This window comes from Gavia stellata, chromosome 3 (genome assembly GCF_030936135.1).
Source record: "Gavia stellata isolate bGavSte3 chromosome 3, bGavSte3.hap2, whole genome shotgun sequence".
Lineage (NCBI taxonomy): Eukaryota > Metazoa > Chordata > Aves > Gaviiformes > Gaviidae > Gavia > Gavia stellata.
The window spans coordinates 38329839-38577652 of record NC_082596.1 but is presented as its reverse complement, the minus strand read 5'-3'; the positions used below and the strand labels follow the sequence as shown (position 1 = coordinate 38577652).

Here is a 247814-nt window from a genome sequence, read left to right as displayed (position 1 = left end):
TCCCGGCCGGGCGGGTCATTAATCACGGAGCTGTCGGGGGGCGGCATCGCCTGACGCTCCCCCCGCCCCGCCCGGCACTGGCAGCGCCCGGGGGACGGCCCCAGGCCCGCGCGGGCCCCGCCGCGGCCCGGGGCAGGGGGAGCCCGCCGCGCCGCGCTGCCGCTCGCCCGGTACGCGGTGTTTTTCTTAGGATAAAGTAACGGTTTTGCTGGAGGAGGGTAATTTAATCGCTGGGCTGGGAGCTCCGGCGACGGCTTGTTAAAAGCAAGTCCTGTCCCTCCGCTCCATCGCCGCGCCTCTGGCTCGCGGAGGTTCCCGGGGCGCGGGGCGGCCCCTCGGGCGAGGCTCCGTCCCGCAGCCGCGGGGGGAGTGGGTCGTGGCTGCCCGGGCGCCTCCCGTGGGCAGCCGACCCCCACGCGTGGGTGCAAACACGGGGTGGGAAACACGAATGGGATGAGGCGCGACTGGGCGGGCAGAGGGGTGATTTGGAAGTGCAACGGGGAGCAATTAGAAGTTAGTAACGTTAATGAGAAGGGACAGTCCAAATAAATACCGGGGGTATAGAATTAGCCCAGAAAAACATGTTGAAGGGAGCCTGATCGTGCGATAACAGAGACACAATAAATCAAGCCTCGGGCGCGGTAGACAAAGTCTGGGCGATTCGTTACCGGTTTTGCAGCCAAGAAAATTAACGACTTAATCTTCAGCGATAATTGGAAGTCCCGGGAAGGGATGATTTAGGGGAGGCAGGGACGAGCCGGCTGAGGACCCGGTGGGGGGCGGCCGCGGCCGCGCAGGGGGAGTGGGGCACCTGCCTTCAGCCCCCGACGGCGGGGCCGCCGCAGCCTCCGCCGCTGCCCGGCCCCGGGCGCCCGGTGAGCGGCCGCCGCAGCCGCTGGCCCTCGGGGGCGGCACGAAGCGGGCGAGCCCGTCCCAGCAAAACGCTGCGGCCCGAGGAGTTCGCAACCGCGCTGAGGGGGGCGAGCAGGAGCTGCCCGCGGGCAGGAGCCCCTGCCCCTGCCCCTTCCCCTGCCCCAGCCCCTGCCCCTTCCCCAGCCCCTGCCCCTTCCCCTGCCCCTTCCCCTGCCCCTTCCCCAGCCCCTGCCCCTTCCCCTGCCCCTTCCCCAGCCCCTGCCCCTTCCCCTGCCCCTTCCCCTTCCCCAGCCCCTGCCCCTTCCCCAGCCCCTGCCCCTGCCCCAGCCCCAGCCCCTGCCCCTTCCCCTGCCCCTTCCCCTGCCCCAGCCCCTGCCCCTTCCCCTGCCCCTTCCCCTGCCCCTTCCCCAGCCCCTGCCCCTTCCCCTGCCCCTTCCCCAGCCCCTGCCCCTTCCCCAGCCCCTGCCCCTTCCCCTGCCCCTTCCCCTGCCCCTTCCCCTGCCCCAGCCCCTGCCCCTTCCCCAGCCCCTGCCCCTGCCCCTGCCCCAGCCCCTGCCCCTGCCCCAGCCCCAGCCCCTGCCCCTTCCCCTGCCCCTGCCCCAGCCCCTGCCCCAGCCCCTGCCCCTGCCCCTTCCCCTGCCCCTTCCCCAGCCCCTGCCCCTGCCCCTTCCCCTGCCCCTGCCCCTTCCCCTGCCCCAGCCCCTGCCCCAGCCCCTGCCCCAGCCCCAGCCCCTGCCCCTTCCCCTGCCCCTGCCCCTTCCCCTGCCCCTGCCCCTGCCCCTTCCCCTGCCCCTGCCCCAGCCCCGGCCCCCACCGCCCCGCCGAGGCCCCGCCGGGACCCGCCGGCCTTTCTGCCCTCGGGGCGGATCCACAGCCCCGCGGGGCCGCCTCCGCCAAGGTGGAGAGGGCTGGGTGGCAAGGGATGCCATCGGGCTGTTTTAAGGGAGGTGAATTTAAATACTAAACCCGAAACTGTGCCTCAACATTTACCTTTGCCAGGCGCTGGCTGCCTCCGTCGGGGTTTCCCTTCCTCCATCAGGAGTTACTCTGACAACAGCTACTCTGCCAGTATTTACAAGGCCATGACTGTGGGCTTCACCTGCACCACGAACCACCCGTCAGCCTCCCGTGCCCAGAAGAAGGAAGGCTGCGGCTCCCCAGAGGACGGTGGAGGCACCTCCAAGCAGCCCCGCTGGGCCGGCCTCGCATCCCGGCCCACGTTTCAGCCCCGAGGTTCCCAGGTCTGCCTCCAGAGCAAGTGAGCGTTGCCGAAACCTTTCTGCGGCTAAAACCTCTTAGAAATTCACTCAGCCAGCCTCCGAGGCTCAAACAAGCAGTTCATGAACACGTCCTTCAACTTGCATTGAACACACCCTCGCTGACACCGTGGTGTGATACGGGAGAACCGATCCCGGAGTCCCTGGGGAGTGGGGAGACCTGCCTTCCAGCCCCGGTTCCCCTGGGGTTCCTCTTTCAGTCTGTAATTGCCAAGCGGTCGCCGACTAGGTCCAGCACACAAGTCTGGGGATCAGTTCGTCCATATCCCAAGGAGGTGTCCTAGGTCTGCCTGCTCAAGAAATACCTACTCCAGAAGGACTTTTAACTAGACCATGAGACCCTCAGCAATTTTAATATGGGTCAATGATAGACAGAGGACTTAACAGTAGGTGTCCTAACTGCCTGAGACTTCCCAGCCACCCTAAATTAGCAGATCATGGGTGCTGTGCTCTTCTCTGCTCTAATGTAATTAATGATACAAAATTACGTGGTTTTGTGACTTTCCCATTGTATACAGACAGAGTTCAGCCTCAGTGCAGGAAATCCAGTGGACGGAGTTGAAGAGAAGTGGTGGAACCCCCAGTACCATCTTTTGGCAAGTCCAGCGTGCTGCAAAGTGCAGTTAGAGAGATTGCATAGTGAGATCTGTGAGCAGGGTTTGGAGAGACCACCCTGGCTGCTAACACTGTTACCAAAGAAGAAGTGCTTTAGATATATTTCAAAAAACTCAAAACAGATATAAAGGTAGGGATAGTTTTCTTTGCCCCATTAAGACTTTCTCCCACCAGAAGACTCGTCCTCTGTTGTAACCACAGAGAGATCCAGTGATTATTTTCTTCTACCAACCCACTATTTAAGTCTAAAGCTGTAACAAGCTGCTGCAGCTGTTTCTTCTTCTTCTTTTTTCCCAGCTAAATGTCTGAAAATCACTTTCCTGCCTTACCTTCCACAGTATATTTCAAATCTGAGAAACGCCAGAGTCACAGAAGAGCCAGTTTTCCAGTATGATTTAGGTAAGAAAAAGTTCTACCAGAGACAGAGTGATGTTTTTCCAGGTACACTTTGCTCCCTTCATGTCAAATTATTTTCTGGTTTTACAGCTACAATTCAGCATGGACACTCATGGTCTTTCTTTCCAATTTGTTCATGTTCTCCCATTCCTGTTTCTGTATAAGGACTTAACAAGTGTGTTTGCTGGTACGGTGAAGCGTGGGTATTGGTACTGCTGAGGGGCCAGCAGCAACATTGCTCCTCCGAGCCGAAGAGTTACGGTGCAAAGCCCCACAGGGGCCGTATTGAGTCAGGTCCCACTGAGCCCAGCTGTAGCTTGGGAGCAAATCGAAGGCGAGACACAGCCACAGGGGAGTCAAAATAGGTTGATATTCAGAACTTCTGCTTCATGGGGAAATCTCAACATTTCATAGTGGGAGTGCATTCCAAACCCAAACGAGTATTTTGAAAATTCCCAATTAAATAATTTTTTTTCTGGCTTCAGATACCATGTTGTTAGTGTACTGTAGGACTACAGCTTATTCTGCAGTTATGTCAAACATGTTATATTACAGTGTAGCAAAATAATTTTTACTGTGTTTTCTAAATTGCTAAAGGTGGAGCTGCTTCTTAATACTGGAATAATAGAACACGTCAGTGCCTCTCCAGTATGCTGTAAGAAAGATTTTAACACTGGAAAGGAAAATAGGAAAAACATTTTAAATTTAATCTCGCCTTCCAAATTTGCTGATCAGAGTAGTTTAGCTTCCAAAAATGTTGTCTTAATCAAAATTCCATTTTAAATTGCAAAGTCTTTTGGTGAACATTTTCATTAACAACCCTGAAACAATAAAAAAGTTTAAAATTTGCTCTCCTACCCCCCTTTAAAATTGTCCTTTCTCTAGATTTTTCCATCTGGAGTCATAAATCCAAATATTTATAAATAAATGTGGTGTTTTTAAATCACAAAATTCTCAGAGGCAAGTAGCAAAAAGGAAGCTTAAGTGAGTTTAATATTCCATTCTCCCAGCTACCACCAAGAAGCAGACATCTACTTTTCTCAGTAATAATTACTTTCAAAATATATCTAAGATACATATCAGAAGGGCTCCATTCTAGAGTGTGTGTGTGTGTACACATAAGTGTTAGAGCATAATATTAAAACTTAGTCTTATATTATTTAAAAAGACTTAAGTCATTTTAAAGACTTAGATACTGAGATCCCGCCATAATTCCATTTCACACCCACAGATATTTAAGGAAATACTTCAAAACTATTCCATTCTAGATCACGAGAAAGGTGTCCCATTTGGAAGGGTCTCCGTTAGCTCAGCCACTCTCTAAGAAAAGAGGAAGGAAAACCGAGGTGAAGGATGAGAACACCAGGAGATCTGGCTCACGGTTTTCCCTCGCCAGCAGCCACCTGAGAAGTGCAGTGTTGCAGCCAGCGCGAGTGAGTGGGGTAGGAGCCGAGCAGGGTAAGGGCTGGCTTTCCTGGAGCTGAAGTGTGAATATTTATGCATCAAATGACAGCGTGAATGATTGCACTCAAGGGGAATCGCGGACTTAAAATGCAGGGGTTTAGAGCAGGCCAAAGAATGGGACTGAACATACACGTATGCAGCTGGGAGGTTAGCCAAACTGTTACAGAATATAGAAAGTAAGAGGGTGATTAGATCCAGAGAGAGCGAGACCCACTTTGCTGCTTCACCAGTGGAAGACTTCGATAGGGGTTTGCTTTAGCTAGACGTGAGTTGCTTGGCTGCAGGATTCTCTGTGAAACCCCATGGCCTGTGCTGTACAGGGAATAATTAATTCAGGTCTTAAATATTTTATTTAATGTAGAATAAATTAAAATCTTAAAGCCAGAAATACTCAGAATGTATTATAAGTAAGTCACGCTCTAGATGCAGAACCCACATTGAGAAATACTAAAAATCCATTAAACGTTTTTAAATGGGGGTGTGCAAGGCAGAGGGAAGTGTAAGGGTGGAAAGGCTTCCTCAGATAACACCGTGCTATAAAAATCGGGTGACTTTCTAATGCGCTGCATTGAGTCAGTAATCCAGCAGCTGCCACTTTCAACATGCTCACCAAAAGTATTGACATTCTTCTCTGGGAATGGTCTAAACAAGAAGCAACTTTTTTAATGTATGCTTTTCTGTCTTCTTCGACCTGAATTTCATCAATGAGGACAACTAAAACATGCTTGGTTAATACTAATGTTGGTAATAGACTAGTAATAACAGCTACACATCAGAGCTTTATTTGTTGTTTTGTATTTTCTTATTCTGATGGCAAATCACTCACTAGCTTTAACAGAAGCAAGTGGCACCTCAGGGTTATAATACCACTCATTTACTACCTTAGTTTTGGAAATCCATTTCTTTTATAATGAAGATAAGTATCTTGTTGTTCAAGGGGAGAATGCATGCAGGAGTTAAATTTATTTGAATTATCTTTATCAAAGGGCTATAAAATATAAACAGTAACAAAATACACAAAACATTGAATGCAAAAAGACAGATCCTGATTTGCTTGTTCAGGAAAAATTCCTTTCTTATTTCAGAGAGGGTCTCAAGCATAAGATGCTGAGCTAACATTCATACAGAGAAACTCCATTAGGAAAGGTTTTAGTCCAGGGGCAATTTACAATACGGGCTTTCCTTTCCTTATCTTTATGCTTGGAATTTTCCTATATTTGAAGTCTTGAGCATTCATTTAATTACTCAAACTAGCGCAAAGCAGCCAAACTCAAGTCCCAGTTATTTAAAGCAGAATTTGTAGTAAAATTAATGTGTAATACCCCCAATCCAAAAATTAATCCGTACATATATCACTGATCTTCTTGTGCCTTCTTTCCTAACTATTCCACATTATTCACCAGAACTTGGAAAAATCCAAATGATGGAAATTATTTTTTAGGACTACAGACCTCAAAAATCATGTGCTAATAGCTCTTTTTTTCTTGAAGTAAGAGACTATGAGCATGCCTCTGTGTAATTGCAAGGAGCATCATATGGAAAGAAGCAGCTACTCGGGTATTCAGGTCACAAACTAGGTAAGACACTGGTTAAAAACATCTCCTTTCCTGAGGAAGTTCAGAAACCAGTTTAGCCTACCACATGCTGATGTTTTTACATGCTTTTAATACAAAGGATTGCTTCTAAATAAATAGGCAGTCCCCTTATTTTTCTGAATGCTCTTAGAAGGCAGTGTTAAGTTCAACATACTTCATTTTGTCTGGTTTTGAGATTACAAAGACACAGATAACAAATCCAAAGAAATGCCAGTACCTTTCTTTGTAAGTTTGGGGGGGGGGGGGGGGGGGCGACACCCCCAATAATGGCCAAATCTTCACACACTGTAACTTCTGGCTTTTAGAATTCCACTTACTTCTGCTGTTACTTCAGATTCCTCCTCAACCTACATCAGAGAGATCAGAGAAGACAGATAAGGTCTTCATGTCAGAACCACACCAAAGCTCCTATTGCTCCTGTCTTCATTAACGCTTCTCAGGACCACACAACATTTCTACAAAATTTATAAGCAGTGTTATCAAAAGCTGCAGATGAAAAAAAAAAGGTCGTTACCTATTGCGAGGATATCTACTGATGCAGTGAAAGCCCTTTTTTTTTCCCAGTGCCAAACCTGGAGCCAGACTAATCTGAATTGACATAATCTGACCATTTGGGGTATTATACCTTCCTTTATTACAAAATTGACTGATTTTTTTCCACACACAAAAATGGTGATAGGTAACAATCTTTTCCACATAAATTTGTATCAAATACTGATAATTTTCAAGTTCCATAAGAAACAAAATCTTAGTAATAATCAAAGCAATTTCTCATATAAATGAAATCAGATAAGGCTTAGTCTTTTACTCCAAAACATTTTTCTACAAACTGTGTGTAACTGATTATACCCAACTTTACTGGACGTGTAATTAGTGATTACTATGACAGTCTAATATATTAAGTCTTCAAGAAAGGAAGATCTTACTGCTCCAAATCTCTTTCTGAATTAGTCTATTACATGGATCATTTCATAGCTGGCTCTGATTTATCTTGGTTTTGATGCAGCAATTAATTCTGCTCAGAATTAAGAGAACAGAAAAATGTAGTCAGTCATTTCTGTAGTCTCTGGTTACAGTGTTATTTGATTGAAGATGTAAGGTTCAAATACATAATTTTTTAGCAGTGAACTCCTTCAAGGCCATGTGACAAAGTTAAAACCAACTGGTGTTTTTTTTTTTCCTCTAGCAAAGTAAAATTTAGTTGTTACAGTCACAATATATAACATTTATGATTTAGTGACTGCAAATAAGCAGGCTCACATATTAGTTGATTCCCCTCAAAGCTATGTTAGTCAGGGTAGCTACTTTGCATAACACACCGACATAAAAAAAATCATGAGGAAAACCAAGGAAGAGCCTTTCAGATCCCCTTATTTTTATCAGTTACACTCTGAATTACAATCACATACTTTCCCATATTAACAGATCACGTGTCTGAATCCTCATCCTGAAAAGTCAATGGGCACATCTTGAACACTGACTCAATTTTTTAGCTATTTTTTTCCCTTTCTACCCCAGTCTCAGAACTTTGGATTGTGTGGCTTTTATAGCTGTATCACAGGCAGTTCTATGCACTGCTTTATATCTGCATATTTAAAGAAATTATATGGCATTAAATTAACTTACACCTTGCACTATTTTTAATGTGACATTTAAGAAAAATAGGAATTTTTCATCAGTTACTGACCTAAAGTTCATGTTTAACTTTAGATCAGTAACTCAAAACACTGTGTGTGTACACAGTGATTACAAAGCTTATGTATCTATACATATAGTCTGATTACAGTCAAGAGCAGTACCAAGGGGAGGTGTTCAGGCACTGATGTCTTATTTTTTTCCCTTTTGGTGCTTCTAACACACCAAAAAGCTACAATAGTACTGTGGATTGCTCTGAAAGCATCAGAATCTTTGCTGGCAAGGCCTGGTCTCACACCTGCTAGGTCCTAGGAACAGCTTTTGGTGGGAAGAAATACTACCAACAGTAGATGATGATGGAGTTAGGAACCACTAAGGCAAATCTGACATACCCAAGTCTTTGCAACTGGGTGGGATGCATTCCAGGATGCTGGAAGTGAATTTGAGGAGGTATAACTGTTACTAAGTAACTACTGGTTGTAATGCTGTCTTCCAAAATGTAGTGTCGCATCTTGCTAGATGAGGGCAAAATGATATGGGAGTATGCTTACAGAATGTGTGGTAGGATACAGGAAGGCAGTGTTTAACAGTGTTTAAACAGTGTTTATATCACTGCAGTAAATTAGTTTTTTGGAACTGACTTCAACCAAATAGCTTCCAGAGTTATACTGAGGTATTACAGAATTTATTTATATATCCCTAATCAAGTGGCAGTCTTTATTTTAACATCAAACTACTTTTTAATTCTCCCATGCAGATATCTGTTTTAAAGACCTGAAAAGACAGCATTATTTCTTTACTTTGTTAGTTTGGTTCATCCTTTGTGTATATAAAAGTGGCTTTTATAATTTTGTAAAGTAGCTACACAATAAAAAATGTGCACTGCTAATGCAGCAGACTAAAAACATGAAGTTTTGAGTTTTTATCTCAACAGTAGTCTGTAAAAGTACTGACAACAAAGATCTAAGGATAGGAAAAAAGTGAACACTATACTGGATGTCTGTTTCACTTATTTAGTAACTATTATAACGAACACTTAACACCTGAAAAATAGATATGCAAAGATTTGAGTTTGCTTTTTGTTTATTTTACCATCCTAAAGTACTGCCATTTGGTCTTCTAAAGGTCTGGGAAATGTCACGTATCTCCCAGGAGAGGTAGCAGACTAATGCAAGCAAATGTGCTCCTACCAGCTTGCCAATCAGCAGGCATGTACCTCCCAACAAGAATGTGTTGGTATGATACCAGGTCACCCAAACATGTAGAAGGAGTACATGTGGTCTAGCTGGCAATCTGCTCATCAGGAGATGTGCACTCTCTCTCTCAGAGGTTTGAAAAAGCATTTATTCTTTTCAAGGGCACAGGGGGTGTGTCACTGCATGTGCTCTGTTGCTGTATTTTAGATCCTTTTTCCTTCCCAGTTTTGGGCACAGCCAGCAGCACAGAGAACTGGAGTGGGGAGGCATGGACACAGGAAAGAAAAGATAATTTCCAAATCAGTAGTCACCAGGTAAATAGCAGAATTCATGGCCAAAAAGAGATGCCTTTTATCACTGCCTTTGGGACACTGAATGGTGTGGCAGTGTTAAGTACTACACGTTTGGTATATATTATAACTACTCTTTTTTTTTTTTAATTACTGCTACTGAAATTTAAGTTTAGAGAGAAGATAATGGTGTTTGTACATAATCTTGCATGTTTGTAATGAGAGTTATATTTTTCCTTCTAAACAGATTATGAATTATCATGGGAAGAATCATTCAGCACCACGTTCAGCTGAATTAATTCAGCAAGACTGTAAATATGGATACAGAAAATACCATGAAGATACACAATACCGTAACATTAATTTTGGTCCTACAAATGCACTCGCGCACCTTTGCAGCTAGTGCATATCCTCCAGAAAAAAGGGAACCAATGACTAAATTGGTGGATTGCCCTCTGAAACCTTAAATGGGCCACAGTAACCAGAAACTGCTTATACCTGATCTCCATTCAAATAGCTCTGCTTCAGCAACACTAATTTCAGAACTTCACTTCATCTCTTCATCCTTACGCTTTATCTAGGATTACAGTGATTCCTTTCATATCCCATTTCATGGCTGAATAATTCAACGGCAAGTAAATTCCTTACATTTCTCTTCCTCAGCCTTCATCACTAATTGCTGATTGATACTTTCTAGACCTCACTGGGGAGATGTTTGCGTTTTTCCTTCAACACCACCACCAAGGAAAGGCAGTGAGACGGGCTATAGCTGCTGGAAAAGGCACTCCAGGTCTGTTCGAAACATGCTCTCAGCTCTGCCAAAGTGGTCCAGCTGGTATCTCCAAGAATTTAATGCACCTAATTCTGGATATAGTTGGAGTGCTTGTAGGCTATTCAGTGGCTAAAACCAGCTGTAGGGTGCACAGCTAAAACTGCACTGGTTTGTATCTTAACTCTGTATTTCTCCTTTTTCTGAAGCCAAGGCTAAAAATATTTTTTATTTTTGCATTTTCAGAAGTTTGCTGAAATTGATATTCAGTAAGATAACAAGATTTAGGTTACCTGGAGGTAACATATTCCTCCGTTGCCCTCTTAAATAAGAACTATATTCTGTAATATGAAATAAACATACGATAGTAAAAGTTATGTTTTGGGTATAGAGTCATTATAATCTCATTATCAGCCCTCCCCAAAAAGCTGTCATATAATAGGCTTTAATAATTCTGTTTATTATAATGCCAGTTAGATTCATATAAACAGAAGTCCAGTATACTTGCAGAACATGTACATTCTTACCTGTTATCAAATGTACATTACTCTATATAGATTTCAGACCACATAAATCACCTCAACTCAAGGCATTTATAAATATTTAATAAATAAATAAATAAAATGTTGATAAGAGCACCTGCCAAAGAGCTAAGAAGAGGGAGAACTAACATTGCTCACTGCAAGTTCCTTCCGTGTGAGCTATAACTTGAACGATACAGGATGTGCATGGCGGCTAGGAGACTGGCTTATGATTAGTTGACACAATCCAGTGTACTTAATGTATGCTGACTATATCATTTAAAGGTATTACGATATTGCTAATCATATAACATACACTGGAGAGAGAAAAGGCGACTTTCCCACCAAATTCTGAATTGCTACAAATACCTACTATGATATTTAATTCCATGAGTAAGGAAATGTGGGCAGAAACTGCTGGTTACAGGTTAAGTTTACAACATCAAAATTTCAACAACTTCTCTACTTAGGGAAAATTAATAATAGTGTATCCCATTGGAAGGTATTAAGTATCTTTAAAATAGTTAAGTGATTTGTTTTCTTTTAATTACTTCCTGCCAATATCCATAATTCTCTTTAAATGTTCAAAACTAACTTAAAATCCAATATAAATTTGCTATTGTTTTTATATCATCAAAAAAGAAAGAGTAATGACATATTTCAGTAATCTAGTAATAACTGGCTTTTTTAATTGTTTAAGCTGTATATAATCCTCAGTGGATCTTAGATGTAGGTTAAAAAGGTATTTAATGCTTGTTTTTCAGTTGCCAAGGTCAAACATCACCTAGCCTGTACAGGAAAAGAGGAAACATCTGTTGGAATAATTTATCTAACACAGAGGGTAGGATTAAAATTCACTAATTTATTTGGTCTGATACTGTATTTCAGTTAAACAATACAGGTATTTGTTCAGTTCGACAAAATTTCCTCGCTTTACACGTGGGCACATTTATGCATATCCCTAACTACTGGATCTGGCAAGGGAATACTGTGATTTGTCATTATTTCTTATCTGCATATACTCTGAGAATTAATATTTCTGTAGTTTGAGGACTTTTTTCCCCAAAAAAAAACATTTTAAAGAATTCGCAAACCTTTAATTAATTAATTCCCAAGACACTTTGGTTTCAATGGAATTCCACTAGTAACAAGATTAGAATACGTCTCAAGATCAGTGATTACATATGAAATTGTAACGTACAGCAACCTTCAGCATCCAAGATAAAGGTCCTGCTTACAAGTTTTTTGAAAATATTAAATGCAAGTCATCTGACTGTAGTTTATTCTATCCTTTATGTGAATCAGAGTAAAATCTTCTAGACTAATAGTAAAAACAAAACAAACAAAAAAATCACTCAAATTGTTTAATTTGCAAATGTAAATCAATACAAATATAGACATTTTATTCCAATCAAGTATGGAAGATGCAATCTTTGCCTTTCTAGGGTTAAAAGGGATTTCAACAGGGCCAGGGTTATACTGCAGCTTCTTAATACTGGGAAAATTTTTGTCCAGCAAAGCAGCTCAACAATCGCTTTTTAACACAGTAGAGTAGAATTGGAATGCTTTATCTCCAAGGAGATAGCAGAAGTTCTCACACTGAAGAAAATAACTTTCTGGGAGATGCTGTACATGCATGTTAAATCCTTTTTTAGAACTAAGGGGAATGGTAAACGAAAAGCGTAGTTTTATTGAGCCTGGCCCAAAAGACAAAATGCTAATAAAAATGAAATGCAGGCTGACAGAACACTGAGCATGTGGATAAACTCATTTTACAATGGAATTAAAAGAAAAAAAATGCATGTTTGTATGGCATGAGTATTAAGCTGTACCCCTCTAAATTTCACAAGTCTAGACTATTCACTGGAAAATAATCATGTAGTAGTACTATTTTGTTATAATTAGTGCATTGTTCCTGCAGTTCTTGTTTTAAAACCTCTCCACTTCTGCAGCAAGAAAAAAATTCAAGAATGGGCACATATATGACGAGTTCAATTTCTTTTTAGGCCAGAATATATCCATTGTCATATGAAGAACAGAAATGATACTTCGGAAGAGAGCAGCTCTGTAATTTGTAATTCTTCTTCCCTTCTCAAGGGAAAGGCAGCTGTTTTTAGTCAGAACAAATAATCAGTAGGAACAAAACTGAGGGAATGGAAAGTGGTAAGTTGTCAAGAATAACATAGTATTAAATGTTGCCTAGTTAAATTTTCAAACATACTAATAAATTCTGATTTGAATATAAAATAAAACACTACATTTAGTAATTTAGTTACAAAACAAGACCTGTGTCAGTTGGATTTATTTATTTATTTATTTTATCTACAGCATTGCACGAATAATGATTCTTTTGTTGACCAGTACAGCTGATAAATAGTAAAACAGTTAGGCTAAAAGTAGCATTAAAAACCTGGAAGGAGTGATATTAGGTCCCAAGTACTGAACTAAACTATTACTACAGGTAAAACTGGAAAAACTATAGGTCCCAAACTGCAAATCCCTATGAGCAGATTTTATTTCCACAAATAGTTGCATTAGAGTTCACAAGGCTGCTTATGTGAGTAAGAAATACATATGCTAGACTCTGAATTGTTTAAATTCATCTAATGTCTAAATGTCTGTAAGGCACACATATCATATTTTCTTTCTTGATTATCTTGATGGTTGTGAGCTGATGCTACAGGAAAATGCTGATCAAGTATATAATACACTGGAACACATCTATTAGAAGTAAGCTATAATGATGAAAAGTGATTGTTTATCCTCCTGCATATGACTGCGTGCACGGGATCAACGTTCACCAATGTTGTTGACAGTAACTGTACTTCCAATAATTAACGTCTATATTATTTTACCTTTGTGGAAGATTACAATCAAATGCATATGACAGAAACTAGTAACACTGAAGTAAGTTATTACTATTAGCTAGTCTACTGATTTATAACCAGAAACTGAAATCTATTATCCTGTCTTGAAAAGAAGACAACAATTATAACATGGTTAAAAAAACCCTGAAACTGATTTCAGATAAAATTCTACCTTCATGTACTTGTTTTCCAAGTGATTCAGTAAGAGCTGTACAAGCAATAACCAGCAGAACTAAGAGGCAGATGTGTGAGGAACGTACCTGAGTTTTCGTCTGATTTATTTTTTTTCCAGGATTCTTGGCAGAGGTTTTCTTTTAACTTTGTGCATCTCAGACAAAACTAAAAAATTTGGTTTTTCTTTCACAGAGTGACTGTAGTGAAAGGGAAGAATAGGATAAGATGTTTCAAAGTCAGCTGCAGAAACCAAAGGAAAAAGGATTAATTAAATATCCCAAAGCAAACCTTATCTATTTTAATATTCAGTATGACTGATCACAGCTTCCAATACATCTTGTTATAGAAAACAGTGTAATAGGACTTAGGGTAAAATGCCTCAAATTTGCTAAGTGAGAATGGAAAACTTTGTATGAAATTATGGAAAGTGCTGCAAACACTGATGAAGGCGAATATTAAAGCAGGTATTCATATCCAGGTAGAGTTATTTGAAAGGGAGTAAATTCAATTACATAGCACCTCCTTATATTGGTGGTTATTCAGAAGACAGAATATTACTTTCAGAACCGTTGCGATTCACATATGGCTTCCAAACACTGATCAGACTGCAACTTTCTTGGGGCTGAGGCTGACAGGCTGAGTGCTTTTCACTTTATGTCTTCAAAAATAACTGATCTTCATGAGATTTCATGAATTAAGAATTTGAGATAGTATGGCTATAAAGAACATGCTTTCTCCCCCAGGTTACATATCACAGTTTATCTTCTGAAAACAACAGTTTAACTGCCACCAATTTTATTTTATTTTATGAATATGGTCATTCAAATAATTTTGAGTAATTTGAAGTCTAATCTTCCAAATTCCACAAGATGGCAAGACATGCTCTTAAGTCATTTATGTTTTAATCTGCAGTCAACTCCATAACAACAACAACAGCCCCACCCCAACATTTTTTAAAAAACTCAAAGTTTATTTCAGGTTTTGCTTGAGTTTCAAAACTAATTTGTTTTCCTGCTTCAAGAATTTGTTGCTTTTCTTTTAGGTTTAAGGCTTTTTTACCTCCAAAACTTATTTTTTTCTTTTCAAGTTTAAAACTTTTACTTCTGCTAGACATGTATCTTGTGAAGGCCTTTAAAAGGACTGGGAATTTACATAGACCAAATAAGTATCAACAAACAGATTTTAAAAGTCTGATTATTTCATGCATATTTATTCTAGAATGCCCAACACTTTTTTTTTTTTTTAAATATGGAAAGTAATCACGAATATTTACAAACAGCCAAAATGTATTAGCTACTCCTTTCCATAATTCTGGGAGATTGGGATGGGAGGAAAAAAACACCACATGAACTAGTGCTAAAATTAAATTTTGTATTGGAAAAGTTCAATTTCTATTCCTGTGTTTTGTTCTCACCACCAGTACAAGTCTCATTCTTAGTACATTTACTGTTAGCTGCTATGTTATTGTTTCTATAATATTTCAAACAAGCATGAAGTAATTTATTAGTTTGCTTACAAAAATATAGGTAGGCTGCATGTTCATTTGTCCTTCTTTCTTTGTTTTTTTTCCTGGCAGCTTTGGAGGCTTTCCAATTCATTAGGAACTGTCTTTCCATTTCTTTAATTTCTTTCCCATCAAGGGATTCTGTCAAAGAGAAAGGAACATTTTTGGTGATACCTTAAGTTACCTAAAAGGCTGTATAAAGCTATATGTAATGTGTACTGTTTCTATATTTGCTCTCTTCAAATCTTTTTTGTTCTTTTCAGTCATTTGGTAAAAAAAATACCCAATACAGCTTGATATTCATATTCAAGCTGCAAGAGTGAGTTGACATGTCTTAATTATGAAAGAAAGCATCTATTATTTTTATAACTTTCAAGGGAAATATATGTATTTCACATTCAGCTAACGTGCAACACCTTATAGAAAATTCTGAAGAAAAGCCATGCTCTGACACAAGATATATACAGATGCAGAAATTCAGGTTAAGAGAGAGAAACTGCATGTCTTGGCAATCAAGGAATCCTGTTGACCATGAAGACAGACAGATTTGGCTCTTTAAGGTTAACTTTACTCACTTAGGTTTTTTGAGTCAGACCAAATGAAATACCTCATTTGGCCACAAATTTAGGTTGCGTTAGAACTGTCCTAAGGCACTGTTATTTTCATTGTGCAGATAAGCTTTTTCTTTTTCTTAATGGCCAATATTTTGTACTCTCAGAAAAAAGAAAAACAAGTTCTGTAACTACAACTTTTAAGATAATTGCCACCTTTATCCAAAAAAGTAAAAAATGAGCAGATATTTTTTACTTGTTTCTACAGTATGAGTACTTACATATAGAAGACTATGATGCTTCCTTTTATGCTAAAATTATCTCAAAATAATAATAATGTAAACTGCATCACAGTAAGGTTAAGATTAACAAATACATTCATAACGTGTAAACTGCTTTTAAATTTAAGGAGAAATGTTATATAATAAAATCAAACACAGTAAGATACGACCTGTACAACTGTAACTGTACAACTAAAACACCTAAGAAACTACTACAGACTGGTAGGGGAGTAGCCTAAACGTATCTTAGAAAATCAGTTTCACAACTTCTAGAATATGAACACAAAAAAGTCTTACTGTCTTACAACAATCTCACCAATCATCTATTATAAAACAAATTATTACTACTACTAATAGCAAAAGCTAAGCAACACAGTTTGTTCAGTTGATTACATAAGCAGTTTTAGCTACATTACCTGTACATAAATTAAAAATTTATCATTTGACATAAATATCTATGGCAGTAATTATGTTTACATACATAGTACAATTCAAGAACTATTAATGTATTGATTGTTTTCTAAAACAGTGACTGTTATGTGTGGGTTTTGGGGCTGGCTAGTGGTTTTATTTTTTACCTAAAGTTTGTGACTGTACTACAATCCTGTCCCTGTACTTTGGTTTGTGGCATATGGGGTTTCCTGTAAGATCCATTCTGCGTAGCTTTGTCCATTTGTTTAATACAACCTCCAAATCCTGCAATTGATACAAGAACAGAATGTTGTGATTATTTTTCCCCCTTCAGAATAAAATTCAATAGTTACAGGATTCATTCAGCCAGGCCCAAATTCTGCATACAGAAATAACTTCAATGAGACTATTCATGTACTAATATGCACATTAAGAATGTGCATTTTCAAATAGAGTGGTACGTAGCACTCTTGAATGTACCATAATTGCACAGAAGAAACGGTGATGCAGTTGGAAAACTCTGCATTTTTAAGGGTACAGTAATGCCAGCTATGGAAAATTACCACTTACAAGCACCTCAAGCCGAGGAATTACCAGCCAAAAAATTTGTATATGTAATGTCTGTTAATGCATCCCCATGGTCTCACAGAGCCCTTAGAGTATCAGTGCCTAATGAGATTTTGAAAAATTTGTGGAAGAATAAATACTTTACAGAGAAAGAACAGACTAAAAAAAGCAAAAAATCGTGCAAACCACAGTAGACTGCCTTTCCCTTTCTGATATGTAAAACTGTATTTTACAGGAGAAACAGTAATCCCCCTCTGCATAACTGTGGGTGGTCAGTTATAGTATTGGCCAAATAGTGAAATTTTTGAAATATACCTTTCTCCATCTGGGTTTCTGTCTGGTTACCCAAGGGCAGTATGACCTACATAAAACTTCTTCTGTCTTTTAAATACAATAAATTCAAGTTAAAAGGATGCAAAGCTTAGCAGATTGGTCCTTTCTACTGAGATACCCTACTTTCTGAAATACTTTCTTTCCAAAATTTCACTTAACTGTCATTCTTGATAGGCTTCCTTGTATGTGTGAAAAGCTTAAGGAGGGATTCAAAACAATCTGTATGAACACAAGAGGAGAGAGAATTTATGTTCTACAGTTGTTATAATTTGGAAAAAATCTACTAATCATGATGTGACAGACTCTAAATTGCAAAGTCTGTAGAGTTTTGTAGCTTGATGCCAATAATGAAGTATCTAGCGATGTAGATATCTGTTAGCTCCTTCAAATTTAGAAAATCACCTGGGTAATGCAAGCAGGGAGAATTCTGGTTTTGCAGGCTCTACTCCTTTGGTAGAAAATCCTCCTGGGAATATTCTATGGGTTATATAATACATGTTTAGAAAAATCACATGGAAGAGGAAGTGGCAGCACAGCCTCACACCTCCAAACCATATGATTTTTCATCTATCGATGATGACAGTGATACCATGTATTATCTATTGTTATCCAGTGATGGTAACATCTTTTTAGAAAAATAGAGAGCAAAAGTCTGGTTCTGTGAGGAGCAAAACTGATAAAGCAATGCAAGAAACTCTGAGGAGGAGTCCACGTAAAGAAATGTTGATAAATCTCATAATGTTACGCAACAAAGCTTTATAAGTATGTATTAGAATAGCAATATGATAGCCCCCACAGTTTAGGTGCTAACACTTAATCACAAACACAACAATTTAGGGGAAAAATATTTTAGGCTAGGCTTATTAAAAAGAGAAATAGCACTTAGCAAGTGTATTTCTTTATTCTTACCTGAGCATTCAGGCATTGTCATTGAAATCTGTAATGTGTTCTAGATTTCACTAGAAAGAATTTTTTCAAGTAATAGTTTTGCAACCCAAAATTCTCTATTACTGAAATAAAATGCATACAGTTTAACTTTGACGAATGCATACAAAGAGTCCTGTAGATTTTTGTTAGCTGTTACTTACTTGATAAATGACCCAGAACATGCTTACTCCAGTGTATGTTTATCTAAGAGCACACTAATCCTGCGCTGAAATATGATTACCCTTTCGATACGCTCTAGTTGTTCATTGCCTTCCTGTCTCTAATAAAGTGCTTTCACTTCCCAGCCTTTCAATAAGCTGTACTAAAGGGACCAGACACTCTTCTGGGCAGTCTCCGTTTGATAAATGATCATGTCATGCTATCACTTTGAGGTCTGCTACAAAATACTGACGAGCAAATTATATTCCATTGGGGGTGGGGTGGAGAGGGGGGAAGGGTAAGTGCCTTAGTAGGCAGCTGTAGAGCTGGCAATAACGTTCTTACCAATTAACGATGGCCATTCAAGAATCGGTATTTGACCAGTATGCTCCAGTTTTTATCGGAAACGTCTAGTCCAACTGCCCTAACTAAATCTACAGACAGCAATTTGTCACCATTTTGACTACCTGTCATAATCTATTTGAGAAAATCTATAATTTTTCTGTTGTTCTTGACTCAATTCTGAAGCGAATGAATTCATCTTTTGTGATATCCTCTTGTCATAATCAATACCGGGCAGAGGTTGAATAAATTAAAGACTTAAGAAATACAGATTTTTATAGGTATTTCTAGCTGTATTTTCTCTATCTATCCAAATACTCACACAAGTCATAATCTTCCCAAAACTAATGTAATTAATAAATAAATAATATTCTGGCTTTTTGTAAACAGGAATAGTTGTGGGCTTTTTTTAATAGGAATAGTGTTTTTAAAAAATTCCCTTAGTATTCCAACCCAAATACACTGCAGCCTAGAAGTCCTTGTGAACCTGACTAAAGTAAACTAGAAGCTCGATAGGATAAATAAAGGAAGTAGCAAGCAATACAAAACAAAGGAAAGCCAATTCTATTAAAATCAATTATATTCTTGATAACTGACCTAAGACATGCTTTTTACATGTGGTAGCTAGTCACAGTAAGTTATTTTGCATGAATTGATAAAAATTACTTGATTTTGTTCTGTCTACTGTTCAGACGACATTATCTAAACTTCAGTCATGTGAAACAAGATCATATTCCTTGATGTCTGTTAATTATGCTCACAATGCCCTGAATTAGGCAGAACCTTAAGTGCTTAAATTTACCAGCCCTAATTTTCAGCTATGCTGAAATCAATGTGGCATTGTTGAAAAGCAAGAGAGTATGGGTTTTCATCATAATGTGAAAAAACTAAAATAAATGTTTAGCTATAAAATAATTATACTAATTATACAAAAGTGAGAAAAGTCTACCTGAGAAGATTGTATTATTTCATGCATTTCTTATGCCTTCCACATTTCCCTCTTTTGTAAAGATTCCATATTGTCCTGCTGCCATCTACCTCTGCTACACAGATCACTGCTGTTGACCAGCCCTGCTAAGATCTGCATGGCTCCTCTACAGCTTCATTTCCCACCAGGTGAAGCAGAGCTGGGTACAGAGCTCTTTGACACTTCTCTGTCATGCAGCACCACCACAGTCTCTGATCAATGTCAGACATTCCTGGGGATGTTCTTGACGGCGGTGATGGGGAAGCAGGAAGAGGAAAACAGGGGACATAGAGCCTTTGGCATGAAAAAGATGTATACTTCAGAGTTTTGAAAACAGAGGGGCAAGAAGGAGGAGAATGGAGGCAGCTTGTGGGGGAATGAAAGAGCCTTTGCTGCACCTAAGAAGTTCAGCCAGCAAAAGCAATTAAGTATATGTAGTACAACTGTATACCCCCTAAAATCCTTTTAGCTATCACAGTTGTAGAATAATGTAAGCCATGAAATTCAGGGTTGCAAAAAAAATTGAAACGTACTCAAAACTTCCACCAGCTATTTTTTTTAAACAGTTAGTGGATGTATAAGATTGTTCTCCTGCTAGATGTTCACTGTAAGTTAAAGCCTCTTAAACAGAGCTAACACTGACTTTTTTTTTATACTTTGCATGGCCTACTGCTTTTTCAACAGTTTGGGGTTTTTTTTTTTATTCAGATAAGAATTTATATTACTGATAAGTAAAGCCTACTAAAATGTGTTCTCTAAACCACAGTAATTGTAGCTGGATAGTTGGATATCCAGCTGCATTACACAATATGTTAGGCACATTCAATAAGGTCATTAATTTTACAGGCCTGCAAAGATATGAATAGTAATACCCTATCTGCTCCATATTGTCAAAACTTGGAGATTGTTTAGAAAGCACACAGGACTGTCACTTTCAAAATTTACCAGAGCTTGATCCAAGTGTAACTGATAGCAGCAGCAGCAGCTAACTCAAATGGTAACCACATAATTTTTCAAAAGCTGTGACCATGTAACATCGAAATCTAAATGTCTAATTGATTTGGGTAAATATTAACTCTGGTCTTCCTGATGATGAAACAATGAAATTTAATAATGATTAAATAATATATACACAGTTACTGAATAATGCAGTCTTTTTGTCCTCTCCTTATTCTGTTTTAGAAGGTACTGGTTTTTCCTCTGAGACACTGAAAACGCTGTCTCTGAACTGGCGTCCCCATTCTTAAAAATAACTCGTCCTTTGGCTAAGAAAATCTTCTTTTAAGATCATCACAACTGAAGTCTTTTGTATTTATAAGAAAGAAAAGACAATTAAAAAAATCACTGTAATATGTTTTATTTAGAAAGGGAATCCTTTTCAAAAGGGAAGCTTTGGAGAGACTACCTATTTAAAAAAGCTTACGGTTATTTTGATGTAACCAACACATCCAATATGGTTTTAATTACCCAGCAAAAGCCTACATTAATTGTATTTTGATACGAATTCAATCACAGCTGCCAGCCAGAAACACAGCTTGAAATACAATACATTAATAATCTTCCAGTAAAAAAGAAATGCATCATTCAACATTTTTTAATATTAAAATGTAAAAAATTAAGAGTCCAAATAAAGTATATTGACCTCGATAATTGATAGATTACACACACAAAACACTGGAATCTCCTCATTAGTAAACAGAACTGCCAAATTTAATGTAAAAGATTTTAAGTGTTCTAAGAAGTAATAAGAATAGTTATTTTAATAATTACTAACCAATGAAAGTTAACTTTTCTAAGGAAATAGAATGTATATGCAAACCAGTAATGAAAGAGTTTGTTTTATTCAGGGCTTTGTCTTGGTGATTTGGGTTACAATTTAAGCCAATTCATTTTAGTATTTACTAATAAAAATATAAATTTCAAAAAAAGCAGAACACTAATGCCTATGGTTTATATTGAATGAAAACAGTGTTTATTAAAAGTCATTTATAAAATTTGTTTCATGCCTCCACTGTGCAATGATGGTGTCAACATACTGTTCAACATAAATTTGATATTCAGTTACTAGTATGACACTAACATTATTTTTTCAACTGCTTTTTATGTCAAGAAGTAGAAGACATCATAACTTATAAAAATAATGAGAAGTGACAAGGCCAATACTCCTGTTCCTTTTTGAGAAGATAAGCTGGAAATTGTAAGTCTAGAACATTCTGTTTGACCCACATTCACTACTGCAAAAGGAAGAGCAAAAATACTTTTATTTCATTTGGTTTAGCTTGCTTATGAAGACATGTGTTTCCTTAGCAGAAATTTCTGAAAGAAATCCAATGTGTACTTTCATGACAAATACTTCTTGTGCTACTGCAGCAACAACAGTCAAAAAGTAATTTTGATATTAGAACGGCTGCAAAATCAGCTAGATGATCTGATATCCAAGAAGTGGCTTTTTTTGGTGTTAAAACAGAGAATTAAAAACTGTGATATGGTAAAATATTACAAGTTAATTAACAAACAATGGCCACATCATCTTTGCAAATTAAGCCACTGATAGTCACTCAGATGGCCAAAACATACACGCTAACTCTACATTTTGGACATACTATATTATAGTTATAACTTCCATACATTTACTACTCCATTCATAGATCCATGCACAATTGCCACTTTACGTACGATTAAGGGACATTTGGACATCCTAGATAAACAGTTCTCCATTTTTAATCTCAACAAGATTTTTGGATGAGAAAAGACAGCATGCTTGGAAAGTCAGAGGTTCAGTAACTGTAAAAGTAAAGTTTATTTTTACTCATCTATTTAGTGATAAAGATGAATTTGACTAACTTCTTATCACCCATACTAAATAGGACAAATATTTATTTTAATACCTTCATATGTTGAAGTTGATTGTCAACTGCTCTAAGATAAGAAAGATTTTCCAGAACTGCCAGTTCTTCTAATTCATCAATGTTGTTATTGCTGATATTCAACACAGACAAAGATTTCTGGAGGAAGAAAAGCAGAAAAAGAAAATTACTTTTTTCATGCCATGCATGAGTCAAGTTGTAAATTCTTACAAAAGATTCTCTTAAACAAAGAACAAGCATATGATGCAGAAACATGCAAATACAACTACCACATACCTCACACATTGTTTTATGTTGGCTTTCCATATTGTCCTAAAATGGTGTTTATTTTGGTTTTGAAGTCAAACCAAAGTAAGATTATTTCTCAATTATTTCAGGAATTCTTAGTAAATACAGATTTTTTGTTTTTCTCCAAACAGGTTCAAATGCTTTACAGAGTTCTGGAAGTGCTACTAACTCTACATTTGAAGCACAAAACAGACACAGAAATTGACAGCTGGACTATGCTGTTTTTCTTTCAGGCTTGATCCTACAAACGTCTAGGTATACATACCTCTATTCCTTGCCCCTTCTTCGGAACAATAGTGAGTTAAGTAATGCACTATGCCTTTTATAACAAACAATAGTTAGAGAGATCTTTACATTCTAGATAAAAAGTAAATGTGTTTCAGGTGTTTATCTCAGGAAATACTTAATGTAGTTTCGTGTAAAAGGAACAAGAAGCTTCTATCTCTAGAAGATGAAAAAGGACACCTAATCCAGTGAGTTGAGAATTATACCAGATATGGGACTTACCATTAGTTAGAAAATGTCTATTTCAGCAGTGTATACAGGAAATGTAACCCCCTTCTAAAATCTGACCAAGACCTACATTGCAGGCAGAAATTACCAGTATCATCCTGATACCCACAGTGCATAAACTTCATCTCCTTGGTCAAAAGATTCATGATATTGTCATCATCAAAACATTTGCTTGTGGTATACAGAGAGCTATTTAGTCCCATGTTTTTGGCTCTTTCATCTCTGACAGCATTGAGAGCCAGAAACAGGTAGAAGAAGATGAAGTAAGAAATGATGTCTTAAAGAGGGACCAAACACTTAGCACTCGAAGGATAAGAAAAGAATGTTTTTACTGTAGCTTCCACAAAGATGTTACATGGTCAAGAATGCAAAGTGTTTCTTACAAAACAAAACCCACATCAAAAGACCTTAAGTAAAAGCCACAAAGAACAAAATGCTAGTGACCTTAGGCCAGGATGCTGAAAAACACTTAAGTATATGAGTTATCATCCTGGGAAGATTATAGCTATATAACCTCCCTCTACTTTCATCATTTCTCCAATATAGAAGTAACAAAGTAAAAGTGCTCTCACAGGAATGGTTCATTTCTATTAAAGGAAAATGGCAAGAGATATCTTGGATTACTTAATCTCAAACCAGAAATAATTAGAGGTAGGTCAAATGTTTATGATACACACGTGAACAAAAGAAAAGCTCATCAAGCCCTGACTACACTTTGGGAGATATAGCAAGATGGTTTTTTTTAGTGCAGAACTACATCTATTAGTAAATAAAGTCTATTTTTTTAACCACTTCAACAATATATTTGATGTTTACTGAGCAATTAACATGTTGAAAGAAAACTTCAAAAGCTGACTTTCCTGAAACCTTGACATACCACAACACAGAAAAATTGTAGAACTAAAATGGAGTGCTTTTGATTGTGTTGCTTTTAATATCCAGAAAAAAAGCTGTTTGCACCTTTTGCCATTGCATTCTCTAGAGAAATACAGGAGGCAGTAAATAAACTAATGTAACAATCAAATCAGAGATCACAAACTAATTCACTACAAACTAAGTAGGCTAAGGTAACTAACTGTGATAAATTCCTATCCCTTTTTTAGTTTATTCACATTGTGTTGGTATAGGGCATCCCCACATTTCCTTACTTCCTCTCTCTTTTTATTCTTATTTCCATCCTTCACAGAAAAATAATTGAAGAAGTGGAATCTGCTGGACTCCTTGCTTATATGAGAATTGGGATGGGAGTCCCTTGGTAGAATTTGAAAGAATGACACCAGTTGGGAGAAAAGGGAAACACACAGTGATCAAGTCCTAATCACATCTCTTAAAAATACTGATCTACTGATTAACAGCTCATTGAATTCTCAAAATGTACTTACTGTCAGGGACCTAAGAGATCTTGGATCAAACAGAAGCTTTTCGCCAAGAGGGAGGTGTTGACTTTCAATATGTAGCTCCCTTATTTCTTCTAATTTATCCAAACCCTCTACTACAGTGATGCAGTTGCCCCCCAAATACCTGCAGAATAGAACACAAAATACATTTAATATCCTTTGAAAGCAAAAGCTGTCACAAGGCCTCAATATATTAAAAAAATTAATTAATTTAACTATTATAGAATACTACTTGGAAATTGTAATAGAAAAAGTAAATAACCTAGCATGAGAGTAGAACATACAGCTAACAGATCCAACATTTTTTTAGGGGTTTTATACATTGCTACTATTTTTATTAAATGGCTGAAAAAGAAAAATAATTTAAATGCAAATAAATTTGTTAAGATAATATGCCATCACTTTACTTATATCATAGAACACTTCATTTAAAAAAATCATAAGCAATTACTTTTATATGAAAAACAACATTTAAGAGCTGAAAGGACCTTACTGGCTACATGTTTTTTTAATTTCTTAGTGTAATAATTATTCTTTTACTAGTAAAATAAATACATGATTTTTGACTTACAGTTTTTCAAGGTTTTTCAGCGATGAGAGATTTTCTATACATGTAATACAATTGTTCTGAAGGTAAAGGTGTGTTATATTTGAAGCAAAGTCCAAGTTCTGGATTTGACTGATTCGGTTATCATATAAATACAGAACCCTAAGATTTTTACACAAAGAGAAGTCACCCTGAAATAAACAATAACAATTAATGCTACATAGAGTTCACTCACTGCCTGCTTCTGGTAGCTGTTGATTGTTTTTATATTTAAGTTCTGCTGCATGCTTTATACATTTTCATCTTTAACAAACACTTTTAAGAACTATTTTTCCTAGAAAAACTGAGTGTCAGTAACATCTCCTGCATAGATTTAAGACTGAAATCTATCATTACTGTGGTGCTGTACAGAAGCTGAGGACTACAGCCATCAGCAGCAGATACATCACATCCTGTGTGACTTCATTCCCTTCCCTGCCTTCATCAGCTGAATTTCAGAAAAGCACAGTTGTTAGTGTAGTTGTCTCCATCAAATCTCAGTGGAAACCAGTTCTTGGCAAAGGAATACTGATTTATACAAAAACTTGCACTTCACTGTATTTTAATACACTTCCAAGTCTAAGATTCCACTCAAATGTCAAGTTCATTTGAATGTATACTTCTTAAATAACTAAAAGGTCACAAGTTCTTATGATGGTTTCTATAGAACTTCTCTATGGCATCTGATGAACCAGTCCTAATCAAATGGACTGATCAAATTAGTAACTTGCTATGGCTGTGCACATTCCTAGGAGTGGGCTGAAGAATCCCATTTGCTTGCATGGATCTGTTCACATAGAACAAGCTATTTAATCTTCTTGACTGAAATCACACTTTTAAAGCAGAAATCCACCATAGACAATAATTCAGTTGTTTAGGGTTCAGCAATTTCAAAACGTGCTCAGTATCTTCAGGGGATTGGAATTAACTCAGGACTTACTGAAACCTGTATAAATTTCCTATTATTATCCTCAAAGGAAGGAGGATTGGGTTAAGTTTACAGGTTTAGTCTTTGAAAATGAAAAGGTCATGGATTATTTTTTAAATGAATAAGCCCCAGGGAGCAATTTAAAAAAAAAATGTAGATTTTAACCTGACTAATTTGAAAAAGCCACTACAGCAGTCCAAATTTGTTAACCTCACTTGGCTTATATCCTGTTCCTGAACTCCCCTTTCCTTTCTCAGACTTCCTCTGAAATCTAAGGGATAAATCACAGATAGATTGAAAAGATTGTGCTGTGAGTTAACAACTCTTTGTAAAATTCCCAAGACTAGAAAAAATATGGCATTAATGAGAATAAGTGTTGCACTTAATAGCATGTAATATCATTACTACTTCCTTTAAGAAAAAATAAAATCTGATCTGCAAAATTACTAGTTCCTTACATCTTCTTCTGTTCCACAGTTCACATTTTTATAAAGGTAACCAACAATAAATACAAGCCTTCAAATAAAAAACCAAACTGTTGCTGAAAATATGAACTTTGTTTTTTAAACTCAGACCTAAAGTCTTCAAGAACACTATTGCTAAATTTCAATAGGGCTACAGCACTGCTGTCAAATCCCTACACCTACTGATTCATGGCAACAGCCTGGCTATATTCTATAGGAAAAGTGTCAGGTCTAAATGATTAATTTGAAATATTCTCTTTCTTAAGCAGCTAACGAGGTAAGCAAGTAGAATTATAATTTCTGTTCTAGTGACTTCCTGAAAGCTCCTTTACAATGTAGCAACTGTATGAAATAATCAAAATAGCAAATTGTTTTGATTTTTTTTTTGAGAGCTGCAGATTTCTGTAATAGTTCCGTTAAATACTGCAAAAAATACTTCATTTCAACACTTCAGTTCATCTCTCTCGTGTAATTGCATATGTGGATTTTCTATTTTAATTAAGTAATGGCAAAAATAATTAGTGTACTGATAATACCCTTCTTGTCTGCGACACGGATTATATATACTTCCACAGTTTCACGTAAGTAAAACACTTCAACAAGATTTTTGCCACATAAAGAAAAAAGTATCAGGTCAATAATAAGAACTCTGCAGACTGTTGGAGTTACAGTCACCCGCTTTGATGTTTTATATGAATAGTTACAGCTGAAAGATTATTTTCACAGTTCAAATGCCACGCATTTAAAATCCATTTAAACACTTTTACATACAAGCAGCGTTCCACACAAGAGCAGCAGTGAATGCTGAAGCGTGTTTCCAAACAGATGTATTACTAAGGCTTAACTGTAAGTCAATATAAATATTAAAACATAATATAGCTGTTATAAAATAGGAACTTGGCTTTTCCTGTTTGTCTCCCCAGCTATAAACAACTCATCATAACAGTAACTACAAAACATTTGAGTACCCAGGTTAAAAGGAATAAGGAAAAATAAATCTTACAACTGCATCTATATTTTTATCGGATAAATTCAGATGAGTTATTTTTCGCAGATACTGTCCAAAGTCCTCTTCATTGCGATTCTTGTGACTGACGCTTTTAGCAATTAGGTCCATTGTTAGTTGAACCATAATTCTGTAACAGGCCAAACAGCACTACCGTTTCTTTTAATAGTGTATTCCACGTGCTCTTGTAAGCAGTTTTATAAAATGCCTTAAAAACAAAAAGGAAAATGTTATATCACTTGTACCCCAGATCTTCAACAAAGCTTACATGTATACTTCAAATCTGATGTTTCCCCACCAATTCCCTTCTTGCTTACAGTGACACATTTATGTGTAATCTTTGCTGCTTATAAAACACACCCCTTTCTTGCTGTCATTTTTTCAAACTTTTAGTGTATTGAATAACATTTAAAATACATTGTTATATTTAATTTTTTGTTTCAGTGTGCTTAAGAAGGTTGTACCCTAGTTTTCATCTTTTTCGTATAGAAATATGAGCACAATGGTCCACAGCAGAAATAATTCTCACACATAAATAAATAATTAATGGCTGCTCATAACCTATTATTAGTTAGAAATTACATCACTCCCTATACCTGGTTTTACAGGCTGTGAGAAGTGGTATAAAGCTACAGTACTCTTTATACCTCTGCACAGTCCTCTTGTCATGCACACAACTGCATGTGCATTTGTTATGCACAATGAAAAACTGATTTTTTTGCACTGAGGCATACTGTAGGGGCTCTCACAACAAAACCAACTTTTTTTTTAAACTCTAGCCATTGCTCCAAGCGAGCTTATAAATCGGGGAAGGGGGGGGGGGGGGAGAAGGCAAGACATGTATTTGGAACTAGATGTGTAAACGGTCTGGGGATAAAAACACAACAACTCAGAATAAAAACGTTGCTTTTTTAGCCAATACATAATACAATGTGCAGTATGTATTTTAGCCAGTACGTAATACCCCCACATCAATCAGTGTATGAAAACAACGGAGGAGACAGCAAAAAGCATCCCAATACTAAAACTCGCGCAGCCACATAAACCAAGGCATGGAGAATCCTCCTTGCCAGTATTACATTTATGAAAAACCGAGGAAAAGCAAAAATTGAAACTGTGAAGACTGAAGAAACTTCCTTACATACTAAGCAAGGCTGAAGCTCAGTAGTTTTGCCTTTATCCATGTGGGTTTTCGTTCTTGCCTTTTTTTTAAAAGGTAGAAGAAGGAAAGCTGAAAGGACCTTGGTTTTTTTTCCCGAGAAGTGTGTTTCTTTCGTTCTTTTTTACGTAAATATAGCTTTCAGAGCCTTTTCTTAGCCCTTCTTCCAAAACAAGCTCCTACAGCCGTGTGACTTGAGACTGTCGTGCCCGCCTCCCCCACCCCAGCAGACGGCTTGACGGCGACAAGGACCAACGGCCCCCAGCACAACCCGTGGGAAGGATGCTTTGTAAGCCAAGAGGGACAGGCAGGGGGCAGGAAGGAAGAGGCAGGATCCGCGCCCATAAGGAAACCACCCTTTCCCCAGCCGGCCCAGGTGAGACCCCCACGGCCTGCCCCGACCCCGCTCTCGCCCTCACCCTCACCTCCCGGCCGCGGCAGCGGGACGGCGGGCAGAGAGGAGGCGCCAGCACCTCCACCGCCCCGGTTGCCACGGCAACCACACGCCAACAGCCGAGGAGGCAGGACGCTCCCGCCGCCGACTGCGGCGCGCGCCCTTTTCACCCAATCAGCGTTGAGGAGGGAGCACAGGCGGGGGGAGAGTGGGGTCTGCGCTTGCGCAGCCGCGGCCAGCGCGGGTCGAGCACAGGCGGGCGGGCTTCTTCGTAGGCCGTTGTCTCAACGGTTCTGGGCGGCGGTCTGAGGCGCTCTGTGGGGAAAGGGCAGCTCGGGCTCGCTAGTGGCCTTGCTTCCCCTGGCTAGACCCGTTATGTGTCCACAAAGGTGAACTGGGGTGGGGGTCTGGGTGTTGCTTTTTAGCCTGCAATCACGGGCCTGGCTATGCCTGTGAGGCAAGAGAGGGTTGCTATGCCACAGGTCAGGGGCACAGGCATGTCCTGCAGCGAGGGTGGCCCCTCGGCTAGCTGGGGCATGTCAGCCCACCTCACGAGTCTGTAGAAGAGGAAATTGCAACAGGGAATATCCCAGAAGAAAGCTTTGAAACCTGCTAATGCAAATGGGCTTTGAACAACATCTACCCTATGAGAAGCTCTTAAAAAGTGAAAGTGTTCTTGAATTTTGTTTACCTGCAGGTTTTCCATCTGGCATTACCCCTTCTTCCTGCATGCCAGGCATTTTTGTGAGCAGGAATTACTGGCAAAACCAAAATCCTCTGTTTCATTTCCCCCATGCTTAAATTAGGAGGGTTAATAGTTCAATAAATTGAGTGGACACTGTCTTTAACAGCAATGTTCTATAAAAAAAAGTTAGCAAAAGTATAATACTTTTTTCCTATGATGAATCACTATTCCAATTTGGGGTTGTTTGTGTTTTTTTTAAAACCTCAATATTTTATCAACCTTTTTGGTGCCTTTTTAAATGAATTAATTAATTGCTGATGACACAAGACTGGGAGGAGTAGCTGATATGCCAGAGGGTTGTGCTGCCACCCAGAAGGACTTCGACAGGCGGGAGAAATGGCCTGACAGGAGAAGTTCCCCAAGAAGTTCTACAAGGAGAAGTGTGAAGACCTGCCCCTGGGGAGGAACACTCACAGGCTAGGGGCCTACCAGCAGGAAAGCAGCTTTGCAGGGAAGGACCTGGGGGTCTTGGTGGACACCAAATTGAACAGGAGCCAGCAATGTGCCCTTGCTGCAAAGAAAGCAAATGGTATCCTGGGCTGCATTAGAGCAGTATTGCCAGTTGTGGAAAGAGGTTATCCTGCCCCTTTTTTCAGCACTGCTGAGGCCACACCTGGAGTGCTGTGTCCAGTTCTAGGCTCTCCAGTACAAGAGAGATATGGACATACCAGAGAGAACCCAGCAAAGGGACATGAAGATGATTAAGGGACTGGAGCATCTGTCCTTTGAGGAAAGGCTGAGAGAGCTGGGACTGTTGAGCCCGGAGAAGAGCAGGCTCAGGGGGGATCTCATCAATGTGTACAAATACCTGAAGGGAGGGTGCAAAGAGGATGGAGCCGGGCTCTTTTCAGTGGTGCCCAGTGACAGGACCAGAGGCAATGGGCACAAACTGAAACACGGGACGTTCCTCTGAACATCAGGAAACACTTCTTCACTCTGTGAGCGTGGTGGAGCAGTGGCACAGGTTGCCCAGAGAGGCTGTGGAGTCTCCTTCCTTGGAGATACTCAAAAGCCGTCTGGACATGGTCCTGGGCAACTGGCTCTAGGTGGCCCTGTGTGAGTGGGTATGTTGGACCAGATGACCTCTAGAGGTCCATTCCCACCTTGACCATTTTGTGATTCTATCAATTAAGCATATGAATAACTCACTGAAGTCAATAAAACTTTATACGTTATGTGCTTGCTGCTTTGGAACATAAAAGTGCGTCAGTTGGTCAGTGATAAAATATATTGCTTCTAATGAAACCAAGATTAGGACTTTATTTCTCTTATAGGAAATATTACACAAAATGTTGTTAGGAGCAAGCATATTCCTCTTTGACCTTTGTTAGAAATGCAGGCAAGGTATAAAGAGTCCCATCTTTCCAACCTCAAATTTCCTATATCCTTCTCTCTGAGGATACGAAAGATCATAAGATGTCCTTATTTCTGTGGTGGAATGCAAACTGAGCATGCCCTGGAGCTGCTTGTTCTGGGAAATGTTTCTGTAAAAAAAGTATGTTAATATTCTGAAAGTTAATTTTGGACTTAGTTTGTTCTCCCTCATGGCTGTAGATTTTGCAGGTGTCTAGGGCTGTCTGTTAGTAATTTGATTTAAAGGCAGAAAAAGCTATGAGAAGTTTCAGAGAGAGTATTTATTCATTAAGATTTGAAATAGGATTCTCATCTGGTGGCAGAGAGTATTAAACAATCATCTGTGTACTTTCCAGGATGGCAGTAATTTGGCTGAGTACAAAAAGTCCTTGTCTTCAAAAAAGCTTTTGGAAATACCTGTGTAAAATCATTGATGGCTATGTTCCTTACAGTTCCAGATCGGAACACTGAAGTGAAATTTACTTCTGAGGACATAAAACACAAGAGCCTCCCTTGCATGAACACTCCCATGCATGTTGCATAAAGCTATTTCTGCGTATATGGATTCTGTATGTGGGGTGTGTCATACAAGGAGTAAGACAAATATCCTTAGAAGATACTCACACTTCTAATTGTAAAACATTAAATTCAAGCCTAACAATTTCTGACAGGTCTTCTTTTCAGGGTCAGGTTTCAAACTTTTTATTCAGTCAGACTTTTTCCTGAGTATCTCTTGCCTTCCTCTTTTGTGGCTAGACAGCTATATAAAATGGAATCAACACAGTTGCTTCAGTATAGTTGTTTTAATATGTAAAATACATCTGAAACAACTTTTTCCACTGAATTTAAATTTGTTTTGGTTTTTATGTTTTCAAAGGTAGCAAATAAAAGTTCTCAAAAACAAAGGGCAGAGCAAATAGTGCTTTAATTTCAATAAAATTGCAGAGAGCTGTACTGAAATGTCTGTCTGAAAAATAAAGCTATAATCCATCAAGTGTGACGTTGTCAGCCTGGTTTCTTAAGCAAATGGTGCTTATCCATTCTTGCTGTCTCTGCCTGTATATACTGCCCAGTAACTTTTAAACTCATCCAGCCAACTCTGGCTAAAAGACTGGCAAAGGGGACAGGCATAGGATGGTAATAAATGCTACTATTTTTTACAAATTTCAACAACTGGTTAGGAAAAAAGATTCCTAGCCTAGCGTCCTTATCTGAGCGAGGGGCTGAAGAGTTGAACATGAACCTGAAGAGTTGCCTGCTTATGTGGTGGGTGGGCATTAGCCTGCCTCCGGCCGAAATCCAACAGCCCTCATTCAGCCACGGCCTGGTGGGCAGAAGGGAGAGTGGGAGCGGTGTGGAGGGCCCGTTACAGACGTGGGGAGGAAAAATCCAGCTGTGATCCGCTAACCTTTTAGTTGCAGTCAACAGGGAATAAGGTACTGCAGGAGACAGGGCATCATTATGTTTGCTACTCATGAATAATAATTCTGGCAAACATGTAGTTTCCTCCATTTTGTCTGCATGTCAAACTTATTCTGAAATAGATGTATGGCAGCATAAGTCTACATGTTTATATTTCTATCCTGGAAGTGGTTTAGGTGAGACAGGTACCTGGAATAATTATTTATGTAAAGCCCTAACCTTGCACGCAGTGCTTCAAGTTCTTGGACTTGTTCTGTTGCATGACAGCTACTTGACAACACCTCTTGATTCCTGTTTTATTTGAGCAGGATCTCCTGCACGCATGAGTAACAGGTTATGCATTCAAAGCTAAGCTACTTTTTCTTCGCTGTGCTGGAGAAGCACGGGACTGGAGTTCTGTCCCTGCAGTGCTGTCTTCTCACTGCCCACGCACAGTTCATGTCTCATGCTACTGCTGTTTCACTGGTTGTACCTTATCACTTCTTCCATGTGGATTAGCACTTTCGCTCACACTGACTGCTGATACCAACAGAACTGTGCAAGCCTAAGCAAAACTGGAGCTAAGACAGAAAACCACTGACACAATTAAAATGAGATAGATAACGGCCGCCTGTTACAAAAGTTCCTAAAATTATTTCTGCAAATACAACTGAAATCAAGTTAAAATACGTCCAATACCAGCAAAGGCCTGAAGCCCAATATGGATAATTATTATTAGAAAGCTCCAAGGTCTGTTATTAGTACAAACCTGTTATCATCGTTAATATTATTGGCAGATGCCAAAAGGTGAAATAGCCTTTCTGCATCTCCCAGCATTAAAATCCGTTAGAGCCTGGAAGTGAAAGTGAAGTTATTAGAAAACTATCTGTTTGTTAGGACAAACATTTTATCTTTATGGTGTTTATAATGTTTTTTTTATGAACATTGTATCTTACCTCCAGCAGAGACTACAATGTTGATTTGGGAAATGCAAGATTCTGTCTCCAAAGATGAGCGATAAGAAATAATTAAAAACACACTTTTACAATTTTCACCATAGAGAAAATAACAGCTTTTCAAATATTGTAATGAAGTTTGACAGATGAACCAGGAAGAGAAAGTAAAAATTATTATATGCTGCTGTTGTTCAGAAACAGTCAGAAGATGTAGTGGTATCTCAGCATTATTTTGTCAAACACTGTATAGAGAGCAAATCTGAGTATTCACACAGTCATTCTTCTTCGTTCCTAAATAGAAGTAAGATGTTATTTACATGCTGTTTGTCCCTGACTGATGTTTTACATAAATGTTTGTGTTAAACCATTTTTGCCACTTTCAGAATTTTACCTAGTTGTCATAAGAAGAATTTCTAAAGTGGAAAAGGAAGATGTTCCACAAAAACTTGGTATAATGAGGAGCTAGTTTGCAGTTCGTATCACCATACAGAATACACACATCTTGTTTAAGTTGGAAATACATCTGCCGTTTTAGTACCTCTAGGTTTCTCCAGTTACATCTCCAGCTTTGTAGCGATCAGACTGAAAATGCCTCCCTTAGAAACAGATCAAAAATACAAGCTTAATTCTAACCTCAAGTGATATAGTAAGTGAATGCAACTTGTCTTCAGCTGGAGAAGAAAGTTCAGATGGTTGTAATTACTAAAGATTGCATGCCATTAGATGCAGGCACATAAAATAATTTCCTTTTATAATAAAGGAATGCCACTCCAGTTATACACAAGCCCTAAGGTAATTGGGTCTAAAACAAACAGAAATTCACACAGGAAATGATGGACAAGTTACATAGGAGTTGAATGCATGTTTCAGTTGAAAATGAAGAGTTCCTAAACCAATATATTTATAATCCCCTCAAAGGGCTTAGGCATTTCCTATCTGTGATGATCTAAACAGGCAAACTATGCAAAACAGAGTAAACGTTCTCTGCTAACAGCGTTATTAAGAATTGTTATTTAAGGTGGTAATGTCTGACAAACTGGAGATGTAGCGATGACCTTTAGTGCATAAAAATGGTAATACTTACGTATCCTTTTTCATCTCTATTTTTAAAAGGCTAATGACCAATCTTATTATTTCATAAAGGAAAACAGACACTAGCTCTGGCAAAAATGCCTTGCTAAAGTTTATGCACTCCTGGTTTGTAAAAAGTCAGGAAGAAAACCCAATCCTCCTGAGAAGCAGGCCTATGACCTATCCACTGGACCATGCTACTTCCCAGAATACTGTAGTTTTCAGAAAGTCCTGTATGAAGCAATTTTTCATAATTAAAAACAAACCAAACGTCACAGCAAATATTTCATATGTTAGAAGTTTCATCTGAGGGTCAAAATTAACTTTTCTAAATTACATATTTCCTCGTGGATATTATTCCTAGGCTCTGAAAAGTAAAACTACAGCTCATAAAAAATACACCCCGAGGAACAAGATACTTCATTAATTCCTTAAAGGTTTAGCATAATTGTTTTTAACTCCAGAAAAATCCTTCAATCCTTCAACTAACTGGAGACTCTCTGATGTCAGTTCTTCAAGACTTGACACAAGAAAAAAGTTCTACGTGCGTGCAATTAATCTTATGTATTATCACTCCATATTTTAATCATTTTCACCTCTTAGGGACTTGCATCCTTAAAATGATGCTAGCTCAACTCTGTAGTATTTAAATTTTGCCTGCTTTTGTACTTTTGAAAGTATTTTTTAAATCATTTTCTCTTAACCTTGTTTATGGTATGATATAAAAAAACTTTCATATTGGGATTTCAAGAAATACTTTAAATATTGTATATAAACATATTATGTTAATTATATGTTAGTAGCATAATGAGAGTCCAATTCTGATTTGGACTTTTTGAGGCACAGCAATAAAAACAGATAAAATAAGTAGTATGTTTATCAAAGAGAAAGTAACATACAAAGCTTATTTTGGAACACTGACCTAAAATAAAAAAAATCTCAAAAATTTAGCAAAGGGGAGAAAGAAGTAAGATAATTAATGTTTAATTATATTTAGTGTATTTTTAACCTTATAAACTAAGTAGTAACATGTCAGCAATTAGCTTTACATCTTGGATTCTTGCATTTTTAATAATCAACATTAAATCATCAACTGGCATTACAGTTCATAATAAATGGAGGAGTACTATAGAAACGCTGTATGCCTTGGGGCAATGTACTACGCTGTGCAGGAGTGATCCAGTACCCAAGTTCATGGCAACCTTATCCCTTCTAGAGCTGCTATATCTGCAGGAAGAGCCTGCTGCACTGAAGTCTCATGAAACACTAGACAGGTTAGGGTAAAAACAAAATATCCAAAACCAGACACAGTCGAAGCTTTATAAAGGCACAAGTGATAGAAATGCAAGAAAATTATACTTCATTTATTAAATAGTAAGTTTAAAAGAGCTCATTCTATTTAATCTGAGCTCATGGGCACAAACTGCCACCAAAGACAAGGAAGACAGGAGACTCCCTTGTAAAATAGGGTCTGGACAGAGACATTGTGGGGTAAGGGGAGTTCTCTGGGGAATATCAAAGATAGACGGTGAACAGAGCTGTTGTAACCAGCTCACAGCTGCCTGTTATTCCAGTATTAGAATCAAAGATAATTTATGAAAAGCTCAAGGAATATTTCTTCTGGCCTGGTGTGAATGTGAGGCAAGGGACGACTGAAGAATCCGTGACACTGCTCAAAAGCAAAAGATTACGGTTAGCTTTTTTATTAGCTTTTCCTAAAGCAAAAATATTTCTTGACTTCAGTGAGGTTGTCCATACAAAGATTGCTTATAAGAGTAAAGATTACAGAGTTTGTAACTAAATCCAGATACTGGTGGCTAACGGTGGCAGAGGCAGTTTTTGGGACCAAAACATTTTCTAAAATGTTTTGTTTCTTTCTTCAGTGTATTGAGATTATTGCTTAAAACTCCCGATTAGGGCTAATCCTTCAGTCTGCAGTAGACATCTAACCTAAGACCTAGGGAAACACTTAACATCTAGTAACTCCCATTCCCCCTCTGCGTAAGTGCTGAGTTTTTTAAAATCTGGGTGCTTAGTGGTACAAATGGGGGCTGCTGGATGCAGAATTACTTGGAAAAATATTGGCTCTAACAGCCTGATCACCTAATTCAGCTTTTTACAGTTTTGCTAAACACTATCCACAAACACTGCTAAAGCAAATGCAACCAGAGTGAAGATGTTACATTTTACAGATTAGTTAAAAATACATCTACTGAGTAGCTAATCTAATTGTTTATTTTGGACTTCAAAGCAAAATTTCACTACCTGAAGTGTCTTGGCTACATATAAAATCTGAGAAATAGAAGTAGTCCTGCTTTATATGACCAGATACCTCAGATATACCATCTACATTTGAAATCTTTCTATTGCCGTTAGTTACTTTTAAAATAATCCAGGAATACAACTTCACAAGCTTCTGAAGTACATATATATGGCAGATACAGTGCAGGCATATGCAAGATAGATGAATAATTGTGCATGCATGAGTCCTACACCTGCACCACGTCATTCATGCACTAGGCCTGAAACCATCTCCTTCTCCAGTGTATGGCCTTTAGAGAGCAAAACATTCTTCCCTACAGTCACTGGAATTCAATGTTTGTCCTCCAATGTGTTTGTTTTCAGAAGTTTGTCCTATAGTTGAGTTACTAATCTCTGTGCAGTATTCTGGATATTCAGAATACGAAATGATGGCTAGACATCGTACTGAATTGTAAAGACAACCCAAGCTTGAATTTTGTTACAGACAGCGCAGTATTTTGCATTTCTCTTTACTGTCCAAAAGTATGGCAATACGTTATAAAATATAGTCGGTATCATTGGGGTAAAGTCCTCTCTGAAATGAGCACGTCAATCAGATGAAACCTCAAAGAGTTAAAGATAACTAAGTTTCTCAAAGTTTTCAGCTGGTATGTTGGCTCTTCCGTGTAGTCAAATACTGCACTGATGTTGGGGAACACCAAAAGGATCTCACAAAACTGAGTGAGCAAAAATGTGGCAGAGGAGCTTCGATGTAGATAAATGCATCTTGGGAAAATGTGAACCATGCCTACACAATGCTTTCCAGAGTTGTACCTACCGATTCAAACTTAATCAGCTTTTAAGGTTTTGAGATCATCAGCTTGATGTGCAGCAGCAACCAAATAAGCCAATGAAATGCTGCTGGGTGTTACCAGGAAGGGTACTGAGAACAAGGGAGAACTATTTTGCCTCTCTATAAAACTTGGGTTTACCCAAACCTTGAGTGCAGTTCTGGCCTCTGCGTGCCAAGGACAAAGCAGGATGAGACATGGTATGGAGGGCAACTAAACTGATCAAGTGGGTGAAATGGCAGCTTTGTAACAACATCATGAAAAAGCTGAAACTTCTCAATTTGGAGAGAAGGCTGAGGTGATGATACGATAAAAGCTAATAAATCATAAAGGTGGAGGGTAAGGCAAACAAAACTGTTAATTGGCACATGCCACACTATTAGAACTAGGAATACTCTATAAAGCTACTAGAGCCATTCAAAACAGGTAAAAAAGTGGCCAGGTTCATGTGCTCTTCCCCAGCGGCACTCCTATGGCTGCTCTTAAGAGATGGCCAACCAGCAGGTTGTTTCCCATAACCCCTTACCTTCTCTTCCCTATTTGCATTTTAGGTAGACTGGAAGATAGGACACCAGGCGAACAGAAATAGAAGCCAGTCTCTCACAGCTGCATTACTCCATTCAGTAAATTTAAAAAAGGCAGGAAAAATTATGTCTTTTTTCTGGTTCCACGTGGCAACAGAAGCACAACCATTCAATCTTCAGGCAAGAAAATTAATTTATTGGAGCGGCCATTCCAGTTCTTACCAAACATTTGACAGGAATTTCAAAGGAGAAGGAGGTCTGATAGGACAGGATCTGAAATGCTCTTCTTAAAGCCTGTGCACAATAAAGGCAAAAAATTCCTCTAGCAGGAATTACAGCTAAGTCCTTGGTATTCAATTGTTATAAATATGCATATATTTCTTTGGATTTTGTTGAGATTAGAATGTATAAATTGTTTAAAAATGCAATTTGCATACATGAGAAAGGTGAGCATACAGGACAAGTTGAAAAAAGAAAAACAGAACAGCAGAGGGAAGAAGTTCAAACACAACTCAGCATTTTCAGCATTCCATAATTTTAATATTTGTTGGCAAATACTGTTAGATGAAGAAATTAATAGTGGTTTCTTTACTAAAATGTAAAAGGCACTCAGAATTTTTGTACGCATGCTTGTCTCAAAAATCCAGATAAAGAGAACCTATTTGCATGTGCTTTAGTATGTACTGAATTACTTCAGCTGTCAAAATAATTATCTGATATGTGACACTCATTTGCATAAACTAATCTCTAAATAAAAAGTGGTTGCAAATGTGGAAGAACAAATTCACGTATTTGTTGATATGCAACAGGTATTGTTCTCAAGAATACCTTTATTCCTAATTTTTTTAAAGCCTCAAAACTATTTGGTAGAATTAAGGTGTACTTTCTATCCCTTAATGATTCTCCATCATTTAGGATACACTTGGGCGCATGTGCGTACGTATTGGATGACTCTTTTGTGGTAATCATCTTCAATGCATGGAATTCTGATCTCAGTTAAGGCAGAATTTGGAACAATGCTAGCATTAAAAAAGGTTGATCAACGACAAGGGCGTTGTTATTTTGGTTCCTGAAAAACTGCAGAAAGGATCCTATACAGGCCACAGGTATAGCCATACTATGTGTATGATTTTAAATTGAGATATAACACTATATGCTCAGCAAGTGACAACACACATAACTCGATTGACAACTGTTTACATTAGAATTCAAGCATCACCATTCATATTGCTATAGTTTATAAAACAACTTGGTATTTTAAAGCCAACTGTGACTAAAAACACTCAGTCTGAGCCTATGTGCATGAAATTTCAGCTCATTGCTATCACAAATGAGGACAGTTTAAATACACTATATAGACTAATATGAGATTAAACTATTATTTTATATTTCAGGTAGATACAAGATGTCCAAAACTTTTCGAACATGTTATGCAAAGAGAATTCTATAAAGTGGCAACATAAGTTATATTTCCTAATAGGTATTTATCTCTCAGAAGCAGCGTACTTCTTTGTGTAAACACATAATCAGTGGGACAATGGCTGTATGCTAAAATTTAAAGTCTCACAAACACCTGTGGAAGAAATTTAAGTAGGAAAAGTTACTGGCCAGGTACACTTGCTGTGTCTTCCTTGGACTTCCAAGGTACTGCTGTGGGCTTATGTACTGTGCTTGCTTGTACAGAAGTCTATCGCTGCCATTTCCAAGAAAATTAATAGCTTTGAATATTAAAATACCACAGCTTTCTTCTCCTGTCTCCCCACCACCACTACCATGCTGCAAGAAGCATAAAAGTGTTTTCCTATCAAACTGCACATCTGATAATTATCTCAACTTTACTAGCTCTGATTAAATATATTTTTCCTATACTGTTGAATGGTGCTGCTTTAAAACTCTGATGAATTTCTGCTTCAGGGTATCTGCATTTCCCTGCTGAATGGTAAGTTTCCATTGTGTAACTTGCATCTTAGCTTCAAATACACTGGAATCCATTTGGATGAAAAGCCCCAAATGAGTAATAGCTATTAAAATTTCCAGACCAAAACAAAAACAAAACCCACATCAAGGCAGAGTTAAGGTTGAAAAGGAGTATCAGTTACTTAAGGTATAAAGCGTAATGGCATATTGTATAAAGCATGTTATAAATTATCCCAAAAGTAAACATTCCAAAACCCCTAGGAAACTCAGGATTAAGTATAAAAACTTAAAAGAAATCCAAACATCTTGAATTATTGAAATGCAGTATGAAAGCTTCCAAAACAAACTTAGATCAGCCCTGCAGCAGCACCATGTTGTAAGCCAGCAATTATGATTAATGCATTATAGTATCTGTGGCCCTAAATTAGCTTAATGCGTATTTCAGAGATAATTTTTCATTTTCTTCCTCTGCATGCAACAAGTGACCATGACAAGCAATAGAGAGTAAGCAGGAGAAAAATAAAGGTATATAACCATATTATTAGTTTCACTGCTGAACTGGTTGTTATTTAACTACTTAGAAATATAAAATGTTCATTGTAAATATGAAGCTACAAGCAAAACACTGTCATATCATGCTTGAATGTGTCATCACTGTGAGAAGAAACCATTTCTGGCTGGACCCGTAAAACTAAATAAGGGAAGGCTCCATTAGATTTAATAACTTATTAAAAGATAAGCAAATGGGATTTCAAGTCTTAAAATTAAACATAGAAATGAAAATCTAAGAAACAAGCTTCTTGTACTACATGGGTTACCTATGTAATCTAACTGAGTGGACAGAACTTTTCTATGGAACAATAAGAAAAAGAGTAAGAGAAGATAAACTCCCGTGATCCAGGAGGAAGCAGTTAATGACCTGCTATGCCACCTGGATGCTCACAAGTATATGGGGCCTGATGGCATCCACCCAAGGGTGCTGAGGGACGTGGCGGAGGAGCTTGCCAAGCCGCTCTCCATCATTTAGCAACAGTCCTGGTTAACGGGGGAGGTCCCGGATGACTGTAGGCTGGCCAACGTGATGCCCATCTACAAGAAGGGCTGGAAGGAGGATCTGGGGAACTACAGGCCTGTGAGCCTGACCTCAGTGCCTGGGAAGATTATGGAGAGGTTCATCTTGAGGGTGCTCACAGGGCACTTGCAGGACAACCAAGGGATCAGGCCCAGCCAGCACGGGTTCATGAAAGGCAGGTCCTGCTTGACCAACCTGATCTCCTTCTATGACCAGGTGACCCGCCTAGTGGGTGAGGGAAAGGCTGTCCATGTTGTCTACCTGGACTTTAGTAAAGCCTTCGACACTGTCTCCCACAGTATTCTCCTGGAGAAGATGGCGACTCGTGGGTTAGACAGGTGCGCTCTTCGCTGGGTAAAAAACTGGCTGGACGGCCGAGCCCAGAGAGTCATGGTGAATGGGGTGAAATCCAGTTGGCGGACGGTCACAGGCAGAGTCCTCCAGGGCTCAGTTTTGGGGCCAGTCTTGTTTAATATCTTTATCAAAGATCTGGATGAGGGGATTCAGCGCTCCCTCAGCAAGTTTGCAGACGACACCAAGTTGGGCGGGAGTGTTGATCTCCTCGAGGGAGGGATCTGCAGAGGGATCTCCTGCAGAGGGATCTGGACAGGCTGGATCGATGGGCCGAGGCCAATTGTATGAGGTTTAATAAGGCCAAGTGCCGGGTCCTGCACTTGGGTCACAACAACCCCATGCAACGCTACAGGCTTGGGGACAAGTAGCTGGAAAGCTTCCCCGCAGAAAAGGACCTGGGGGTGTTGGTTGACAGCCGGCTGAATATGAGCCAGCAGTGTGCCCAGGTGGCCAAGAAGGCCAACGGCATCCTGGCCTGTATCAGAAATGGTGTGGCCAGCAGGAGCAGGGAGGTGATCGTGTCCCTGTACTTGGCGCTGGTGAGGCCACACCTCAAATACTGTGTTCAGTTTTGGGCCCCTCACTACAAGAAGGACATTGAGATCCTGGAGCGTGTCCAGAGAAGGGCGACGAAGCTGGTGAGGAATCTGGAGCACAAGTCTTATGAGGAGCGGCTGAGCGAGCTGGGGTTGTTTAGCCTGGAGAAGAGGAGGCTGAGGGGAGACCTCATCGCTCTCTACATCATTCTCTACAATTACCTGAAAGGGTGTTGCAGAGAGGTGGGTGTTGGTCTCTTCTCCCAAGTGACTAGCGACAGGACAAGAGGAAATGGCCTCAAGTTGCGGCAGGGGAGGTTGAGAGCAGATATTAGGAAAAATTTCTTTACTGAGAGAGTGGTGAAACACTAGAACAGGCTGCCCAGGGAGGTGGTGGAGTCACCATCACTGGAGGTGTTCAAGGAATGTGTGGACGAGGCACTGTGGGACATGGTTTACTGGGCATGGTGGTGTTAGCTGATGGTTGGACTTGATGATCTTACAGGTCTTTTCCAACCTTAGTGATTCTGTGAAGATGAATGTTCGCCAAAAAAATTCAAGCCCCAAAACACACACTTGTTTTCAAAATTGTTTTATTGCAGTTGGATAATAGAGATAAATACCTAAGAGCAAAATCCAGTAAGTCACATTTACTTTTCTTTTGAAACAATTCTCCAAACTGGTTGTGTTTTATGATAAAGAACAAAGTTGCACTACATTTCAGAACATTTTGTTCTTTAAAACTGATTGGACAGGTGGGAAATATTAAAGTACTACAAATTAAATGAATAATTTTCCACTCCAGCTTCATTTCCCAAATTGAACAAGTCCAAGTGAAAGAAACCATGACTTTTTCTGCTTTGGAGATGCATATCAGCTGGTGATGCACTTCAAGCTATATTAATTTGATTAAAAAGTTTATCCTTAATAACCTGAGACATCAATCCATGTATAGCTTCTATGGTGGTCTTGCAGCTGAAAAACAAGCATAAATTCAATGTTGGCCAAACACTGAACTGGACTGTCATTTTATTTGAAGATACTCAGCTGTTTTGGAAGTTCAGGGTGCCCATAACCCCATGAATCTTAACAACTGTCCAGAAAGGAAAAGTCACACACAGCAATTTAGCCATTGTTGCCAATAGCTTTTTGTTACTTAAAAAGCAAACTGACGAGCACTATTACACACAAAGACCAATTCCAGAAAACTTCTTTGTCTGGCAATTTAGGAGATCTTACATTAACAATAGCAAGTGAGCTCTGTGGTCACCTCAACCAAAAAATAATAATAAAAAAATATCCCTGGGGGAATGGAGCTACCAGCCATTATCAATACCTGAAGGCTCTCACTGTTTTCTACTTTATATCCTCTGACCAACCCCAGGCCAGTAGTGCATGGTGACCGTAACTCCTCTGCAGAACTTTACAGAGAACATTAAAGGAAGAGTTTAGAGCTAATCAGTTATTAGTCAAAATACATAACATGTGCAAAACCCCCAAACAGCTGAGAGGATTCCTATTGATCCAAGTTTCATCCAGTGTGCCTGGCTTAGCGGGACGTAGTGTCAAACTAACAAACAAAAAAGTCTCAAAACAGAATGTACAAATGCAAAAGATGTATCAGCCCTGAAGGCATGAAGAATAGGGATGAATTACGACTAGATAGATAAAGGAAACCTACACAAAGGAAGCTGGCTTGGAGCACAGTTTGGCTAATGCATGTGTACTCTTAGAAAACAGCTCTTAGAGATGTGTATGTGCAGTAACAGAAGGTATCATATAGCCAATTGCAAGCACCTTTATGCTAAGGTCTTACAGTATTGTTTTTCCTAAAACAGGTACACCCAATAATCCTTTAGCAAACTTTGCACCTTTATTTCTTGAAAGTAATTTAGGTGCCACTGAATCAATTTTCCTGGTGTCTGCACAAGTCTTCTACTGTCTTTTCTCAGGAAAGATTATTAGTTGAAGAAAAACATGCATCTGTAAAAGTGTTACAATCCATTTTGGGAACTACAGTAGCCTCTGTTAAACAGGAAAGCAGAACTGATGACAACAACAATCCCTTCCAGTCTTACAATTTATAAACTAACTACTAATCATGACAAATAAAAACAGAAAAGAAAAATCTCTAGAAACGCTACAAGAAATACTATAGCAGGATGATCAGAGAAGGAGTTATTTCTTAGAATAACTGTAAGCATGTGAAAGTAATGTGAAAATAAAAGGCAGTCAGATGCCCTAAACAGAGATGAAAATCAAAGCAAACTTGTCAGCAACTTCAGCCTTCTCACGTCTTTAAAGCTTTGCTATTGTACCTGTTTCACTACAGGAACCGGGACGTATCACTTAACCTGGCTGTTGTGAGTTAGCAACAGCCTTAACTCCATTGCAAATGTATTCTGCAACTAAGAGAGTCTAAATGGGTATTAACTTCTACAAAGTCAACACCCCAACTCGATCACGTTTGTTAGAAAACCTGTAAGAGCTGTTAACTTTGCTTAACAAAGAAACAAATGCACAGAAGTCACTAGCACAACAGCAACTCCGATTCTATTCAGCAATGACCATATTACATTTGCAGGTATCCCCCCACTGCTTACTGTGAAACAAAGGCTTGTCCAACACAAGCTGATGCCTCTCTTTATTAAGGCAAAGCTCGTGTTCACCTGAGTCATACTGAGCAAGATGTAAATAAAGTAATTTATTTATAAATCAGTCTCTTCACACAAGACCTCCTTTTTGTCTCTGGATTTTTTAACCTATCATTAAACTCACCACTCATCTGGCATCTCAAAAATCAGTTCCTTAGTGAAGTGTGTACTATGGCACATATTGCTAACGTGGAGGAGAGTCAGGGAAAGAGAATACAAGAAAACTGTTCTATGTATCAGGATAAAATTATGAGGAAGAGGACCAGAAAACCTCCAAATCTGAAAAGTAGAACATCCCAGATTTTATTCTATTTTTGCAGTCTGTTCCAAGTGATTCTACTGAATTGTTCTCTTAAGGAGAGAGATGTGAATATTAGTGAGAAGCAACTTTTGTACTTCAAAGCTCAAAAAAGAAAAGAGCTCATTACCAACAAGCATATAAGGAACACTAGGGGAAAACACTACAACTTCTTTGAAATAATGCTGTACACTCAGTGATGATAAGTTCATTAACTGATAATAGCAAGTATTTGCTATCAGGCAGGGTAGCTAAATATAAAGCCCAGAATGTCTGTAATCTACTTAAAAACAAAACACAAAACAACAAAAAACCTTCCTTATTTGTGGAAAAAGGATGTATTAATTAAGGAATATGAAAAAATGGGATTTCTTAATTTTTAAGTGAATGAAAGTATCACACAAGTGTAAACTTAACTTATGGGACTGTTAGCACTAGTTCTTAAAATCATGTTCTATACAGTAATTTTATTTACTGTTAGTGTAAACCTGATTAACAACATAAAATGTGCTATTTTCTAGCAATGCTACCATTTTGCATTTGACAGAAAACAACTTTTTTGGTTTGCCATATACCGATGGAATTTAGCAGGGATTTTTTGTTTAATAGACTATAAACTAGAGTTGAATTAATTCCAGGAAAAAAGATTGAAAAGCCATTGTAGGTTTAATGAAGGCAAGGTTTTCTTAAACTTTCAAAAATAACTAGTAATATTTGGAGTCTCTCATTCCTATGTATGATCTAATAATTCTTATCTATCTTCTTGGTAGGTTACAATTTAATTGGTTATAATTTAATTAAAGGCATGATAAAAGCTTGAAACAAAATAACACTTTTTACAGAGAACACAAGTATGCATTATCTTACCTGTCTCTTGTTGCTTTTGCAAGTTTGTCTTCTGATTTCTTATCATGAGTCTCTAAACCCAGCATGAAACTGCCCCTTCCAAGCTGAGCTTCTGACTGTTCTAATTTTTCAGACAAATCAAAGACTTGGCCAGTGGTGTAGTCGGCATTCTTAGGAGAAAGAAGGCAATAAACATATTGAATTCTGAGCTATAAATTCAAGTATTTATACACAAAATAATCAAAATCTGAAAAGAGCCTTTAAGACTGTAGTACTGCACATTTTAACCTATATCTGCAATTGAAGTGATACAGATCAAGTGGCACACGAGTGATGGTTGAGAGAACAGAAGCTGAACATCTGACAAATGCTCAATACCTAAAGCCTGACATGGGCACTCTTCATTACTTTCCGCCCATGCTCTAAGTTATGAAAGACTAAGTAAAACTCAGTTGGTTTTGACTGAGAGAAAAGGTATAAAATTGGCTTTTGCAGAAGGAAGGTTTTGATGCTGAGCCGTTACGCTGAAGGTCTACCTGCAGTATTTCTGTTGCAACCTTGTTTTAACAGTTTCAATAGTGGGGTTTTTTTGTTTGGTTTTTTTTCCGAAGTATTTACTTACTCAACATCATTATTTTAAGGCATACTATTCATTCCCTGCAGAAAAGGACCTGGGGGTGTTCATCAGCAGCCAGCTGAATATGAGCCAGCAGTGTGCCCAGGTGGCCAAGAAGGCCAACGGCATCCTGGCCTGTATCAGAAATAGTGTGGCCAGCAGGATTAGGGAGGTGATCGTGCCCCTGTACTCGGCACTGGTGAGGCCACACCTCAAATACTGTGTTCAGTTTTGGGCCCCTCACTACAAGAAGGACATTGAGGTGCTGGAGCGTGTCCAGAGAAGGGCGACGAAGCTGGTGAGGGGTCTGGAGCACAAGTCTTATGAGGAGCGGCTGAGGGAACTGGGGTTGTTCAGCCTGGAGAAGAGGAGGCTGAGGGGAGACCTTCTCGCTCTCTACAACTACCTGAAAGGAGGTTGCAGAGAGATGGGTGCTGATCTCTTCTCCCAAGTGACTAGTGACAGGACTAGAGGAAATGGCCTCAAGTTGCACCAGGGGAGGTTCAGGCTGGATATTAGGAAAAAGTTCTTTACTGAGAGAGTGGTGAAACACTGGAACAGGCTGCCCAGGGAGGTAGTGGAGTCACCCTCCCTGGAGGTATTCAAGGAGCGTGTGGATATGGCATTGTGGGATGTGGCTTGATGGGCATTGTGCTGTGTGGTGTGGGTGGGTTGTTTTGGTGTGGGTTGTGGTGTGTTTTGTGGGTGGTGTGGTGGGTTTTTTTTTGGTTTTTTTTTTTTACGGTTGGACTTGATGATCTTACAGGTCTTTTCCAACCTTAGTGATTCTGTGATTACAGTGCTGTAAAGAGGTGTAAGTTTAACAGGTGTTTAAGACAAAAATCTAAGTGTATAGAGAAGTCAATAAAATTGAACATAAGTTGTTCCCACATTCTACTTTTAAAAAGCAGACACAAGGAACATTTCAGTATTTATGATTAGGAAAACCTTCCTTTCTTGTTTAATCTGACAAGTAGATTCTTAAAGTGAGATCTATGTTTATCAGTGTCCCATTAAGCATTTTATAGTAGAGGGTCTTGCTTTCAGCGCTAATGAATTAACATATGCACATTGATAGCACACTATGATACTTACAGTAAGCAAACTAGACGAACTGAGAGTGTTCACCCAGTACTTGTTCCACAAAAGCTCAAGCAATTTACGATCCAAAGATGATTTAAAGTATGAGACTTCTAAAGCATAATACCTTTAAAAACAAACATGCAAACAAAATAAGCTTCCATCTAAATATATCTTCTTTGGCTGTGACACCCAAAGTACAGGCATCTGAAAAAATCCTTATCAATGGCAAGTATCTTCAAAAATTCAAAGCCCTGAACAATAAAAAAGTTACCCACAGTTCCAATTCTAACTCTAAAAGACTTTCCATAGGTATTTAACATATAGCTTTAATAGAGGTCTATATAATCCCCACACATACTGTTGTGTTCTATTTAATGAGACTGCAAGTTATTTTTAATTATTCTCTTAACAACTTCTTGTCCAATGCAATGATGCCCTGTTCCATGCTTGGGATGTTAGTAATTGTTACTTACAGATGACTGCAGTTTTGCATGTATCACTTCTAACTCAATTAGGAATGTCTGATAGCAGTAAATGTTACAGACTGGCAAACAATCTTACGTTCTACCACACCTATTTTTGAAAGGTAGGCTTGAGTGGTGCTACAGAATTCACAAGAGACGATAAAGCAGATAGAAAGCTGAGCTATGCAAAGTCATTAGTGTAGGTGCATTACAGCAACATTAAAGGGCTATTAAACTTTATTTTGATCAGGAAATTCTTGAGCAGGTTATCAATAATCCTATTATCTCTTGATTTCTCTGGAAAGTTATTTTGCTTGGCATTTCTGTAAGAAATTCCATCTGAGATGATAATGCTTTAAAATCTACCAACAATACCACACTTTAATATTTCTGCGATAGATCAAATATCGTTATTCCACATATGCTAAGAAAAATGAGGTACTAAGTCAGTTCTTCAGAGAGATGTGTAGCAGATTCAAAATTAGAAATCCAAGTTGTTTGAGCAATAGTGGGATAAACTTACTTAAAAAGATTAAATGGAAGCAGTTTCACATCGGGCATTGAACACCAATTAAAGGAGAGAAGTTTGACTGAGATTATCCAGACTGCTACTATGAAGCAATTAGCAGTCACTGGCATTCCAAACAGACAGGATCATTAAGGGTTTAGAGCACAAGTCTTATGAGGAACAGCTGAGGGAACTGGGGTTGTTTAGCTTGGAGAAAAGGAGGCTCAGGGGATACCTTCTTGCTCTCCACAACTACCTGAAAGGAGGCTGTAGAGAGGTGGGTGTCAGTCTCTAGTAACAAGTGACAGGACAAGAAGAAATGGCCTCAAGTTGCACCAGGGGAGGTTTAGATTGGATATTAGGAAAAATTTCTTCACCGGAAGGGTTGTCAAACATTGGCACAGGTTGCCCAGGGAGGTGGTTGAGTCACCATCCCTGTGAGTATTTAAAAGATGTGTAGATGTGGCACTTAGGGACATGGTTTAGTGATGGACTTGGCAGTGTTAGGTTAACAGTTAGACTTGATGATCTTAAAGGTCTTTTCCAACCTAAACGATTCTATGATCATCATTCAGGTTCTCAAAACTTTTAATTCTTAGTCAGACTACCCATACTACTGAGAGGACACCACCACTCTAGTCTTTTGTATTATCAGTAATTCAGTAATGTGACAAATTTCCAGTTTTAATTCCCTCTCTTTGCCTAACTGCTGTTTCCTTCTAGGAAAGACTGGAAAATATTTTCTTGGTTTGGATGGAAAGAAATGTCTTGTACAAGAAGCCAACTTCCTGAGACAGAGATTGTAACAATAACTGTTAAGCACTTCCAACTTAAAAAAAACCACCAAATGAATTCTCCCAAATTGACCACCTCTAAAATAGAAAGGATGAAACATATCCTCCTTTCATACTTAAAAGCATGGGGTTATGGCCAATGCCAGACTCACAAGGACTACTCTGAAATGACAAGAACATTACAGTTCTACAAAGATTTCTGTGTAGCTACTGTTCTGGATTTTTCCTCAAATTGGATAGGAAGACCAATTCCAATTGTTTCAATTTCTTCATCTCTTCAGGGTCAGACTTTGCACGCAACTATAAATGCAATGAAAAATAGATATCCATGCACCAAAACCACGAAAAAAGTACACAACAGCCTACAGGACATGCTGGTGTCAATGACATCAAAGTTCTCTGTACACAGATGCTTAAGCTGTAGTGCTTGTCAAAAACCTGAAGGTAGAATTGAAACCAGGCCATTATTGAAAGAAGCAACCCCATCTTTCCTCAGCTGTTCTTTGCAAACACTGCGTCTCTACTAGTAGAAACATCTGTCTCTACTTTCCACCCCACCTTAGCTTAACCAGCAAGAACATATGTGTTCCCACAAGCTGGACCAGATGAGGGGACTGACCCGGCAAAACAAATGCCTTGCCAAATAAGTAAATGTAGGTATGAAGTAAGGAACATGTGGCTGGGGATAGAACAGTTAAAGAAAAAATGGTTAAAACTAAACTACCATTTTAATTAATGGAAAGTAAACCAAGAGGAGAAAAAGCAGTAATTCTTTCTGTGGCTGCTGTTATCCTTGAAGCAGCTCCACTTTCAATCCTACCAAAGACAGAAACAATCTTAACACACCCAGTGATACAGGATAAAGAGATGCACAGCACTTGCCACTATTCATAAGAGCAGACAGATTACAGTCTCCCTAGCCCTGCTCCTAAATCTACATCTGACCCTTTCCTCCCTGCCCTAAGAAAGCACCACTACTTAAAGGTGTTTAGGAATGAACTGCTAAAGCTTTTAACCAGGTTCATCTTCATCTTTGTAACCGTCCTCCCTTAAAACATCTCCTGATAAATGACAGTAACACTTTTTCACAAAACCAACAATGCTAAAGCAACAAAGAACTTCAAGATCTGAAACACCCCAAGAAATGTACTTTTCCATACTGACTCACTAACCTAAACACAAAAATTGAGAACTTGTGCTAGAGTTAGTAGTTTTTATGTTACTTACTGTTTACAATGTACACCAAAGTCTTCTATTTTATTAAGCGGAATAGTCTGGTATTCAGAGGGACCTTCATCTGGAGGTTTATAGCCCTAAAAATTCAACAAAGGGCAAAGATGACATAGTAATTTGGGGACTTTTTTAAATGTCTAAACTCTTTGAAAGCACTTCACAAAAATTCTACCTTATGCAATTCTAGTTTATTTTTCCTATGGAAAATGAAATTTCCCCCAGTAGCCTGAAATTTGGAATTTTCTTGGATCTCAGATTTACATTTGGCTTTACTAGCAGTCACTGCATTTGCAGGTCTATCAAAAAGCATGTTAGAATCAAACTAGTGGTCATAGCTGAGATTTTTCAAACAAGTAAGATGGCAAGCTATGATTACATAATTTCTTAGATCAAAGAGGGAGTGAGCTTCTTCTAAGATAGTATTTCTCTACCTATTCTTGGAAGTGATTTCAATCCTCTTTTGAGGGAAGATAGGAGGCATGAGAAGAGGGAGGAACCATCCATGCCTTGGATATGCCTTAGGGATACCTAAAACTTCAGTAACTTACTTAGCCAAGATGGTGCCACTCACAGCTACTGACTAGACAAGAACTGCCCTAAAAATATGCTTCTAATGTGCATTTTCTATATAGGATTTGGTTTTCAGGTGCAGGATTCTTCTCCCTTCTCAAAATTCTGAAAGTATTTACAAAGTGGTTTTGCCTACAGCAGTGAATATTCTCCTGAATCACAAACTGCTCTAAGAAGATCTTTCATATATTTGTCAACACAAAAATATTGCTTGAATCCAACTGGGAACCTCTCACAAACATTTTTGTTAATTACAGTTTTACTGGATGTCAGCCTGAAGTTCTTGATGAGTCAATAATAACTGGAAATTTCAAGGATATACCTGAACTTTATTAGATTGAAATTAAACAGCACAGTTATATCTCTGCCAGAAGTATAAATGAAAGACTGCATTTAGAGATCTAGATCTCCAATATTTATGCGATTTCCTAGTTTTTAGCCTAATCCTTTCACGTTGTTCAATTAACTCGTTTTTTGTATGTTGTTTTGCAAACATTCGTAATATTTATTTGAAAGAGTTAAGTAGACAGTTTTGAAACTTGCTTTTCTAAAATGAAAAGCAGATTACAACACATAAAACATGCTATTAACACTTGATTTTAGGTCTAAAAAATTATAGAGAAGAATTAACATAAATCTATTTTGATGAATGCTACCTACAACTGTATCCATTAAAAAATGACTATATTGAGCTATGTAATTTTAGGACAGCTCCACTATCTAGACAGTCTATTTGATTTAACACTGCCAAAAATCTATGAAAAACAAACTAGAAGTCAACCTTTGTAAATGTAATCAATATCCACAGACATGCAATAACCAGTGTATCAGCATATCTTTCTTTTAGAATGAACAATGACATACAGTACAGCACAGCAGATCGAACTGTCAGATGATCAAACTGCAGTAATCTTTAGAACCCATCCATTACTCATTTAAAGATAGTTTTTAGCGATCATACACTAGATAATTGTAACTGTTTACCTTAGGATATGTCCTAAATGCTCCAAGATTTACTTTTCCTGCAGATATAGTCCTTGTTGGATCAATCTGTAGAAACACAAGTAATGCTTGTTATATGCATTTTATAAATTATTACAGGCATAAATTAACTTTACAGTAATTGTATTTCAGAAATATAATTAGTGCAAATTTTATTAGTTTTGTCATAAACAGTACTTTTTCAGTTGGCATCTGTTGGCATGAGACTTTCTAAAGGGATGGGAATATCAATAGCCTTCTATGGACCATTTTTTCAAACTCATTTTCCTTACTTCCCAAATACTTTAAAGAAATTGCACTTAAGAGCAATCAATAAACCATAATAAAAAAATTGGCATTTTAATCTTATAACCACTAGAGGTAATAAATAGCATTATGTGATCTGCTATATTTTGGTGGAATATACAGGAAACCAATGAAGGAATCACTAACATATTTACTAATGCCCTGTTTAATTGTAAATGTAATTAAAACAAGAAAAAAAGAAGGGGAAAAAAAAAGAAAAAAACAGTCCCAAGTAAGTGTTCTGAACCTGTGAAATTATGCCATAACATAGGAGAACTCACATGGTAGAAATACTTCTTAGGGGTGATTTATCCTTTTCTAACGTAATTCTTCCATCAGAGTTATATACCTTCTTTCTGACTAATTTCAGTCTTTTTTTCCTTTATTTCCTTCAGTAGCAATACAAGTAGTATCTAAAATAAGGTTTACTTTTGATTTCAAATGTGATCTGAAGCCTGGAAGACCCTGAAGGGCCCAAAGAGTTTCTTCAGATTTTTTCTTCCAAGATAGATTTCCTAGTGTCTTTTACCTTATACTATGCCACTGATTTAATTTAAAAGGCATTTTAGATGCAAAGTAACGGAACCCTGTGAACATGCTTTGCTCTATTTCGACAGAAGAAGCAATGAAGAGAACGAAAGAAACAGACTTTTGTTTTATTGCAGGAGGTTGAATAAGGATTGCTCAATACATTTTTTGCAAAAGTACCAAATAGAACTTTAAGTTAAGAGTAACGTATGGATTTGTACAGAGCTACCATACCTGGAACAATGCAGTGAAAATGGCCTCAGTAAGCAATACCACTAGTTTGACCAGTACGTGGCCAGCAAAGCAAAAGGAGTGATATCAATTTAAAGGTTGGATCTAACACTTCCATCATGCAAAATACACACTACTAGAATGTTAACAGGCAGAAGTCTAAAAATTATTCCCCCCTCAATATAATTTGCTATGCAGTTTTATCAGCTATCATCCAGTACTTACAACCACTGCTACAAAGGGTTCTTGAAATTGCTGATTAAGCATCTGGGTACTGACATCGATCCCAGAGAGCCAGCAGCCATAGCCAGGGTGACTGTGATACCAGCCAATTGCATTTTCTAGACGACCAACCTAACAGCAGTGGAAGGAAAACAAACCCAGGGTTAATCTCCATTCCGAAAGCATGAGCTGCCCTCTATGGGGCCTCCCAGCATACTACAACAGGGTGAGAGGATAAAAAAGAATATACACAGAGCCCGCAATGCTAACTTACTAATACTAAACTAAGTACTAAACATACACCTTATTTTGCTGAACTATTTTCTAGAAACCATACAATCTGTAGTATTAGCGTTCTCTGTTACAGCTACTACCACAGAACAAAGAACTTCAAGGGGCCAGGAGCTCCTTCTTCAACGACAGCTGAAGTACAGAAGAGATTCCACATGGTGACATGGTAAGTAAGCCGGGACTCTTCAGTGTGGAAGAGAGATTTCTTACGGTGGATATGACATAAGTCTATATAATCTCATGCAATGTATGGTATGTCAGTACAGAATGAATGTTCATTATTTAGTCAGTAACACATCTCAGAGGCATAAAGAGAGATTATTGCTAGGTTTAAAAAATAACTTCAGAGAGGCACGTTTTTGAACACCAGAAGTGGCAGAAATTATTGCTAGAGAATGCTGTGGAAGCCAAGAGATGAATTTTTGAGATTTTTAGGATCAGGAAAACTCACAAGTTTCCAAATAATACCTCTGGCTATCTACAAATACTGGAAGAAAACCAACCAACCAAAACAAACCCCAGGAGAACAAACACCCATTGCACCTGATTTTGTAATACTCTCTCAGGAATTGCTTACTGGCTGCTCCATACTGAGTTGAATAATTTCTTATTATTCAGTTCTTAACTGAGAGTTGTGTGTTTGGATGCATCACCTGCTTGATTTTGCCAAGTACTGAGTATGTCAGGAAGGTTAAATCAGAAGAATGTTAAGATGAGACAGAACATGCAAACTGCCTACTGAATGGAACATTTATTTTATTTTTGAATTGGTGAATAATATTTTCTTTACATCTCCCTTAATAGAGAAGGAGGGACCAACAAAACACTAAAAAACATGTGTTATTTTTCAAAGCCAAATAACACTATTAGCATCAGATCCTGCCCATGGAGAAGCAAATAAGTGGAACACTGGCATCTGTAAAGTACTTACACAGGGGAATATATCAACTTGCAATCCAATATTAAAAAAAGTTATTCCAGGAACAGCTGCTTGCCAAAATCAAATGTGGAACAGACAGTATGCAAACTCTGCCAGAGCACCAGTAAAGCTGAGTTACTATATTTGCACACAAGTTCAATTTCAAAATTGTGAAACTAGCTATAGACAAAACTGTACAATATAAACAACTAGAAAAAAACTCGTTTCCTATCATATCGGTACTCCTACATAAACCTGGCCCGTTTTAAACATAAGATTAACTAACTGTATATAAAAAATACTAATTTTATCCTACATACTATTTTGAAACCCATTATTTCTACCTAAGAACTGGATAGTATGAATATATCTTTAGGTAAAAACATCTTTTCAAGTTACCTACTTTTCTGCAACAACAGTATTAGCATCATGACATTAATAGTTTCCAGATAAGAGGAACTAGATTAATTAAATAAAATTACTTCTAAATTTTCTCATAAACAGGGATGAATTATTAAAACAAAGTCCCAGAATATACCTACTTCTGGATTATGTTCACTCTTTTCTGACATTATGACTCAGCCTAATTCACATCTATTTAAATATCTCTAACTGCATATAGGGCTGCGAATATAAGTACAACTCTCCAAAATAACCCAAATACTGCTTTGTTATCTCCAGTGAATAAGTAAGGAGGGCCTCTAATTTTAGCTGATTTAAAAAACTTCAAGGATTAAAGAAAAATCAAAGGGTAGACTGGGCCTCAAAACTATTTAAGCTTGGAGACTTAGAGTTATTTCAGTGCTTATTCGTAGTATAGGATTGCCCTGTATTGGAAGAAGCATGTCAGCAGATGCTCTGATGTGCCATGCTGGTTTCTACATCAGACGCAGAGCAGATTCATAACTCTGTCATCCTTCTGCATGTGAGAATTTTACTGCATAGTCAGGCTTAATATGAAACGGATCTCTGAATACAGTGTGATGAAGAGGGGGAACAGACATCTCAGTCACTTCATCTAAATTTCCAAATTATAAATATGAATAATTAAGTTGCACTGAAACTTACTTATTCCTTCATTGGCATTTTCTTCACAAACGTCTTGTCTTTATTTTTATGGAGAACAGCAGCATGGCTATGCAGTAAGACTTCAGAAAGCAAGAAAGTAAGAATAAATGTGATATTCCTGATCTACAAATAGTAAAGTATGTCTGTCACATACATATTTTATGTTTAATTTTGCATACTGTTTTTAGAAACACGTATTATATCAGTTATTTTAGAAACACACACCCTCCTCGTTCCATCCACAAGCCACCAGCTGCAGCCACAAAAACACTTCCTGAGCAAGAAAAATCATTTATAAAGGAAAGGAGAATCCATTACTTGATGACCTACTGTAAGACATGGAAATACGTATGTGAAAATGTTTAAAGGGGCCTGTGTTCTTTGCTGCTGACGTAGTTCTCTTAGTCATGTTTGAGAAGAAACGGGGCAACTGGACAGCCACTTTATCACTGGGGGAGGGGGGGAGGCGGGGAAGCCTGCAAACCCCAGAATATGTTCCTGTGCGATCACCTTACAAGACCTGCAGCCACACCATGAAGGGAGAGAAACACCCTCTGCCACCTCTCCTTACCTGCTTTGCGTTTTCAATGTATGCAGCCATGTACTCGTAGGCGGCCGCCTGAGCGTTGACGCGAGTCTCGGTGCCCTCCACCGGCAGGGCGAAGCTGTCCATGATGATCATGGTTTCCCCGTCCACCTTGCCCAGCATGAGCCCCATCACCTCCAGGTTGCCCCCCGACCTGGCGTGCATCACCATCTTCAGGAGCGCCAGCGCCGAGATCTTGCAGTACTTGAAGTAATGGTGGCTGCAAGAGAGAGGCCGCGGAGGCCATCAGGGCCGGCCCCGCCGCTCGGCCCGCGCCTCAGGGCCTCGCCGCCCGCCCGCCCGCCCTCCGGCCCCGCCGCCCGGCCCGGCCCGGCCCGGCCCCGCTCTCACTCACTCTTTGGTCCAGGGCTTGGCCGCCAGGATCTCCTGCTGCTGCTTGCGGTCGTACTTGTAGATCTCGTCGATGCTCTGCGCCTCCTGCATGTTGTTGGCCAACTCCCACGTCTTCTGCGCCATCCCGCTCCCGGAGGCGCCGCTCCCTGCCGCCGCCATCGCCCCCCGCACCGGGCGCGGGCCTGGCCCTGGCCCGCCTCACCGGGCCGCCGGCGGAACCAAGCGAGGCGCGGGGGTTGCGGGGGGAGGTGGTACGGTCCGCGCAGGCCCGGGGCGGGCGGCGCTGCGCCCCCAGCGGGGGCGCTCGGTTCTGCGCCTCAGCCGGGCCAGTACAGCGGCTGTAGAGTCTGCGGGTCGCTGTGGGGCTGCTCAGCGCGCTCCGGTTATAGCATGTTGCGGCCTGACAGAAGTGTTCGGGGGCTACAGTGCGTACTCCCGCCTCGACGCTGTCCGAGCCGGTCGGCCGGCCAAGCGGTGTTTCACGGGGAGAGGCCCGCGAAAGCCCCCGACGAGGGCAGACCGCCGCTGCCTCCCTTCCCGCTGCCTTTCGCCGGTTAACGCCGCACCGCTGCTACCCCGGCCCTGCTCTCGCCCGGCGACTCTCGCCCACTGCCGGCTACGGGCCGGAGGCGGCATAAAACGGGCGTGTCGCACCCCCCCTCCGGAGCAGCAGGGGGCGCTACTCGGCGCCGCCCGCCGGTTTCCGGGGAGGCGGTAACGCGCGCGGGACGCGGAGAGAGAGCTGCGGCCGCCGGCGCCGGTGAGCGGTGCGGTCAGGACGGCGTCGGGGAACCCTCCCCCCGCAGCCCGGTCTGCCGGCCCCGCCGTGCGGAGGCCGAGCGGCCGCCTTCTTCACAGCCCGGAGCGGGCGGCGGCCGGGACGGGGGCGGCTCGCCGGGGAGCGGGACGGGCCCGGGAGGCGGTGCAGGGAGAGGGACGGGACGGGGCGGGGGCTCGCTGGCCGGGGCCCGGGCCGCGGTGCCGGGGCTGGGCGTCCCCGCGCGGGACGGCGGGGCTCCGCGAGGCCTTCCGGCGGGAGCCGTTTGTTGTGCGGCTGTTGCCTGACAACGGCGCCGCGCTCCTTAAAGGGGCCGAGTGCCGCCTCCCCGCCCGGCCCACCCCGGCCCACCCCGGCCCACCCCGGCCCACAGGCTGCCGCCGCGGCCGTCTCGGGCGGGCGGTGGCGCCTCACACCTGGCCCGAGGGGGGTCGGTGCTTCCGGGGTTGCCTGAGAAACGCTGCCGAGGAGGGAGCTGCAGGCCGGGGCGCGGGGAGAGGCGCTGCCTCGGGCTGTCACGCTTGGAGAAATAAATCTCATCTCCCGGCTCTGAAGGTTTTCCGAAATTAGTATCTTTTTGGATGAGAGTACGTGCTCTGAAAAAAGTAGATAGGCCCCTATGGCGAGGGGAAGTAACTCGTGAAACTTGTTGGCTGGTTGCTTTGAGGGTTAATTGCCTTCACGGTTATGAAAGAGTCGTGTTGTTTGACTAAAACAGTTTATTAATTGTGAGCGTCCAGACCCGGGAATTTTTTGTGCTTTTTCAGATAAGAATTTGAAAGAAGCGAAGGTGAAAGCTACAGGAAGCATGTCTCTGGCAGCAGCAGCTTATCCTAAATGCCAATCACAGGGGTAGAGAAGCAGCTAGTACTGGCTGTTACAAGACCTTAGGAAGTTTGGGTGAAACTTTGAAAAATATTTCTTAATGACAAAATTATGTGACCGTATAATCTGTAAGTACAATTACTAAACATGACATATAGTTGCTTTTTAAGAGCACTTCCCTCCTTGCCACCTTGCTGCAGTTCATATGAATGGGAATTGCCATTTTGCCAGTTTTCCTGATGTTATTTTAATATTATGGTAGCACAGAAGAGATTAAATTTGCCTACTTTCACATGCTGATTTTAAATTTTGTGCCCCGTTTTCCTGAACAAATAGGAGGGGAAGGGAAAGAATGAAAAGGAACGCAGTAAACATTGCCTTAGATGATAAAGTAGCCACACAATACACAGATATAGTACATACGATACAATACATGTGCACGTAGATGTTTTGAATATCTTGAATACAGAGGCATGCATTATTAACTCTGTTTCAGCATAGATCCAATAAAAATCTCATGTTCAAACTTATTTTCTTGACTATCGATATGCTTTATATTGCCTGGTATATTTACTTAAGTTGAAGTCTGCCTAGCTGACTCTGTAATTATTCAGAGTTGCTTTTGTGGAAACTTCCAGTTTAAAAGGAAAAAAAGGTTATGAAAAACTAAAATATTCTTGAAAGTAAAAATATAGAAAATACGTTTTTTTTAATGGGACATTTTCAAGCAGTTGAGTATATAGCAAAAGTATGTTTAATGGAATTTCACTTTGAATAATACAATGTTTTGGGAATGCAAATACATCTAAGATGCAAGAGCTAAAGGAAGAGCTGATAGATCTATGCTAGCAAACATTTTTTTTAAAATAGTGTTTACAAAATATTCTGTTTTCAAAAATACCATTAAAAATATGTTGTTTGCACCTCGTGATTTTGGGGGCATATGTTTATCCCTAGGTTTTCAAATGTTTACAGCATGTTCTGACTTTTCCTTTTCCTCTATGGAGCAATGTCTCCAAGCTTAGTTTTGAATCTGCTACTTTTACTAGTAATTGCAAGGGTCTATAAATGCACAAAATGCATTCAGGCGCACTGCTAAACTGAAAATAGATTATTTTGCTTTGAATTGAAGTGGTTTTATAGTGGCAGGCTTTACCTTGATATGTTTGTGCAGATATATTATGAAGCTAGTTTGAAGTTAAGGGTTCGCTGTGAGTTTAGTGCTGTGAGTTTAGTGCTGTCACCTCCAAGATAGTTCACTGCGTAACGGGACGGTGGTAGCACTCTTTTCAGACAGAAATGTATTGTTTCTTCATTTTTATTGAGATTAGTTATGGTCTTTTCACTTGATACAGTAGATGATAAAATTTATTAATATTTAGTAAGATATTTGCTTACATACTGGTATTTTTCTGAACTTAGAAGTGTATGCATCACATTCAAATCGTCAGTCTTTTGCTTAGAATATGTAAGAATTTTTCATTTGTTTTTTCCTTCTCTTTCAGTATAATATACTCTTTTTGCTTATCTCATAAAGTTTGCACTCGTGCATATTTTAAGAAGATAAATTCAAGCAGAAGGATGTAAGACATAAAATGTCTAGCTATTTTCCAAGAGGCATTTGGCTGCTTTTCCTGGCTATTTAGCTGTATTAAAGGTATCAATCAACAGTGCTGTAGCATTAGTTGTCTTACTGTTCTCCAAGGCCTGGAGTTGTGAGCTTTCTTCACACCAATTGAATTGCCTGTGTAGCTCAGCTGTAACTGTTTTGTCTTTGTTTTTTCATTTATTATATTGCTCTTTTGAGCAATGTGATAGGAATGCAGAATGCTAGAATATTGTGTTCCTCGTGCTAGATAGAAAGTATACTGCAAATATTCCTTTCCTTATACCGTTTCTCAGAATAGGTTTGGTACCATTCCAATACAGTGATTTGGAAACAGTTCTAGAGTTTATAAATGTTACTGTAAATAGAGGTAAGAAATACGGATGTTACAATCAATGAGCTTTTGGAAAGGCTTCTCACAGTGCCTCCTCCTACGTGCAGTAATTTTCCTCTTGGTGGTTATGCAGCACTGGATAGATGATGAGACCAATTTTTAAATTCTTTAGTCTGACAAGTTGTTTCACCCATTCAGAACGTTTTTTTCATTATTCTTATGTAACCTAATAGGCTAAATAAAATTAATCAGTGCCTGGAAACTTACCCTCTTTTAGATTTCTTTTATCCTTTATCAGTGTGCAAAACTAATGGGATTAAAGATTTAGGACAAATCAGATGGGGGAATTTATTTTTGGACTTGATTGTCCTGTATTACCACTAGGAGTTGTAAATAGGTTGTCCTAGTTCTGCCTTCTTTGTAACAATATTATAATGTTATATTATGAATCAAAAATTGGCATTAATGTACAAGAAAAAGTTTAAAGGAATACATCAAGCAGATATATTCCTTAGATTAAGTTAGCATGCAATTACTTGAATTTATCTGATGGAATTTTAACATTTTTTTCTCTTCATCTTACTTCTAGTAAACATTTATCTCAGTCTCTTTGGACATGTTATTTTATGTTTACCTATGTAGTACCTTATTCCACTGGTCTTTGAGGTTTTTTTGTGTGTGTATTTTTATTTTTTTTTTAAATTCTTTGATCCTCTTCCTGAAAGTGTTTTCTAATGTACTTTTATCATTGGCCTATTGTTTACTTCATACAGTCGGTAGACTTTAGAAAGATACCGAATTAGCCTCACTAAAATTGCTGTACAGTCTGAATTTAGATACTGGATGTGATGGGATTGCTTAGCAACCTGCATAACCAATCCTATTGCTTAAGTTGTGTGGGTAGTATTAGAGGGATTTGAGGGTCGTAATTTTCTTCTCAGTTTCATGCTTCCTTTAAGTGTGGAATATAACATATGGATTTTTTATCTGTAGGCTTGGTTTTGCAAAACTTTTGCAAAACTTGTCCTCCAGTGGAGTTGGTGAAAATGCTGAGTGGATATTAGCAGGCTTATATGCAGTCATTCTTTTTGTTTTTTTTCTGTCTTCTTTCCATGGTTACTTAGTATGCAGTTTTGCAGTATTTTTAGTTCTCATAAGACTACCCTAACAAAGAATATTCAAAGACTACCCTAACAAAGAAAGTCTGAGTGTGAGCCTTAACTTTTGTATAGTTCTATTGTCATGAATTTGATTCACTTTAATTTTATTATGAGGTTATCTAAGAGTGGCAATATACAATAAATTGCACAAATAGGATGCTAAAATTTCTGCTCTGAAGGGCTTTCAGTTAAATACGCAAGATGCACAACTATCGGAAGAGAGGTAATCAGCTGTTCCTCAGTACATGTTTTCTTAGAGATGAGTGGCTTGTCTCATTGCAAGTCAATGCTGCCTGATATCCACGATCTTACAATTATTGCAGAATTGTAGCTGTTCTTATAGCCTTTGCTATTCCATTGGTACAGGAGGTAACAATACACTGTTGGCTCCAGCTCTAGAAACACTATGCGTGTGTTTTGGGTTTTTTAGCTTTGTGGTTTGTGATTTTTTTTTTTTGTATGATTTGGTGCTTATTTTAGCGTATATGTGTATTTTGCACTTTTTGTACTTTTTTGTCTAACGATTCCTTTATCCTGTTTATTCTTTTTTATGTTGTCTAGTTTTGATTTTTATAATTCACTGACAATAAGCTTGTGCTAAGTGTGTAGTGAAGGGCCATTGATAAACTCGCAGTTAAAGAAAACAACCCCAAAGCTCTTTAAGTTACAAAAAAAGATAAGAGAAATATCTTTAGTCTTATAATCTGGAATCTTTGAATTTTCTGTCTGGTGAAACATCAAGTAACCTCCTCCGTGGATGGGTTTCCTGACTCAGGTGTTTAGTTAACCCAGCAATCATCTTAAGGCTTGTAGTTCTGAGGGAGAAACCTGAATATTACTTAACTACTGTCTTAAGCAACTGTAATTGAGCTTTAAATTTTTGATGTTCTGATGTAGAGGCAATGTTCTATGTCTTTTCTATAACCTTAGAAATGATGGCGGATGATTTAGACAAATTTATTGAAGATCAGAAGGCCAAGTTGGCGCAAGATAAGGCAGAGCTTGAAAATGATCCACCTTACATGGAAATGAGGGTAAGAGCATTAAATAGTTTTCCTGAATTTAAACACTTCTGTAGCTAGGGTCTTGATTTAAGCTTGCTTTTACTGTGCTCTTAAAACTGTTCTTCTTGTTAAAATATGTATTAAAGATCTATCTATTCAAAGTAATATCTAACTTAAATACTTTGTATCTGTATTTACATAATTTTTATAAACCTGTTTGCCACCAGGCATACACAGTAACATTTGTATTTTACAAGTAGGAAAACTCTTGTAAATGGTTACCATTGTTCCTTCCCCTCTCCCTAGGGAAGCTGATGAGCAGGGATTTGCTCTCTGCCCACTCCAGAGCATGGGTGTTGGGATGGAAGGTGTAACTATCCTCAGGATTTCTGTTGCGGAAACTAGGAAATATAAAAGGCAAATTATTTAACCCAATCAATTAAACAAAATCTGTTCTTATCACAATTTTCCCATTAGAAATTTTAGTACCTAATTTTAAAGCTATAAAGATTTTATAATTTGCAGATCACCATTAAATTGTTTAATAGTGCTAGTACCTGGCAAAAAGCTATATCTAAATAATTCAAGCTAGCTAAGTGTTATGGTAACTAAAGTCCTCAGTAAAAAAAGGAGTTTCGATTTGTCTGTTGTTTGACTTACAAAGCCCCGAACAGCTTGAGCTTTTAACAGCAATTATAATACTGAGTTTTCACTCCCTTTTTTGTTTCATCAGAAGGTTATGGGAGTTCATCTTTCCCCTTCTGTGGGTAATATAAGTATTTTTACCTAGTTATAATAATTTTCTCCAGAAAGTTTTATTAATTCACTCCAGGAAGTTAATTCTTAATGAGCTGTGAGGAGTTGGGCTTCCTTTATTTTTGCCTCCTCTGCTCAGAGCAAGTTTAAAGAGAAGAATAATGTTTCCAGCCTACAGTTTTTGATAAAGTCCTAAGCTGTATGATGAAAGTGTAGTTACAGGGAACAGGTGTGTTAAACTTTCCCTGTCATACCCTGTAATTCTTTCATAGTTTCAAGCAGGGTGCAGTACGTCAAATCAGCCTCCATAAAAAAAAAAAACAAAACACCAAAACAGAGAGGATATGTGTAAACTATGAAACAATTGTGGATTATGACATGTGGTTTATGACACAAATCGCAATATATATTGTCAACATATTTCATGACATGAAATCTATTGAATATATTGAAATAATAATTCCTGTGTTATAGAGGAGAACTACTTTTTTGGTAGTATTAGTGAAATGTATAACTTGCTTGATGTGTTAATCCAGCAGCACTTTCAATCTTTATTCTCCAGTGCTAATAATTATGTTAATAATGTTATTATATGTGATACTTCTTTTACGTTCTGATGCAGCAAAGCATTTTGTTTTGCTTTCAGAATAAGGAATCAGAGAAGCTTTCTGAGACTAGCAAAATGTTAATCTCCATGGCTAAAGAAAATATACCTCCAAATAGTCAACAGAACTATCCTTCAGGTATAGTATATTTTTCTTATGACTTCTAGATTTAAGTAGCATTTAATTACCTTTGAGAATTTTTGGAAGGGAATTGTTGCTTTGGATTTTTAATTATATGATGATCATTATAATTCAAGTGCATGCCAGTTCTTCAGTCTTCCAAACATCTTGTAATTGTGTGGAATTTTTTTTGTAGTTATGCCTTTTTTGAATAAGGAAAGTATGCTGCCAAGCACTTTCTCTTTCTTCTTGTAGAGGTAGCTCCATTAAAAAGAACAAATCAAAACAAACAAACAAAACAAAAAGCTGCTTGCCAGTACTTGATAGATGATCTGTCCTTTCCTGTTGTATTTGGGTGGAGCAAAAGCTTTGGAAGTCCATCTTTCATCTGGACTTTACTGCAAAAACATACGTTTTCTGTAGTTTGTGCCAGGGAAGTAAGGATGCAGAATCACAGAATCACAAAATCATTAAGGTTGGAAAAGACCTGTAAGATCATCAAGTCCAACCATTAACCCAATACCACCATGTCCTGAAGTGCCACGTCTACATGTTTTTTGAACACCTCCAGGGATGGGGACTCCACCACCTCCCTGGGCAGCCTGTTCCCATGCTTTGCCACTCTCTCAGTAAAGAAATTTTTCCTAATATCCAGTCTAAACCTCCCCTGGTGCAACTTCAGGTCATTTCCTCTTGTCCTGTCGCTAGTCACATGAGAGATGAGACCAACACTCACCTCTCTGCAACCCCCTTTCAGGTAGTTGTAGAGAGCAATAAGGTCTCCCCTCAGCCTCCTCTTCTCCAGACTGAACAGCCCCAGTTCCCTCAGCTGCTCCTCAGAAGACTTGTTCTCTAGACCCCTCACCAGCTTCGTCACCCTTCTCTGGACACTCTCCAGGACCTCAATGTCTTTCTTGTAGTGAGGGGCCCAAAACTGAACACAGTATTTGAGGTGTGGCCTCACCAGCGCCAAGTACAGAGGCACGATCACTTCCCTACTCCTGCTGGCCACACTATTTCTGATACAGGCCAGGATGCTGTTGGCCTTCTTGGCCACCTGGGCACACTGCTGGCTCATATTCAGCCGGCTGTCGACCAACACCCCCAGGTCCTTTTCTGCCAGGCAGCTTTCCAGCCACTCTTCCCCAAGCCTGTAGCGTTGCATGGGGTTGTTGTGACTCAAGTGCAGGACCCGGCGCTTGGCTTTGTTGAACCTCATACAATTGGCCTCGGCTCATCGATCCAGCCTGTCCAGATCCCTCTGCAGAGCTTTCCTACCCTTGAGCAGATCACCATTTTCTTTAAAAATATATGTTGTCCTATTTTCTTCTTTTCTCTGTGTTCTTTGTGATTTGTTTGAAAATGTGTGATAGTGTTCCTTTCTCCATTTTACAGTTTTTGTAACGTACCACCTTTCCTTACTTGTCCTACCATCTCCTTTCTGTAGGCACTACTGTTTTTCCTTAGTTACACTTGTGTAGCTCAGGTTTTTCATGACAGCTTTAGAGCTTTTCTGTGTCCTACTTATTGTCGATAGGTAACTCTTTCCTTTCAAGTGTAGATACTTTGGTTTTCTATACCTCATTAATTTTCATACTGTGCTTACTGTAATTCCAATGGGAGTAAAAGCTGTCCTTTTATTTTAAAGAAGATAAATGGATATTTGATGTTGTTTACATAATAGCAATCTAATCTATCTTTTAAATAAGTACTCCTGCTATGCTTAATGTTATGTCCCCTCTATAATTTTAACAGAATTTGTGTCCAGAAAAGTGCATGTCTTAAATTAAAAACTGGAGCCTGAGCTTGTGAATCTAGGGGCTGAACTGATCTTAGCTGCATAAATAAAAACTTGTTTTTTATAAGGATTTTGTATAAGTAGAACTTCCAGCCATCAGCAAGGCAAGCTCCTCTAAAACTTTTATAGGAAAACTTCACTAAAAATTACCTGAAATGATAATTGAATATTCCTTGCTGCCAGAAATCATAATGGATAAACTTGGTTAGAGGACAGCACTTGAATAAGTATCTACCTTACATTTTTGGCAGTTTTATTATGATCAGCAGGTTAGTCTTGGTACCGATAATTCTTTGCTTAACTGTGGAAACATGGTACAGAAAATAGAACACAGTAGGTAGTATCCGAATGGCTGTGACGGACCACTACATAATAGTTAAGCTATTTTAATATTAAAATAATTTTATCTCTTGTTGGAGAGCTATAATAGCACATGTCATGTTGTATTTATTATTATAAATTGGACTTAACTGTTGACACCCGAATATAGTAACACACATAATGAAGTATTACAGATGAAGGGCATTCAGGTGGTCTTAAATGAAAAGCAAGAAGTAGGTATTGCTATGTCGTGGTTTAACCCCAGCCAGCAACTAAGCACTACACAGCCGCTCGTTCACTACGCCCCAGCAGGATGGGGGGAGGGAATTGGAAGGGTAAAAGTGAGAAAACTTAAGGGTTGAGATAAAGACAGCTTAATAATTGAAATAATAATAATAATAATAAAATGTAGTGAATAGGAAAATAACAAAGAGAGAGAAATAAAACCCAAGAAAGACAAGTGATACAAGTGAAAACAGTTGGTCACCGCCAACCAACTGATGCCTAGCCAGTCCTCAAGCAGTGCCTCCCCCCACCAACTTCCCACCTAGTTTTATTCCTGAGCATGATGTCATATGGTATGGAATATCCCTTTGGACAATTCGGGTCAGCTGTCCTGGCTGTGTCCCTTCCCAACTTCTTGTGCACCCCCAGCCTACTCACTGGTGGGGTGGTGTGTGAAGCAGAAAAGGCCTTGACTCTGTGTAAGCACTGCTCAGCAGTAACTAAAACATCCCTGTATTATCAACGCTCTTTTCAGCACAAATCCAAAACATAGCCCCATACCAGTTACTGTGAAGAAAATTAACTCTATCCCAGCCCAAACCAGCACATTCTTTAATAATAATTTGGGTGGTGAACACTTTTGGCTATCAGCGGATAGTTGTTGATATTACTGGCTGGTTCTGCTTTAAAGTAATGTAATTTCCTTTGGATTAAATTAGACAGCGACTTGTTCCTTGGAAGCTGCTAAGTATGTTCTATAGTTCTAGCAGTTGTGTTGAGAATCAGGCTGAATGAAGTTATTTCTCAACATACTAAACGCATGCAAACTTTTATGTAAAAATGCATTTAAAATCTTAACTTTTGTCTGAAAAAATAATTAAAATATTTTCAATGTGATTGTGTGTGATTAACAGAATGTGAAATGGCAAATGAATATAGCAAATGCAGCTGTACAGCAGAAAACCAATGAAAAAGAAAGTATATCTCTTTTTCCAACAGAAGAATTCAGACAAATTGTGCACGAAATTAGGATGAATGTATGTTAACTGGAGTATTTTTGCCCTGATAGGCTCTCCTAAAGGAAGTTTCTGAAGTATGTAGTTTTCAAATATCTCCTAAATCACTACCTGTAATTGTTATCTCAGTGCTTTTCTGGTGGCCAAAAAAAGGTCTGTAATAAAATTAACTTTAATTCCTCTTTTGTTTGAATACTTCACAAATTTGAATCAAAGCACTTGATTCTCACTGATTTTTTTTTTTCTGTACTGAATTTTATTGGCTTCCGTGAAGTTACTGAATGAATCTTCACTCTGTGTTAGTTGCTTTTGATTTTTTTTCTTGGTTTCCTATAGTTAATGCAACAATAATTTCATGTGAAAATAAAAGGCAAGAGAAAGTAGCTGAAACAAACCATTTCCTGTTCTGTATTGTATTCTTCTTTACGCTTACCCCTTTTTTGAGGGTTGAAATGGTACCTTATTTTTTAGCAGAACTCACACCTACCTTATTTGCAAAATTAGGAGAAAAGTAACTTGCAAATTGGAGAAGAAGCTCCCATACAGATTTTGGTTAGTAGTTGAACTGTGCAAGCTGTTTCAAAATAGCATATGACATACTTAATCAGTTATTAGGTCCATTGGTTCTATAGAACAGCAGGCTGACTCCTGTTTTGGCTCATGAGGATACATTCTGCGTAGCTGAAACTATCTCAAGCGAAGCCAGCTAAGTGTATTTTTACTAAGTATATTTCAACCTTTTTTCTGTTTATGTAGCAGAGTGATTCCTAATTTAGCAATTTTCAGCATTTATATAATGTAATTTTTACTGTACAGACACTGATTAATGCCCTAAACATTTAAAATATTGGAGTCAAACAAAGTACCATGCAATAAATTGGGCCTGATGTAAATCTTGAATATCCCTCTCTTCCATCTTACTCCTTCCTACTCATTTTACATATGCCACAAGATGTAGAAATGCTATCAGAGAAACAATAGGAAATAAAAAAAAAAAGCTAACAGTTGCAATCTATGTCTCTTGTTGTGTGGTTTTGTGGAATTCACTAGCTCTCTGTGGAGAGTGGTGAAAGTGGCTGCAGACGTGGACTTCTGGGGCAGAGGATATTTCTTATGAAGTACTTTAAAATGTATTTTAGGAACAACAAACAGCTTGCATAGCATTGTATTTTAAGAGTGCAGCTGTTATGAGACCTGACAGTAATCTTGAAAAAGTACTAAATATGTGGTTTTGGGTCTACTACAATTAAAAACACTCAGGTGGAAAGAAAAAAATACTATTTTTATAATATGGTCAGATTCCTTCTAGTTATGTGGAAGCCAGCGTATTTTTCATGTGCTTCATGCTGAACAAATAGCTTGTTGCTTTCTAATTGTGAAGTATGTTTTCTATTGTGTGATAAACACAGCTTAAAATATCAGAGTAATTTAGAAAGTAACATGTCAAAGGAGATTTTCTTTGAAACATATATTGACAAAAGAAACACGTGCAATATTTAAGTTATTTTATACTATTTGTCAAACTATCCAATAAATTCAGTTTATGTTGCTTTTTTCTTTTCAATGGGGAGAAAAAGTGCAAGGACTAGAGGAAAACTAACATCCAAAAACCAATCCATTTTTCTATGCTTTCCACCCAACTACTCATACAGAGAAGGTAGTTTTTATTTCAGCTGTTTTGTAATTACTGGTTGCATAGTTTATTTTTTTTATTGCTGATGTCTAATAAAAATCCAGATGTAGCTTTTGCAGGATGTGCTTTGTCATGATACAAAATAGTAGAATAATAATATTTAATGACATTAAACTTGCAGGTGACTATGGCTTGAGTTTACCTCTTGGAGAAGAATATGAACGAAAAAAACATAAACTCAAAGAGGAACTTCGACAAGATTATAGGCGATATCTTTCTCAGGTAAAGCTTCTTGTCTGGTTGCCTGAGTTTAGTGTGTCTTTTAAAATGACTCTCTCATTTTAATTGAATGAAAATTAATAAAATCTGTGGAAAATCTTTATAAGAAGGCATTCATTATGAGCAATGGCTGATTTTGAAGACTCGAGTAAAAGTAATTTCAAAATGTCACTGCTAGGAAGGGTTATATATTTTAGGCTTCTACAGATCTTGTTGCCATGAGACTACGTATTACTTAGTATATTTTATTCTGAATACTTTTATTTATTTGTCTCTACTTCTTTCTTAGTTTCTTCTTAAGAATTTAAAATATCATCTGTTACTTCCTTAAGTAGTTATGTATTCTATGGTCTGTAATTGAGGTAAGAATATTCCTATAATTAGTGTGACTCTTTGACAGTTTCTTTTCAATTTTAGCAATAAAAAAATTTTGATGATCTGCTTAGCATCATTTATTAAATGTCACAGTAAATTTAAAATTGAAATGGTATGCATGAAATGTCATAATCTTGGGAATATTCTGTATCCCTTCTTAATCAAACAGAAAAACCCCCCTCAAGATCCAAATAATTTCTGTTGTCTGAAAATGCTAATTATTAGTGTCTTTAGTTCTTAAAATGAAAGAATGGATTGGCTTTAAGAAAAGAAGTCTTTTTTGTTAAGTCGAATATTTTTGAATGAGACTCTTTTTGAATAGTATCTTTTCCCTGACTTTTAGGGTATTTCACAGGCAAAAAGAAAGGTAGGGTGCTTGCAATATCAGTTTTTTTTTTCCCTTCAAATTAGTCGCTTTTTGCTTTGTTTGAAAGCTTTGTGCTCTTAGAATTAGAAAAAAATCATTACTTTTTTTGTGCTTTGTGTGTTTGTGCATGCTGTAGTGATTAGTTGTGATTAACAGCATTGTTTACCTTGTGCAAAATGATTGCTTGTATTTATTATTTTCCATTAATAAGATTTTAAAACACTTGTTGATTTCTTTTTTCCTTTGCAATTGCTATTGTTGCTGTCTAATGCTGACTCTACAAAAGTTTTTCTTTTAGTAGACATTTGCTTCAAGGTTTATCAGTTACATAGATGTTATGAGTTCAGGTTATTTATTTTTCTTGTTATACATACTTTATAAAGCTGAAATAAAATCGGAACCAGAGTCAGGGCTTTTTTCTTCCGCGTCACTGTGAAATCTCATCAGTGGTGCTTAGGAAAGCAGTAGAGCTATTAGAGTTATTCAGCACCTAGTGGCCAGAATGCAAGAATTACAGGTATTGTGAGGAAAAAATAATACCAGAGGCACATTTTTGCAAGCTTTGTTCAATTACAGTAATTATTAATTATTTATATCATTATACTGTCATGTATGTATAGTTTTCAAATTCAATGCTGTCCATCCAGGTTGTTCAGATTAAGCAACTTCATTAAAGGACCGGGAGGTAACATGATAGAAACACAACTTACTAGTTTTTCTGGGGCTTTGAATAACATGCATGTAATACAAATTAACTATAAAGCACGCAGTAGAATTCCTGAATAACAATAGCAACAGCAGAATTAACTGGCTTCTTAACCTCTAACCAAAATGATGCTTATATAATTGTTGCTTCTTGTTTAATCTTAAACTTCAGATTATTTTCAAAGTTAGAATATTGTGTTAAAACTTAATTCTCATCAAAGTACCCAAATAATATAATTTTTACATTAACTTCTAGTGTTTTATTCTCAATTGAACTTCAGTTTTACAAATGTAGGTTTACAATTTTTTTTTAATGTAGTATGCGTTATCTATATTAAGCTTGTAAGGCCTGAGGAAGAGGTAGGATAACAATCTCTAATTTCTTTTGCCCATGTAAAGAGATAGTGCAACTTGTAGCAGCTCTCATAGTGATAATATTTTGATTAATAACTTGATTAGTCTCACTTATGTAGAAAATGCAGTTTCCATAACAGCTGCTGATTTTTGGCAAATACCTTTTTAAGATCAGAGGTAATCTCTACAGATGTTCAAAGTGTGAAAAGAATTAATTAATAATGAGGATTACAATTTATTTACTTTTTCTAGTAAAAATAACTTGGTTCTCCTTATTAATGTAGTTGTCTCAGTGCTTGAATATTTGCATGGTTATTAAATGCCTTAAATCTTTTAATGTGCAGTTGTAAGATATAATTCATAATGATGTGGTTTTGTACTGGAACAGGTAGAGCTCTTACCTGTTGACATGCCTCTAAGTTTTTAAGCTCCATTACAACATAGATAATGGAAGGTAACAATGCTAGTGAAATACCATATCTAACCCATCCCCATCATGAACCCATGCCACACAAATAGATGATCTTTTTATTAAAGATAATCAGATTTATAGACTATAGGTGATTGACTGAGAACGGCCTGGGGATGCTTTTAGTAAATGAGTGATGCATGAAGAAGCCCCTAGACCTGGAAGCTAAGGACCTGTTCCAGCATTGGTGTTTGACTTGAAAGACTGATACTTTGACTTGCTGTGCAGCCCAGTTCCCAAGCTGTGGCCCAGGATTCTATATGGAGCAACAACATAGTGTTTTCAGTGGAAAGTTCTGCTCTGAAAGTGACTGATGGTCCCTAAGGAATTACAAGATTTGGTGATGGGTCATTAATGTGAAAAGTTTGGGGACTGCTATTATAGAAAACAGGTAGTGTTTAGATGCAGAGTGGCAACTGTGCATGGATTCCATCTTTTAAAATAAGAGGTAGACATACATTTTCTGCAATTAGAAAAAGCAATTTTTCATCTTAAGTAAGGAAATTTCATGTTATGCTTGTACAGATGCTTGTGCTTATGCTACTTGCTTATAGCAGAATTGAGTAATGGTGGGGTTTTTTTGAATCAAAATATTTTTTTAATATACAGAGACTAATTTACGTAATTCGTGAAATAGTGTAACAGGGAAGAAGTGACAAACACTTTTAAACTCAGGTTAAAATTTGACAAAGCCCTTTACTTTCCTCATTCCTTGATATTTTTTTTATTTCATTTGTGTGTTCCAAGAACAGCCTACATTTTCAGAATGTGAACGTTGTCTTCAGTCTTCATTTCATTAAATTGATCAGATTTATTTCAGAAAATATAATTCCTAGTAACTATCAAGTAAGAGTTGATATTTTAAAATATATTGAATTATTTTTTTTTCAATGTAGAAAAATTATCTGACTACTGGTGAAGTAGATCCATATACTCAGGGATTATCTCTTCCTATTGATGAGCGAAGATCAGCCAAGGTAAATACCTGGAGGAAATTAAGTAAGTGGTGTATAACTTGAAAATGAACCTGGATGTTTAAACTGTTGTGGAAAAATTATTTCCACTTAAGTTTTTGTATTTGGTTGTTTTTTTTTTTTTTTACGCTGTTTACAGATGAACATTTTTGGACGTGGTTGTTAGAATAATTTTCAGAAAAGTAAAGTCTTTAAATTTTGTTGTTTTTTTAATTTTTAATCCTAGGTTAACTGTACTCTTAATTTTTAGATAATTAGATGTGTAATTCTATACTGATACTAGTTTAAGGTTTGCTAGTTCTAATTCACACCTGCAGGGCATTTGGTGTGTTTAAAAGCTCTAGTGGTTATGCTTGGGTTTTGTTCAGCAATAAATACTGATTTAATAAAGAACATTGTTTTTCTTTATATATATACTTTTCTCATTTATTACTCTTCTTACTGCAGCCTGGGGATAATTTTAAAAATATTTGCTTGTAGTTTTTTTCTACATTAATATTCTTCAGTTCTGATCAGAACTAAAGGAAGTGTGCTTTCTACTGTACACAACTTGTTTTGATGTCATTGTGTACACTTAACCTACCTGCTTATGCTCATGTGACTTTTTTTGAACAGATAATTCCAGGAATCTAAATAAAAGCTGATCTGGTATTTCACTTATTGCCTGCTGTTGATACAGGAATCTTCCCAATTTCCAGTCTTTCTTTGAGAGTACAGATACTATTGTGTTTTGTGAAAGGAATCATAGAATCGTTTAGGTTGGAAAAGACCTTTAATATCATCAAGTCAAACCATTAACCTAACACTGCTAAGTCCACCACTAAACCATGTCCCTAAGCACCTCATCCACACGGCTTTTAAATACCTCCAGGGATGGGGACTCAACCACCTCCCTGGGCAGCCTGTGCCAATGCCTGACAACCCTTTCAGTAAAGAAATTTTTCCTAACATCCAATCTAAACCTCCCCTGGCACAACTTAAGGCCATTTCCTCTTGTTCTATCACTTGTCGCTTGGGAAAAGAGACCAGCACCCACCTCTCTACAGCCTCCTTTCAAGTAGTCTTGTAGAAAGCAATAAGGTCTCACCTGAGCCTCTTCTTCTCCAGACTGAGCAACCCCAGTTCTCGCAGCCGCTCCTCATCAGACTTGTGCTCCAGACCCCTCACCAGCTTCATTGCCCTTCTCTCGACACGCTGCAGCAACTCAATGTCTGTCTTGTAGTGAGAGGCCCCAAACGAACACAGTATTCCAGGTGCGGCCTTACCAGTACTGAGTACAAAAGTACAATCACTTCCCTCGTCCTGCTGGCCACACTATTTCTGATACAAGCCAGGATGCTGTTGGCCTTCTTGGCCACCTGGGCACACTGCTGGCTCATATTCAGCCGGCTGTTGATCAACACTCCCAGGTTCTTTTCCACCAGGCAGCTTTCCAGTGACTCTTCCCCAAGCCTGTAGTGTTGCATGGGGTTGTTGTGACCCAGGTGTAGGACTTGGCACTTGGCTTTGTTGAAGGAGTACATGTTCTCTCTCTCTGCATTTAGCCCCTTTGATCTCCCTGAGGTTTCTTACAAGTTTATGGTTTGCTTTTGTATGTTGGAGAAAGATACCAGCCATAACAGTCTCTCTACTATTGAAGATTCATGGAGGTTAGAATATGAAGATGCAACATGCATATGTGGATTTTCTTAACCTCTGATCCATTCCTCTGATTCATAGTATGATTCTGTGAAAGCCTAAATCACCTCTCTTCCTGCCCTCACTGTTGGCCTTCTATTCCCAGTTCCTTTCTTGTGTTTGCTTGTAAATTGATCCAGGAAGTTGAATCAGCAGAAACATTGTAATTTCGCAAATATTTTTGCTGACTCAACGAACACCACTGGTTGCTTGTTAGGATTGGTCAAACCCCAGTGTAGATGCAAGGCAGAAAGAGAAACTGTCGCTGGAGGAGGACTGGACTGTTGCACTCCTGGGGGTTTATTTGGTTTTGGTTTTTTTTAACCTATGTTGCCTTGGAGTTGGATTGTTGCTCTGTATTTGGGGCTACGCTGTTATTGTAATCTGGCACAAGACTTCTGCTATGAAATGTGTTTTAGTCTTGCTCTTGCTGTGCTTACTTATGCTTTCTGCCTCTCTTGTGCTGGCAATAATGTTTGGCCATATGAGGAGCCGGGTGAGAACTCAAATAAGTGAAAACTGCTGTTCTGAAAAAGCCCCAAACTCCAAATTATGCTAGTGTTAAAAAAAAAAAAAAAGGTGAAGCAGTAAGAATGAAATGCCCAGGAAGGGGAAAGGACTCCTTCTCAGTGGCAGCATGCATTTGTGCTGTGTTTATGTTAGCTTCAAGTTCTTGTGAATTTTGTGTTAATCCTTGCGATTATGTGTGCTGAAACAGTACACATAATCAAAGGTAAAGTATCTTTGATTAATTCTGTGGAAATTAGATTTATCTGAACAGGGAAAATGTCTGATTGTTGTTGGTTTTATGTCATAGCAGCTCAACATTCCTTGACGTTTTCTGTACAAGTGGATTGTATCCTTTTTACCCATCTATTTATTGCTATTGCAGAACCTAAAAGCTGCCAGAAGATGTCACACTGTGCCCTGCTAAACGGTTAGCCTCTGGACAGATAATGATTAGAGGTTAACATTGCATTTTGGTTTCCTCTGTTAGGTAAAATGTGCAGTCACACAGCATATTGAATTTTCTGCTGAGTGTTTTTCCACCTGTTAAAAGGCAATGCTAGTTTCTCAGCTTTGGAAAATACCCCTCAGGCAACTTTCATAGCTGTCTGCAAGTTTTATATTGTCACTGTCACAAAACTTATAGACACAAATTTTGGGGAAAAAACCCAAGGTTTTGGGGAGCATTGGTCTCATTTTCAAAACTGTTACTAAGCTGGTATTTCCATGGTGATTGAGGTATAAATTATTTTTGTTTGAAATTTGTTCATGGGAAAGTAAATTTATATATAACGTTCAGAATTTTTTAATACCTTTTGCTTTTTTATTGGAAAATACTGCAGTGGAGAAGAGCGTGATTCCTAATATTGTAATATAATTATCTTTTTTTCATTTATATGATGTTTGGAATGAGGTAGTGTAAGAGATGTCCCATGCTCTAAACATTACATACTAATATCAGGAAGTAATGCAAATTAGTTTGCTTTACCTGGAGACTTTTGTATTTCATATTATATTATTAGGCTATTGATGTACAATTCCTGCTTATTTTTAGACCTGAGCAAGGTGGTTATAAATGCTGTCACCTTGCAAAAGTAGCTAGGACAAGGTGAATAGATCATGTTTTTCTTAGTTTTCCTTGCATTCTTTGCACTTTGACTTTTTTTGCAGTCAGCTTAACTGCTCATTTTAATTTGACAGTTCAAGTTATGTGCTAAGCTATAATTGACACATCTTGCCTATATATGTATTTGTCATCCCGTTTTAATTATGAGTGGGGCAAGTCACAACTAACCTTAGCACAAAAAAAAGTATGTTTAAAAAATCATCTGTAAATACATTCAGATTGGAAATTAGAAGGTGATTTCTAATTGTCAAAGGAGTGAGGCTTTGGAACAATTTTGGAATCTATTTAACAGGAGGAAACCTAGCTGGTTTTAAGATGGAACTTGATATACAGTAGTGTTACTGGGGACTAGACTTCATGCCCAAGAAGCTGACTTCTACTTACAGATTTCAGATCAAGAGAAAGTACTATTCAAGAATGAACAAAAACCTCAAAGCAATTCAAGTCCTATTTGTACATCACAAAGAAGTGGGAGGGCAAACACGCAGCTCGCATGTATTCATGTAATACTGCAGTTCTATGAAGTTAACAGCTACTCAAAAATGCAAAATTATGATGACCTTTTCAATGCCTGTTTTAGGAGAAACTACGGCTTGAAAGAAACAAGGAGTACAATCAATATCTCAGGGATAAAGAAGAATGGAATGAAAGGCTAAGGAGATTAGGGAAGAAAAACACAGAGGTAATACAGTTTTATTGAAGCTGATACAAAGAACAACATAAATGATCTTGTCAATTGTTTTACCATTGACTAAGACATACAGAGTAAGACAAAGTAAGAGAAGAACATTGTTCAATTAGGCCACAGTTTTATTGATATATCTAGCAAGTCGTGGTTATGAGTCGTACAGTACAGTGCTTGATTCCTACTTCAGTCATGTCTATCTGGTAGAACGATGCTTTCATTCTTCTATGTGTCTGAAGCAAGTCCCTGGATTGTTCTTGGTGGTAAAAGAGGTGGCCAAAAAAGCTGTCTCTTTGGACAAAATGTTGAGCTCCACACAGTCTTCCTTAACTTTTATTTGTAGCTGCTTTTTCCTCAGTCTGTGTCCAATTTATGAGAAAGCAAGGCAAGAGCAGGCAGCTGTCCAGTATATGGTGCTGTGCATTTGTGAATTAAAAAAAAGTCTTTACTACTGAAAGTGAGCTAGACACGTGTATAACTGAACTCAGATTCTGAGCTGAGGCCTTTGATTTGTGTGGCGGTAGGCAGCTAAGCACCACGCAGCCACTTGCTCACTCCCTACCCTCCCTGGTGGGATGGGGAAGAGAATCAGAAGGGTAAAAGTGAGAAAACTCATAGGTTGAGTTAAAGATAGTTTAATAGGTAAAGCAAAAGCTGCACATGAAAGCAAAGCAAAATCAGGAATTAATTCACTACTTCCCACCGGCAGGCAAGTGTTCAGCCATCTCCAGGAAAGCAGGGCTCCATCACGCATTAACGATTTCTTGGGAAGACAAATGTCATAACCCCGAACGCCTTCCTCCTTCTACCCCCAGCTTTTATTGCTGAGCTTGATGTCATATGGTATGGGATATGCCTTTGGTCAGCTGGGATCAGCTGTCCCAGCTGTGTCCCCTCCCAGCTTCTTGTGCACCCCCAGCCTACTCGTGGTGGGGCAGCGTGAGAAGCAGAAAAGCCCTTGATGTTGTGTTAACACTGTTCGGCAGTAACTAAAATATCACTGTGTTATCAACACTGTTTTCATTACAAATCTAAAACATAGCCCGGTACAAGCTACTATGAAGAAATTTAATTCTATCCCAGCCAAAACCAGTACAACAGTCAATAGTGGATTTTTAGGTCTAATTAGCATTGTTGTGAAACACTTTGTTTTAGTAATCTGGAAGCAATATATTGTCTGAGAAAGCCTCTCTACTGCTTGTTAATTATAAAATCTTGTGTAGAATGGGTAAATTTTATTTTTTAAATATTGTTGCCTTAGTTTAGTAATGGACTGCAGTAATTTGGAACTCTCATCTAATGCAGGTTTGATTTTAAGAAGGCCTTCCACTTTTAGTATGGAAATTGTTAAGTGTACAGTAGTGTGAGAGCTAGGTCGTTCTGTGAAGGGACTTGTATTTGTACTCACAACAGCTGAAAGTTAATTGTCTGTCTTATAGCAGTTGGCAAGTGCAAGTACCCATGTATTTATAAGTTCTATCTAGAAGAATGTTTCTTGTCTGTCTCCAGAAAGATTGTTTTCTTATGAGAAACATATTTTCATCCAAGTGCATGGGAGTGTCATATAGTTGAAAACTCTTTTAATCTGTGAAGACAACTATAAAGCAGTTTCAGGCATCCTTTAGATCTTGGAATTCAATATCTGATTCTTACTGGCTTCTTCAAGGGTTGGAGTGTTACGTAACGGTGATTCCGAGGAAATACGTGGAAAAAATGCAGCTTGTGTTTGTGTAACTGATAAATCTCTAAAAGTTATTGTGTAGCTCTATAAATCTGTAAAGATTTTGTACATGTTTGGGCATTTATGTTTCCTCAGCTGACCTATCTAATCAAATCTATTTATGGAGTCAAGGTTTTTTTTTTTCTGCTTTGTTTGTCATCCCATTGGACCTTTATGTTATATTTTTATTATTTTTGTGTAGAAACAATTTTGCTGTCTTAAAGGAACAAACAGGAAAAATTCCTGGTGAGGATTTGTTGAGGTTCTTCCATCTCTGAGGGATATTTGACTTGGAGTGAGAGTCAAATGAATGGGTTTCATAATTAACATATGTGACCTCAAAAGTTCGATCCAAAAGTTTATATAATCATAGGATAAATGTCAGTTACAAGGAACCTCTGGAAGTCATGTAGTACAATCCCCTGCTCAGAGCAGGCTTAACTTCACAGTTAGATCAGGTTGGTCAGGCCTTATCCGGTTGAGTTTCAGAAGGATGGAGAATCTACAGTTCCTCTGGCAACCTGTTCCACTGCTTTAACTGCTTGATCTGAACTTCTTTCCCTCTGTATCCCATCAGAATTTCCTTTGCTGCAACCTGTGACTGTTGGTTCTTTGAAAACCATGATTCTGGCATCTCTGTAACTACCTGTTATGTAGAGACTGCAATTACTAGTTCCTCCTGACCCCATACATACCCTCCTTTTCACAGGCTGAACAAACCCAGCCCTGTCAGCTTCTCCTTTATGATCTCAAGTGCCTTAACCATCTCAGTAGCCATCCTCTGCACTTTTTCCAGTTCATGAGTATCCATGAGGAGGGGAGGAAACTGGGCATGCTACACCAGAACCTGAATACTGAATAAATACTGAGCAGAGGAGAAGAATCACTTCCCTTGACCTGCTGATGACACTCTTGCTAATGCAGCCCAGAGTGTGGTTGGCTGTCATCACTGCAAGGGTGCTCTGCTGATTCATATTCAACTAGTTGCCCACCACTAACCCAGGCCTTTTTCTGCAAAACTGCTTTCTAGATGGTCAGTGCCTAGCCTGTACTGGTACGTGGCATTATTCTGTCTCAGATGCAGAATTTTGCATTTGCCTTTGTTGATCTTTATGAGCTTTTTGTCAGCATATTTCTCCAGTTTGTCAAGACCCTTCTGAGTGGCAGTCATACCCTCTAATATATTGATTCCTTTTCCCAGTTTGGTGTCATTTGTGTCTTTATTTTTCATTACATTTTCTAAAGTATGAGTTACGTTATCTTTATTCCACAGATGAAAGATTAGTGCACAGAAATACTGCAGGATTTGTCCAAAACGATGTTGTTTGCTAGAACTGTGTATTGAACACTGGTCCAGTGTGTCATAGGGTTAGTTTTTGTCCACTAAACTATCCTTTCTCGTAGTGACACCTCCCAGAGAGCAAAGAAATAGATTAAGAAATGGTCAGGTTAAAAGGTTGTGCTCATAGGTAAGAAGTATTACAGACTTGCCTGAATCTGGATAGAGTAAAGATACCTAGTCTCTTGATGAGGTATAAAGTTCAAAGTGTTTTTTTGATTCTTTGCACCTCTGAATCTGAAGGTCAAATTGGAGTTCATAAAAGGCCCGTCCAAGATGGATAGCCATTCTTCTGAAAAATATTAGATAAGAGAAAGAGTACTTTTTTTTTTTCTCAAGAAAAAAAAAAATCCCTAGCTTTTAAGCTCTCCTTGAAGTATTTTTCTTGCTCACCTCCTACCTTTTCTCCGGTACCTGTTTAGGAATTATTTGAGGAAATACAAAACCACGTTTTAGCTCAATGTGATTTGTTTATATTCAGATCTTCTAATATTTTTTTTTTCATTAAACAGAATGATATGGACAGGAACAAAAAACCTTTTGCTGTGACCAGGCTCCAGCCAGAACTACATACAGAAGTACAGCCCTGTAATACAAGTGCAGAACGTCCCAAGAAGGATGCCTTTACTTCTACAGATGGTTATGAAGAGCTGCTAAATAAGAGATGGCTGGAGGAAGATAGGTATCATAGGTTAGGTGATGAGGTTGAATTAAGAAGTCGACTACTAAATAAAAGACTTGATGAAGATTTGGATGTTCCCAATCGAAGACATCGTGGATTTGCTAGCCAATCTGTAATTCCTATCAGGAAGCATTACAGACTTGATGAGGATCGTGATTTTGGTAGAAGATACTACAGAATGGACTATGATCCTGAGACAAGTGAAGAAATGGACCCTAGATTTAGATGTGAAAGCGCTTATGACAGAAAAACTCCCCGGGTTTTTTATGCTGAAAGGTATTCTTAATTCCATTTTCTCCTTTATTTCTGTAGTTGCATGTTGACAGCCATGGTTTGCTCTCATTGAAAATTAGACAAGATTCACATGTCAAAGGAGGATTTTTGTACTTACTTTAAAAAGGAACTTTGCAATATTTTTTCTAAAAAATATATTTTTTCTTAAAAATATTGTAAAACTGGACCAGTCTCTAAGACTACATATCATACATGAAGGAGCATTTTATATATTATGGCAAACCAAGGATACTAGAGAAATTACCCCAGAAAAAGAAGCCACAATTCATTTTTATGAAGAGTAGTTTGCCAGAAAACATGAATAGTATTTGAAAGCAAACCCCTGTGCTGGGAACCCAAGATTACATATATTTTGCTATAACTGTTACAGACTAAGAAATCAATTTTCAATTCAGATACCAAAACTGTTTTGAGCTTCAATTTTTGGTGCATGCCACTACATGTTAGAAATGTAAAAATATATTTTTAAAAAATCATCTTCTTTTACTGAGTGTCTTGCTAAATAGCAGACTTCAAACATATGCATAGTTGAACCAAATCCTGATGGTGTTAATAGGTGCTAATCTCAATAATAACTACACGATTTGAAGAAACATTTAAGAAAACCCAAAACAAACAAAAGGGTGTTTTAGAGAAATCATTCAGGAGGAAAACTGATATTGTGTACTGTTCATTATTAAATAGTCTTTACTGTATTAACTGATAAATTAGTTTGGTTACTTTGACATAAATTGTTAATCTTTCTCTTCTAGCTCATTAATTTAAAGGAGGAAAATAAGGGGAAAAAAAAAGCGCAGCATAACCTTCCCCATCATTCAGGATTTGGCAGTCTGGCCACCTTCAGTTATTCCATTGCAAGAATCAGCTGCTTTCAAAAACAGATAGGTTGTGGTGTGAAATAGTACCAAACTTGAAACAGATGTGTTTTATACAGCTAAATTCAAATGAAATAAAGCAGTAAAGTTTCTTGTAAATAAATTTTAAAAAGGTGCTTGAAGAGTGTTCATTTGTTCACTTTACAGATCTTGGGAACATGAGTGTTGTAGATGCCTTTTTTTTTTTTTTTTTTGCCTTTGTGTTAAGCCTGTTGCCAGAATTATTTTACTGCAGTTGCTTCGGTGAAGAAAACACCACTGTCTTTCCCTTGTTAGGCAAAATAACGCCCTTTTTTTTTTTTTTTCCTTCTAGAATTAACACTTCTAGAAAAAACAGAAGGCAAATTGTACCACTCTCAACAGTGTTAAATATTATGATCATGTTTTGTTGTTAATTGCTGGTGGACTGGTTAAATGATCTTTTGAGTCATTGTTTACAGGGATAATTTTCTGGGTAACACTGCACATTAATAACTGGGAAAAACAAACCCTAAAATGCTCTTCTACTGCAAAAGTGTTTTCTAAATTGAATGAAGTCATGCATCTTTTCTGGTTTCAAATGCCAATAGAGTTAAAAACACTTCTCTACAAAAATAGCTTTTGATATTCTTTCTTAGCCTTTAAAAAAAAATCATAAAGGAATTAAGTAACTATGGAGAAAATGAAATGTCTGGAAGCACTTGGGAGATGCAGATTAAATAAATAGGTTATTTCAGAGTTTCAGATTGTATGTTCAGATGTCCTTCTAGAAGTATGTCTTTATTCATTCAATGTTTCTGAAAAAGACTAGCAAATGGAAACAGTGGTTAAATAGATAGCAGAAACAAGATTGCCCTTTTTCTGCTGAATGAGATTCAGAGAAGAGAATGCAAAATAGAAAAATTGTTCCACCCTGTAGTGTAATATTGGTAGAAATGAGCAAAGGAGATTTTAGAGTAGGGTCATCTTGGCCTGCAACTTTTCAGAAAGAAAAATGCTGGAAGCTTGACTTGGTGTCTAACAAAGATAACCAAAATGTCCACGTTTTTGAGACTAACAGCAGCGTTAATGCTCTATGTTAACTAACACCCAGAAGGATGAATGTCCTCTTTTTACTAAGTAGCTGTTTGCCACTGTCTAATGCAATTGGACACGGAGTCTAATATTTAAATAAAAATGACCATTTGATAAAGTTTGAGGGTTTACTTTGTTTCTCAAAGAATATATACAGAACTATATATGTAAAGTATCAGCATTGATGGTATCTGAACCAACAGCAGACAGTGTCATGTTGAATAGAAGAATACTAGTTCTTAGTTATTCCAGAGAACACAGACGGTGCTTACATAAATATCTGTGACCAATATGTCACTAGGGAATTCATTGCTTATTTGGAGAGGCTTCTGAAATAGTTTTAGTTCCAGGTTTTTTTTTTTTAAAAGAAAGTACAGAAGAAAGTCTTATCTTTGTTATTGGCAAACTTGGTTTATCTTCTTAAAAGAAGTTACTGGACCATCACCTGAATTGCCTGAACTTAAATTTGTATATACAATTAAGGTCTGGGTTTTTTTGGTGTGTATTTTTTACTTTGCTGAATTTTTATTGAAAATAACTTTTCATTATTTTTTTAAAAATTAAATATGCTTTGTAATCTAGTACTTTTTTTCTCCATTGCAAGGAGCTCCACTTAACCTTTTATGAACTATATTCAGTCTTTCTTCAAGCAGGAGAAACACAACTATTAGTTACTGACAGTGCAGCTTCTGAAGAGATAGCATTTTTTTTTCTACATTTCAAGCGAAGTCAACTTTTCCAGAACACATCTGATTCATGACAGAAACTAAATTCATGAGGAGGAATATTTTTATTTGCTATACTGAAGTTTTTATGTTTTTAAATGGGCTTTATTAGTTTGGAGAGGCAGGTGTTTGTAATGGGACTTTTCAGAGAGGTTTCTGTTTTGACGGAAGCATGAGGACTGTGGCCTATTTCAGCAAATAGAAATGGTGACAGCAAAGTGAGAGGAAGTGCAAAATGTTTTGGTTCTTATGAGTGGAATGCCGTAGTCCATCCCCAGCAGTGAGGACTGTCCTATAAACAGGCTATAGCAGCTTCTTGATTGAATTGGGTCAACATGTCTGGGCCTGCCATGCTAAGCTTGCTGCATTTTACAAAAAAGGTTGCCTCTTGAATCCAAAGGTTCGTTTCTTTGCTTCTTCCCTGCATCCTTTCATCATGCTGTGGACTAGGCTTTCTGTTTCCTGACTGTGTTTGTTTTATGTGACCAGCCTTGTAAGTAGCAGATTGATCATTATCAAAAAGATGATCTTGATTGTGAAAGAAGGTCATGTTCTGCCAAGAGGATGGATGTCGTTCTTTCATGTTGTTCTTGTGGGTTGTTAAGATGCCAAATCAATGTTTAATAATCTGCTTGCATCCTTTTGCCTTTGATTATTGGCTTTTATTTAAATTACAGAGGTGGGCAGATTCTTTTTACATAAAAAATAAGAATTTTTTTTTTCCCCTGTGTTTATCTAGTTTTTTTTTTGGTTTGCTTAATAGGAAGTCCATGGCTCTGTCCAGCTCTGGAAAGTATATAACTTTGTTAGCATCTGTTGGGTACTTTATTTTTCATTGAATAGCTATTCTTGCCTTTTTTTCTCAAGATAACTCAAAGTCTTCATTACAGAGTAGTTAATTTGCAAGGCAAGAAAAGCCTGTAAATTCAACTACCCCAGATCTTTTCAGGAGAAGCTCCTTGTGTCCATAAAATTTTTGGTATCTTTGGAATTATTTGAAGTTTCAATTATATTACTTCACTTCATTTGTAGATGATTCAATTTTTAGCTCCTGAATTTTTGTATTCACCATGTTGCCTGTCTTTTATCTTAATCAAAAGTCACCTCTCTCTTTTAAATGTTATCAGGTGCATAGTGAAGGGTAGGTTGTTATTAAAGAAGCTTTTTGTAGCTTGAGTTAACTGTTTCACCAGATTTGCCCAATAGCTGTGTGCCGAAATCTGTTGCAGACTTTGGCTCCTGGGGATTAAAAGCAGCAAGATCTGTTTCAATTAATGCAGCGTGAATGCTGAATGCTCTTCAGCTCTCAAAACTCTTAACCAGGCTCAACAGATAAAGGCTGCATGAAAGCAGGCTTGGGAATTCAAACTCTAGACAGAGAGCTGCCTTGACAATAGTAGCAAAGTGAATTATTTCTAGAAATTTTGTGTGATATTTTCAGAACTGTTTCTGCCATCCAGTGTGCAATCAGGCTGAGGATCCATTTGGACAAAACTGCTGGACCTTCCATTTCAGATTGGATGTTTTTGGGCAGCATAGCTGAATATTTTCTATTTCTTTAAGGCCCTGTCTGGATGGAATAGTAAGAGATCTACCTGCAGATTATGAAGATGAATTAAAGGAGAGAGCATGTGTGCAGCAGATCTCAAGAACTGGAAATTCTAGGTGTGGTATATAGTGTATTTTTCTGATAATTGCACTACAAAATCATGGTGAAAGGGAAACGTTTGTTTAAAATCCCTAGTAAGTTGTCTGAAATGGCTACAGCTAGGATACAGTAGAACAAGAAAAACATGTTTTCTTTGAGAACAGCTATTGTAGCTTGCATGCCTGTTTTCTTTTTGAAACAATACATCACCTGTTCTCCAACTGAAGACTTCTAATAAATAGAATAACGTGGAATCCTTTTTTGATAGTAGTTTTAAAATTCCTTTTTTCCTCTTGTCTTGGTTTTGCAAGTCCTGAAGTCATTTAAGTGGATGAGGCAGAAGCAGAGCACTCTTGACTGGGACCACTCAGTCTGTCAACATAGTTGAAGTGCTCTACTGAGTCAATGTTTCTGATAGCTTCAGAAACCGCAGGCAAACAGTAACTGTGAGAAAAGCTTTTTTGTCAGGCGGTTTCTTCTTTTGCTTGTGGTATTTCTTTGGATTTTAGGAAAGCTGTTTGTCATAAATGTATCACATAGTGATTTAAGCGCATCTATCATGTTTCATGCAGACTGCAAGTAAATTCTCAAGTTTGATCTTTCCATTTTCTTTTTTGTCTTTTCAGAAATCAGGTACAAATTAGTTCTTCATCTAACGAACAGGCCAAGTCTGCAGCTGAAGTGCCGTATGCAACAGGCCTTGTTCTTGGTATGTATAAAAACCTAACTAATGACACAGAGTTAGCCTTTCTTTGGGAATAATTTAAAACTAGAAAAATTAGCTTTCTCTTTGTGCTAGTTGTCCCCAAGACTGGTAAATAAATATTATTTACATAGAGGAAAAAAAGAAAAACATGTTCCTTTTTCCCCTTAATGTAACAGGTCTTTCGAATTAATTTTGATGAGCCCAAGTTTCTTCTTAGATTTCATTAACAGTTTAAGGCCCAGATACATTTTTAAGGTTTTTTTATGAAATGAGGTATAGGAGAAATACTAAACTCTGTATTGTTAAAGACACAATTTGGTATTGAATTTTAATTGCAGAAATATGGGAAATGGTACTGTTCACAACCTTGTGCAACAAATGATTCTGATCATATCTTACTGCTTAAATGTAGCCATAAAATTTAGCAGGGAACATTATTATTGAGTGTAGTAGAGAGCAATACTGTTGAAAACATAGCATTCCTAGCTAAATTCAGAAAATTATAAGGCAAGAATAAAATAACTGTAGTAGTTCTTCAGATGGGAGCCTTTGAAAGCAAGCTAGGTTTGAATTGTGGAAAAATTGACTAACAGTTGTCAGAATAACTTCTATTTATTTTTACGTTTGAACTTACCTGATCTTCAGTGCTATATGTGGCAGGTCAATTTTCTGAAACTGTTTAAAGGCAGCATTAGAACAGTGGTGTTGTAATGATCAGTCTCTCTGATATGTTCAGACATCTCATTTGTAATAACTTGAGTACGTGAAGTTGTGAATCTGTATTCCTAGCAGTCCTGGTTAGGAGAAGAATATCATTAACTATGTTGTATAAAGATTAAGTAAATTAAAACTTGAAATGTTTGGAAATGAGAGGTGATTTCAAACTCCCCAAAAATCAGAAACCATGAGGTCATCTTGCACATATTGGTCACTTTACAGTCCCAGCACAATACTGGAATAAAAAAATCAGTCAGTCATGCATCATGGGTTTTTGTTGTTTTTTGTTTTAATTTCTTTGCAGCTTCCTTCACTTTGTTGTTCAGGTCTACTTCACTTTGTATTTGTGGCTTTGTGTATGAAAATATGTTAGGAGTTCTTGTGTCTGATAGTCAAACTATATAGAAATTGGTGATGATGTTTTTTTTTGTTTTGTTTTTAAAATAATAGAAGATGCCACACTATTTGTGGGGGAACTACCACAAGTTGAAAGTTTTTTGGGTTCCTTAAAATCCATGTGAGATTTTATCACTGTTTCCTTCTACATATACATATCTGCCAATACTTTGCTAATTCCTAGTAGTCATGGGAACCATCCTGAAAGTGGAGCAATTTGCTTTCCTCCCTGTGTATTTGACTTTCTTCAGTTTTAACTTTCATTTTTATCCAGAGCAGTGCCTCATAATTTTGGAGTGCCATAGCATATCTTCCTTAGCTGAGCATGAGGGAAAAAAATATAAAATTTAAGTGACTTTTTTAGCTGCTGTTGTATCACATAGCTTTGCAATTTGTAGCTTCCTGACTATACAAACCAGGCAAACGAGGAAGATAGTAATGAAAATATTAGTAATTTTGATCATCATACTCCAAACAAACTGCATATTAAAACTAGATTTATTTTTTTTAGCCAGTAAAGATCCAGTGTTCTTATGCACATTCCCAGATCGTATGCTCTGCTGTGTTTCATGTTTTAAATTGACTGAAATGCGGTGGTTTTGTCCAGTACCTTTTGTGTATTTTGTGGAGCATTTACGCAAATGTGTGGTCATTTCCATTAGGTGGTCAGGACCGAGAACTTCTCCAAAGGAAAAAAGAGAAATACAGGCAAGAACTAATAGAACAGATGGCTGAGCAACAGCGAAATAAAAGACGGTAATGGAAAGTTACTATATTTTTTAAAGATAGTGGCTGAAATTTAAAGGAATTTCATGAATTCAATGTGGTAAGAATAATTTTCATAACTAAGGAATTCCAGATAGCTAGGTAGTATTTAATCCAATTAAACTCATTGGCATGAAGGCTTTAGTTTTTAATAAACAAATTCACCAGCTTTGAACGGAACAAAGGGAAACCCAGATTTTTTTCATTTTTAAAAAATTATTTTTAGTTTCTTAACTTGAGTTAGAGCTTCTTTTCCCTTATCTTTTTTGCTGGTAGAGGAGTGTCTAATTACTTTGCAAAGTTGAAAAATAATCTTGTTTTGTCCTCCAATTTAGGCAAGTAACCTTTCACTTTCAAAGCACTTGACCATCTGGCTAATGCAGAATAATGAAATATAAATATCTTGCTAACCTATTAGTAGCTGCCTGCTGAATGATAGTATGGATTCAAAAAAATGCACAGTGATATTACTGAAGGAATAAAGAATTAAGAATAAGTTACTATTGACGGTTTCACTGTGGTGAAAAATTGTACATGCTGAACAAGCCCTGAAATTACAATATAGTACTTATTGCTGTACTTCTGAATCATTCATTTCAATATGCTTATAATAAACTTCTTGCTGTAATATGAATAAAGATCAATTTTTAAGAAATGTCCTGAAACATTGTAGTAAAAAGCAATGTGGTGGTTTGTCCTTTTATGGTAGTTGGATTTTTATTAGGTAGAATCGATGGTAGCCAGATACTTCTTGAGAGTTCTGTTTATTTACAAGTAATATACAGTATTCTTCTTCCCTGACTCCAGAAGAAATCAAGTGGAATCGTGTCTTCTGTTAGCCTGTATTTTCAGAGTTATTTTAACTTGGACTTGTGAGGTCTGTGCTTTGAAAGAATGAGTATAGTTTTTACTGCTTTCTGATTTGATCCTTTTTTTTTTTCTTTTTTAAAACAAAAACAGTGAAAAGGAACTTGATCTCTCAGTTGCTGCTTCTGGAGCTCGAGACCCAGAAAAGAAGGTAAGGAACTTGGATTTTCTTTCACCTGCATAGACTGTTTTTTTTATTACATGTGCACTGTGGTTGCTCAGTCACAAAACTCTGTAGGGCTCTTACAGAATGATAAATGTTGTATTTTTTTCTAATAGGGTGTTAGCATAGAATAAAATTGAAGCCAAGGATGATAAGGCTGTAACTCATTACACATGCTTTCAGCTTAAGAGGAAAATATTTTCATGGAAGCTGTCGAACATTTTCTTTTGCTGTGACCAAGTGGAAATTTTGTACAAGCAGTGGGTATCATGGAAAAAATACTTAGTGTCCAGTGGTAGCCTGTACATGCACACATTACTAACCTTTCTTCAGGAATGTAAAGTATGCTGTAGAAAGTTTTTGCTCTTTTTCAATTAAAAAAAAAATCCAGTTGTTTTGCAGCTGAGTTGATCTCATTGTAGCAATTTTTAATTTAAAATTTGTAATTCTTTTTTAAACTGTCAAATGTAGTGTTCAGGATTACAAGCATTTTTATAGGATTTTGTAAAAAGCAAGATGTTTAGTAATGTGTTGCTTCTAAGAGTTAATGCAGAGTTACTACTGTCTCCACTTCCTTAGTAAGGTGATCACTGTACTAAGAATTTTCATTAGCATATATGAAGAAGTAGATTGTCAGCACTAGTAACATTAGTAGCAGACTGATTGTCACAGAACTAGTATGATTTGCATGCATGTGTGTTTGCTAAGTGCCTGAAGCTATTGCATCTTAGGTGCAGTAGAGGTCCACTGTTGCAGATGTAGGATGGGTAACTTTCTCAAGCAAGAATAAACTGATTATTAATTTAACTGGTTACCAATTTAAATTATCAACGGTGCTGTTTTCTGTGTTGTAGCCTAAAAGAAACTTGTGCCATTTCTGGAGAGGTCAGCAGAGGTGAAAGGAGCTCTTGTTTTCTAGAAAATGAAGATGAATTAATAGCTGTAAGGAGACTGAGAATGCATATACATAAGCAGTGAAGCTGAATCAAAATTCTTACTCCTAAATGGGGAGGGACAACACTGATAAGTGGTCTGGCTGCCTGTCCCTTGCCCTCTCTGTTTAAAGTATCTGTGGTGTTTGTTTGATCCCTTTTGTGAACTGATTCAGCTTGGTTAGATGGCAAAAATCTGAATCTTTTTTGCTGCTTTAGTTGGCTTAGAGAGGTCAGTTTGCTAATCAGGGATTCAGATGGTGAAAGGGAGAGGGATGGAGTGTACAGCTGGGAGCCAGGCAGGAAAAGAGGAAAAACTGGGCAGAGGATGCTAGCTCTTTTGGCACAGGAGGCTGTAAGGTCAGTGTAAACAGTTTTGCCTAATCAAAGCTGACTAGGCAGAAGAATGCTGTGCTGAAACACTATATATACTGTACGCCTCTGCATCAGAGACTGAAAAGTGCCTGTTGTAGGAACAAAATTATATCCACAGCAAGTCCAGGGCATGTGTAATGTTTTAAACCCATTAATTTAGATGAAAGCCTTCAATTAAGTAGAATTGCTACGTTCATTAAGCAGCAGTCACTGTTAGCTTTAAATTGCATCTTGGGGAGGGATTCTAATTAGGTGGATTTCTTGATTAATTACAGGTTGGTTAAATAGCAATGCCTGATTAAGAATCTATAAATGTAGACTGTTGTATATACTGCTTGTTGAAAAGAAAACAATCCCTAGGATGAACTGAGTACCATAGTCACATCTGAAATTAGCTACAGAGCTGAAATCCGGGGCACTTTGGGAACATTTCATATCAAACTTTTTGGTGAGAAGGGCTGTTTTAAATGTTCTCCTGCTCAAGACACTGGACTTGAAAAGACAAGTTAAAAAAAAAAGTCTGTAGACTGCTTTGTAATTTTCAATTGCTGTAGCTCATATCTATTATCTAATTTTGTATTCACATCTAGACATTTGAAGTTAAATGTTATAAACAAACATTCATGTCTAGTAGATTCTGAGAATTTTAATCTTAATGCTATAGTTAATGATTGGTGAGTACTAATTGCTTTGTGTATACTGTCTTGCAGCTAAGTGATGAGGAGGTAAAAATTTAATATTTTGCTGAAATACTTCCGTATGTAGGGTATATGGTTTGCTGTTAGATATTTAATATTTAGCTGGTTGCTGGTATTTCTTTCTCTGAATGCATGTTAATTGAAGCACTATAATGTTAAGACCAGCAAATTCAGAAACAAAATCTGTTTTACTTATACAATGTATGAATTTTTTCTGGTCTTCTATTATATTGACTCATTTAAACAAACATTAAAATAATTCTGCATAGCAGCTGCTATAAGGGCTTTCTGGGTGTGATAGGATAGTTTTGAAACTAACTGACTTGCATGCTTTTGCATTACTTGCATGTTGGCTTTGACTTTTTTCTGAGGCTGCCAGTTATCAATAAACATCTGATACTTCATAAAATTTTGTGTGTTTTTTTTTTTTTAAATTGTTGTGGTTGCAAAAGCTAATAAAATCAAAGGAACCCAAAAAATGAAATAATAGTATTGCAAGGAAATGCTTATTGGAAAAAGTATCAGTGCGTGTTTGTTTCTGTTTTTACTGATTATGAGCTATTTTCGGTTTTGGGGGGTGGGGGGAGGTGGGTGTGTGTGTGTTGTATTGCAAGGAAATGCTTATTGGAAAAAGTATCAGTGCGTGTTTGTTTCTGTTTTGGTGATTATGAGCTATTTTCGGTTTTGGGGGGTGGGGGGAGGTGGGGGTGTGTGTGCTGTATTTTAGAAACTTTTCCTATGCATAATATGATAATACTGTCAGTGTAAGAAATTGGTGGCTGTAGATAACCTGTACTACAGACAACCGTGTAAATACTTTTTTTTTTTCCCCTGTGTAATAACTAGAACCATATACTTCCTGAAACCTGCCACAGAGGCTGGATTTTGTAAATCTGTGGTAAACGTGCTGGATTTCCTTGTAATATTAGATTTCCAGTAATCCCTTAGGAGAAAAAAAATGCAGTTCCTAGAAATCTGAAAAGCTAGGTGGGACCCAGGGAAGTGTTTAACACAGCCTAAATGGAGGTTCAGAATATTTCCTAGTAATAACAACATACCTGCTTTTTTTTTTTTTTCTCTTTTCCTATTTTTCCCCCCATCCTTCAGCCAAATAGATTGAAGCAGTTTGGCTTGACAGCAAGAACTTCTGAAGAGAAAGTACCTCCTGAAAGACCTAGGGTGGCTTTCCAAACTCCGGTGCCCATCACTTCAGCCTCTCCAGTGAATGAAGACTTTCACAGGGGGCTAGCCAGCACTCTTGGTGAAATAGCAGCGCCCAGGTGCTTCACCATCATGTTCATTTTGCATGTTAAAATAAGCTTGGTGCTAAGCATGTTATTACTACTTAATGGATGTTTGTGTAGGATAAGAGTCATGATGCAGAAATGATGTCCGTGGCTGTAATATTGAACGGTGTTGCAAGGATGCTTGGGCGTGTACTTGGGGCACATGCCCAGCAGTGTCCATATTGTTAGAAGGCTGGTATGGCATGAGTTTTGCCCCAATCAATTGAGCGACCTCCCAGGGCTAAGCTCAGGAATGCAGTGTAGGGAAGGACAGCTTCCACTAGACACTGTGGTTGGCACTAAACTGTTTTGGGAGAGAGAAAGGAGCTTTAGGCATGTGGCTAAAGTTGTGCTGTGCCACTTACCCTTTGACCAGAGACTAATCCTTGTCTTGTTTTATTTACTGTTACTGATGTAACCAGTAAGTATCATTAACTGAACCAGGTAAAGAAGGTGTGCTTGTTTTATGTTCTTTAGATCTCTGGAATAGCATGGGTTCGTGTACTACTCCCTAAGGGAAGGTTAATTTCCTGCTGAGGCTTACTGTATCTTGTTCGTGCATGGCACTAATGAGAGGTCTTGGGCTGAGCTAAATCTAGAGTTTTCCTATAGTGAATTCTCTCTCTCTCTTTTTCTTTCTTTCTTCTTTTGATGATCTCTCTTCTCAGTTGTACAACAAAACAAAAAATTGCATTCCTTTTTTCTTTAAGGCTTGCACCGATGCCACCTCCTCCACCACCAGTTTTGACAGACAACTATAAAACGCCTTATGATGACGCATATTACTTTTACGGGGTTAGGAATCCTTTGGATCCCAATCTTGCATATTGTAAGTCGATGATTTTAGGTGGATTGGTTGTTAGTGTGATTCAGATGACTGCTTTTAATCTAGTTAAATGATTAATAATGTAGAACTAGCAACAGCAGTTTAAACCCATTTCGAAGATGTGTATTGAATGAAAAGTGGGCTTTTTTTCAGTACTGGTTTTGAATGAAGTAGTTTTCTCCAACTGCAAGAGAGGCTATGGCTTCCAGAAATCTTGTTCATTGCTTGAACAAGCTCTAGTCTCAGCTACTTAGCCATTACTCCTCCCAGATAATTTTCTTTATGGTTTTGATAATCAAAACATTATTTCCTAAAACTGCTTAAACCATATTTGATCATCATTAATCAATCATAATTTCTTTTTTTGCTTTTTTAGAGGAAAAAACAGAAATACTTTTAAAAAGTTGTTGTGCTACCTTCATTTAAAACAAAGGAGGAAAAAATCTTGCAATAATAACACTTTACTGGTTGATTTGAATGAGATTTGTATCTGCTGGGAAATTTCAGGAATGCTAGAGATTTAAGAGCAAAAGTTTTTAGATTTTTTTTTTTTCTCCAGTGTAAATTTCTCCCTGTCTTGAAATGTAATAGCTTTTGGTTTAAGAAAGATTGATTATATATTTTTTTAATTTTTTTTTTTTTAAAGTTCTAGGCACCTTTTTTACCTTTTCTTTGTACTCTTACTTTCAGACCACAGTTTTAACTCACAGAAGTTTTGGGGGGTTTTGTTTGGTGTGGTTTGGGTTTTTTCGTGTGTTCTATTTTGGTGTTTGGCTGGTTGGGTTTTTTTAACCCTTCTATCAATATAACCTCTAGGGTAAAATGGCTTACAGTTTAGAGTATTAAAGAAATTAATACTTAAAATTCACATATGAGAGTTATGTTGTCTTAAAACTTGTTGTCACAAAATGGAATATTGATAGTGCTTAAAATTTGAAAGTGTGAAATTGTTTTAGAGATGTATCTCTTACTGTCTTGAACACAAGCAGTAGTATGCACAGTAATTTCAAGCCCTGCAGTGGCAGAGTGCTGCAGGTCCTGTTTCAGTAAGAGTACAGATGCCAAATATACTGCATTTCTGCAGGAGGCAATGGGGCTTTCCTCACAATAGAGGACACATTTAGAAAGCATGAGAACAAGTGTTACATTAAGTGAGTTACTACTTTTTGTTAGTTCATTGTAGAATATGTAAATCAAGACATTTGTAAATTTTAAAGGGATTTAGTTGAATTTAAGAAACAGATTTGTACCTTGGTGTTGTATCTTGGCATTGTATTTCTTGCTATAGAGGGCATTAAGGAATAGCTAAGTTTGTTATAGAAGTTGAGAGTCCTGTTTGTAATTCTGCAGTCAGAGTTTGAGCAGTGAGCTCTGTTCTTTTAAGTAATGGCAAATGTTTGCATCTGAGCATTCAAAATTTACAATAGTAATTTTTACTGGGTAGATGGTACAGGTATGATGGGAATGCAATCCACACCTAATCTGGATCCTCCTTTAAGCCAAGCCCCAGTAGAGCGATCTGTGTAAGTATTATCTGTACTCATATTCTTTGTATTTATCTGTATTGATACGCTTTTCACGTTGGGATTATTTTGCTGACAATGGATATGCCTTTGAAATAAAGTATGTTAAAGACAACTCTTCAAACTTCTAATTAAGAATTTCTATCTAAACAATAATTCAGTGAAATGCTATTTTTATATGGATTTATGAAAATGTTTGAGATTATGAACTACCAGGCTGTGGAAAACAACAGCTCTTAAATATTTCAGGCAGGGATTCTTTTTTTTTTTTAATTCCTCCCCTCCAGACCCTATGATGTTTTCCTTTTTATATGTGTGGTTTTCTAATTCAGAAGTAACATTGGACAGAGGAATACAGGAGACAGACAAAGAAGCATAGGAGTATTTTCTGAAGAAAAAACAAAGCCTTCCAAAGAGGCAACATTATCTTATCAACAAGAATTACAACAGCAGGTACTAAGTGATAAAGCTTCTGACGATTTCTTGTTTTACTTTTTAACATACAATGGTTGTAACTGTAGTACTCTTTCAAACATATTTATTTAGTTTACAAGTTAAAAAGCTTTCTTAACTCTCTATCCCTTCATCACTTCCTTCCTCCCATTCCTCTGACCCTGCTTTAGCTCATTTTAGCTCTTCAGGTGGACAGAAAGCTCTTCAATTTTTTTTTGTCAGAGGCAAAGAGAATGTTAAGACTGACAGCAAACAGATTAGTTCCAGGCATGGAGTATTATGTAATTATTTTCATAAACATAATAACCTGCATCTTAAAAGCAATGACTTGTATAGCTCTGATATTCCTATTGAAAGATTGCTTTTGAGCATTATTGCTAGGAACACTAATTTCAGTAAGTTCTTCATGACCATTTGGATACTAATTCAAAAGCTTCCCTAATGTTTACTTCCAGTGTGTTTGTAGGTGGTGTCTTACCTCTTTTCAGCTTCCTTTTAGTTAGACTAGACAAATTTCTTGAGTCTCCTGTCTTCGAGTATATGTCCTAGTCCCCTACTCATTTTAGCGGCCTTTCACTGCTGCATCTTGTGGGAGTTTATATTTATAAAATGTATTTGACCATGATAAGACGTGTTATTTCAGAAGAGATTTTGCTAGAACTGAGTTTAGTGGCACTAACGTTTTCTTATCTTATTCTTCTTTATATATTTCTTCAGTGGAGGTAAATAATTGCTATAAAAATATTCTAGTTCTAATTATGCTTGTGCATAGGTATAAAGGAGAGGCTGCCAATCAAGGTAAAATTAAAAATAAAATAAAAATTTAGGAATAGCATCCGATATTGCACTTACACTTTTCTGAAGGCATTTTCTCACTGTAGTCTTAAGAAGTAAATTTTATCTTGCCATATGAGAGACTGCACAATTTGACATAAAGGTCTAATAAACATGGCATGATACAATCTTTCAAAGTTATTATGCTGCTTATGGTTGAAAGCAAACAGAAGGTATTCTGCTTTTTTTTTTCCTATAGAAAAACCTGACTGACCATTTTTGTAAACAGTTGAAGGGACTAGATGGGTCTTTGTGTTGACTCATTATATCTCTTACAAAATTGTCTGACTGCTTGATAAAGGGAAATGTTTATCTAATGCACAGAAGAAACAAACTTAAGAAACATACTTTAGTATATTTCAGCTACATAAATAGTAGCTAATGTTTTAAAAGCTTTGAAGATGGACTTTTTTAACAGCTGTTCTCTTTACAAATGCTACATTAGGTTAGTAGAAGACTTGGTTATATAAATTTAACCTGATTTTGAAGAAAAAGAGGAACAAACCATATGAACAGTTCTGCGTTATTTGCTTACGTCATCATGTGTTACTGCAGAAAATTATTTCGTGAATGGTTATAGAACTATGTAGCATTCTATCAAGGAATTTATTGCTAGGAGTCTTTCTTTATCTCATGTCATCTCTAGTCTAAGTTTTGGTTAAACAAAATATACCAGGTTGAGAGAAGCAAGTGTTGCAGTATTGTAGAATTTTGCCTGTTTAATTTTCAGGCAGTGTAAACTTCTGTATCAAAGATCCAAAGATATGGGACTTTTGATCTACTGCAAGTGCCAGGTGTGAACATTTCTGGAACTTGGAAGTCTTATAATGTGTATCTGTATGTTTCTCTGTGATTATGCACAACTGGACATGCACATTTTGACAACAGTATTCAATGCACTGTCTGCAGGACAGGCAGTGAAATGTTTGCTATTTGCTTGATGTAGATGGGGGAATGGGTAATGATAGCATTCAGCTTGCTCTGTTAACTTTTTATTAAAATTATACTTAATGTGGTATCTTTATGCAGCTGACTTTGGTTTGTTTTTAGATAAGAGAGAGAGAGGAACGACGCAGACAAGAGAGAGAGGAGAAGGAACGCTACGAAGCCAAGTTAGAAGCAGAAATGAGGAATTACAACCCCTGGGGAAAAGGTGGTGGTGGTGCTCCTCTCAGAGATGCAAAAGGAAATCTGATAAGTATGTTTGCCAAAATTGTGGTTTGTCTTTTCAAGACCAATGTTTTCTTGCTCTCGTAAGGGCTCTATTCAGATGTTATTTCTTGTTTTGTAACACTGGTAGCCCAAGCAGATGCACTCTAGAAATATTTAAGTGAGTAATTATTTTGATTTCTGTAGAATCATTTGAAGAGTACAATTTGAACAAAATGGGAAACACAGGATATGTCAACTATTAAGTGAAGACACAATGCAATAGTAAAAGGAGAAGGAGGAAAACAAGCTGTTAGAATCATCTGCAGTACAAATGTGCTAAAGTCTGTTGTGAAGACTTTTATTTAAACATTTTCCACGAATAGGGGTTTTTTATTGTTTTTCTTTTTTAAAATAAATTCCAGGCTTAGAAAGATCTACTTGTGATATGGAAAATAGAAGCATGTTTGAATAAATATATAAAGCCAAGTGGAATATTTAAATTTCCCCAAGTACCACTGCTGGTAAATGGCTATATAAGTAGCAGTTAGCAGTAATGTTTTTAAGGTTTATTTTTCTTCCAAGTGCTGTTTTATGCAAGATGGGAGTAGTGAGCTGGGAGATGATTGGGGCAAGTTGTTCATCCACCCCTCTAGTAAATCAGAGATAGATTAAGATTAAAACTCAAATTCCTGATCCTGGTTCCTAGTGAACCCTACAGGAATATTTTATACAGAATAAAAATAGTACTCAATAAGCAGAAATAGATTTGTATACTTCAAAATATTGGCCTGTGCTATCTCTCTTCATTCTTGCCTTTAGCATCTGAGTGAGTGAGTCTTACAATTTTATAACTATTGATTTCTAATGTGAAATGAATTGATTTTCTTGTTATTGGAATATGATGTTGAATTCTGATTAGATTTTTAAAATATGTCTCCTGGTAATAAAATACAAGAATTTTCAAAGCATGGAACACTTACTGGATAACAGTTTAGATACATAAATAATTAGTTTCAGTTTTATGACACTCGAGTGACATATGGCTAAATTCATAGTGTAGTTTGAATGCTTTTTGAAGATTGTGTGCCCAAATAGTAAGTTTAGAAGCTTGTGTTTATTCCCAGAGCAGATAGAGGTGTTCATACTGCCTAACTTTAGGCACTGCATTTAAGCATCTGGCTTCTTTCTCTAGGCTTCACAATGGTGAAGTGGGTCAGAGGAAAATGTAGGTGTCTCATATTAGCCTGAGCTCTGCATATACCTGCTGAGAAGCTTATCTCTGTCCGTAAATGAGGAACCAAGAGAAAGAAGTTTCTTAGCCTGTTTTCCGGAATTACACATGTAAAGCTATTTTTCCCACCAGAGTTTAGCAGCATGATGGATAAGGTATGAGTCAAATGTCGTGAAACATAACATGCTGTTTCTGCCATGTCTCTTTTTCAGGCAGTGTGACTTGTCTTTTTATCCTCTTGAAAATGTCTGTAAATAGCTTTTCAGACTCTGATGTATGCAAAGGTTTTTTTACAGAGAGGGATGTAATTTAAAGTTCTTGGAATCTGTGTGCTTAAATGACTACAGTAATTCAGAATTATCAGAAACACTATTTAAAAAGATAATCTGAAAACTGTGTAGTATTTTTTTGTTTTGAAATCAGCCTTCTAGGTATAGTATGGTCAACACTTCAAAATGACTTAACATCTTTGATCACGATTTTTATGGTAACTGAGAGGCACCATGTAAATTTTGGTGAAAATGCTGATGACACTGTTTTGCTTACATACAGAAATCTGCACCTGGATTATTACTAAAGACATGAAGATCAAAATACACTTTAATGGTACAGTTGTGCTTATTGCCCTTAGTAGTAATCAAATAGTGATTCAGTACTTAAAATACCAATACTAAACTCAAAAGTATTTTACAGCTTTAAGGAAATAGAAGAGGGGATGGTTTGTAAATACATGCTTGTCAACACAGACTTGTCAGTCATTTTTGTCTTTTGAGCTCTTTATCTTTCCATTTCATAGCATTTTTGGCAGGGGAGGTTTGCTGTGAAGAATCATTCCTGGCAAAAGAAAACCAACAAAACAAATCTTTTAATCAGTGAATTCCTAATTACTGGTATTTCACCTATAGCTTCTATATTCTTGTCTTTAAATTTTCTGTTCCCATAGTTGGTATGCCCAGGAAACGTGGAGTCTGCTCAAAAATCCCTGTATTTTTGACAATCTATGGTGAATGTGCCTTTTGTGAGAATAAAATATTATAAACAGTTATTTCCCCTTTCCTTTAGCGGACTTGAATATGATGCACAAGCAAAATGAAGATGCATATCATAATCCAGAGGCAAGACTATATGAAGATAAAAGGGCTATTGTATCTGTTGACCTAAGTTTGGCCTCACCAAGACCTGAGAACACAGAAGCATCTACAAATAAAATAGCAGGTTTTTAAGAATACTGTATTACAGCTCTAATTATTTATAGGTCTTAGTGATCAAAATTCTCTAGTTTCCTTACTCCTTTCTAGTAGTCCTACGATAGTGTTAGTGCTCTCTACCTGCAAAGTCAGTATCATGCTTCTCTCCCAGACTTCTTCACTGCTGTCACTGTGTGCACTGAAAATGTAGTTTCTTATCTGTCTTGTCAGTAGCGATAAATAACTGGTTTAGCACTGAACAGTCAGGATCAGTATATTAGTTTTCCAGGTTCAATGTTGTCTAATCAAATCTTCATACATATTTGTTTTACTTTTAAATGACACAGTAGAATACAACTGTATAGTAGGAGAGAAGATGGAATAAAAAGGGGAGGAGGGTCTGCAGATGTATGATGTTACAGGTTAAGATGAAATTGGTACAGTAACTAGGTTAACATTTTCTAAAAAGTTACAAGTAAATTGGGTATGTATGCAGCCCTGTGCACTGCCTCCAAGTTTTAGGGATTTTATTTTGTTTTCCTATTTCAAAACTAATGCATCTTTCTCGTCTTATGTTTTGTGAGACATTTAAATGAGAGACCTGTAGTACTCCAGACCTGTCCCTAGTCTGGGATGGGCGAAGGCCAGGATTGGTGGCGATCTCCTCAAGTCAGCTTAGATGCTGCTTTTCTTTCTCCTGTCTGAACTATTGCACTTCTATATAAAGAATTACATGGTGTTTGGGGCATGGATCTACTTTCCAAGATTGCAATTCAGTGTCCTGACCACTGGCTGTAGAATCAATTTTTTTTGTTCTTTCTGTCCCCCCTCTTGCTCTTTCTCCCTAATACAGTGTATATTTAACCATTTAGTAAGAAGTGAAACAGGCAAGGCCAATAAAGTAATAATGCAGAATAGCAAAGAGCCCCCGGTTACATCACTTACTTTGGGATCAGGAGGTGGTGCAGATCAGTGATGGGAACTTCATAGTCTTGCACCTTCCATTTGATCAGTCAGGCGGTAAAGTGGCTTGTGTAGGTTTTGGTGGGTTTGCTTGTTTGTTTTTTGTTTTGTTTGTTTGTTTTTGTGGGTTTTTTTGTATACCACCCCATTGAAAGAGGAACTTGCAGGATAGTAGCTGGTACACAGTAAATTAATTCCTTGATACCTTCCATAGTAACTTGTCTGTCTTGTGTCCATGCCTTTTAAATGATATATAAACTTTATTCTGCTTTTTTGAATAGAATATATCTGTGTGAAGTAAATCCATCCTGAAAGAGCCACATGTAAATTTAGTTATATTTTTGGAAGGATTCAAACAGTGATTTAATGTAAAAATAGTACTAACCTCAAAGTGTACTACTTGGTTATGCAAGCACATGCTCCTAAGGCTAGGCTGTAGCAGTAAGCATGTGCATTCCTATGGGAGTAAGTGTATGTGTTACTTCTGCTTTCATCTGACTTGGGTGGTACATCACCATGTAGGGAAATGTAAGGGGGGAACATGAGAACAGCTACAGCTGTGTTCATCTCAGCTCAGTGGAGCTATGGCTCTTACACATCCTTGAGGCACTGTCCTTTGGAGCAAACATGATATGAATGAAGACCATGCTGTGTCAGCTGAAAAGTTAACACAACTTACTCTATCCTTTACTTACTTCCTTTCTCTGCTTCCTGTAGGGATCCTGTTCTGCAAAACATGTTCTGTGTGGTATCTGAGTTAATCCTCTGATCTAGAGCTTTTGCGACTGTATGGTTATGACGCATTCGTAACTCAGGGCTAAAGGAGACATGACACTTCAAACTTCGTAGTATGGAGGGCATCTTATACTGGCAGAATTTGATTTTCTGACTGCTTAGAATTTTATTTGCCAGTTTTAGGTTTTGGTTTTTGTAGCATCTGTTGCTATTTTACCTAAATATTTGTTAGGATTTTCTGTTTTTAAAGAGTGAATAAACCTAAGGAACAGAACTACGTGTGCTTACTCACAGTAATTGCAAGCAGTAAAGTTATGAGATGTAAAATCTTTGCTATTCTATTTAACTTACAGGTAACATTTTTAGATACTAAACTGTAGATTGGACAGTAGAATATATGACTCTTACAGGTGTTATTTTGTAAAAAGACAGCTCACTTGGACATTAAGTGAACAGTTAAAATCTGACGGTATTCTAGGCAGACAACGTAAGAACTTCTAATCCCAGCTATTGTTTTCAGCTATAGCCTTGAATTATGGCTGTCATAAACTACCTTTTGAAACAAGTGTCTCAGATTCCTGCTTCTTCACTCTAGCTTGCTGTCTTAAATTTGCTTTGATTTTTATCTTTAACTTTTTTTTTCTCCTTAGGTTTTACATTTGCACAGACCTCTCCTTTTGCTCGAGGTAATGTGTTTGGTGAACCACCATCTCCACAGCATCTTAAGCGACAGGAGTCATACAAGAACTTTCTTCGTCTACAGGTGAATGCGCACACCAGTTATCATCTAGTTAAATAAATTTTAAAAGAAGGATTACAGTCAAATAAATCATCAGATACTGCTGACCAAAAGACCTTATCCAATCATAGCCAGTTCTGTACACAAGAGGTGTACTAAGAGCTATACGCTATTGATTCTCTCAGATTTTGCCTTACATAAGAAATGCCTATAAAAGTGATGCTATTAATAGTTGACTTCATTAATCTAGATTCTGTCTTTTTTTTCTAAGTACAGCTCTCTAAATACAGTATTGTGTTCTCAAACTGTGCATACAGTACAAGTTTGCATACATAAATATGTCAAGAAACAAAGATGTTTGCCCTTGGAAGTCTGTATGTTACAAATGCATGTTTATCAGAATGAGATGGTGATCAGTGAGGCAATAATAGTGTAGTTATTTGCTGATGGGTATATAAAATGTGATTTGTTCTTCCACCAGCTTCTGTCTTCTGTCCATAATACTTCGCATATAATCTTATGCCACAAGAATTAAATATCAATTTAATTAAATATCAATATCAAGGAAATCGTGGATGATTTAAAAGAGTACGAATGTCATACAGTAGTTTGATGTGGATCTCTTAGAAAGAAAAGATCAAAGTGGATCTCTTAAAAAGAAAAGATCAAAGTTTTTTCCATATATAGTGCTGCCAAAAATAAAAGGAATGGGCAGACCTTTGATTTCAGTAAGTCATTGCTGTGTCTAAAAATATCGTAATTGTGGAAAGGAAAAAGATAATTGCTATGTCGTTTTTGTTTTGGTTTCCCATCTTCCATTATTTAATCAGTGAAGAAAAGTGTTATTCCAGCATATCCAGAGTAGAGTATGTGTTAAGAAATATTCAGGTTTTATTAGTAGCATTTATAATTAGTGGTGTAATTTGGAGGGTTGTTCTGTAAATAGCGTCCAAAAAGAAATAGTAAAATATCATTTAAAGGAATTCTGAAGGTGAAACGTAAGACTGGCCCTAGAATTCTTTCAGTTGCTCCATACAATCTTTCGACTGCGCAAGTAGGTACTGCAAAAGTCCATACAAGATAGTGGTGGTAAATGTTGTTCATCAGATTATTGCTGGCTACTGACAGTTGAATACTTCTTTGCCTTATTTTCTAGATTGAAGAAAAGAGACGTAGGGAAGAAGCAGAGCGAGAAAAACTTAGAATGGAAGAAGAAAAAGAAGAAAAACGATTAGCTGAACAGAGGATGAGAATTCAAAAAGCATATGAAGATGAACAAGAAGAGAAAAGAAAGAAAGAGGAGGAGGTGTAGTATTTTGATACCTTGACTTTTTCCATCCTAAACTAACCCTTTAATATTTGTCCTCTAGATTAAGAAGGTAAACTGAGAAATGTCCTGTAAATTGGCCTTTGTTTTTAAAAGGGTCTACATTAGCCGGAGGAGAGGTAGAAAATTGTATTAACTAGCACATGCTTCCCACTCTTTATGGTATGCTACCACTTGAAGTACTGTTAATTCTTTTAAGAAAAAATGTGTTGTTTTATAACTGACAGTGGTGCTCTCCTTTTTAAAAGAAATTGTTCGTGAGGCCGATAAAAAGCTTTGTCAAATTGATGAATTTGAAAACAAAACAGAACTTGTTTTTTGTTAGCTTCTTAAATCTAGCTCTTGTGGAGTTACTTGTATTCTGACTGTAGCTATACAGGAAGATTTCGTACAGCTTTTTTTTAATTGGTCAGGATGTATCTTTGAGATAAGAATGCTACTTGTTTTGAAAGAATGCCAAACAAATCTAATGAATACTTTTCTTGGAGGTAAAATTGCGATTTAATTCAAAACCCAAAAGCTTTATTTATCGGGTTTGGAAAATTGAATGAATTTGCATAATTCAGAACGTCATAAATAATTGTAGGAAAAGGACACAAGGCCATCAGGGATGGAAAAATCTTTCAGTACCTGCAGGATTATGAAACATCAGTTCAAGATGTGGGACTTGAAGATTTCTAAGACAGAACACTTAGCTTATGTTCTAGATTCTCTTCTCCAGGACGAACAAGTTAGTTGGATGAGTCTAGTCTTCTGGATAATAGAGCCAGTCCAGTATAGAGTAGGAAGCTAACTGGTATCATAGCTTTTCACAGACACAAGACTAAAATTGAGACTAGCTGATAATTTTCACTGTGGGCTTGTGATGGGGTGGTGCATGTGTGCAGTATATTTTGTTTGAATCTGACTCCTTAGAAATGACTTCTACAGTTTAGTTTTAACTGGCAGCAGATCTAGGGACACAAACTGGTGTTTACTGAAGTTATTGGGAATTCTGTTGAATGATGTTAGCAGAGCCAGGACTGCAGATGTTTAATATTTGCATGGCATAGTTTTTAATTTTAATGTTTGAAGTCAGCCTAATGAAATATGCTTTTCATTCCATACTAATCACTTTGATGTGCAATTTTAACTTCTCAAAGAAAAACAAAGCAAAACTTTAATAATGTTGAGTCTTTTTTATGTACTAATAATGTTTATGTTACAGCGAAGATTGAAAAATAAAGAAATAATTCGATTAGATGAAGAGAGGCAAAAAGAGGCAGAAAAAAGAAGAAAAGAAAAACAAGAAAAGAAAGATGAACAACTTATACAATATTTTGAGAAAGAAAAGATGGAAGAGGAAAAGAAGACGGTATGCTTCAGTGACTTTCTAAGATACAAATACTTCTTCCTAACTTTTAAAAAATAACTGAATTTTTAAAAAATTGCATGATTTCTTAGATCTCTACCTTCAGTGTTGTTCCCCTCTTAATTTATCAAGCTAGGTACACTTAGTGCACACACAGAGAACAGCTGATTGAAAAGTCAGACATACTGCAGTGGAAACTTCTCTTGCTGATCAAATTTGTGTTTGAAAAAATAGTAAAAACAAAATAAATAAGAGCAAGCTGCACTCTATAGTTGATTTAGTTGATTTTTATATCTGCTGTGAAGTATAGTGGCCTGCTTTTGCTGAGGTCCAAATACAAATGAAGTTATATAATGTAGAGGACTGGAGGACTGTTCGTCTTTAACAATGATGTTCTTTGTAATTTAATTATTTTCCTTTGACCCGGATTACATAAGAAGTCCATCACGTAGAATCCTGATGGACAAAATCTAAGTAATTTATAGAACTATTTCTCTTCTAGAAATTTCTACATGTAATTTCTCTAAAATGGACAGATACAATGGAATTGTCTAGAGGAAAAAAACACGTGTAACTTAACCATAAATTAAAAAACCTACATCATAGAAAAAAAGTATTAAAATTACTATAGGTAGAAAATAAAATCACCTGAAATAATTGTTGCAATAATTTTATGCAGTTAAGAGTTGAAAGCAAGTTAAATACAAAAATAATTCAGTTAAGATCAGCGAAAGCATTTTTCTGTCAAATGAAAAATATTAAAAAGTCTTCCTGTCCAAAATAATACTTTATTCAGAATCTATAGGAATGTAGTTTCAGTCTTGCTTTCCTCCTTGCAGTTTTCAAGACAGGCTTCTCCCATCGTTCCTGCTCTTCAGAACAAATCAATAAGAAAAGAAGAAAGGATTCCCTCTGCTGAGAGCCATATATCTTACTATGCACAAGTATGATTTTTATAGTAAACTTTTACTGATTTATTTAAGACAGTACAGTGTATGAAATCCTACCAGGTTTTTAATGTTTGCCGGTTATTACTGGAATACCACAAACAACCGGAGACAGTCTTTATGTTAGCCAGTCTTGTAGGTCCAAAATTTAATATTCACTTTTATTCGAAGTATTGAAGAAATTGTTTTTGGGTGTGTTAATTTAATTTTTTTCCTGCATGCACATTTTCTGTAGAGATGAGTACCTCTTCTCTGAGTGTAGATACTCTGTCCAGCTTACCAAGGGTCCAGTGATCTCAAGGTTTAGGATAACAAAGTTTACATCTAATCTAGCAACTCATTGTGTTCACTCAGAGAAGAACTTAGCTCAGGCATGAAGTTTAATGTTGATTCCTAGCTACAGATGTTATTGTTTTATGTTTATGTGTTTGAAGGTACAAAAAGATTGTAACTCCTAATACACTTCACTTTCTTCTTTGCATCACCAATGAGTTACAGTGGTGGTCCCAAGACCACTCATTTCTGTCCCAGGGAAGATTAAATCAAGGGAAAATTTTTTTTAGAAATAAATTTCTCCTGTGAAGAGTAGATTAAATAGTTGTCTATGATACTTGAATATCAGACTACACTTCTGACTTTTTATTGGAAATGTGTTTTTACCAACTGTCTGTATGAACTGGGCTAAAATTTAAAAAAATTAATTTGCCATGAAAAAGATAATTTGGCAAAATACTTTATAGTGCAGTGTCAGAAAATGTTTTAAGTAAGACTTCTTGAAACTTATTTAAAACTGTTGCTTTCCCTAAATATTAAGAATGCTGTGGAGGAAGGTCAGTTTATTTCTGCGTCTTTGCAGTACTTGGTATAGCTTTGTCTAGATCTCTGAATAATGCAATCTAGGTATTATCATAGTAATCTGGATTATGCATTTAAAGATCAGGTTTAAAAAAACCTTAGGCATTAACAACCTGTAAGATTACTAGTCTGTCTTCCAACAGTAGCGGTAGTTAACGTAAATTTGACATAAAATAAGGAAATAAAAAGTACCTATGTCTACTATATTTTCTTCCTTTGAAATACTAACATTTCATATTCATTATGATCACTAGGATCCTCCACAACCAAGGGTTCCTTCTCCACCTGTCCCTGCTAGAAGAAATCAGTTGCGTGCATTTGGTAGGTATTGTCTTTATTGCAAGCTCACTTTCTATTACAACGAAATTGTTCTCAGTTACAGTTCTCTTTCTTGCCTGAAAAGGAATAGTCTTATACAGTTTGCATTTCTATGTGGGTGTTCTCTCTGTCTTAGTATTATCAGTGTGTTAGTATGGTATGTCTGAAGTATTAATACAAAATAAAAATGCATTTATTATGTGTCTTCATCAGGAAATACCTTTTTGTAAAAGCTCTGATAATGGAATAGTCTGCACGGGAAGTGCTGGATCTTTCAGTCAGGACAGTGGTGACCACTGTGACCAGAACATTGCAAAATGGGAGAGTTTTGGAATAGCTGAGTAATGGATTAGACAATGTGTAAAGAGAGCATTGTAGTCCCAACTCTTAAATTCTACTTTCCTTTGTTAATCTGCCTAATCCTCTGGTTGTTCCTCTTAGCTTTCACTGGTGGTTTTAAAATTCAGACACTTTGTGAGGATTTCCTTTGCTTTTGATATGTTAGTTATATCAGCAATATGTGGGTGGAAAGCAGTAATTTTTCTTCTGATTCTTTTTTACAAGTATAAAAGAAGCAAGACGTGCAATGTAACAGTAAATTATGTCCTACAAATGCTGGGTCCATTCTGGGGAGTTATGGCTTTTCCACTAAATGGAAGGCAGAGTGGTTCTTAATGCCGCTCTTCGAAATTGATTGACTCAGACCATCTGTCATGGGGAAAAATAAAGACATATGAATTAAATCTTGTGTTTGAGGATTTAAACTAGTAAAACTTGCTTGCCTGCTAGGTTCTGGACTCAGACTAAAAGTCAGTAAAATATCAAATTATTAAGCGTGTTATTTGGAAAATAAGGAATTGATGAAACTGTTTTAACTTGTGGAGGAATGCTGTCCTGACCACCAAAAAAACAGCTTAGACCCAAAATAGGTCAAAGAAGTCAATATAAGCACATACTAAAAATAAGTGTTGAAGTTAGAACTCTTGACCACTTAAGAGAGTCTGCACTGAGAAGACGGATATCCCACTTTTGAGTCAGGAAACAGAAATGAGGTTGTGTGCTTGCTGATACCACCTCAATTCCTGTCATCTGCCTCTGGACCTCTGAGGACTGTGTAGATTTGCTAATTTCAAAATAAGGCTATTTACTAGCAGTGTCCACTTGCTGGTATTTCATAGCTTTTCCTTTTTTAAATACAGCGAAAGACTTCCATTGAAGTTTGGATGCTTTCTGCTGTTCAGGGGATCTGGTCCTTGTGCTGTCTAAAAATACAAGCTCTGACCTAATTTCTGGTGTTTAAAATGCTGTGATTTTTGTGTTTGTATAATCCTTATTTTAATTAACAGTTCATTATCTATATTCCCACCTTACATTTATGAGGTAGGCAGAAAAATGTCTCTGACTCTCTTTATTTTTAAATCATTTGTGGTAAATTCCAGAGGAAAGAAAGAATGTGATAAATGAATTATCAGAGATGAGGAAACAGCTTCGTAGCGAAGAGAGGCGACTGCAGGAACAGTTGCTAAATGTGGCCAGTGATGATGATGTCCCGATTACACGGTAAGAATTTCATCTTCAGTTTTAAATGTGAGATTTTGCACAGGAACTCAAAGCTACTGTGTGTTAATAGCTAATATTAGTTGGCTAATACACATGAGTGAAATGAAAATGTAGAGATAGAACTTGTATACAAAATTTTCTTCATTTGTTTTTCCAAGAATCTTACTAAAGTTTAGTGTAAGAGTGGCTATACTGGTAAGATTGGAAGTTGCAGCTGGTAAGATTGGAAGTCTTGGAGAGTGGTCCAAAGCAGATGCATAAGGCAGAATTTTATCTCACTACCTTTTTTTCCTAGGGCATAATTTGTGCCTGTAAACTGCAGTACTACTGCTGATGAATATGCTTACAAATAGCATACTGCTGTGGAAGTTCTTGTTGAAAATCATATCCTTTTTATTTGGTTTACTTCCAAAATGTATTAGTTAGTCATACGAATTAGTTGGAAAAGACTCATCAGATCTTCAGTCTTAGTTCCACTCCATAAAGTACGACGGGTTTTTTTATTTTTAAGTAGGTTATCCCTTTTTATAACACAATATGCTGTGTCATTACTTTAAGATTTATTTTCCTGTTTTGATAGCTTTATTTAAGGATAAAAGATGTGAGCTTTATCAATATTATATTTCCATCCAACTCATTAATACTACAGTGTTAAATTATATTCTGCTTGTTTTACAAACTTTTCAAGCGGGAGGAGAGAGAAGAATCCAAAGGACATATTTGAAATGGCCAGGCTTCGTCTGCAGGCTCCAGTAAGGCGACCTTCATCAAAGGAGGCACAAGATCCAGTCAATATACAGAATATCTGGGAATTTAATGAACTTAAATACAAAGGCAGGTAGATTTTTTTGTTATTGATGAAGAAAGGTGGAGAAACATCTGTTCTTTTCCTCTGTCTTCCATGCCAGCCAGGATTTAAAGACAAAAATAAAATTCAGGCTCTTCACAGCTACTGCCTATATACAACATAGTCTGTGGACAGCATTTTGTATGTGTGTATATCTCTTTGTGTGGCCATTTCTACAAGTGCACACAATTCACAGCATTGTAATGCTGAGTTATCACTTGGAGCACTCACCTAGCTTCCAGTCCTTGCCGCTTAAACTTCTTAAACTTCTTGTGCATTTGATATTACGATGTTACTGAAAGTAGAGTAAATTTGATTTTTTTTACCCGCCAACAAAATATCATTCTGTGTAACTTTCTGTTTCTCCTTTACCAGACAACGTATTTTTAATATAGTAAAATTGTAAAATCATTGCTGAAGTGGCTCATCCTCTTGGCCATTGTAACCATTATTTTTAACAATTTCATGATTTTGTATCTGTAGCTAGTTCTTTAAAAATGTTTTTCAGAAACATTGGTTTTGGGCAAAATTTAAATTTCCTATCTTTGCTCTAGATTCTGAAACACGTATGGGCTTGAGGCACATGTATCCTGATCCTCCAAAAGATGACCAGACTCTAGAGATTCAACAGCAGGCACTGTTGAGGGAGCAGCAGAAGAAACTTGACAGAATGAAAATGAGGAGAGAAACAGAAGGTAAGGAATGAACGATCCAAGATAATTTCAGTTATTTTTGTTTATTTGTTTTGTATTTGATAAGAATTAAAAAACACCAGCTCTAGTTTTACTTTTTTCAAGTTCAATGTCAGCACTGCAGTACAAAACAGTAAAACACCAGAATGCTGAAATTCTGTCATGATGTAAAGCATAAAAAAATTGAATGCCTTTTTTAATTACTGTGACTGTTCCTATTTGGTTCCCTGAAAGTAATTTAACTAGTGCTTCATACTTCAGAAAAATGCAAGAGAAAAGTAGTTTGGGTACTGTTTCTTAAAGAAAATTACAGAGTAGTAAAACTCTTCAGCTGATTTGTGATAAAAGCATTAGCAGGTAAGTTCCTTGTGGCATTTCTTCAGTTGTCACTGAGGAAGTAGATGGTTTTGAACTGTGAATTGGTTAAAATGCAGCCAGTGTGCCTTCACCTTGGTCTCCTTTTAATGGATTAAATTTCTTTTATTTCCATAGTCTTGGGTTGACTATTTCAAAGTTTCAGAAATCTGTATCTGTTAACAGGCTTTGTTTTGGAAACCACATATAAGATATCGTAACTAGTTTGAGGTTCCAGAATGAAAACGTTGCTTTTAACGCTTAGTAGAGATCATCCTAATAGAGTAAAATATTAACATCCTAACATAGTAAAATATTTTGGCTGCAAATTGCAGAAGCAGTGAAAAGTAAATGTAATGCCCCTTTTTTGCACGCTGCACTTACCTGAATGAACATTACATTTGGAGTTATCTTTTACGAACAGTCATGGAAAAGCAGTATCTCAAGTTTAGACATTATTTTAAAGTATCGTGAGAGTTGCTTCAACCTTTCCAAAAGTTACAGCTGCAACTGTACAAATGAACACAGTTTTGAGTGCAAGCTACAAATTTCTCAGAAAAGTGTTTGTTTTTGTAATTCAGACTGGCCTAGCTAAATTTCTGAAGAGAAAGTAACTTTATTGCTGTGGTGGCTTAGCCTTGGCTGGCAGCCAAACTCTCACCCAGCTGCTCACCTGCTCATGTCCCCTCACTCATGCCCCTTGGCTAGATAGTAGGGGAAACAGGAAGAATAACGCTTGTTGGCCAAGGTACAGACAGGGAGATGGCTTACCAATTGCTGTTGCAGGCAAAACAGACTCAACTTGGGGAAAATGAACCCTATTATTATAAATTTAAATAAATATTTAATTACTGATTTTTGAGTAGTGGGAACCAAAATGACAAACATCAAAACCACAGCTTTTCTGCCCCCTTCCCCATGCCCAGCTTCACTCCTTCACTCCTGATGCCCCTGCTCCCCTTCGTTGGTACCACCACCGGTTACAATGCAATCCCCTCGATGATGCAGTGAGTGGCATCAGGTTGGGGAGCGGCGATTTACGGTCAGTACACAGCAGTTTCTCTCTGCTGCTCCTGTCGTCTTGTACCTTTCCATCTGCTCCACCATGGTCTTCTCCAGAGGCTGCAGGTAATCTCTGCTCCAGCACCTGGAGCACCTACTCCCCCTCCTTCTTCTCTGACCTTGGTGTCTGTAGGGCTGCTTCTTATGCTTTAGTCCACACTCCTCGCTGCCATACTTTGTTTTGCCCTTTCTTAAATATGTTTTCACAGAGGCACCACAAGCTTGGCTGACGGGCTCATCCGTGTCCTGCAGCGGGTCTGTTGTGGAACCGGCTGTGCCCAGCATGGGGCAGCCCCTGGCATCTTCTCCCAGAGGCCACCCCTGCAGCCCAGCCCTTGCCACAGACACCCAGTACCATTTCAGATTGCTCCTTAAACTTATTTTAGCCTTAGAGATGAGGTGAAAGTTTGGCATAAAAAACCCCAAACACATATGAAAGGAAAATATTTACACCTTTCCATACTGCTTTAGAAAAACTGAACGCATCTTCTTAACACTGGTTGTGCTTTGAGGCTTGTGTGCTCTACCTGTTAATAGACCCATATGTGAGTAAGCTTAACAAAATTTATACCAAGATGCGAAGGGTGACAGTTTCTTGCAGGGTGTTTTGTTTGATACCCTGGTGAGTGTTACAGATGATTCCTATTCCATCTTGTATAGATGTGCTGGTGTTCAAGCAATGTGTGCAATATTGCTTATGGCTAACATAACATCGCAGTTGCAAATAAGCGTATCTATACCACTTTCTGTGTTAATTACAAGCTCTTGAATATCATTTAATGTCTAAATGGAATGTATAGGGTTGTCTTCAGTCTTGCCCTTTGTGAGATTGACTGAAATGGTGAAAAATAATTTACTAGCTTCAACTGAGATCTGTGTGGGGTTTGGTTTTGTTTTTCTGCTGTTAGAACATTTTTCAATAGGTCAGTCTGAGAAGGCTTTAATTTAATGTTGTCTGGAGAGGAGCCTCCATCAGCTAGAAAGCAAACTTGCCTTTTTCATTAATTTTAAGGACAAGCTGTCATTTTAGACGTATGCTAGTGCTAAATGGATAATGCAGGCTTACACGGTGACAACCTAATGAGGCATTTTCTTGGACAACTTAGATTAGTTAGTAGACAAGCAGCTGATTTTTAAAATTATTTTCCACTGGTGGTTATAGAGGATTCTCGAGCAGCCTTTCCTCTCTCTTCTACTGCTTTACAACTTCATTTAACTTCATAGTCTGTCACTGTGTACTGAGCAAGATAATTAATTAGTTGCCATGTATATCTTTATTTCTAGTTTATTTTCCTCTGAGACAAGTTCATCATCTGTCTCTCACTGAAAATAGATGAGTGGTTTTATTGTCTGATTTAAGGCAGAAAGAAAAAGGAATTAAAGCAATATGTATTTTTGTACTGGGGGCGAAATGTTGTATTATAGGCTGTAGAGGCAAAGGCTTACCTGTTTTCCCACACTATATGTAAGTGTTCTTTACCTTACATGCTTTATATACTGTTTTCCCTCTGATACTCTTTTTCTTTCTTTTTTTTCCCCTTTGTGTAAAAGAGAAATATGTGGACTATTAGTGGAACTGTAACCTGAGAAAGTAATGATTCTTTAAATGTCCCGAATTTTTTAAATGCGTGCGGTGTCCCTGTAAACAAAGCAGTCTTTTGCAGACTTCTGCATGATTGTTATTTTGGGGAGTAGGAGGGAAAGGCACAGGAGTAGGTTTGATGTTGTTGAACTGCATGCTGGGCCCTGCTTGACTGGAGTGGTGTATCGGGAATGGGCTGGTTGTCAGTCCAGGAGGAGTGACAGCCCATGTGCTATGGTTTTTGATGCTAGACAGAAGGTCAGCTACACACTGAGTAAGTTTGCTAGACAGAGATGCAAGAAACTATCTTATTAAATATTTTATTTGAAGACATAAACTAAATAAGAAGAGTAACTTCAGTTTTGCTTCTTTGTATTTCCAATATGTATGAAGTCATTGTTCAATTAACGTTCAGGATGGTTCTCTCTGCTCTCCAGAGTTGAGGCTTTTATCCTTAGACAAGTGCTTTCCTCTGTGGAAGGATCGCTGTCTAGTTCAACCTCTCAACTACTCTTTGAAAGTCGCAAATGCGGTGTGCTCAGCATGTTGAGCGTACATTCACTCTTGGGGCTTTCTGCAGTCTCCTGCTCTGATTATTACACCCTGACAGAAGCCAAGAGATCTGTATTAATCTAACAGTTCATTGTGACACAGCATCCTTCTTGCTAGTCAAATTGGTTGTTAACATGTCCCACCTAGGGGAGAGCATCATTAGTCTTGAGTTCTGTTGATATGCATACGATGGTTTAGCTACGCAAACATGCCTATTCCTGGCAAGCAGATGTCTGGAATACAGAATAAATATTTTTTGAGTATCCATGAGTTTTTAACTACAAAACTGTTGTAATGTTTATCTTCACTACATATAAATGAGACTCCTGACTCACTTGGTCTAGCTCTTGATAGACCGCTAAAAGTAATGGCAAAACCCGAAGTGGGATCAGGAAATGCATGGCTCAGGTGATCCCTAATTATAGAAGAAATAATTCATTTTTGGCTCTCTAATTTTTAAAATTTGATACAGTATTGGTTTGTTTTTCTATTTGGTTCATAGTGAGTTTGAACAAAAAATGATAAATTAGAGAGAGTTCTCTCCATTATTGGGTTTTTTGTGTCCTAGCTGTGAAGTTCAGATGGAGTTTAAAGTGTTGCAGTTTAGCACTAGCAACCACTGGGATGTTGAACACCATTAGCTTCCACTCTCTTTTTTTTTTTTCATTCACAAATTGTTTTAATTAAAGAAAAATGACATGTATAACATTTAATATGTGAAGATGATGGCAAGAAAACCAAAACACTTATGCTAGGGAAGGGAGGATAATCTTTATTATAGTAAGAAGGCCATCGACTTTGAGTTCTTGGGTACACTTTGGAAAGTACGTTTCTTTTTAAATGCTTTTTTATCTGAAGTTACTTAACCTGGTGTGTTTTCTCAGTACCATGTTCCAGTTGCATTAGGATTCAGCAGTGTGCAGAACATGATGAAAGAAACATTTCTTGCTAGCTGTGTGACTGGATATTGTTTAAGATGCAGTAATTCAAATAATAAAGCTCTTAAGGTATCAACAAACAAAACATAAGAGGGTAAAAGAGAGAAACCAAGTATTCATGCAGCAACCTTTTATTTCCTAATGTATTACTGGGATGGCTTAAACCATGCTGCCTTCCCACAAATTGATGGTTTTTACATTATTCAGTCAACATTTGGACATGACCTTTCTATAGCAAGTGTTCACAATATTGTTGTAAACATAGTGCAGAAGTAGTTCTGACTATTGCAGTATAGAGCACTTTTTCAGAATTCAGCACAACTTAGTGCAATTTTAGCATTTAATGAAGTTTGATTATATCATCTTAAAAAAATTGATTTTCAATAGCCACAAAAATAGTTATGCTTCCTTTTTCTGGATAACAAATCAGGTTTTGAACAAGATGGGAAAAGGTTGGTTTTTGTTAGCGATGAACAATAGAGTTCTAGTGTGAAAATTATGTTTGCTCTTTGGGAGATACTGATAAGTCCAGCCTTAAGAAGGGCTTGCATATGCTCAAGGTTCTTTAGAAATAATATACTACTGAGTTTGTTTGATTTCTCTGATTCTACTTAAATTGACATAAGGAAACTGGAATAAACATTGCATTCAAATGTTTTTAAAATATTCATTACAATGTGTGTCATTTTAAAGAAGTAATGCATAGTGGTCTTCATTTTTGTAATAATATGCTGATAAAACTTTTAATATGTTTTAGTATTAACTGTTTTTATGTCAATACTATCGTTTTGTCCCTTGTCTATGTGGCTTTTGTTGATCAAGATGATTCTGCTTCTGGCGGTAACCCACAAACCATGGGACTGGTAAGAATAAAACAGTTTTTTTATTATATTACTTTGCCTTTTTCAACTGTGAGAAATACTGTGTCTTTCACAGATTTGGAGAAAGGAATTACACCTAAGTAACAAGACAGCAAGCTTATTTACTTCCCTTGCTTGTCAATACAATGAGTAACAGCTTTAAACTTGATGTGCAAGTTTTTTATCTTTGTATATAGAGATGGTTTGATTCTTTAACTCCGTTCTTTTTATATTCATTGGTACTTATTTTATATTCATATGATGTTAGATTGCTGCTGGGGGTGGGAATTAGAAAAAACCAAAGCAGAAGCAGTTGCTCTGAATTCAGGTGGCTTAAGTGATACACATGGCAGTCAATAATTAGATCCGTTGTCTCAAATGGGACGTTTATTTTCTGACTTGGTGAAAAGAGTGAAATAAAGTGCTATCAAATTGGAATTTCGCACTAACCCAAACTACAGAATAACAGAGTTCAACTGTGTCTCATGGGAATGTGAAACTACACAAAGTGGAAGACTCTACAAGAGCAAAGCCATTAGCCTCAAGGATAATACTGTAACTGCATGCAGAAATTAAACATCTTTTATTAAAAAAAACCCACCTTAATACATTTTATAGTTGTAATTTATTGCCTGAAATTCTTCTTTAGAGCAATGCTTTGCAATAAAAGAATTTGTTTTCTCTTGTTCTGTTTCCTCTGATAGTTTCTACTGCTTTGATTTCAGAGCGTTTTTTTAACATAAATTATTCCATAGTAGAATTTCTGTAACAAATGGTTGCCACTATGCAGTGAACTAGAATTATTACTCTTAGTGCTTGTACATACTCTTACTATGAAGACATTTGTTATTTTAATGCTTTAATATCAAAGATTTTATGTGGTGGGATAAGCAAAACATAAGGAATCATTCTTCATTTGATCAATACTTCATACAAACCTTAGGTGCAAAGAACACTTCTAGTACTGACTGTTCTGAAACTCAAGCAGAGTGACAAGGATGTATTTCCTGATGGAAATGTCTGTGTTACACAAGTCACCACAACAGCTGCCATTTGTAGGCAATTTTAGCAAATGGGATTACTACAGAAAAGTAAAAAAACCCTAATGCTTAAAGAGAACATGAGTTATTTAAAATGTATGCGGTTTTTATAGCCATAAAGTAAGGAATAGTACAGAACACTGTAGAGCTGCTGTTTGCTTTGCAGAAGTGTGGCAATTAATTTACATTTATTATAATTTGGCCCCAGAAAGATATTGAGGCATCTGAATTTGCATGTTTTCTGTTTCACTTTTGTAGTTCAGGAATGAATCTAATGAATTCTTGAAAAATTCACTGTTGGAATCGGATAGTGCTTTTATCGGTGAGTTTATACCTCCCCTTAACCGTGTTATGAGTGTACAAACGTCATTCAATCTAACGATGTGTCTCAAATGATTGTTACTGTTTTAAAAGTTGCAATGGATGTAGCTATGGTGATTGTTTTAAAGTATTAGAAAATTATGTCTCCAAATTAAAATGCAGATCTTTATGGAATTGTACTGCAATAAATTTGTGTAGGTCACACCTAAAGTTAATGATGCCGCTCACTTGCCTTATACCACTTCACATCTTTTCATGAGAAAGCGTCTTTCCATGCTCATTGTGCTCTGACTGGGATGTTAGCCTTGTCAAGGAGCTTTTTTTGACATCTTCCCAGCTTTGGATAAGGAGAAGCTAGTATTTGTTCAGCAAATGTGTTACAATGGTAGAATATGCAATGCTCTTCTATTGTTCTGCAGCAAATAAAATAATTTATTAGCAATCGCAGCTTACAATTATGAGCTGTCCATAGTGAAATATAGAAGTGTTGGGCAGCCAGCGACTCTTTTCATTTTTATTTTTTTGTTTTACAAGTATGCTTGATTTTAAGTATGGCTAATCATCTGAAGTAGATGATTTTTAGTTTTCTTAAGATTTTTGTGCAGAGGACTATGTCTCACGTTGTCTTATGTCTCTTTATTCAACCTTCATATGCATGTATGTAGAAGTGCTGTTTCGCGTGTGTTTTGTTTCCAGTCACTAGAAGTAATAAGGCTAGAACTTATCTTCTCTTTTTTAAAAATCCAACCAGCTGAGGCCTCTATGTGTTATTTTCCATTAGTAGGCATTACAGTACCTTGAAATTCTCTTCAATCATCTATGGGAAATAATCTCACAAGGTTTTATTCTTTGCTGTAGGGGAGATGCAGTAGATTTCTGCAAGTGCTTTTTAATGAAACTAGATATGTTTCCGTATACCGATGATTGTTATCTCTGGCTTTGGTTAAAAGCAGAATTTTTCTTTTGAAATGTATTCAAGCTTATTCTGTAATGTGCAAGTCCTGGAGTATGGGATAGAACCTGGCATTGGGAAGGGCACAGGATGGGGCTTCCAGGCTTCTTCAATGCATTTGGTACTCTCTGTAGTCTGCAGTACACTCTTCTTCAGGTTAGGAAATACTATTTATTAGTTACAGTCCAAATGATGAAAGGATGCTTTAGGAGAGTCCATCAGTTTAGAATCTGGCCAAATACCCTGTCTCTAACAGTAGCCAGAATAGGCGCATGGGGAAGAATATAAGGCGGAGGGCAGACATGCAGCAACACTGCAGAGTACTCTTCCAGCCTCCAGTGACTTGTAGCTCAGAGGCTTCCTGAGTCAAATGCCATGTGTTTGCATTTAATAAGTCTTCCTAAGCTGGGTCTTTTAATAGGTTGTCTTTCATGAATCGGAATCAGCATTTTTTTATTTTTTTATTTTTTTTAATGGTTGGACTTGATGATCTTACAGGTCTTTTCCAACCTTAGTGATTCTGTGATTTTTTTTTTAATCCCTCTATTTACATCAGTAGTATAGTGTGGACAAATTTCCACACTATGCCTTCTGTGAACTGTCTCCTTTCATCTGTTCTGAATCTGCCGCCTGTGTAATGGGGTGCTCCTTGGTTTTATTCACCACTTTCACAAGGTTCATGATATTTATAGTCCTCTCTCCTATTTCTTCCTTTTCCCCCTCCAGACGATTATTGCAGCTTAGTGAGGTGATGGAGTTAACTTAGGATACTATTCACCCCCTTTTTATTTTTTCCCAGATCATTTATGACTCTGTTGAAAAGCATATTCCCCAATACTGAGCTGTAGGCACTAACTAAAACTTTGTTACCCTTTGCATTATTTGGGCTTTGTAAATATCTATTAAAATTCTGAATAAGAATCTGGTGACTTCCGTCCCTGAAATGAAAAATAAAAACTCTCATTATCTGTGGGCTGTCTTCTCTGTGAATTATGCTGCTCACATTGTCAGAGTGTCTTTTGTGAAATACATGTGGTGTATTTTAAAATATGTTTTTCATTTCCCAGGAAGAGCATAACACTACCCTCTGGGGTTTTTTGGGTTTTTTTGACATGGGTTTAAAATCTAACTCAATTTTGTAATAGATGTCAGCATTACGAATTAATTTGTCTTTATCTCCTAGGGCTCAGAAATTTGAGGCAGTTAGGAATAAAGAGGTTTATCAATTTCTTTTTCCCTTTTTTTTGCCTCACTTGAAACCCTGGAATTCATTAGTGTTAATGGAGTGATTTGAAAGCACGTCTGCGTAGCAGTATCTGAATGATAGATGCTTAAAGGAACAGGTAGCATCTTACACTAATGAAACACTAAAGGTACAAATAAATTCTTCTTTAGCTTGTAATTTGTTTCTGTTGTGATAAACTCACATGATTGAACATTTTTTTGTATTCTGAGTAATAGCGCTGTTTTGAATATAATGAAGGTCAACTGGTCTTGTAACTAGAATACTGAAAAGTGGATTGTTAGCCATATACCATTTCAAAATTATGTTTTGATTTTTTTTTTACTTGAAACATTTGTGATGAGAGCATGAGTACCTTTGGTGAAACTGGGGGAGGGAAAAGAGGAGAGAGGAATAAAATTTTTATTTCTGCAGAAATAAATGCTGCAGAATTGTTCAGTACTCTGTGTTTATGTGTGTGTGTATTTACACGCATTTATCTTTTTTTTTTTTAACTTAATGTGTCTTACTAGACTAAGAGCCTTTCCAAAAGGTAACTTCTGTGTCACAATGAGTAATTGGTGGTAATTGGTGGCAATGGATTCTGTACTGCTTTTGTGTTAAGCACAGTCCTTTCTTTTTCTGGGAGACCCCGTTCTTGGAGGTGCTAGAGGGACTGAACTAGAAAACAGAGCCCACTGTCCGCACCAAGCAGCAGCAAAGCCATAAACCAGCCCCCAGGCAGTGGTTACTGGTCCTGAAGAGAAAAAAAGTATCTGTTTGAAACAGTTTGTATTTGAAGTAGTTTCCAGAATCAGCAAAGGAAAGGGAAATAGACAAAACAAGTGTGAAGCAGAGACATCACCTTAGGGTTCATTTATATTATAAAAATAGATTAAACTCCCCCCACTGTAATGTGATAGAGTTATGAACAAAATTTTATTTAGTTATTTAGTTTTGTATGAAGAGATTCTAACACTTTATTACATGATATGACTAAGGATATGTGATTAAGGCATTGGTTATGTTCTCATATTCCATGTAACATTATCATTCTGTGTAACATTATTATATATTCCATGTAACATAATTTATTACATGATTGTATCTTTTTATGCCTCCAATTTGCTTGGAGTTCTCTCTTCCAAGCGGAGATACTATACTCATTTGAGTACTCGTTTTCTTTAAAGGTCTAGGTGTAAACAAGATACAGTGAAGTAAGGTAGGTGGTGAATTTGCAGGATGTGAAATGCCTTATCCTCTACATAAAGAGATCTCAATATATATCTCAAGGTATTCCTAGCCTTTGCTTGAAGTTCATCTCTTGCTGCCCTTGTGGTACCTTGTTCTTTTCTCTGTATCTGGACTATCACTGGCTTCATGCAAGATGTCTTAATGCGTACATCGCTTTGAATCCTGTGATTAAATCAAGTACAATATATTGGGTCATTTCAAAACATAAACAGGTTTGAACACTGTCTAGTATTTCGATTTCTTTGAAAATGATTTCACCTGTTTTTCCAGGTGCTAATGGGGAAACATTTCCTGCCTTAGGAGAAGTTAATTTATCACCACAGCTTCCACCTTCTGCAAGGGAGAGGAGACGAATGAAGCAGAAAGCTTTGGAGTGTGCTGTACGTATGATAACGGGATTGGCTTAAATATGAAGGTGGACCACAGATCTGTCATCAGACAGTTCCTGTGGTTCCTTAGTAGCTAAATGATATGGATACTGAGAGTGTACATGTAGCTATTCACCCTTTTAAAAAAGATGCTGTTTAACCAAAGGATTTCTGCGTTTTTGGATTTTCTGCAGGAGAATGTTCCACTGGGCCAGACACCATTGCTGCAGCCTGACAGCTTTTCTTTGCACTCAAGCTTCAGCCTCGATGTTGATCAGTTAAAAGGCAAGAATGAAGAACGATTGCACAGACTGACTGAGCTCCAGCAGAAATCTGCTTACTTAGGTACGCTCTGTGTAGTAGAGATGATGCAGTTAATACTAAGTAATTACAATAATTAAAGGAACAAATATTAATAGACTGCCTGCAGTTGAACGGTGAGCAATGGGCTCAAACATAGGAATTATTTATAGAGCCCTGTAGCTGGTGCAAGAGGTTCCCCAGCAAACTTCAACACAGCTTTTTAGAGTAAGTTTAGAGGGTGGTAATAGATGTTCTAATTCCTGTCTGATCAACCACTCATACTTGTCCTGTCTGTACCACTTTTAATATTGCGATGTGTCACTGCTAGAAGTAGGATGTGGTTATCCAGCTGCATAGCTGAAATGTTAGTGGAAAGAAATGAAACTCCTGACTGATTAATGTTGATGGGGTGCCTGTGCGAGTTTGTCGGCATTCGTAGGAATCAGATGTCTGTGGTCCAACCAGCATGAAGCTATGCCAAAAAATTGTGTATAAAGAAGTACTTCAATTTCTAGTTAATTTGCATGTTCTATTGGTTTGTTAACGTAAGTGATCATTCGGTATTTGAGATTGATATTGATACCTCTTTCACTATGCATACACTTGAACTTACTATGTATGTCTTGTGACCATATTACATATCAAACTCTGGGAGTTATCTCAGAGCTTCTCCATAGGCTGACTGCCTGATGTAGATCTGCTTTGTGTATGAGGTACCAATTATGGCAACCGTTAATGGCCTTTAATTTCTTACATGGATTATGACCCAGTTGATATACTTTGTGCTAGTGACTCCTCCATATGAGTCTGAAATCTCCCTTTTTTTAGGAGGCGGTTGCTATGCTGTCTAGGCAATTACAGTATCAGTATCCTTTTTATAAACTTAATGAGAGTACAGATGCTGACAGTTTTTCTGTTGCTATGGGTACTCTTACAAGCACTTCATCCTAGTTTTGTTTGTTTTAACCATCTCACTGTGGTTTTTAAGTCACTAAAAAAACCCAACCCATTCATATTAATTTCTTCTATAATCTAAACAAATGCTTTACTGATTTTACTCCACCCAAACATTTTTGCTACGTGAACTTCTTTTACTTCTCTGCCCTTGTTCTATCTCACCTCTTTTATAATTTCACCTCATATTGTGTGAACTAGACTTTACTCTGTTCGCCTTCTGTTTGTCATGTTCTCCAGAGCTTCAGCCCTTAGACATATATAATTTTTGTGTGTGCGTGTATGTTTTTATGTCTGAATGTAGCTTGTTCTTTGGAACACATGGGGACCATCACTCATCCTTAGCATGTGTGCCTCTTGGAAATGTAACGAGATCCTTTTGCTTAGCTGTGGTCGTTAGGGCTGCTGCCTGCTCTCCTGTTCCCTCCTCATGCTCAGTGACATCACCAAAAAAATGAGTGAAGCCAAGTGGTTTTATTCCTTTTCCCTAGCAGTTTGGTACAACCCTTGTGGCATCCTCTTGCTTTCCTAACAGCTAGGACTGTTATTTCTCCTCCACCCTCAGAGATACTGCTGGGAGAAAACAACTCTGTCAAATACATATGTCAGGAACCTCTAACTGGTTATCTTCCCTTTTAAATGACTGGGAGATGACAATTTACAGGCTTTGATAAATTTTAAGAGCTGATCCTGTTGGCACAGTAAGGAAGCTTGGTTCACAGCAGTTCACTTTCCCTGATGGGACTGATGTGGGAATCCTAAAGCCACCATAGAATTGCTTTCTTAATTGGAAAATTAGTGCATATTGGAGCCAGGCCTCCTCCTCTGTTTTCATCCGTCCAAAAAAACCATTCCCATCAACACAGACTTGGTGAGTACTTCGGGCGATGAAGTCTCTGGAAGTCAGCAGCTTTCTCCAGTGGGCAATGTATGCGTGTTCCTAACTGTGTAAACAAAAGCAGACGCAGATACAGGAGAGAGAATTCTCACAGCTTTGAGCACATTAGATATGTGGCTGAGACCTTGCTATATGTAAGAGAAGTTGCCTAAATTGCTTGAGACTTCTTAGGCATTCCTCTGTGCATTTAAGTAAAGGAATGCTGGAGCCTGAGATGATCTACAGTGGGCAATAGCACTGATTCCTGGTAAGTGCAGGCTGACAGAAGACAAACACTAATATCCACTCCAGGGTGCTGAAGGAGTTTGTTCTCATCTAGGGGCAGGGTGTGCTGCAGTCAGTGTTTAGGGTGTGCTGCAGTCAGCGTTTAGCGGGAGTCAAGATACCACTCAATTTCTAAATCAGTATTTCATGCAGAGGAAAGAGGTCTACTTATCCTCAGCCTCCAGATACAAACTGTGAATTATCAAGTGGCAACTCCAAAGAAAATTCTTTATATGTGGCCCAAATAAGAACAGTTTTTGATGGCATATACAAAGTGTTGAAATTCATGATGAAGCAAGTTTTGTACTGTAGCTGATCTGGTGTGCTTTCTAAAAGCAGCAGCAAATGAGTCTGAAACAGTAATATGCGTATGATCTTATCTCTGACAAAACAGTTGTTCTTACCTCTGACTGTTGGAAGATGTAATGGTTTTGTCTTTGAAGACAGTAATAGTTGAACTCAGGGAAATGCAGCCTTCTGGCCTGAAAGTCCACAGTTTGTTTGTCTCTAACCAAATACCTTACTTTACTTTTATTGTTTCTAAATATAATTTCTTAAAAAAGTAGCAAAGAGAAAAATAATTTTCTTGAGGTACTATTTTTCTTTCCGTGTACTATTGTTAACCCCACCATAACTTATGTATGTAAAAACTGCGAGTTCGAACCCACAGGAGAGTTCATCTGACTCAAGATTTAGGAGGCAAAGGTTCACTCTGCCAGCTTTAAACCCAGCATCAGGCAAAGGACATGACAGGCCCTAGAGAGAAGGAGGTCTGTTTTATACTTCCAGTGTTACAGAGAAGTTTTGTTTTAACCAGACTGAGAAGGCTTGGAGAATGATCAGATCACCGTCTGTATGATGTGACAGAACTAGCGGATTCACTGCCAAGTTCTTTTTGATCTGCTCGAGGGTAGGAAAGCTCTGCAGAGGGATCTGGATAGGCTGGATAGACGGGCCCAGGCCAACTGTATGCGGTTCAACAAGGCCAAGTGCCGGGTCCTACACTTGGGTCACAACAACCCCATGCAAGGCTACAGGCTTGGGGACGAATGGCCCCAAGTTCACTTTCCCTGATGGGACCCCCTCTTCTCCCAAGTGACTAGCGACAGGACAAGAGGAAATGGCCTCAAGTTGCGCCAGGGGAGATTCACACTGGATATTAGGAAAAAGTTCTTTACTGAGAGAGTGGTGAAACACTGGAACAGGCTGCCCAGGGAGGTGGTGGAGTCACCGTCACTGGAGGTGTTCAAGGAACGTGTGGATATGGCATTGTGGGACGTGGCTTGATGGGCATGGTGCTGTGTGGTGTGGGTGGGTTGTACAGGTCTTTTCCAACCTTAGTGATTCTGTGACATGGTTTAGTGGTGGACTTGGAACGTGGCAGTGTTAGCTTTATGGTTGGACTTGATGTTCCTAAAGGTCTTTTCCAACCTAAACTATTCTATGATTCTATGATTTTGCATTTTGTTTTAGAACCTGCATCCCGCCTTTTTTGGGCTTTTTTTTTGTGTGGTTTATTTTGTAACTGGAAGATGACGACTTACCCTGTATGCATTTGAGAACGACATTGCATTAAGGTTATTAGCTATGCTGGACTGCGCTGTACAGCCTTGCTTGCATTTGCACTGTTTACCAGTGTTAAAATAATTCTTCCTGAGTTCTTTCCTGAGTAAGAAACTGTCTGTGCAATAGTGTTTAGCTGTAACACTGTAATTATTTAATGACTTTATTTTTATATGCTTTTTTTCTATGTATATGTGCACACACAGATGTGACTTCTTCTCCCTATAATAGGAGGCTTTGGGAAAGCATGAACCATCCACCAAGCCCATCCATGTTTGCCTGTATCACCCCCTTGTTGATCTGGCACGGGCAGGAGGGAAGCTGTTGGCATTAGACATCAAAACGTTGGAGTCTTTAGCTGTTGACTCTAGATGGGCCCAGTTCCCCAGAACGTCACAAATGTGCATAAAGTAGAAACAAATGCACTTTAAAAGCCTTATTTATGCATTTATTACAGACAAATAAGCCTGTTCAATATAACAAAATGTTGTGGTAAGCTGTGATAAGCTTTTGTCCCCTTTAACAAATGTACGTTGCTCTCCTCCTCTCTCAGGTGACAACATTTCCTTGGGTGAAGCAGAGGACCTTTTGAAGCACGCCCCATCTAACGCTGGCAGACGGCCCGGTTCTGTTGACACAGTCGCAACAGAGCCCTGGCTGCGACCAGGAACTTCAGAGACGCTCCAAAGGCTCATGGCTGAACAGCCAAGCCCAGCAAAGCTGTCACCTGAAAACACGCTACTGCTTGGTTGGCAAGGCCTCTCAACCGCGCATGGCTGACTCAAGCCCCCTGTGAACCAGCTGTGCCTTGCAGCAGAGGGACTGTCCAGCACTTTGACTGCACTTCCCAGCGTCTCCTGTAGGGATGATGCTTCTCCGTGTACATAGGGTGGAGTTGTATGTGTAATTTAAAATAGCAATAATGAAGTAACCGAAGCTGCAGTGTAATGGAGATATAGAGCAGGGATGTTTTATATTACGACGTTGGAAGTGGAGGAATAGCTTGGTGGATTTTGCACTTTTTATACAAGTTTCAGCTGTAGAGCTGGACTTACCACAAAACCAGAGTGTGCATGTGTGAATTTGATATTAAATCAAAGTTAATTTTTAGCTTTATTTATAGCCAAAGTCCAAAACTGTCTGGAAATAGAGTAACCCAGCAACAGAGGCGCATTTTAAGCTTTTACTAAAAGAGTAAGTAACTTGGAGAAGGGCACTTGGAGAAGGGCACTTGCTTTTCATACAGTGATGAGCGCTATCCTGCATGAAAGCTCAGCCAAACAGTTTCATGGAAAAATTGACTATTAGCAATGTATCTTACGTTCCCTAACATGTTATGTGCTGGAAATACAGATATTGTTGCATATATTTAATTTATGGTTCTGATTTAAGAGTTAATAAATTATTTTGTTACTAAAAATGTGAAAGCAGACTTCAATTTCCTTAATTTATCATTTGCTTTAGCTTACGTTTACTCATGAACAAACTAGAATGTTCAGGCTGTCTTTAAAGAAGCAGGAAAAACGCATGGGAAAGTTGCTGAATAAAAGCACAGAGCTTTAGCAAGAAGGACGTGTAGACAGAAGCAACATTTTGGGAGTTCTGTGAACTGAAAACACCAAGGTGAAGCAAAGGTAAGGCATGCTCCTGCTTTGGCCAAAGCTTGACCAGCAGGGAAAAAGAAATGATGAAACCAAAACAATGTGTAAAAATGTTTTTATTTTTACTAAAAATGCCACCTTCGAGCATCTGTCTATCTGCCTGAAGGCCAGGGCTGTTCTGTGATGACGGCAGGCAAGAGCTGCTTTGCTGAGAGATGTGTTTCAACATTGTGCTGTGCTTTGCTTTTTCATGGGTTTAGCACATTCCTTCCCTGAGAAGAAGTGCCAAATCAGGCTCATTCTTACCACGAGTTTCTGGCTTATCAGCTGAAAGGCTTATGTTCATCAATTTGGGTATGACAGTGATGGCCAGTAATGCAGGGATCTTAGTGTAATCCAAAACCGAGGCTAGAGCATGCAGTGTAGGCCTTATGGCTGCTTGATTCTGAATTTCCCAGAGGCAGGAATCCAAAAATAACTCTAGGCAGCTAAGGTGAACATGTTTCATAACACAGTTATCACCCTACCCTTCATGCTGAAGCCACCTTATATATTTCATACTTTTCTTCAATTTGTCACCTGCCAGTCTTCCCCTTGGTTTTGATGCCTGATGACTCCGTTCACTTGCTTCATGAGTTGAACTTTGATACATTCACTGTACTAGCTCCAGGCTAAATCCAGAACTTGTCTTCTCTTCTTCCTCATCTAGTGGCCTACAGTTTAATTTTTCTTTATCCTGTGAACTTTAATCAATCAAAGTTTTATCCCCCATAGAAGCACAGGGTTGGTTTTATCCTCATTTAACTGCAAGGATTTTTGAAAGTGTCACTGACCATCACAGGCTGGCATTTGTTTCCTCCTGTTCAAGTCTGGGATGTTGCATCGCCCCCCCTTGAAGTTGCTGCCTTCACCTCTGCAGGGACCTGAAACCTATAAACTTACTTTAACCTCACTGCTCAACAGCATTTAGCACAGCGAGTTACACTCTTCTGTACAGCTCTCCTCCCTTTGGCATCCAGGTTGCTACTCAGGGTACTCTTGGTCCTTCACATCTTTCCTTTCCCATTCTTTCCTTTAGCTTTCTCTGCATATCCAAAGTTCAGGTGGAGGCAGGATGTTTCTGCCTGCCTTCCTCAATTGTTTTAATTTTTATCATGACAGCCTCATGTGTAAAATAAAAGCAGCTGCAATCCACAGTCCTGAGCTCTAAGTCAAGATGACCAGAATAGAACCCATTTCCTGCCCCCAACCCTGCTTTTCTGGTAATTGTTGTAGATGTGAGCATTTGGAGAGCTGCCAGTTGAACATGACACCCAGAATACAGCTCGTGCAGTGCAAGAGCTCCAGCAACATACAGAAAAGAGTAATGATGATACAGGAGTTCAGTTTCCAATGAACCACGATTAAACAGCTATTATGCCTTTTCCAGGTAAGCAATAAATAAGGTGAGGCACAAGAAGGTCATGCTGTAAAAAAAGTCATTACTAAACAGAAGTACACAACAGAACAAGGAAGCAGTAAGGTTTAAAACAAAACAAACCCAAACCCCAAACTTTTTTAGATTATCTATTGTACTCACTGCCTCTGAATGCTGCATCTTGAACACAGACATTTAAAAAGGAAGTAGGCAGACGCATGGATAACAGATACATAAATGGCTGTTAAAACAGTGCTCTGGATAACAGTGTCAGCAACACCTCGATAATGGAACCAAGAATACCACTTGCCACAGGCGTGGAGGAAAGTACGACATCAATAGGGATGGTACATGTTATACTTGCCCTAAGAATTATTACTGATCACTGTCAAACAGACAAGATCAGGTCTGGCCTAGACCAGTAGTTTAATATTTAAATATTACACAACAAACTGAAGAAATAAAATGCAGCCCAAGAGGAAAGGCTGTACAATTACAATTAATTAAAAATAACCTCAATTCCCCCCCTTCCAACTTTGATAAATGCAATTTGGTTTTGTTCCACCCCAATTAACATTATGAGGAAACACCTAGTCACAGGTCATGCCTTTTAATTCCCTTCACTGGCTTTTCCATAGCTATTTCATTGAACTGCTTACGCTTATTTTTGGAGCCTGCTGTGAACAGCTGCAGGGAGATTTGTTCCTCTGTGAGATGAGGCTCCTGCATCCACTTGCTCAGTCTTCGCCCTTCTCTCCTTTCCAGTCGTGAATTCTGTGAGAACACACTGGAGGACAGTCCAATTCCACTTTTACTTACAGAATCAAAAGACACTGACAAGGCTGAGCTGGCTGATGCATTCCAAGTCAGCAGCCAGATAAACTCCAATCCCAGCCTTTCCCTCCCACCCACCCTTATTAATATTTTAATAATTCCTTATTAATATTTTAATATTTTAATCCCCAGAAAGCAAAACACCACATTTGAGTTTCCATCTGTGCAGCACTACAGGGTTCATTTGACTAGCCCACCTACAAGCACTTCTAGTCTTTTTTTTTGTTTTGTTTTGTTTGTATTTTTTAAACTTACCCTTCTTTTTCACCCTGTATTTGCCTAACAGTGAGAAGACGCATCCTGGTCAACCAAAGGGCACCCACATTCCTGTCTGCAGAGGGCTGGGGTTTGTTCCTTTGAAATGAGAGCGTGAGAGGCAAAGGGAACTGTGAAACAAGTAGCTGTGGATTAGACTGGTTTTGATTGCACTGATGAAAGAGTTCAAAAACTTTATTGACCTATAACCTGATTAGAATATGCCAGATGAGAACCAAATATTGTACAGAAAGTTGTACAGAATTTTTTTTACATAGAAAACTTTACATATCTGTACCATATACATTTTGTCCATCTGAAAAAAATTTCTACATCCATTGTAATACAGAATGCTTGACAATCTTGTCTTTTAACCATCAGAGCACAATTCACAGTATGAATACATTTCCAATAAATTTAACCATCCCCAAACCATGCCAGATTTGTTACTTGAATATATTCAACATTAAATTCTGTACATAAGAGTGAAATCTACATCAAACAAAAAACATCTGACAGCAGACACAACCTAGACTTGTTTGCAGTGATTCAAGTTCCAGTCCTTGAAGGATCATCATTTCAATGGCTCGTTATATTTAAAAGCCCTAAAACAAGTATATTACAGGTAGTGATGTCAGTCGTGATATTTCTACCTCTGTTCTTGACAAAAGTCAGCAACACTAACTTCTGGGCTACAATGAAATGAGAAAAAAATAAAAACCACAACCCCAAAAAATAAACCCAAACTTCTAGTGCATTTGGTAAACAATGAAGTGTTATGGGTTTTCAGCAAATCAATAATACAGAAATAAAACAATTCAGGAAGAACTGTATAGTGTTAAAGAGTTTATATTACAGACCTGCATCTCTGTACATTTTTCACAGAAGGATGATTACCAACGTCTCAGACAGCCTGAGTGTGCAAAAATCTTAGAATATCAGACATAGTTGCTAAATATCTTTTACCATGAACAATAATCTCCATTTTCTTTTCACTATAAACATTTTATCCTTCAAAATACAGCTCTCCTGAGTTGTACTTCTTGCAGAAGCTCAAACCTTTACATATATAGTTCTTTGGGTACATTTTACTTTCACACCCGCCATAAACATCTGTTGCTATACTGCTGTCTAGGACAGTACAGGATATTGCAGCCCACGCTGACGAGAGGACTGTGCTAAAAACTGGCTCTGTGCTCAGCATGAGCCAGGTAAGAAATAAAGGGACTGGAGTGTTGCAAGCCTTAATTACAGTTGTAAGCATCTGTACCGTTAACCCTTAGATACACATTGCCATACAAAGAAACCATTTTTATGGATATCCAGACAGAATGGCTCAGCTACCTGGTCCTTTTATCTAGCTGAGCAACGGAGCAACGCTCAGTCACTATCTGCTACTGCTTGCTTATTCCAGACTCTTGTTCTGGTGGTTGGGATATTTGGAAAACCACACCAATCCGCAGGAAAAACCTTCGTAGAACAGCTCGAAGTTCAGGAATTAGGTCAAACTGCATAATTTCACACAACAGAGGATAGTAGAATGAGGCATGAGCCTTGAACTGAGGAGAAAACAAACAGAAGAAATTATTCTATTATGCATCAATACATCTCAGAAAGCGTGTTACAAGTGAAGAATTTTAAATACTCTCCCACATTAAGGTGAGAAACCCACAGGGTGACAAGCAGAAGCCCTTGTGGGGGATGTGACAGTGGGAGGCCGTCTGGGGCACACAGTGATCATGAAATGATAGCTTTTGACTCTCAGAGAAGTAAGGAGGGGGGTCAGCAGAACTGCTGCCTTGGACTTCCAGAGGGCTGACTTTGGCCTGTTTAGGAGCCTGGTGGACACAGTCCCTCGGAAGGCAGTCTTGAAGGGCAAAGGAGTCCAGGAAGGCTGGACACTCTTCAAGAAGGAAGTCTTAAAGGTGCAGGAGCAGGCCGTCCCCATGTGCCGGAAGATGAGCCGGCAGGGAAGACGACCGGCCTGGCTGAAGAGAGAGCTTTGGATGGAACTCAGGAAAAAGAAGAGAGTTTACGACCTGTGGAAGAAGGTGCAGGCAACTCATGAGGACTACAAGGATGTCATGAGGTTTTGCAGGGAGAAAATCAGAAGGGCCAAAGCCCAGCTAGAACTTAACCTGGTAATGGCCGTAGAAGACAACAAAACATGTTTCTATAAATACAGTAATCAATACAGCCAAGTATTGTTAGAAATAGAACGAGATCTACATATGGATTTATTTACTGCAGAATTGTATCACTGGAAGCAGGAACAGGAGTTATTGCTTTGAATAAAATATCAGCCACTAATCCTCTTCCTCAGCAGGAGAGGCGTAAAAGCAACTTAACACACACTTCTAAAGGATTTTAGCATCTTTTAAATTTTCTCAGACACATTTTACCACTCACTGCACCCTCACTCTGCATTACTACTGTCAGTATCTGTCAAGTGCAGTTTCAATGTACATTCCCTCAACAAAGAGTGTCGACAGAGCAGCAGGAGCTTTTAAAATCAAGTATATAACTCTCATGAAGAACTGGTCTGGAACTACTTCTTACCTGTAAATGTTGTTTTAAATACCATTCCAAACAGTTACTTACCCTTTCATCACTTATCTTCAGTACTTTAGTCAAAAATAAGAGTAACAGATTAGTCCAGGCTTCCCGATGACTTTCTGATGTAAGAGTGAGAAAGTAACTCAGAGCCTCACTGCAGACACTAGAGAGAAAAGACACAAAAAAACCTACTAACCAGCATTTCATTTTGAGCTCTACTGCAGAGAGGGAGCTTTGGCTTTGCAACTATACCAGCATAGAGCCCTGGTATAGAACAGTATAATTTTATGAAAGCTACTGTAAACCTGATTAGTAATAGAAAGCAGTGATTTTGTTCAACTCAAAACCAAAGTCCTAGGACTTCAGTATTAAATACGCTGACAAAACACGATTGTGCTGTTTGTGCATATATTTAAAGTGTATCAAGTGCTCTTTGAGAGGTATTAAAAGGCATGTGACAAAATGATATGTAGACTTTAGAAACTAATCCCATGCGGTGTAACCAGGTAGTTTTCAGCTCTGCTCCCTGGTCTATAAATCTTAAAATACCTTCACTGCGTTACTGCCATGGTTTCAAGCCCTCACTCGTTCCAACACTTTCTTGAACAACTTTGTAAACCAAAAACATTCAGGTGAACCTTAGTATTCACAGTAATGAAAAACCAAAAGGCCAAAAGCTTCTGTATGCCCATAGGCTCCTCAAGCCCAGTGCTCATTTCTGCAGGTAAGAACAAACAGCATCAGTTCCCTAAAATATCTGAAGTTACGGAAAGAAAAAAGCAGGGTGTAGGTGATAGTTGCTTTTCTTTCTAAAGAGGAGCTATAACAATCCCCCACCTACCCACATGCTAAAAAAACAGAAGGTGACAAAACCTTTGCTCTCTCCTGCAAAACATGTAATGAGAACAAAAAGCAGAGGCAGCATCAGTAGCTGGAGGCACAGCACTCTCCACACAACATAAAAACTCTTAATATTAGCTGTGACTACCACCATACTGCAAACAGAGGAAGTCTATGCTTTTAAACAAAAATAAACATTCTTTAACATCAGAAATAACACGAACAGGTTCAGCTACATGGACCTTACTTTAGTAGTCTTTGCTGGACTTCCTCCCATGCACTGGTACGGCTTTCATCTGTGTACATACGGAACAGAATGCGCAATCCACAGGCAAGACTACTTGTCTCCTGTTTCAGAAGATTAGGCTTCGATTTTCCTTTGAAACCTAGAGAAATTCCAGGCATCCATTTAGATTTTTATTTCATCTGACATTTTTCCTTACAGTCCCCCACGTGTCCTTCTAAGCATCGTCTGCACATAGACAGTTAGAAGAACAACCTTATGTAATTAATTTCTCACGACATTTAGTACAATGGAGTACTGCTAAGAATTAAACTATGTATATACACCGTAATTGTGTTTGGCACCCATTTTTATATAAGCTTCCAAGTAGATGTGAAACCTGGCTGTATGACAAAAGTGCATTCTAAACACCTGAACAATGGACTATTTTGTCTCAATCATATATCTATATTGTATACTGTTTTATTGCTTGTTTTTGATAAAAATGTCTACAATACTACTGTTTCCAAAGCTGTTACTGTATACTTAAACTCATTTTGCTAGTGGAGGTCCATACTAGCAAAAAGCAGACCCATGAATATTAATACTACCTCACTTAAGTTGAAGTGGTTCTGTGTATGCATACATCAATGCACAAACCAGCTTGCTACATATTCACAGTATGCATTCACCATTAAAAATATTAATGTAACTAACTCTGTAGCAAGGAACAGATTAAACACAATGCTACAGAGAGTCCATTTTTCCATCTGTTTCAGAAAATGACATATATTTCACTTATGCACTGGTAGGTAAAACAACCCCCCTAACAAGTTTTCGGGTTTTGTGCCTGCAGCTTCTAAGCATGAGACCCACAGCCAGAGATCAGCTTGGGAGCCGTAACCCAGTGAAACCTTAAATTTTAGGAAACCAAAAAAGGTATTTGGACCTGCACAGGATCCCCCTTAGGGATTCTAGGGTTATAAAGTTACAGCCTGATATTAAATTTTACATTCAGCAAAGTACTTTTGACCTATTTTTGGGTCAATTCAAAGCACAGTAACACATTCTCGCAAAATATTTCTCCAAGGTGACTGACTCACCTGCTTTCCAGAGAGCAGTTCTTTGTTCATTGTTTGAATTAAATGCTTTAGCAAATCTGTGAGATTCCAGCAGACAATCGAGAAGTTTGAAAAGCTGCTGTGACGTTAGAAAACGATACATCCCTTGATCCTGTGTATCCACATGGACATCAAAGTCTACTGCATCTCTCTAATAAAAAAAAAAAAAAAAAAACAGAAAAAAGAAAAAAAGAATTTAAAGTAAAAATTTACAATTGTCTTCAGCAAGCTCCTGTGATAACTCAATCCTACCCTGTTTTCATCTGTACTTCTATTTAAACTTAAAACTGTATTAGAAGTTGTATCCACATCCCAGTTACATAAATCCCTTTGAACAATGTGTGTTTTAATCTCCACAGTGTGCTGCCCCAGCACAGCAAATGCCCCAGCACAGCAAATGCAACTTAATGCAAGACGTAAAAAGTCTCAACAGTCTGCTGGAAGTTCTCAAGTGCTTCTAAAAATTCTAAATTAGAAGATGTTACAGGAGTTTATGAAACTTTAACCATGAGAGAAAAGGCTGTTAGAAAGAGAGTTACCTATCACTTCTACTTACTTGTGCTGCTGCTAGATTCTCTGCATCCTCCTTTTTGCTAGTTGCTGGGAAGAACACAATATTGTCGATAGTCTGAATGAGTTCCAGTTGTACAACACATTTGATCAAAAGAGCAGCAAATAACTTCTGTTCTGGAAATTCTTTATAAAGGAAAGAAAATCACTTGTTAACTAAAGAACTGCAAGACTTTTTTCTTTTTTGAGGTATTTTGGGGGTAAGTTGAAGAACAGCTTAACTGCAAGTACATTCATAAACCAAACCTGGAAACCATCCATCTGAATTACTCTTCTAAAACTAGGACTGATCACCATGTCAACAATTGGCAGGTTTTAAAAAACTATTTCCTAACTTTAAAGCTGCCTGCCATATATTGGACAGATATTCAATGTTACCTAAAAATCACCAAAATTAGTACCTTGTTGTTGGCATCAGTGTAATGACAAGAACCAGAGGCTGAAACTGTCCACGGGCAGAGGTGGCTTAGGATAGCACCAGTATCACTGATGCTTGTCTGTACTTGTGGCAAGTACTAATACCACCAGACATGAGCATTTTAAGCACCAACATATAACTTAACACAAGTATCTTAAGGGTTTGATATACTCTCTTCAAATCAGTCTAAATACACTTTTTTTTTCAGCTATTGCTTCTGTTGCATTCTGCACAGAAAGAACTTTGTGTGTTCTTTTGAAGAACTTTTTTTGTGATCTTAAGAAAAAAAATTTACTCATTTACATAGCATTATGATGAGAGTACTATTTTTAATATTTTGCTTTGGGTAAAAAGCCTCCAAGTTAGCAGCTGAACTCTAGGTGTTTAAAGCACAGGTCAAAAATGTGGACCCACAAAAGTCCAACAGAATTCTGTCATACTACATGAAGACAAAAATGCAACCAATGTAATTTTCTTCACATCATATTTCTAAAGTTATAGCTGGGGCTATAACTAAAGATGTCAAACATCTGCTGAATACTACTCTTAACAGATATAAAATGCCAAATCACTACAAAACACGCACTTGCTGTTGGCCTGGTTTTACTCATTTCTTCACCTACTGTGGACCCTGCACCAGGTTGATATGGACGTCCATCTTGAGATCTAGGCTGAACAGAATCATGAATATCTACTGACTTCTGTGAGATTGTATCCTGAAAAGAAAACCAAAAAAAGTATTAACTTACAGAAAACTTCTGCGAGCTAACTGTCAATAGTGTTGTGCTCTTCATAGCTTAAGACATTTGCTGTTTCAACACTGCACTTTTTCATTCACTTTAGTCATATTTAAGATTAGCATTCAAGAAAATGTACTAAAAAGATGACCTACTAAGAAAGAATTGAAAATTTAACAAGCAACAAATACTTAATTACACAGCAAAGTCAATGAGTAGTGTTTTGCACATAGGTTTTTTGTATGCCATCCAAGCATTTAGTATGTCAGCCAACAGTTAGTTTGACTTCTACCAGATTAAGTGTACGAGGTTCGCTGCAAGGTTCCGATACTGGGAAATGCACTATCTACCTTGATCTACAATAAAAACCTCTAATAGCTTCTGTGAGAATTTGTATTCCATTTATAATGGGTGAAAATGTGAACACACAGTTCTTAAATGACAAGTCCAAACAATATGAGGTATCATCAAACTTCAGTCTTTACTTGCCTTTACTCCCTTGAATGTTCCAAATTATAAGCTCCTACTAACATGTTTGTAGGTGCTACAGGAATTTACCACAGTAAAATGATGAAGGAGGAGAATATATGCATATCAAGAAAATGTTCTAATTTAAAATCCTTTTCCCAGAGAGCTGCTTCAGCAGACTTCTGCAATGTGTTCCGATTCTCCATGTTGTATTGTGTTATCTTGTGAGCTAGAACTCAACAACTTTGGAAGATTAATTGTTGGGGTTTTGTTTTATTTTCAACTAAGTATCTTCCTTTTTGATCAGTTGAATGTGAAGTATTAGAATAAATGGTAATACCTACTGTTTTCATTTCAGAAAGCAATCATTGAAAGAGGAAAATGTAATTACTATTATATAGTGATTACTGTCCCTTTCAATAATCCGTCATTTCTATTGGCATTTGTTCCATAAGTGCCACTGGAGACTACACATTAATTCCCTGCATTGTGGTGTTAGCAAGATTTAAATCTACACGTACAGTTCCTATAAAGAACATATCAACTTCTCATACCAGTAAATAACCAAGGTTTTAATCTCTATTAAATATAAATAGTTATATAGGTAGTAGAACGCTTCATTATATTTGAGTTACCTGAAGAAAAACTAGATGGAAATATCTAAAGCCTGCAAAAATTCTATCCTACCAAAAGAAAGGATCCAAAATATATCTCCTTTAACACCATTTATTGTACAAGGTCTTAATTTTGAAGTTGTAAAGTGTCTTTTTACACTGAAGACAAAAAAGATTTTTGGAAACATTCATGTTAAACTATTTCAAAGAAGAAAAGATCTTTCAATTTATTGATGACTAAGACATTTAATATACTTGCCATTTTTGCATGCTATTATATTTGACATAAATGGATCAAAAACGTAGCCAGCATTTAGATCTAATGTTTTATACATCAAACCACTACAAATGAGTCAAGATATAGCAAGCACATTCAGTCCCTTGGATGCAAAATACCTGTATAATGAGAATTGCCCAACACAAACATTTACACTCTGTTTTAAGTAAATTATGTTAACACTCCATAAAGACAAATATGGACAGAGTCGGTCTCTCTTAGTAGAACTCATTTGGGGCCATATCCTTGAACAATTTTTATCAAATGCTTTATTAACCTACGAAGAACATCATGCAGCAATCTTGTGAAAATGTCCAAAAGCTAAACTAATTCTCATCAGTAGTGAAGTAGCTACAGGGCTGCAAATCCAAATTTTACATCAGTTTATTCAATCAGTGCTAAGAAATCTGATGGCTATACATATTTTCTATTTTAAACACTGGTTCTTATTACCAGAGAAAATTTGATCGAAAAAAAAGTCGATCTAACAGGCGGTCTTTCCACCTCCAGCATTTTCTCATCATGCCAATATATCAAAGAGAATACTGAGCAAAATGAAACAAAAACCATGCCCCAAACCAGAAAACAGCTCAAACCCTAAATACAGTATTACAGAGACCTACCAGACACAGAACATTACCTAAAACATACACAGATAACGACCTACAGCCAACTTCTGGAAGCCAACTTTGCTGCAAACTTTTCTTTCTCAATTAATTCCTTGCCATTTTTAAGCATTAAATAACACTTTATTGGGAAAAAACTTTTCCAAGAAAATCAAAACTGAAAAATGGGTTTAAAGTATACCTTTCACTTATTCTACATTACAACACATTTGTACCACACTCTTGCAAGCTTTTAAAATACTTTTTATTTCAGCAGCTTACCAGTTTTTCTTTTGCATCAGAGGAAGATCCAGAGCCAAACTCCCCACTGACTGGTCGCCAAGTCAGCAGCCTTGAAAACAGAAAACCAGTACCAAATTTAGTAAGTTTGAAATACAAATCAGAACTCATATTCTAAAAAGTCCACTTCAATATGGTGGGGTTTTTGTTAGTTTTAATTCAAATTAACGGAAACCAAACATGAAAATAGTCAGATACAGATTCTTCCATAAATTAATAAACTAATTTCAGTTTTAAGTATACATTTTATTCTTTAACATATACTGAAAAATTTAAGTATTGTGTTTTTTCAACTTCAACGTTTCTGCCAATTGCCTTGGATGGACAACTGGATTATATGGAGGTGGATTAATTTTTCTCAGAAAGACTGGATTTGGCTTTAGGCAGTGCTCAAGTGGGCCTTGTTCTCTCACACTGCCTTTAAGCTTTACCTAGAATAAGGAACGAATCTACCCCAGGATAAATCAGCATGAATGTCTGGAGAAGTTTTGCATTCTCTGTTTGGCATACGTTCCAGCATTGTGGTTCTACTTCCACTGAGGATTCAACACTCCCACTTAGGATTCACTGCTGTTATGAGGTACCAAGTCACTGACAATACTTCTGATTTCTTCCCTGCTGTTTTCCTAGAGAACATTGCCATCTTGAGATTCTTCGCCTCAAGCGCTAAAAAATTTCTACATTAATTGTAACTTATTGAGGCTATCTGTGCCTGCCAAGAATTGAGGGAAATTGGATTACATAACCTAAGTGGTCCCATCATCTCTTGTTCTATCAAATCTATTGCTACAAAGTAATATTTAAGTTGTTTGTCATTGTTAAGAACTCAAACTATTTAGTGTCAATCTGTGTGAGGCACTGCCTGATGGACATTCATGTTTTCGTATCCCAAGTGAGATCTTTCCCATTGTGTTAAGGGCCCTAAATTAACATATCACTTATCTCCATACAACTAATGACAATGTAACTAAAAAGACAAATCGGAGATAAGAAAAGATAAAATTTTGAGGCATGTAATGAGACAACAAATAAAGTTGAGCAGAGAACTGAAGTGATTCTTGAAAGCTACCAGGACACAAATTGCAGATTAGTCTGGATTACAGGTTGTTAAATACCATGTAATTTATTTTGGGCTATAAAATCTTACACTTCCATCTGCCAAAGGAGATAATGGAATAATGAGCCATTATGAGCCAGAAGAGGCCAGATCCTTGTGCAAGGAACCAGTTCTAACTCTTGAATTTCCCAGGACAAGAGGGCATTCACAGCAAGCCAAAACTTGCTCTCATGAAGCTTCAGAAAATTTAAATGAAAAAAAAATATAAACAAAATAGGAATTAAATAAAAAGAAGACTCAAAGCAACTATTAAAATGAGCTAATGATGTATGGGCTGGATGAGCAAACAGTGAGGTGGACTGAAAACTCGCTGCACAGCCGAGCCAAGAGGGTGGTGATCAGGGGCATAAAGTCTAGCTGGAGGCCAGTAACTAGTGGTCTACCCTAGGTGTCAATACTGGGTCCAATTCTGTTCAACAACTTCATTAATGATCTGGATGATGGGGCAAAGTGGACCCTCAGCAAGTTTGCTGATGACACAAAACTGGGAGGAGTGGCTGATACACCAGAGGGTCATGCTGCCACCCAGAGGGACCTTGACAGGCTGGAGAAATGGGCTGATGGGAACCTCATGCAGTTCAACAAGGGGAAGTGCAAAGCCCTGGCCCTGGGGAGGAACAACCCCATGCACCAGTACATGCTGGGGGCCATCCAGCTGGAAAGCAGCTTGGCAGAAAATGCCCTGGTGATCCTGGTGGACACCAGGTTGGACATCAGTCAGTAATGCGCCCTTACTTCAATGAAAGCAAATGATATCCTAGGCTGCGTTAGGACAGTTGCCAGCAGGTGGAGGGAGGTGAACATGCCCATCTACTCAGTACTGTGTCCAGTCCTGGGCTCTCCAGTACAAGAGAGAAATGGACGTATTGGAGGGACTCCAGCAAAAGGCCATGAAGATGATTAAGGGACCGGAGCATCTCTCCTATGAGGAAAGGCTGAGAGAGCTGGGACTGTTCAGCCTGGAGAAAAGGAGACTCAGGGGGGATCTCATCAATACATATAAATACATGAAGGAAGGGTGCAAAGCGGATGGAGCCAGACTCTTTCCACTGGTGCCCAGTGACAGGACCAGAGGCAACAGGCACAAACTGAAACACAGGAGGTTCCCTCTGAACATCAGGAAACACTTTTTCACTGTGAGGGTGACCAAGCACTGGCACAGGTTGCCAAGGGAGGCTGTGGAGCTTCCCTCCTTGGAGATATTCAAAAGCCAGGACACGGTCCTGGGAAAACTGCTCTAGGTGGCCATGCTTGAGCAAGGTGGTTGGACCAGACAACCTCCAGAGCCCCTTCCAACCTCAGTCATTCTGTGTGATTCTGTGTTAGTATCTTCAGCTATCAACACCTGAATGATTTTCTGGAAGCTTGGCAGGTGTACAGTTTGGGCTTTTCTAGTAAATGATCCTTGCTGAAATTGGTAGCCGAGTAAATATTCTAGTACTAAGTTTTCCAAACAAGGAAATAATACGATCATCTCTCTTTGCAAAAAGGTAACATGCCAAGAACCTGCAGAGGCTAGTACTGCAACTAAGAACTCCTGCAGCCAATGCTGCAACTCTTAAATTGAAGTACTAAGTTGCACAATACCTGGAAGATGTTTTATATGAATGCTAACAAAGAACAGATGTAATTCTATCTAATCAGATTAATAAAAACCTCTGCCAGAAGATACTTTACACTCCAGAGATTCATAGCACCTGACTATTTCAAGACAATTAGCAATAAAGCACTTGCCCATAAAACTTTCATATATACCACTGTGCGATTTGTCTCTGTCTTCATTACAACATTAAACTATTGTGTTACTTCCAGACATGGGAAAACAAAGGTAAAAGGAGCATTTGCCTTCCTCTCTAAGTACTGGAGCAGTCTTCACAATGAGGTGGGTATTAAAACTGTGTTGTCAAAAAAAAAAAAAGTTAAGGCTGGGAGGGCAGGAAAAGCTCTACCACAAAAATAAGGCTAACAGAGGGACTAAGAAATACAAATATGAAATGCCAGCCAAACCAGGAGTCATAGAAAAAGAACTAGATCCCATAAAAAGAGAGGAAAAAAAGAAATAGCTGTTCAGAAGGAGAAAGAAGTATCCTCCTAGGGGTCAGAAAGAGAAAGAAAAAAATGAGTAGAAAGTCTCCATTAAAAATATGAACGAATACCTGTATATTGTTACTATAATTTTTTCTTACCCATCTAAGAAGCTTCAGCTTTAGTCAAATATGGTCAAAGTGAAAAGACTGTTTTGAACAGTTTTGTGTCACCCAACAATTGTTTGGAAAAGAGCAGGTGTACTTTCACCACAGGAAAGGAGACTGATTACATATGCTCAAGGGATTACTCGTGTATAAAATCCAAGTAAAGTTTACTTCACGCTGCAAAAGTTGGGAACCTCCCAGAAATATAAGAAGGAATAATATAATGAAGTTCTCAAATAAGGCATAGTAAGATTAAAAATGGAGATGGGAAGTAAAGAATGGAAATCTATGGAAGGAGTCAGACACCCTCCTAGTAAAAATAACCCATTTGAAAACCAGAAGTGCCATAAACATCAAAGGGAATAAGGCACATATTTCACATCAGATAAAGGCAATGAGAGTTTTTTGAATGTGTCTAAATATTAAGATATCCAAAATGCTGCTCTAGAAGGGTTTCTAATATTCAACTATAACAACACCCAGAAACCTAAGTTTTGATCACATGTGGAAACCAAAGCAAATGTTCTGCTAGTGAGTATTCATTTCAAAATCTTTCCAAGTATGGGACATAGTAAGTTAGGGCTAATTTATTGGACTTTTACATCCAGAGATTTGGTTTCAAATTTAATTTTTGGCAGTTACCAAAATAAATAAATAAAATATATATATATTAAAAAAATAAATCTTGCTAGCTCCCAGATGTTTCAGCTTTATTTTAGTATTATTTTTTGTACGCAATTAATTCATACCTACTCACACAGAAAAGTAGGTGACGTAGTGACATATTAACTGATCTTTTAAGCATGAATGAAGCTCTCTTACAGTGCTATCTGATACATAACTCTAAAATTAAGGAAAGACTGATGTGCAGAAGGTTCCCTTTTGCTTCAGGTTTCTTCAGGTCTGAACTAGGTGATACCCAGAAGTAAATGCTATGAACTAGTTGACAGACATAGGACAAGTAATAATACAACAGTTCAACATTAAGACTACCAGATTTGAGAACAAGTGGTGTTTAGCCTCAGTGTTGATAGGGTAGGGGGAAAACCCCTCATCTTTGGTATAATGCTGAACATGATTTCTTGTTATTCTGCTCTATGATGTGTAACATACTACTCAGAATAGTACAGCCTTGTTCCAAGAAACTTCACATAGAGTTATAACATGAAGGGAAAGACACAGTTACTAAATATGCAAGATAATTTTCATAAAAATATTAGGATTCATAGAAACATACAATGGAAGTTAACCATCAACCACAGAAACTTAAATCTGTAAGACTATTGCAGTATTTTAGTATTTTGTGGAAAAAGCTTCACATTTACTACAAATTACAAAGTCTGCCTATCAACAGCGTTCTTCTATTACAAAAAGAAAATGAGCAAAAAATCAGACAGTACTTCTCAAAAAATCCAGCATTTTAAAACTGAATCAAGTTACAGTTTTGGGTTTGGGCTTTTTTTTCTTTTTTTTTCTGGGCTTATCTCCCATACGGTATTTCTAATATTTAACAGTTTATCATTTACAACACAAAAGTAGTGTATCTAGCACCTAATTTATCATTATGTTCCAAGAAAGTCTGCTTCTATTTAGTCCACAAATAACAGCTTCCTGTTCACCCCACCTATTAGATATCTAACAGTTTGAAATCAGTAAGTCATCTAGCTAAACTATTTTATACAGTATAAATATTAACAGTCATCTTACGCATGAGGGATTGTAGTTTTGAAAATATCCAGCATGCAAGTACAAGTTTTATCCCATATTTCTAGGGTAAACTTTTCACCATTTAGGATGACAACATTCTCCAAACAGTTCGTACCAGACCGTGCCAGTTGTTCATTGTCTGGAAAAGACAAACAGTGCATTTGTTTACTCACATTCAACATAGTAAAATGTTAACATTGTTTAACATAATTTGGTACAGTCCTACCTTGCTGCACACACCAGTACAGCTGTGCAAATATATCATCCAAAAGAACATCACTAAGTACTTCTAAATACTGTGTGAATACATCACATATTGCATAAAGTGCATGGTTGCAAGTAGTTGTCATCCATTCAGCTTTCTAGGAGGGGGAAAAAAAAAAAGTTACAACTTTGTTTAAGGTGAAACTTTTAGGATACACATCCCTGCAGGCAGACAGATATATGTATTTACTCAATTTGAACTGCTTTATAGTGACATGCAATTCCTTTCTATATCTCAAACCCCCAAAACTTGGAGCTCCAACTTTTGCTTTGCTAACTACCAGGTTTAAAAAAAACTACAGAAGCAGACAAACAACTATTCTTGGAGACCAGATTATAGGACTAACAAGCACTTACCACCATGAGATACTGAGTTTGATGTTAAACTTAGTGTTTAACCCTAGCTCAATAGTTTAACACCAAGCTAAGTTTTCTGTGTTTCTTCTAAATATTTTTCAGGGAATAAAAATTTTAAAAGTGAGACATGTCCTTCCACAAACAGTCAGACAGAGCCTCCCAAACAGTTGACAATTTTGATCAAACTTCTAATATTAATAATTTACACATAATTTACATTAGTAAGCCCATTTCTGTTTCACTTCCTTGTCAGGACAGTACCTGGTTCTGGTTTGGCAGGTCAAAACCTGTTTGGCTGGTCAAAAGGGTGCAGTGAAAGCACAGTCCTGTTTTTTGGGTTTTTCTGTCTGTCTGTTTGGTTTTTTTCGTTTATTTTTTCCCCCCTAGTCATCAAAAAATTTTGTACCAGCAGAACTTATTTCTTCTAATTGTGACTTCACTGCTGATTACAAGCCTCATTCCATTGAGCACGTTGCCATGAAATGATATGTCTCAGATTCCAGACATCATGTGTAAAAGCTGCAGTTCTTCTTACAAACCCTAGGTATGTTGCATTTTATACTATTCTTCTAATGTTCATAGTGTAATCTACTAGGCCTTTTACACACATGGTTTAAAAAAAAAAAAATGAGAATAGTGACAATACCTCCAACAGAATGCTAATAAACCAAAATAAGGCTACTAGAACCACAGGTCAACAATGCAAGTTTTGAGGTTTACCTTATGTTACTTGATATGCTCTATTACTAATCACATTTTCTACTCTAAATCTAGATCTCATAAATTATCTTCCCCCACTTTTTTCACCTCAGTCTGCTGTTCTGGCAGTTTCATGTTGTCAAATATCCTGAAGACAATCCGAAATAAATCTTGCCACCAGTGTTTTTCGTAAGTATGGCCGTATGTCTTCATTATTTCGAACATTACTGTTAAGCCCCTGAAATGAAGAAAGAACAACATATATTAAGAGTTACAAAAAAGACACGCACTAGACCAAATATGTCCAACTGCAACAGCAATAACAAACTCAAATACTGTTAAGAACATTATACATTGATCTGCTGTGGATCAGTCACACTAGTACAGTAAAAGTAAGAGGAAAATCAGCCTGTTTAAAAAGCACTTAAAAGTCACAGGCAATAGCCAGAAAATACTTTTGAGAACTGTGGTAATTTCAAATCATAATAGGAAAACAACTTTTTACAATGGACCACAAAAATAAAGGAACAAGTATTTCCAGGTAAGAAATACAGAGGTTTAGAAACAAGTATTAATCTTCACCAGCTATAAATGGAGTCCAGATGCACAGCTCACATGTAGATGTGTAAATTTAAAATGATTTGTACACAATCTCTCATATTTAGCATAAGAACTGCAACAGAATACATTTTATAAGGGAAAAGCCATATTCAAGGAAAACAAGCAGGTTTTACGTGAAACCAGAGTACAGCTTTGCTTTTTCAACTGTTTCTGCAATCCTCAACCAGTTAATGAATCATGGTTTAAAACCAGTTTTAAAATCTTCAAAGTAAGTATGATGGGCAAGACACAGGAAGGCATGCAGGACTGGGGTCATGAGTTTTAATTAAAACCAAAAAAAGATTCCAACAGAATTTTGCTGTTGGAGTCCACTAAAAAAAACCTACTCATTGCATAGAGCATTTTACATTTGTTTTAAACAGAGCAAAAAAATGGAGATGTGACACGAGGCTTATCCAGGTCAACTATGACAAATCACTAAAATGGAGTAAGTAACAGGGGCATATATCATGAAATCAAACATCATACATTTATATTTACTAATGAATAGAGAGGATCAGTATTGCCATTGGAAAAATACAGGTTTGGATATTAATCCAATGTAATACATTATTTAAAAAAGAGGGTGGAGATTTAATGCATATTTACCATTTAGAGGTGACCTACCATGTTAAAATAATGTTTGCCTGTTATATGTTAGGAAAGTTAAAAGTTGACTTTTACATTTTACTATGTTCTATGCGTAAACTGCCTCCATCTCATCTGACTGTAAGTTGAGTTGAGCTGTTTTAAATAGTTTACAGGTTCTATAATAAATGGAAAACAGTCACTATATTTTAATTTACCTAAGCTTTAATTTATTTTCAAGTGAACTATTTAAATAGTTCTTATCTTTGTGATTTCATGGCTATTCATCCTAAACATATACTGAATACTTAACTTTAATGAAATGTAGTATTTATCTATTTAACATAATGCAATCACAACCATGTAACGTCATTATTTATTACAATGGAAGAAAAAGATTTTGTATGTAAAGAACACAGACTTAATTTCTACATTCCAGCATCTATTTAAAAGGTGCTTTTAAAAAGTCTGGTGTTCCCACAGTGGTATCCCCTAAATTCAATATGTAAGTCATTTTACGACGGTTGCGTTTACTAAGAGAGTTGTTTCTACTCTGTTTTAAAGCGTAAAGTAAGCCTTTTAAAATTTGAATTACAAATACTGATTGTTACCTGGTTCTTACATCTAATTTGCATCTATTGATGATACAGGACAATTCAAACAGAATTGGGAACCATCCTCGCACCCACACTCTGTCTTCAGGAGCTACATTCATATCATCACTTGTGTATTCCTTGAATGCCTTCAGAAGAAAACACAGGGTTATACAGAGTCGTAAGACTTAGATTCTTCAAAATAAAACATAATTTGGATTGTAAGTAACAATCTCTGCTGTACTAGTATTACACACTGATAACCTCAGGTGAGTTGGCAATCAAAATAATAGTACTGAGAAAGTGAAGTGTTTTTCAAAGTAATGCTTAGTATGTTATGAAAACTAAACTAAAATAATAAACAAGATTATATATTCAAGCATCAGTTTTTGCTTGCAGTTCAGTCTGACTCTCTTACTCTCTTTTTATAGAGACAGCACTGAAAGTGAGGATCTACCATAACATTTTGAGGATATCAAGCATTTTTGCTTATGCCATTACCCATTCTTCACAACAGTAGAGAGCAGATCCTGAGATACGCTGATTTCCAGCAGCTCTCAGGAAAGCCAGCCACCAGCTGAACTGGGAGGATGGGGATGGGCAGGCGGGAAATAAAAAAAATAAATTGCTGATACTTTCAAAGCCTGTGGCATTTTATACTCCTATTGCTTCTGAATAAAATACATTTCTCACTATCTCTGAAACTTGAAGGGAAGCCAATAAGATTAGCACAAGTATTTTTTTCTTTATAAAAGCACTGTTGATTAGAGCACTTATAATTTAGTTAATACAGACTATACCTGAGGTCTATCAGATACATATTTTGCACAGTGGCGAATGAGACGGATCGCTTCCATACTGGTATCTGGAAATGCTGCATTGCAGGCAAATTCAGACAAGCACTTTACTGCATCCTGGAAAGAATCTATGGTTGCTGGGAAGTGTTTTTCAAACACAATTGCTGGGAGAAAAGTTTGAACAGAAGAAAAAAGTGTCATGCTTTAAAATCTATTAATTCTAATATGAACTGATTGTAACAGAAGTCATGAGAGACTGGTTCATTGATTGGTGCTGTCAAATGCTTGGGTAGTAATAAAAACTAAAAAATGAATACTCAACCAGAAAAAAAAAAAAAAATCACCTAGAGGGCATTCTATTTTGACAGTAAATAAGTGTCTAAAATAAATCAAGGTAGCATCTAGTCTAAAGGAGGGAAATTTAACAGTTAAGCAAGAACAGAGCAATAGGCTTACTGCTTAAGAGGGCTTTATAAAGTACAGAGTTACATCTACAAAAGGACTACCCTCAGCAATATGGTCCTGTTGCCTTCATTTTAAATAGTCACTTTTGAGGAAAAAAAAAAAAAATTCTTCATCAATGCTGAAAAAGTTTCAGGAACTTGCAGAGGCTGAGACAGAAATAAAGAGATCCCTTATGACACTTAAAGCCTGAGATCTAGATCAGAATGGGAAGGGAAAAAAAAAAAAAATTAAAAAAAATCATAGTGCCACCTAGCTCAACACCTTCTCCTGGACAGGGCCATAGACAAACACAATTCAGAAACAATGAAAAAGGTAAGCAAATGTAATAGTAAAATGATGGCACATTTGTTTTCGGGGGGGGGGGGGGGTGGGGCGGGCGGTAAATAATTCTTACATGAAAATGCACACATTAAGTAAAATTATCTAAGGCTTGACTTGTTTTACTACAGAATGCTACAGACAGATAGCTCTAATCTTCTTAAATTATTTTCATATCTTTCCAGAGGATTGGCTGAAAAGTGTAAAACATTGGTTCTAAAGCATGAAGCGGGCTTTACTATGCAGGCTGTACAGACAACAAATAAACAAAGCTTCTCAGTCTCTGGAGTCACATATACTTTCATGATGTCTGAATATCGTCAATACTCACTGACAATGTGTCCTGTAGTCTGGAATGCAAGTTCCACTATACTTTCATCCTGATCTGAGGCTGCCAGATGAAATACTGAAAAAATGTTTTTCCAGCCAGAACGAATATTAGCAGCCTGGGAATTTACCATCTGTGCAATACACCGTACGACCATGTCTCGAATAGTAGGAGACCTAAATTAAAGATAATAAACAGTAATTGTTTAAACTAAATTACGTAATCAATTAGGATAGTATAATTCTCCAGTAACTGATTTTACCAAAGCAATCTGAAACATTAATTGCAAAAGTTGGTGCTTATAATCCCAGGCGATTCAGTTAATTGTATGTTATTACCTGTTTCTCTTCATGATATGTTCAAACGGTCTTAGGAAGTCCTTCTGGAATCGGAAATTAGCAAGTTCTCCTTTTTCTAAGAACTTCATCGATAATTGCCTTAATGAGTCTACTGCAAAAATAGCTACATCTTCATTGGGATTGCAGCCAACCTGATAACAGAATAGAAATGCTTAGTAAGCTTGCATCAGAATTCTTACAGATTCAGCCCAAGCTGCCTTTACATTTGATAATGGAGAACTAAGCAGTACTGGAAAATTAACAAAATTAAACAGTAGCCAATTCCATAAACCACATTGTTAATGTAATTCAATAATCCCTAACCAATTCCAGCTATTTTCTACATTACGTCTCCTAGCATTTAAAACTTTCTAAAGATAAGCAAGCTGTCTAGAAAGACTTCAACAAGCTGTATCAAAAATGCATGTCAAACATTCACCTGATAAATAGTCAATTTAGACTTGAACAGAAAACAACTTCTCATCCCAAGCTTCATAAAATACCCCCAAAAACTAGAACACATAACTAAAGGTAGCCAGTTCTAGACCCAGGTCATGATAAGTAACTCAAGGCATACTCCTGCTTTTACATTTATTATATTGTGTACCTCTGCCTTCTCGCGGGCCTTTCCAGCTTTACAATTTTTGTTGTGTCTTAAGCTACTTATACAGAAGGACAAAGAAAACAGTATAATTCAGATGAGCACGTGCTTTGCCAACAAATCTCTAAATCAGATTTATTTGTATCAATAATTCAAGGAGTATGCAGTATAATCATTAATAGAGATACCTTATTAAAATGATCTCCAATAACTTCCCAGATTCTAGACCACTGTAGCCTTATCCGGCCCATGTTGTAGTAAGAAATCTCTACTATCTTCTGCAGACTAAACATTCGAGGGTGGGTAGCAGACAGCAGTTCATCCATAGATACAGCACAAAGCCAGCGAACGAAATCCACTGTTAAATGACCACAGATTTTAATGCAACATTTTTCCAAGGTTTAAGACAAAGCTGCTTTGTAGTTCATGGGGAGTGGGGGGAGATGGATAAAACCTACCAATAGCATTTCCATCCAACCTTGTAGATCCCGTAAATATTCTGTAAAGTGCAGTTTAAGACATTGTTACAATTTCTTAAAAAAAGCATCTTAAAAAAAGCATCTATTAAACATGCATTCATGAATTTTAAAAAATATATATAGACAGCCCCTGACTACTTTTATTTATTAAAAACTTATTAGTAATTGTGGAAAAATAATGAATTTTGAAAACAAAATCAGAAACATTCCAATTATTTCTAATATTTAAAAATAACTCCCATAAGCATGTGTGGAGACTGGGAGGTGAGCATTGTTTCTAATACTATCCGCTCATTGACAGTGATTGATTAATAATGTCAGTAGTTTATAAACTATTCAGCCCTGCTCCAAATACAGAAGTCAAACTTTTCCAGAGTGCACAATTGCTATTTGCCATGACAAAGATACTTGAAACACTTCCCATTATTAAGTGGGGAGGAGTACTGCAAACGTAAAGAGCTTTTCACATTAAGCCTCCAGTTAGCTTGATGTGATTTTACCGCAAGGCAACTCTCATTGAACTGACATTGATCTTGCTGCCTATACTCAATCACAGACATGCTTGTAAGCCTTCAGAATGATACCCCTTTGTGATTGTCAATTTTGACACCCATTAAAAAAAAAAATTATGTTTTCTGATTTCTTATACGCTGTGGCTTGATGGGCATGGTGCTGTGTGGTGTGGGTGGGTTGTTTTGGGTTGTTTGTTTGTTGTTGGGGTGTGTGGTTTTTTTTTTTTTTTGTAATGGTTGGACTTGATGATCTTACAGGTCTTTTCCAACCTTAGTGATTCTGCGATTCTGTGAACAAGATCCATTCTGCTCTCCAGTCTGATCAGTACTTTACGATACAAACAGGGAATGTTTATGATATGTATTATGCCTGATCAAATCCAGTTATGATAAATATGATTCATAGAAAGGAAGACTGGAATAATAATTTTGGTGATTTCAGACAACATCTACATAACCTAGAGGAAAGCAGGGAGTCAGTAATTACATTTAGGAGAAAAAGGGTCTGTCAACAATGCTCCCTGTACTAAGGCAAAATGAGATTTGCTCTATGTTACTACATAGAGCAAATAAAGATTCACCACACAGTACAGCAGTCTTCATTCTGCAACTCTCCCGTAATAATTTTACATCAGTAAAAAGGCTTCTTGCCTAATCTTTGTTCTGTTCCTTCTTGCAAAAATACTTCTGCTCCATTAAAAAGGAAAAAACCCACAAAACTGAGAAGCACTTTAATATGGTAATATTTACGCAATTTTTTCCAAATAGGGGTAAACTAATAATGTCCTGTTATTAGCACAGGTTATTCAAATATTGCTTAAAAAGCTGGAGGTGGCAACAGCAAATTTAATACAATACCTGTCTACAGCAACAACAACACTTTGGGAGCTAGTTTCACCAATGGATTCCTGAATACTTGCTATCTGCTTCCAATCCACGTTTCCACCAACTACAGTGAACAAAATTTGAAAAATGGGTAAGAGAGAACACAGAAAGGGCTGGGAAGAAAGAGGAAGAGAAGTTGTGCCCCTACCAGTATTATTAAATATATTTTTAATTCACAGAAAAAGAGAAGTACATTAATAATTTCCCTTGCATAAGCTGGGCATCTCAGTGAACAGCTGCATATTGTTTTAAGTCCTAATTCTCTAGATTCTCTATCCATGTACAAACTATATTAGTCCCAGAAAACTGTCCACATTTGGAACAATTGTATGAATAATTACAAGTGAAAAAAATTCAAAAGCACAAGAACCACCTTTTTATCTCCATCTTTCAATAGATCTTTGGTAATTATGCTACTGAAAATACACAACATATGATAAAGAATACTGCACAGAGGAGAACTTTTCACACTTTATTAGCAGCAAGTGAGTAAATCCATCCTGATAGGTTTTCTTTTTAATCATTCGCAGAGAAGAGCTCCCACCAAAACTCCATCTTAAAGCTACATCTCAAGTACAGCAAAATTATCACCTAATAATAGTAGAAAAATCTGTAAATAAAAATAGCAATATTTATTTTGGAGGCTAGAAACTGTAACCCACATCTGGGAAAGTTCATGTTAAGAAAATGCTAACTTCACAGTGAGCAAATTTCTGGCAATCCCTAAGCCCCCCTCCTCCCCTCATCAAAAAAAAGAGCAGGAATATTGTAACCATTCTGGATAATTCCACCTACTCTGTATTTAGTTTGGTGGGGTTTTTTGTGGGTTTTTTGTTTGTTTATTTGGTTTTTGTTTGGGTTTTTGGGGGTTTTTTTGTGGGGCTTTTTTGCCTTAGGCAGCCTATCAGAAAGATAGCGGAGAAAAGAAGACTGAAAGACCACCAGCAGTTCTGTTCTCAGAGCTTTGCAGAGATGGAAAGTTCTCATGTTTCAGACTGCCTCCCAAAAGTCTGCCTCCGAGTCTTGCTGTGCTCCACAGTTGGAAGTGGCTGGCTGTCAAATCTGGATAAGCTGACCTATCTGAAGTATTTTTCTAGGGCATTTATGGAGTAACCTCTCTGTACATACATAACCTTATAATAGTATATTTCAGCAACTTATAATACTGTTGGGTTTGATCAAGACTTCTCTTGTAAGCACACAAGCTGCCAGTATCAATTAGCTTGAATCCTGGTAATGTGTCAGCTAAGAAACTTATCAAATGAGCAGCTGTGTGAAGTAAATTTGAAGGGCTATTTCCAAGAAGTCAGATAACCCTAACCAACTCTGCCAGTTTACATGAGGATTCCTTATTACCATAAGATTTATAATCAATGCTGAAAAACCTAAACAGCAGATTTATATTCCAACAGTCATGAGATCTTACAATGAAACACAGAGTCACCTATATAATTCTGCTTTATGAAAAATTGATTCCTCAGATTTCCATTGTCCAAAGAGGATTTCTGGTTCCCTAAGAAGTACACTTTGGCTACAACCTACTCACAGTAGCAGGTTTTGTCTTCCAACTTTGTGAATAGAAACTGGAGTAGAAAACTGGACTTCACAGTTACAACTCCAAGTAAGACAACATTCCTACCAAAGAAGCAAAGGAATAGATGCTTATTTGTTTACTTTTACAATGTGCATGCTTGTGATGCCTTGAATTTTCAAGTAAAACAAAAAAGGGCCACAGCAGGAAGATAATGCAAGAGCGATGAAGACACTGAAAAGCAGATGGCTGAAGAGTGCACACCTGAATCCTTTTTCAGGCAGTAAATGAGCAAAGCGGTTTTTGGGGTTGGTTTTGTTTTTTTAAAAAACACACACTTCAACTCCAGCAAGAAGAGTGAATGCTGCTGCTCATGCATGTCTGATTTTGCAAGCAGGTTTGAAAGATGAGGCTTCTGTGTCACCAGACTGCAACTTCACTTACTCTGATTAAACAACTATTTTCCTGTAAAATATGTGTCCGTATATATGGACATATGCACTATGGGTTCTTCACAGGAATTTAGGTTTATAGGAAGGTTGCTTAAAGGATACTTCAGAGTGATCACAGAAAGAAAATTAAAGTATCTGCAACACAGGATTTGTGGAGAAGAGTGAAAAAATTAAAACGGTTGAGAAAATGGCTATGTTCTAACAGCCCCTAGGTGCATGAAAACCAAATTCCTTTGAGTTACGCATTTTCTTATAAGATTGAAGTGATATTATTTAAAAAAAAAAAAACAAAGAAAAAGAAAATGCTTAAGTTTCTGTATATGCACTGTAACAAGCATTCCAGAAATTCAATTCAGAGAGAAACATTTTATGCATTTGGGCATAGACTATTTTCCTTACAAATGTAGTTGACAGAGGGAAGAAAGTCTTTATTACCTGGATCTACACCAACAACTATGATTTATAGATACCTGAGTACCGTTTACGTTCTTGAGCTATTAGGACTTAAAAGTTTTAAAGGCCAGTCACTTCAGCGTAGAGAAACTGCCAGCTTACGGAAATAGCAAAGTTGGAAAGGTCATCGGGGAACACTAAACTGGAGGATGCATAATAGAAAGGCAGGAAGAAGCTCAGTATGTGAGATGTTGGCAGATGCATTAATTTCCAGGCATAAGGTTTCCCTTCAGCAACTCTTGGCAAGCTGAGGGGAGCACATAGAGGCAGGCAAAAGGAGAGCACAATGGAAAGAAAAGGACTGACTGCAGAATATGAAAAACTGTCTGAGGAGAACACAAAGCCAGACGATTAGGACTAGTTGAGGGCTGAAATCACAGAAGCTAGTAAAATAATCATTACACCTCAAAAAAAAAAAGTTACATGAAAACCTGAGGAAACACAAAGCTTTTGCTTGGCTGTGGGTGAAGCTGTTCAAAAGGTAGGAGATACTGAGCATCATACTAAAATTGAAACTCTCTAAGAGTCAAATGGAGTTATATATACTTCCTTTATGCTTCCATAGTTTCCTAATACCCTACACCTGTATGTTTTTAACCATGTTCCTATTTAAAAAAAAAAAAAAAAAAAAAAATCAACCTTTTTAAGATAATTTAAGGTAAGACTGCTATACTTTTCTAGGAGGATAGGAAACAACATCTCATTTATGGAGTAAAGTTTGGCTCTCAGGCCAACCTAAAAAAGGCACTTATTCAGTACTAAAGTAACCAAAAGAGGAGGAAACAGAATTTCAGAATTTAAGCTAAACTAATCTCCCACTTGGTTTGAAAACTGCATATTTCTCGCAAAGTTTCATAACAGAATGCTTAACCTACATGTACCGACTTGCCTGTTTGGTAAAATACTTGGTGCACCAACATTGCAGGATTATTAAATCTGGTCATACCATCAACAATCCATTCTTACTTGGTCAGCTATATTTTAATAGAAATGAATAATGTATCATTTTCTTACATTTCCCACTCTCCCATCCTAGCATCAATACTTAACAGAGCAAATCAAATATTCCAGAAATAGGAATAGGTCTATTCAAAGCCTAAGACAGTTTTACAAGGACTACTTCATGGTCTCGTCTCCAAACAGTCAACAATAATGAAAACAAAGGACAAACGTTACTATCTGTCTGAACAAAGCCAGTTAAATGAAATACTTCATATCTGCATTACTTACCCAGTCCCAGGCCCACAAATTCATCAGGTGCCTGATCTTTTGTTCCGGTAAAAGAACCTTCCCTGCCACGCACTGTCCCTGAGATATAGCGAGGTTTTACTCCAGTTCCTATTAACTGTGCCAGTTCAAGTTGACTGATGCATTTCAGAATCTATTCCAGAGAATAGAGAAGTTGTTTATCAACAAAAAGCAGTTTGAAATAGTAAATAAATAAATAACAATCTTTAGGCAAAAAAAAAAATTCTAAATGCTCAAGGTCAAACAAGTTTTTCTGTTCTTCTGTCTAAAATGAGTGTTAATATAAATACTACTGGATTAGTCTCTCACAATTTTTTTTCTCACTTGGACAAAGTTTTGCTACTTTAATTGGCTGCATAATGTGCAATTCTACATAACGTATGTACAAAAGTATATACTTGGCACTTACCTAAAAATCACTGTATTTATGCAGAAACAAGTACACTACTGTGTTCAAAACCAGTACACATGCTTTCTTACAGTTTAAGTACAAATGACTCTTGTACCTCATGCCAGGAATTTCCTAAATAGTTTCCATCTGTATGAGCCACCGTGATGAGAGTTTTAATTGTGTCAATATTCTTCTGCTTCATTTCAGTAATACCAGAACTCACTGTAAGTAACGTAAATCTTGCTAACGCTTGGACATAGGCATCTCTTTCAAGCTACAAATGGAAGGAAAAAAAAAAAAAAAGTCTTGTAAGTATCTTCTCAGTTTCTTGTTCTTAGTACAATCTGTATGATTTCAGCAACTGTATCATTTACCTTTCTCTTCCTAGAACTGAATTTCCACAGCATTCTACATAGTGAAAATATTTCACGTTCTTCTGTAATAAGCTGTGGGATAAAATCAGGCTCCCTCTATTCAGGAACATGAAGTGTAATGTCTGACAGCATAGAACACATAGGTTGTTTTTAGGTTTCTCGGTTTGGTCTTTTTGGGGGGCTTTTTTCGGAAACACGATGCTGTTTCAGAAGAAATGTGGTTCTCTACAACTACCTGAAAGGAGGTTGTAGAGAGGTGGGTGCTGGTCTCTTCTCCCAAGTGACAAGTGATACGACAAGAGGAAATGGCCTCAAGTTGTGCCAGGGGAGGTTTAGACTGGATACTAGGAAAAATTTCTTCACCAAAAGGGTTGTGAAGCATTTGAATGGGCTGCCCAGGGAGGTGGTTGAGTCCCCATCCCTGGAGGTATTTAAAAGCTGTGTGGATGAGGCGCTTAGGGACATGGTTTAGTGGTGGACTTGCCAGTGTTGGGTTAACGGTTGGACTTGATGATCTTAAAGGCCTTTTCCAACCAAAACAATTCTATGATTCTTAGCTAAGCTTTTAATATTCTTGTACTATACCTGGATCTACTCTGAAAATGCTGTCTTTGCAGACTCTCTCAAGTTGTAGATTTTTTTTGGCAACAGAATCTAAGTAATATATCTAAAAGGCATGTTTTGCCAATTCCACAAAACTGCTCAAAACGCATTTGATTTAATCTATGCTATTTGCAGCACCTCAGAAGCTTGTGAAGCGAGACTGTCATGGGTGGGTAAACAGCAAGTGACCTATAATCTAGGCAGATGAAATCAATCTCACAAAGAAGAATGTTCCACATGTACTCTCCAATTTTTATGTATAGGGTATCTATAAACACCAAAGGAAACTCCTCAGATCTCATATGAGCCGATTACAATGGTAAAAAGGGGATTATGGTTGAGCTCACAAGTGCATTTTACTCTCCTGTTATGTACGATCTGAAGGCCATAAAAGGAAATGGTTGTACATCAGAGAAACAGATTACAACTATGAAATACAGTTATCTGTTTGGATGTTTAAGACTATTTTGAAATAAAAAAATCATTGAGCACATAATAAAACCAAATATAAAGTATTTAAAAAAAAATCCCAGGAATAATGTCTGTTTCACACAGAAAACACAAACGCCAAAACAGTGGGCAATGATAGAAGGGACGGATTCTCACAGAGCCACACAGCATGGCTGACATGTTCAAACCCAACTACTACTACAGGGTATGCTGTCAAAGGCACAGCAAATTATGTATAAGCACAGGAAAATGGATGTTTAATGGAAAGAGTACTAAGCAAAGAAGCTTTAGAGCCTCCAAAGTGCGTATCTTTTACAAAAGGAAAATGTTTTCAGTCTTACCTTCCCTCTCTGTTCCATACAGATATTCCCCCTCTGCCCCTTTTTCTAAGCCACCAAAGTAGGAGAAAAACAACTAAACAATGTTTCCATCAACCAGAAAGTAAAAACAGATGATGTAAGCAAAGGAACTACATCCTTTTGATGCGTATCTTGTCCCAGATGCTTAAAGACAAAAGCCAGACTGTGTGACAGTCTAAGATTAAAGGCATAAATAATTAAACCCAGAATCTTTAATTGAGGTTTTAGAGCTGAACATGCATAACCCTTAAACTATAGTGTGTACTTTGGGAATTTTCTTAAAACTAAAAGCCTCCAGCTCCTTCCATTATCTCTCAAGGTGTGTAAATTAATGGTAACTGTTCTTAGATGCCCATCTTAACTTCTGTACATTTATCTAATGAAACAGAAAAGTTGCCAGCACCAGTTAAGCACAAGACGAAAAACTTGATTCCAACAGTACAGATTTGCCAGTCTCCTCCAAGCCACCAGAGCTATCCGGCATCTGAAGTCAGACAACACTACCACCTGATCAGGACCTTGTGCAATGGAATCATCCTGTAATGTACTGAAATCATCAACAAACCAGTACTGTTTTCAATTATATCAACAAAACAGAATTCCCATAGGAAACCAAGACGGAATATCACTTATATGGAAAATACAAAAACAAGTTTTTAAATTTCAGCAAATGAGAAGTGTTGTTTTTGAAACACCTCCCGTTCAATCAAGTTTGTCCTAAGCCAATGGAAGGGTACAACTGATTCTGGTACATTCTTGGAGCACGGAGATCTTAGAGCAAACATTTCCTTGCCCTCCCCAGCCAAGGCAGACCACTGCAAGACTGGGAGCTAACCTCTGCAGCTGCTGAAACTGCTATTTGTACCAGTTCCACTTTTGCAGCTTAGAAACAAGAATAACAGGAATGTGAATTTCATTGAACAGCTGCAGGCTCCAGGGAAGGCTTTGTTAATCAAATTTTTAAATCTGTTCAGTTCAGGGTGTGGGGTGGGAAAAAAAAAAAAAAAAGAAGTGGAAAGACAGAGGAAGGAAACCTTACATGGTCTCAAACAAGCTTTTTTAAGCAGCTGTATCAGAGGTGCCAATGTGCTTTTCCACACTAATGATAAAAAGTTATCGAATTTGCTAAATACAAGTGCAAGGGGAGAGGAAACCAAAGCATTAACTATCATATCATAGTTCAACAGATTTTACTTAAAGTCAGTCTTACAAGGTTGTTGGGGTTTTTGAGTTGTTTCTTGTTTTTTTTGTTTTTTTTTTTTTTTTTTTTAAATGTTTGCAATATACATGTGAAATAATGCAATGTGAAACATACGAATTTTACTTGCTCCTCTCTTCAGCTATCCCTACAATAGACTTATGGCAGACCAGTACTCCATTAATTAACTAATAATCTACAGTAACATTAATAGTATGTTCACTACTGATGATTTTAAAATGGAAAAAAAAAAAAAGGCAAAAAAAAGTGCCCAAGTTTAATCAGAATTACCCTCTGGAGCCAGAGAGTCTGGAATTCTTGGCATTGTGCTTAATGCAAGATACATTCGTGCATTACATCAGGAATGACATTTCCAGTCCCATAACTGTTAAAATGGTATCCAATTATAGAAGTTCCAGATTAGTATAATCTGTCTGAAGTTGAGAACAGTATTTCAAACACAGTTCACAGAAATACTATTTTACTTATGAAACAGGATAGAAAGACTCATTTAATGAAACATCACAACGAAGCTAAACAGCTTTGTAACAAAGCTAGAAAGAAAGTACTTTGACATAAAAGTAGTCAACTTGTGGGGAAACAAAAATTCAGTACATAGGCATGACAGCACTTACCACAAAACACCAGGAAAAATAGAGGTCACTTTATTTAAAACACTTCCAGTCAAATATCAGATGAAGTAGTAATTGTAGAAGCAGGCAGCCTCTAGGTATTGCAGTGCATAGCTTCAGCAACAAGGACTCTTAGAATCCCACTAACATTTTGCTGGTACATAAATTGAAGTATTGTCTCAATCTTAATTTTTTTACCTGAATGTTGAAAATGCAAGCAATCCTGATTGCACATCGTATACCCTCCAAACAAAGAGAGGCAACTTCTGTGTCATCACAGTCCTGTAGACCCACACTGAATGCAGCTAGAAAAGGTGTCCATGCCAACTAGAAGGTATGCAAAAGAAAAGTTACATTATCAACCCTTACTACTTGAAGGAAATGTTACAGTTTCAACATCTTGCTAAAGTGTAAATTCCATCCTTAACTCACATCATTAACCTTGAAGTTGCCTTTCACCAAAAAGGAAATGGAATAGAATAGACACGAGACATAGAATACAATAGAAATATGGTTAGAAGAGACATGAGACATGGAACAGGCTAGAAGTAATGCAGATTGATGCTCCCCTCAGAAGCACTCTCCATCTCCCTCAGCAACCAACACACACAACCACCTTCAGATAGCTGGAAAAAAAACCAAACCCCAAAGCTATGTCAGTTAGATGTCTACTGGAGTTTTGGTATTCCCGGGATAACCTTTATCTTTGCACAGTGAGAAATAAAGACAGAGTCAATAGTTACTGCAAGAACCAACACAGTGTATAATAGATTACTTTATGATGAAAAGTATGTACTTAGGTAAGACAAATTTGTTCTGGTAATGCCAGAAGGAAAAAAAAAAAAAAAAAAAAGTAGGGTAAAACAGCGCAGCAAACTTTCTTAGTTCCACTAAAATTACGGTAAGACAATAACAACAAGAGACAGGACAAGACTCTTTCCTTGATCTCTTTGCTATTAATTTTGTTGCCTTTGGCCCTCCATCTTTTTGTATCTACGCCACTGTTGATGTTTCCCATTTTTCTTGCCTTAGGTGGGACTGAGAGTGTAATACATGCAACTAAAAGTTACTGCAGGAGAGTCCACATGTTCAAGGCTTCCTCTCCCACAGGCAGAAAAACCAATCAGAAGATGCAGAGGATCCTGCCGTAACTACTCGTGGTTGAAGAGAGGAAACCCCAGAGTACCCAGACAATTTTTGAAATAAATTTACCTGAAGTCACCCCAGATGAAATACAGAGTCAACAGGCACAGCAGGGAGCAACAGAGTTCACACTTAATTTCATAATAAAACGATGCACCACAGACCTTTGGTTTCATTTAAGCCAGCAATTCCAAAAGCACTACCTCAGAAAAGCATTTAACACTTGCACACACCAAACCATAACTCTGGGACAGTATTGAAGGCATTAGATGAATTCCTAGATCCAGGACTTAATTGCCTATTGCATGACCTTTAAAAGTCCCTTCCAACCCAAACTATTGTATGATTCTGTGTTCCAGAACTGTATGTACACCCCGCCCCTTTTCTAACTTTTCGGTCCTATTGAAACCAAAACTAATCTTGAAAATCGTACAACTGAAATACTTTCTTAAGAACTATCTAGAGATCTGTATAGTATGCTTTGTAACTAGATTTACGCTGTTAGTTATAACAGACTGTTTTGTCATTAAAGGTGAAAATTAAGCCTCTGAAATGGACAATCAATTTTTGGGCTGCTTAGGTGGGTGCATAAAGTGAATTTTTGTTCCGTTTTAATCATTTAGCAAATCTATCTGTAAATATAGTTATAATGATAAATTTTATGTTGGCATCAATGGGTGAAAGAGATAGCAAAACTTCATAAATTTTTGGGTGAAATAAAAATTAAAAAGCCTAAATAAAAAAATGTGAAATTAAATATTTAACTTCCAGAGTTCTCACTTTTTTGAGAAGACAGTTCTCTCTTCAACATATTACATTGTCCTCTAGGTAAATATCTAAACATGTATCTTACCTTAAACATGGGTCTCACATGCTCCAGGTGTGTTGCACTAGTAAAAGGTGCCTGAACGTGGCTCACTGCCTCCATAAGAGCTTTAGCTGTTTTAGCCATTTGTTCCATTTCCAAATTATATAGGAGTCTTCTCTGCTTTTCACTAGCAACACCTGTAAACATATTTTTTTCCTCTCATTTGTGCATCTTTAGCAGTGATGTCTTCAGGAATATAATAATTTTAAATTTTTCATTAAGTGCCATACTCAGATGTATTTTTTGTATTATCTTTACTTTCTGAAATTACCACACCGGCAAGATATTTCTTTTACAATATAGATAAAATCTAACTTACAGCAAACTTACGTATGAAATGTAACCTAATTTGAAACCTTTATGCAATTTTAAGATTTGCACAACAAACATTTCTTCTCCATCAACTGACAGCGTAAATATCACATCCACTAAGCTAAATTCAAAGTGAACAGAAGTTTCATAGCAATCCATCCGCTCAGAAAATAACAATAAAAATAAGCGGACATCCTTTTTCTGAGGGAGAACTACCTTAATTACCTTTTCATTTCAGTAATGGAACCTCCATCTCATCAAGAAAGTGAAACCCAAGTAGAACGTAATAATCTTTAAAATTACAATACAAACATTATGTTAATTGAATGAATATTGAAAATAAGAGGGATTCTTTTTTCCAGATGCAAATTTCCTGTAAGCAATCTGTTCATAAGGTTAACCTAGGACTTAAAAGTATACAAATTTGACTATGTTGGGAAAAAGTCAAGTCTCTCAATGTTCTCTGTAGAAAAGCTAGAACGAATAACATCTGAATCTTCACATTGTGCAAAACACAAAAAAAGTTTTTCTGGTAATTTTGAGAGGAAAAGATAATTAATTTTAAAAGTACATAAATCAGGGCCCTACAAACCAGATAATGCAAAGTCTTTCAAGATGACAGATTGGTATTGCAGAAAAACACAATGGTTACCTTAGAAATAGAAGGCACAACTACTGTGTTTGTTCTGCACTATGCCTATCAGCAACACTTATTTCATAAGGCCCTCAAATGCATTTCCCTATGTTGCTGTTCAACAGCAAAACCTGTCTTCTCCATGGTCAATGCACTGAATACCAGGAATTCAGATGCAAAGGGAAGTGAAAATAAGCAGTCGCATTTAACACAGATTTGAAGGTAGCACCATGCATTTATGTTAAAAGGAAAAGGATATGAAATTAGAAGTTAGGGCTAATTTTAAGTTAAGTAAGTGGTGCTTGCTTCATTCATCTCTCATTTTAAAAAGGAGATAGGTTCATGAGACTGAAGAGCCAACACTTTGAAGAAAGCTAACATTGCAACTACTTACTTTGTTTACTGGATTTTGTGGGTATTGTTAATTCTTTTGTTTCTTTCATTGAAATCTTCTTTCCAGCTATTTCATTATAGATAGCAGACAAATATTCTTCAGGAAGATCTTTACTGTCATTGATACCTCTATTCATTTTAATATACTGTTCTTTTGTCATTTTATTCTTAACCTGAAACCCAGAAAGAAGCTATTAATATCAACATGTGAGGCAAGTTAATAGCAGTTACAATGCTGACTATAAAGTAACCAAACAGATGAAAAGTTACCATCAAGGACAAACCTGCTGATTCAGAAGACATTTTCAAGTATCCAACATATGCACAACTACACTCTCAAATCTACAAAATAATGCAAGGCCACGTGGACATTACAACACTCAAACATTCCGTAAGATCCGCAGATCAATTAGACATACATTAAAAAAAGAAAAAAGAAGTGTTTTATCTTGTCATGCAGACCAAGCTATCCATTTTAAACATAATCCCATAATCTCATGAGTTCAACACTCTTTCCAGATTTTGCTTAAATAAATGATCATGGCTAGTCACTGCAACTTTGAATATTATGCACTGCAGAAGTGAGCTGTATTTATCTAAATAAACCTGCATTATTTTTTCAGACTGAAACCAGGAGCAGATCTGTGTTAATATGAATGAGTAAGTAATTACACAAGTTCTGGCTTTGATTGTCAGTTAGATCACTACTGCGAGTGCTGTAATAGGAAAGCAAATCCACACAATTCCTATTCAACACAGAGTAGGGAAATGATACTTTACAGAAAGGTCTAACCAAAACAACTTAAAAATCTCAACACCTACGAAACACAATACTGTTACTTAAAAGATGCACAACTTAAGCTACCATGTTTCTTACACACACACACTGGTGTTAAATCGAACATCAAGCTTTTACAACTACATTGTCACAAAACCCGAAAGTTAGATGTCTATGGATTTACACAAATATTTTTCTAGCAACATACCTGTGGACTGTGAAGGTCTGTTGTCAACATGATAATTGAGTAAGCTAAAACATATGCAGTATCTGCACTAGCAAAAAGAGTTTGCCTGAAGGGGGAAAGGAGAAAAAAACCAGCAATTTAACATATTAGGATTTTTTACTTATTATTCAGCTTTCCAAAGTTCTGAAGTATGGCTTACCCTTGGTTACATTCTAAATATCTAGCAGCAAATTTCTCCATTAGGCGATCAATTTTTTGAGCCTCTCCTGGAAGACGAAATCCCTCTAGAAACATGCGCAGAGCTGAAACAAAATCCTTTCCCGAAAAGTCGTGTTGGTCTACATATGCATACATGACTTCTTTGTTAAATTTATCATTGTCTCCCAGGAACTCCCCAACCTGAGTCTAAAATAAGAATAGAAAAGACAAACTAGTGCATTTACACTGGAAAAAAAAATAGTAAATAAGAACCACAGAGTCATACTGCCCATATATCTCACAAAAAGAGAGGCCTGTATGCAGTTAACTAAGGCATATTCCTGCTTCTCCTCTACTCTCTAAAGCAAAGTATTTTGATCATATATTCCATCATAATGCTGCTATGTGCTCATATCTGCCTACTTTCCTCCTTCTCTGGTTTTCCTCATGTACCATTTTTTTCTATTAGATGAATTCCACATGTGCACAAGACAAAGTTAACATTACCAATGATTGTCTGTTCTCTGCTGTAATGATTTTTGTACTTAGGAAACTTACTAGAGGAATGAAAAGCTTACTAAACTCAACTTTATTCCCACTGGAGTACAGATCTCAGATGCCAGTGATGCTCAAATATAAATAGCTGGTACTCAAATACATACAAGCACACACTGTCAATGCAACACAGTGAGAAATACTATGTATTCAGATAAAGATGCCTGTATATGTACACTGAGGTTAAAAATTTGTTTTGATGGCTGATTCTAAGTTCTAATACTGAAATTTGTGACTTCAGTCACAGCTGCAAGCATGGGCATGTGCAAGCCTTTCCTTAGAGAACAATGGGGGTGGCTACTAAGCACAATGGTGCAGACTGCCATTTCAGAAAGCTAAGTTTTTTGTGACAATACCAACATGAGCTATTCCCACCCTCCTCAGCCAGATATTGCAGGACCTTTCCAGCAATATCTGTTGTCCAGCAACAGCTGCTAGCTGTAAATAAAATCAAAGAACTGATCTAAATTAAATAACCTTCCTTTGGGAGGCAGTAAAAAATGCTTTTCATGTTGTTGCACCACATTATGTTTTAGCTGTCTCTGAAGGACAGTTACTTCTGGCAGTCCCTTACTGGACTAAAGTACATACAGTTTAGTAAGTTGCTTCTAGCTAAGTACAAGTTTTGAGTCAGCTCAAGTAGGTCAGTCTTTTCCTTTACACTTCGCTGAACTGCAGGAGGCATATAGTAGAGGGTATAGCTCTAATGCATACTCCAATTCAAATTCCTTGAGCTTACAAATTTTAGAACAGAGAGAGGTTTCCTTTTCTTCATTGTACAATAATGTTATACACTTTAAAACACTATCATGTGATTTGCAATTAGCATAAAAACATCAGCATAAGCAAAAACAACCATCAGGAGAAGTTTTCTTACTGAATCTAGTCTTTCCTCTTGATGCAAGAACTGAGCAATATCTTCAGGGGTAGTGCCAAGCATTCCTTGCTCTTGCAGGTACTGAATCCCCCTCTTTGGTTTCTTATTGAATCTGTACAAAGATCAGGATGGAATGAGAGTTAACCCTTTTACCCATGCACAAAGCCTTACCAGTTTAAGTAAAAAGATTCAATAACTTTGGATGAGGTATTGAAAATCTATGTATTATTTTTAATTTATCAAATTGTGCATTAGATAGGAATGAGCTATTCCCTTCTATAATTATCCCATTCATCATTGGATGATTTTAGGTTTTTTTTTCCCCTGTAAACAGCCTCCTCTTCCTTTTTGCTACATAACTGCCAGCAGGGCATCCAAGCAGCTCCCAGTAAAGAGAGCTGAACACTATCATTTACTCTGGCACTTGTGAAGCAAAAAAACATTCCACAGAAATAGCAAAGTCTTGGCTTGAAAAGGAACAATTATGCTCTGTTGCTTTTTGGTTTGATCTGTATGGAACAATCAAGAAATCCATGAGTTGCCTGTAAGAATGGAAATATACAAGATGAGGAACCAGGTAACTGAAAGAAACTGAAAACCAAAAGGACTAAGGCATCTTTGTTCACGTCTGAGAACCATACCACAGAAAACTTTTATTTTTGCATAAAGTGACCTCACCAAGGAGGTAAGGTGACAAGGCTGAAATTACATAGAAGATTCGTATCAGACTGCACTGAGAAATTATACTATCCTCCAGTTCTAATTATGACAAGTTAATTAATCAGAAGGAAGCATCAGCTTAAACATATAGGCACTTTCATCAGTAATGTGTACACTAAAATGGGTCGTATTCAACTGATCAGGAGTTCAATATTCTTTTTATCCAAATATAAAAATCTTATTTTTAGACAAGCAGGTCTGGAGAAAAAAGAACAAACATTCAGAGTACTCATCTTCTAGCTGTGAGGAATTAGGTTAACACAAAACACTGTTGACAGGCTCCAAAGGGGACACCACTCAGCACTCTTTCACCAGAGGAAGTGCTGTTACATCCAGAGTTTTTTTTCCTAACACAAGATGAGTATCTATGAGGAGAAGGAAGAAAAACCCAGGAATCTTCATAGCTCCAAAAGAATCCACCCTCCCATGGGTGATAAAAGGGCACTCACAAGTCAATTCCTTGTTCTATTATTTCCTTTTGTTGCTTTAGGACCTCAAACTGCTCTGGGTTGTCAGTGCCAGACATCTGTGTGCTGTAACTGCCAATTCCTGATGAAGCAGTAGAATCCAAGGAATTTAAGCTTCCATATCTGTTAATTGTCTCAGGGTGTTTGGTATCATTGCTGTCCTGTTCTGTGGGTTTTTCTTGGCCTATAAATTGGAAAGGGTTACACACATACAAAATACACACAGTGAAAAGAAATTAAAATCACAGGTTATTCTTCAAATCATCTTTGAAGCCTTCTAAAACTTACTAGGGTTATCTTCAATGATCTATTTATTTTTTTTATATAAATATTCTGCTTTTGTTTTGGTTGGGGAAAAAAAACATCACTACAACACATCAAGGAGGATTCTTCCAGTCCATCACATACCTGGAATTTAAGCCTTAAATTACAACTGTAATTTGTAGGCACTTGGAAGGAAATATACGACACCTTAGAAACCTAATTACACATATTTCCTTTTATTTTCAATTCTGATGTTACTTTTGACCTGAAATGAATCACACTATTCTGAGTTTTTGAAACAGAGCATCTAAAAGTATTTATGATCAGACATGCCAAGCAGCTGGTGCTCTCAGTTCACAAAGACAGACATGCTAACCACCTCTAAAAAGGTTATTACTTCACCTGCCAACTACAGGCACTTAATCTGAAAATTCTGGCATAACCTTAGTGCTTCTTATCTCAGGTCAGATGGAAACAAGATTAAAACAAGTAATGATTTAGTTACTTCACTGCTTACAACATTGAAAGTTCTATAGCTACATATTAATAAATAAAAAAATGCTCTCCATCCAGCTTGCTTCAGTAATAATTTAATCAATATGAAGTCAGATGAAATTAGGGGAGCTTCAAAGTAAGTTTTGTGATCCTTTTAAAATTAGAAATACAGAAAAACCCAGGATTTAGTAATTTTCAGTGTAGAAGCTTTCTAGGAATTCATATAATTAAGAACAGACAACTTAGACAACTTGTTCAAATGACACCACTCCAAACCTACAAATATTTTTACCAAAGGGAAAAAAAAGTTTATTCTCTCTTCTTTTAATGCAAGAGGTTTTACCAATCTGGACACCACCAGTATCAAAATACTCCTGCAGTACCTCATTACTAAAGCCAGAAGAAACACATCTCATGTCTTACCAAGTGTTGTCTGAGAATTGGGATTTACATATTGATCCTTACTCCACTCCACCATGCACTTCAAGATTGATACTAAGCATTCCAATCCTTTTTTTCTCAAACTTAATTCCTAGAAAAGATTTCAAAAGCAATTCATTAGTGGAATGGACAGTTTAGTCTTAACCTATCATGCCAAGAAACATGAAGCATCACAAAGTTTGGTGGAATTTTTACCTGAACATTGGACATGCCAAGTTCTTGGCTACCCCTTCCTTGGGCAATCTTTGATAGGTCATTAACCAGCCTTTCAAATATATTTGCCGCATTCAAATCACAATCATAGTTCACATAGATGTCCACTACGCTCTGGGCATCTATAAGCAAAGTGACATTGTCAAGCGTGGAACAAAAACTAGATCATTCAATGAAACGCAAGTACGGTTTTGCTCTTTAGCATAAAAATGTAAAAACTAGAACCAAACGGTCCTTAGTACCTGCACATATCCTTGTCAGTGTTTGTATAACCATCCATTTATGATCAAATGAGCTAGTAGAAGTTTCCAAGATATACAGGAAAATTTCTTTGAAGAAAACCTAACAAATATTCCAGGAAGAGAGAGAAAAAAATAAAATCTATTACAAACACAGTCACTAACTTTGATGGCCAATATTCTGACTTAATTCTGAAAGCAGCATTTAGAGGTACAGCAGATAAGAAAAAAAAAAGGAGGAAAGGAGGGAATACAACTTATGCTTGATACATTCAAATTAGGAATTTGAGTTGTTACTTATGTACTTCTGGAGTTTTGTCCAGCTGAAAAATTTGCTTTCTATTCTGATCACTCAAAACCAGAAGAATTGGGAATGATGTGAAGTCCTGAAGGACAATTTAGCCTAACAAGAAGTCTAAGCTGCTGTTAGAGTTCATTTGGGATTTTGAAAGGAGAGGTATTACCTCATCACAGAAGATTTTCTCTATGAGATGATGGTATTATGGCACAAACATAACAAACAGGGACTTATGCCAATTTAAAGGATTGGACCCTCATTAGAAGGAAAACACCTTGGCATAAAAGAATCACTCCATGGTGTTAGACTATTGGAAGAAGGGTACTGGTCAGGCACAGCATAAAAAAATGCAGCAGGTCCATTAACAGGAAAGCTTCTCTTCCCTAAAAGAGATATTAGTTCTCCCTGAAATTGCTTTAGTACAGATGCTTTTGTTTGGAACACAGACTATTTTATCCCCTTCTCAATTAGTTCTTCACCAAATCCATTAGTATTATAGGCTGACTGTTTCAGCTGAGCATGCTTAGCAGCTAGGGCAGGCTTCTTCTCACTTCTTCCCTAAGCAGCAGCAACTGCTGTAACAGCATATGAACTCAAAATATGAACTGCTACAGGGCATTGCATCACCATCCTACACAGCATTACATCACCGTTCTGCACTTCTGAGAGCTCACCTCTTCACAGCCAGTTGTGGCTACCAAATCCACCAACATATGTTTTTTCGAGAACGCTGCCAATAGTCTCAAGCCATCAAGCTCCTCTTCTCCGACAGGAGCATGCAAATATCCAAATATATAACTACCCTTGTTTTTAATATCAGATATTCCCTTATACCACAGAATTTTTACAGAGATTTTTATGTTATTAGCCAGGTAGAGAGAAAGCATAAGACTAATTTAGCTTTAAGTCACATGTTTGGGGAAAACCAGCAACACTGATTTTTAAGCAACTTTGATATTTCCTCAAGCAAAACATGCTAAAAATATTTCCACTTTATTGGCCTCTTTAGAGAAAAAGAGGCACACAGCACAATCCCAGTTACTAGTCTTAATAAGGAAAGCATCTCTACGAAACATAAGGAGTTCAACACATAACAGATCAAAGACTTTCAAGTGCTTAAATATACTCCAGAGTACTAGACTGATTTTAGCCACAGCTTTATGTAATCCAAACACAGGAAGACATAAAATTTTAGTAAAGGTCACACTATGAGCAATCCTTAGTCACATATTTACTGTTTTCTGAATTTTTTACTGAAAGACAGTAATGTTATATGCCCTCTGGAATCAGGAAAATATTTTTTTTTTCTGGTAGAGAATTTAAAAAAAAGAAGTCACTGATGGAGCAGAGAAAAAAGTTTCAAGTATAAAAATGAAACCCAAATCTAAGCTAGAAGAAAAATTAGCTGTAAGGTCTACATATTACGAAGACACTTTACATCTCTGCTTCTGAGACAGAGATGACTTCTTGCTTCTGGTGTTAACTTTGGACAAGCATATCTTGGGATGAACAGCTTCTCAAAACTGTACTGATCATTTACATGTCAGCTATTTAAAAATGCTATGTATCACTCTTACTTATTGCAATTCATGTCACAGAGTTGAGACTTTATTCCTAGTGTATCGGAAAAATAAACCAGAAAAGAGCCAATTATTTAGTTTGGTCAACTGAATAAGAGTTTAAAATAGTTTGTTCACCGTTACGGAAGGGTGGTAAGTATAGCTAAATGACACCCCAAATCCCCCAATACCTAGTACCTGACTTGCTGCAAATAACATTCACTGACCCATTTAGAAATAGAGTTACAATACAATTAAGGTATGACTTAAACTATTTGAACTGTCAGAGGGCAGTGTTAGCTGAATATTTAAGTCAAAGGACCAAGGGAAGGTCACTTTCAACAGAATCTAAAACTATTATTTTAAAATATGCCAAAAATTTCTTACACAGATGAAGAATGCAGCCTCAATCCCAAAATATATAGATTTTGCATATTATAAATCAGAGCATATGGCTCTCCTTACAGCTCCAAGACACAAACTGAATGTGAAGTTATCTACTTGTCTACCTACATCTTCTGAATAACCTTTAGGATCAGTAGCTGAAAGAAGAGGAATTCTTAGCTCACAACCAGGAAAAAGGCTAAGTTTCTAGAAATTGCTGTCCCCTGTGCTTTGTAATAGATGAACCCTTTGGCAGCATCAAGCTTTTGGCTTTCATATTTGTGAGGAGGAAATGCAGCCCTGCTATGTGGTGATGGTCCTAATTTAGCAGATTCTAAGCTGCTACAATCGTGTAGGGTATCCTATATCAAATTTTCTCAGATATGTCTTCATTTTCTGTTTGGAATTTGGGGAAAGGATGGCAGCAATGGAAGCTCATCAAATTTCTGTCAGGGAAGCCGGATTGCAATGCATTTACCACCTACACGCTGACTTGTAAGCTCTACGAACACATAGCAAGTCCAACACTTTCTGGGAAGCAGGCTGTGTGACTGGAAGAGCAGCTTGGCCCAGTCTGTCTGATGTGCTGAACACTGCACATGCACTACAGTGTGTTGAGCACACACAATTTGTCTTAAAGTCTTCAAAATGCATCATATTTTAAGGCATATTCAATCAATCACCAAATCAGTATTTCTATCCAAGCTATGCTCAAGGAAATACTGAAATCCTATTGTTTCTTCCCCCAAAAGGCATCAAAATAACCTGTAAGAGATCAGAACACAAAACCCTTCTGACATGGTACTGGCAAAAGGATGTTCTTCCTCCAAAGCTGCCACAAAATATCAAATTTACAATGATATCCATAGATTAAGTCCCTGAATTCAAGGTCCTTATAACAGCAACATTATCAACATTTCTCAGCATCTTTTCACGTACTTATCCTCCGCACTTATGGGGCAATCTGTAGGCTTCAGTGTTCACATCGACTCCCAAAACGTAAAATTATCAAAACGAACAGTAAGAACACACTGCGCACACTACTACTTTATTCACCATGGAGTTAAGAACTTTAACACATGGGACACAAGAGAGTATCCATGTGGTTCAAATGCACAGAATCTTCCCAAGAAGCTGCTTGTACCCTACGGCACAAGAAGTAGAAGTCAAGAACAAAGCCTCTACATAGGTCTTACTTTCCCCTATGACTTAGAATGTATCCATCCAGTGAGAAAATTTGCAATGTCTGTCAGGACTAAGATAACTCTTACTGCTAAGAATATGGACTTATCTCTACTTATGGCCCAAGGAGTTAAATAATGTGCACACCTTTTGAGACCTGAGGAAATAAGATTATCTTATTCAGGACATATATTGATGTAGGCCCTGATATACAAAGACAAGTGGCTACAATGATCAAATAGCTGGGATTTCCCTAGAGAAAAATCTGTTCAAGTGACCTCAAAGAGAAGCCACAATGCATTTCAAGTCATTAATTTTTATTCTAAAATTCCTTTGCAAACCCATATATTACATAGTCTTTTCATAAGTGTACTCTTTTTCTTAGTTTGTACTAGTAGCGCAGAGCTAAAACTCTAATGCTAAATCGCATTATTGAACACTGGTTGACCAAGCTTATCCACAACATACTCATTTCTGAGTTTCAGCAGCATTCTGCGATAATACTGTGCCACAGCCAACAGAAAACTCTGCTTTTAAATAAAGGAAACTAACTCAAATAGTAATAGTAGTGAGTATGGGCATAATAAGTTATGGCTGTAAAAATTTACCTCAATCACAGAGTAAATCAAAGTATGTTTTGCACTGTAAAATTTCTTAGTTTATGTTAATGCCTATTATTAAGTGATGAAATGGCCTACTTTATTAGGTACTTCATTTAATGTTCTAGTTAAAATTTGATGGAAATTTTTTTAAACAGCCCTACAAAAATTTTCCCATCACTTTCCACTTCACCAAACAACTTAACACTACCATAACTGTCACATTACTTCTAATGTTACAGAGCAAATCCTATTTAATCTGTAAGTATTCCAAAGGAAATGCTGTTATTTTATTGAAGGGGGTTTCCAGGGCATTGTTGCAAGCAAGTCCATTGCCACTGGGTGAAAAACAGGTTTTATGCATGGGATGGCAAGTCTTACGCAAAAGCTGAGATTCAGAAAGGAAAACAAATGTCTCTAAGCAAGACCAAGCTTCACACAAATATAAACAAATGTTCACTTAATACCCCCCCCCGCTCCTTAAATTAGAAATTCAGGCAACGTACCTCGATCTGCATCTTTAGGTGAGTCTTAAAGTTTGAGAGGAGGGTAAGAAATATGGAAAGTGAAAGTTCAAAAACTTCCGGAACTGATGAGACTCCATTTTTTGACAGTGCAACACAAAGGTACTGCTTAATAGCGTTAATGAACATCTCATTTGTCCTGAAGACAGGTCCTGCATTTTGCAGAATGGACAGAAGCAACTGCAATGAAAGAATCTTTGATCGCAGTTCATGAGATCTAGAATAAAACAATACAGCATATCAGCTCAGTGTAAGTCATAAAAGATAAAACATTCTCTTGAAAAGTCAATACACACCACAAGGATTTTTTATGTGGAATGTTAATGAAATAAACTCAAATTTGACACAACCTGGTGTAGAAAGAGTCATAAAAAGATATGAGCTGCTTTGCTGAAGTTGTCACTCTTCAGCCAAGAAGGTGGGCAAGAATAATATTTTCCAGTTACTGTTTCTCTCCATTACTACTGAGCCACTCTCTCTTCTGCAGCACAGCACTGCAGAACAGCAGCAACAGTAGGCAATGCTGCCCATCTTACCCAGAGGATGAAGAGAGCATTCTTTCCTTTTAATGGATTTTTGGAAGATCCCATCTAAAATATCCAGCCTATCTACAGAACCCTGACTATCAAAAGGTGGAAATTCCTGCTCCTCCTCTATTTCCACCAGCACGGAAAGAGAGTTGAAGGACCGTAAACACAACAGCTGTACTGCCTCCCCTACTTCCTCCCAACACCGAAATCTCTTTTCTCAAATACAGTGTTTTATATTGTTTATCAGTCACTGGCCCCATCCCACTTCAAGAGCAGCTAAGCTACATAACATGCCTATTTTAAGCACTGCAATAGCAAAGTCAGGCAACTGCAGTGCTATCAAGTGCTCCATGGTAACATCATGCTTCTTACAGACTGAAGTAAGCTAGAATTCATGCCGGAACAGTGCTACTATTTATGCTTTAAAAAAAAAACCAAACAAACCAAAAACCCCAAAACACACACACACAAAAGTGTAAAGGAAATCTGCATCTATGAAAATTTAATGCAATTTAAATAGCATTCTGGGTGAAAGCAATCTCTCCTCAGACTTGTGATGCTCCTTCCTACTTCTGATCATCTCAAAAAAGACTATAGCTTTTCTGAAGAGCAGGTATAGACACAAATGGCTTTCCCAACAAGACAGTCCACAGCTTTCATTGAACAACCACCCACTGACAGAGGACAGTTATGAAACATAAGGAACAATGACAGGAAATTTTTCATACAGTACAACCCAGACATGGTAAGGAGCGCTTCAAGTCACCACACGACACACACAATAGTTGGATATTTGCTGTATACTGCAAAAATATGAACTTAATGAAAAAACAGTAATTCCAGTCCAGCTAAAAACAAAAATGTAAATTAATAACAAGTATGTCGCAAATAAACCCAATGATTTCTGCATGGTGGCAAACAAAGTGGGATTGGAGGGGGAGGGAATCAATCTGCAAACATTTCAAACTCATAGAATATAATACCAAGTTTACACTTTTTGTCTGAAGACACTTTTGAGAAACAAAACATAGCCAGTCAAATTGAGTGAGGAACGTGTTCCTCCCATTTCTCCTAATGGGCTGCAGGTCAAAGTAAATGCCCCAAAACAGCTCTCTGTAGGAGGTGCATGGAACATAACGTAACAATCTTCTTTGATGCAAAAGGCTTGATTTTTGCATCACATTGTATCAGGTGTGCAGACAGCACATGACCAGATTATACTTTGCTATGAAATGTAAGAATTTAAATATGGAGATAATTTAAATCATAAGTAAAATATTAAATATTGCCTACTTCCAGCAAGTGTCAGCTCATAACTGAAGTCCTAACTTGCTGGCCTTACCAATTCTGTATGATATGTAAAGCCCACTTAATTGAAAACAAGTTTAAGGACTAAAATCTAATAAGTGAACCTTCAAGACATTTCTCCCCCATCTTATTTTATTCCAGGGGAAAAGGAGATGAAGACATTAAGCAGGTTCCCAGGAAGCACAACCTTGATCTCAACTCCCTTGTGATTTTAAGCTAAAGCTCCATGTCCCGTTAGCTAAAATTTAAAAATATTTTCATTAAAGACTTCATAGTTAATTTCATGGGAAAAATTATTTTTAAAGGGGCAGACAAGACTTTTTTTTTAAATGCTGTAGATATCTTATGCCTCCTCATCCAATTACAGCAGGTTTGTAATAGTTCAAAAAGCCATCAATGCCTCAGAACCACCAAAAAATTCTAGGCACTTCTCTAAACACAGGACATCTTTGAATGCCTTTGCAGCTAATTCTTGTTGCTCTAAATGCTGTTTCCTCCCATTTATTTTATATGAAGAGCTTAATCAGGTCTAATACGAACGTTAAGGACTCCATTGATTCAGATGAGATGCTCCAAGTGCCTCAATAGCTATTGCTGCTCTTCCAGAGGGAGTTAATCCATTAAAGCCTTTTATAAATGGACAGTCTCAGTCTCAGAGAACTAAAACCACAGGATTTTCATGGCATTTCCTGGAAGACAAATTCTCAAAAATAGCGATGAAAAACCTCATGCCTCAGTCTTCATTCCTGAATGTCCTGACTTTCCATAGTGCATCCCTAGATAACAATTTGAAAATGGTTCCAGACTAACCCTTCAAAACATCTTCTACTACATCTGCAACAGTACAGATGGTTTTATTTTGAAGAATACTGGTTCTTTGACTGTCATGAGAAGTCATACTACAGTTTTAGAATCTTAGGATCAAAAAAGCATTCTCTTGAAAATTATTACCAGTTGTTCCTAATGTGCAAAAAGACGCACATAAGTTCTATCCAAGATCAGAAAAGCAAAGTTCTTTGCCAACACTCACAACTAACTAATACTGGCAGCCACCTATAGCGGAGAATATTTTTGGTTTTGTTTACAACAAGCAGTTCTCTAAGCCAAATTGAAAACATGGTATCTTCAGTCAGAGGACAAGATTTCCATAACAGCCAAATAAAGACTTTGTTTTCAAAACGTGTGTTTTGATTAAGGAGACTGTCTAAAGAGTCCAACTTGAGCAAAAGAATGCAACACTATATCACAAATTTATCATAACCAGTTATCAGCTCAAAGCGAGGCCCTTATATTAAGATGAAGTAGAGTTGGGTATGTGTACTGGACACCAATATGCAAGAGATGTAAGAAATTGCGGGGCGTAAACAGCAACGATTACCAACCTAGGTATTACTTAAAAGTAGAGCAACATTAGCTGAGACCAAAAATACCTGAAGACCTTCTTTACAAACTCTTCTGAAAAGTGTTATAAAGAGCAACTAGGAAGAACAGGATGTACTTACAGGAAGCATAGGCATTGTTAAGAAACTTCTAAACAGGTAGATGGGTAGTAGCAGTTGCTTTCATTTAACATAGAAAAGATGCATTAAAACACAGAACTACCTTTTCAAAGTTTCTAGGTTCTTTTTACCATACCATTATTTTCTCAATAACTGAGGACTCTCAAAAATATTTAAATAATTTATTTTTCTTCTCAAATAGAAAACATTCATTATGAGAACTCAATTCTACCTACTTTGGATCTGGTGGTCCATCTGATAGGGGCTTCATGGAGAGTTTACACAGTGACCTGAATACAAGGAAGGCATCCTTTTGTAAAATGTGGGAAAACTTAGCACCAGGGGTAGGTCCTGAAGAATTTCCAGATTCCTAAAGAAGTTAACATATTTCAGTATTCCATTTTGCATTAGCAGGGTGTGTAGGGAAATCCCCACCTCTTAGCAACAAGAAGTTAACATATTATACAAATATAACCAATTCACTATAGCTTTACAGTCTCAAGACTAAAACAAAACAAAATATTCTGAAGTCCAATTAAAATTAACAAACTCACTAATAAAAATTGCCATCTCAGTAAAAAGTCAGAATTAATTAAAGCCTGTTATGAAATTAGGTAGGTCAAGTGTAAGTAAGGTAACTTGCAGTGAATTGCCTTCAGACACTTCCAGCAGATAACTAATTAAAAAAAAAAAAAAAAACACCTTGACATTTTAATAGAATGCAAGTAGTTACATACCTGTGGCAAGATATATTTGGTAAAGTTTCTATGGTACAATACTCACCCCTACGACTAAGTTCTTGCAATTCTGTACTGTTGTCTCTTATATAAGCAAGATGTTTAATGTTAATCTTCTATTTGTATGGCATATGTGACTGTAGCTTTTTAAGCTTAAAATCTATTATTCCCAAACCTAATTACTCAGTACACTTTGACAACAGATACCCTCTGTCAGTTGACAGTGCATACATGCTGATCTCTGATAAAACAGAGGGAGTATATTTTCACATCTCTTTTGTTAATGAAAATCAAATCCTCTCAGACATGAAAGTTTTTATCTGAAATCACTGCAGAAAGGTCATGCTATAGGCTTGAAATTTCTATTCATCATTTGAAAAGAGCACACTGAAATTATACAAGTACGTCTATAATTGGCTATATTCTTCACTATGTATATTGAATGCTAGTTTTATAGTTTCTCAGGAGCACTTCAAACAATAGGGAACTGAGTTCTCTAATCTTGGAACAGCATACTCTGTGGGGCAGCTAAAAATATGCTAGGATAAAAAAGGCATCACATGCAAAATTTACTTACAAAAATTTAATTTAAATAGTGCATTAAAATAGTATAATGCTTAGAACATGACTTAGTACTTGAAATTAATCTCAGTAACTTATTTTATGGAATTATATTAAGCACTCTCTACACAGGTGTTGGGCAATACTTAAAATACATTACTTTTTCCATATTTCCTAATTTATAACTGCCTGTACCTGAGTATCGTTGGAAGAGACAGATAATCTGTCATCAGGTAAAGATGGTGTATAAGCAACAGAAATTGGAGTCCCTGGAATTCCATTTGCCTGAATGTTTTCACTGTCACTGCCATCCTCTAATGTTACAATTGTGCCATCACCACTTGCACTTTCAGCAGTCCCTTCCATATCTATAAGAAAAGATGTAAAAATTATAAACAAATATTACATAAGAATGCAAATTAGAAAGAGCTTTTAAATCTAACGTTTAAATACTAAAGCAATGAGAAGCAAAGTATCATAAGGAGGAGCTTAAGGCAGAATTTACATGGCATTATATAGCTAAAAAAATTCCAAATACTCTTAATTCCCACTAATGAAAATTACAATAAAAAGATGACTTATAAACTTTACATTGACAGGTTCACCATTCTACCAAGTGTTGGGGGGGTGGGAGGGGGAAGGGCAGGGGCACAGAAAAGTCACTGATTTGATATACGCTTTCCAACAAACTGACAAATGTAGTGTTACACTGCTCCTACAGCGACTGGCCCATTTGTGAAGAGTTTATGTGGAAACAAAACAGAAAAACAAAAGGAACAAGAATTTATATTTTAAAAAGAACATTAGTCTCCAATATAGGGAACGTAAATTAATGTATGAAATCTTGTCCGTTTTACTGTTAAATAATACATGGCTAAAGTCAGACAACTGGAACTGTTTTCTTCAGCATGTAAGTGTTATTTAAATAATGACATATTTTAGTTAAATATTCAGAAGTATTAAAATAATTCTTAATGTCAAGATTCAGACTGCAGTTGCTATTGACTAGACAGATATTAATATAATACCTCCAACTACTATGTTCACCATTTCCTGCACAATACTTTCTACAATTTCTTGAGCCTTCTCTTCACACTCATTGCTTTCACCATCGTATGTTCCTCCATCAGCTTTAGTAAGATCTTTAAAAAGAAAAATAAATCCAAACAAATATTAATGAGAAACTCAGAAATTAGCGAGATATTTTACTTGCATTTAGTATTTAAAAATTCAATTACAAATCTATTATTAGGAGAATACACATTTAAAAAAAAAAGCCATGCTTGGATGCTTTGAAAACAGTATTTGCAGAACATAAAACATTCCAGTGTTTAACCTGTATATGGTAATTAATCCACAGGCCTATGCCAACAAAAGACAGCAACTTTATATTTTCAAGTACATTAAACAGTGAAAACTTACTGTTTTTGAGATGTTATTCTCAAAAACTTTCACAATATTACATAGATGCAAAGAGTAATCTTTGCTACAGTGACTACAACACAGTGCAGGACTAAAATATACTCGTGATAAAGTTTAACAGTGATAACAAGGACAACAGACATTTTGCATTAGTCAGCTATTTGAAAATATATGACTGACTCCAGATTTGGGAGAGGAGGAAAAAAAGACAATCCTCAAGCCTTTCTTTTTACAGACCTTTTCCCTCCCTCCATGAAACAGAAATACACACTGATTACTTTCTGCTGCTGTGGCTTGGTCGGCTTCTGTCTGTTCATTTTCAGCACTAGAAATGTCAGATCCATTTTCTGCCTCTGTATCTTCTTGAAGATTTTTGTCCACATCATTTGTGCTGTGGTCAAGCTCCCTCTCATGTTCTTTGGACAGCTGATCAGTCTGTGTTGGAATATGTCTCAATTGAGGTGACTCAGGCTCATGATGGCTTACTGGAGACTGCTGTAGATGGTGTTGCTGTCTATGTCTTTCCTTTTCCATCTGTTTGGCTTCCTGAAGCTACAAAAACATTGCAATCACACAAGAATTTCATTATCAAAACAATGAGTTTTATAGATATTGCATATATTATTTTATAAACATGAAATCTCTATTGTCTCTGCTTACACAGTGCCTTCATAAAGCTGTAACAGTTTAAGAAAATGCATCCTTTGTATTATTATAAGTAATTTTATTATCATGGGATAAACCTTTGCAAGAGGACTATGCACATTACATTTAACCATACCTTCACTGTGGAAGAGGGATGACTAAATTACACATAGTATAGGACCAAAAGTTGTCTGCCTGCCCTGTACGGAAATTCAGCCAGGAGATGTGACAATATACAAGGACTGCATGGAGAAACATCAAGGTAGATTTTTTTTTTCTTTTTTGAAAACTCTCACAAAGAGAAATACATTGGAGAACTTAAGAGTCTTCTGTTATCCTACAAGCATGTAATATTAAGGGAAAGACACACAAGAAAAACCCTTCCAGCAGCACTTCCAAAACACTACAGAAGACACATCCTCAGCAGGAAGAAATCATCATACTTAAAACTGTAAAACAAAGACTATTTTAGTTTCGTGGTTCCTTGATTTGGAATCCCCAGAAAGGGAAGAATTTCTGTAACTTGACTAATGGATTACGACAACAATCATTAAATCAAACCAAAGCAGGGCGCCCTTTGAAGTGATGCTCTAAGGACTGGCTTTCTATCCCTGCAGAGCCTAGTGTTGACCGAAAGTTTTAACTTTTTACAATGTTATTTTGACTACTATGATCTCAGCCCTTTACTCTTCCACTTAAACCTTTCTATGCTGCATCTTTTGGGGTGCTATAGATCCCCCAAGTAGATGCTACCTTTCAGATTACAGCTTAAATACTTCTTTCTAGCATTTGTTAGCGATCATATTAAAATAACTGCCCTGAGTGTGCAAAACAAGCAGAACTGCTTACCAACTTGTATAAAGACTATAGTCTGGCAAAAATGAAGGCATGCTCCTGAGAGGCAAGTAAGAAAGTACTACATATTCTTAGAGAAAACTTATGAGTTTGTAATAATACATCAGAATTATTTCTGTAAGTAGCTAGGAATTCAACCAGTTCTCAAATCCGGGCATCTGCTTTTTTGTTTGTTTGGAATTTGGCTGTTTCTTTGTGATTTTTTTTTTTAAATAGGGATTCGGACAACTACTTTGCTTTATTAATCTTTATCACTAGCAGTAGAAGGCACAGGGCATGTGCTGGGGTCCCTGCTGACAACTCATAATAGCAATTTTAATGACATGTAAGTATGTGTTAGTGACTACTACACATTAAAATGTTAAAAAATGTAAATGATTACATGACTAGAAAGGTTTTTTGTTTGGTTTGTTTTGTTTTAATCATGGATTACTGCTTTGTTGTTTATCATCACAACAACACTGGAGTATTTCACTAATACTAATGTATTCCATATGCAATCTTATGCAGGTAGCGTAGCATCTCTTGATAGCCTGACAATAGAAACTGAAGTTGAATACATCCATTAAATATAGAGGACCACTATGAGAAGTTTAAATCCTATACACCACCCCCCAGAAAACACATTTCATACCTATTTCAGAGTGCAAATCACAAAAAGAACAATTTAATTTACCAGATTCTTTTTTTTCCTAAAGTACTTAAGTTAGGAATGTTTTAATAATCATGACAAAACAAATCTCTCAATCTGGTTTGCTTTCAAGAGCTATTTTCTATATAAAGATACTGAGATACTCACTGCTTGATTTTCCATACGTGCAAAAATGACATTCAGCATTTGGGTTAGCGTGGCCTTGGCTGTGGTTTGATTTATGAGATTTTTGCTTGCTAGATAGATATTGTAACATGTTCTTACAGCCTGTAGCACTGTTCCTTCATGGATTTCTATGTGTTGAGATGTTACTGCAGTGAGCAAAGCCTAAATAAACAAACACACATACATACATATATTTTCCAGTCAAAACTTTTCTTGTCAATCAAATAGTTTGCAAATGAATAAATATCAAATTTGGATTACTTTTAAAATATAACTAAGTATATATCATGAACTGCAGTTTAATTAACTTTTTCCATGTACTTGGAACATCATACACACCAGTTATATTAAATTAGGGTGTTTTTAATCAACGTATCTAGGAAATACACGTTTCATAGCATATAACAGCAAGAAGCAATCAATGGAGTTATCAGGCAGATAGTTAATAAAAGTCAACCTAGAGTTTTCTAGACCCAAAACATGAACAACAGACTACCTGTTAAAATATGGAAAGCAATCCAAAGGGTCCAAAAGTTGTTTTACAAATAAATGTACATGACGAACACAGACTGAGTATGAGATTAGACAGTTACAAGTGGGACAACTACCCTTTAAACACTCTCTTTGGGTAGATGCTAGAATACTGTGTTGCCCTCTCTGCAGAAATTCACTTCTTTCTTTCCATTTGAGCTAGTATCTGCTTCTCTTTTTTTCTTTTAAACAAAAAAATATGCAAGTAAGCCTGTAAAAGATCACGTAAGGAACACATTATCTTTGTGTAAGGTAGAGGCAGGCTGGGTTAAAAAGCAGAAATAGAGGCAGATGAAAACTGAGGACAGGGTGTGAAGACATTGTCAGAGGTGCATGTTGGAGAGTTGGAAGGAAAGGGGAAGAGCTTGGTCCACAATAGAACAAACATGCTTATACTGATCATTCTACTCCAGTAGAAGAAATCAGGGAATTTTATGCATTAAAGGCTTTGACAGAGTTAATGATTTAATGGGACCTTTAGGGAAAGTAAGAAAGAACTAGAAACACTGGAAAGCTCATACTTTAAGTTTATCACAGTTAAAAACAAAAGTTATTTTAAGTGTTGCATAATTTACTCATCAAACCATGCCTCATTTCTCTTACTGACATTGTCGGCACCTCCATCCACACATGGCACCAATAAGCGGACAAAGAGTATCCATTGCTCACTCAAACACTTTAAAAATCACTGTACAGCTTAACAGGAAAAAGAAAATCAAAGACCCACCTCACTGAGCTGCTGCTGAAGAGACCTGAATTCTACTCCTAGATAAGCAGTCTGCTTAAGGTCCCTTCTTACTCTACCCGTGCTGCCTCAGTTCTCTCATCAGTGGACATAGGGAGGTAAATACATGGATGACTGTACTTAAATTTCTTAGCGGAGAGTACACATTCTTATCTGCATGACCACTGAACAGCACTTCATGCTACAATCTACAAAGTAGAACTGCCTAAATGCCCACTAGAAGGCTTTTTCATAAAAAAAAAAAAAATTCAAAAAAACCCCAACCAACTGAAGAAAAGAAATCGCAGAGGTAGGCAAACTGTAGGCTTCATTAAAGGAACTTAAGTCTCTGAGCACTGGTACCGTTCTTTTTTCCCTCCCAAAATTCAGTTTACACGTCACTGGCCTCCTAAAAACCAAGAAGTGCTAAGCTGAAATTTGTACCACCATCCTTAATTCTTACCCACTCTGTGAAATGATTCAACACCTCCACAGAACTTATCAATACCCTGCTTCTGCTAATGGAAACATCATTCAGGGAAGAGGACATACAAAAGCTGTAACAAACCAGTGCCTTACCTGGATGGAGATCAGTGACAAGTGGTGTCCCTCAGGGGTCCGTATTGGGACCAGTACTGTTTAATATCTTCATCAATGACATAGACAGTGGGACTGAGCGCAACCTCAGCAAATTTGCAGATGAGTGATGCGGTTGACACGCCTGAGGGACAGGATGCCATTCAGAAGGACCTGGACAAACTCAAGGAGTGGGCCCATGTGAACCTCATGAGGTTCAACAAGGCCAAGTGCAAGGTCCTGCACCTGGGTCAGGGCATCCCTAGTATCACTACAGGCCAGGGGATGAAGGGGTTGAGAGCAGCCCTGCTGAGAGGGACTTGAGGGTACTGGTGGATGAAAAGCTGGACATGAGCTGGCAATGTGCTTTCCCAGCCCAGAAAGCCAACCGTATCCTGGGCTACATCAAAATAAGCATGGCCAGCAGGTCAAGGGAGACGATTCTGCCCCTCTACTCTGCTGTGATGAGACCCCACCTGGAGTACTGTGTCCAGCCCTGGGGTCCCTGGTAGAAGAAAGACACAGACCTGTTGGAGTGGGTCCAGAGGAGGGCCACAACAATGATTAGAGGGATGGAACACCTCTCCTATGAAGAAAGGCTGAGAGAGTTGGGGTTGTTCAGCTTCGAGAAGAGAAGGCTCTGGGGAGACCTTATTGTGGCCTTTCAGTACTTAATGGGGGCTTATAAGATGGGGACAGAGTTTTTAGTAGGGCTTGTAGCAATAGGACAAGGGGTAGGTTTTAAACTAAAAGAGGGTAAATTCAGACTAGATATAAGGAAGAAATTTTTTTACTATGAGGGTGGTGAACCACTGGAACAGATTGCCCAGAGAGGTAGTAGATGTGTGATCCCTGGCAACATTCAAGGTCAGGTTGGATGGGGCTCTGAGTAACCTGATCTAGTTGAAGGTGTCCCTGCTCATTGCAGGGGGGGTTGGACTAGATGACCTTTAGAGGTCTCTTCCAACCCAAACCATTCTATGATTCTATTCTATGACCTCTGAATCAATAAGCCTGTCACCAAAGCCTATTTATACATTTAAACCATTCACCACTTGTCCCTTCCCCTCTCCCTTTATGCAAACACCTTCTACAATGGCCTACACATGCGATTCTGCGTGTCATATTTTCACTTATCTTTCATTAAGTGTTGCACTGTTCTCTGTACCTGACTGCTAGGACTTCCTGGGGGTTTTGACAGACTTGCAGGTACTGCGTTAAAACACACTGAACCCCATTAATTAGAGTTGCACATCTCTTCTGATCAGGTAACATATCTATATCCCCTACACCACAGTACACTCACCAAAATTTATCCCCAAAGCTACTCATCTCAATCACGGCTCTGCTGACTTCTCCAGCTCTTCCCTACCTGTTTCAGGAGCAAACATGATCGCCCTGAAGGCAAGTAACTCCCAGTGATTAGATTCTGCACTCTCCAATGTGGCTGGAAAGGCCACACACCTGTACTTATTTTAGTATTCTACTTTGTCAAGTTTTGTGCGTCATGAAGTCCTGAAAGGCCGAAGCAGAAAGCTCCTTTAATCTTTCACTAATAATTCAGTAACTGAATTAACCTTGAAGAACTTTGTCTATGCTAGCTTAAAAAAAATAAAATCAGTAACTCTTGAAATCAAGCCAAACAAGGCATAAACAGACAGCTATTTTTTCCAAAGCACCACTGTTTGGGCCCAATACAGTTAAGTATTTAAATTTAGTTAAGATTTCTTTTACCCAATTCCAAAACATAACACTAAGACACACACACGTACGTCAGTCTAAGAACCACCTACAATTTCTTACTTGGAAGATAAGGTCTCTTACTGCTTAGCGTTTAGGACACTAAGGAAAGGGGCAGGGGGATCAAGTCTCCATCTCTCTTGTTCTAGCTATGCCATTCATAAAGTTACATCTTTGTGTCACTTTCTGTCTCCTTGTTAAATTCAGGTGATTAAGAGTTTGATATCTGAAAGTCCAATATTAACTTCCATCTCAGTTCAAGTAAAGTCTTATGGGTTTTTTTCCCCCCAACTTTTAAAAAAGGGGACAATCAATGCCTGCTAGTAGAAAAAGGTGACAAGGCTACAGACAGATTATGTGTTCTTTTGTTTTAATTGGCTTAAGAGCTTGAATTTCCTAAGTTTCTTCAGTATGCTTGTTGTGACTACTAGAGCTTGGTTCTTTTCACACCACCTGATAAGGGGGTGTGCAGGCAAAGAAATGTTTACACACACACGGAGACATACCTCCTTAACATATTAATCCAAATTCACTGAATAACTACATCTTCTACGCAGACTGAGAAATCAGTCTTTCCAGCAGGGCATCTCCTTGCAGATAACTAACTATTAGAGTTCAACTTGGCTACAGAGGTCCTGACAGTCACTTCTTTGGGTTTCCTTCCTTCTTAGGCACTAGAGACAACAAACCCTGATGACTATGACACATGGTTGTAAACTGATAAGCATTTTTACCTTTGATCTTTTGTTAATATCTTTCATATTCCTTCCAATTTAGAGCCGTCCTCAGGCTATTAGTCATGCTTACTTCGTGCCTCAATGCCATTTCTCTTCCTCTACTATCACAATCTAGCAGAAATATGAGAACAAATGTGAGACAGGAAGTATTTTGCAATTACTTTCTGACAACATCCTTGCCTCTTAGTAGCTTTCATTTAGGGCTCAATCAGACTGCATGCCCTAAATAACACCACCTCATTCTGTATCATAAAAGAGTGCATCATTATCACAGCTGGCGTGACAGCTAACCCGGAGAAACCACAAGTTGCGATCAGGAATAGGAGTCCTGCTCCTCTGAAACCCTTGTTAACTCAGATGTTAGAAAACTAATCCTTCCCTTTCTCACTTTATCAGTTTTCATCAGATTACTCCCCAGCCCTACTCTGGGGCCAAATGGCTACTAGGTCCAATGCAAGGAGGAAGAGAGGGGAGACAGATGAGTAGAAGACAACCACCTCATCAACAGTCCCCAGTTAAGCAGGATTACACAAAATCTCAAACTGCTACACAGCAATGTATCCTTGAGAGGCAGAACAAAAGCTCCACCTTCCTCCCACCCATACACTCTTACTGCTTACTTTGCAACAGGTCTGGGACATGAAGCCACCTGTGCTATTTTAATGGCAACGCATTAATACAATTAAAACCAAAACAGAACAAAAAACCCCACATGCTTTTCTGGTGTTTGGTTTGGGGCTGTTTGTTTGTTTGTTTGTTTTAAAAGTGATTTTAGTTGATTCAAAGTATTAATGCATGCCAGGACAAGGGCTGGGGTAGGACAATGTCTGGGTCAAAGCCTGGACAGAAAAATGCCTCTCTGCAGATGTCAGAACAGCAAAGCTACTGCAGTGGCTCTGCTGACTATGGAGTTGCAGCATTAGGTTGCTCTTTTCTATCATGGTAAAGATTTGCTACTCAAGGCGTTTTGCAGCTGAGTTCCCACTCCTTCTGGTCACACTTAGCTCATCTGTTTTCATCCAAATATCTTCAGTGTGAGCTAAGGAGAGATGATTAAAAAAAAATCCTACTTACTGTACTCCTCCCCTTTGCTGTTCTTTAGGCATGGAAGGAAACCTTTGTAAAAACATTGCTAGAACCTCCCCTGCAGAAAAGGACCTGGGGGTGTTGGTTGACAGCCGGCTGAAGATGAGGCAGCAGTGTGCCCAGGTGGCCAAGAAGGCCAACGGCATCCTGGCCTGTATCAGAAATAGCGTGGCCAGCAGGACTAGGGAAGTGATCATGCCCCTGTACTTGGTGCTGGTGAGGCCGCACCTCGAATCCTATGTTCAGTTTTGGGCCCCTCACTACAAGAAGGACATAGAGGTGCTGGAGCGTGTCCAGAGAAGGGTGACGAAGCTGGTGAGGGGTCTGGAGCACAAGTCTTCTGAGGAGCAGCTGAGGGAGCTGGGGTTGTTCAGTCTGCAGAAGAGGAGGCTGAGGGGAGACCTCATCGCTCTCTACAACTACCTGAAAGGAGGTTGCAGAGAGGCGGGTGTTGGTCTCTTCTCCCAAGTGACTAGTGACAGGACAAGAGGAAATGGCCTCAAGTTGCGCCAGGGGAGATTGACACTGGATATTAGGAAAAATTTCTTTACTGAGAGAGTGGTGACACACTGGAATAAGCTGCCCAGGGAAGTGGTAGAGTCACCCTCCCTGGAGGTGTTCAAGGAACATGTGGACGAGGCATTGTGGGACATGGCTTAATGGGCATGGTGGTGGGTTGTTTTTTTTTTTGGTTGATGGTTGGACTTGATGATCTTACAGGTCTTTTCCAACCTTACTGATTCTGTGATTATATTTCAGGTCCTTCCACAAAAGCTTTCTTTGTCACAAAGCCTGCAACAATACCAACAGCCATCAAGCTCTCGTTGTCCTGAAAGTACTGGCTATCATCCTGACTGTTTCCTTAGGCTTTCCTTCCAGTTGTTCACACCTATTGTTCTGTATTTGAGAAAGACCCTATTGTTCTGTGCCTCTACCTAGTTGCTATAAATAGATATTGTTCATTTTTATAAACAACCATCAGACGAGTTTGGGAAAGGAGAAAAATCTTCAAGATCTCTCATCTCTTGAGTTAAACGTTATTATATTTTTGTATGACACCTTTTTTTTTTTCCTTTAGCCTGAAGCATGTTTGCATATTTAGTGAATTTACTATTACGTAAAATGAGTGTCTCAGAACAGTACAGGAAGCACTGTGATTTGTGAGGCAAAACTAATGTAGTTTAAGAAGTAAACTAAATTAACATTAATTCTCTACTAAAAACATCCGACATCTATCTGTACCTGTAAATTTTTCATTCCTCTCACACGGACTATTCTGCAAGAATAGAATGGTTATGGTACAAGAAAGTAACTACAAACAGAAGAAACCATGTAAGAACACACAAGAGGCAGATGCACCTACGTATAGACTGCTAGGAAGCCTAGTTTTCAAGTCAGGGTCATTCTTTTCTTCCTCTCAGTCAACTCTGATCATCTAATCTTTGTAAGATTTATGACACAGTACAGCCATCACCTGATCAGCACAGGCTTACTTTGGGTAAAATATCCATCGTTCAGTTGCCTGGGAACTCCCGAGTACCTGAGACAGTGGCCCTAACCCCTCTCTCCAGTGTATTAGCTACAGGAACCACATAATTCTGTTTTCTCTGAGAAGGGCTATAGGGTTATTTTTAATAATAAGGTTTTTTAAAAAGTCAACTTGAAGTCCGAACATTAACTTATCACGAAATAATGTGTTACTATGGACTGACTTTTGGAAAAACGCAGGATACTTAAGTCCTTAAACCACAAAGCAACAAAGACATTAAATAACCTTCACAGGTAAATAATTTTTTCCATGAGTGACACAAAAAAAAACCAAACACCCAAAACATACAGAATGCAATAATATAGTTCTCCAAGCGACATTTTCTTTGTGAGCAAGTGATAAGATTATCACCTGCTTTTTACCATTTCCAAATTACTCAGTCATTTATGTTATAGATTTACCATAGCTTTAAAAGACCTATGTTTACCTAACTCAGTTTACCAACTTTAAAGACATATGGAAATACACTGGAAGGGTATGAAAAATAGAAAAAATACTGTGTTTGCTTCCAGTGTGCTTTCACAGTCAGAACAGCAATTTAAATCAAGTGTTATATCCTAGATTCTACACCAGATTTCAGTAATAAGGGATCATTAATTAACACTTAGTATTTAATTAGAACTAGTATTTTTTCCAACAACATAAATTGTAAGAAAAAATAATCCATATTGACAAGCATGTGGTCAGTTACCAGCCCTGAAACACACAGAAGGATTATGACTGTGGAGACCGCAGAAAGAACTGAACTATGTTCCAGTTTCTCCTATGGAAAAGAATAGAAAGAATATAAATTATATAAGAATATAAAGTTTTATTTCGTTTTATCACTGGAAAGTTAGCTGTTCAAAATGAGCTAGAATCTAATACAGAATTAAAGGGATACATATTTTGCAAAACAGAAGTATTTCATGTCCGATTCTGAAAACATAATCCTTCTCTAGAAAATAAAATTGCAAACTTACAGGACAGCATTTTCAGGTTAAGTAACCAGTCCTAGCCATTAAACTTAAGATGAAAGCCTCAAACTACAAAGATTCAGAAATAAAATGTCCTGCATAATTATTCTATTTTCAAATAATTCCATAATCTACAGCTCTCTTTAATCTCAGCAGGAGAAATCAAGCTTTCTATGAGCTTTTTATAGGAAAAAATTATGACGCTACTACATGATATTGTAGATGATTAAGTTACTTAGATAGCATTCCACACTACTGAAACACAACAGGATATGGAACTGAAGAAGTTTTTTCTAAGGGTCTTCTCAATTGGGAATCTGTTTTCACGCAAGTTTTGTTAAAATTCTTTCAAACCTATTCTCCTTATTCCTCAGAATTAGTCAGCTTTTACAGTTTTCCCATTCTGTAAGCCAACAATAAGTTGTCCTTTATTTTTAGTTAGTTTCAAAAGGCGACTTGTGCAAGCAATTTTTGATTCAACTTTCCTTCCTCCATGGACACTGATCATACTGACAGCGTGACTAGTTGTAAAAAGACACATACAGGAGTTGACCTTATGAACAGTATATTGCACATGTTAGACTCAGAAAGCAGTCACTCAAATAACATTCAACTTCTCAAGCTACTGCTATCAAGCACACACAAAAATTTTTCTTTGCCAAACATGAGCAAGTTAAGCTGTAAAAGTGTCTAGATAATAACAAATACACAGCAGACCAAGGAAAGAAAACACAGATGAGGATAAACAGTTGGTGATCCCATGTCCCATCCTTCTTCCTCATCCCCATTCTTTTTAACATATTTTTTTGTCACACATTGTAGCTCGTCAGGCACAAAAAGGCCAGACAGAAACGTAAACAGAACTTCAACTAAAACCTCTGCAGGTGTCAACAGGAAGTCTGCACACACAAACGCCATCGTAGCCCCAGCAGAGCAAGCCTGAAGGCAAAAAGGTTCAATCAAGGGAGGCTGTTTCAAACATCATTTGAATAAACAATTTTCAATGGCAGGACTAGCCTAATTACTTGTTTTCCTTCTGCCCCAGTAATCCCCACCGTAACAACTGAAAAAGAATGTGCATGGCTTTCCATCAAAATTACACCAACTCAAACTAAACTACAAGAGGAAGAAAGGAAAAGGCCAATTTCCCAGTCTGGTTCATTATGGAGTCTGCAGATGAAGAATGAGGGGGGGATTACAGAGATAGGACGGCAAGCAGAAATGGGCAGAAAATGTAAACTAGCCACCAACTATCAGAATTACCGCCAGACATACCTCTAAGCTTAGATACCTAAAAAGAGACAAACTACACTCCTGAGCCTCTGCAAGATTATTTCTGTGGTAGTCAGCAGAGAAGTATTTTTTGAATGTTTAAGTGGCTCTGGTTGCTGGGAATCTGCTGAAGACGACTCCACCACTGCAAAGCCATCTAGTAACTAGCAAACAGCACCGTGTGTGAATTCTTACCCAACTCCGGCTCCCAGATCTTAGACTGAGGGCAGCACGTTATGTAAGGGCTGTCCATTCAGCATGCAGAACCGAGATAACACTCATGGGAGGAAGTTGCCTGAGTGATCACAGTTCTCAGATTTTACCGTGGTGTTGGTGTTGCAGCTGTCCTGCAGGAGCACTGCTCATGTTGTGAATAATAGCCTGGGAGTACCAGCACAGAAAGTGGGAGACCAGGTCCCCTGCCTTCTATCTCCCTGATGGAATTAAAATTCTTCAGAGACTATACTAATCACCAGGACCACAGAAGAGTCTGAAAAGACACATGATCCATCCTTCAAATCATACTGGAGAAGCGGGGTCCACACTCAGCCCAGAACTGAACAGTTATGAAGCCTAAGAGAATACGACTAACTTAGCAGTTTCATTATTCCCCCAAAGAAAGTAAAAAGTTCTGGTCTTTGCTAAGGTTATTTCTAATTTTGATGCTTTTTATAGTGTCCAGTGTACTGGACAAATATGGAGTCAAAGCCAAAACAGTACTCTCCACTTTTCCAGGCATTCTAACATGGCAATTAGCTAAGTCTGAACAGTCAAAAAATGAAGGCACTAAATGAATTTGCACATTTAATGTATTTTACAATTGTTGAAGAATTTACTTTCTCAACTATTTTATTGGACAGAAGGAATATCAGCTCACAGATAATCCCCTTCAAGCAGGGAGGACTGGAATAAGAAAGCATCCGGGGAGAAGGCATTACAGTGAGAGGGAGAGAGATATAACGGTTTCAGCCACTGAAAGTTTAAATCAACAAAAACTTCCCTTTGCAAGATGAAAAATGTCTTAAATGCTTGGGCAAAACAACACAACAGATCTAAACAACAGCAGCATAAACCAACATTTGTAACAACTATCTGCTGGAGAAGTGGAGCGTCAAGAAAAAGGAAGATTTGAGCTATGAGAAGGAGCAGGAGAACAAACTACCATCTTTGCAGAAAAACAAGTAAATACAATCTGCAACAAATGTCAACACTTCATGACATATACACAAGAATACAAAGTAACAAACACTCTATTCCTCATAACTAACTTTAATTGTATTCTTCACTACTGCTCATCATCACAACCATTCAAAGACTACTGTTACAGGAGTAGGGTACGCTGTTTCCACTAGGTGGCTAACATCTATTAGTTGGCATAATAATTTCTCGTAGTAAATACCCATAATTAATGGGTGCACTCAGAAAATTGCTAGGGTTCCCCAGAAACACTTATTTGTACAAACTCCACGTGCAACGTTTATAAGCGCTATGGAAAGAAACCCTAGACCTCCTTCAAGCAAAAGTCTATGACACAGCAGCACAAAGCTACCATGGTAACGACTGACTGCCAGGTCTGATTGCATTTCATAAAATAATTCCAAAATGGATTTAAAAATCTGCTGCTTAATTACCATCTTCCCCACTGGGGGGGGGGGAATTATTTGATAGTAATTCCTCACAATTAGAGAGCTCCGCTGATCTGCTGTGAATGAAATTTCACCCAGTGGTCTGTGCACAAGACTTCAGCTCACAACAACGAATTCACCCAAAACACAATGGGCGAGAGTAGGGCAAGGAGTGTAAGATAGGGAGTTTCCACCTCAAACAACCAAGATCAAGAAAATACTTAAAACTACCATTACATTTACAAATTAAACACTTATTCTTTTGGACTCCACGGCCACGAATGCCTTCCTGCTGTCACCACTATAAATACTGGAAGTATTAATCACATTACCTTAATTATTTGTAGCTGAACCCCTTCATCTGTTTGAGGGCCTTGAAAACAGCCACATATTGTCTCAATAATTCTATCAATTAATTTTTTTCCTGGAGCTGTACTGTCTGGAGCATTCCCTGTCAAGTGCCCATATGCTATAAGTTTCTGGAGAGGAGGGAAAAAAAAACATAAATAAGAGTTTATAAAATTTTGTTATAACAATTATTCTGTGCAAGTTAGAGCTATCAACTGAATTTATTTAAAACAGTACATTTTACCCCAAGTCTCATAGAACATCAAAGATATTTCTTTTTTAAAGGCCCTCCAGATTTATTCGATTTTCACTCAGCAACTGCAACACAAAGTTTGTCAGCAAGTTTAACATTAAAGCTTTTGTTCATCAGTTAACAATGTTTTAAAACAAGCAGGATTCTAAAAACTAACTCACATCACACAAGCCTTCATATGTAGTCAGCACACAAATGTTTTTAATACCAGATAAACCAGCTACAAATGCTTTTTATTTAAGCTACTAGCTAGTCTTCTGTTTTTAAGTGCTCTATTATCCCTTTTTCTCTTTAGGTCTTCAAAACTTTGAAAGAGAATTTATTACAAAATTAACAAAATCCTCTTCCAAACACTTCAGGCATAAGGAGTATTTGTAAGTCTCCATGGCCCATCTACTTAAAAATACACAGAGTAGCAAGGCATCATAGTGTGACAGCATACCAGGCATGCATGTGCCTGTGAATGTAAATGTATTAATTGAGTTCACTGCTGTCGAGCTACTCGGGAGAAGTGAATGGCTAAACTCTATGTTGTAGACTTTGTTCCGAAAACATTACAGGAGCCTATGAGCTTTGAGAGACCAGACATGTCACACTGAAAATATTTTTCTGCAATTATAAATAGCATAAGATGAATTTGCTAACGATATACCTGCTGTGTTTGTTCAACACATAAACATGAAAATAGGTAGTTGTACACTAACATACTAAAACTGATACAAACATGGCAAAGGTCTGTGGTAATACGTATATACATAAACACATACATGCACTACATAATAAGACACACATTCACCTTTTGTCAGAAATATATTCAACTTGCTTCTATGTACAATAAAGTAAAATAATAGAAAACCAACAACATTATTTGTTACATATGACTGTACTTCCCCTTCAAACCAACAGAATTTTGTAGCTGACAGTTAAAGCTCATCTTCATACAGACCTGTAAACAATCTAAAGATGTACTGACAATCCTGGGGCACTTCGACTGGCATGCCAATTCAAATGGTAGGAAGTATTTGTCTGCTTCAATGAAGCTTGTCTTTGATTTCACAGGTGGAAGAGTGCTTGAACCAGGCTTTGCTTCTCCATGAGGGGGACTAAACAGAATAATTGTATTAGAATGCTGTAAGCGATCACACAAATAGTGCTCACCACCTCGATGTTTATGAATGACATAAAATATCAATAAAGTTAACATGAGGAAAGAGTAACTTCTATGAAGTTAACACAATGGTAACACGGTTGTATAAATATTATGAACAGCTTTTATACTTCATCTGTCTCCTTTACTGATCAGGCAAATCGAACCATTTGCACGCTAAGCAGATATTCAGTGGTCCCTGCTGGTTTGAAGGCGTAAAGACTTGTTTCCTCTGAACTGGAAAATACTCCCCTTACTGGATTGGTGAAGGCAGAAGGGAGGAAGGGAAATCCATTCAGTATTATTTCCACATTCACAGATAATTCCCAGAGAAGTCTAGGCAGAAATTTTACTACTAGAACAGATAAAAATACAACTCGCCAAAAATATTTTTGGGTTTTGTTTGTTTTGGTTTTTTGATGATCCTGAAAGTTAAGAACTACTCAACTACTGTATTATGATACAAGTTTGGTCAGTACTTTAGAGAAAGTACATCTATTTTGAAGATTAAATCATAACTGAATTTCAATCCTAGACATACCTGGGGGTGGGAAGAAAACAACCCCAAAATTTTGTTCTATCTGTGCTTCAGATGACACCACAGAATTTAAGAGTACAGTGGTTACCAATGTATCTCACTGGGGCAATGCATCTGAAATGACTAACTGTACAAAATTTGAGAAAATTATTAACTGTTGAAGTTTTACTGCTTACAGCACCTTTAGAAAGGGCATGCTCAAAAGGACAATTAAGAATGGGTAATTTTTCACTAATTTGTGTGCATCAGTGCAGTTTGCCTCTAACTCAAAGCATGATGTTCGGATTTTTCATTTCACAGAACAGCTCATCATCTTTATATAAAGCATTCCTGACCTTTTTTGTGCACACATATGTATCTTTACACAAAGGGTAAACAACACTGTCTGTATACAGACTTGATAGTTGGTATAAAGAGAAAAAACAAGCAAAAAAAGCAAAACTTTGTATTCTGTATTGAAGGATGACAAAATTCTTGCAGATCTTTACAGAACAACTAATTTCAAATCCAGGCCCTATGCACTTGCTGCAAATTAAAGCAGATGCTTCAAGGAATGCAGATGGTAGAAAATAACATTTTTCACATTGCTGAAATAGAAGAATGAACTGCTAAGAGTTTATTATAAACCCATAGAATAAATGCAGTTCCATGCATCATGGAGAAAGCCTTAAACTAACCAATATGATAAGTTATCACAATGCTTCAGCTTTTCAAGGAGCAAGCTGTATTGTCCTTGAGAAGATGTTTGGTACCACATTCAAACAGCCCCCCTTGTTTAGGCTGCTTTAAAAGGCCACCTAAATTCTAAGTCTTGATAGTGAATAATTGTGTTAAGATTCTACTTTCTACTAAATAACTTCTCTTTTGAAGGTTTAAGAATTTATCCCTACATATTTTTTTCCTGAGGAGCAGCAGAGGTTTGTTTTTCTGTTGTATGCATAATTTTATTTATTACCCAATATTGTTTTGCTGGAAACAGAACTCTTTTGGACAAAACCCAAATCAGATATGTTGCAGAGGAAGTACATGATTCTTCTACATTCTTAAACCTCTCTGAAATTCCTGCAAAAGCTTTTCTCTGAGGGATGGAAGGGTGCTTTCTCTTGCTCATGTCTTATGACAGGCTGTTCTTCATCTAGTGAATATGTTTATTGATACCATTAAAAATAGATTAAAAGAACACTCCGGAAATAAACCCAGAATTTTTCAGAAACAAGGAGCAGGCCATGAGGAGATTCTGAAAATGAAGAACCCATGCCACAGCAAGCTATTGCAGTAGCCTGAAGCTTCTCTTAATTTAAGACTATTAAAAAATGCCCAAAATAATAAATACAGAAGATCATGCTCCATTTGTCTCTGGAAAGATAACTCAATAAGCTCACCACCTTGCTGACGAGAAAGGGAAAGGGATAGCAGGGAGATGGGAGAAGAGAAACCAGAGGTCTTTTCTTCCTAATGTCAGCCCAGAAATTACTTCAGCTGTTTGGGTTTTTTTTTCCCCAGACGACTATGAAACCAGAAACTGTCCCTAACAAAACTTTCTTCCACCAAGGGATCTATCAAGCATGAGGATTATGAAATACACTGATACTTACATATCAGCCACAGAAACAGGCTAACATATGTATCAAACAATGAATTTTTAAAATTATTTTGGCAGCATTTGCTGTGTAATGGTTACACAAATCAGCCTGTCCTTTTCTATTCCATTCCTCCCCATCCCACTACCAAACACTGGTTCTGTTTAAAAAACAACAAAACAAAAGAAGCAGTTTTCCATGCAAAATTTCTGGGAGGTGGAAATGACCTATTTTTCAATGCACTCCAGGTTAACTGTGAGATGAGTTTCCTCAAACAGGGACTGGAAAAATTTAAAGACCTATCACTAGAAGCCCCTTGTTAGGATATTCAAATCTCAATCACAGAAATAAGAAGCTGAAAATAATTGGATAAACTGAGAGGTTTCTCTATTCTAAGGCCTAGAAAAACAGTATTTTCTACTGCATCTAAAAAATTTAACTCTATAGTAAGAATAGGGCAAATCCATTCACAGTTACTAAGTTCAGCAATGCCTTCATAGCAGCAAAAGGCTACTATCAGAATAAAGACAGCACTGAAGAAAATAAATAAAAATCTATTTAGAAAATGTATACAGGCTGAGACATATAACATTATACCCCCAAAATTACAACTTCAAATATTAATAGGATGTAATTTAAGCACCCAAAAGTTTAGAAATGGCTGAACCATGCTTGTATACCTCATTATAATTCATGTCTCTCATTAGTTTTAGCATGTTATTTAACTACAGGATCAGATATTACTTTTCCTTATTCAGTGCACAGAACAAACACCACTCAATGAATATTTAATGTTAAGCATTTTTTTTTCTTATCATTCTTCAAAATGTGGACTTCTGCTTTATTTATTCTAAAGTAAAACCTATTATAAAAACACATTATTACTTTCTGTCTGAGACTGTTTTGTGGTGCTTGGTGCAACATTATCTGAACACTACACAAATATTAAATTTATTTTTACAACCTTACTATGAGCTGATGGTATTGACTTTATTTTGCTGGTGGAAACTAAAGCACAGTGACTCAGTCAGATGCATCCACTAATTTTTATATGCCCAATTTTGATAAGCTGTGAGACTAAATTGTTCAGCATATTTGATATTAAACTGTCCTTTACATCTTCTGAAACAAAGTTCCCACTGGCTTTTTGTCCAGCTAGAACTGTTGACATTTTCCAAACTAAAACTTGTAGATTTCAGCTCAAATACCAAGCAGACGAAGAAGAAATCATTAGCAGCCAATTTTGACAGCTGTGGTTTAAATGATTTGCCTAAACCAGAAATTTAGTTACAGGGCAGAATGCAGGTCCCCTAGCAGCACTCATCTGCTTAAGCCATAAGAACACTTTCATCATCAGTTTCACCCACTGATTCGATTCTTTCAACAAGTGGTATAAACAGTCTTCACCACACACCCTGACTCATGGTTAGTAAAGTACACTGAAGGAGGAAGAAGATCCTGTGGAACATGTAATTAAATACTAATAATGGATTCCACAGTTTACCAATACCTTAAAATTTACTTGTTGATAGCGGAAGAGTGCTGAACATTAATTTTGGCTTTTAGCTTCACTTGTAGAGGAATTGCCTCCAGAAATCTACACCTATTCCCTAACAAGGTCCTTTCCAGACACTATCTTTCCAAATTACACTAGTTTTCTCCACCTGTTCCCACTTCCTCACCCCAACCTCCTCCTCTTGCTCACTCACAGTTCAAGTCTTTTAGTTGCATTCCAGTCTCCCTGGCCAAACAGTATCAGCCTGCTCTCCCTAAGCTATCTTCTGCCTTTACTCCCAGGCCCTGTGCCTTGCACCCTAACAGCCAGTCACAGAAGTAGCACTTTTAGCACATTTTCAGATACCACCAACCTTACAAAATACACTGAAAATGCTTTTCAGAGAGCACCTGTACTCCCAATGCAGAACACATTTTAAGAAAGTAAAGCACTATTGCTCAATATGATGAACTATCACATACCTTTGCTTTTCTGTTTCAGCCTTTATTTCCTCTGTAAAATGAAACAAAGGCATAGTTATGGAAATGGAATCATAACCACAAACATAAAATTAAATAACTGAAAATGATTGGAAAGCAAAACTATTTAGGCAAACATTTAAACGAGAATTAGTTTAGAACAGAAAATACATGTTTACAAACAGTTTCGTAAGAGCTTCTACTCTTCACCTGCATTGGTTGCAACCTGTATCAAAATTACTTTACAAATCTATATTCAAAATATAATACTTAAATTTGCATGCAGTCATGCCAGCTAAACATCATATCCCTAGAATGTTTTTGCCAAGACATTGGCAAGCTCTTTTCATAGCTCGCATATATAGAAATAACATGGAGAACACAAATATTATTAAAACTATTAATCTATCAATAAAGGATATACTGCTTGTTAGATGTGGATTATACAGGAGAACAATAAAGAAACCACCATTGCTGATTCTTACATGAAGCCTTGATGACTAATAATTATCTTTGGTTTTAAATAGTGTTAGATACTACAGTAATGACTAGAGGGGAGGGGAAAAAGTCTGTAGCGCCTCTATTTCTTTTTTTTAAAAATACATTAAAACACAAGGACTAATATTTAATGCTGTTGACAAGACATTTTAAGTAATTTTTTACAATACATTTAAAAAGTAATTTTAAATTACTGAAACTAATTTTAGGAAACATCTTAAATTTCAAGAGTACTTTTGTTTGTATTCTCTAGTTACTTAGCACACTTTAATCATAGGAAATTCCATGAAGACTGGGTTTTCCAATGTTGTAGGAATACAGTCTTGAAATAAAATGTACAGGATCAAGTATGACTTTTAAGAAATCATCTCAGGAAATCCATTCTAACATCAAGTCCTGCTCAAACATGCAAAACCACAATCAACTAAAACCAACGCTTTACTTTGTTTTTTGCATATAAGCTTTAAACTAGTGGCATCGATTGATTCTGACCAAAAAAAGAATTTAATATTTCCAACTAAGCTCCCATGCACCAAAAGCACACTTCATCTGTGTCCTATCCCTCATTTACCATTTCACAGTCATACTGATTCACTTACATAACGCAGGTACCTAAGTCTGATATTTTATCACAACTCACTAGTATCAAATATGTTTACTAATAGACTTGCTCAACATCAAGAAAAGTGAACATAAGGAGTGCACTTCAACCTAAAATCTAAGTCTTATTTCTGATACGACTGATGCTCCTGTTTACCCCCAGTAAAACCCAGAGGTTAGCAGGTCAGCGGTTCATCAGAGAAACAGCTAGTCCAGAAGTGGTTCAAATCTGTGTTATCCAGGACTAGACAAAACGTGAAAATAATTCCATATTCCAGACATTCAATATTCCTCAATAAGTAACAATTACAACAAGTCTTATAGTCTTATGTTTCAGGAAAGTATGCCTTCCTACCAGGTTATGACTCTTGATCCATTTACTCACTTCAAGACAAATTCCTGACCAACAGGAAGGAGAAGAAACTCTCTTCCTCCCTTGCAGCATCTTCATACCTTTCATTATTTTACCTCCCACCTTAGCATTCACACCCAGGAACTCTCCTCCCTGAGGTGCTCTGAAGTCTGTTCAACAAACATTACCAACCAACAGATACAACTGCAAAATGGCTTCTGAGTTCAAAGTTTCCAATTAAAGTGACAAAACTGAGCAGATTCTTGCCCAATACCCAACTATTCTGAACACAGAATGAAACATGGTAGACTAGACATACTAAGGAAATCCTAATACCATGCTCAGAGAGTAATCCCATTAATAATGGCAATGAAGTATTAACAAATTTTGCCTGTAAAATGACACAAGATATTAGAGTAGTGTCATTAAAAAGGTGGGGCGCAGACACCCAACACGGAAGTAGAAATCGTGTCTTACTGAACTTGAATTAGTTTGACCGACTCCTTTAAATCCTCTTTTCTATGTATTAAGTTCTTGTTTAAAATAATTAACACACAAATTCAGAAACCACTTAGTTATAAAATTTGAACTTAAGCCATGCTAACAAACAATTCTACTGTTTTATATTTAAATTGTAATTCAAGATTATAACACATTTTATGGTATTTAGTATGAAGAAAGATGATGTTTCAATTCAAGATAAAACAATCAATGTCAACTTGTTGTAACACAAATTTCAGTTTACCATTTTACCAGATTTTAATAACCTGAAACAAACACAATAATTTATTTAACAGTTTTACTTAAGATCACTTAGGTACAGGAGTCAACTACTCTATGACAACACAAAGTTACTTTATACTTTGGCTAGAAGAAAAAACAACAAAAAACAAATCTAGATAAAGAATGATTTCAGACTATTGCTAGAAATAAAACAACAATGCTAAGCTCCACTTCATGTCCAATTCTGGTTGGCTTTCTCAGCCCGCACCACACTACTGGAACGCTAACCCCCTGAGGCTAACTACTCCCCCCTAGGGAAGGTGCAAATTATATTGGATCTTGTTCATTGTTCAGAACAGAAACAGTTGTGAGTATTGAATTAGTGTGAAAATTGCTTAAGGAAGTACAAGTAAGCTAGTTCCAGCTCCCCACCCTCTCCCCTTCTCCATGAACAACGGTATTTTCCCAGTAAGAGGCAGCACATGTCCTAAGTGCAAATATTCTTCTGGCACTACTTAAAGCAGATGTGATGGTAGGTGAGTGTTCAGACACCTTAGTCAACTTCACAGGTTCCAAAACAGTGGTTAAACTGTATGCTTAAGCAAATTTCTTGAGCTGAAAGCACTGTATGAACAAAGACAGTCCCTGGTAAACAGATTAACATAAAATAACGTTCAGGAAAAGAAAGATCAGAAACAGCGGTATGCTTTACACTAACTCATTTTATTCCTGAACTAAAAGAATCTATCAAACCCAGCTAGCTGTTATCTTAATGCTACACCAGATTATCCCCGACATTATTTTCTGCTTTGTAAACTGTAACAGTACCTGCAAAGATTACCAAAATAATAAAAAAATCCAATCAGAGCTGCTTAGACCCCTCATTGCGCTGCTGATACTCTACCAAATTATCACTACTCTTTCTTAAAATACTACAAGAGATTGTTTTCAGAATAGGTCACAACAATTCACATCAGAAAATGGCAATTTCTGTAATTGAAGGAAGTATACTACAATTACAAGGAAAGAACTTATGCAAGTGTCAATCTAATTAAGTGTTACTACCATTTCGAGAAGCACTGCATCCGTCTTATTAATGTGAAAGTATGGATTTTATAACCTTTGTTAAATAAAAAGAAAGGTTCTTACAGTGGCCAACATCAATTATATTAGAAGACTAAAATATTTCAAATAGCAGATAAGCACATGATATGATACCGTTACTATGAATGAGGTAGACAGCAGACTTAAACTTTACTTTGACCCTTGAGAACAGAGAAAACCTAATTTCCTTTACTGTCTGATTGCTCCCTCTGCTCTCCATGCCAGAGCACAAGTTAATCACAGTACAATTTCATGGTCATGTATCTACCACATCCAGTAGGAAGCATACAAAAATTCAAGAAGCATTATCAGCAGAATAACAGATTATAATAAAGGTAACTAACAATTCTCATGCTAGATAAATAATCTGTTAAAGACAGATGAACAAAATCACTGACTGATACATTCTTTTAAATGAGAAAAAGTAATCCCTGCAAAACTAAAGATTAACTAGAAAAGGGAGATGAAGCCATAGGTTCCTTCCTCGTTTTGCTCTCTCCCTCTCCAAAACACACACCCAAAACCGCAAAGGAGAGGATCCAAGAGCTGGAAAAGCTTATTATCTCAGCATCACCATTCATTTTGGGAAGGAAGAGTAAGAGAGGATTGTAAGATGCTGGAACAGGGGAAAAGGACTGTAGAAAAGGACTACAGCTTCCAGAGTCTTCCTCTGTATTATCTGTGGCGTAAACACAGAATTACTATGGAAAATAGCTCAGATTATTCTATGGCACTGAAAGGGTGCTGTGTCCTAAAATGGACCTAATTGGGTTTGTTTAGTACTCTTAAATAAAGTGCAGCAGAAATAACAAAATAAATCCCTCCTGAACTCTCATACAGCTCCAGAAGACGACCTCTTTACAGTTTTATCACAGAATTAATGGAAATGTATGTGGCTTTTGCACACAGAAGATAGAGCTGAGCAAAGATATGTATTATTTTGCAATTTTACAATGGCATGCATCAACTGTTTCACAAAGCAAGTAAAATGAGTCATGTACATTAGCGTCAACATAATTTTCCATTTCATCTATACTCATACAGATGATCATAATTTCAATGAAATCTCTGAAAAGGTTTAAGACATTTGTTATATAGATGTACTGGTTTCAGCTGGGACAGAGTTAATTTTCTTCATAGTAGCTTGTATGTTGCTGTGTTTTAGGTTTGTGCTGAAAACAGCATTGATAACACAGCGATATTTTAGTTATTGCTGAGCAGTGCTCACACAGCATCAAGGCCGTTTCTGCTTCTCACACTGCCCCGCCAGCGAGCAGGCTGGGGGTGCACAAGAAGTTGGGAGGGGACACAGCCGGGACAGCTGACCCCAACTGACCAAAGGGATATCCCAGATCACATGACTTCATGCTCAGCATTAAAAACTTGGCGGGGGTGGGAGGGAGTTTGCCTGCTCTTGCTTGGGGAATAGCTGAGCATAGGTTGCCTGATGGTGGGCTGTCGCTTTTTTTGTGTCACTTGTGTTTCTTGGTTTTGTTTTTCTTTGTTGTTGTCCCCCGCGCCCCCTTTTTTTTTTTTCTTATTAACCTGTCTATCTCAACCCAAAGTTTTCACACTTTTACCCTTCCAATTCTTTCCCCAATACCAGCCAGCAAGCGGCTGTGTGAAGCTTAGCTGCTGGCTGGAGGTAAACCACGGCAACAGGTATCCATAATTCCATTCTCACCTCTCCAACTTTAATTCACTATTTCAGCATGTCATTTGAACATTTTTCCTTGCCCTCTTCAGACTACTCACAGTTTCTATAGTATGAAAAAAACAAATTACTTTCTAGCTTTCTTTTTCTCCCTTTAACACCTTATAACCAGCTAACGTCATTTGTGACTGTAAAACTAACAACTGTCTCTATAATGACAACAGGTAACACCTAAGCAGAAAGGTCAAAATGGGCCAAGTAGGTGCTGTGGGCAATATGGTCTTAACTGGTCTATAATGCTGATCAAACTCCAACTTAGAACTAATTCACTGTTTGCTGCACTAATCCAATTCAAACAATGATTTAAACCTTCACTACACTGAATGGTATCTCTAATTACCACTTTAAATTTGTTCATGACTGAACTATTCCCTTGGCTCCTATACCAACATCCCCTTACATCTGAAATAGACCCTCTCATCTAGGTTATCTTCAGGTAGTATTTCCTTCTGGTTACCTAAATATGCCGTAATATCATGTCAAGTATAAATATTCTACAGTTATACTTTGGCAGAAGTAAAGGATAACTTTATAATCAAGTAGGTGATAACTAAATGGTTACCTTCAGGAATACTACACAGAGCTAAGTTCTATTGCATCAGCTCAACATCAAGTCATACGTTGGGTTAGGTTACAGGGAAAAGAATTCTTATGGAGCTTGGTATTGGGAAAAGGGCAAACTATTTACCTTAAAATGGAAAAATACTTTACAAGTTCATTACACAGTATGATGCTAGGAAAAAACCCCACACACTTAAAAGCATTTAATACATACCTCACATTGTATTTTTCCATTCTCACATCAGAATTGTATTAAAAAACAAGAGCAAACAATAGAACAATAGAACAACAATAGAACTGGAGAAACACACAGCCATTTTCAACTCCAGGTCCCTTGCATTCAGACAATTATGATCCAGAAATGATCTCTGTGGGCAACTTCTGCCCAGTCAGTATGTCTAAGAAAAAACAGCAAGTTTATGTAAAAATACATGCTGCAAATTTGGCACTTGCTCTCACCTAAAGATGTTGTTCCTAACATCTAAACCCCTTACAAGTCTTCCACAAAGCTGAGGATTTTCTAAGAGACAGTGTCAAGCACACACCCCGCATAGACATTTTCTCCACACTTCCAGCTGACCACTCTTTTTGCTCTGACAGAGTCTCTGCCTCACTCACTACTTCTAAACTATGAACTACTCCCGTTTCAATATGTTTTCTTGTGCTGAAGTTGTATGGAGAAGAGTAACTAGCAAATTTAGATTATGGTATTTTCCTCTCCCATTTCTTTAACTGTAGCAGTGTAATTAACTTTCAGTAACTTTTAATATATCTATCTTCAACATTATTCTGTACCAGTGTATGTAAACAGCAAGCAGACAAAAAATAAAAGCTTTATAAAATTCCTCATTGGAATCTCAAATTACCATAGAATAATTAAACAGTTTAGTTCAATACTGTTATTCCCCTAATTATCAAATCAGGTTGCCTAAAACTGCTAATAGTGTATGCAAATTCATTATAGGAAGATAGCACTGAAATGATCAGTATTTTAGGTAGCCTGCAGAAAAAAAAACATTCACTGTGAAAGCTGAAATTGTTCCTTAAATGGAATTCCCAAGATACGTATCATAGCACTGTGTCTTCCTGTAAACCCTATGAACGGCTTTCTCCATCAGACCTTCTAGGATTCACAGAGATCTATCCTCGCCTCCCTCAAATCCTCCTGAACACAATGACTGCAAGATGGACAAAAAAAACCTAGTTGTGGGAGTCCAAGAAGAGGCTGATTGCAGCACTGGGCCTTTAGGGGTGCAGTTTTTGTTCTTTGTTTTAATCCAGGAAGCTAACCTAAAGAGAAACAGGATTGGAAGAAATAGAGACACAGGCGCAAGCACATATAGCATCAAAGTGTGAATTTCACCTATGTACATTCTCGCCATTGTAGAGTGTTTCTTTCCCTTCAAAATTCCTGAGCCCAGACTTTAGCGTAGACCCTCAGTTATAGTTTGTTTACACATCTGTTTTTATGACTGCTGTTATTTGCTGGGGTCAATTAACCTTTCATTCTACTTAGTTTCCTCTATCTGCAAGATTATAGCTCACACATCTATGTCACGTGGACAGAAAGGAGCAGATTCAAGAAAGTTACTGCTGTGGTCTTCATGTAGCATTTACATAATAGCAAATAATTCTTGTACAGACAAACAAAACAACCTCAAGAGTATATCTGAACACTTCCACTTGCTTTCCATTCCAATGTATTATGCTGCTGCAACTTCATGTTTACAGGTATTGAAGGAATAACTACAGAAGCACAGACTAATCACGCTACTTAAGAAGCAGCATTCCAAACAAACAGCAGTTGTATTTTGAGTCTGACAACTCTTCATGAAATTCTGTATAGATCCTCCCTGTTGTGCTCTACAAAACTCCGAAAACCCTCTGATCAACTGAAATACTGAGTTGTATCTCATTAGCTTAGAAAAACACAGCAGAGTAACTTTTGAAGTGTGTAGAGAAATATTTATGTGTACATACACACAAAGTAAAAACCCAAAAGCAACGAATACAAACTTTGTACAGGTGAGGTGTTTCAACTTTAGATGACACTAATCCTCTTAGGAGAGTACTAATATAAGAAAGGAACATTATATGTCGTTACTTCCCATGCCATATTTTCCAATATGTCAAAGGTTTGCAGCAAATCCTATTGAAGTATTTCTCTACTTTTGTACCTAAAATTTGAAAGACAGTAACTATATGTCTGATGGTCCTTATTGGGCTTTCTGTGAGGCAACCTTCTCACTTATTCTTAATCTCTTTTTAGACAGTCATTCATACAGAGCTACAGCTTCTCCCCACCCCTGCTCACGATATAATATTATTTGGGAATACGCAACTCCACTGTAAATTCAGAAACTTGAATGCACAACTTGTCTCCACTCAGCCAACCTTACTACCTGCTCCTTCAGCTCATTACGTGTTACATTTTCAAGCAGAGAATCACTGGCAAATCTACTCAAAAGAAGAAACTACTCTAGTGGCCTCATTCTGCTTAAAATTCATTCAGAATCATTCAATCCAATGGGGTTTTATGACTAGGTTTTCTGTAATAATCTTTCTACTTGCTAAACCAAGTCGAGACTACTGTCAAGTTGCTTCACTGACTACCTGGGAAGAAGAGGAGGGGTGACATACGTATAGATCACACCTTGTCAAGGGTAACTGAGTTGCAGTCATTATTAGTAATATTTATATTCTAATATGTGGCTGAAAAGCTCATTTTCTGCAGCAGTAAATTCCTCTGCTTCCCCTCAATATTATATGGGTCTCCATCCTTTATTAAATCTACAGCAAACTCCCAGCAGTATCCAAACTTGTGTATTTACTCCTTAAAGAAATTCCTTATATTTAGATCAAAATCAAAGAATGGAAATAGACTTTTTATTTACACCTTTAAACACAGCTACAAGAAGAGGATAGCCATCTACGTGTATTTTAATCAAGCAGGGCATACCCTTCAAATACCTTGTTCCAGCCTTTGTGATACCTCCTCCCACTAGTCCCATATATTGGTTTCACACTCAGAACTTGTGGCACAAGTTGCTGAAAAGGTGCACTAATATCCCAGCAATTTGGTTGCTTACCAAATACATAGTCACCTAATCAGACTATAGAAAAGATCTTGCCTAAAGGTACAGTTTTCCAATATGTTTTAATCCAGTCCAACTGAGGGTGATCACTGAAAAAGGTGGTTCCTCCTATTCCACATGTCTCTTTGTGCTCATTTGCACACTCCTTACACAATCACTGCCAAAGCACGAAGTTTAAATAGCTTGGTAATTTTAGTTTTCATTCGGTCAGTGAGCTATTTCAACTCACTGTAGAGCTGCATGATCATGAGTTGCCACACCTCATGTGTATCACGTTTCAGGAAAGAAGAGCTGGAACTGAACTGCCCATTGCAGCAGATGCCCACAGGTGCGCTGGATAAATATACTGCAAAACCATATGAAGTTTACCCACTATGTTTCATCAGCATTAGTATTTTTTGTAATTAAGTAAGTTTTGCAAGGACAATATTGTTTCTTTAACAGGGAAGGGAGGGAAGCCTGCAGCTGTATATTCCTCTTCATATTCACAATGCATATAGTGTTTTCTGACCCTTCTTTCTCATGTCCTATGTTAAAATTATTGTGAGTTGTGTAAATCCTATCCTAGAGGCTACAACCCCAGCACACAAACACAGCAACAGCTATTCAAATAAAGAGGCAGGTAGCACAACATTTTGAAAACAGCATAAACTAACTTCATTCAGATATTTTTATTCCTTTTTTGCATTTTTTGCTGCTTAAAGAAAGCAAGCAGCATATATATCCTATACAGACAGATGAGTCAACTACTACTCAGAACAAAGAAAGACTACTCAGCAAGAAAAACTCCGAATGTTGTTCAATGTGTTAAACAGCACAAATCTTTTTGATACTTAACATCCCTTTCCTCCTGACTGCATCATCTATATGTACAGTACAACTGTCTGCAAACGTCTGCTATAAAATTGCAGAGGGAACTTACCAGTTGAAAAGTAACACTGGATTAAGAAAGTAAAAGTTGAAGTTTTTAACTTAAAGTTTAAAACATTTTTTTAAAAATATGGATCAGTTCCTTCATCTGGTTTTACCATGCGGCTAAGGGTGGGATGGGGAAGAAAATGAATGCTTTAGCCAAGATTACTGCTACTGCTGGGGAAATACGGGGTGTTAATTATAACAGACTGGAATCACAGAAAGAACAGAAAATTAAATTCAAGATGGAAACATGAAAATGTGTGTTGAGGGAGGTCATTTATTTCTTTACTAAAGAATATTGGAGGACAAAACACTGCAGAGAAACAACTAAATTAAGGCAGACCCCCTAGAAGAGTCTGATCAAAGGATATACTACTATTATTCAGATTAAAATAACCGTAATTTACAGAAAAAGCAATTTTACCAACTGAGTGCAATGGTACACAGATCAGTATACAAAAAGGTTGTTACCAACTGTCTCTCATGAAAATACCAACATGCTGAACTAAGAAAAGCATTGCAAGTCTTTGGAGACAAAAAAAAAAAAGCAGCTCTTCTGCCTCAATAATTGATTTTTCAAATATTTTTGCCAAGAATCATAACTGACATCTAAGTAACCCATAACAAGGTAAAAGAAACTAATTACCAATTATAAATTCCATAAAATAGGGATTATAATCTGCATAATTCTTTATACAAGTGAGACTTTATATTTTATTTATATTCACAGGTAGGCCCTGAGGGATGATACAAGTTAATGGTCTGAAATAATATGTAACTCCTCCTGTTTTGCTAGAACAGTTTGCGCAAGACAAACCGACTCCCCCCACCCCCAAGTGAAAAATCAGGACTGACAGAAATTCTCAACAGGATCTATTGAGGAGACACTCAATACATCCAGTCCTCCTCGCTATCAATTAATTTTCTCAAATATTCACTAGTTCATTTGAGTGAATACTTGCTTCAGTCAGCAGAATTGTAGCTTGTACTGCATGTAGGAGCAGGACTGCAGACACTCTCTGAGCATGGTGGGTTTATGCTTCCTCAAAGCCACAAGGAAACCAGTAGCTCTGTTGTTTAAGATTGTGAAACATGTTTGCCTAGTTCCAGAGAGGATGAATCATCAATAACTCCTAATTTGTCACAGGAGCTTGATACATTGCCCTCTGAAATTTACAGAAGTCAAAAGCAGCCTCAGTGCTTCTGATGCAACCTTTAAGAAATTAACTTGGATCTAGGTCTTTATATTTTTCTCTTTGAGCACTGAATACAATAGAGCTATTTTGGATTCATAGTAGAAAGTAGAAATTTAAGACTATATACCCCTAAAAATTTTTTGATTTTTTATATATATGCACACACCCCCCATCTCCATACATAATGTGATTTTTACTCCCTAGATCTAATCTGTAACTTGAAGAGGAAGTTTTAACTCAATAGAACATAGGAAACACCACAAGCATTTAACTAATAGTTTGAATCAGAAGATAGTATTCTGATTGCACTTTCAGTCATGACGTAATACATTTCCAGCCTCTACTACTGCTTCAGACATCCTGATAAAATTTTTATGAAAAGAACTATCTACTCAAACACAACATAGATTCTTTTTTATTTTGAAGTTAAAATTGAAACTTATGAATACAGGCAAATAAAGGAATTTATTATGTATGACATTTCTGGTGAAAACTATCAGATATGAAAGCAGTGTAGCATCATTTCTTCGAAGAAAGGAAGCTTGTGGTAATGCACATTATGCCTCTTCATGGCTTCCCCTCCCCACCCCCAGAGTAGGTTAGTTTCCCTCATTTTTAAGATCAGAAACTCAAGCACATCCCTCATACCATGCTTGGAAAAGTGTGAGTTTCTGGTAGATGTCAGAAATTTCACAGAAACAAAATTCCATTTGAAATAGGGAAAGCATTTTCAATCAAATTATTTCCATCTGCCTGAAAAACCGTATCTGAAATTAAATATATCCAGAACAAAATCCTGCAACTTGTAACTCATCTGAAAGGACACAATGAGCTTCTTTCTGTAGATCATCTTTAAGTCTGACCTTTAGTTCAAAGTAGGCAAACACGAGCAGCCCAACTCAAAAAAACAAAGACACGATAGTAAGCAATTACCTCACCCCTCTGCAATTATAACTGCTGGAATCTTCTACCACATCCATCCCTGTAAGAGAGAAATTTCTGCACAGTCTGATGTGCGGGTGCCTATTTATTACCTTTGGTAATATCTACAGAGTGGACAGGCTGCCCAGAGAAGTGGTAGAGTCTGCTCTGCTGGAATTACTCGCACTACTGCTTGACAGGGCTCCCAACCTAATCTAAGGCCCTGCTTTCAACAGATGACCTCCATAGGTCCTGGTTCAATCTAGACTTCTCTATGACTTGACTCCACACATTTCTAAAAGACTTCTGTTATGCAAGAACATCTCTTCAGCATTCACTTGCAGTCAAACAATGTGATAAATAAAAGGCTTAACTGAAGCAAGTCTTTTAAGTAGCTGAGTAACTCTTAAATTTTAATTAACATTTTTAATTGTTTACATTGACAACTGAAAAAGCATCCCAAACATTCAATAGAACCTACACCTAGAAACATAAAATGTCACATTCGAAGTAGGATTCAGTTTGATACTAAGATGTTTCAACCTGCATGTTTTCACGCATGCTATCTGCCTCACCTCTTTTAAGTGCAAATTATCAACAGCTGAGGAAGCTATGAAGTAGACCAGCAAGGCAGTGTGCTTCAGGACTTGCCCAAGCATTCTCCAAAGCCAGCAGAGAGCTGATCAATACAGTCAATGGAGTACGAGAGATTTGATGCATATGAAGCCCCTAACCTTAGGCATCTTACTCTTTAACTGAGTCCTGTTCCAAGAGTTTCTGCTCCCATGACAGAATCAACAGCCTAGTAACAGAAGAAGTGAAATATAACACGAATTCAAGTCACAAAGCCAGTTTCTCAATTCTTCCTCAGCACCAAAACTCTCATTTTAACAACAGTATTAGAGTCATAAACAAAGTGCTGTATTTACATAAATCATGACAGAACTCAAACAAAGAAAAAATGACTACTATATATTCACTTATGCACTTGGCTTATTTATGAATCAATTTTTTAAAGCCTAACCAAATATAAAGTGGAAAATCATTTGCAGCGTATTTTTCAGTTCAGCTCTCCTTGTGTCATACAAGCATTCTGTTCTTCCTACTTCAAATACAACACAGCTTTTTACACCTACATGCAAAGTTTAATTCCAGAATTAGTGTATCTTCAGTTCATGATGCCATTCCCAGAAAACCAGTATTTTCATCATCATTTCACATCATAAGACAGGGATTTGCATTCAGTAGCTCTAGTCCACTTAGTTAAGAAAACAAATTTATTTTCCCTTTTGTAGTTAAACATACACTTTAATACATAAAATATAAAAAAAGGCCAAAGATAATTCAGCATAGACATTTTTAAACTTTTGCACTACCCAGCTCAAAAGCTATTTCACCACAGAGTGCAGACATAATGGAACTAAATGAAAATAAATTTCAAACAAGAGGCACGACGACAACTAATCAAGCTTGACAGACAACGAATGTCTCATGAAATACATAAGCAGATCAGTGCCCAAACATGCTAACAAAAATGGAGCATCCCTATCCCAGATTTTTAAATAAAGTTCACGTAAACTTTGAGAACTAGGGAACAAACCCAGAAATCAAACCTAAAAACACCAGACTGGATTGGACAAAAAGATACAAGAATGACAATTTTTTCTTAAACCCTTGATATCTAGCCTGTATTTTGCTTCCATGAGTGGCCAACAGCATAGTAAATGCAGATTATAAAAGCAGGGCAAGAATGCTGCAATAGTCCTCCCCTACCAGCATCTAGCCATCTGTGGCTTGTACCCTTCCAGCACAAAGAGTGTTCCTGCAGGTTTGACAACCCTTGCTAAACTTTCATTTAATCACTTTTTAAACCATTTAAACGTTTGGGATCAATGTAATCACAAGCTGCAGGAAGTAATTTTTTTTTTGCTTTACTTTAAATAAGCTGAGTTCCTTACAGGATCTCCAGATCTGCATTACAAGAAATTACAATCAATTATTCTCTCTTCATGTCTATGTCATTTACAATCTGACAAACTTCCTTTACCATCCATCTTCCTCCTTCTTTTCCCCTGCAGGAAACAAGTGGCATAGTCTGCTTGATCTCTTCTGGAAGATACTCCATACTTTCAATCATCATTTTTGACTTCCTATGCATGATTTCTAAGTCCACTGTCTCTTTGGGAGGCAGCAGAGAGCAGAACTACACATAAAATACATGGTATCTTTATAAAGTGATGTAACAGCTTCCTTTTTTTTCCCCCCTATTGTTTTCCTATTTGTCTTTTTGACAAAGGAATGGGTATTTTCATGGAACCATTCACACCAACTCCAATTTTCTCCCCTCCCGATGGATTAAAGTCTTACTTAAAGCCCATGTTTGTGCAAGCACAATTTAGACCAGTTTCATCCTCCACTTCCCCCTTTCCACCCATACGGATTAGTTTGCATTTATCAACACTTAACTTCTGCCATTTTATCAGCAAGTGGGTCAGTGTAGCACAACTGCGGGCTTTTTAACAGGTTGTTTTCACTCTTTTAAATATTTGCTTTTGTCATCCTTTATCACCTCACAATTCACCCCAAAACAGCATGAATCTCTACAGAACTGTAACACCACTCGGTTGGGAAAACAGAACATTTACTCCTTGAGAACTCAGTACCTGCAGGAACCTTGGGTAAGCAACCTGCCTGAGGTTTATTGTAAAATTGGATTACCATACACTTACCTACACGCTCATTGACTCTACCTTACAGATTTGTGATGGTAAGTTTCCCCTCTGCAAAGCCTGTGCTGATTCTTCCTCACCACAGCACATGCATCCATTCTGTTCTCTACCAGCTTCATTCTTTGCTACAGTTCAGACTTGCCAGTCCAAAATTCTCAAGATTTCTCCATCCCTTATATCCTTAACAATTTTTTCTTTTTTAAAAAAACCAAACAAAATGACTGATGCTACTCACATTTAGTACCTCCCATTCCTCTGTTAGCAATGAAATTTTAATATTACATACTTTATTAAACAGTTCAGCAATTTCCGATTAGAGACCCTTCAAAAACTTCTAAACCTAACAAGCTAATATGAACTTTGGTTTAAATTCCCAATCTGAAGGTTTTTTCTGACTCATTCCTTGTAATTCCACTACAGGAAACTTGCTCATCTTCCATATACAAGGCGGCAAATAATTTATTTTGGTCTCCTTCAGTATCTTTATATTCTCCAAATGCTTCTGCGCTATCATAGAATCATAGAACACCAGGTTGGAAGGGACCTCAAGGATCATCTGGTCCGGCCCTTCTTGGCAAAAGCACAGTCTAGACAAGATGGCCCAGCACCCTGTCCAGCTGAATCTTAAAAGTGTCCAATATTGGAGAACCCTCCATTTCCCTGGGGAGATTATTCCAATGGCTATTGTTCCCATTGTGAAAATTTTTTTTTTTATGTCCAATCAGTATGTCCCCAGGATATGACTTGTACCCATTACTCCTCATCTTTTCCATGTGACTCCTTGTAAAAAGGGAGTTTTCATCTTCTTTATAGCCACCCTTTAAATACTGGAACATAAGGTCTCCCCTAAGCCTTCTTTTCTCAAGGCTGAACCAACGCAGTTGTCTCAGCCTTTCCTCATATGGCAGGCTTCCCAGTCCCTTGATCATCTTCGTGGCCCTTCTCTGGACCCTCTCCAGCCTGTCCACATCTTTATCATCTACAAGCCATACAGATATGGGTGTGTTTTCTTCTCTGCTATTTGTTCATACCAACTTCATCGCAGGCTTTTCGTAAGCTTTTATCAATAGCTGGTATACACTTACTCTAAGTGTTAACAAAACACATGACAAAGAATCACCAGGTTAGCTCTAAGCACTTTACTCCCTTCAAAGTGTCCTCAATCCTGTATTACTCTTTTCAAAATAAAAAAATACATGCTTTAATGAGTCTTTTTCATGACTACTACAAAGCTGAATTTGAGCATATTTTAGCATATGTTTGAGCACGTAATGATGAGAATGCTCACTATTACAGACGAATCTTAAACCAATTCCTGGGTAGTGCTCGAGAAGGACTCAAGAGCTGCTCAATACACCTTAATTGAATGTTATCTGTCAACACAGTATTTATTTACCTAACATGACTAAGCTTTCTGTAAAGTACAGCAACTTAAATATTCATGCCTATGTCATTAATGCTATGGAATTAAGGCTTTTCCACAGATTATCCCTCCTCATTTCTGGCCTGTTAAGACAGAATCCTCATTTTAAAAGCACTGGTATTTCAGCTGACCATTTCTGAAGACTTCCGGCATTCATATATAAGCAAGCATACATTTGTTTTTGACATAGTTACCTACTGATGAAACTGTTTCTTGAGACTTCTCTGTTATCTTCTACTATGTTCTACTTGCTCATTTGCTTGGTTGGTGACAACTGAAGACTGAAACAAATGTTTTACTAATGCTTTGTATTTATTCTGGCAAGGACAGGCTGCTGCAGCAGAACAAGACTGTCATTATGTTCCTCAGTCCTGTTTCTGGATCATTTGGCAGTATGAACAAAAGCTGCACGTCCACTTTTCACACAGCCCACCTCTTCAGTAATACTTTGTCACGTAACGTGATCCTTCAAACATTCTTATTTTTTCTTAAAAGTTTTTTTTCAGGAGCAAGCACACATGTATAGCAATGCCAATGCATCCCTATTCCATACTCCAGCTATTACAAACCACTATTACAAACATTGAAGTCACTCAAGTTTCAAAGTTTAGTCAAGGTAAGAAAAGCAATTACACCTCTGCTGTCCCCTCCGTAAACACAAGCATACAATATATTAAATAGGTGTGATACACATACAGAACAGACTCATAGAATAAAATAAATCCTGGCATATAATGATGATTATTCTAAGCCAGGCATATGAGCATATTTATCTCAAAGTAGGTGTTTATTTTGACTGCTAGAATATCTTTTTAAAATAAAATCCAGAGTAACCCTTCCCACATCCTGCAAAAAGGGAACCTTCATGCTTTTTGATTATCATCCCGACAACAGGGGCAATCATTTGCTATAAAATTTTCCATGTCTATGAGAAGGTTTCAAATACCTTTCTGTCAATCAATCAGTACTGTGATTTGTCAAAGACTAGATACAACCAAGGACAATAAGGCTCTTGTGCAGTGTGAAGTTCTAAGAACAGCTAGAATCAAATGAAAAGATGCCTTTGTAATATGGGAAAATCTACATTTTATTTTTAACCTCCATCCTTGCTGTACATATCTGACTGCAATTATTTTTGTCCTTTTAGAAATGGATAGTTTAAAAGGTAATTTATAAGTTGGAAATTACTCAGCTTTATTTCAGACTTAAATCCTTGTAAGTTCATGATACCTTGAGAAATGGCCAAAAAACCACCAACATATTCCCATTAGGTAGCCTGATCACTACAGTAACTTCAAAAGCAATCTGCAAGTAGGGATGTAAAAACCAGAAGCAAAACCACATGACACTGCAAGACTCTTACCCATTTTAAGCATTAAAACTTTAAAGGTTACATGTAAGTCTATACACGAATTATACTACTGGTAACCTTCTAATTCAAAAAGCATTATGCCATAGCTCTGAACCTTAAGAAAACCATCATCTTTTCCAGATATAAGATAGCCAGGAGACTACAATTTAATGATTGTCTATAAAATTTATCAAGCTACATTTGACAGACAAAAATAAAAATAAAAAAAATTGGATAACAAAAAATATGGGCTTAAGTTTATTTTTATGTCTATGGTATGCCCCCCCAAACAGTTACAACCATATCAACTTTGTAATTTTCACTCAAACAAAAATTTGTATTTGTAATAGAAAGCTCAAACTTTCAATCAGAAGTCCTGATATGAGATCTTTCAAATAAAGCTTTCAAAGCAATCACACTACCATTAAAGTTCTGATTTCTTCATTAGATTCTGATACAGGAAGCAGCTCAGGCTAAGATGTTTCAGTGAACACAAGAAGTAAGACTATGAGTATTGCAGTACTCTGAAAGCTCCAGTGTGGCCGCCTTCAGTACAGCACATATGCATTAGGTGATTAATACAATGAAACCGTTATTTTCCATCTCCTATCTTTTATTTACATCCAAAAGAAATATTTCTGAAAGTTCACACAGCTTAAATTAAGACAACTACTCATACGACAACTACTCTTTCTTTTCTCAGATGCTGATAGAAGACAAGTGGAAAACTACTTAAAAAGGTCACCACTACACAATTTTGTTAACTCCACCCATGTTGCACACTGTGTTACAACTAAGTGCTTCTTTTACCCTTGGTTACCAAAGCTGTGAAGAACAAGACAATTAAGGTACTCAGTTCAGTATTTACTGGATCCACGAGTTCATAATGAATTATTATGAAAAAGTGTACTTGTATTGACTACACAAATGGTTTATAGAATCACAGAATCTTTTAGGTTGGAAAAGACCTTTAAGATCATCAAGTCCAGACGTTAACCTAACCCTGCTAAATCCACCACTAAACCATGTCCCTAAGCGCCTCATCCACATGTCCTTTAAATACCTCCAGGGATAGGGACTCAACCACCTCCCTGGGCAGCCTGTTCCAATGCTTGACAACCCTTTTGGTGAAGAAATTTTTCCTAATATCCAATCTAAACCTTCCCTAATGCAACTTGAGACCATTTCCTCTTGTCTTATCACTTGTGCTATATATATATATGCACACACATTTTTTATTTAACAGTAATTACTTACACTTTCTACTGCACTGAGACTGCGCCCCTCCTACTTTCAGAGCACTTTAGGACATGTGATTAAATAAACGATGGTATAAACTACAACAGTCAGTGAAAGAACTTTCAAAATCACCTTCTCTATTATAAAAGGATATTTGGTCTGTCTAACTATTTGTTGTTATCAAAATAACGATAGTTGCCTCATATTTCAGAAGGCAGCACATAACTCTGTGGCTATTTCTAGGCAATCTATTTGTGATCAAATGCAAACGTTTTCCACCACCAGCAATGCTCATCAGGCATCTTTTAGATTACACGTAATACATCTAATCTGTGCTATTGAAGGCTTTTTTATTATCATTATTAATTTCATTTAATTGATTGTATATAAAACTACTTTGGCCATTTCTACCTCTGCGGAAGTAGAGCTCTTTTACATAAGTTAGAGTTATGAACCATTAGTGCATGTACTGCCACAAGTATAAGCTTTATACAAAAATAAACCTCTAAAGTTACACATATCCTTTAAGTTTTATAGATATTGGCAATAAATAGTAGAAGAATCTCTAACTTGGTTTTAAAAGGTCCTTAAAATTCCAATCCACTGTTCTTTAAAAAAGAAATGTAAAACCCTTCTTTTCCTTGTGAGGTTATTTCACCCTGACCCACCCCTCCCTCTGGTCCAGTTTCAGAAAGCGGCTTTGGGCAGGGGGAAGGGGGATTTTTTAGATTGGCGGAGGAGATGAGGCGTGTTATTAAAGTGAACTACTACAGAGAAGCATAAAAGAATCAATCACCCAAAGGGTAGAGGTAAGAAACATCTTAGTGCCATGCCACCTGCCTCAAGTTCATCACTGAAAGGCCTGGAGAGCAACCAAGCAGACAGACAGCAGCTTCTGCTTTCATGTGAAAAGGAGGCGATCAAGGAAAGAATGGCCCAAATGCTGCTTCACCTTCAGTGTAAAAGACAGTGTTAATAATTCAAATGCAGAATTCTGTCACTTAAGACTCAGGGACAGAGGTAGGTCAAACTTATCCCCTCTTCTCTTTCTTTCTGCATGTAAGACACATACCTAAGGCTCCCCCAAATATCACTAACCATCACAGTCTATTCTCCCCACAGTGTTAGAGACAATTCCAAAGAAGAAATCTATTTCTCTTTATAGCAAAATTTCTAAGCATTCAAGATCTATTTATATGCATAATTATGCACACATGATCACACAAAATAAAGCATCATGTTTTAAATCACAAATGGAAAACATTTAAGTGTCTCATTTCTCTGCAGGTGAAGAAAGTTTTAATCATACTTCTCAGGCACTTAAGCAGTCTTTATCCAGCTTTCAAACTTTCATGCAAATGCAGCTGTCCTATTCTAGCAATTTTACTTGCAGCAGTTATAAAGTTCTGTCTCCATTTCACAATAATGAAAACAGAGGTTAATTTATTCCTATCCACTTTTACCGTACACTGCACAAGATCCAGTATGGCATTCTTGCAGACGTCACAGCCCGTTAGCTGAATAAAGTGAGCTGGGTTAGGGCTCTGCGTTTTCCAGCTTTCCTGAGTTGCAGAAAAAACTTGCAATTTTATGCCAGCTGCTGCACTCTTGGTCCATGCAATAGTATCACTCAGACCTTTATACACGCTGTTACAACCTGCAAGGTTGCTTGCCAGGCATGCACAGGTGTGTTAGTTTTACACGCAACAGAACCACGTCTTTGCAAAAAGCATCTTCATTTGAAAAGGCATTCCCATTAGTTTATGCTTATTAGCTGCATTAAAAGTACACTGTTTTGTACATCTGTGTTAATTTGTAGCGTAGTTTTAAAATTAAAATATGATGGGAAGCTACCAAGAAATCAAACCAGTGCCACACTATTTAATTTACAGATTTGAAACTTTGTAATCATACCTCGAACTATTCAACGGGACAACTGAGCCCTGCAGTAAAAAACACTATTTAACATATTTAGTAAACCCCAACATTTTTATCTCAGTTTGAAAAGTCTAAAAATATCTTCTCCCCAGTTTCTCTCAAACTGCAAAGCTGCGCATTGCAATGTTGAAGCATGCTGGTCATTCAAACATTCCTGACAACTAACTGCAATGCAAACTGATGCTCAAGAGTCCCACATTTGTTTCAAGTAAAAACATAAAGCAGTAAAACACCCCTGTATCCAGCACTGGCTAAAATGTCTTGACATGAAATATTTACAAACCTAATTATACTTTTATTTCCAAATGAAAAGAAGGAATAACATCACAAAACCTGTTACAATTACTAGAGCAGCAAGTGCTAAATACAGTGAGTGCAGAATTTGTATTACTAATGGATCACCTTTTTTAAACCTATTTACCTCTATGTTTAAGAACAGACACAAAAGAGGGCTTGAATAAACCCATTTATGTCAAGGGTGGATATTTTCAATTATCTTTAAAATATCTTAATTTTTTTTTCTGACACAAGAAATACATGAAATGAAAAAAAGATTGAAGAGTACTGGACAGCAGACATTACCCATTTGAACAAAACCAAGTATTAAATAGCATAAAATCAATAACCCTGTACCACATGATACACAGAGTACCAGAAAGGGGGGGGTGGGAGGGGTGGGGTGGGGGTGGAAGTAAAGCATTATGAACTGAAATCAACAATTAAAAAACAAAACCCGAACAAACAAAAAAGCCCACTGCAATCATGTCCTAGATGTCTTAATAAAACACTCTCTCGGTTTTGCTAAAATTTAGTTCAGCTGTTAGAGCATGTATAAATTCTAAAACAAAAAGCTCGGATAAAATACAACAAAAAACTCTCCAAGCATGGCAAAACAGCTACTTAGATTAATACAATTAGAATGAAACCTGTTTAGCAGAAAAATTAAATAATATTAGAACAGAACAAGAACAGCATACCTACAGGAAACAGAATTTGAGCCAGTGAAACAGGTGGCCATGTGAGCTTATCAAATTAGGCAGGGGATACTGTCCACTACTTTGGTCAAGTGTAAATCTGCTTTTCAGGACTGAGTTTGTCTTTTTATTTTACAATGTACCTGAGATGCTACTGAAAAATTTTTTTTTGTTCAAGATCAAAAAAAAAAAATCACGGGGGAAAAAAAGGATTAAAACAACTGAGCGGAAAGATATTTTGGGAATCTAATCAAACGGTGCAAGCAAATACATTACTGCTTTAGGATCCTTCACTAGCATGAGTACATTTGATCACAGCTTAGAGAAAAGCTACAAGTAGCTGCTTCAGAGAATAAACACCATCGGAATGCAGCAATGACCACTCAGTTCATGAAGTTTTGGCAATCTGTCGTTCCTGAAGAGGTAAAAAAATCAGCGGGCAGGTGACCAAGGTGGAGGAAGTGAAATTCCCTCTCAAAATGAAAGCTCTATTTGAGACATTTGGGTTTCACCTCTTCCCCCCAACACCCTAAGTACACAAGCTTCTTGGTATAATGTTTGGAAGTATAAACATAGTTTCACGTAAACTCCCATAAAATCAAGTGTGACTTTTTTATTAACAAGAAAGGAATTTCCAAAACAGAATCATCCCTTTTGCAGTTTAAGAGGATGCATCCAGGGTGACTGCCTTTTACAAACTCCTGAAAAGCACAGCCAGATGTAAGACATCCCTGAAACCATTTTTGCTTGAATTAAACCACATTTTTGGAAAAGAACGTGTGATACGAAGATTTGCAACATAAGAGAGGAAAATCAGCCCTGTTTTCCTACCTGTGTCTAAACAGAAGCAACAGACTTATGTCTTGATTCTTGTGCTGTTTTTTTCATTCTCTAATTTGTATGGCTTTTCAATCACGTCTCACTGATAATAAATCCCATGCATTGCTGAAACCAGGGGTAACGTTAGTCTAAAAGTTGTATCAGGTACAGAGTTAGTATAACCTCCACATTCCCTACCCAAGCTTCAAAGCTGCTCTTGACTACAGCATCATACCAAAAGCTCAGATTCCTCAAGACTTCTTTTAAGAGCTCCTGCTTCCCAGCTAAAACTTCATCATCTACTAATATGACCAGACTAAAATCTAAAATGTAAAACTTCGAAGAAAAGAAAAACAACAAACAAAATCAAACCCAGAAACCCCCAAAGAAACCCAAACAAAATCCCCAACACCAAAAAGAATACCTAAAAGCTAAGATCATGGTTACAGTGGAAAGAAGCAACATGAAAAATGGGGAAAAAAAGCTAACAAAATCTATCAATATTTATCAATTAAAATGAAATTTTATCAAGCTTTTTCCTACCAGTTTGGCAGTTTTTACTTCTACTCTTGTAAAATTAAGAACTAAAGAACACAAGAGTTACAGAAGACTAAAATGTGGGCTAAATGCCTTATAATCTATCCCAAAAACTTAAAACTGATAGAAGGCTTAATTAAAAAAAAAAAAAAAAAATCTTTCTGAAATCCTTGCTGACTGGCATTTTTGTTCTCACTCACATCATGTATCAGCTACTCCACCACCTTGCCTGGGATCAACATTAGGCCAATACACTAGTAATTACCTAGGTCATCCTCTTCATCCTTGTAACAATGTTGGCACAGTAGCAGATGTCTTCCAGTCCTTTGGAATTTTCTCAGAGTCCTAAGATCTATTAGAAATCAATAAGGGAGTTCTGCCAGGTATTTCAAACTCTTGGGACGTGATAGGCCTATTTTTAGCAGTTCTTTTACATTTAACCTCAAAATGGGAAGTATCATAGAAGAAATATCATCTACCTTATCCCTCAAAACAGGTATTTTTATTTAACACTGCCCCGCATTCCATTACGATATCTATAAAATATATAGGCGGGGTGGGGGGTGGTGGTGTTTGGTTTGGGGTTTTGGTTTTTTTCTTAAGTTCTGACACTAGGTGTTTTTCATAGAAACAAAACACACCAGCTACCATTTGTTCAATTGTTGTTGTACAATATTATCTTTCTATAAAATCCCACAGAAGTATTTTATGTTTTCCCTGGTCATTTGGAGACTTTTTGTATGTATCTGATTTTTCTTAAAGGTTTGGCATGCCTAACAGTAACGTTTGACACTGTTTCCCACAGCATTCTGGAGAAACTGGCTGCTCATGGCTTGGATGGGCACATTCTTCACTGGGTAAAAAACTGGCTGGATGACTGGGCCCAAAGGGCTGTGGTGAATGGACTTAAACCCAGTTGGCGGCCGCTCACAAGTGGGGTTCCCCAGGGCTCAGTATCGGGGCTGGTCTTGTTTAATATCTTTATCAATGATATGGATGAGGGGATCGAGTGCACCCTCAGTAAGTTTGCAGACAACACCAAATGTCGGGTGTGTTGATCTGCTTGAGTGTAGGAAGGCTCTGCAAAGGGATCCAGACAGGCTGGATCGATGGGCCGAGGCCAATTGCATGAGGTTCAACAAGGCCACGTGCCGGGTCCTGCACTTGGGTCACAACAACCCCATGCAACGCTACAGGCTTGGGGACAAGTAGCTGGAAAGCTGCCTGGTGGAAAAGGACCTGAGGTTGCTGGTTGACAGCCGGCTGAATGTGAGCCAGCAGTGTGCCCAGGTGGCCAAGAAGGCCAATGGCATCCTGGCCTGTATCAGAAATAGCGTGGCCAGCAGGACTAGGGAAGTGATGGTACCCTTGTACTCGGTGCTGGTGAGGCCACACCTCGAATACTGTGTTCAGTTTTGGGCCCCTCACTACAAGAAGGACATTGAGGTGCTGGAGCGTGTCCAGAGAAGGGCAACGAAGCTGGTGAGGGGTCTGGAGCACAAGTCTTAGGAGGAGCGGCTAAGAGAACTGGGGTTGTTCTGTCTGGAGAAGAGGAGACTGAGGGGAGACCTTCTTGCTCTCCACAACTACCTGAAAGGGGGTTCCAGAGAGGTGGGTGTTGGTCTCTTTTCCCAAGTGACAAGTGATAGGACAAGAGGAAACGGCCTCAAGTTGTGCCAGGGGAGGTTTAGATTGGATATTAGGAAAAATTTCTTCACCAATGTGCTGGTTTTGGCTGGTATGGGGTTAACTTTCTTCATAGCAGCTAGTATGGGGCTGTGTTTTGGATTGTATGGGGCTGTGTTTTGGATTTGGGCTGGAAACAATGTTGATAAAGCAGGAATGTTTTAGTTACTGCTGAGCAGGGCTCACACAGCACCAAGGCCTTTTCTGCTCCTCACCCCACCCCACCAGCGAGTGGGCTGGGGGTGCACGGGAAGTTGGGAGGGGACACAGCTGGGACAGCTGACCCCAACTGACCAAAGGGATATTCCATACCATATGACATCATGCTCAGTATATAAAGCCGGGGGAGGAAGAAGGAAGGGGGGGACATTCGGAGTAATGGCGTTTGTCTTCCCGAGCAACCGCTACGCGTGATAGAGCCCTGCTTCCCTGCAGATAGCTGAACACCTGCCTGCCGACGGGAAGTGGTGAATGAATTCCTTCTTTTGCTTTGCTTCTCCGCGCGGTGTTTTTTGCTCTACCTATTAAACTGTTTTTATCTCAGCCCACGAGTTTTCTCACTTTTACTCTTCTGGTTCTCTCCCCCACCCCACCTGGGGGGAGTGAGTGAGCAGCTGTGTGGTGCTTAGTTGCCAGCTGGGACTAAACCACGACAACCAAAAGGGTTGTCAAGCATTGGAAAAGGCTGCCCAGGGAGGTGATTGAGTCCCCATCCCTGGAGGTATTTAAAAGCTGTGTGGATGAGGCGCTTAGGGACATGGTTTAGTGGTGGATTTAGCAGTGTTAGGTTTATGGTTGGACCTGATGATCTTAAAGGTCTTTTCCAACCTAAACAATTCTATGATTCTATAGTTTCTTCTACTATTTACTCAAGGAAAGGACATGGTAATAACTGCCAACTATGCACAGAATATTTCTTGGTCTGTATCCATCTGACTAGCACAGCTAGATCACATATTTTTGGCTTTCAGACACACACAATAGAGTTCTGCCTCCTCTAACAGATAAAAATTATCAAGCTTCATCAAGCTTCTTACTCAATTCTGTCTATTTCCTTGATACCTCTCTCCTTCCTTGAAATCTGCAGAGCTATGTTTCCCAAGTCACTTCAGCCTCTGATGCTCCACTGATAGTAGCTGTCCTTCCCAGACAAAAATACTTTCTCCCGGCAAACGACCAGTTTACACATCACACAGGAAAGCTCCCTGGCTTGATGCAGAAAACACGAAATTCTCTTCCCCCTATTCAAGTCAGAGTCACTGATCTACCACTGACTGTTGCAGAATTGAATGAGAGTCATGTACAAGTTTGCTGGTCTTGCTTCCCAGGCTCCTGGCAGCATTCGTTTACTTTTAAGTACACTAATAAGCAACTTGATAAAAATATCAACATCAATGAAAAACCCAAAACTGACAGGCAGGTGCCCCAAAAGACGACAAGGCTTCCTCATCTAGCTCTTTATGAGTCCATGATTTTAGCTAGGAGTTTGACCAAAAACAGGAAAGAGAGACTGACTAGAACACCACTGGCTGATGCCTTCCCCTAAACACTCATGTGACAATCCTCCCTGACAACTAAAGAAGTTAGCGTATTTAACAACATATTATCAAAATACTACCTCAATACCAATTATTGTCTGAAAGACTCCAGAAAAGGTCTGGAATGTACATCTGACATCAATGGCCAAGCTAATTTTTTTTCAATTGTATATGAAAAAGATGCACAAGAACTGACACTCTTGTCATCCTGAAAAAAAATGAGAGAGTGGTTTACTAGAGACAAGAACCAAGAGCAGAGAGAAAAAGATGACAATTACCAGAATAATATACTGGAAGAGGGTATAGAAAAAGATCAACTAGAACAAAACCCCACAAGCCAGTAGAGGTATTTCATTATAAGCAATAGATGCACTCTGGTCACAAGGCAACAACTTTTCATTTTAAGCTTCAACATTCCAATTAGTGCTCTAAAATACAGAGCAGAACAGAGATATTTAAAAGCTGCTCTGTGTCACAAAGGTATGTCAATGTCTTTCAAAATTACGTTTTAAAAGATACTGAAAATCAATGTTAAAACTTTCAAAATATCAAAGGCTTTAACTGAGGACATATTTCAGGATGAAGTCAAAGTTCCATCTCAAGAAAATACCATTTTTTTCCTTCCAAGACAAAAAGCAAATATTTGATACTCATTCTCCATTAACATTTTTCCAACCCTAATACAATCTACCTTGTTTTCTACAGAAGTGTTTTTATGTGCACCCTGCCAACCATCCCCTTTCTCGAGGGAGATTAAAGATCATCAGTGTTACCATTCTACACAACCAAGAAGTGATCACATTTAAAACAAAAAAAATTCCCACTAAACACAGCTTCTCTTAAATTAACCCCATAAATTCAACATAAATGGCGCTTTACACCTCAATTCCAGAAGGCAACCTGGAAAGCAGTTTATGGGGCCAACCAAACCTTACTGTTACGAAGCCAAGTTTTGTATCTCTGCAAAAGTACGTAAGATCTTAACCGCACTGAAACCCTGCTAGTTAAAGCCCAAGCTTAGCAAAGCAAGCAAGAAGAGGGAAGTGCAGCTGCAACTTTTAGGAATTTTTTTTTTTTTTTTTTAAATATACATCTTGGTTTGTACTAGCAAAAAAATCTCCATTTATCCTGCTGGCTTACTTCAAAATAAGTGTTTCAGAAGAACAATTACAACCAGAAAATAAATTCTGTACGGACAATGGTGACTTCTATATTGTGAAAATAAATGCCTATAGCACATGTAGACAACAGACAATGGTACAATATTGATCTCTTTGTATTCAGTATAGAAAAGACTCTAAAAATTCTGGGCTTTGGCTTCTAAAAAAGGGCAACTAATTTTGATGAAAGATGGAAGGTATTCTACTGAGAACAGCATTATCCAAAATACAAGCAGAAGTTCAGTTCATCCAACACTTCTCCAGTAAAAGTAATTCCAGAGGAGTAACATAATAATGGTCTTGAAAATGCTTTAACTGTTTATGCTAGTTTATGAAAGTTTTTTTCAATGCACCCAACTTTTGCAACACGTACATGCATTTCTGCATTTCTGTTAACCTAGCTTATTCTGACAGTAGAACACGATTATCTATATATGCGAAGGACATGAGAAAATGAAACTAGGAAGGGTAAAAACAGAGACAGAAAAATTTATGCAGGTGAGACCTCCCCAGGCCATTTACAAATCTGTGTAGGTAAAGATATAGATGAATCTTCCCACTTCTGGGGGGAGTTCTACTCCAAATGTTACCTGTTTTCAGAAAAAATAAGATTCAATGCTTAATTATATCCTGCTGCTTCATCATTCTACACATGCATGTAATGGCAGCACAAACTGAACGGAGCTGTTACTTTCACATTGCATGAGAACTACATCATCTAGCAGGATCTCCACATGACAGACTAAACAATCCAAGGAGCATCGAAGAACCTTTTAAAACTGAGTTTCAGCCCTCTTTGGACAGTACTTCCAGAACTCCAAGCAGCACATGCATGCTTTGCTTTGAAGTACATACCAGGTACATATCTGTACCATTTTACATTATTTGCAGTTTGGAGTTTTAAAGAATTGTTGCTTGACTCGTGATTTGCAGTTGAACTAGCAGCCCTTAAAGAAGCAAGGAATTCTGGTTTGCTCAGCTTGGTCCTTCTATAAACCACCTTTCCAGACGGACAGATCCACACCCTGGATTCTGACACAAAGCACTAACAGTTTTTCTTCAGCCTATTAAAAATTTTATATTCAGCTGAGGAATTTTTTTTTTTCCTCAAGACCTTTTATGGACCATACATAATGCAATGTGTTTACTGTAAAGTTTCCTATACTGTCATATAGCTGAAAACCAATACAGAAACAGCAGTACAGGGAACTCACTGGGAAGGGAACCTCTAAACCTAATCCTGCTGTCAGCTTGCTGCCTGATGCTCTCTTCAAGTCAACGATTTTAATGATAAACTAATTCCTTACCTAGATTAAGAGTAGCTGATATGCAAGTAAAAAACACAAAGTTCTAAATTAGCTGAATTTTCATTAGGTGACTAGAGAAAGAAATGTTACATTCTTTACATACAGAGAATGTCTTTCAGAAAGGACAATGTTACATGAAAAAATATATTAAATTTGGAGTAAACTATTCTGTATTAATCCACATACAACCTGATGAATCATTAGATATAGGATATGAATATCAGGCTTAATTTCGTGCCTGTTAAAAACCAAAGAACATTAATAATTCAAGTTGCAATATTTAATTCATACTTTGCTTTCTTATCTTCCAATAGCCCAGAAAAATGGTCATACGAGAAGGACCTCATCTTAAAACCTGCTCAGAGGTCAGACTTCCACAGTAACATATACCAGGAATGTTGTGGGTTTTTTCGCCCTCAGAATTCACAACTCAAAAATAGATTAAGTATAATCTTAATGGAATGCAATAGCACAGGTTTATAAGAAAATATATAGAGATTAAAAATTACAAAGGGATATTCTTAAAGATTCTTAAAATACTGCTTGTCAACCACAATCCAAAGAGCAGAGGTTTAATTTGTTTGTTGCACAGGAATACTGTATTTCTGGTCATTGCTTGCTTGTTTCTGTAATACTTCAATAGCAGCTTATCTTATATAAATAATGTAAAACAATGTCAATGCTGGATTTAGAAAAAAAAAAAAACAAAAAATGAAAACATCTCAAAAAAAAGAAACCAAAAATGAGACTGGATTAGTAACAACTACTAATTAGAATATTTGATATACTAGTAGTAAGCAGCATTTTACTACAGTCATGCAGTTGGGGAAAAAAAGATCTTACTGGCAGAGTTTTGTGTTACATGAGATAATTTCAGTGAAGACTAATCAATTAAATATTCAGACTGAAAAAAACATGATGATGATTTGAGGATGTGTAATTACTGCCATGATTTTTAAAAGCTACCTTTTATTTAACAACCATTTTTAAAAATCTAATAAAACTTTAGACTTTGCCAGAGTTAACTCCAAATTGAACTTAACTCTAAATTACTATTTTTCTAACGTTTTATCATTGTTGTTGTTGCTCTCTAAAATCAAGCAATTTCTAAGGACTAAGAAGTATGTACTGCTTGCTTAAGGTGGCAAAGAAGCATCCAGTTGAAGTGTACTCTCCAACAGATGAAAAGCTAGATGGAGAAAGCACAACACGTGCATCCTATTTCCAATTCTGCTTTGAGAATCACAGCTCAGCTTTAACACCCAGTTGCCCCACATGTGAAGTAAGGAGGATATTTACCTTTCTCTGAAGAGCTTTTTATAGTTAGACATGAGCACTACTCAATTGAAGTTACATATTACCACTTTTGAATTAGGAGTCTATCACACACAAAACCAGACAATGGACCATACCGCATTTACAATTACCAACTATATTTCATCACATGCCACATGCATATATTTCATCATATGCCACAACCTAAAAGAATTGATTTCAGTAAGACTCTATGGTAATTAACATCACACCTGATATGTTTCAAGTTCATGAAGCCCTTCTATACACTTTGGCTAATACACACAATCTTGTATTTCTTTTTTCCTGCTTCACGGGCTTTTATACCCACACACCGTTATAATTTTCATATTTAAGCCCCAATCATGCAATCAGATCCACAGGAGAAGGTTTCAGTGAAGCTGTAGCATAGAAATCACTGGGAGGTGTGCTTGGGGGTCTCCTTGCACAAATCAGTTTACAAGATAAAAGATGCAGACTGTACAGTCTAGAGGGCTTGCTTTATAATCTCTGTAACACAATGGATCCATGCTTGGAGGGATCTGGATGATACTTAAGACAGATCAAGCTACTGAAATAAAGCACAGCAGAAACACAAGATTAATACCAGTGCCTAATTCTATGGATGACATACAGGCTGGATATAAATTCAGTTTAATAACAGGAAAACATTTATCTGTTTTATTTCTAACTTGAATATGCAATCCAAAGTCAATGGAAAGGCCAAAGGGATATCAGTTTAATCCAATCTGCCTAAATTGTAAGATTATTATTAGTAATTCTAGTGATAAATGAGAAATGTAAGAAAAAACTTTCCAATCTATCTGAACTATTAAGAAATAAATAGTTGACCTACTGCCATTTCTCCCCCTCCATTTGTCAGGGTCTTTCACAAACAAAGAAAACAAGAAAAGGATCATTCTCTTTTTTTTTTTTTTTAAATGAAAAGTATTATAAAAGGCAAATAAATAGAATGACAAAAAACACCCCAGAGAGCTTGAAATTACTTATATTCCTTTTTAAAACAAGCAAGTTTCAGTTTAATATTATCTCTTTAAACAAACCCATTTAAACAGACACTATTACTGCACAAAATCAAGATAATTATATCCAAAACCAGAAACAATTACACAAGAATGGGAGTGACATAATCCATTTATGTATTATTTAAATAAAGCAGGCCTTTCTCCAGGAGTCTTTCAGTAAATATGTCAATATTTTGCCACAAAGGTTTAATCTCTGCCTGTATTGATCATGCCAGAATTTTAAAGCCCAAGTTCTCCTTTTATGCCGTTATTGAATGCATACGGATGCTTTGTACTTTCCAGCCCCAGTACTTCCCTCATGCTTCTAGACAAGGTGGTGCTGACACAGCTGCACTACGAACCCAACACCCCTCTTCAGCCCGAAACAGGCAAAAATTCACTCATCTTCCGCGGCTGCACCAACTCTGCCATGCATTAAGGAAGCCCACTTCCCCGTCAGCTGTTTCCCCGCCAGTAACGACACGGCAAAGGGTCTCCCTCGCACATCTCCTAGACCATCGTCTCCCTCTCTAGCCCTCCTCCCTAGAGGCCTTCGTCCCGACTCCGAAGGGCCACCAGCTCCAGACGTGGCCTGGTGTTATTGTCTCTCGCCTTCCACCACCCCCGCTTCCTCCCCCGTCCCTCCTCCCTTACTGCTGCCTGTCACCTGCTCCCTCCCCGCCGGCCGTCTGCTTCCAGGTCAGCTCAGCTCAGCTCGGAGCCTCTGTCTCTCTGCCTATTCATCCTGCGAGCGGGGAGCAGGAGGACAGCCCGCCGGGGGCCGCAGCGCCCTCACCGCCACTGTCAACGAGGGGCAGCGCGCGGAGGGGCCGCTCTCAGCAAGGGGAGAAGCTCTCCGCTCAGCCCAGGGGCACACACACTGCCGGAGGGCCTCGGCCTCTCTGGGCACGCACCCCGAGTCTCACACAACTAACCAGATCCTCCACTCGATCCCAAAACCTGTGCCGTAGCTCACCCCGCAGCCCCACCTCCCCCCAGCCCTTGCCCTCCGGGCAGCCCCCTCTGCCCCCCAGAGAGGCCCCAAAGCGCCTCTTCTCCATTCCCCACCCACCCCACCACCCGCAACACAAACGCACACCAGGCACTGGGGGAAGGGGGCCGCGGAGCGCACCCCGACCCCCGCCGACCGCCCCTTCCCGCCCCGGGCTGCGCCTCACCTAGGGCCACCTCGCAGGCTTTGCGCAGCTGAGAGTGATGCGCCTTCTTCACCTCCTTGTCGGCCAGGATCTTCTCCAGGGCCCGGGTCAGAAACATGTTTTTCGTCTTCTTCCCTTCATACATGGGCGCGATCGAGCCGGGGGAGGAGGAAGAGGGGTGGGGAGGGGAGGGGAAGGGAGAGCGGGGCACCGGCCGCTCCCGCCGGGGGAGGGCTGCGAGGGGCCGGGGCAGGCGGCGAGGCCGCGGGGCCGGGTCGAGGCAGGCACGGGGGAAGGGCTCCCTCAGAGGGAGGGCCGCGGCGTCCCAACGCCCGCTCGGAGGCTCCCCCCGAGGGGACGCTGGGGTGGGCCCGGGCGGCGGCGACAGCCAACCCCCACGGCTGAGGGAGGACGAAGCCTTCTCCTTCCTTCTCCTTCCCCCCCGCCTCCACTGCGTGTGTGTGCGGACGGCGCCCGCGACGCACTCAGTCCCCGAGCCGCCTCCGGCCCGCAGCCGTCTCCATTAGCAGCGGCGGCGGCGGCAGCAGCAGCAGCAGCAACAACCTGCCCTCGCCATGTTGGAAGGAAACGACGTCAGGACCGCAGCCGCACGGCTGCGGAGCGGGAGGAAGCGGCGGCCGTGCCCCAGCCCGGCGGGCGGAGGGAAGCAGGCGGGCGGGGGGTGCGCTCGCCTTCTGCCCGCCCTGCCGGCGCGCTACAGGTGGAGTAAACCCCCGGGAGGCAGCGGAGAGGGAGGTACGGAGATGGCTGCTGCCACCTGGGAGCTGGCTGAGGAGGAGGAGGGGCAGGGCTTCCCTTCCGGGCCACCAGCGCGAGGAGGGGGAGGGAAGCGCCACCTGCCCCTGGGGGGGAGCTCCCCGGGAGAGGAGCTGCTGTCCTTCCCCCGGCCGCGGCCTCCCCTGGCGAGAAGCACCCGGGGCTCTGCCTCACGGGAGCAGCGAGCGGACCACAGCTCTCCGACGACGAGGGGGGAAGAAGCGCGTTAGGGTGTAGGACGTGACCGGGCTCCCCGCGCCGCTTTCCGGGTGCCCGCCCCGGGGGCGCTCCCTCGGCCCCTCTCCGCCTCGCTCCGGCGGGCGGGAGCAGCGCTTCCCGGGAAGGGCGGCCGGCGCGGCTTCTGTGGCCGTCTGCCCTCATCCTTGCTGCCTGCCGCTCTGGGGCGTTGGATGGACGCTTCACCTTGTGTGTTTTCATGGTGCCCTTTCTGTTCGGGTGCCTTTTCCCTGTCGTCTCTATCCTCTGCCTTTAAAATACAGTCATGCGGTATTTCTTCCCCATTGTGCATGTACTAGGAGAACAAAGCATTAAAAAAAATGTTGCACCTTCACATAACTAAACAATGACTTTCGTGTTTTGTTGTTTTATTAAATTGTTAGATATTTCTGTAAAATTGGTAGTTTTTTGCTTGTGTTCTTTGGCCTTTTTCCCTCTCACAGTGCTAAAGGGCAATTTCCTCATGCTTGATTCTTTGCCTCAGTCTTTAATAGTAAGACCAGTTATTCTCTGGGTACGCAGGCCCCTGAGCTGGAAGATAGGGACGGGGAGCAGAATGAAGCCCCCACAATCCAAGGGGAAATGGTTAGTGACCTGCTATACCACTCAGACACCCACAAGTCTATGGGGCCAGATGGGATCCCCCCAAAGGTACTGAGGGAGCTGGTGGAAGTGCTCACCAGCCACTTCCCATCATCTACCAGCAGTCCTGGCTAACCAGGGAGGTCCCAACGGACTGGAGGTTACAAAATGTGATGCCCATCTTGAAGAAGGGCTGGAAGGAGAATCCGGGGAACTACAGGCCTGTCAGCCTGACCTCGGTGCTGGGGAATCTTATGGATCAGATCACATTGACTGCCATCACACAGCATGTACAGAACAACCAGGTGATCAGGCCCAGTCAGCATGGGTTTATGAAAGGCAGGTCCTGCCTGACTGACCTGATCTCCTTCTATGACCAGGTGACCCGCTTAGTGGACGAGGAAAAGGCTGTGGATATAGTCTACCTACACTTTAGTAAAGCCTTTGACACTGTTTCCCACAGCATTCTCCTGGAGAAACTGACTGCTTATGGCTTAGGATGAGCACACTCTTCGCTGGGTGAAAAACTGGCTGGATGGCCGGGCCCGAAGGGTTGTGGTGAATGGAGTTAAATCCAGTTGGCGGCCGCTCACAAGTGGTGTTGCCTGGGGCTCAGTATTGGGTCTGGTCTTGTTTAATATCTTTATCAATTACATGGATGAAGGGATCAAATGTACACTCAGTAAGTTTGCAGACAACACCAAGTTGGGCGGGAGTGTTGATCTGCTCGAGGGTCAGAAGGCTCTGCAGAGGGATCTGGACAGGCTGGATCGATGGGCCGAGGCCAATTGCATGAGGTTCAACAAGGCCACGTGCCGGGTCCTGCACTTGGGTCACAACAACCCCATGCAACACTACAGGCTTGGGGAAGAGTGGCTGGAAAGCTGCCCTCCAGAAAAGGACCTGGGGGTGTTGGTCAACAGCCGGCTGAGTATGAGCCAGCAGTGTGCCCAGGTGGCCAAGAAGGCCAATGGCATCCTGGCCTGTATCAGAAACAGTGTGGCCAGCAGGACGAGGGAAGTGATGGTACCCTTGTACTCGGTGCTGGTGAAGCCGCACCTCGAATACTGTGTTCAGTTTTGGGCCCCTCACTACAAGAAGGACATTGAGGTGCTGGAACGAGACCAGAGAAGAGCGACAAAGTTGGTGAGGGGTCTAGAGCACAAGTCTTATGAGGAGCAGCTGAGGGAACTGGGGTTGTTCTGTCTGGAGAAGAGGAGGCTGAGGTTAGACCTCATCGCTCTCTACAATCACCTGAAAGGAGGTTGTAGAGAGGTGGGTGTTGGTCTCTTTTCCCAAGTGACAAGTGATAGAACAAGAGGAAATGGCCTCAAGTTGTGCCAGGGGAGGTTTAGATTGGATATTAGGAAAAATTTCTTTACTGAAAGGGTTGTCAGGCATTGGAACAGGCTGCCCAGGGAGGTGGTTGAGTCCCCATCCCTGGAGGTATTTAAAAGCCGTGTGGATGAGGCGCTTAGGGACATGGTTTATTGGTGGGCTTAGCAGTGTTAGGTTTATGGTTGAACTTGATGATCTTAAAGGTCTTTTCCAACCTAAACGATTCTATGATTGTATGATTCTGTGATTCTATTCCTCTGGTCCTGCTGCATCAGTCAGGACAACAGCCTTCCAAAGTTAATCCTGATCCCTTCCTCATGGAGAATTTGAGAGAGCCTGCCCAGGCTATCATGCCACTCTGCTAAGGTGTTGCAAGCAGCCTTGTGTTCTTGACTGACTAATTTATTTGAGTGCCTCTGTTTCTTTGTTTACAACGGAGTGGTTGTAGCTGCATCTGTAAAGGTGCAGTGATCCCAGCCCCCTAATGAAGAGGCAGCTATTGCTGCCCAGTATTGCTTTAACCAGTTTCCCAAATGAAAAATGGTTTGTGCCAAAATGACTTGTTGCCTTATAGGTATCTATATTTGGACTTTTAAAGGAATACTCTGGCATGGGGAATTCCACTAAAGCTATAGGTGAATGCCAGGCTTGACTGTTAGAGCAAAACACTTTGCTGAAATGACTTGATCTGCATCAGGGGCTTTTTCTCATCACTGTCAGAACCCGTAGGCTATTTTATTACCCAACTGATAAACAATACTGAAAATATTAAAAGGGAACACCTGATTTTAGCCTTATAACAGCTTTGTGAGAGCTAGAAGTCACATCACCAAGCACATTGATTCCTGAAAAAAAAACCACGAGTTTCTTTTAATGACCATATTCAGATTGGGTTGGTTTATTCAGAAGACTGTGTCTTCAGCAGCACAATTACTAAGCATAATTGAATTATTTTTAGTGATTTATTTAGGGAAAGACCTTTTACCTGTTGGCTAAATCTCCTTTTTTAAATACACAGGTTCAAGTTCATAAATTCTGATGTCAAAATGACTTTGGTTTTTCAAAGCTGCCCGCTAGTGACCACATGGCAAGAGTAAGAATTTTCAAGGACTTCTTGCTGGTAGTTTTGCACAAACCATCTGAGTCCAAATTTCCTTAGCCAAGTCAGAGCTTGCAAGTGTTATTTAGGAAATGGAGTTTGCTATTGATTTTCACAGTCTATTTGGCAGAAATTGACTTGCAATATCATGAAGACAGTGGGTATCTGTATGTAAAGGCACTGGGCACTGCAGTTATCTGTTTTGTTCATGTTAATATCTATTTTCATATGCTGCACACAAGATGATTTTATATGTAAAGTATGTTTTTGTTGAGCATATAGAATTGCTGCTGGAACATCAAGCTACTGGAGGAAAAGACATGTCAAAAAGACACTCAGTTCCATGTCTTTCATTCCTGCTCTAATATGAATAGATTAAACTTCTCGTTTTGTCTTGTTTTGTGGTTTTTTTAATGTGGTTTGAATCTTCAATTTCTGTTCTCAGTTTCAAACAACTGCTGCTCAGTTCACCAAATTTATAGCTTGGCACAGCTGGTACTCTACACCTACACCTAGTAACAAGGCAACCCCTGCCTGAACCCCACAACAGTGTAGGGCCTGTGTGTTGTCAAAGGACTGTTCCTGAAATTGCACGGGAAGATCTTACTGTAAATCACCTGTACAGCAGGTTGACATCCAGTTTCCTCCCAAGAGCCGAGTCAGTAAGGATGGAAATCACAGGGGAACTGTGATGTAAGTATTGGAAATAAAAGGACAGTCCAGTGCCCTTCTTTAGGGCCAAGATATGAACAGTTGTCAGCTTGTGTACTGGGTCCCAGTGCTTTGAATAGAGCCAGTTGTTATGTCAGCTTTATTTACTAGGGAAGCCATGTATTAAAATAATGTTTGGTCAATTATGAAGAATTTTATAGGCTTTGAGGAAGCATTTTGAGGGCAGTTTTTGTTACAGAGACTACAGACCATAAGGAAGATGTTTAGCTCTTTGCTGATTAATTTAAAAGCTAGGGGTTTATCTCTATTGAAAGGAGAATAAGAAACCTCACAAGAAAGAAAGTGTGAAGATTCAGAATATTTCTGTCTTACATGGGTTCCTAACTAAAGATAGAATCATAGAATCATTCAGGTTGGAAAAGGCCTCTAAGATCATCGAGTCCAACCGTTAACCTAACACTGCTAAATCCACCACTAAACCATGTCCCTAAGCACCACATCTACACAGCTTTTAAATATCTCCAGGGATGGTGACTCACCCACCGCCCTGGGCAGCCTGTTCCAATGCCTGACAACCCTTTCAGTAAAGAAATTTTTCCTAATATCCAGCCTGAACCTCCCCTGGTGCAACTTGAGGCCATTTCCTCTTGTTCTATCACTTGTCACTTGGGAAAAGAGACCCGCACCCACCTCTCTACAACCTCCTTTCAGGTAATTGTAGAGAGCGAGAAGGTCTCCCCTGAGTCTCCTTTACGCCAGGATAAACAACCCCAGTTCTCTCAACCGATTCCCATAAGACTTGTTCTCTAGACCCCTCACCAGCTTTGTCACCCTTGTTTGGACACGCTCCAGCACCTCAATGTCCTTCTTGTAGTGAGGGGTCCAAAACAGAACACATTATTCGAGGTGCGGCCTCACCAGTGCCGAGTACAGGGGCATGATCACTTCCCTCGTCCTGCTGGCCACACTGTTTCTGATACAGGCCAGGATGCCGTTGGCCTTCTTGGCCACCTGCGCACACTGCTGGCTCATACTCAGCCGGCTGTCGACCAACACCCCCAGGTCCTTTTCCACCAGGCAGCTTTCCAGCCACTCTTCCCCAAGCCTGTAGCGTTGCATGGGGTTGTTGTGACCCAAGTGCAGGACCCGGCACTTGGCCTTGTTGAACCTCATGCAATTGGCCTCGGCCCATCGATCCAGCCTGTCCAGATCCCTCTGCAGAGCCTTCCTACCGTCGAGCAGATCAACGCTCCCGCTCAACTTGGTGTTGTCTGCAAACTTACTGAGGGTGCACTCAATCCCGTCATCCACATCATTGATAAATATATTAAACAGAATGGGCCCCAATACTGAGCCCTGTGGAACAGATGGTGCCATACAACAGCAGCGCCTTGCAAAGAATTCCAAAATGCTTGTTATATACAGTGATTCCAATGCCCATATTGTTTTGGTTTCAGCATGCAGATTTATGGTGATTGGTGTCAGTCAATGGCTGACCCAAGGACTGTAATCCTCATAGCTGCAGAGATCCCTATTTGGTTGCTGGTGAAGTTCTGAAGACATGCAAAAGGACTGGTAGGTTTTTTTTCTGCTCAAACTGCTAAGTCTGCAGGCAATGTGTACAGAATACTATAGTTATGCTATCAAACTTGAGATATGTTTTCTGACAAACCTAGAAGAAACATGTTGGTATGTATGTGCTAAAGCACAAATGCTTTGCTGTTTTTTTGGAGCCTTTACGTTTAAACATAAAGCAACACAAGAGAAAAAATGTATTTGAGAAACACCCCAAAAATTACTGTCTAGTACTTTTTTTTTGCAAGTTAATTGGAGTATTCCAGAAGCCTTTTATATTGTTTCATATTTTTAAAATGTTTTCAGTGAGTATTAGATACTTGTTTAGTAAAAAACTGTAGAGAACTTTCGGTGTGAGAAGGAACAGTTAGCATCTGCTTCTGGTGGTTTTATGCACAACAACTGTATGTAGTGCTTGTCTGAAAGTGCTGAAAAGCTACGACTTCTAAGCCTTTGTTTCTGACCATCAGTAAAAGGTGATAGTAAAAGTGCAGTGTCGTGCTTGGAACAAGCTGATGATCTATGGCTGCACTGCCTCCCAAAGGGAACTCTTTCACCTGTATGAACTCGCACCCCCTTTCTTGTGTTGGTGCAGTTGTGCAACTGTGCAGTGAGTCAGTTCAGCTCAGTGGTCCAGCAAAAAATCAGCCTTACAAGAAAGTCAGTTTTCAGTGGGATCAGTGGATTGATCAGACTGACCTGCATATTCAGCAATTCTTACACAAGAAAGGGAGGGGGGAAATGTGGTCAGGGGTGATGAGGAGGGCTGGTCTACTGCTCATGGGGGCACTGTCTTCTTAAATCATCTTGATGAGCTTTGAAACAGCACAGTAATAGATAGACTGTGATCATGTTAAGCTAGAGTAAAACAGAACTGCCACTAAAAGAAGCAATCCTTCTTCCTGCTCCTACCTATATATTTCTTGCTTCCTTGGTCATCATAAGCATTTGCATTGTCTTGTTGTGAATTATGTGCTGAATTATATTCAGAATTTAATTAGGTTGAAATTAACCTGACAAAAACCAGAGGATTTTTAATCCAGATATATTCCATATCCTGATTCATCAGGCAACCTCACAAATGTTTGTGTTAGCTCGAGGAAGGGGATAACACAAGGACAGGAATAAGAAAACGGGCAAGAAGAGGGCAGGCTTGCATTTTTTGGCAACAGTACCAGTTTATGTCAACTTAAAGTATTGTTTGAACTACTGCTTTTAATATCGATTTTCTTCCGTATTTCTTTTGTGCAAGAGACCACTCAGCCCTGTTTCTGTATGTGACCCCATATATAGGATGGATGGGTCAATAGATAGGACCAGTGTATTAGTGCCAATGTCTATGTTCCTTTGATGATGGTGGCTCACTTGTTGGCACCTTCTTTAGCTGCAGTATAGTACTTTGCATTTGCTCCCGTTCTGTTTTCATGTACCAGATACAGATAATCAGTGCGTGATGGATCAGGGTCCAGATGGATCTGGCAGATGGGAACCTGGAACAGGAAAGAAGCTGTGATTCTGTTCTGCAACTGCAGGCACCTTGGTGGAGAAGTTTCCAGGTCTCTTACTGAATGCACAAGATTTAACAGGTCTGCTGGTGGTGCTTGGTCATGTAATACTTAGGTACAAAGAACCCATTTCTCTCTGTCCCTTTGCGGAGTCCTAGGCCTGCCACTCTTGTAAAAATAAGTGAAGCATAATTCAAAATATCCACTGTATCCATTATGCAAAGGATCTCAATCTGTCATCCAAACTGCAAGAGATACACTCACTATAAATGTACCTGAATATTTTTAAGAGGGGTTATTTTTTAGATAAATTCAGAAGCTGAAATTAAGAGTTCATAGTTTGTTCGTAGAGTGAGTATTCGAAGAGGTTAAAACAGGCTGCAATATATCCACTGCTGCACTGAAAGAACAAAAGGAAATGTTTATTAGCACAGGGAATATTAATCAATAGGTAATTGCTAGGTTGCTTCCAAACATTTGTACAAAAGCATATGACACCTTATATGGAGTGACCATATAAGTAATAAACATCTATCACTTTGAGGAGGCTCTTGCAAGGTGACAAATTTATTCCTTAAAGCTAAAAAGTACAGGCTCTTGCTGTATTGAGATACATACTCGATACTACAGTTAAGCGAGGATACGTACACCTAGTAAAGCATGATATTTGTCAATTTGTGACAGCTGCAGGAAAAATGTCAGATAGCAGTGAAGGAAAAAAACCCACCTCTTGTGGTTGATGGAATAAAGTTTTGAATTGTGGCTGGAAACTGTGGAGGATATCAAACATTCTCAGCTGTAGCTTGCATTTATGTGCTGGAAGCTTATACCACTGCATTTGCTGGAATGTGACTCCTTTTTGCGAGGACTTTTTCTGTGGGAATACATTTTCTTCTAGCCTACCTATAGGAGTTTTCGACCTCTTCTTACTTCAGCATTTTCCTCCTGCTAATAGATGAATAATTCAGTTCCTGGCCTCCACGGCACCTCAGCATACCATTCCCTAATACTGTGAATGAAGAAGGAATACAAGTATCCATCTTAAAGACAGAAGGAAATGTATTTCTTAAAAATTGGTTATAGGTGGGATTTTGAAGTTTCTTTAGTAGCTTTTTCAAACTTGAGGATCTAATCATGGATGTATCAGCCATAACTGTCTGAGAAGGTGATTTTCTGAGATACCCTGCTTGAGATAGAATGTTTCTTTCGGGGAACATAGAAATGAATAGCACATTGTCACCCTGAACCAGGAACCTACTATACAGTTATTGTTGTATGTGAGGCTATGCAAATGCAAAGGTAAAACCAACCCAGTATAGTGATTCCTTCATAATGGCAAGTATTTCTGTCTCTGAATACCAAGAATACAAAGTTCTAGCAATTTACTGGGAGCCTTGCACTGCAAAAGAAGACATATGGAGGATGTACGGCAAAGGTAGCAATAAGATCCACTGATTCATTGCTTCTCCTAGCCAACTCCAGCAGATAAAATTGCTAAGGAACTATTATTGGATTTTAAGGAGAAACTGTTGAAGTGGAAGAGCCACAATATGATTGCCCTCTTTCTTGGGAGGTGCTGTGCCTACCGTTACGGCTTTCCTAGATTACTCTATGGGTGTGAGCCTGGTTAATTAGTTATCTTCCCAAGCACCTGTAATAGGAAGGACTACCATAGTGTATGGTTATCCCAAATTCTTAATCTCCAGTTTCAGTTTACAAAATGGGAATATTCTGACTTCTGACAAATCAGAAAAGTAAGAAATTTACTGAAAATTATGACTCTCCTACCTTTAAAGCCTAGCTTTAAACTCCTGCAGGTCTTTATAACTGATGTGACATGACCAGCATAATGCATGCTGAGTTGTTTTACAGATTAGGCATTAAGTAGCATAGATGCTGAGAGCATGAAGCATTGGTTTTAACCTAATTTTTACATGCTGAATTACTCTCTTCCCCTTGATTTGAGGTGAATTCAGCGTATCGCTTTAAAACTTGTGCATTTTCAAAGGTTTACGCGGATCTCTTTCAATAAGCTGATAATAACAAAAGAAGGGTTGAAAGTGAAAGGGAACTGAGAAAAGTTGAATGGAATTCAGCTGGAGAAAAATATCCCTTTAATCTGTGGATAGGGTAAGTCAAATGAATAACAAGGATGGTTTCCAAGTATTTTAATATCCATGTTGAAAAGCTTAGACAGAGAGGTCATAAAAGTCATGTGAATTAGGGTGAGAAGCAATGAGACTGGAGCAATAACCACTTTTAACTGCCATGAAGTGGTCTTTGAATCTGCCCGATTGTTTCCTCCAGCAACTGCAGTGGGTTATTTCCTGTCAAAAATGCAGTAACTGATATTTCAGCATATATGGTAAAAACTGTGGGCTTCGTGGCAGGAATAAATGATTTTCAATATGAATAACTAGGAAGATAAAATTGAATGGGAGTTGTGGATATTCTTGCCTAGAAGAAAGACATTAAAGAAGCACTGTAGTGATTCATTCTAGTATCCCAATTAACTCACTAAGTATTTACTTGATATGTATTCACTCAAATATCTTTACAAGACATTTTGAACCTATGACAGTTTTGATTAGACTTCCAAGATGTTTCTGGTTTCAAGTCAAGAGTTAGAGCTGACGTGCAATCTGGATCATTAAAAACTGGACCGATTGGTTCACAGCATGTGCGATGGATGGTTTCTCATGACATTCAAATCCGCTGCTGTCTGGGTTCAGATCCAGGCAGACCTGGAGTGTTTAGTTTTGATACTGGAAAGTGTGTATTGTGTGCTGTTTCTTGCTAAAAGCTTTATAATTTTAGATCTCCTCCTACAGGAGTAGGGACAGTGGCTATCAGAAAACATTGCTGTGCCACTGGTGTGACTGTTGAGGTGCAATTTATAATTGTTTGTAGCTGAGAAGCCCAAACAAACAAATGTTGTTGGGCTGGTAAAAATATAATTTATCATAGCTTGTGAGACATGCAGCAGATTATTCTACAGGGCCAAGTTCCTCCGAATCCATAGAGCCATTACCAATTTTTGTGACTGCTTCTCTTCTCAGTTCCTGACAAATGTGATTTGAGGTAAGTTGTGCTTACCAGTACTGCAACCCTTGCTTAAACAAGGAGTCTGTAAAGAGGAGGCTTTGCACAGGGCCGTTACAATAGATACATAATGATACAAGTCAACAGTAATGATAATTTTTATGGTGTTTTATATGTGCTTGGACCAAACTTGCTTCCTTGGCTAGCACTGGGACTAGATGCATTTCGCAATAAAAGCTTACTTACATTAATTTAATAGCAAGTTATGGCAGCGGAGCTTGAATTGGTCTACTTGTGTATGCATTGGATGGAGGTCACACTTCTGGATAGCTGCAAGTGTCATCCTTAAAATGCTCACTTGACAAACCACTTGTATTCATTACTTTGTTCTTCCTTAACTTTTCCTGCATTAAACTCTTGTCAGCACATTGCTTTTCCTTTGCTCACCATTTTAGAACAGAAATAATACATGGAATATTATTGCACGCAAATGGCATGAACACAGATGTAAGAAGGAAACAATATGGTACGGTTTTTCAAAACGAATTGTGCTGGCAGTAAGCTCTCTCACATGGATGAGGTCAACCCAAAGCTGGATACTTAGAAACCAGAACACTCAGCATGGGCAACTGGAATTCTGCCTTTTTTGGTGCAGCAGTATGTATGGCACCTGCAAGATAGCTTCCTTAATCTTAAGGCATAATAGTCCATGGAGAAATATGTAAAGGAGGGTGGACAATTGTGCATAATTTTAAAATAGTAATTTGAGGCGTTCACGTCACAAAATGTGAGACCCCACCAGAATTTTCCCCAAGTTTGTGGAGGTTTAAATCCATGGTTTCACTTCTTTTTGTTGTAGCGCTGGATCAAAGGTAGAAGATTAAAATCCAAACTGACTTTAAATTCACAGTATACCATATAAGAATGAGGTGGTGTCCTTCGAAATAGGTGTGAGCACTCTATGGAAGCTGACTGTGCTCTGTTTTAAAAATCCAAGAGATAACAGCAATGTCTTATAATCAGGCTTTGCGTATTTGTGCACATTTGGTAAATGTGGTCACTGTGTGAAATACAATATTAAAACATTCTGGTGTATTTGCAAGCCTAAATGTTGTTGCAATAATTGCAAACATTCGTTTATTCTAAAAAATCACGAATCTGTGGTCACTATTTCTATGCATAAATTCTGAGGTTATTTTTACTGCGTCATTTACTAGAAAGCATTTAGTTCACTCATATAATTCTAATAAATGTTTTACCGTGAAGCTATGACTGCATTTTGTTTTTCTTGCTCATAAAAAGCTCAGAGCGGATTTTCTTTCTAATTAAGCTATTGGCTTTTGTAAGAACAGGATTGGTTTCTGCAGTGGGAGGCTGAAGAGGCTATAGCTTACTTTGCATATTTGTTTACTAGTCTCAATTAGTGATCATTTGCATCAAACATGAAGTTCTTACACATTCTTCTAAAAATAAGAGAACATTTTCACTTTAAATTCAGGGAGCGCTTTAAACTCAGTAGCCTTTAAATATCATATAATACCTACCAGAAGTAGGAAAAAGATAAGTAACAGAGGAGACTGACTGCTTAAAGGGGTGTCTCCTATGAATTTAGCAGGCAGCTGGCAGCCAGTCAGCTGCTGGAGTAAAATCCACAGGGTCTCACCAACCCTGGAATTTGCTATTTTCGGTGGCAGATTTGGATCTGCCCTGTGATAGATTTTGAATTCTCTGCATTGCTTGATTATTCATGTACTGGTATGTTGTGTGTCTTTGGTATTTTCTGTATGCTGTATAGTAGCATTTGTTTAACTTGTAAAAAATCTGTCCAGGGAAAAAGAAGAACAAGAATGCATCAAGCAGCTAATTCAAAGTTAGACAGCTAATTGTTATTTATGGGGGCTCGTACATCTTTGGCTCCCTCTCCAGCAAACTACATGGACAAAAAATGAAATGTGAATGTAGAGTAACAAAAATAACTGGTGGGATTAAAAGAGACATGAGAGATAGGGACAGAAAAGGAGAAGCATTCATGGTCCATAGCACCTGAAAGACACCAGGCTTCACTTGTGGTGGCTGAAGAAATTAGGTCTGCTTGAATTATAGTTGAAGTTACATGACAGAAATATATGTAGACAGTTTGCTGATTATGTGTACATTATTTTCTATTAGACAAATATTTACAGCTAAAATAAATAACATTTGTTTTTAAGAAGGCTGTTTGTTCCCTGAATGTCCTGTGTGTCATGGGCAACCCTGAGAAAAAACTTCAGGCACCTGAATTCAGCCAGAGCCGGTATGTAAGCATGGTTGATATACTGGAAGTTAAAGGATATGTCTCATCCTAGGGTGGAATTTGTCTTAATTAATTTTAACAGTTATAAAAACTAGGCACCTAATCTAAACTGTCATCTGGACTCTTGCTATGCAAAAAGACTAACTAATGAGTAACTCATGCAGTACCAATGGTACCAAGTCTTAAGATAAACGTGACCTGTCATCCTCTACATCTTTTTTTTTCTCTACTGACTACAGAGGGAACCAAGTCAATTTAGTTTAGATGAATAGCTTTGATATAGTTGAAGTCAGATGAGTTAAATCCCACCTTCAGAGAAGAAGGACTGTGAAATTTATTGCATGACTTTACTTTCATGCTATATGCTGGTGATACTGCAACTTTATCCTTTTCAGCTATGGTATCAATCTATTCTTGAAAAGCTGTGTACTTACAAAATGCATTACAGTGCAGAAGAATAGAGAAAAAATTATCATTGCGTGGCATTATGGATGTCTAATGAAAAGTGGAAGAAATGCATTTCTACCATGCGATGGGATCAATATTTTAATGAATATTATGACACGTGAGGCTTTCCATAAAGGAAGCTAATCTTAACCCTCTTTACCTTTTGGTCTCCAGTACCTTGCAGCGGATATATGGCATTTTTTACACTTATACATGTTCCCTTGTGGAAATACAGCCCAAGTGTAATGCAAACGACTTCTGCTGCCTCTGTATGGAATCTGCTGCTCTGCTTCTTCACACAGTAGATACCGATCCGGTTTTGCTGTGTTAGGCTTTATCCACATGTACAGCTGGAAAGGTGGAGATAAAGGTGCCAACTTGCATGGAGTGGGAAACACTGTAATTGCCAGGGGAGGTAGTGAGCATTACTAGATAACTTTACCTCTTTGCTAATATCCACATATACTAAAAATTAATTATGTCACAAGGTTCCTGAATATTAATTAACATTGTCCCCATGGGAGTACTCCAAAGGCAGGTAATTATTTAGGTAAGAGAAGCTTGATGGTGGGCTCTGACACCATCAGATGAACAGAGAAGTGATTCTCTTGATTTTAATGTCCCTTTGGTTTTCTCTGCTTGTTACTTTTAGAAATAATCCCAGCAGTATCTGTTTACTTTACTTACTCAGGATGAAGATATTTTTATACTTCTCACAGAGTGTCAATCTAAAATGATTAGTTTCTGCTTGTTTGCCAATTTTTTTTCTAACTTTTCTTCTTCCAACTGTTTGTTTAGTCATAGATAGCCATTCACTTTCCCAGCAGGCCATCTGACCCAGCAGTCCTCTAATTATTTAACACATTAACATTATTAAACATTATTTCCTTTCATCTTTCTTAAGTGTTGGTGCTTCAGTGATTTTACTCCCAGTTAAAAATAAAAATGCCTTTTTATACTAGCCCAAGTGATCTCTGCTGCTCTTGAGACCTGGAGTCTTGCTATTTAATTTGGCCTTTTTCCTCTACTCCATGTTAGACTTCTGTCCTTTGCCTTTATTTTTAGTCCTGATACCAAGTGAAAATGGAAAACATGCTCCAAATGTTCCACCTTTGGTCTGTGCGTTCGGAATTAGAGTATGAAGATGATACATGCTGTACTTAGTATGGTTTTGGACAAAATTGTTCATAAATAATTTGTCTTCTGGGATTATTCCCTCCCCTCCCCCCCATACATACAAACTGTTAGTTTTCAGAAGAATGGAAATCACTTAATCCAAAAAGGAATTTTTAAGAAACCAGGTTTTTTGTGTCCTTCAATAGACACCTCAATGGGGGAGAGTTATTCTTGAGCATATTCAGGCTTTAGTGCTGATGGATTGTTTAAGATTCTCAAGGAGGTAAAAGCAAAAAACAGTGATTCCAGGACTTTTAAATAATACTATTTCTGATGGGCTAGGTGCCAGCGGGTCTGCAGCCAGGCACACCAGCGAAGGAGCCCTTCCCCTGGTGCCGTGCAGAGGAGTGTGAAATGAGTGGGGACCTTCCTTTCTGTGTTAAAACTCTGGTACAGACTTTAATGGTTTTTTGAAAAGTGCAGTCCTGACAGCTGTGGAATCATGATGTTCCTACTCTCAGGTCAAGAGGAGAGAGTTGTAGACAAGCTTCCCAACATTCATTAGGCAGTCTGCATCAAAACTGCTCTCTGAAGAGTAGCCCGGTCTTCAGAACTGTTTGCTGCGAGGTCTCTGCTGGGACATCTCCTGAAGGTTGCACTTGTTATCCGCAGTGTTGGTAGGTGCGTGTTTGGCAGGTTTGACTGCATCCACTGACTCCCTAAACAGCCTTCAGAATGACAGCAACTTCAGGTTATTTCTACCTCAGCTTCTCAGAAAAGAGACCTCATTTCTCGAAAAAGGAACCTCATTAAAATAATCACAATAGCTTTAATAGAAAATCTTAGAAATGTGTAAGAAAAGGGTTTTTTTGGTCTAAAATTATTGTTTTACAAATGTATTCCTGCAAATGGGTCACATATGGAAAAATTTTTCATGGGCTGAAAGCAGTCTAAAAATCCTGGTGGCAGCTGGTATGGGTCTGTAGGCTCTCCAGTGCTCTCCTTAGTGTTTCCAGACTTCACAGTCTGAAATAGCCTTAGACATACCTTTGGTCACTATGGGCAATGGTATAGGGCCTTCTTCATAACCCACGAGGTAATAAAGGCTTCCTGGGATGCAGTCCACATTGGGAGTTGAGGGTGTAACACCTTCTTACAGCCTCTGCCCTAAGCGTTTGCAATATCAACACCGAACCTCTTAGCTCTGTATGGCGCAACACACGAAGTGCTTGGCCCCGTGATCTGAGGTTGTAGGTGGTGTGTTAATGGTAGTAGCAGATAACCCCCAGAAATACGCTGCAGCAACCGCAGGAGGAGAACTTTTTGTGTTGCACCAGGGAAATAATGTTGGGGGCTTTTAGGGAACTGGCCAAACGAGCTGAAATTGCGTGTGCTTACAGCAGGCAGAGGAGAGATGCGACCACATGCTGCCTGCTATCAGCAGCCCTGTGGTTGCCAAGAATTGCAGCTACATTATTACGTAAACCATCACACAGTACACATTGTGCAGACAGACATCTTGTTTGTGTGTGAATGGATGTGCGTAGGTATGTGGGGAAGTTCACACATTTTAACAGGTTCATGATTTAAATTTAGTACCAAAAGTTAGGCACTTTTATAGTCTGAAGTCGTCACCGACAGACAGTATTCACTTCTTTTTTGAAATGGAGGAAGAGAAATGGAGACGCATGCAGCATGATATAGCAAATTTATCCTGTTAGATAAGGCTCAGGTGTATTTTGCCTTTTTGACAGATTCTGTGCTAACAAGGCCAAAGAGCAGCTCTGGTTCTCCTACCACACTAGCAGGCATTTCACTCATTTAACCCTTAGAAAACTGTCTGGCTCCCAGGAAAATAACAATACATCATTCCAAACTATACTAAGTTCTGTGAATGTGGTAATTTAATTCAGAGTAAAGCAATTAGTCACATAAAGAACTTAAAATATGACAAGTTGCTTTTTTTTTTTTAAAAAAGTGGCTATTTCTAGCTCATTAAGCACAGAAGAACCCTTTACACTCAGCTTTTTGACTGCACTCCTTCAATTCAGCCCAGATTTTCTCAATCTAGAAACAAAGTGAAATGAAACAAGGGAAATGAAACAGTAAGTAGATCAGTCATTTCTGCTCAGCTTTTCAGGCTGCTGTACTGTTTTTTCACTTAGGACATGCTGAAAACAATAAGCCACCTGAAAACTGGCTGTGATTTTAACAGATGCATTATTTTCAAGAAAATGGAAAATTCTGTTATAAAATGAAACTTTCTCAGACTCTTTTGTGTGTAAATCTCTTCAGACCTAACTTGATATTCTGCTCAGAATTGGTAAAAAAAAAAGGGTTCATTATTTGTTTAAAAAAAGAGACAGCCTACCTAGCATTGAGCCATCCTGGTACGCAAAGGAATAGCCTGGCACATAGTAGACCGCATGAAAGACTAAAACACCTGCTCGCAGTCGTACCACAATATTTATTTCAGAAGCAGTTCTCTATTATTTGAGATAAAGTATATGCTCCTACAACCTGGGGGTAGATTAAAATATTTCATTGTTATGGCTATTCTGCCACACGTCTATTTCAATAATGCCGAGCAGTGCTAAGGTGGCTGGACTCTGAGAGCAGGCAGAACAAATGAAATATATTACCCCATATCTTTATGGCAATGGATGGATTTTCTTTGTCGCAGGCGAAGTGCACTTTCTGCATGGCTGGGGACAGTGGCAGATTTTTTTAATTAACATTTGAATCTATTATTTATGAGTGCATTCCCTGATGTCTAAGTCCAAGGGCAAGCCCTGCCACGCTTGACTCTGTCTCTCAGGAGAGGGCTCGAAAGGATCTGCAAGTGGAGAGAGCCGAGACTTTCTGCTCGACCGCTCCTGCCTGTTAGGCAAGGACAAGCATTCAGAGGCTAAAGATTTACCTATTCTAAACCTCCTTGCCCCAAACGTCATTTGCTAAGGAGAGCCATATGTTAGCTTACTGCTCTGGAGTGACTCTAGTTATCCAAAATTTGCGGATATTAACAGAAGACCTTGTTGTTAAGGCAGGCCCTTTTGACACCACATGCAGCCTCAGGCTGTGAATTTCTGACAAGCTGCTCAACCTGCGCATCACGCTTGGGGAGACAGACACGTTCCGCCGAGGACTGTGAAAACCTCTCTGGAGTTGTTCACCTTCCTCCAAGACAGACCCGCCAACAGCATCAGTACTCCTGACTTCGTGGTGCTGATAGGGCTTGAAAGCCTATCGATGCAGTCAGCCAGAAGGCAGCTCTCTCCGCACCCAGCTTTCCTCCTACACAGTGAAGGAGGAAGCAATTACAGCTGTTTGGACCTTAATTTTTTATCCCGAATGAGTATGAGAATAGGGCATACGTTAAGCATGGCAAATGGCCTATATTTTCTGTGGACAGAAGACACTTAAATTTGTAACGCAGAAAAGGTATTTTGTGTGGTTTAAAAATGAGCGTTTTAAAAATGTTTTTAAAGAAGTGCGGCTAATGTCACGGGGTTTATATTTAAAAAGTCTCTCTGTAATTTATTTGAATTTCTGTTTTGCTTGTCCTGTTGTCTACAGCAGAAGGGTAGTTGTATCTCTGTGCATCTGAGATATTATTCTCATGTTTTGCCATCACTTAAGAACTGCATGACAGTGGTAACATCTGGCTTTTAGGCACAGAAGTCAAAAGCATGAAGTCATTATGTGTGAGACTAACAATTTTTAACAATGAATGTGACTGCTATATAACAGTGAACTATGGAAATGATATAGTAGTTTCGCACAGCCAAAGAAAAGGTCAAAGGGCTTACAAAAATACTTATTATGCTACCCATGCTACCGAATATCTTATTCGAGTGGTACCATTAAATTGAATGTAAAACTAAAAAAGGAAGGGATTGTTTAACATGAATAAACTAGAATAGTTGAATAGCAACTTATTTTTGGTAGGAAATATAATGCTTTCTTCCCAACTTTAAGAATTAGATGCAGTCTTTTCAGTAAACAGTTACTCTGCGCAATCGTCAAGTAGGCAGCACAATCTGCACACTGCTGTTTGTGATAGACAAGCGGACTGGCACTGGATGTTTCGAAGTAAATGCATGTTGGCATTCAAGGTCATTTGGACTCTTTCTACTCACATTTCAGAAATTTCAAAAAAGAGCTGCAGTTTTCTATAGGCTTTACATGTTACATGAGTGACCAAATACACTGGCCTTTTCAAAGCAACTTCTGAAAAACACATGGGGAGCTTCACCCATCAGCTGTGCTTTTTCTTCAAGGTTTGCAACCAAACTCCATACCTTTTCTGACCTCTAAAGGCCAATTTTTTATCAATTTATGAATGGTGATTCAAGCTAATTTGGGATAATTGTTTTGTTGTTGGGGAGGGTGACTTGAAGAGGCATAGGCCTGTTTCCTTCACGTTAATTAATCTCAGGGGTTTGTTTATAAAAAATAAAAGCTATCAAAAAAAAGAACAGATGTTCACAAAAGCTTGTCTGAGCACTTTTTCCAAGTTATAGAAGTGGTTATAATTATTCTATCAATAATCAATAGAAGTGTAACTCCTGGATTTCACATAACCATTTAATATGTGATTTTGACTGCTGGGTTAATAATCAGTGTTTTGCTGTTCATGTACTTTTTATTGTGGTGAATGCTAAACTACACCTACAATCATAAAATAAATTCACTTTTCTCAAAACCAGTTATTGATTCTTTTGTCCTGTAAGCAATAAAGACTGCTGAAGAGAAGTACAAAGGGAAGTAAGCAATTATGGAGATAAAAAAGAGCTGTTCAGAGGAGTAACATTTGTAAGTCACAAAGGCTGTCGTTCCATATCCAAATAGCTAATTACCAGTAGTTCTCTCCTTAGGGTAAACTACTCTATTTAGAATCACTCTTGCTGATAAATTGCCTTACAAATTCTTAATTCAGGAAATAGGGCGTATTCCTTTCTAGTGACTGTCTTTCTGATCAGCTTTAGTGACCCTGAAATTAAAGGGCTCAGAGACTTCACACTTGTATTCAGCTATGGGGCACTAAATTACCCTGCACGGGTCTTCAAAACTCAGCTCAGATTTTTCAGTTGTACATAATACATAGTATTCAGGCTGAGTCCATCCAGATATCAGGATGTAGCTTTATTCACGGACTGTTTTTGATATCAAGTACTTCTAAATGTCAAAGCTTCTCAGATAAATATAAACACAAGAATACTTGCAATTATTCCTGCCCAAGAAGGTGAACTAGATCTACAATGTTAGGTCCTTTTGGTAACTAACAGAGGGGTTTTGTTTTTTTTTTTTTTCTTTCTTGCTCTCAGAGTTCAATTACTTTTCAGTACCAGTGGGGATGTGATGGTATGAAGATACAGCTGAAGTGTTTCATGTGATGAACTACTGGACTACGAGCAGGAATCAAACCGTCACATCTGAATCTGGTTTCTCCTGGCCCATACTTGGAAAGGTTTGTACTGTAGCAACCCAGAGGTAAATTTGCTTCATGCCGATTAGGCATCTCTCATGCTGATTAGGTGTCTCTCATGCCTTCTGTCCTTCACTTCAGTCTCTTATGTCCTTGTAGTAGTTCAATCTTGTCACTTAAATCCAGAATAACTCACAACAGTTGGTGCCAATACTTAATTTACACCGCTATCAAGACTGTTGGTCAAGAATCTATGCATAGCAAAGACCAGTTATTGCTGTCTTC

The 247814-nt window shown here is 38.0% G+C and overlaps 4 protein-coding genes across 7 annotated transcripts; 1 reads left to right on the top strand and 3 right to left on the bottom strand.

The window, feature by feature from the left end:
• Positions 1–13762: 13762 nt before the first annotated feature.
• PPP1R42 (protein phosphatase 1 regulatory subunit 42) lies at positions 13763–27889 on the bottom strand. Its single transcript, XM_009814961.2, has 7 exons — positions 27761–27889; positions 25351–25517; positions 24765–24903; positions 22603–22719; positions 16587–16704; positions 15189–15317; positions 13763–13912 (listed from the first exon to the last, which is right to left on the bottom strand). The coding sequence occupies exons 1-7, from the start codon at positions 27887–27889 to the stop codon at positions 13776–13778; spliced, it is 936 nt and encodes a 311-aa protein (XP_009813263.2). The 3' UTR covers positions 13763–13775.
• Positions 27890–42919: 15030 nt separating this feature from the next.
• On the bottom strand, positions 42920–57058 carry COPS5 (COP9 signalosome subunit 5). Its single transcript, XM_059815400.1, has 8 exons — positions 56891–57058; positions 56521–56755; positions 53675–53803; positions 52388–52453; positions 50828–50913; positions 47847–47958; positions 46157–46305; positions 42920–43312 (listed from the first exon to the last, which is right to left on the bottom strand). Exons 1-8 carry the CDS (start codon positions 57046–57048, stop codon positions 43228–43230), a joined length of 1020 nt encoding a protein of 339 aa, XP_059671383.1. The 5' UTR covers positions 57049–57058; the 3' UTR covers positions 42920–43227.
• Positions 57059–57632: 574 nt separating this feature from the next.
• On the top strand, positions 57633–125080 carry CSPP1 (centrosome and spindle pole associated protein 1). The gene is made up of 32 exons (XM_059836166.1): positions 57633–57649; positions 62523–62626; positions 63999–64095; positions 69252–69352; positions 70068–70091; positions 72516–72596; positions 76484–76585; positions 80160–80605; positions 84840–84941; positions 85551–85633; positions 87406–87499; positions 88469–88526; positions 90556–90570; positions 91651–91823; positions 92540–92658; positions 94100–94178; positions 94511–94631; positions 96516–96663; positions 98911–99063; positions 101384–101496; positions 102629–102778; positions 104007–104153; positions 104990–105094; positions 106207–106273; positions 107710–107830; positions 108519–108664; positions 109232–109372; positions 114680–114720; positions 116016–116079; positions 119777–119886; positions 120069–120219; positions 124410–125080. Exons 2-32 carry the CDS (start codon positions 62525–62527, stop codon positions 124634–124636), a joined length of 3681 nt encoding a protein of 1226 aa, XP_059692149.1. The 5' UTR covers positions 57633–57649; positions 62523–62524; the 3' UTR covers positions 124637–125080.
• A 3716-nt stretch (positions 125081–128796) lies between these two features.
• Positions 128797–227563, bottom strand: ARFGEF1 (ADP ribosylation factor guanine nucleotide exchange factor 1). 4 transcript variants are annotated; one of them, XM_059815801.1, is made up of 39 exons: positions 227440–227563; positions 195567–195597; positions 191271–191427; positions 190056–190202; positions 178910–179089; positions 176889–177162; positions 176217–176330; positions 175378–175556; positions 174127–174260; positions 170536–170770; positions 166011–166110; positions 165751–165890; positions 165538–165646; positions 164338–164539; positions 163169–163280; positions 161738–161943; positions 161560–161644; positions 160575–160746; positions 159220–159371; positions 157422–157550; positions 153723–153881; positions 153199–153349; positions 149506–149596; positions 148115–148155; positions 147845–148014; positions 147056–147207; positions 146721–146893; positions 145610–145770; positions 144828–144958; positions 143137–143266; positions 141935–142070; positions 141709–141847; positions 136675–136744; positions 134278–134407; positions 133260–133399; positions 132686–132854; positions 131607–131745; positions 130565–130682; positions 128797–129522 (listed from the first exon to the last, which is right to left on the bottom strand). In XM_059815801.1, the coding sequence occupies exons 1-39, from the start codon at positions 227561–227563 to the stop codon at positions 129358–129360; spliced, it is 5547 nt and encodes a 1848-aa protein (XP_059671784.1). In that variant the 3' UTR covers positions 128797–129357. The 4 variants fall into 4 exon arrangements, with proteins under 4 accessions (XP_059671784.1, XP_059671783.1, XP_059671785.1 ...); XM_059815800.1 differs by having other exon boundaries at positions 175384–175556; XM_059815802.1 differs by having other exon boundaries at positions 136690–136744; positions 175384–175556.
• Between the last annotated feature and the right edge of the window lie 20251 nt (positions 227564–247814).

What these genes read in the sequence shown, in the direction of transcription:
- PPP1R42 (XM_009814961.2), bottom strand. Translation starts at nt 27,889, where the DNA reads ATGGTTCAACTAACAATGGACCTAATTGCTAAAAGCGTCAGTCACAAG. An exon ending in ATAAAAATATAGATGCAGTT is followed by an intron (nt 25,518 to 27,760) that starts GTAAGATTTATT and finishes TGTTTATTTCAG; the next exon opens with GGTGACTTCTCTTTGTGTAA. An exon ending in TGCAGCCTACCTATATTTTT is followed by an intron (nt 13,913 to 15,188) that starts GTAAGCAAACTA and finishes TGGTTTCTGCAG; the next exon opens with CTGACTTTGAAACATCTTAT.
- COPS5 (XM_059815400.1), bottom strand. Translation starts at nt 57,048, where the DNA reads ATGGCGGCGGCAGGGAGCGGCGCCTCCGGGAGCGGGATGGCGCAGAAG. An exon ending in TTTGGTGTACATTGTAAACA is followed by an intron (nt 47,959 to 50,827) that starts GTAAGTAACATA and finishes TTGTTTTTAAAG; the next exon opens with GTATTATGCTTTAGAAGTCT. An exon ending in GTTCGTCTAGTTTGCTTACT is followed by an intron (nt 46,306 to 47,846) that starts GTAAGTATCATA and finishes CTTTCTCCTAAG; the next exon opens with AATGCCGACTACACCACTGG.
- CSPP1 (XM_059836166.1), top strand. Translation starts at nt 62,525, where the DNA reads ATGATGGCGGATGATTTAGACAAATTTATTGAAGATCAGAAGGCCAAG. An exon ending in AAAGAAAGAAAGAGGAGGAG is followed by an intron (nt 102,779 to 104,006) that starts GTGTAGTATTTT and finishes TTTATGTTACAG; the next exon opens with CGAAGATTGAAAAATAAAGA. An exon ending in ATATATCTTACTATGCACAA is followed by an intron (nt 105,095 to 106,206) that starts GTATGATTTTTA and finishes TATGATCACTAG; the next exon opens with GATCCTCCACAACCAAGGGT.
- ARFGEF1 (XM_059815801.1), bottom strand. Translation starts at nt 227,563, where the DNA reads ATGTATGAAGGGAAGAAGACGAAAAACATGTTTCTGACCCGGGCCCTG. An exon ending in TTGGCATGTCCAATGTTCAG is followed by an intron (nt 165,647 to 165,750) that starts GTAAAAATTCCA and finishes AATCTTTTCTAG; the next exon opens with GAATTAAGTTTGAGAAAAAA. An exon ending in AAAACTACAATCCCTCATGC is followed by an intron (nt 136,745 to 141,708) that starts GTAAGATGACTG and finishes TCTGTTTTCAAG; the next exon opens with GCTGCTGACTTGGCGACCAG.